The sequence below is a fragment of the Phocoena sinus genome, chromosome X (assembly GCF_008692025.1).
Source record: "Phocoena sinus isolate mPhoSin1 chromosome X, mPhoSin1.pri, whole genome shotgun sequence".
Classification (NCBI taxonomy): Eukaryota; Metazoa; Chordata; class Mammalia; order Artiodactyla; family Phocoenidae; genus Phocoena; species Phocoena sinus.
This window is the reverse complement of record NC_045784.1, coordinates 52,687,846-52,976,203: the sequence shown is the minus strand read 5'-3', so window position 1 is coordinate 52,976,203 and position 288,358 is coordinate 52,687,846. Positions and strand designations below refer to the sequence as shown.

Genomic DNA, 288,358 nt, shown 5'->3' with positions numbered 1-288,358 from the left:
ATGTACATTGATACAGCCACTTATGGAGAACAATATGGAGGTTTCCTAAAAAGCTAAAAAGAGAACTACCATATCACCCAGCAATCCCACTACTGGGCATATGTCCTGAGAAAACCATAATTCAAAATTGTCGTGTAATAAAATGTTCATTAGAGCACTATTTACAATAGCCAGGACATGGAAGCAACCTAAGTGTCCATCAACACATGAATGGATAAAGAAGATGTGGCACATATATACAATGGAATATTACTCAGCCATAAAAGGAAACAAAATTGAGTTATTTGTAGTGAGGTGGATGGACCTAGAGTCTGTCATACAGAGTGAAGTAAGTCAGAAAGAGAAAAACAAATACAGTATGTTAACACATATATATGGAAACTAAAAAAACAAACAAAAAAACTGGTAATGAAAAACCTAGGGGCAAGACGGGAATAATGACACAGAACTACTAGGGAATGGACTTGAGGATATGCAGAGGGGAAAATGTAAGCTGGGACAAAGTGAGACAGTGGCATAGACATATATAGTCTACCAAGCATAAAATAGATAGCTAGTGGGAAGAAGCTGCATAGCACAGGTAGATCAGCTCCGTGCTTTGTGACCACCTAGAGGGGTAGGACAGGGAGAGTGGGAGGGAGGGAGCTGCAAGAGGGGAGAGATATGGGGATATATATATATATATATATATATATATATATATATATATATATATATATATAAAACTGATTCACTTTGTTATAAAGCAGAAACGAACACACCATTGTAAAGCAACTACACTCCAGTAAAGATGTTAAAAAAATTACAAAGAAAGAAAATATATGAAGAGCATCAAGGGAAAGGCAGCAAATAATATACAAGTGTATCCCTATAAGGTTAACAGCTGATCTTTCAGCAGAAACCCTGCAAACCGGAAGGGAGTGGCAGGACGTATTTAAAGTGAAGATGGGGTAAAACCTACAACCAAGATTACTCTACCCAGCAAGGATCTCATTCAGATTTGATGGAGAAATTAAAAACCTTTACAGACCAGCAAAAGCTAAGAGAAGTCAGCACCACCAAACCCATTACAACAAATGGTAATGGAACTTCTGTAGGCAGGAAAGACAAGAGAAGGAAAAGAACTTCAATAACAAACCCAAAGCAATTAGGAAAATGACACTGGGAACATACATATGTATATCTACCTTAAATATTACACATAGACTGTCTTACTGAATACAAAAACAAGATCTATATACATGCTGTCTAAAAGAGACCCACTTCAGACCTAGGAACACGTATGGAGTGAAAGTGAGGGGATGGAAAAAGATATTCCAGGCAAATGGAAATCAAAAGAAAGCTGGAGTAGCAATTCTCATAAAAGACAACAGATTTTAAAATAAAGACTATTACAAGAGACAAAGTAGGACACTACAAAATGATAAAGGGATCAGACCTAGAAGAAGATATAACAATTGTAAAGATGTATGCACCCAACATAGGAGCACCTCAATACATAAGGCAAATGCTAACATCCATAAAAGGAGAAATCAACAGTAATACAATCATAGTAGGGGACTTTAACACCACACTTTCACCAATGGATAGATCATCCAAAATGAAAATTAGTAAGGAAACACAAGCTATAAATGATACATTAAACAAAATGGATTTAATTGATATTTATAGGACATTCCATCCAAAAACAACAGAATACACTTTCGTCTCAAGTGCTCATGGAACATTCTCCAGGATAGATAATATGTTGGGTCACAAATTAAGCCTTGGTTAATTTTGAAAAGTTGAAATTGTATCAAGTATGTTTTCTGACCATGCTATGAGACTAGATTCAACGTCAGGGAAAAAAATGTAAAAAATACAAACACATAGAGTCTAAATAATACACTACTAAATAACCAAGAGATCACTGAAGAAATCAAAGAGGAAATAAAAAAATACCTAGAAACAAATGACAATGGAAACACTACGACCCAAAACCTATGGGATGCAGCATAAGCAGTTCAAAGACAGAAGTTTTTAGCAATAAAATTCTACCTCAAGAAACAAGAAACATCTCAAATAAAGAACCTAATCTTACACCTAAAGCAACAGAGAAAGAAGAAAAAAAGAACACTCAAAGTTAGTGGAAGGAATCATAAAAATCAGATGAGAAATAAATGAAAAAGTAGTGAAAGAAATGATAGCAAAGATCAATAAAACTAAAAAATGGTTCTTTGAGAAGATAAAATTGATATACCATTAGCCAGACTCATCAAGAAAACAGGGGAGAAGTCTCAAAGCAATAGAATTAGAAATGAAAAAGGAGAAGTAAGAACTGAAACTCCAGAAGTACAAAGGATCATGAGAGATTACTACAAGCAATTATACGCCAATAAAATGGACAACCTGGAAGAAACGGACAAATTCTTAGAAAAGCACAACCTTCTGAGACTGAATCAGGAAGAAATAGAAAATATAAACAGACCAATCACAAGCACTGAAATTGAAACTGTGATTAAAAATCTTACAGCAAAAAAAGCCCAGGACCAGATGGCTTCACAGGCGAATTCTGTCAAACATTTAGAAAAGAGATAACACCTATCCTTCTCAAACTCTTCCAAAATATAGCAGATGGAGAACATGCCCAAACTGATTCTAAGAGGCCACCATCACCCTGATACCAAAACCAGACAAAGATGACACAAAGAAAGAAAACTACAGGCCAGTATCACTGATGAACATAGATGCAAAAATCTTCACAAGATACTAGCAAACAGAATCCAACAGCATATTAAAAGGATCATACACCATGATCAAGTGGGGTTTATCCCAGGAATGCAAGAATTCTTCAGTATACACGTTAATCAGTTTGATACACCATATTAACAAATTGAAGGATAAAACCTTATCATCTCAATAGATGCAGAAAAAGCTTTTGACAAAATTCAACACCCATTTATGATAAAAACCCTCCAGAAAGTAAGCATAGAGGGAATTTACTGCAACATAATAAAGGCCATATATGACAGACCCACAGCCAACATCATTCTCAAAGGTGAAAAACTGAAATCATTTCACTATGATCAGGAAAAAACAAGGTTGCCCACTCTCACCAATATTATTCAACACAGTTTTGGAAGTTTTAGCCACAGCAATCAGGGAAGGACAAGAAATAAAAGGAATCCACATTGGAAAAGAAGTAAAACCATCACTCTTTGCAGACGACATGATACTATACATAGAGAATCCTAAAGATGCTACCAGAAAACTATGAGAGCTAATCAGTGACTTTGGTAAAGTAGCAGGATACAAAATAAATACACGCAAATCTCTTGCATTCCCATACACTAATCATGAAAAATCTGAAAGAGAAATTAAGGAAACACTCCCATTTACCATTGCAACAAAACAATAAAATACCTAGTAATAAACCTACCTAAAGAGACCAAAGACCTGTATACAGAAAACCATAGGACACTGATGAAAGAAATTAAAGATGATACAAATAGATTGAGAGATATACTACGTCTTGGACTGGAAGAATCAACATTGTGAAAATGACTATACTACCCAAAGCAATCTTCAGTTTCATTGCAATCCTTATCAACCTAACAATGGCATTTTTCACAGAACTAGAACAAAATATTGCACAATTTGTATGGAAACACAAAAGACCCGAAGAGCTAAAGCAATCTTGAGAAGGAAAAATGGAGCTTGAGTAATCAGGCTCCCTGACCTCAGACTATACTACAAAGCTACAGTAATCAAGACAGTATGGTACTGGCACAAGAACAGAAATATAGATCAATGGAACAGGATAGAAACCCAGAGATAAACCCATGAACATATGGTCTCCTTCTATTTGATAAAGTAGACAAGAATATACAGTGGAGAAAAGGCAGCCTCTTCAATAAGTACTGCTTGGACAATTGGACAGCTACATGTAAAAGAATGAAATTGGAACACTTCCTAACACCATACACAAAAATAAACTCCAAATGTATTAGTGACCTAAATATAAGGTGAGACACTTTAAATCTCTTAGAGGAAAACACAGGCATAACACTCTATGACATAAATCACTGCAATATCCTTTTTGACCCACCTCCTAGAGAAATGGAAATAAAAACAAAAATAAACAAATGGGACCTAATGAAACTTCAGAGCTTTTGCACAGCAAAGGAAACCATAAACAAGACGAAAAGACAACCCTAAGAATGGGAGAAAATATTTGCAAATGGAGCAACTGGCAAAGGATTAATCTCCAAAATTTACAAGCAGCTCATGCAGCTCAATATCAGAAAAAACAAACAACCCAATCCAAAAATGGGCAGAAGACTTAAATAGGGATTTCTCCTAAGAAGATATGCAGATTGCCAACAAATACATGAAAGGATGCTCAACATCACTAATCATTAGAGAAATGCAAATCAAAACTACAATTTGGTGTCAACTCACCCCGATCAGCATGGACATCATCAAAAAATCTAGAATCAATAAGTGCTGGATAGGTTGTGGAGAAAAAGGAATCCTCTTGCACTGTTGGTGGAAATGTAAATTGATAAAGCCACTATGGAGAACCATATGGAGGTTCCTTATAAAAACTACAAATAGAACTACCATATGAGCCAGCCATCCCAGTACTGGGCATATACCCTGAGAAAACCATAATTCAAAGAGTCATGAACCACAATGTTCATTGCAGCTCTATTTACAATAGCCAGGACATGGAAGCAACCTAAGTGTCCATCGACAAGTGAATAGATAACGATGTGGCACATATATACAATGGAATATTACTCAACTATAAAATAAATGAACTTGAGTTATTTGTAGTGAGGTGGATGGACCTAGAGACTGTCATACAGAGTGAAGTAAGTCAGAAAGGGAAAACAAATACTGTATGCTAACATATATACAGAATCTAAAAAAGAAAAATATGGTTCTGAAGAATCTAGGGGCAGGACAGGAATAAAGATGCAGACGTAGAGAATGGACTTGAGGAAACGGGCAGTGGAAAGGGTAAGCTGCGACGAAGTGAGAGAGTGGCATGGACATCTATACACTACCAAATGTAAAATAGATAGCTAGTGGGAAGCAGCTGCATAGCACAGGGAGATCAGCTGGCTGCTTTGTGTCCCCCTAGAGGGTTTGGAATCGGAGGGTTGGAGGGAGACTCAAGAGTGAGGAGATATTAGGATATATGTTTATGGACAGCTGATTCACTTTGTTATAAAGCAGAAAGTAGCACACCATTTTAAAGCAATTATAATCCAGCAAAGATGTTTAAAAAAATTAAAGATAATAACAATTGGTAAAATAAATATTAGCACAACAGGAAAAGAGAGATTTGGTTATAAAACGAAGTTAGCTAATATTTAATAAGCTCATGATTCCCTAAGGTGTGCCAGGCTCTTTATGAAAGTTATTAGATTTAATAAATGTGTTAAAACTAAAACCAAAAACAAACAGAAAATAATGTTAGACAATAATAATTGTAGTGTTACTCCATGCCAGTTGCTATTTTACAAAATTTACGTGAATTAATTTTCACAACAGCCCTTGTGAGTAATTACTGGCATCATCATCACCATCCTTGTGGTATAGGGATGACACTGATGTACAAATTGGTGAAATCATTTGTTCTAGGCCACATAGCTGATAAGTGGCAAATCTGGGATTTGAACCCAGGTAGTTTGTGGAATATATGCTTATAACCACTATACTACATGCCTTTAGAGTCTTTTCAGAATTACATTGGGTAGTATTGTTTTTTGTTTTTTGCAGTACACGGGCCTCTCACTGTGGTGGCCTCTCCCGTTGCAGAGCACAGGCTCCGGACGTGCAGGCTCAGCGGCCATGGCTCATGGATCCAGCTGCTCCACGGCATGTGGGATCTCCCAGGACCAGAGCACGAAGCCGTGTCCCCTGCATCGGCAGGCGGACTCTCAACCACTGCACCACCAGGGAAGCCTGGGTAGTATTGTTTTTTAATGACAGTTAATCCAGCTTGAAAAGCTCTCCCACTTGCCAAGTAGTGATAAATTAAAAAAAAAAAAGCAAAAACATATACACATAAACAAAGCATGATGGCTAAATGAAATGTGTTGAGTCCATAAGAGTCTTTAATCTATGAGCATGCAAAACAAGAGCAAATAAAATCACTGACTCAGTAGAATTGGGCATATATGCCTCAGAGAGCAACAATAGTGATAATAGCTAACACTTATTGAGTTTAATATTTATTGAATTTATTAGATCATTTACTGTGGACCAAGGACTCTTCTAGATAATTTATACATATTAGCTCATTTAATCCTCACAACTACCCTATGAGGTAGATATAATCTTTATCATCCCCATTTTACACATGACATAAATTGAGGCATAAGGAGGTTACATATTATGTCCACGGTTCTAAGGCTAATAAATGGTAGAGCAAGGATTTATAACCCAGGTAGTCTAGCTCCAGAATCCTTTGCACTCATCCCTCATACATTGCTCCCTACATACATTCACTTATATTCTTTTCTGAGGCTAAATCCTGGGTTGTTAAGTATACTAATTAACATTTATTGAGTGCCGACTCTGTGTCAAGCACTGTGACAAGACCAATTACAAACTAATTTATTTAATTTATTTAATCTTCACAATAATCCTGAGAATCTATTTTTTAATCTAATTTTTTAAATCTAATTTAAAAATGGGGACTATTTTTTAATCTCCATTTGACAAAAGGAAACAATTAGAAAGGATTATATGAGTTACTATACAGAAAAAACCCTTAGAATGCTGCCTGGCCCATAAGGAGTGTCAAGAGTAGTGACCCAAAGTCATAAAGCTAGTAAGTACTGGAGTTGGCATTTGAACTCCTGTCTTTCCCCTACCCAAGCCTATCGCAACAATACCTTCTCAATGTGTACACCTTCATAGTCCCTCTAGATCTGCTCGCTGTACTACAACCAGAGTAAATTTTTTGAAATGTAAATCCAAGCAAATTCCTTTAATTGCTCCCCTTTGGTTTTTGGATAAAGCCCCTCTAGGAGGCCCGAGTGGCTACATCTGGGAGGAGGGAAGAGTGGTAGGTGAATGGCTTCTGAGAGGGTGGTAATAACTCCTGTAGGACCTTGGAGGCCATGTTAAGGAGTTTGGATTTTGTTTTGTCAGAAGCCACTGGAAGGGTTTGAGCTGGGCAATGAACCATGATTTAAATGGCTCTCTGGTTTCTAGGAGGAGAATAGTTTCCAGGGCCCATGGGAGCTGGGAGCCCAGTGAGCAGACTGCTGCAATATCCAGGCGGGAGAGAGTGTTGGTTTTGGCCAAGTGGTAAGAGTCTGGATATATTTAGAAGGTAAAACTGACAGGCTTTGCTGACGGACTGGATAGGGGTGTGAGGTAAAGTGAACAAATATCACTGCTAATTTTTTGGCCCCATCAATTAGGTGATTGGTGGCACTGCTGGTCAATGAAATGGGTAAAATGGGGGCAGGGGAAGGGAATCAATGAAAATTGAGAGTTTTTTGCTGGCTATGTTTGAAATGCATATAAAAGAAAGAAGCTGTGGGAATTCAGAACAGGAGAAAAACATTTTCAGATGAGGAGATCAGGGGAGACTTTCTGACAAAGGTGGCATATATGTTATGCTGGGCTTGGAAGAAGAGGTAGGATTGGGTCTATCGAGTTAGTGGAGGGAGAGGCCCTGGGAAGAGGTTAGGGCAGTGTTTCTTAAACTTCAGAATTGTTGCCTTTTACAGTCACAATTTTACTTACTATTTTACCTTAAAGTGACCCATTTTTGAGAAGTTTGATACTAAAAAAAAGAGCTTTATACTGGTGCTTTAAATTGATTTTAGTTATCTGTTCCTAAATACACATTTAAAATAAGCATCTATTAAAGATCTTGTTGGTGTAATAATTACTAGCATTTGTTGAGTACTTACTACATGCTAGAAGCAATTCTAAGTGATGCAAATCAATACTTTTGTTTTGCTCTGACACTAATTGCTTATAAATCCTTTTCTAATTGCTTTATATGTACTAACTCACTTAACACTTGCAACATTTTTATGCTATAAGGGTACTGTCTTCCCTGTTTCACAGATGGGGAAGCCATAGCCCAGAGACGTTAGGAAACTTGCCCAGAGCTACACAAATAATGAATAGCAGAGCTGGGCTTTGAGCTCCAAGTCCATATTCTGAACCACTACCCTATTTGTTCTCACCCTTGGCTAGCTATGAGAATCACATGGGGAGGTATTTTTTCTAAATACATTTAGACCCCACCTGGACCAATTCAATCAGAATCTCTGGAATGGGGCTTCAGCACCATGTCTTTGGAAAGCTCCTGGACAATTCTCATATATAGCCGGGGGTGAGAACATCTGCCCTATGCAATAAGGCCTCCACCATGCAAAATCACCCCTTAACTACAACACTCTGGGAAACATGAACTTAAGGCATTTGAGGCAGAGAAAAGCACTCAGACAAAAGCCTGAGGATGTTCATTAGCAGTTCAAAGAAATGCTTGTGGCCTCCTTTAGATTCACAGAGGTCCAGGAGTTCATGCATCTGGTGGGGAAGCAGCAACTCACACAGTGGGTGTACTTGGTAGAAGGTCACACAGTCCTCCAAGATGAGCTTGGATCACCTGGTTCCCAATTAACATGAATTCTGATCTTTTCACCAAATTTAATTTGCTGGCAGATTATTAACTTTCAGTTGCTGAAGTGCGTTGTGGAATGAGAGGGAGAAGGAAGCTTAGCAACCAATTGCATGGCTTAGCAGCTAATCTCCACACTTTAGTTACAGCAGATGTGGGAGTCTGTCTGCAAAATTGCCACTGCTGGAGCTGGCTAGACAAGTCACACACTACTTACGCAGCAGCTGCCAGTAGCAAATAAGGGGAAAGCACCTTGCCACTAACTCACTGGTCATGTATTTTTCACTCAGTTTCCCAACTGTAAAATAGTGATAGATTGCATGGATCAAATGAAAAATGTCTTTGCTTTTTTAGCAAATAAAAACTTGGATTAAGAGTTATTTAGTTTTGTATTTATCATTTATAGAGCACTTACCATGTGTATTCATTTCCTATTGCTGCTGGACAAATTACCACAAACGATGGCTTAACACAACAAACATTAATTTTCTTAAAAGCTGTGGAAATTATGGTGTCAGTGATACTGTATTCCTTTCTGGAGGATTTAGGGGAGAATACATTTCCTGCTTTTTCCAGCTTCCAGAGACTGCTGGCATTCCTTAGCTCAAGGCTACAGTCCACCTTCAAAGCCAGCAATGGCTGGTCAAGTCTTTTTCACATCACATAACTTTGACACCTGCTCTTGTGCATCCATCTTTCACATTTAAGGATAATCCAGGATAATCTCCCTATTTTAAAGTCACTGATAAGTGTCAACTAAAAAAAAAAAAGCACACAACCTGAAAGTTGTGAGCTTCAGTTTTATCTGGAGACTATAGCACAGGAGACAGCCTTTCAGATAGCTCTGAGGAATGGTTCAGAAGAGGTAAGTGGGGAGATCAGTATCTATGTGATTTTGGTGAAGGGGGTATTTGCAACCAAGCACACAGCTCAGTAGAAGTTTGTTTCTAGTCATAAGATATTAATGATGTTAGTGCTTTTCTAAGTATGGGAAGATGTAAGACTTTGGGATCATTAAATTTTTCTCCTGAAAATATCTAACTATATGAAGGCCTATTCTGCCAGTTTCCCCAGAGCACAGAGTACCTCATTCTGAAATCCACCACTGACTCCTTCAAGGGTGTGTTAAAGGTTAGCAACTTCAGTGGCTAGTGACTTATTTCTTGTAAAACTAGATGGCAAGTGACATATTTTTGTTGTCAGTGCCCCCTCATAGTCATAAATGGTTAGTTTGGGAGGCATGTCATGACCATTTTGTCCTACTGTGCTAGGAATGCTTATTCCTAGATCAGGCCAGGATTTTGTTGACAGGTCACTCAATGTGATAATACTGGACTAGACCGTATTAACAGTAGCCAGAAGTCTCTGCACCACCCTGTCTTAGTAGTCTGTTATGGTCCAGGAAATGATTCCCTCTTGTAGCTTCTTCCATATTTAGAGTTACACTATGACAGTTATTGATCTTATATACAACTATATATTTGGTAAATCATTTCAGGTCATCTAGTTATCATTTTATCAGAGGCTCAGTCACACATTTGGTAATGCAAAAAAGAAGGCATAGTCAGAATACAAGTAATATAGCTAGTTGCATTAGTAAAGTCATAAGTAAGAATTTAAGCCAAGAACTGCCATTACCCATGACCCAGTATATCCCCAGGTCATCTGACTTTGTCTGTTCCATATCAATCCTTATCTTTAAGGGAAATGATATTTTGGCATTGTTCCTAGAGCACCCAGCCAAATTTCATAGTGTTATTAGTCTGATTATCCTTATAATGGTTTAATTGTTCCCATCATAAGGGGGATCCTTAAACTTAAACAATAATAGCCTGGTATTAGCCATATAAATCCACCTCATAACAGAGGGAGGGTATATTCTTTGACAGGAATTTTGCTCATTGCTGTGATTGAGCTTGAGTAACTTTAAAAGAAAATTCATATTTGTCACCGTGGTCAGAGCAAATATGATTGATTGGCCAACTGAGGGAGTCCATTCTAGTAATAACAATTATGGCCCAAATAGAGTGATAACTTATTTCTTCTAGAATAAATTTCCTAAGGGCCATCCAATTATGGCCTTAGAGAAGTCCACTAAGGTAATCCAGAAATACTGGATATAGGTAACTAACCATAAACCCAAGAATTGGTTGATTTAAAATCTCTGCATAAGGAGAGGGGAAAGATAGCGGAAGAGTAAGACACGGAGATCACCTTCCTCCCCACAGATACATCAGAAATATATCTACACGTGGAACAAATCCTACAGAACACCCACTGAATGCTGGCAAGAGACCTCAGACCTCCCAAAAGGCAAGAAACTCCCCACGTATCTGGGTAGGGCAAAAGAAAAAAGAATAAACAAAGACAAAAGAATAGGGATGGGACCTGCTCCAGTGGGAGGGAGCTGTGAAGGAGGAAAGGTTTCCACACACTAGAAGCCCCTTCACGGGCGGAGACTGCAGGTGGCGGAGGGGGGAAGCTTCAGAGCCACGGAGAGCACAGTAACAGGGGTGTGGAGGGCAAAGCAGAGAGATTCCCGCACAGAGGATTGGTGCCGACCGGCCCTCACCAGCCCGAGAGGCTTTTCTGCTCACCCACACGGGTGGGCAGGGCTGGGAGCTCAGGCTCTGGCTTCAGTGGATTAAAGGGAGAGGACTGGTGGCATGAACACAGCCTGAAGGGGTTAGCGCACCACGGCTAGCCAGGAGGGAGTCCGGGGAAAAGTCTGAATCTGCTGAACAGGCAAGAGACTTTTTCTTCCCTCTTCGTTTCTTGGTGTGCGAGGAGAGGGGATTAAGAGCGCTGCTTAAAGGAGCTCCAGAGACGGCCACGAGCCACGGCTAACAGCGCAGACCCCAGAGATGGGCATGAGAAGCTAAGGTTGCTACTGCAGCCACCAAGAAGCCTGTGTGCAAGCACAGGTCACTATCCACACATCCTCTCCCAGAAACCTGTGCAGCCCGCCACTGCCAGGGTCCCGTGATCCAGGGACAACTTCCACGGGAGAATGCACGGCACGCCTCAGGCTGGTGCAATGTCCCGCTGGCCTCTGCCGCTGCAGGCTTGCCCACACTCCATGCCACTCCCTCGCCCTGGCCTGAGTGAGCCAGAGCCGCATAATCAGCTACTTCTTTAACCCCGTCCTGTCTTGGAGGGAACAGACACCAAGAGGCCACCTAAATGCAGAAGCGGGGCCAAATCCAAAGCTGAACCCCGGGAGCTGTGCCAACAAAGAAGAGAAAGGGAAACCTTCTCCCAGCGGCCTCAGGAGCAGCGGATTAAATCTCCACAATTAACTTGATGTACACTGCATCAGTGGAATACCTGAATAGACAACGAATCATCCCAAATTGAGGAGGTGAACTTTGAGAGCAAGATTTACTATGTTTTCCCCTTTTACTCTTTTTGTGAGTGTGTATGTGTATGCTTCTGTGTGAGATTTTGTCTGTATAGCTTTGCTTTCACCATTTGTCCTAGGGTTCTGTCTGTCCGTTTTTTGGGTTTTTTTGCTTACTTTAAAAAAAAATTTTTTTTCTTAATAATTATTTTTTATTTTAATAACTTTATTTTATTTTATCTTATTTTATTTTATCCTCTTTCTTTCTTTATTTCTTTCTACTTTTTCTCCCTTTTATTCTGAGCCATGTGGATGAAAGTCTCTAGGGGCTGCAGCCAGGAGTCAGTGCTGTGCTTCTAAGGTAGGAGAGCCAACTCCAGGACACTGGTCCACAAGAGAACGCCCAGCTCCATGTAATATCAAACGCCAAAAATCTCCCAGAGATCTCCATCTCAACACCAACAACCAGCTTCACTCGACCAGCAAGCTACAGTGCTGGACACCCTATGCCAAACAACTAGCAAGACAGGAACAAAACACCACCCATTAGCAGAGAAGCTGCCTAAAATCATAATAAGGCCACAGACACCCCAAAACACACCACCAGATGTGGACCTGCCCACCAGAAAGAGAAGATCAAGCCTCATCCACCAGAACACAGGCACTAGTCCCCTCCAGCAGGAAACCTACACAACCCACTGACCCAACTTTAGCCACTGGGGACAGACACCAAAAACAACAGGAACTACGAACCTGCAACTTGCAAAAAGGAGAATGCAAACACAGTAAGATAAGCAAAATGAGAAGACAGAAAAATATACAGCAGGTGAAGGAGCAAGATAAAAATCCACAAGACCTAAGGAATGAAGAAGAAATAGGCAGACTACCTGAAAAAGAATTCAGAATAATGATAGTAAAGATGATCGAAAACCCTGGAAATAGAATAGAGTAAATGCAAGAAACATTTAACAAGGACCTAGAAGAACTAAAGAAGAAACAAGCAATGATGAACAACATAATGAATGAAATGAAAAATACTCTAGAAGGAAAAAATAGCAGAATAACTTAGGCAGAAGAACGGATAAGTGACCTGGAATACAAAATAGTGGACATAACTACTGCAGAGCAGAATAAAGAAAAAAGAATTAAAAGAACTGAGGACACTCTCAGAGACTTCGGGGACAACATTAAAAGTACCAATATTCGAATTATATGGGTCCCAGAAAAAGAAGAGAAAAAGAAAGGGACTGAGAAAATATTTGAAGAGATTACAGTTGAAAACTTCCCTAATATGGGAAAGGAAATAGTTAATCAAGTCCAAGAAGCATAGAGAGTCCCATACAGGATAAATCCAAGGAGAAACATGCCAAGATAAATATTATTCAAACTGTCAAAAATTAAATACGAAGACAATATATTAAAAGCAACAAGAGAAAAACAACAAATAACACAAAGGGAATCCCCTTAAGTTTAACAGCTGGTCTTTCAGCAGAAACTTCGCAAGACAGAAGGGAGTGGCATGACATATTTAAAGTGATGAAGAAGAAAAACCTACAACCAAGATTACTCTACCCAGTAAGGTTCTCATTCAGATTTGATGGAAAAATTGAAACCTTTACACAGAAGCAAAAGGTGAGAGAGTTCAGCACCACCAAACCAGCTTTATAACAAATGCCAAAGGAAATTATCTAGGCAACAAACACAAGAGAAGGAAAAGACCTACAATAACAAACCAAAAACGATTAAGAAATTGGGAAAAGGAACATACATATCGATAATTACCTTAACCGTACCTGGATTAAATGCTCCCACCAAAAGACACAGACTGGCTGAGCAGATACAAAAACAAGACCTACATACACACGGCCTAAAAGAAACCAACTTCAGACCTAGGGACACATACAGACTGAAAGTAAAGATATTCCATGCAAATGGAAACCAAAAGAAAGCTGGAGTAGCAATTCTCATATCAGACAAAATAGACTTTAAAATAAAGATTATTAGAAGAGACAAAGAAGGGCACTACATAATGATCAACGGATCGATCCAAGAAGAAGATATAAAAATTGTAAATATTTATGCACCCAACATAGGAGCACCTCAGTACATAAGGCAAACCCTAACAGCCATAAAAGGGGAAACCAACAGTAACACATTATTAGTAGGGGAATTTAACACCCCAGTTTCTCAAAAGGACAGATCATCCAAAATGAAAATAAATTAGGAAACACAAGCTTTAAATGATACTTTAAACAAGATGGACTTAATTGATATTTATAGGACATTCCATCCGAAAACAACAGAATACACATTTTTCTCAATTGTTTACGGAACATTCTCCAGGATAGATCATATCTTGGGTCACAAATCAAGCCTTGGTAAATTTAAGAAAATTGAAATTGTATAAAGTATCTTTTCCAACCACAATGCTATTAGACTAGATATCAATTACAGGAAAAGATCTGTAAAAAATACAAACACATGGAGGCTAAACAATACACTATTTTCTAACAAACTGATCACTGAAGAAATCAAAGAGGAAACCAAAATACCTAGAAACAAATGACAATGAAGACACGATGACCCAAAACCTACGGGATGCAGCAAAAGCAGTTCGAAGAGTGAAGTTTATAGCAATACAATCCTACCTTAAGAAAGAGGAAACATCTCGAATAAACAACCTAAACTTGCACCTAAAGCAATTAGAGAAAGAAGAACAAAAAACCCAAAGTTAGCAGAAGGAAAGAAATCATAAAGATCAGATCAGAAAAAAATGGAAAAGAAATGAAGGAAATGATAGCAAAGATCAATAAAACTAAAAGCTGGTTCTTTGAGAAGATAAATACAATTGATAAACCATTAGCCAGACTCATCAAGAAAAAAAGGAAGAAGACTCAAATCTACAGAATTAGAAAGGAAAAAGTAACAACTGACACTGCAGAAATACAAAAGATCATGAGAGATTACTACAAGCAACTCTATGCCAATAAAATAGACAACCTGGAAGAAATGGACAAATTCTTAGAAATGCACAACCTGCCAAGACTGAGTCAGGAACAAATAGAAAATATGAACAGACCAATCACAAGCACTGAAATTGAAACTGTGATTTAAAAACTTCCAACAAACAAAAGCCCAGGACCAGATGGCTTCACAGGTGAATTTTATCAAACATTTAGAGAACAGCTAACACCTATCCTTCTCAAACTCTTCGAAAAAATAGCAGAGGGAGGAACACTCTCAAACTCCTTCTACGAGTCCACCATCACCCTGATACCAAAACTAGACAAGGATGTCACAAAAAAAGAACTACAGGCCAATATCACTGATGAACATAGATGCAAAAATCCTCAAGAAAATACTAGCAAACAGAATCCAACGGCACATGAAAAGGATCATGCAACATGATCAAGTGGGGTTTATTCCAGGAATGCAAGGATTCTTCAATATACACAAATCAATCAATGTGATACACCATATTAACAAATTGAAGGAGAAAAACCATATGATCATCTCAATAGATGCAGGGAAAGTTTTCGACAGAATTCAACACCCATTTATTATAATAACCCTGCAGAAAGTAGGCATAAAGGGAACTTTCCTCAACATAATAAAGGCCATATATGACATACCCACAGCCAACATCATCCTCAATGGTGATAAACTGAAACCATTTCCACTAAGATCAGGAAGAAGACAAAGTTGCCCACCCTCACCACTCTTATTCAACATAGTTCTGGAAGTTTTACCCATAGCAAGTAGAGAAGAAAAGGAAATAAAAGGAATCCAAATCAGAAAAGAAGAAGTAAAGTTATTACTGTTTGCAGATGACATGATACTATACATAGAAATTCCTAAAGGTGCTACAAGAAAACTACTAGAGCTAATCAATGAATTTGGTAAAGTAGCAGGATACAAAATTAATGCAAAGAAATCACTTGCATTCCTATACACGAATGATGAAAAATTTGAAAGTGAAATAAGTAAAACACTCCCATTTACCATTGCAGCAAAAAGAATAAAATATCTAGGAATAAAGCTACCTAAGGAGGCAAAAGACCTGTATGCAGAAAATTATAAGACACTGATGAAAGAAATTAAAGATGATACAAATAGATGGAGAGATATACCATGTTCCTGGATTGGAAGAATCAACATTGTGAAAATGACTCTACTACCCAAAGCAATCTACAGTTTCAATGCAATCCCTATCAAACTCTCACTGGCATTTTTCACAGAGGTAGAACAAAAAAATTCACAATTTGTATGGAAACACAAAAGACCCCGAATAGCCAAAGCAATGTTGAGAACGAAAAATGGAGCTGGAGGAGTCAGGCTCCCTGACTTCAGACTATACTACAAAGCTACAGTAATCAAGACAGTATGGTAGTGGCACAAAAACAGAACGATAGATCAATGGAACAGGATAGAAAGCCCAGGCACATATGGTCACCTTATCTTTGATAAAGGAGGAAGGAATGTACATTGGAGAAAGGACAGCTTCTTCAATAAGTGGTGCTGGGAAAACTGGACCAGTACATGTAAAAATATGAGATTAGAACACTCCCTAACACCATACACAAAAATAAACTCAAAATGGATTAAAGATCTAAATGTAAGGCCAGAAACTATGAAACTATTAGAGGAAAACCTAGGCAGAGCACTCTATGACATAAATCACAGCAAGATCCTTTTTGACCCACCTCCTAGAGAAATGGAAATAAAAACAAAAATAAACAAATGGGACCTAATGAAATGTACAAACTTTTGCACAGTAAAGGAAACCATAACCAAGACCAAAAGACAACCCTCAGAATGGGAGAAAATATTTGCAAATGAAGCAACTGACAAAGGATTAATATCCAAAATTTACAAGCAGCTCATGCACCTCAATGACAAAAAGAGAAACAACCTAATCCGAAAATGGGCAGATGACTTAAATAGACATTTTTCCAAAGAAGATATACAGATTGCCAAGAAACACATGAAAGAATGCTCAGCATCATTAATCATTAGAGAAATGCAAATCAAAACTCCAATGATATATCATCTCACACTGGTCAGAATGGCCGTCATCAAAATTCTAGATACAATAAATGCTGGAGAGGGTGTGGAGTAAAGGGAACACTCTTGCACTCCTGGTGGGAATGTGAATTGTTACAGCCACTATGGAGAACATTATGGTGGTTGCTTAAAAAACTACAAATAGAACCACCATATGACCCACCAATCCCAGTACTGGGCATATACCCTAAGAAAACCATAATTCAAAAAGAGTCATGTACCAAAATGTTCATTGCAGCTCTAGTTACAATAGCCAGGAGATGGAAGCAACCTATGTGTCCATCATCCGGTGAATGGATAAAGAAGATGTGGCACATATATGCAATGGAATATTACTCAGCCATAAAAAGAAATGAAATGGAGTTATTTGTAGTGAGATGGATGGACCTAGAGTCTGTCATACAGAGTGAAGTAAATCAGAAAGAGAAAGAAATATACCATATGCTAACACATATATATGGAATTTAAGAAAAAAAAGAAAAAATGTCATGAAAAACCTGGGTGTAGGATGGGAATGGAGACTTGGGCCTGCTGGGGAATGGACTTGGGGATATGGGGAGGGGGAGGGCTTAGCTGTGACAGGGCGGGAGGGTGGCATGGACATATATACACTACAAAGCGTGGAATGGATAGCTAGTGGGAAGCAGCTGCATAGCACAGGGAGATCAGCTTGGTGCTTTGTGACTGCCTAGAGGGGTGGGATGGCGGGGTGGGGGGGAGGGAGACGCAAGAGGGTAGAGATATGGGAACATATGTATACGTATAAGTGATTCACTTTGTTGTGAAGCAGAAACTGGCGCACCATTGTAAAGCAATTATACTCCAATAAAGATGTAAAAAAAAAGACTACTTTGTTTGCAAAATATGTCTGGTTTCAATAAACTTGGCCTGATTATTTACATTCATATTGTTGATCATACAATTTTTTTTGTTTGTTTGTTTTAGTGGTATGTGGACCTCTCACTGTTGTGGCCTCTCCCGTTGCAGAGCACAGGCTCTGGACATGCAGGCTCAGCAGCCATGGCTCACGGGCCCAGCTGCTCCATAGCATGTGGTATCTTCCCAGACCGGGGCACGAACTCATGTCCCCTGCATTGGCAGGTGGACTCTCAACCACTGCGCCACCAGGGAGGCCCCATACAAGGTTTTTTAAAATTGGCTTTGCTGGAACTTTTTATAAGCAATCTCAGATTGAATTTTTAGAAGAGTTCTCAAAGCCAGGAAAGACACACCAAGGGCTTGCCATCAGATTCCACATGCAATGTCTATAGATTTGGGTGAATTCCTCTCTTCTTTAGATTCCCCAAATATCTTGAGATTCCTGTACCTGTCAGGATATGGTCTTCTTTATTCACCTGATAAGCCTGCTGGGAACCTAAGAGTTTCCAGTCGCTGGAGGGATCAGGTAGAGACAATAGATAAATGTTTCAATTCTGCTTACAAGTGTATAATTTACAAAATTTCTGTAAGTCATAATTAGCTTGAAGGGAAGTATTTCCTTATATCTGGAAAACATAGATTAAAAACCAGCAGTATTTCTCAATGTTTATAAATGAGATTAGTCTCCAGGGACAATCTTTTTCAGACTTTGGGAACCTTTTTTTTGTGTGATCTTTTTCAGATTTTGTAGTCAATGTTGTACTGACTTGATTAAAATAATTTGGAAGTTGCTTTTTCTATGCTCTGAATCAGTTTAAAGAGCATTATAACTATCTGTTCATTAAGGATTTGGTAGCTTTACTTCTGAAAGTGTCTGGGCTTGATGATTTTGTGGGAAACGGATGGTGATGGGTTTTGAGCACAGCAGTCAGGGCCCTTGGCCATAATATGCTCTTTATTTTTTTTTTTTAAACATCTTTATTGGGGTATAATTGCTTTACAATGGTGTGTTAGTTTCTGCTTTATAACAAAGTGAATCAGCTATACATATACATATGTTCCCATATGTCTTCCCTCTTGCGTCTCCCTCCCTCCCACTCTCCCCATCCCACCCCTCCAGGCTGTCACAAAGCCCAGAGCTAATATCCCTGTGCCTTACGGCTGCTTCCCCCTAGCTATCTACCTTACTACGTTTGTTAGTGTGTATATGTCCATGACTCTCTCTCGCCCCGTCAAAACTCACCCTTCCCCCTCCCCATATCCTCAAGTCCGTTCTCCAGTAGGTCTGCATCTTTATTCCTGTCTTACCCCTAGGTTCTTCATGACATTTTTTCCCCTTAAATTCCATATATATGTGTTAGCATACGGTATTTGTCCTTTTCTTTCTGACTTACTTCACTCTGTATGACAGACTCTAGGTCTATCCATCTCATTACAAATAGTTCAATTTCATTTCTTTTTAAGGCTGAGTAATATTCCATTGTGTATATGTGCCACATCTTCTTTATCCATTCATCCGATGATGGGAGCTTAGGTTGTTTCCATCTCCGGGCTATTGTAAATAGAGCTGCAATGAACATTTTGGTACATGACTCTTTTTGAATTTTGGTTTTCTCAGGGTATATGCCCAGTAGTGGGATTGCTGGGTCATATGGTAATTCTATTTGTAGTTTTTTAAGGAACCTCCATACTGTTCTCCATAGCGGCTGAACCAATTCACATTCCCACCAGCAGTGCAAGAGTGTCCCCTTTTCTCCACACCCTCTCCAGCATTTATTGTTTCTAGATTTTTTGATGATGGCCATTCTGACTGGTGTGAGATGATATCTCATTGTAGTTTTGATTTGCATTTCTCTAATGATTAATGATGTTGAGCATTCTTTCATGTGTTTGTTGGCATTCTGTATATCTTCTTTGGAGAAATGTCTATTTAGGTCTTCTGCCCATTTTGGGATGGGGTTGTTTGTTTTTTTGTTATTGAGCTGCATGAGCTGCTTGTAAATTTTGGAGATTAATCCTTTGTCAGTTGCTTCATTTGCAAATATTTTCTCCCATTCTGAGGGTTGTCTTTTGGTCTTGCTTATGGTTTCCTTTGCTGTGCCATAATATGCTCTTTAGAGTAGGGAACCTGAGAGGCACATATTCATGCGAAACACTGGGGAAGTAAACAATAGAATTTTAAAAGCTTGTTTACTCAAATGGTTAGATTCTTGTTTATTTATACTTATTAATTTCTAGTTTAAATGCAGTGTACTTAGTTGCTTTTCCTACTTTTTGGAATAATTTGAGAGTTTCTTTGTAGTCAAATGTGTGCTTAGTTGTAAATCCTCAGTGGGCACTGGGAAAGAATGAGTATTTTCTGTTTGCAAGTTCAATTGTTTGGTATGTAGATCTATAAATAAACTATATTTTTCCTATTTTCTTATATACTCACTTATATTTTACTTATTTGACCAGGAAGTCAAGAGAAGTCATTAAAGATCTCTAATATATTGTCTCTGTTAGTTTATCCTTGTAATTCTACAACTGTTCAATATATAAGATAAAGTTTCAAAACTAAAAAAACAAAAATAAAAGCCAGCAATATTTCAGACAGAAATGATACCAGTTATGAAGATATTCACCAGTTCACTCAGTGTTGATGTGTTGTTAACAGTTTTATGAAGACATCAGGGTATCCATTAGAATTCTTTAATTTATTTTACATCTTTATTGGAGTTTACTTGCTTTACAATGTTGTGTTAGTTTCTGCTGTATAACAAAGTGAATCAGCTATACGTATACATATATCCCCATATCCCCTCCCCCTTGAGCCTCCCTCCCACCTTCCCTATCCCACCCCTCTGGATGGTCACAAAGCACTGAGCTGATCTCCCTGTGCTATGCGGCTGCTTCCCACTAGCTATCTATTTTACATTTGGTAGTTTATATATATCCATGCTACTCTCTCACTTCGTACCAGCTTCCCCTTTCCCCCAGCCCCATCCTCAAGTCCATTCTCTATGTCTGCATCATTTTATTTTTTTTAGCAAAATTGTATTTTATTGCTATCAGAATGTAAAATACTCACATCTCAGGGCACATTCTACAAATGCTAGATAAAATACTTTACATATTAATGCATTTAATTGATATTTAACACTATAGTTTTTGTTTTCTGATAAAAATCAATCACAGGAGTCTGTGGGTATTAAACTTTGTAAGTCCTTTCATGTACAAATATTATTTTGGCCACATGAAAGATTGATTGATACTTTGGGTAGATCTTGAACTATGGCTACAAAATCATTGATGCTTCCAAGGTTCTGCAATGCTTCCCCAATCTTCTTGTGACGAATATTAATGATAGGATATCTGAAACTTCTTCCTTCACAGAGAATTTAATCTTCCTCACTTGGTTCTCTCTTTTTTTTTAACATCTTTATTGGAATATAATTGCTTTACAATGGTGTGTTAGTTTCTGCTGTATAACAAAGTGAATAAACTATACATATACATATATCCCCTTTTCTCCTCCCTCTTGCATTTCCCTCCCACCCTCCCTATCCCACCCCTCCAGCTGAACACAAAACACCGAGCTGATCTCCCTGTGCCATGCAGCTGCTTCCCACTAGCTACCTATTTTACATATGGTAGTGAATATATATATCCATGCCACTCTTTAACTTCGTCCCAGCTTACACTTCCGCCTCCCTGTGTCCTCAAGTGCATTCTCTACACCTGCATCTTTAGTCCTGTCCTGACCCTAGGTTCTTCAGAAATTTTTTTTTTAGATTCCATATATATGTTACAATACTGCTTCTGTTTTATGTTTTGGTTTTTTGGCCGGGAGACAAGTAGGATCTTATCTCCCCCACCAGGATCAAACCTGCACCCTCTGCATTGGAAGGCAAAGTCTTAACCACTGGACCACCAGGGAAGTCTAGATTCCATATATATGTGCTATCATATGGTATTTGGTTTTCTCTTTCTGACTTACTTCACTCTGTATGATAGACTCTAGGCACATCCACCTCACTACAAATAACTCAGTTTCATATTTTCTTGTGGCTGAGTAATATTCCATTGTATATGTGCCACATCTTCTTTATCCATTCCTCTGTCAATGGACACTTAGGTTACTTCCATGTCCTGGCTATCGTAAATAGTGCTGCAATGAGCATTGTGGTAGATGTCTGTTTTCTCAGGGTATACTCCCAGAAGTTGGGTTGCTGGGTCAGATGGTAGTTCTACTTTTAGATTTTTAAGGAACCTCCATACTGCTCTCCATAGTGGTTGTATCAATTTACATTCCCAGCAACAGTGCAAGAGGGTTCCCTTTTCTCCACACCTCCTCCAGCATTTATGGTTTGTAGATTTTTTGATGATAGACATTCTGACGGGTGTGAGGTAATACCTCACTGTGGTTTTGATTTGCATTTCTCTAATGATTAGTGATGTTGAGCATCCTTTCATGTGTTGTTGGCAATCTGTTTATCTTCTTTGGACAAATGTCTATTTAGGTCTTCTGCCCATTTTTGGATTGGGTTGTTTGGTTTTTTTGATAATGAGTTGCATGTGTTGCTTGTATATTTTGGAGGTTAATCCTTTGTCAGTTGCTTCATTTGCAAATATTTTCTCCCATTCTGAAGGTTGTCATTTTGCCTTGTTTATGCTTTCCTTTGTTGTGTAATAGATTTTAAGTTTCATTAGGACCCATTTGTTTAATTTTGTTTTTATTTCCATTACTCTAAGTGGTAGATCAAAAAGAATCTTGCTGTGATCTATGTTATATGTCTTCCTCTAAGAGCTTTATAGTGTCTGGCCTTACATTTAGGTCTTTAACAATTTTGAGTTTATTTTTGTGTATGGTGTTAGGAAGTGTTTTTTTTTTTTTTTTTGCAGTATGCGGGCCTCTCACTGTTGTGGCCTCTCCTGTTGCAGAGCACAGGCGCTGGATGTGCAGCCTCAGTGGCCATGGCTCACGGGCCCAGCCACTCCGCGGCATGTGGGATCTTCCCAGACCGGGGCACCAACCCGTTTCCCCTGCATCGGCAGGTGGACTCTCAACCACTGCACCACCAAGGAAGCCCAGGAAGTGTTCTAATTTCACTCTTTTACATGTACCTGTCCAGTATTCCCAGCACCACATTTTTTTCATTATTTTATTTTATTTATTTTTGGCTGCATTGGGTCTTCGTTGCTGCCCATGGGCTCTCTCCAGTTGTAGCGAGTTGGGGTTACTCTTCATTGTGGTGCATGACCTTCTCATTGTGGAGGCTTCTCTTGCTGTGGAGCATGGGCTCTAGGTAAGCAGGCTTCAGTAGTTGTGGCTTGTGGGCTCAGTAACTGTAGCTCACGGTCTCTAGATCTCAAGCTCAGTAGTTGTGGCACATGGGCTTTGTTGCTCCACAGCATGTGGGATCCTCCCAGACCAGGGTTCGAATCCATGTCCCCTGAATTGGCAGGCAGATTCTTAACCACTGCACCACCAGGGAAGTCCACAAAACCACTTATTGAAGAGGCTATCTTTTCTCTAATGTATATTCTTGCCTCCTTTGTCAAACATAAGGTGACCATATGTGTGTGGGTTTATCTCTGGGCTTTCTAACCTGTTCCAGTGATCTATATTTCTGTTTTTCTGCCACTACCATACTGTCTTGATTACTGTAGCTTTGTAGTATAGTCTGAAATCAGGGAGCTTGGATCCTCCAGCTCTGTTTTTCTTTCCCAAGATTGCTTTGGCTATTAAGGTCTTTCTGTTTCCATTCAAATTGTAAAAATTTTTATTCTAGTTCTGTGAAAAATGCCCTTGGCAGTTTGATGGGGATTGCAATAAATATGTAGATTGCTTTGGGTAAATAGTCACATTTCACAATATTGATTCTTCCAACCCAAGAACATAGTATATTTCTCTATCTGCTTGTGTCATCTTTGATTTATTTCATCAGTGTCTTATAGTTTTCTGCATACAGGTCTTTTACCTCATTAGGTATGTTTATTCCTAGATATTTTATTCTTTTTGTTGCAATGGTAAATGGGAGTGTTTCCATAATTTCTCTTTCAGATTTTTCATTGTTAGTGTACAGGAAGGCAAGATTTGTGTGCATTAATTTTGTATCCTGCTACTTCACCAAATTCATTGATTAGCCCTAGTAGTTTTCTAGTAGCATGTTTAGGATTCTCTATGTATAGTATCATGTCATCTGCAAACAGTGACAGTTATACTTATTCTATTCTGATCTGGATTCCTTTTATTTCTTTTTCTTCTCTAATGGCTATGGCTAAAACTTACAAAACTACATTGAATAATAGTGGTGAGACTGGGAACCCCATGTTTTGTTCCTGATCTTGGAGGAAATGCTTTCTGTTTTTCACCATTGCAAATGATGTTGGCTGTGGGTTTGTCATATATGGCCTTTATTATGTTGAGGTAGGTTGCCCACGTTCTGGAGAGTTTTATCATAAATAAATGTTAAATTTTGTCAAAAGCTTTTTCTGTCTATTGAGATTATCATATGGTTTTTATCCTTCAATTTGTTAATATGGTGTATAACAGTGATTGATAAGCATATATTGAAAAATCATGAGTTAAATCTGATTGATCATGGTGTCTGATCATTTTAATGTATTGTTGGATTCAGTTTGCTAGTATTTTGTTGAGGATTTTTGCATCTATGTTCATCAGTGATATTGGCCTGTAGTTTTCTTGTGTTGTCACATCTTTGTCTGGTTTTGGTATCAGGGTGATGGTGGCCTTGTAGAATGAGTTTGGGAGTGTTCCTCCCTCTGCTATATTTTGGAAGAGTGTGAGAAGGATAGGTGTTAGCTCGTCTCTAAATGTTTGATAGAATTTGCCCGTGATGCCATCTTGTACTGTGCTTTTTTTGTTGGGAGATCTTTAATCACAGTTTCAATTTCAGTGCTTGTGATTGGTCTGTTTATATTTTCTATTTCTTCCTGGTTCAGCCTCAGAAGGTTGTGCTTTTCTAAGAACTTGTCCATTTCTTCCAGGTTGTCCATTTTATTGGCATATAGTTGCTTGTAGTAATCTCTCATGATGCTTTGTATTTCTGCAGTGTCAGTGGTTACTTCTCCTTTTTCATTTCTAATCCTGTTGATTTGAGTCTTCTCCTTTTTTTTTCTTTTGAGTCTGGATAATGGTTTATCAAGTTTGTTTATCTTGTCAAAGAACCAGCTTTTAGGTTTATTGTTCTTTGCTATTATTTCCTTCATTTTTTCCATTTATTTCTGATCTGATCTTTATGATTTACTACCTTCTGCTAATTTTGTGGGTTTTGTTGTTGTTCTTCTTTCTCTAATTGCTTCGCTTGTAAGGTTAGGTTGTTTGAGATTTTTCTTGTTTAGAGAGGTAGGATTCTATTGCTATAAACTTCCCTCTTAGAACTGCTTTTGCTGCATCCCATAGGTTTTAGGTCGTCATGTTTTCATTGCCATTTATTTCTAGGTACTTTTTGATTTCTGCTTTGACTTCTTCAGTGATCTCTTGGTTATTTAGTAGTGTATTGTTTAGCCTCCATGTGTTTGTATTTTGTCAGTTTTTTTCTTGTAATTGATATCTAGTCTCATAGTGTTGTGGTCAGAAAAGATAGTTGATACGATTTCAAATTTCTTAAATTTACCAAGCCTTGATTTGTGACACAAGGTATGATCTATCCTGGAGAATGTTCCATGAGCACTTGAGAAGAAAGTGTATTCTGTTGGTTTTGGATGGAATATTCTATAAATATCAATTAAGTACATCTGGTCTAATGTGTCATCTAAAGCTTGTGTTTCCTTTTTAATTTTCATTTTGGATGATCTGTCCATTGGTGAAAGTGGGTGGTAAATTCCCCCACTATTATTGTTACTGTTGATTTCCCCTTTTATGGCTGTTAGCATTTGCCTTATGTATTGAGGTGCTCCTATGTTGGTGCATAAATGTTTACAGTTGTTTTATCTACTTCTTGGATTGATCCCTTGATCATTATGTAGTGTCCTTCTTTGTCTATTGTAATAGTCTTTATTTTCAAGTCTCTTTTGTCTTATATGAGTATTGGTACTCCAGCTTTATTTTGGTTTCCATTCGCATGGAATAGCTTTTTCCATCCCATCACTTTCCATCTGTACATTTCCCTATGTCTGCAGTGGGTCTCTTGTAGACAGCATATATGTGGGTCTTGGTTTTGTATCCATTCAGCCAGTCTGTGTCTTTTGGTTGGAGCATTTACTCCATTTACATTTAAGGTTATTATCGATATGTATGTTCCTTTTACCATTTTCTTAATTGTTTTTGGTCTGTTTTTGTAGATCTTTTCCTTCTCTTGTCTTTCCTGCCGAGTTAAGTTCCTTTAGCATTTGTTGTAAAGTTGGTTTGGTTGTACTGAATTCTCTTAACTTTTGTTTATCTGTAAAGTTTTTAATTTCTCCATCAAATCTGAATGAGATTCTTGCTGCGTAATCTTAGTTGTAGGTTTTTCCCTTTCATCACTTTAAATACGTTCTGCCACTCCCTTCTGGCTTGCAAAGTTTCTGCTGAAAGATCAGCTGTTAACCTTATGGGGATTCCTTTGATTATTATTTGTTGGTTTTCCCTGGCTGCTTTTAATATTTTTTTCATTGTATTTAATTTTTGACAGTTTGATTAATATGTGTCTTGGCATGTTTCTCCTTGGATTTATCCTGTATGGGACTCTCTGTACTTCCTAGACTTGGTTGACTATTTCCTTTCCCATATTAGGGAAGTTTTTAACTAGAATCTCTTCAAATATTTTTTCAGTCCCTTTCTTTTTCTCTTCTTTTTCTGGGACCCCTGTAATCCAAATGTTGGTGCATTTAATATTGTCCCAGAAGTCTCTGAGACTGTCCTCAATTCTTTTCATTCTTTTTTCTTTATTCTGCTCTGCATTAGTTATTTCCACTATATTATCTTCTAGGTCACTTAACTGTTCTTCTGCCTCAGTTATTCTGCTATTGATTCCTTCTAGAGAATTTTTAATTTCATTTTCTGTGTTGCTCATCATTGTTTGTTTCCTCTTTAGTTCTTCTAGGTGGTTGTTAAATCTTTCTTTTATTTTCTCCATTCTATTTCCATGATTTTGGATCATCTTTACTATCATTACTCTGAATTCTTTTTAGGTAGACTGCCTGTTTCCTCTTCATTTGTTAGGTCTGGTGGGTTTTTACCTTGCTCCTTCATCTGCTGTGTGTTTCTCTGTCTTCTCATTTTACTTATCTTACTGTGTTTGGGGTCTCCTTTTCGCAGCCTATAGGTTCTTTTTCCCATTGTTTTTGGTGTCTGCCCCCAGTGGTGTTCCGTAGGCTTCCTGGTGGAGGGTACTGGTGCCTGTGTACTGGTGCATGAGTCTGGATCCTGTCTTTCTGTTGTCCATGACCATGTCTGGTGGTGTGTTTTGAGGTGTCTGTGACCTTACTATGATTTAGGCAGCCTCTCCTCTAATGGGTGGGGTTGTTTTACTGTCTTGCTAGTTGTTTGGCATAGGGTGTCCAACACTGTAGCTTGCTGGTCATTGAGTGGAACTGGATCTTAGCTTTGAGATGGAGATCTCTGGGAGAGCTTTCACCATTTGATATTATGTGGATCCAGGAGGTCTCTGATGGATCAATGTCTTGAACGTGGCTCTCTCACCTCAGAGGCACAGACCTGACACCTGCCTGGAGTCAAGACACTTTCAGCCACATGGCTCAGAATAAATGGGAGAAAAGAAAGAATAAAATAAAATAAATTTATTAAAATAAAGAATAAAATATTATTAAAAATAAAAATATTTAAAAGTATTAAAGAAAAGTTGAAAAAAGTGAAAGAAAGAAGAGAGCAACAAAACCAAAAAGGAAATTCACCAATGATAGCAAGCACTACAAACTATACTAAAAAGAAAAGTGAAAAACAAAAAACTAGACAGACACAACCCTAAGAAAAATGATAAAAGCAAAGCTATACAGACAAAGTCACACAAAGAAGCATACACATACACACTCACATAAAGAGAAAAAGGATATATATATATATATATATATATATATGTAAAAAAAGGAAGAGAGCAACAAAATCAATAAGGAAATCTACCAATGATAAGAAACTCTAAATACTAAACTAAGATAAACATAAAGCCAGAAACAAATTAGATACAGAAAGCAAACCCCAAGTCTGTAGTTGCTACCAAAATCCATGGCCTCAATTTTGGGATGATTCATTGTCTATTCAGGTATTCCACAGATGCAGGGTACATCAAGTTGATTGTGGAGATTTAGTCCATTGCTCCTGAGGCTGCTGGGAGAAATTTCCCTTTCTCTTCTCTGTTCTCACAGCTCCTGGGGTTTAGCTTTGGATTTCACCCCACCTCTGTGTGTAGGTCACCTGAGGGCGTTTTTTCTTTGCTCAGACAGGACGGGGTTAAAGTAGCAGCTGATTAGGGGGCTCTGGCTCACTCAGGCCGGGAGGAGGGAGGAGTATATAATGTGGGGCGAGCCTCTGCTGGCAGAGGCTGGCATGATGTTGCAACAGCCTGAGGTGCAACGTGTTTTCTCTGGGGGAAGTTGTCCCTGGATCACGAGACCCTGGCAGTGACAGGCTACACATACTACTGGGAGGGGAGGTGTGTATAGTGACCTGTGTTTGCACACAGGTTTCTTGGTAGCTGCAGCAGTAGCCTCAGCATTTCATGCCCACCTCTGGTTTTCACGCTGATTGCAGCGGCTCACACCCATCTCTGGCACTTGTTTAGGTGGTGTTCTGGATCCCCTTTCTTCGTGCACTCTGAAACAATGGTCTCTTGCCTCTTAGGCAGTTGCAGACTTTTCCCCAAACTCCCTCTTGGCTATCTGTGGCATACTAGCCCCCTTCAGGCTGTGTTCACACAGCCAACCCCAGTCCTCTCCCTGGGATCTGACCTCCAAAGCTGGAGCCTCACCTCCCAGCCCCCACCTGACCCGGTCAGGTGAGCAGACAAGCCTCTCAGGCTGGTGAGTGCTGGTCGACACTGATCCTCTGTGTGGGAATCTCTCTGCTTTGCTTTCTGCACCCCTGTTGTTGCTCTCTCCTTTGTGGCTCTGAAGCTTCCCCCCACCACCCCCCATCTCAGCCAGTGAAGGGGCTTCCTAGTGTGTGGAAACTTTTCCTCCTTCACAGCTCCCTCCCAGAGGTTCAGGTCTCATCCCTATTCTTTTGTCTCTGATGTTTCTTTTTTCTTTTGCCATACCCATACCCAGGTATGTGGGGAGTTTCTTACCTTTACGGAAGTCTGAGGTCTTATGCCAGCATTCAGTATGCATTCTGTAGGAGTTGTTCCACATGTAGATGTATTTCTGATGTATTTGTGGGGAGGAAGGTGGTCTTCACGTCTTACTCCTCTGCCATTTTGAAGGTTTCCCCCTGCCAGTTTTTTAAGGAGCTTTCCTGGAAGCTCGCATCCAAGAGCTTCCACTGTCCTCTTATTTGACAAATCTTAGCAAAAGAAGTTAGACACATTCATACTCAAAAATAAGGGAAAATGGGTTTTTGGTAGGTAACTTGTCTCTATACCACAACTGTTAAGAGTGAAAACCAAGCCTGTTACAGTAGTCCATGCCTCCTCAGCCCATCTTCCTTCTGGGAACCCTGGGAAGGGAGCTTCTATCACTTGTTTGGGAGAATGCAGTGAGGTTTAAGAAGGGAGAAGTAAATCACAGGTGCCTATAGGAGCTTGGTTGATAATCTACATGGCTAACTACTAGAGCTGCTCTGTCCTCTGTATTAAATGTCTCATATAACACACCAAACACACAGGATTGCTGGCCAATCCAACACAGTTCCATGTGCCTGTTGGACCAGAAACTTAATGTCACACTGCCTCTACATAGATCACTCAGGGAGCTGTTAACTGGGGAGCAAACCTTCCCCCTTCCCTAAAAACATGTACCACCATTACATCAGCTTGCCATGGGGCTAGCCTCCTTATTAATCCCTAAAAGAACCCCTCTCAGCAGCACTTGACAAAGTTGACTCTTCTTTTATCATGGAAACTCTGTCTTTCTTGTTTTCCAGGACACCACACTCTTCTGGTTTCACTCCTACCTCACTGACTGCTCCTTCTCAGACTTCACTGCTCTTTACTCCTCATTTTCCCAGGCTCTAAATTTTGGAAGGCTCAGTCCTTGGACCTCTTCTCTTCTTCATTTGTATTCCCTTCTTTGGTGAATTCCTCATCTAGGCTCATGGATTTAAATAACATTTGTACATTAATAACTCCAATTTTATATGTCTATCCTGGCCTCCCTGGACATATCTAACTGCCTATTCAATGTTTCCACTTGGATATCTAATAGGCATTTCAAACTTAATATGTCCCAAATTGATCTCTTGATATAAAACCCCATATCTGCTTCTCTTGTACTTTTCTCCACCACAGTTAATAGGAACTCTCAACTACTTTCTTCTAGATGCTCAGACCAAAATCCTTGATGACTCATTTTCTCTCACATCCCACATCCAATTTGTCAGGAAATCCTGTTAGTTCTACCTTGAAAATTCATGTAGAATCGATTACTTCTCCCTATTTCCCATGTTACCACGCTAGTCTAAACCACCATCGTCTCTCACTATTACTACATTATTCTTCTTACTGTTCTCTCTGTTTCCTCCCTTAACCACCTACAGTCAATTCTCTACACAGCAGCCAGTGTGAGCTTGTTAAAACTTAAGTCAAATCATGTCACATGTCACTCCTCTGCTCAACATTCTTCATTTGTCTCCCATCTCACTTAGAGCAAAAGCCTAATTCTCACAAAAATCTATTAGACCGTACATGATCAGGCCCCCATTACCCCCATGACCTCATTTCCCACCATAGGCTCCCATTGCTTTCTCCACTCCAGTTACACTGCCCTTCCCTCTCCTATTCAGAACCACCAGGCATACTCCAGTCTTAGGCCTTGCTTGACGTTCCTTTCACCTGGAACACTCTGACCTCAGATGTCTGCGTTGCTTTCTCACTCCAATCAGGTCTGGTTCACACGTCTTCTTAGTGAGATTGTCACTGGCTATCCTTTAAAAAGTGCATACTTGCTACTCCCATCCTTCTCTTTGCTTTTTTTCCCCAACAGCAGTTTTAACCATCTGACATACCATAAATTTTATTTATCCTTGTTATCTGTCTCTCCTGCTAGAATATAAATTCCATGAAAGCAAGGATTTTTGACTGCTTCATTGACCAAAATATCCCCAATGCCAGGAACAGGAAGTGCCTAGCACATAGAAGGTACCAAATAAATATTCTTTGAATAAATAAGGGATAAGAATTCCTCTCCCCCACTGCCTCCTTATATTTCTTTCCCTCTCCCCAAGAATATAATCCAGACCTACACATCCTGAGAAGACAAAGCAGCAGACTCACAGAAGAATCACACCCCAAAAGGAGAGAAAGACTGATGGAAAATAAGCAAGTAGTCTTACGCCTACCTGTATTTCATTTGTCTGGCTGCCAAGGTTTCATGAGGCTCTTTCAATGTATGCTCTGGGCTTTGGGGACTAGGATATTTTCATTGCTCCTAACACAACTTTCCCCCCTTCCTAGGCCTCCTTTTCCTCCTGTCCATCCTGGATATTAGACCCCAAACACCTTGTTTTGTGACAGGCTCAGATTCCTCACAGGAGCAAAGTGACAGGCACACCTGGCTATTGGTAGAGACTAAAGTTTGTGTGGGGCTATTCAGTGTACAAGCGTGGGTGTGTATGTGTGTGGGTGTGTGTGTGTATTTCTATGTGTCTGACTACACATAGTCTGCATCATATCTGTCCCCACTATGTATGAGTGTCAGTTCATGTGGTTTACAATAGATCTGTTGAGGTCTTTCACCATCCTTAGAGATCCTTACTACAATCTTTTCAACCCTACCCTCTACTTGCACCCCACAGTTAATCACCATCTTCAGAGCTAACATGTGCCAGGATCTGTGCTAAAGACTTCATGTGTAATCACTAGTTTACTCCTCACAGCTACTTTCTGATATAGGTACTATTAGTATTCTTGTTCTCCAGATGAGGAAACTGAGATCCAAATAGATAAAGTAACTAGCTCAAGTGTGTATCTTGCTTCCAGCCAATGTTGGTTTAGGAAAACATATTTCAAACTGTTCTGACTGGGACCCACATTAAAAATATATATATTCAACATCACAACTAACATACAAAATTGAAACAAACTTTTCATAGAATAATACCCTTATTATTTGCCATGTAGTCTGATTTTTCTCTTCAGTTAAAAAAAAAAGGCTATTTGGGACACTCCTAATTGATTTTATTACCCAAATCATCCACTTTAGTTCATTAAAGCCTTGCAATCTACCCTTTGAAAATCAGTGCTTTAGGGTGGGTGTCCCCTTTCAAGGCTATTTGCATTTCTCAGGGACCTCTAAAATATCTCCAGTTCCAAAGGGGTGTCATTCTAATCATGGAGTGTGAAGAATCAAGAGAAGCATTTGTCAGTGGGATATGGAGACACCCCTAGTATGCCTTAGAGTGCCCAGTGAAAGTTGGACCCCGCATGGGTTCAGAATCTGCCCTTCTCTGAACCCATGCACATTTTTTTATCCCATATCTGAACATCAATTCATTCAGCAAACATTTTCTGAGCCCTCAACACCAAGTGCTCTGCCAGAGGCTGTGGGGAAGCAAACTTATGTGGAGGAGACAAGCTAATAAACATCTAACTACGTAAAACAAGCAGTAGCAAGTGACAGAAAAAGGGTGCCAGTAAAATGTCGTGAGCATGCAGAGAAAGAGAGGTGGATTTCAACTTGGGTTTAAGCTTCACAGAAGAGATGGCTTTTGGACCAGGCCTGGAAAGATGGCTAAGACTTAGACAAGCAGAAGTAGGGGAAAGCTTTCTCAGATGATATACTTTTTCAAAAGTATGTGAGCTGGAAAATGTAGATATGTAGAGAGACTAAAGAGTATTTAGAAGAAGATTTAGGGCCAAGTTATAGAGAATTGTTAATATCTTGCTAAATAGTTTGAACTTCATCTTAAAAATGTTTCATCAGAGGAGGATCAAGTAATGCTTTAGGGTTCTAACTCTGGCAGCAGTGTGAGAATGGTTTGGAGGGCAGCAAAAATGGAGATATGTGGGCACTTAGGCAGCTGATATGATGGTCAGGAGAGAAATAAATGAAGGCCTGACCTGAAGCAGCTGTTATAAGTATGGGAAGTAGGGGATACAGAGGAAGTGCCATAAGGGTAGAGGCAACAGGACTTGGCAACTAATTATAGGTATGTATGTAGAGGTGAGGCCTTCTCTCTTCTTTCCTGATTTGCCCTTCACCCCAGGGCTTCCGCAGAAGCCTGATGAACTCTGTGAATCCATCCGTACCAGAAAGAGGAAGCATGGGTATGGGTGGGTGGCTCCTGCTGGGCAACAGGTGAGGAAAAGAGACAGTTCATCATAGGCAAGCCAGGAGGCCAGGCTGGATGGAGTCACCTCATCGTGTTGCCATAGCATTTCAGAAGATCGTAGAATTTTAGAGCCAGAAAGGGACCTTAGGATCCTGCTGTGAGGATGTCCTGCTGTGAGGAGGAGCCAGATGAGGATGGAGTCTAGCAAGGAAGGAGACTTTAGGAAAAGTTTTAACCTTGATCTTTTAAGCTCACCTCTTTTCCCTTCCTCCTCATTTTCTTTCTCCCCCTCCTCCACCCTCTTCTTCTTCCCCTTTTCTCCTTCCTCCTCATCCACTACTGCTTCCTCCTCTTCCTTCTTTACCCTTCTTGTTCTCCCTCCATCACTTCCTCCTTTTACCTCTCCTCTTCATTCTCTTCCTTTCCTACTTATCCTCTTCATCTTCCTCCTCTTCTTTTTCTCCCCCTACTTCTCCATCCGTTTCTTCTCCCTCTGACCCTCCTCAGCACCTTCACTAACAAAACAAGTTTCCCTTGGAGTTCAGGAGTCAGAACTTGGAACCTGAGAGGTGACTCAAGTCATCCAGGTTGATGAGGGTGGGGGAGCAGGTTCTATTGAAAGAACCTTACCTTCCATTAAACGGACACCTTGCTGGCTTTCTTTGTAATGCTTTTCCTGGTGAAGCACTCCTCTGGCTGGAAGAGTCTCTTCTTGCCCTTTTATCACCCCCGTGGAGAATGGTTTAGCAGGCCTGTTGAAGAGAACGTTTAATAGTTTCCTCAAAGAAGCTCTCAGTGGGAACTGGGGCTGGAGGCCATGGCTCTTGCTTCTTTGCTCTTTCTATTGGTCTCTCACTTCTATAAGTGTGGTCCATGGGCCAGCAGTATCTGTATCACCTAGTAGTCTGTTAGAAATGCAGAACCTCATGTCACACCCCAGATCTAACTGAAACAGAATATTCATTTAGACCATCCATGAATATTAAAATTTGAAAAACACTGCTCTGCATGGACTACATCCCTCCACAGACACAGCCATTCTTACAGCATACCAATATGAATTTGTCTGGAACTATGGAGTGGTAGAGAAGCTAAAGGTCAGAGAGCTCTAGAGGGCAGGCCTCTGAAGGATCCTCTCTACACTCTATAAAAGCGCAGGTCAAAAAGCATTAAGAGACTCTAACAACACTATTTGACAGATGAAAAGACCAAGTGGCTTGCCAGAGGTCACACAGTAACTCAGCACTCATCCGACTCCCAGTCCAGTGCTTTTTTCATCTTGGCTCACTGACTTCTTTGCATGGTTCTCTAACACAGCCTTCCACGGATGGAAGAGTCATTCTACAGCATTTCTGGCAGGTACTCTTCCAGACTCTACTTGTATGCCTTCAATCATTGGAAGTTCATCACTTCATAAGTTTGGACATTACCATGTGAGTTTGGCTTGCTAGAGAATCTTTGAGCAGATACATATTGTTCATGTGCTTTGCAAGGTCCTGAATCCACCCAACTTGTTTAAGAAATACCTCTGTTCAGATGGGGATTAATTCTACTCATCCAATTGTAACTCCTCATGCGGCTATTTCAGTTCCTGCCTTTGTACTAAAATTGAATAGTGGACTGGAAAGAAAATTCCTTAGATAAATAGGAAGTTGTTTGAGGCTGAAAGGCATGGCATGGGAGAAAGAGAAGAGGGAGACAAAGAGGAAAGAGGTGAGTGCTAGGAAAAGGGGATGGCTGAGATGAACTTGAAGTCACTTCATTTATACAAGTTTGAGAGTAAAGAGCTCATGGAGAGCTTAGAGGAGGAGAGTAACTAATGGGTCTTTACCACAGAGGAAGGAACAGGCTTTTCATCTGGCTGGTCCCTGTTATCAAGCTAAAGTGGCCTTGGGGAAAGGCCAAGTACTCTTACATTCCAGGGTGGTGCTTTTGGTAGTAGCTCATTGAACCCTGTCCCTGGGCTCTGCTTCTTGAGACCTGAAGAAAGGCAAGTGTGGCCACTTCCTTCCTGCTCTTCCCTGGGCTGCTTGAAGCTACTTCAAGAGCTTACTTCAAGTGTCTCTGGGATCCACTGGGTCTCTTCTCTGGCTCAGGTCTGCAAGGTCAGGGAGCTGCTTTGGGGAACTTAAGGATGAGGAATTACATTCCTAGGCAAATGACTATCTTATATGATGTTCCCACAGAAGAAATGGGAGTCCACATGTTCAGCAAACCTTCCCCAAATCAGGAATCCGACCTGTTTTCAACATCTCTGACTATTAATTTTGCATCCAAATATAGATGAAGATGTTTCCTATCCTTTTTTAGCAAGGAAAATTACCTCAATGACTCCAACATAGTGACAGGAGTTTGGTCTAGAGTGGTCTTTCCACACTTTAATGTGCATGTGAATCACTAAGAATTTTGTAAAAATGCTGGTGCTAAGTCAGTAGGTCTGAGGTAGACGTGGGATCCTGCATTTCTAATAAGCTCCTAGGTGATGCTGATGCCACTGGTCTGAGGTCCACACTTTGAGTAGTATCAAGGGTATAGACGAGCTTAAAATTTTATCCAGCTGGATTTTTCTTCTCAAAGTCTAGGCCAGATTATATTTAGGTACATACCTATATACACCTTTCCTATTGCACTAACATCTTGCTTTAAATTCTACCCTGTGTTAGCTTATTTGGCATGACATCTATCATGTTTATCATTTCTTCCTCTCCTGGCTTCACAACTCTCAGCTCCTTGGAAGCACAAGCCATCTGCCTCTGCTACTGACTGTCCCTTCCCTTTTACTTTCATCTCTTGATATTCTGGCCCTGCCTGCTTCTCTGACATCATCTCTCACCACTGTCTTATGCTTCACTACATTCTGCCATGCTGACCTTTTTCTGCCCCTCACATATATCAGTCTCATTTCCAATTCTGGGCCTTTGCTTTTGTTGTCCCTTCCTGTTTGGAATGCTCTTCCCCTAGATCTTTGCATGGCTGGTTTCTTCTCATCATTCTGGTGTCAACTCAGATGTCACCTCCTCAGAAAGGCCTTTCTTGGCCACCTAGCTAAAACAGTGTCCTCCTTCCTCAGTTACCTTCTATTATATCACCCTGTTTATTATTTTCATAATAACTATTCAGTACCTAATATTACTTTATTGTTTTGGGGGTTCGATGTCTAAATATCTCCATTATAGTATAAGCTTCTTGAGAATAGAGACCCAGTCTGTGTTGTTAACTGCTGCATCCCCAGTATCTAGAACAGAACTTGCCACATAGTATGTGCTTTAAGCATAATTCTTGGCTGACAGAGTGTCTTTCTGGACATTCCTCCTTACTCATTGAAGACTTTAGCTCCTGAAACATCACTTGTCTTCATCGTTCTCTGGTCTGTCTAACCTCAACATTCCTGTAAATGGCCTATTCAATCCTGGCCTCACTTTCACCCTACCTCAGTCAGAAAACTCCTATGATAACATCCTGCATCTTGTTATAGCAAGTAACTAAATGAATTGCCTCCAGAATCTCAATTTCAGGCATCTCCCCTCTGATCACTGTCCTGTTATTCCAGCTCACTTACTCTGGGGCCTCTACTCCAGCAATTATTCCCCATCATAAAGATCTCCAATTCACTGACCCCACCATCCCATTAAGCTAACCCAATACTCATCATCCCTTCTCATGTCCTCTTTTCCCCTTCTGTCCAGCTTAGATTCCCTGGTCCATTATTGTGACCACTCCTTTGAAAATACTTTCAACGTTATTTCCCATTTCTTTTCCCATTGTGTGTTCCTGGAAAATCTACCCCAGATTTCACCCAACCAGCTATCTTTTCTATACCTGTGCTTGAGCAGCAAAAGAGACTGAGGAAAAGTCCCACAGTTGAGCTGATTGACTTTTCTTTACCACAAGACTCAATTGGGCACTCAACACTTCCAGAAAACACTAATACATATCCCTAATATGTTTGCTTTTTCACTTTCTTGTCTTAGAGAGAGTGGCTTTCAACTTTAGTTGCGTATTAGAATCATCTAGGGATCTTATAAAAATACTGATGCCCAGGATATACCTCATTTCAATTAAGTCATAATCCCTGAAGGTGAGATCTAGATAGCAGTGTTTTTTAAAGCTCCCCTTGTGATTCCAGTGTGTAGCCAATGTTGAGAACCATTGCTCTTAGAGGACTATTTCATAGTTGCTCCTGTCTCCTATAACTTCCAATGATTCCTCCTTCCATAACCCTCTCTCAGCTTCATATCTTCTCTTCATTCACCAAATATACAGGCCCAGCAACACCTGCACCCTCGCCCATTTTCTTTGTCTTCCTTCTTGCTAGAGTACAGGAAGTGGCTCTGTTCCTATCAAGAACAAGTATCATCTCTTATGCTCTGGATCCTTCCCTATCACCTTCTTGAAGACTTTACTCCTGCAAGTAACCCTTCTGCTGCACCTGTGCGTCTCAGACTTTAATGTACACGCAAATCACCTGGGGATCTAATTAAATACAGATTATGATTCAGTAGCTCTGAGATGGGGCCTGAGGTTCTGTGTTTGTAATGTGTCCAGATGATGATAATGCTGTTGGTCTGTGGACCATGTTTCAAGTAGCAAGGTCCTATATTATCAGCCTTTCCTTCTCATTCCCATCATAATATAAGCATGCTCTTAAACTCTTGTTTAAATTGAAAAACAAGAACAACTTCCTTGACTTCATATACCTGTCCAAATGTTACCCTATTTCTTAATCCCTTCAGAGCAAAATTTTTCAAAGAGTTATCTATACTCTTTTCCACTTCTTTACCTTCATTAACTCTTTTTTTCCTTCGTTCACTCCTCAACTCACTCCAGTATGACTTCTGTTACCCTTGTGTTAATGAAACTACTCTTGTCAAGGCCAATGACTGTGATTGTGTTACCAATACAATGGTCATATCTCTATCATCATCCATTCAATTTAGTGTCATTTCTCAAAACTTTTTTCACCTGAATGAGATTTCTTCTGGTTTTCTTTCTACCTTACTGACCACTACTTCTCAGTCTCCATTTTTGACTCCTCCCTCTCTACTCAACTTTAGTCTAATTGTCGGAGAGCCTCAAGACTCCGTCCAGGACACTTTTCTACCTACACTCTCTCTCTAGATAATCTCATCCCATCTACATGAGGATGACTCCAAAATGTATATCTCCTGGCAGATCTTCACTCCTGAGCTCTAAGCTTGTGTATCCACTTGTCTTTCTGACATCTCCTCTAATAATATGACTAAAGTACAGCTCACACTTAACTACATCCAGAATAGAAGTCTTGATTTCCTTCCCTCCTCAAATCTGTGTTTCTTCCAGTCTTCTCACATCAGCAAATGGTACTACCATCTACCCAGTTGTTAAAGCCATAAAACTAGAGTCATCCTTAATTCCTCCTTTCTTTCCCTCACACTCTACATACAACCCATCACCAAGTTCTGTTGTTTCTACCTCTAAAATATATCTCAAATATTTTTACCTCTGTTCATCATCTTCACAGCCTTTCCATCCCAAGTTATATCATTTCTCTTCTGGATGACTACAACAGTTTCAACCTCTTGTCCCTCTTTCAATTTGTTTATCATATAACAATCTGAGTGCTCTTTTACAAATGTAAATCAGACCAACTCAGTCTCCTGCTTAAAACCCCTCGACTCCCTCCACTCTCTCCCTGTTGTTCTCAAAATAAAATACAAACACTCTACTATAATTTTCAAGGCTTTATATGACATGTTTCTACCAAATATATCTCCTATAACTCTTCTACCTTCTCTCTACCATTTCAGCCTCACTGGGCTTCCAATTCCTGGGACACTCTAAGCCTATTCAATCCTTCGGACTTTTGGACTTTCTGTTTTCTGTGCCTGGAATACTTCCCCCCTACCTCTTTACATGGTTGGCTCACTTTAAGCCTATAGGCCTCAACTTAAATGTCATCTTGAAGAGGCCTCTTTATCTAAATTCTCCCTTCCCCCACAGTTACTCTCTATTCTTTCACTTTCTTTCATAGAATTTATCACCATCTGTATTAGCATATTTATTTACCTCATTTACTTGTTTATTGGATAGAAGTGAAGGCATGGATGGTATCTGTCTTGTTCGTTATTATATAATCAGTGCTTAACACACTATGCCTGGCACATAGTACACACACATGTTTATTGAATTTACAAATAAGTAAATAAGAATAGGTAGTGATATATGTACCTAATATCATTTTGTCAAGACAACACAGGTTATAATCTGGGTATTAGCATTAGGCTCTCAATACTAGCATTATAGTAGTTGTACACTTTTAATTTTTATCCTTTTTCACTGCTGCATTCCACTCACTCTCGAGAATCAAAGGTCTGAGCCTCATTCCAGCTTAGCCGCTAAATTACTCTGTGACTTTGGGAATCCCATTTACTCCTGGGGGCTATACGTTATTGTCTGCAAAATGAGAATGTTGGAGGAGATAATCTTGAAGATCTTTGCCAACTTTGATATCCATTGATAAGTGATTGTTTAACACTATTAGGTAAATGACAATTAGTGTATTCATTGAATAATTGGGAAACCTGAGATACAGAGAAGCTGGGCCCTTGCCCCAGGTTACCCAACTGTAGTGAATTCAGTTTTTACTCAACTCTGTCCAAAGCCACAGCCACAGCAGGTGGAGACAAGCTTGGGCTGGTGCCTCTGCCCTCAGAAGCCTGCTTCTGGGCTCCTTGAATCACAATGGACTCAAATAAAGAGAATGTACTAGTCTGGAGACATACCTAAGATTGTCTCTCTCCTCATGCTGCTCATGGCTGAAAAGAGGACAGCATTTGGCACTTGTCCGCTGAGAGCTAATGCCAGGCTAAATACCAGTTAGGCTTCTGAGAGATCACAAGCCTTCAAGGGAGAGGTCTGAGGCACAGAGATTGTGGAAACTCTTTTTCTATATTTCTATTAACCTGTTCTGAATGCTTACTGGTTGCTAGGCCTTGTGCTAAGTGCTTTCCTTCCATAGACAATTTATCAAATCTTCAAAACAGTCTTTTGAAGTAGACAATATTACTACCCCTATTTCACAGATAAGAAAACTATCAGGATGCAGGACATTAAATACCTGCCTGAGTAAGTACCAAAGTCAATAAAATTCAAGCAGTTCTGGCCCCAGATCTCATACTCTTACCTTCTACATTATAACACCTCTAACTGCTCATATGTTTTAGGCAAATAGGTACTCCAGACATAATGGATTCAATAGTGTCTATGCCTATGGGATCAACATCTGTTCTTCTATAAGAGTCTCTAGGCATATACATTAACACTGGAATGTTTGCCCTCAGATCCATTCTCCATTCTTCTCCTGCAAACTGAATTTCTTATGCTCCCTTGTTGTCTCACTTATTTTGTCCAATGGGAGACACCTGTGGGAGATTAGTGGGCAGGAGGAGGGAAGAAGCCAGGGTGTTTCCTTCACCTCCGGCTTCAGAGAGGTATATTCTGGAAGTGGCTATTTCTCCTCAATGACTCTAGCTTCTGTTGGACATTTCCTCCAATCATGGCATCTGCACCATCAGACCACCCACTCCATGCTTTTAGCTTCAATTTAGCACCAGTTTCTGGGTTCTGGCAACATTACCTTTTCCCATAAACCATCTATCTCTAGGAGTTGGTAGCAGTTTTCTGTGGTTGCTAAATGCTGGCTTGCCTCACCATCCCCTATTTGGTTTCTTTGTTTTGGCAGTGTGATATGTTCCCTGTATTAAATGTTCTCTCTTTAAAAGATCTAGAGTGGGGGCTTCCCTGGTGGCGCAGTGGTTGAGAGTCCACCTGCCGATGTAGGGGATGTGGGTTCGTGCCCCGGTCCAGGAGGCCCGCGTCCCAAGGAAAAAAAAAAAAGACCTAGAGTGGCTTCTGTTTTCTTGACTGGATCATGATTGATATAGACAACTTCCATAATCCCAGGGCTTCTCACTATCACATAAATTGGTTTATATGCTTCAGAGCATATGTCACAACCTTTAATTATCCTATTTGTATACTTACTTTTTGTTTATCTCTTTTCCAATTTAAGTACATCTTAAAGTCCGTGAGAAACTTTGTCTTGTATCTTGAGTAGCTATCCCAATGTCTGGCACATAGGAGCTCAATAATATTGTTGAATGAATGTATCTATTAAAAGACAATCCAGGTTTTATTGGATATCACCTATGTGCCAGTCACTGTTGTAGGAGATAGCAAGGTTAGTAATTCATTGCCCCCAGTTTAAAAAAAACAACTTATATTTCCACTTAAGTGACAATAAAAAGAAAAGTATATACATGACCAGTGTGTTAATTTGTCAGGGCTGCCATAACAAAGTACCACAGACTGGGTGGCTTAAACAACATAAATTTATTTTCTCACAACTCTGAAGGCTAGAAAGTTCAAGATCAAGGTGGTCTCTTCCGAGGCCTCTTTCCTTGTCTTTTAAATGGCTGTCTTCTCCTTTGTCTTCATATGGTCTTCCCTCTATACCAACCTGTGTCCAAATTTTCTCTTCATATAAGGACACAAGACATATTGGATTAGAGCCTAACTTAATGACCTTATTTTTACTTAATTACCCCTTTAAAGACCATGTCTCCAAATATAGTCACATTCTGAGGCATTGGGGTTTGGACTTCAACATACAAATTTGGGAGGGGGCACAATTCAGCCTATAACAAGTAAAAGATCATTTTCAGTTGAGAAAGCTAAATGGTGGTGCTACAGAAGTTAGATGAAAGATGATAAAATCAGGTTTTAGAGTATTCCGGGAAAGCTTTCTAGAGGCTGTGTGCTTAGTGCCAGGTCTTAAAGAGATCTTAAAGAGTCATGACAGCTTGAATGGGCTGGTTGGCAGGGGCGGTGCATCCAAGAGGCTCAGTGTGAATGAAGGCCCCAAGGTGAGAAAGTGAGGAGACATTGCAGAATTTCTGATTACTGAACCATCAGACTTGGGAGGAAGTTGAAAGGTCACCCAGGCTAAGCTCCAATTTGATTCAGGAATCCCTTGCCAAAGGACAATTCAGCTTCTGCGTATACCCCTCCCAGGACAGGGTGCTCATTAAGGCAGCTGCTTCAATATTTGGCCAGCTATTTGGCCAAAACAATGGCTTGGATGAAGAGGGGAGAGTTTACTAGGAAGTAGAGGACAATAAGGTGGTGTGTGGGGCCAGTGATGTCTTCATACCATTCACCTTCAGGCACTTCTTTCTGATGTCATATTTTAATTCCTTCTTGCTGTAGCTGCAACCTCTGTTTCTGTAATCCCTTTCTTTCCTGAACTTCCCTGTGGGCCCAGAGCACTGGATTCTTGTCCTGTTTGGTTGTGCTACCATGGGCAAATATTTTTCAATCTCAGGGCTTCAATGTTCATGTCTGTAATAGGGGACTAATTAATTAACACTCCCTGTCATGTCTTCCTCACAAGGTTATTTTAAGACTATATGCAATGATAATGGGTGTGAATGTGACCAACAGCATCAACTCCCAGCAGACGCAAAGAGGCCAGCCTGGGTTGAATTGCCCAGAGTTAGAGGCATCATGACGAGGTGTGTGGTTTCTCCGTTTGCCTGTTTTGCTGATGTTCGTTTGACTTATTCTCAGCAAAATAAGCAAATGGAAAATTCATTCATCAACAAGCTACCTTTTATATTCCTGAGGGTGTGAGGAAGAATCCTGAGGGTGTGTGTGTGTGTGTGTGTGTGTGTGTGTGTGTGTATGAATGATAGCAAAAAGAAACCTGGAAAGCAGCAGAGGGTAAAGTTGAGACTTTACCTTTTTTATGTGACCTTAGATAGGTCTCCTCCATCATTTATTTATTTATTTATCTGTAAGTTGGAGATACTAATGCCTGCCTCCACAAGGTTGTTCTGAGAAGTGAAAGTGATAATGAGGATGAAATCCCCAAGAGAGTAGCACTAGGAGAGAAGACCCCAGGGGACTACGTAGAGGGAGTCCTGGAGGGACGAAAGCGGGAGAGTGCTGGCATAGCTCCACTCGGGCAGGATCTTATTGTTTAAAAGGCTGGCCCAACACCTCTGGCAAGTTTGGAAAGGACTTTTTGCTGACTCGACACAATTGGGGAGCCCCACAATAAAGAGCATCTAACTCCAGCGCAGCCGGAGGCAAGCAGAGGTGGCAGCTGCCTTCTCCTGGGCGGAGGTTATTCACCCACATCCTCTCCGTGCACCCCACCTCCCAGATCTCAAGCCTCAGCAGGGGACAAAGGCAGTCGGTGGGGAGTCCCCCTCCCACGTTTCCCCAGGCCAAGCACCTCGGGAGCTGCGGGGCAGAAAGGCAGAGCCTGCCTGCAGGGATGAAGCAACGTGAATGAAGGCGAGGTCCGCAGCGAAGGGGATTGGGCTGTAGGGCTGTGAAGGAGGCGGGGGGGAGGGGGCGCTGGGGCTTTCACTTGCTCCAGCCTTGCCAGCCCAGCCAGCCCGAGACAACCCGCGCCAGCCACCGGGGCCTTGAAGAAGCCGGACTTCATTAGCACCATGCAGTGGATAAGGGGTGGATCGGGAATGGTGAGTGCACATAACCGCAGCTTCCCCAGCTTGAGCTTCAGTCCCCTAGCCCCACCCCCAGCTCCTTCACCAGCCGCCAGGCAGTGAGCCCCCTAGTCTCTGCCCACCGCCCTCTCCGCTGTCCTTGAGATACCAGCAAGCTTGCTGTGGCCATTTTAGGAGCCCTTGCTTGCCTGCCTGCGAGGAAAACCCCCTCCCTTCTCCGTCCCCGTTCTTACCACCCCCGAGTGTGTGTGTGTGGGGGGGTCACCTGGAAGACCAGAGAGGCAAGGCGGCTGGTAGAGGGGCTCTCTGGGAGCAGTTAGTCTCGCAGGAGGGTGGGGTGATTGGGGGATATGGCACGGGGTTGGGAGGGAGGGGTAGTCACAAAGCCTGGGATTGTGGAGGGGGCAGTATGGGAGAGCTGCGTGTATCCCCTTCCTGGGACGAGCCAGAGAGCCATTCTCAGGGAAGCTGCTTGGGGGAGTCCTGAAGCCCTTCCTTGCCTGGGCTGGGGTCACCCTGTCCACACTTCGGGCTTTGTCAAGGAGAGACAGCTACAGAAACTGCCATCCTGGAAATGGATCTGGGCCCCATTCAGTTAGGAGAGCTCCCCCCGCCCATCCAAGGAGTGTGTGTTTGTGTGTGTGTTTCGTATCATCGTCCAACAGTTCATTGTATGCCATGATGCTCCGTTCTCCACCTGGAGACCTTGGAATGACTTCCTTTGCAGAGAGGAAATGGTGGCTGCATCTTGATGCCTCTCTGACTCAGCCAGGGGTAGCTCAGGTCTGGTCAGGGACTCTGGGGCATGGGAGGCCACAATGCCTTTGTCCTCAGCTGGGAGGCATGGGCAAGAGGGTCTTGGAGGGCAGTTGGGTTGGGTCAGCAGGCACTGATGGCAATGCCAGCCCACACTTCTGAACTGCCACCCATAACTTAGAGCTGAAGGAAAGTAGTCTGAAGCTCTTGGGCAAAAATTGATCTTTAACTCCTTTTTTTGTTCCCATTCTGGAAAGGAGCAGGGAATCTGGTGTGGGCTATGACTGTATTCAGAGGAGCTGTTCTCTTCCCTTCCTCGCAGTTTCCTTAGACCTCTGTTTCAGTGTTTCTTGAAGTCATTTAGTTTGTATTTGCCAGCACTTCAAGAGACTCTTCTCAGATCTCCCTCTTTCCCTGGAGTCCCATAAAGCTATTTCAAATGTTTGTAGAACCAGAAAATCATAGAGCAGGAAAAGACCTTTAAATCCTTGTTGTCCATCCAGGAAAGTTGAGACCCAGAGAGTGGGAGAGACTTGCCCAGGGCCACACAGCTCCATGAAGGCAAAACTGAGTCCAGCAAAGGAGTCTCCTGACTCTCTGTCACTGTCCCTCTCCACTGCTACACAGAATCATCAAATGGTGCTGATAAAGGCAGAAAGGAACAAAGAGTCATGATCTTGGTAAAGGACTTCCTTCATGATGAACTAATGCCATGAATTTTGCCTGAATAACACCCATGACAGTCCTAGTATTTCTAGCAGCAGGGTCTAGGTGAGACCTCCTTCCTCTACTAAATATATTGTAGTATAGGGGTCCAGAGCCACCCATTGACAACAGATTAAGTTAATGGAGAAATCTGAAGTTTTGCCAATTGTGTGTGAGAAAGGAGAGAGTAACAGAAAACTTGTGGAGACTATGTAATTAAAGAGATTGATGGAGAAATCTCATAATATTTTTAGGAGACTGAAGTAGTGAATATTATATGATGAAAGCATTTATTTAACTATTTGCCAGAATTCAAGAGATAGGAGTAGTAAATTCTATTATAGCCTGGAAGGCAGGAAACTTCTAACCTTGGCCCTGATGTTTAACAGGAGTGCTTTTAGCCTCAGTTTTCTCACCTATTAAATGGAGCTATTAATGATTACCAAAATTCCTTCCAGGTCTGAGATTCTCAGTTTCCTAGAAGTAAATGTTGGGTAAATTTTAACTGGTGGTTTGTTAGGAAAAAATAGGAGTATATATTTAGCCACAATTTTATAATATGGCTAGTCAAAAGGTCATTGCTCCTTGTTCTTTCATTTGCAAAGCCCTTGAAATCCAGATTGAGCTCTTCATAACAGTGAGATTTCTTTGTTGAACATTTGACTATTGTAACTGATTGCAAGTGTCACATGTTACACAAAGGTCCTTGAACAGTAAAACATCAGTTGGCATTTCACAGAATAAACTCCATCTCAGTGGACAGTGTTAAAAAATACTGTGAGTTCACTTTTGATGGTAAATTGTTCGGTGTATTTATTCATAGCTTGTGTCTGCAATGGCAGTTTGTGCTGGGTTAGGCAGTATGCCTAGAGTGGAAAGCAAGCTGGTTTCAGAATCACAAGTCTGACATTGAGGGGCCTGGCTTGTATACTTCTCAGCTCTGAAACACTTGACAATTGTCAAACCTCTTCCATTCTCAGTATTCTCACCCATAAAATGGGGACAAGGTAACTTATCTCATAGGATCTATTGAGCTTATTAATTAATTCAACAAAAACCTAGAGTCTACTATGAATTGACACTGATCTAGGTGCTGGGGGCAGCAGTGAACAAAAAGAAATTCTCTGCTCTCATGGATCTTACATTCTGAGGGTCAAGGGAGCTCACTAAACAATTACACAAATGACTACACAATATGTCAGGAGATGCTAAGCTCTAAGAAGAAAAAGAAAAACTGGTAAGAGAATAGAGAGAGATAGGGCTGGGATGATATATTAGATAAATCAATCAGAGCCTCTCTGACTAAGGAACATTTGAGCAGAGATGTGAAGTGAAGGAACAAGGTCTGTGGGGATGTTTAGGTGAGGAGAGTGCTAGCCATAAGAAACAGCAGAGAGAGAGAGCACAGCTCGTTTGTTTAAGAAACACAAGGAGGCCAATGTCCTGGGGACATTTAATCTGAGTGAGATGGGTAGTTTTGAACAGATAGGGAAATAATCTGACTTAAATTTTAAGAGGATAATAGATGGTAGTGGGGCAAAGGAAAGACCTGTGAGGAGGGTCTTAAAATAGTCCAGGCTAGAGCCGATGGTGGCTTGGACCAAGGTGATGATAATCTGTATGAAAGGGCTGTAGTCAGCATTGTAGATGGTCTGTGTCTTTCTCCTTTCTGACCACCCATCCAAATCTTGAATGACTGAGTGTGGAGCTAGAATGAACACGGAGTGGGTGGATGCGTACAAGGGAATTTTGTGTCTATGTCAATGATCCAATGATCTGCTTTGGGCTCCTGGCCTCTAGTGAGGCTAATTGAGGGTTGATTCTGTGTGGATTACCAATGAACCAATCTCTTGCTTTCTGGGATTCTGGAGAATATTAAGTATATTATTAGTACTTTGAAGATATGATACACTTAACATATGTGACATCTGGAATGGCTCATTTTTAATACTCTCTCCTCTATGTGACAAAATTATTTTCAGTAATAATCATGTACTAATCAGTACTAATAATTATTTTATTGATTTGTGTTTTTTAATTTTCAAATAATTAACAATGAAAAAGAAGAATAAACTTCAATTTTAAAGATATTCAAATTCAGTAACGTCTCATATATGATCTAAAATGTGTACTTATTGAACAAAAATACTACACTTTACAGTTCATATTATCTTCTCTGTTTTATATTTTAAGCACAAATAAAAACTCCAATTGGTCACATAGATGACAGAATTGAAATAAATTACATTGTCTCTTTGACTTTACAATTGTGGTGCTATCATTGTTTACTTCAAATCTACTATTTAAATTCTGGAACATATAGTGCCAGAAGGATTTGCAGACATGAAATGCACCCAAAGCTACCTTGAATGGTCTTAAACCTTTCCAAAGTAAAATGAACTGAGGGAACACATGTAAAATCTGTGTGTATGTGGGAAGGTGGCAAATGTATAACTGGAATCAGCTGAATCGACTCTGAATCAACTTCCATGTAGAATACAATATTATTAAAGGATAAGTAATCAAATGTAATAATTTGAAACTTTATGTATTGAATATATTACTAAAACTCAGTAATAACAACAATTGTTTAGAGCTTTGACCAACAAAAGATTTTTTTTCAAGGAGGAGTATTTTGTTACTGGCATTATTTAAAATTGCTGGCGCATAGTGATAATAAAAGTACACTTTGACTTTTAGTCTTAAAAAAATTCTATAGCTAGTACACTATTTCATTGCCTGCACTAAGGGTTTCCTACTCCTATTGCTCCACCCTTGGTATGGCACCGCTTTGGAGAATATGGAATCTTGAACTAATTCCATGCCAAATTTCATGTTACCTATATAAAAGCCACAACATTTGAGTTGGTGGAAATCTCTGCATAAGTAAGATACAATGACAACTGGTAAGTTTAATGGTTGATTTAATTCTGGTATGAATGACAGAAACCTATTCACACTGGCTTAAAACACACAGGTTTTATTCTTTCACATAAAATAAGTCAGAATATAGGCATATCTGAGCCAATATGGTACCTTCAGAAAGTCTTTAGGGACTTCTCTGCTCCACCATCCTTAGCCTTTGGCTTTTATTCTTGAGGTTGCTCCATGATCCAAGATGGGTGTTGAAGCTCCAGAACATTTATTAACATCCACATTCTAGGTAGCATGAAGGGAGGGTAAAAGAGGAGGAAAAGGGCTTAACCCTCCTTTTGAAAGAAGCCTTCCAGGAAGTCCTATTTAATACTTCTCCTTATATCTAATTGGTAGGAACTGAGTCACATGGATGCTCCCAGCTGCAAGGGAAACTTGGAAATGTAGTTATGTAAACTGGCTGGTTATGTGCACAGCTAACAATCAGGGGCAAGGTTTCTGATTCAAAGGAAGAAGGGGCCATTGGAAGACAACCTGCAGTTATTGTTACAGTTAATCCACATGTATGTGTGCCAGTGTAGAAATGCAGAAACTTAGGGCTTGAACTCAGCTTTGGACTATGAGCCACAGCCTGACAGATGTGGCCAATAGTAAAAATACTGTCATCAATCTGGTGAAGTATCAATCAAAACTTGAGGTGCCCTTGTCTTCCTTTACTTCCCCCCAGTGACAGTCTTCTTGTGAGACCAAGTGGATGGTGATATCCTTCACAGAGATGGGGAATGCAAAATGAGGAGGAGCATTTATAGAGGGGAAATGACAAGTATAGTCTGAGCCAAGTTGAGTCTGAGATGTTTGAACAGCTTCAAATGGGAGATATCCAATAGGCCAGTTGGTGATCTACATATTGAGCTCAGAGGAAGATTGGGAGGCACTGGTCACAGTTGAAGTTCTGACTGTAGATGAACCACCAAGTAGTTTAAAATACAGATCAGCCTGGGGAAGTGAGGGGTTTAGATCTGTTAGATCAGAATTTGAGCCTTCTCCTTTTTGTGGTAGTCTCCTACCCTTGAGCAGACCCACTCCACTCTGTTATCTACTTTCTGGAATTTCCATGGCAACAGTATAATTTCAGGCTTTACTTTCTACAGTGCTCATGTTGCTTCTGGGCTGCCTCAGCTTTAATGTTCAAGCTGGATGACGTTGGGTATAATTTAGCCTAACTCCTTAGATCAGGGGTCAGCAAACTATAGCCTGATGGCCAACTCCAGCCCACAAACTAAGAATGGTTTTTACATTTCTAAATAGTTGGGAAAAATTCAAAGAAGGACAATATTTTGTGATACACGTATATGAAATTACATGGAAATTTATATGAAATTCAAGTTTCAGTGTCCATAAATAAAGTTTTATTAGAACACAGCCATACTCATTATGCCTTCATGATACAAAGGCAGATTTGAGTAGTTGTGACAGAGACTATATGACCTGCAAAGGCTAAAATACTTATTATTTAGCCCTTTACACAAAAGGTTTGCAGGTCCCCTGCCTCAGAGCCCTAGGGTTACCATGGCAGTGCCTCAAGGGAGGGGGACAGGGGCAGGCAGAAATTTGGGTCTCCTACTTTTGATTTATCCAGAGCACCTGGGTTTTGGCTTCATATGTTAGGTTGTTGCTTACGACTTTGGAAAAGGGTTTTGCTTTCTCTGTGTTCTCCCTACCTCCCACACAAAATGTTTTAATACCACTCATTTTATAGATTGTGAAAACTGAGTCTCAGATAGGGAGGGTGCTTTACCTAAGACCACAAAGTGAGTATAACTGGGAAAAGAATCCCCATATCCAACTATACTTCAATTAAAAAGAAAAAAGAAAAGAAACACCCAGAATAATTTTTGACCAAATGTATGGGCACCCTGTGGCCCAGTCAAGTTGATACATAAAATTAACCATCACGTAGTCTCACTTATCTTCCCAGTTTGCTGTGAGAATCATATGTGTGAGTGTAGACAGAAAGGGGCTGTGTGAACTTTGTTGTTCTCTACCCATATGGGGAAGAATTATTATTCCTAACAGTACAGAGGGGATATACACTTGGGTGGGTAGAATATGATCTTTTCGACTGCCCTGAATTCAGCCCTCAGAAGATGAGACCCAACTTTACTCTTCTCTGAGTGCCAAGAGATCCAACAGGAATTTCATTCACAAGGAAATATCACTCCCACCCCAGCCCAAGGCTTCCTGAATTCTCTGCTTGAGGAGGGACTGAAAAAGGCCCCCAAACAGCCCCATGACATGATGAGAGGAGCTTCTTCTTAGCCCGTTGTTTTGAGAAGTTTGCTCATTGTGCTGTTTTTGGTGTGGGGGGGCGTTTTATGTGTGTGTGTGTTAGAATATGACTAGTTCTGCAAGTGATTAAACTGTTCAATAATGGAAACCAGGCAGTGGGGGGAAATAAATGCATTCAGCTAGCTCTAAGAAGTCCTATTGCCATGAGGAAACATTTTGTCAAAGGGCCCGTGTGACATACCAGGGTAGTGACATTTAGGCTGAGTCAGCTATGTAGGGGAAAAATCCTAACAAATTTGGATTATAATAAAAAATAAAGGATGAGATAGTGAAGTTCGTGGGGAGTTTGAGAGAGGCAACAGGAATTGCATGTGCAAAGTCCTTGAGGTTGAGATAGTTTGGTATGCTTGAGGGATAGAAAGAAGACCTGTATGGCTGGAGCACAGGCAGAAAAGGAGGCAAGTGGCATGATAGGAAGGCAGAAAGTCAGACAGGGACCAGCCCACACGGGACCTTGTAGGCCCAGGGAGCTTGCAGGCCCAGGGAAGGTGTGTATCAGCTATACTCAAAGACAGTATAGCTCTGTGTTTAATAGCACACTCTCAACCAGACTGCCTAGATTCAAATTCTGACTCTTCCACTTATTAGTTTAGTGACCTTGGACATGTTACCTAACCTTTTTGTACCTCAGTTATGCCCTCTGAAAAATGGGGATAATAATGGTACTATCCATAGTGTTATTGTGAAGACTGATTTATGCTCACAGTGTGTGTGATAGTGCTGGGCACTGACAAGTGCTATTTATTCTAAGTACAATAGGAAGCATTTGTAGCAGTAGAATGGTAGGATCTGCTTTATGATCTGAGAAGTTGACTTTTGCAGGCTATAGAGAATGGATTGAGGAGGATGAAAATGGAGATGGCAAGCCCAGTTGAGATACTGCTGCAGAAATGAAGTCACTGGAGCTGAGGAGAGGAGGGCAGATTGGACAACAATTTTGGAGATAGAATCAATGGAAATTGGTGCTGGATTGAGTGAGAGAGGTATAAAACAGGAAGGAAATATGGAAGATGGCCCCTAGGTTTCTGGCTCTGCCACTGACTAGCTGTGTGATTTGGGGCAAGGGATTTAACCATTCTAAGCTTTAGTTTCCTTATATATTAGTCAAGGTTCTCCAGAGAAACAGTACCAGCAGGATATGTGTGTGTATGTGTGTGTGTGTGTGTGTGTGTGTGTGTGTGTGTACACACACAGTTGACCCTTGAACAACACAGATTTGAAATGTGTGTGTCCACTTATATGTGAATTTTTTTTTCTTCCAAAAATACGGACTGCAGTACTATATGATCCATGGATGTGGAACTGTGGATACAGAGGAGGGCTGTCTGTAAAGTTATAGGTGGATTTTCAATTGTGCTGTTGCTCAGCGCCCTTAACTCCTGCATTGTTCAAGAGTCAACTTTATAAATAAATAAACACACACACACAGAGGGAGACAGGGAGACAGGGAGAGGGAGAGAGATTTATTTTAAATAATTGGTTCACGTGATTGTGGAAGTGCAAATCCCAAATCTGTAAGGTAGGCCAGCAAGCTGGGAAGAGTTGCAGTCTGAGTCCAAAGGCAGTTTGCTGGCAGAATTCCTTCTTGCTAGAGGGAGGTCAGTCTCTGTTTTATTAAAGTCTTCAACTGATTAGAAGAGGCCCACCCACATTGTGAAGTATAATCTGCTTTACCCACAGTCCACTGATTTAAATGTTGATGTCACCCAAAATAATACCTTCACAGAAATATCCAGAATAATGTTGACCCAATATCTGGGCATTGTGGCCCAGACAAATTGACACATACAATTAACTATCACAACTTATCAGTGAAACTGAAATAATAGTAGTACCTGGTCATTGGTACTATTGTAAATATGAAACTAATCTATGTAAAGCACTTGGTACAGTGTATTTCACATAACAAGGATTCAATTAATAATCATCTTTATTATTTTAATACAATAATAATCCCTCACTTTTTTTGGTATTTTGCATTTTCAAAGCACCTTCACATATGTGAATTTATGTGGGCATCACAACACTCTTTATACTTAAACGTTGGGGAAACTAAGACTGGGAGAGATGAAGTATCTTTTCCACACATCTATCTTCAAACAGAGCCAGGATGAGAAATAGATCTGTAATTCTATAGTAGTTCCTTGAGCGTTACTTTCCCCGCTTGCCAGGAGTGGATTTTTGCTTGGTCTCCTTCATTCCAGAGGTAAGGGGTATCAGCAATAAGATCACGAATGCAGTAGGGCTTAAGGATAATAGCTAACATTTACCAAGCCAGCGTTCACCTTGTGCCAAGCACTGCACTGCTCTAAGTTTTTGCATGTGTATCTAGTTTAATCTTCCCAACAATCCTATGAGGTAGGCATGAAACTGCCAGGTAGGTTGTGGAAGAGAGCAGGACCCTCAGGCCACATGCTGAGAACTCAAATGACTTTTGCCCCTTCCTCCCTCACCATTATAAATACCAGAGATTGTGAAAACTCAGGGAAGCCATTTGAGTGTTTGTGAGACAAATGTATTTGGGTGTGTAAAGGTCAATGAAGCCTGGCAGAATGCCTTTTGTGTACATAGCAGGCACTCCTGTGAATATTTGTGGAATGGATGAGTGAACTGATGAAGGAGAAGAACCTCAGACTGCCTGTAGCCAGCCATGCCTGAAGCTGGCCATAGAAAAGGCAGAGGCATTTGCAGTAAATGTTCCTTTTTGCAGAGGTAAGATGTCCCTGAACCAGCCAGGCAGTTAGGTGAAGGGAACAGGCTGAAATGGGAAGCTTCAGAAGTCCTTCCTGGGACAATTGCTTGACTAATCTGGATATCAGGTTACTAATATGCAAAATGGGGCCTTTCTCTCTCTCTCTCTCTCTCTCTCTCTCTCTCCCCCTCTCCCTCTCTTGCTCCCTCCCTCCCTCTCTCGCTCCCTCCCTCCCTTCCTCCCTCTCTCTCTCTCTCCCCCACACACATACACACAGCCACATAGATATTTCCTTCACTTACTTAATAATATTTATTGAGCATCTGCTATGTACCAGGCACTGTCCTAGACACTGAATGGTGAACAAAACGGACAAAAATTCTGTCCTTGTGGAATGGATTTTCTACTAGGGCAGATACATGCTAAGCAAATGATTCCATAAAGCGTATACTATGTTCTAAGTGCTAAGGAGAAAAAATACAGCAGGGAAGAGGGATAAGAAGTATGTGTAGGGGGGGGTTAAAATTTTAGTTTCCTATTTCTAGCTGCACTTCCCTCACAAGGTTGCAATGAGGTTGAAATGTGATAAAAGGCCTATTTAAGAAGTTGTGAAGTTCTATTTAAATGTAAGCTGCAGTTATTCTTGGGGGATAATTTTTCTTGATCCGTATTTGCTGTTCTCTTTTCCATCATCAGTTCAGTAAGAGTTCTGGTCTAGAGGACAAGAAACTCGGGTTATAGTCCTGGCCCTGGCATGACAGTTTATTAAAAATCCCAAATATATAGAACATTAAAGATTCTAAAGTACTTTTCCAAGAACTGTGTTTTCTGGCTTTAAATTATTTGTTCTTTCCATTCTCCCACGAAGTGGTGAGAGCTAAGTCACTTTCCTTCTGAGAAGCAGAGTATTCCCCTTATATAAAGTGGGAACTATTACCCCTCACTCCTTGCCAGCCTTCTGGGGCTGTTGTGAGGTGCAAACCAGATAATATCATAAAATGAGCCTGTAAGCGCCATTTGCTGTGATCTGGAGAATTGGTACTCCTGCTTAAGTGACTTATTTTGTACTTCATAAACTGGTTATATGTATGAAGTGGGGAGAGTGAGCCTTCAGGACTGAGTGCAACTTTCTTTCCTTTCACAGAAGCTGCTAAGGATAGCAGAGGAATCAATGAACCTCAGCACCTCCTAGAAATAAGAACACTTATACAGAAACATTTAGCATCTCATGATGGAGTGGCAACCACTGGTGTGCAGCCCCTTTTCGCCACTCTGCTTTAGAGAAGTGGGAACCAGGACTAATCTTCTGACATTTAATACAGAAGTGACTCATGACCTTTAAAGACCTCCACTTGCTGCTTAGATATGACCTCATTCAGAATGCTGGAGGTGAGGTGGGGAGCATTGAATAAGTAGAATCTTCATTTAGTATGCCCCTCACCTTTTTCTACTATAACAATTCTTCTTTTCTTAACCAAATGTTTTAATCCATAGAGCACTTTCAACTTCATGATTTCATCATCTTTTTGGTAGTCATTATTTGTTTCTTCTATTTATAGATGAGAAAACTGAGGCTCAGAAAATATAGTTTTTGCCTAAAGTTGGGGGCAAAGATAATATTCAAACTCTCGAATAATAGTAATTGTTATCATTTACTGAGCATTACTATGTGCCAGGCATTGTTCTAAGCACTTTACATGTATTCACTCATTAAATCCTCACCAAGAACCATAAGAATCTCCCTGTTTTTCATGTGAGACAACTACAGTACTGAGAGTCTGGGGCTTGCTTAAAGTGAAAGGCAGAATGAGTACCAGGGCATTATACCATTCTCCCCATTTTAAGGATGAGAAAAGTGAGACTAAAAAACATTAAGTAACGTGCTCAAGGTCATACAACCAGCAATTCTTAGAACTAAGGTTGAAACTCAGCAAGCTGACTCTAATCCCTGTGTTCTGAACTCTCAAGCTATACTGCTTCCTTCTAAGTGTAGGGCTCTTTGTAATCGGGTTAATTGAAGCAGAGAGAAAGAGAAAGGGGGAGGGAGCTTATTAAGATCACAAAGCGTATTTAACATTTTTAAAATTTAATTTTTAATGAATAGAACAGTCATATGGTTTAAAAAATCAAACTATTAATATGTATACAATGGATGACCCCTATCCACCCAGGTTCCCCCATTAGAGTTCACCAGAATTTCTTTATGCAGATACAAAAGTATTTTCTTATTTTCTTTCTTTTTCACCCCCAAAATCACACATTTTATATACTATTCAGCATATTTCTTTTTACTTCCTTTATTGAAGTATAATCAACTTACAATATTATGTTAGTTTCAGGTGTACAACATAGTGATCCAATATTCTTATACTTTACAAAGTGATCGCAACAGTAAGTCTAGTTACCATCTGCCACCATACAATTTAATAATGTTACAATATTGACTATATTCACTATGCTGTACATTACATCACCATGACATTTATTTTATAACTGAAAGTTTGTGCCTCTTAATCTCCCTCACCTATTTCACTCATCCCCTCCCCCCTCCCCTCTCCCCCACCCCCGACAATCACCAGTTTTTTTCTCTGTATCTATGAGTCTGTTTCTGTTTTGTTATGTTTGCTCATTCGTTTGTTTTTTAGATTCCACATATAAGTGAAATCATACAGTATTTTTCTTTCTCTGTCTGACTTATTTCACTTAGCATAATACCCTCTAGGTCCATCCATGTTGTCACAAATGGCAAGATTCTATTTTTTCATGGCTGAGTAATATTCCCCATTTTCTTTATCAGTCCATCTATTGATGGACACTTTAGGTTGATTCCATATCTTGGCTCTTCTAAATAATGCTGCAATGAATATAGGGGTGCATATATCTCTTCAAATTAGTGCTTTTTTTTTCTTTGGGTGTATACCCAGAAGTGAAATTGCTGGGCCACGTAGAAGTTCTATTTTTAATTTTTTGAGGAACTTTTTCCTATAGTGGCTTTACCAATTTACATTCCCACCAACAGTGCACAAGGATTCCCTCTTCTCCACATCCTTGCCAACAGTGTCAGTTGTTGTCTTTTTGACTATAGTCATTCTGACAACTGTGAGGTGATATCTCACTGTGGTTTTGATTTGCATTTCCCTGATGATTAGTGATGTTGAGCATCTTTTCATGTATCTGTGAACCATCTGTATGTGTTCTTTGGAAAAATGTCCATTTAGGTCCTCTGCCCATTTTGTTGTTTCTTTTTTTTTTTGATATTGAATGTTGTGAGTACTTTGTATATTTTTATATTAACCCCTTATCAGATATATAATTTACAAATATCTTCTCCCATTCAGTAGGCTGCCTTTTCGTTTTGTTGATAGTTCCTTCACTGCACAAAAGCTTTTCAGTTTCATGTAGCCTCATTTGTTTATTTTTGCATTTGTTTCCCTTGCCTGAGGAGACATCTCCAAGAAAATATAGCTGAGACTGATGCCAAAGAGCATACCACCTATGTTTTCTTCTAAAATTTTTATGGTTTTAGGTCTTACATTCAAGTCTTTAATCCATTTTGAGTTTATTTTGGTATATGGGGTGAGAAAGTAGTCCAGTTTGATTCTTTTACATGTAAATGTCTAGTTTTCCCAGCAACATTTTTGAAGAGGCTGTTGTTTTCCCCATCGTATATTCTTGCTTCCTTTGTTGTAGATGAATTAACTATATAAGCGTCGGCTTATTTCTGGGCTCTCCAACATATTCCATTGATGTATGTGTCTGTTTTTATGCCAGCACCATACTGTTTTGATGACTGTAGCTTTGTAGTATAGTCTTAAGTCAGGGAGTGTGATACCTCCAGCTTTGTTCTTTTTCTCTCAAGGTTGTTTTGGGTGTTTAGAGTCTTTTGTGTTTCCATACAAATTTTAGAATTATTTGTTCTAGTTCTGTGAAAAATGCCATTTTTTTTTTTTTTTTTTTTTTTTTTTTTTTTTTTTGCGGTACACGGGCCTCTCACTGTGGTGGCCTTGCCCGTTGCGGAGCACAGGCTCCAGACGCACAGGCTCAGCGGCTATGGTCACGGACCCAGCCGCTCCACGGCATGTGGGATCTTCCCGGACCGGGGCACGAACCTGTGTTCCCTGCATCGGCAGGCGGACTCTCAACCACTGCACCACCAGGGAAGCCCTAGCCATTGGTATTTTGATAGGGATTGAATTGAATCTGTAGATTGCCTTGGATAATAGTAACAATATTAATTCTGCATATTTCTTTTTTGCACATAATGTATCTTTGAGATATCTCCATATCAGTCCACAGAGAGCTTCAGAAGTCTCATCTTGGCCCTCACAAATCTCTACAAGCCTCTATCCATCTGTGTGTCCTGCACACATCTTTTCTTTACCAATCTTTGGTAGTGTCCAACTCTCTTTACATCTTCACTCAGAGCCTCACTTCTAGACTACCTTGGACTTCTATAGAAAATACAGTTCCTAAGTCAAATCCTTAGACTCCCTCTGACACATAATCTAGCATCTTACAAACTCCCTAATTGAACTAACCCCCTCCTCTCCTACTGCAGTTTCAACTTATTCCTATCATCTACCTACCTACCTACCTACCTACCAATCTACCTGCTTATCTATGTAATGCTTGTCAGGCATCTAATCTGAGCAAAACTCCATGTTTAATTTGATGATGAATGCTTAGTGTCCTTACTGCTCAGCAGTTTTCAGTTTAAATGAAGCCTGTAAATAAATAAACTTGGACATAGGAGTCAGAAGGGTAGCTGGTTGAATGAGTCCTGAGGCCCCAAAATGGAACTGTCCAGGAGATTAGGCTCCAAAACTAAACACTAGTCCTCAGGGAAGCATTCACTGCCCATCCCAACCTTGAATTGATGTATTATTGGGTTTGGCTTTCCCAGAAAGATACTGAGCCTGATATGAAAGCATTGTACTTCCTCTGAAGGGGCTTTTAGACTCGCTGCTCTTTTCCAACCAGTCTTTTCTAACCTGAGTAGAGGCAGGTTGTTTGACCCACTAGTTTGCTTGAAATAGAACTGCAATAAGCACCTTCCCCCCCAAAAAAAAGAGAGAAAGAAATAGGCCTGAAATAGATGCATGCAAAGGAACTGGAGGAAATTGCTGTTCCTGGTTATTTATTCAGAGATGTATTCAGTCTTTGGACACAGGAGGGTGGTATAGGCAATTTTTCTTGAGGGAAGGGCTTCCTTCTTAGTGACGGTCTAGAATGGCTTCTGCCAACAAGGAACAGAAAAACAAAGAGGTCCTGAAATTCTCAGCCTGTAATCTGGAACTTTTAGTCCCTTTTGGAGAAGTTCTGACTAACAAAGGCCCTTGGGGGAGGGGAGGCAGTGCAAAGGTTGGTATTCACAGGCCACAGCAGAGAATAATTCCATGATACATTTCCTCTACGTCCTACATTGTGAATCAGCAGGACTATGCTTTGGTCTTCATTCATTCATTCATTTACCATTTAGTTATTTAATCATTTAAAAAATATTTGTTGAATTCCAAGCACTGTTCTAGGTGCTAGAGATACAGCAATGAACAAAACAGTCTCTACCTTCATGGAGCTTACACTTTATAAAGGGAGAAAATAAACCAATAAACCAATAATTATAAAAAATTTCAGGGCTAGAAAGAAAAGCAGGATAATGGAATAGAGAGTGATGGTGTGGTTCAGTTTTAGAGAGGGTGGTCAGGGATGGATTCCTTTTGAAGAGATGTAATTAGAGCTAAACTTCTAGATAGCTAGGAGAAAAGTCCTCAGGCAGAGTCAAATTCTTAACCCTATGTCTGATTTTCCCCATAAAATGCCACCCCCACAACCACACAGTTATATGCAACTTTATTCTTTAACTTAAGCTAACCACTTATCACCCTTTCCTCAGAGTACCCCACTTGGGACCAACTCCAGGCCTGCCACAACTTTGGCAAGGCTGTTGAAATTTTAAAACAACCAATACTTTATTTTAAGTTACAACTGAAAATAAGTCATAGACTTTTGAGTTTTAAGGAAGTTTAAGGACTTGTTTGAGGTCATACGATTACCAAGAAGCAGAGGCTGGTTTTACATCCAAAAGTTTTAGTTTTTCTTCCACTGCTTATTTCACTTTGCCATGAGCTTCTCAAGGCATTGTGGGGGCACAGCAGCACATGAAAGTATCAGCCATTTTAGGTGAACATGAGTTCACAGGTAGCTCTTCCTAAGGTCCAGTGTTTAGAATAAGGGAGGTGACAGTTTCATCATACTCCCCATTGTCACTCCCACCTGGATATGTGTTCTGAGGGATGTGTGGACAAACTGACAAGCAACCAGCCTGGGGAGGGGACTGTAAACCATGTCATAAGTGGAAGAGCTTAAAGAAATGGTCATGTTTATCTTGAAAAACAAGTGTGTGTGTGTGTGTGTGTGTGTGTGTGTGTGTAAGGTGGGCATTCAGGAGGAATAAGAGTTTGAACCCATGATAGATGTCTTCAAACACTTAAGAAGACTATTGCTTAGAAGGATAGACCTTTTTTGCATTGCCCAGAGGATAGCACTCTAACAAATGGACAGAAACCATAGTATAGTGAATTTTAGCTCAAAATGAATAATGGCTTTGGAAGCTTCAGGATGAGTTCTTTTTTATTACTGAAAATATTCCAGTGGCTGCTGAACAAAACTCATCAGAGAGAGTGGAGAAAAAAAGGTGGGCTTTGGAAATAGATCTCAGTTTAAACCTTGCAATTGCTACATCCTACTTGTATGTCTATGAGAAAATGATGCAAACATTCTTAACCTTAGTTTTCTACTCTTTAAAATAACAATAACAATTACTTCTTTTCGGGCTTCTGGGAAGAATTAAATAAAATGACATGTTGAAAAACCTAGCACCATGCTCGCCCAAAGTAGATGGTTCCACCTCCCCCTCCACTCCCCCTACCCCATCACATATACTGTAGAGAGAATTCCTACAAAGGGAGGTTGGAAGGAAATAACCTTTTTTTTCCCATTTCAAGTATGAAATTCTATGATTTGTTCTATAATCATCAGCAACAACTTTATTCATTATCTGATTGTGCTTAGGATATTTTACTGTATGACATTGAAATTGTGTGTTTGTGACTCTTTTCCCTACTAGACTGTAAGTTTCCTGAGAGGCTCTCTGTACCCCTTAGCTGTCAAAATAACTGCTTATTGAATTTAACTGATTTGGGAGGTGTGGTGATCTCTGTGCTGAATAACTGAACTATCCAAGAGTTCCTGTCCTCAAGGAACTGATTCTCCTAAATAGAGCTGACATTCATGAATGTGCAAGAGCATCTAGTCATATACGTAACCAAGAACATGAACAGACAGGATTCAATATCTTCAGGCTGCCTGTGGCAAATATCAGGGATTATCAGGTGGCTGAGGTGGGAGTTGGATGGCAAATAAGCGAGTAGCAGTAGGGGTCAGGGACAAAATGTGGAGCATTCCTTGGGTGTGCTTCCTGACAGAAGTGGGGCTTAGGGAGCTGTTTGAACCATGCGGGGCAAAGAACAACCAGGTATTGGCTTTTCCCTGAGAGAAGGCAAATATTTAAGACCTAGATATCTTATACCTGGGTGGCAGGCCATTGGGACTCCAGTCAGGACATTGAAACAGTTTATTCCTGTAACCCAGGAGACATCATGTCAGATGCTTTTGGAAGGTGGAACATGTGTCACCTAGTGGCATTTATACAGCATAGTATTGAAAAACATAGGCTTTAGAGCCAGACTGGGTTGGGTTTGCATCTGGGCGCTACCACTGACTAGCCATGTGACCTTGGGCAAGTTATTTAAACACTATGCCTCAGTCCCCTCACCTGTAAAATAAGGAAGATAATAGTATCTTCCTCATAGGGTTGCTGTGAGAATTAAAATAATTAATATATGTAAAGGGCTTAGAACACTGCTCAGAGTAAGCACTCTATAAGTGTTAACTATTATTATTATTATCTAATGAGGGCCCTTTGGATCCTGAGAAATATACTGGATGCTTATAGTAATTTCAATGTGAATTTGGGAACATTTATATTCCAGACTATCTCATGGAGTGATTAGCTCCTCAGCAGTGGCTGTGATAGAAATAGTGATAACATCTGGCTCAAAGAGATGAAAGAACTTTCCACCAACTGAGATTGTCCCAAAGACTAACAGGTTGTCTTAGGAGAGAGGAACCTCACCATTGTTGTGTGTGTTGGACCTAAAACTGGATGAGGATGTTGCAGAAAAGATTGAAGGATGGAATTGGGGTTTTGCTATACCAAGAGATTCTGTGATTCCTTGATACTTAGCAGAAGGGCTGCCTTTGAGGTTGGGGCAGTGCTTTTTTATTTTTTAACTTTTTATTTTATATTGAAGTATAGTTGATTAACAATGTTGTGTTAGTTTCACGTGTACAGCAAAGTGATTCAGTTATACATATACGTGTATCTATTCTTTTTCGGATTATTTTCCCAATTAGGTTATTACAGAATATTGAGCAGAGTTCCCTGTGCTATACGGTAGATCCTTGTTGGTTATCCTTTTTTTTTAGACATCCAGAATAAATTTTAATAAAACTATTAAAGTGACTATTAATGTTATTCCAGTATATGCCAAACTGATCACTAAGATGTTGATAGCTTTTCTACATTAGTTTGCTAAGGCAGCCACAACAAAGTACTACAGACTGGGTGATTAAACAACAGAAATGTATATTCTCACAGTTCTGAGCCTGAGATCAAGGTGTTGGCAGGGTTGGTTTCTTTCGAGGCCTCTCTCCGTGGCTTGCAGATGGCCGCCTTCTTGCTTTGTGTTCATTTGGTCAGCTCTCTGTGGGTACACCTGTTGGTGGGGCAGTGCTTCTTGAAATGTGGGAGCATCATCTAATTTTTTGAAATTGTGAACAGAGTTGAATGGTCACCTTATGCAGAAAGCTAACCGCAAATAGGCTGGGATCAAATGTCATGTTCCAAAGTCTAAAATCTCTCAGAAGTACTTTCGAGATTCAAGAAATAAGAGTTTCGGTTTCTGCTCTGCCAGCAATTAGTTGTGTAATCTTGTGTAGCTTACTTTCATTCTCTGGGCTTCAGTTTCCTAACCTAGAACATGAGGGTTTAGAGTACATTTTCTCTGAGGTCTCATCATGTCTTGCCTTCTGTGGTTGGAAGATATAATTCTCTGAGAAGAAACAAGTGGATGAAGGAGACATTTGTGCATTCAACAGATGTTTATGAAGCACCGGCTATGTGTCAGGCAAAGGACACCAGATTGACAAAGCATTGTATACCATGCTGCAGAATTTCCCTTAAAGGCAGTGGGAAGCCATGGAAGGCCTTTGAGCAGAGGGTTCAGCTGCAGAAATTAAATTGGTCTAGTTTTTTCAGCAGAGTTTTAATATAGAAAGTTGGATGCTTACAAAATTTGTTGAAGGGCTGAAGGGGCAAGGTTTAGACTGGGCCTCCAGGAATGACTCCCAGAACAACACCAGAGGAGCTGTTTTTTCTGCCACGAGCAGGAAGGTGAGGCATCAGGAGTTTTGGGAACACTCCACCTGATTTGAAATCTAGGAATTAGGAATCTGCCACTGCCTTAACTATTTTTTTTTTAACATCTTTATTGGGGTATAATTGCTTTCCAATGGTGTGTTAGTTTCTGCTTTATAACAAAGTGAATCAGTTACACATATACACATGTTCCCATATCTCTTCCCTCTTGCGTCTCCCTCCCTCCCCCCTCCCTATCCCACCCCTCCAGGGGGTCACAAAGCACCGAGCTGATCTCCCTGTGCGATGCGGCTGCTTCCCACTAGCTATCTACCTTACGTTTCGTAGTATATATATGTCCATGCCTCTTTCTCGCTTTGTCACAGCTCACCCTTCCCCCTCCCCATATCCTCAAGTCCATTCTCTAGTAGATCTGTGGCTTTATTCCTATCTTACCCCTAGGTTCTTCATGACATTTTTTCCCCTTAAATTCCATATATATGTGTTAGCATACGGTATTTGTCTTTCTCTTTCTGACTTACTTCACTCTGTATGACAGACTCTAGGTCTATCCACCTCATTACAAATACCTCGATTTCATTTCTTTTTAGGGCTGAGTAATATTCCATCCTATATATGTGCCACATCTTCTTTATCCATTCATCTGAAGATGGGCAGTTAGGTTGTTTCCATCTCTGGGCTGTTGTAAATAGAGCTGCAATGAACATTTTGGTACATGACTCTTTTTGAATTATGGTTTTCTCAGGGTATATGCCCAGTAGTGGGATTGCTGGGTCATATGGTAGTTCTATTTGTAGTTTTTGAAAGAACCTCCATACTGTTCTCCATAGTGGCTGTACCAATTCACATTCCCACCAGCAGTGCAAGAGTGTTCCCTGTTCTCCACACCCTCTCCAGCATTTATTGTTTCTAGATTTTTTGATGATGGCCATTCTGACTGGTGTGAGATGATATCTCATTGTAGTTTTGATTTGCATTTCTCTAATGATTAATGATGTTGAGCATTCTTTCATGTGTTTGTTGGCAGTCTGTATATCTTCTTTGGAGAAATGTCTGTTTAGGTCTTCTGCCCATTTTTTGGATAGGGTTGTTTGGTTTTTTGTTATTGAGCTGCATGAGCTGCTTGTAAATTTTGGAAATTAATCCTTTGTCAGTTGCTTCATTTGCAAATATTTTCTCCCATTCTGAGGGTTGTCTTTTGGTCTTGTTTATGGTTTCCTTTGCTGTGCTGCCTTAACTATTGACTAGAGTAACATTATGCCTTCCAAGTCCTCAGTGGCAAAATAAATAAATAAATAAATAATTTTAAAAGTCTCATTCCCTGCTTGTACAAAGACACAAAGCCAGTGTCCAGATACTGGGATCTATGGAAATGAAGCATGGCTGCAGAAAACCCAAACCCCCACCACTCTACCTGCCATCAGAAACAGCAGAAGTATGGTTTCTGCATTATCACTTTTCTTCCAAATATTGTGCATATGCATATGATTGGCAGAAATAAATAACATCCAGAGCACTGGATGCAAAGGAGTCTGAGAAATGACAGGTTGTTGTTGTTGTTGTAGTTTTTGGTTTTTAGCTTTTCAGCAATATAGGGAGGCAGGCTAGAAGGGGGGTGCATGGATCCACAGCAACCAATATATAGTATCCACCATAGAATTGATAAGAGCAGAACTGCTTTTGAAATAGATAATTTGTTCGGGAGAGTAGGAGGTGAATTGGGGAGAGAGAGCTGCACAAGAGACCACAGTGCTTGCAGCAGGGAGAGTGAGCGAGGATACATTCCTTAAGGAGAAAGAGAATCATCAAGACTTAGAGACTGGTTGGCTAGTAGCAAGGTGAGGGAGAAGCAAGACCTATGAATATCTCCTTGGTTTTAGGCTAGTTCTGTGTGTGACATTCCTAAGGGACAGGGATCTCAGGGGAAGGAGGAAGCTGGCAGGGGTGGGAGAAGATGACTTCACTTTTGGACTTATCAAGTCTGAGATTCTTGTGAGATATTCAGGAGGAGATGTCCAGAAGGCAGCTGGAGATTCATCTCTGGAGTTCAAGAGAGCTACCTAGGAGTTATCAGCAGAGAGTTGTAAGCTCCCTGCAGGCAAGGACTTATATCTGTTTTATTCCCCCACTGGTGTCCTGTAACTTTGTTGAAAGGAGGTATATCAGTGTGTAATGTAGGTGGTAGGTAGTTAAAGCCTTGGGAATGGATAGGTCCATCATTCAGTGCAAGTATGGAATGAGAAGAAAAGGGGGCTGAGATTAGAAGGACCTTGAGAAATCATGCCCTTAATGACTAAATGAAGAACCCAAGCAGGAAGTAAAGACAATATAACCAGACAGGTCATGTGGATGGTGTCCCCAAGGCAAATGGAGCATTTCAGGAAGGAGGAAGGCATCAATGGAGTCAAGAGGGAGAAAATTCAGGGAAGATAAAGATGGAAAATTGGCCATGAGATATAGCAACAAGTTGGTCATTTGTTTATATTCACAAGAAGTTGCAGTTTCTTATGGGATGATGGGAGTGAAAGTCAGGCTGCAGTGGGTTGAAGGGTCAATAGATGGTGATGTGGAGAAAGGCTAAGATTGCACTTTCAAAGGCAAGGAGAAAGATTCCAATTGTTTACATTATGGTACTGTCCTGATCACCAGTATCTGTCTCAACATAATCTAGAAGAGTGGCTTTCAAACTATGTTGACCATTGCCTGCTGTAAGAAATATATTTTACATCACAACCTAGAACATTTATATTTATATGTAAATAAAACAAAAGCTTCAATAAACAGTATTTATTCTAACTATATGGGTATTTCATATAAATGAAATCATATAAAAGCCTTTTGTGTCTAGCTTCTTTCACTTAGCATATTTTTAAAGTTCACCTATGTTTTAGCATATAACAGTACTTCCGGTTTTTTATGGCTGAATAATATTCCATTGTGTGCATATACCATATTTTGTTTATCTATTCACCAGGTGATGGACATTTGAGTTCTTTCTATCTTTTGGCTATTGTGAACAATGCTGTTATTCATGTTCATGTACAAGTTTTTGTGTGGGCATGTTTTCATTTCCCTTAGGTATATACCTAAGGGTAGAATTGTTGGGTCAAATGGTAACTCCATGTTTAAGTTTTTGAGGAACTGCTAGCCAAAGTGGCTGCATCATTTTACATTCCCACAGCAGTGTTATGAAGGTTCCAATTTTTCCACATCCTTCCCAACACTTATTATCTACCTTTTTGATTATAGCCATCCTAGCATGTGTAAAGTGGTGTCCCATTACAAATACGCTATAGTAAATATCCTTCATTTGCATCTCTTGCATTTGATTTGCATTTTCCTGATGACTAATATATTGAGCATCTTTCCATGTGCTTATTGACTGTTTCTTTGGAGAAATGCTATTCAGATCCTTTGCCAATTTTTAAATTGAGTTATTTTTCTTTATATAATTGAGTTGTAAGAGCTCTTTATGTATTCTAGATACAAGCCCCCTTATCAGATATATAATTTGCAAGTATTTTCTTCCATTCTGTGGATTCTCTTTTCATACTCTTGATAGTGTCCTTCAAAGCACAGAAGTTTTTTAATGTTGATCAAGTCCAATTTATCTATTTTTTTTCTTTTGTTGCTTGTGCTTTTCATGGCATATCTAAGAAACCATTACCAAATCCAAGGTCACAGAGATATACCCCATTCTCCCCCTTTTGTTAAACTTAGCCACAATATCATTTACAATTAATAGTGATTCCTTAATATTATCAGGTGGTTCAAATTCCCATTTATCTCATAAATGTCACAAATGTGTGTGTGTATGCACACATACACAAGTTCCACCTGAATCAATCACACTTTTTTTCTCCCTATTTACTTGCTAAAAAAACCTCCTGTAGTTTTTTACGGTCTGTATCCCCGTATTCCAATTTAATATGTTTTTCTGTCTCCTGTGTGGCCTATAAATTGATAGCTGGATCTAGAAGCTTGATCTGATTCAGGATTTTTTGTTGTTTTGGCACAAATCATTCATAGATGATGTGATGAGTCAAAATTTTAAAGTGAACGTTTCTTTAGGTTTTATTCTATCTTGTAAGGCTAGGGGCCATTTTGCTTATGACCTGCATTCACTCAGAATTTCCAGTCACGTAGTTAAAATGGGTGACTGTCCTAGACTCAAAGATTTCTAGAGAATAGAGAGCAATTCTCATTCCTCTTCGAGTCTATAGTATGCTAGAAATTCCAGAAATTAATTTGTTCTATCCCTGGATAATCTAGTTTCTTGCCCCTCTCCACCAATATCTATGTGTTCATGTTTACAGTCCTAGAATGTAAGAGTAAGAAGGGCCCTTAGAGATCTTCTGTATAAGTTAGTCCTGGATTTTTGAGGGCCAAGGAGCCTGCTGTATTTTCTTACTTTTTCTGAGGTGAGGGTTCAGAGGTTTCACTGAATTCTCAGATAGGTCTAAGTCCTCATGTGGCAGAAGGGAGATGGAGGCCCATAGAGGGGAATGGAGTTGCCCAAAAGTCATACAGCAAGCTTGAGGTAGGGCTAGGAGTAAATCTGAAAACTTCCTTTCTCTAGTACAGGGCTTTTCCCCAAGTTTCGGACACCAGGTCACCAACACAGAACAGGGCAGTGATTTCAAGCAGACTGCAAGTTTTGTAGAGGGTTTTCCACTGCAAAGCTGTCTTCTCTTCCTAGTACCCAGTATGTTGGAAGAGTGCAAGCTGTAATAGTGTAAAGAAACCATAAGTAGGAAAGGAAATCTGACCTGCAAGTGCAGAGATATCAGAGAAAAACAAACATAATTGGATTTTGGATAATTTGTTGAGTGTCCTTGTGGTTCTGTACACAGCACTGATTTGCTGAACTTATATAGCTAATTGTGAGTCGCCTATAAATACTTAGACAGTGGCCTAAAGGCATCGTTCCTTCCTCCTTGGCCCAGGCTCCAACGTGGCTGCAAAGGATTCCTTTTTCCCCGTTCCTTTTCCCTCCTCCCCACCCTTTTTCCTTCCTTTCCTCCACCGTTCTCTTTCTTCATCGTCGTATCCCCCTATTTCTTCTTTCTCCTTCCCATTTTTCCTTTTGTTTTCCTCCTGCTTCTCATTGTCTTCTCCTCATTTCCTCCTCCCTCCCTGCCATGCCCTCTCCCCTTTGGCCCCTTATGTCCGATCCCTCCCTCTTTCCCAATCCTTTCCCTCCTCTCTCCCCTCATCTGCATCAACCCATCCACAACATGCTCCCCACCCCCACGCTAGAACGGGCAGTCAGGGCCTCCAGCTGGGCTGGATGAAGCGGGCCTGCTGGGGGAACCGTGGGTTCTCCGATTGGCTGCCGCGGGTAGCACGCCAGCTCAAGTACCTCCCCCCGGCGAGTAAACGCGCCTCTGCGGCACCTGCTATTGGCCGGCGGGCCTGTCAGCAGTCTGGGTTGTGCCTCACGCAGGCGCCGGCAGTCGCTCGGAGAATAAAAACGTAGTCTTCGCATTGGGGGGTGGGGAGAGGAGAGGAAGAGAGCCAGCGAGGCAGGGACCGAAAGAGTGGTTGGCAGCCGGGAGCTCCGCGAGCAGAGAGAGCGTAGGAAAGCGAGCGAATTAGGAGTAGGGGAGACCGAGACTGACCGGTAGCCAGCCAGGCAGGTGGACGGACGCACCCCCGGACAGACAGACTGAGCAGGCGCCGGAGAACCTCGCTCTGGTTCCCCCCGCCTTTCCCTTTGAAAGCCAGGATTTTGCCTTTTCCGTGGCGCCCGAGAGAGAATGCTGGACTCTGCCGACTTCAGCGCAAGCTAAGATTTCTCAGCTAGGGAAGAAGGATCAGCTCAGTTCTGAGAAGGGGGGAAGCAAGCACCCCTGTCCCCATTCCCCCTTCCCCCCCTCCCATATCAAACTCGGGCGCCAAACCCAGCCCTTCCCCAACCACCCGACTTCCTCCTCTCCTTTCTAGCATGGTGGCTGTATGGACAGTCTGACAGAACAGAGACTGACATCTCCCAATCTGCCGGCCCCCCATCTGGAACACTACAGTGTTCTGCATTGCACCATGACCCTGGATGTGCAAACTGTAGTCGTTTTTGCCGTGATTGTAGTCCTCCTGCTTGTAAATGTCATACTCATGTTTTTCCTGGGAACGCGCTGAATGGAGTCCAGCCACCTGAGCTGTTTCGAACTCTCGTTTTGATTTCATCCCGAGAACCTCCAAGAAAAAAAAAAAAAAAAAGAGAGAGAGAGTGAGAGAGACAGAGACAGAGACAGAGACAGAGACAGGGAAAGAGAGGGAGAGAAAGAGCAAGCTTTCTTACTCAGGGGGGAAAGCGTTTTGAGCTTCAACATGGCCTCGCTGTGATATGTATGACGTTGGTATATTATCTCTCCCTAAATCTTTTGTTATGTCTTGTCTTTTAAGTATGCCTGTGAGTGTAGTTGCTTATTGCTTGAGTAAAACTGTTGATAAAGAAATGCTTTCTATTTATGTGTGCATGTGTGTGTGTGCATTCTCCACCTATGTGACGTTCATGAAGCAAGCTCTGTGTCCTTATACAATGGCTTTGCTGATTGTGGTGTCTTGTCAATTCGTTTTCTTTAAAACTACCTTTAAATTCCATCACAGAATTTCAGTCAAAATTTCTCTCTTGCCATCAGAAGCGCATTTGGGTTTGTTTGGGGCAAGGGGGGTTGTGGGAAGAGTATGATGAATTTCTGGCATCTTAGGGAAAACAGTATTGCACTATATGTTTAGAGGGAAAAATTGATGCAAGGAATGAATTTAGGGAGAATGATTCTTCAGTCTCTAATGAGAAGCGAGAATTTGGGAAGTGATGTGGTGGGGTGCGTTGTGCTGGCAGTTGGTGACTGTGTTCTCTGAATCTTAATTTGCTGTACAGGGTTTATAATTTCCAATTTGGAAAGAAGCCACCTTTAAAACATTTTTTAAATCATTAAATGTCAACTTCTTTGGAATCATGGGATGGGGTATAAAAGCGTTCTCTGATCTTTATGAATTAGCAAGAGAAGACATTGACAATAACTGTTTGGTTCTTTTTCCCAAAGATTGTACCTGTGAATTTGAGTTTGGGGATTTTCTCTGTATGTCCTCCAAAAACAACAAAAGCCAGCTCTCTACCTACCTTGGGAATAATGTATTTAGATATGCCTCTTTGGGGTAATCTCATTTGCAAAGATGTTCTTGAACTACATTTTAAATAGAACTTGCTAGTGCTAATGAGAAAGTGGTTTTGTTTGCTTCCTTGTTTGTTCTTTAAAATCAGAAGTCTTTCTAATTAGAAGGTTTCCATGACAAAATGAAAGTATGTATCATGCTAAATTGAGAGTTTTGAGCACCCCCCCGAAAAAAAGTCTGGATGGAATGGGATGAAAGCTCTGGAAAACATGAGCAAGAAGCAGCATTCCAATTTGACACTTATTTGCATGTCTGTATCTGGTGGTAGTGGTGGTGGTTGCTGTTAATATTGCTACTGTTATTATTTGTATACTTCTGTTTCCCCTAAGAAAGCTCTTGGCAAAGCCAGGAAAAAAATTGTCTCTGATGCCAGTGTGCATAATACCCCTCACCCCCCACCCACTGATGTAGGCAGGTCTTCTTCATTCTGTTTCTTACCTGACTTGAAAGAGTGCCAATTATGTCTCATGTAGCAATGAATCAGGGCACATACACATCCACACACATGTTCCCTCTACACCCATGTGGGCGGCTGATCATGAGTGATGTGCAAATCTGCTGGCATTGTGCTCTCAAGTTCCATGTGCTGTTGTTCAGACTCTTTGGAAATGACTTTGAAGGCTGTGAAGGGGGCTCTTGAAATTGTCCTGACCTCAGGACCCAAAGAGTATTGTTTTATGGCTTTAGAAGAGGTTTTGAGCCTCAGGGTGTGCTCTCAATGGTTCTGTGTGGGTGAGCAACTGATTTTTTAATTCAGTTGGTACCATGGTGTAAGCATGATCTGGGAAGTCTGCTGGCATTCACTCTTATTATTTACTCTTTAGTCCCTTTGTGGGAGCCCCTGGGTTGAACTAAGAACTTGATTTTTGCAAAGAGAATCTAGTGAGTCCCTTTCCCCATCCCTCCCTGCATTTGCTCCAACAGTATTGTCTAAAGTAAACTGATATTTTAGCTGGGCACTTTGTTTTGAGACAGTGTTGGAGAGTGAGGAAAGGCTCTAGGATGGGCAGCTGCAGACCTTGGTCCTCTCTGTTCAGTGACTGTTTGACATTGAGCAATTTTTTCCTCCTCAGTAAGTTTGGGATTCCCTATAACACTGGCATTTGGGGATGGTTGGACTATGTTCTTGCCTTCTGTGATTTTGGGTGTCCATAGGCAGTTGAAATCAGAGGCTGGTGAACTGGAAAGACAAGTGAAAGGCAAATGAAATGTTAATTAAGGGGTGGTGGGAGTGGGGAGGGAGGAAATATCTGTTTGCTGATATCTGGAGAAACTTAAGTTTTATCTAAGAGATTTTTTACCTAGTTACGTGGGAAGAAAACTGGACTACAACAATAGAATGCTTTTTGATTTTTTCCCCCAAGGGAGAAAGGGTTCTCCAAGGCTGGTCTTTGAGCCAGGTTTGTGACAAATTATGTGTCATGAAATGCCACAGCCTTCACCTCTGGGTGCCTGACAGACCCTTGGCAGAAAGCCTTTGGGAAGGTATGTGTGTAGGTTGTGTGACAGTATGTACGTGGGTGTGTGTGCACACCCTACTCTGTGTGTGTATGTGGGAGGGGGAGGGGTGCACACTCCTGAATGTGGATGGGGGTTGGTTGTGCTAGGAATGAGGAAAAACAGCAGTTTCACAGTTCTGAAAGGCCTCCTTGTGCTATGGCCTATAAGGATTTGACTGGTGCCAGGATGGATGAGTGTCCCCCATACCAGCTTTCCCCCTGCCACACACAGCTTCAGAGCAAAGGGGTGGCTTGAAAGAGCCCTTTCATCAGTAATTTAGTTTGTGAAATGGGTAAATATTTTTCAAGTTAACTTATTTCTAGGCAAATAAGGGGATGCTGCTAGCCAGATGGCAGGCCACCCTAGAGCAGCTAAAAGGGAGTTTAGGGAGTAGAGAGCAGGGTGACGTTTTACTTGTGTGAATGCTAAAGGTTTGGCATTTCTACTTCAGACTTGTGAGGGTATGCAAAAAGAGAAAAGAGTGGGAGAAAATGAAAAATGCAGCTGAGAGGAGTGGAACACTCTGCATTTTGACTTTTTTTTTTCCTTTCCTGCCTCTTCATCTTCCCCCTTCTAAGACTTTCCTACCTCCCTTGATATAGCCTCCTCTCTCTCCTCGACCATCCCTACTGTAAGTGGGTTAGAAGGAAGAGGGCTTTTCCTCTCTGATGTGACCCCACTATTCCTGACAAAGTTCCTTGTTCCCTTTCCTCCTCTCTGACTCCTTTGTAGAGGATAACTTTTTGCTACCAGCTCAAGAATTTTGGCTCCCAGCTCCCCACTAGGGGATTCAAGAAAATGTCCTCAACCAGTATCCTAGCAACTCCTGCATCACTCAGCTCCTGCTGAGCTCCAGAGCCCACACTTTAAATGTCCAGGCACCAACGCCTCTGGAGCAAGCGGGGAGCTGGCAAGCAGGACTTGAAGAGGTGCTTTTAGGGAGGGGACAAATAGAGGGCAAGATCCTCATTGCCTGCAAAGGCCTAGAAAACATATCCACAGAAGGCCTACAGAACTTAGTCCCATGGCCTACAGAACTTAGTCCCATGGCCTACAGCCATGGGACTGTTTATTGGAAGGCTCCTGGGTTCAAATCCCTCTATAGTCACCGCCTTCTCCTTAAGATTAAATGAGCCATTTCACAGCCTAGCTTTAGTGCAAGGAGGTCTGCAGGACCCGAAAAATATTTTTGTCTAACCATGCCTTTTGGCTGACACAGGGAGACGGTGAAGGGGTAGCGTGGTGGGAACAAACTGAGCAGTGCTTTACCCCCCACTGAGACAGCCTCTATCTGTCAGAACCTGTAACATCTGCCTCTGCACTGTGCCCCAGTTTTGTTTGTGGCTAGAGAACCCTGCCCAGCCCAGCTGCAGTGTGGAATTTGCTTTTTTTTGTTGTTTTATTTTTGTTGTTGTTGTTTCTATGTTGCTGGTCTCTGAATAGTTTCCAGCTGAGATGGCTGGGCAAATTGGAAAGGCCAGTTTGATTATTGGTTTGGTGAACAGGGCTTGGGCCCTGACTCAGATTTTCTCATCCACTTGTATGTTTGTGTGTGTGTGTGTGTGTGTGTGTGTGTGAGAGAGTGTGTGTGTGAGTGTGTGATTAAGTTGCTAGGGACCTGAGGGATCCCAGTGAGCCTTTGGGTGAGGTGCTCTTCTGCCCTATGGTGAGGCCCAGACTGAGAGTGCTTGGCTGTGATCAGAGGAAACACTCTGGCAGTTGCAGGGATGCTGCTAAAGCATGTCCTTCTCTTTGCCTCTGTTTGCCATCTTGGCCTCTGCTCTCCTTGGCCTGTGGAGTACTTGCTCTGGACAGAGACGTGATTGGGAATTGAGCCTGTTCTCCAAAAATAACTGCCTCCTCAGAAGACCTCCCACAGACCATCTGGCTTCAGTCCCAGTGGCTTTGCCCCAAGAAGTGGGATGGAGGTGGGGAATCTTAGACTCTTGAGCTCTTATTTCTAGCTCTGCAACTTGTTTAGGCCAACTGAGTCTCTGGCTTTCCTGGAATCCTTGATCAAAGCTTAGCTCTTCTCATGTCTACCCAGAGTATTTCCTGTCACTAGGTGGGTATTAGATACTCAAGAGTATTTGGTATGGTGCTTTGCCCTGGCACCAAAGTACTGAATGGAAAAACTAGAAGGGGGGAGGGTCTAGTGGAGAGAGAAGACTCAGGAAACAGTCCAGTAATGACAATACTAATAATCCCTTGTCAGTGCATGGGCCTATGGGGTTTACAGAGCAATTCCATATCTTTTCTAATTTTGAGCATCACATCAGCCTTGTGAAGTGGATAGGGATACATGTTATTCCTGGTTTTACAGGTGAGAGAAGTAAAAGAGAGATTGGTGGGATGGGCCAGTGGGTCTGCCTTTCAAATGAAGAGTGGGAGAGAGTCATAGTTGATCGTTCCCAGCTAGTGTGAAGCTGAATGGAGTCAGGTGGAAGGGGAAGAGTGTGAGTCACCCCTGAGGTCATACTAGCTTCCTCAGCTACTTGCTTTCATTTTTAGTGCTTTTTCATACCTTTCATTTATATAGCAATTTTGCACAGAATTCTTTATTCAATAAAATGTTGCCTTTTAATCTTGAAAATACATCAGAGTTCCCTTTAGTCTTATGAAAACTCACTATTTGGGATCTTCAAGGAGAAAGGCAGTGTGAATTGGTGAAGTCTAAAATACAGAATGTTTTGAAGGAACTACAGTTTTCACACAATTGTCCTTCCTTTTAAAGAACTCTAATTTTTCTATATATATACTTTAAATGTGCTGCCCAGAACTGATCATGCTACTCCAGGTGCCACCTGATCAGGATCAAGTACAAAAGGACTTTGATCTGTCTGTGAAATATTTAATATTGCAGTCTTCTACTGGTTCTCAGTCCTCAGTGAACATACAGATCAGCTGGAGAGTTTTTAAGTACCCATGCCAAGTCTCCACTCTGGGAGATTCTGATTTAATTATCACGGGATTGGTCCCAGGCAGCTTTTTTTAAAAAATTATATTTAAGGCTCCCAAGATGATTCAAACATACAGCCAGGGTTAAGAGCCTTTTGGGCTGTAGGCACAAAGCCTTTGCTGTCTAGTCCAGTCCTCTGTGCTGTTGTGAAGTTGGCCTTTTGAACCAAACTTCAGGCTTTTTTGAACCAAACTCATTGAATTTTGTTTGGTTGATCCATTACTCTAGCCCTTTATGGTTTTTTAAAATTTTGCTTCATTGTGCCAAAACTTAGCAGTTCCTTCTAGCATTGCATCAGTTAAGCTTATTTTTTTGGTTGGTCTATTCTAGCTTTTGGCATTTTAAATTTCTTTCCCCTTAATGCCATGAAACAGATTAGCAGTCTCTTCTAGCATTGCATTATTTGAAAACTGAATAAGTATCATCCAAGTTGTTGATTCAAAGAAATGTTTAATATAATAGGGTTAATGCTAGCTCCTCTGGCAACTCATCAGAGCTGCCTCTTGGAGTTGGAGCTGGTTAAGTTTTGTGTATATCTGGTCAGCCAGTGCAGAATCCACTGGGTGCTAACATCATCTATCCTATCAACATGTTCATGAGGATAATGCGGCATGATGGATTTGTTGTATGCTTTGTGGACATCAGGATGTATGCTAGTTTCATAGCGATCATCTACCAAGGCAATGACCCTATCAAAAAAAGGAATATGAGTCACTTGGCATCTTACCCCTGGTAAATCCTGTTGCAGGCTCCAGGGTTCCCTAAGTTTTTTCAGTACCCCCAAACCATATGTTTCCTAATTGAGTCCAGAATTTGCCTGAGGGTCAGTGCCACAACTGTAGGTTTTGTGTACCACTTTCTTTTCCCCTCTTTGGAAAAGCGGGGCATCATAGATTTAGCTTTAAAAGAAAATATTTGGTTATATGTATAGCTGATTCACTTTTTTATAAAGCAGAAACTAACACATCACTGTAAAGCAATTATACTCCAATAAAGATGTTTAAAAAAAAAGAATATATTTAGTTTTCAAACAGTTTAGGAAACTCTTTGTGTGTGTTTCTCTTGGTTGGCTGAATTGTTTCCATTTACACTGTGGTTCTCAGCCTTGGTTGCACATTGGAATCACCTGGGGAGTTAACAAGACTAACAACAATTCCTAAAATCTCTGGGGGAGATCTGATTGAGTTGGTCATGGTGAGGCCCTGGCATCAATATCTTTTTAAAAGCTCCCTGAGGTGACAGGAATGTTCAGCCAAGGATGAGAATGACTGCTATGTTCAAAGGAAATGTCAGCTCAGCCTGAATCTGGCTTATCACACACGTGAATAGGCAGGCTTCACAGATGGTGAGATTTTATTCTAGGATTGTGGGGGCCTTGATGAATTCTAGGGGCTTGTGTCCACCTTAAAAAGGAGGACTCAACCCTAGAGAGTGAGTAGTCTGAGGACCTATTTGGATTTTATATTATCAGCTGTGAGATGGTTTGAACCTTTCAGGAAAATAGTTAGTCCCTATGCATTTTCTATAGTAGTGCAGAAGATTCTGTTCATTTGCTGGGTGACCTTGGTCAAATTACCTCTCCCCTCTGAAATTTGGTTTCCTCATCTGTAAAATGAGGTCAGGTGGATTAGATAGCTTCAAAGATTTCTTCCAGCTTTAATGATCTGTGCTTACTTTGTGATTAATACTAATGATCAAAATGATTAAACAGGGCTTCCCTGGTGGTGCAGTGGTTGAGAGTCCACCTGCCGATGCAGGGGACACAGGTTCGTGCCCCGGTTCAGGAGGATCCCACGTGCCATGGAGTGGCTGGGCCAGTGAGCCATGGCCGCTGGGCCTGCGCGTCCGGAGCCTGTGCTCCGCAACGGGAGAGGCCACAACAGTGAGAGGCCCGCATACAGCGAAAAAAAAAAATGCTTAAGCATATTATTCAAAACCTGTAGGTAATCCAAAGATCCCTTATAGCAGGTTTGGAGTGCACAGGGTGATTTTAGGGGGTAATAGACTTGCCTTCCTAATTATATTTAGCTTAGGTTTCTTCTAGGACAACTGAACTGTAGGTTGTATTCATTGAGCACACACTGATTGCCCACAAGGAAGGGAGCCCTACAGTGAACTGAGTGTCAGGGGGATGCTACTATGGGGTTTAGTATTTGTTGTTAAAGATACATGTTGCATGGATAATTGAGAATTGCCTCTTATAGATAAAATACCAGCCTCATAGTTCTGGGAAAGCCTAGGAGGCAAGGGGCAGGCTGTTTGACACCCCAGAACCCCTTCCTGCAGAATTTTAAGTAGCCATTCATTTAATTAATACTACTACTACTGTTAATAAGAATTTAAATGAATAAAGTTTCCTAGTTATTTCATTGGCTTTTTCTTCAAATCTGGAAGTAGTTGAGGAAGCTGATGCACAGTGAGATTAAGTGACTTACTCAAGGTCACACATTCAGAAAGTGGTAATTCCTGGCCTAGAACCCAGGCCTCTTGACAGCAGATCTTTGCAGTTCTTCCAGTGTAGCCTGCATAGTGGACTCTGTGGTCAGAATATGGTCATGACTCTGAGAATTGAAAAGCCACCACTGACATAGAGCAGAACTCAAGAGGAAACTTTGAAGAAAGAAACAAAGGGACAACCTGGTGGAAAAGGAGACATTAAGGGAGGGATTTGTCTGAGGCCAGTTCTTTCTTGTTCTAATCAGTCTTCTGTGCTAGTTTCAGGCCCCTGACAAGAACTGGGCATTTGGTCTTTGAGCATCAAGGTTGAGAGTTAGTAGTAGTGAAGAGAGGAAATTATGCGTGCATGACAGAGAGACAGCATATGGAAGGCAGTTCTTTAGTAGGAGAAAAAAATGGCCTTGGGCCCCCTAAGAGCAAGCTGTGCCTCTGTACCTACCTTGCTCCCAGAACTTGATCAAAACCCTTCTCCACTAGGCCTCGGTTTCCATGTCACTAAAATGAGGAGTGGATTTAGTAGAAGAATCATGTTCTCAAATGAAATTTGAGCCAGTAGCTTCTCTATAAAACTTGAAAAAGCAGAACTTGTCTGGTTGAAATGGACCTGGGACAGAAGTGGCAGACAGAGTCTAGAGTTCCAGACTTGCAAGTGCAGACCTTATTCATTAGGGTAATTAGAATTAGAAGAGTGAGGAAGGATCTGCCCAGCTCAGCCAGATTACTTGGAAGATAGGACAACCTTGGATGTAAGAGGCGGGTTGGGGGGTTGTCTTTCATTTATGTGGCCAGGACTCACATAGAGAATCACATAGGGGCAGAGATTAGAGTACCTTGGAGATCTGCATGCCTCTCCCCTTCCTGTTTTACAAGTGAGAAAATTAAGGCACTGAGGGGAAAAGGGATTTATCCAAGGTTGCAGTGCTGGGTCTGGGTTCCTGAGTCATCAAATCAGGCCCTTGCCCCCATAACCTGCTACCTCTGCTATAGTGTTCTGGCTCTATGCTCTCTTGGCTGTATCAGAGACCTGAATGCTCTCTCAGGTTCGGTTGGAGAGAGAGAGCTGACAGAGAGGCTGAGAGAACAAGAGTATTATGTAACCTCCTAAAGGGGAACAGGCCTGTCAGAGCCCTTAGGGTGCCAGGCAGTCAGATGGGGTGGCGGGAGCACCGAATCTCCTGCAGACTACATCAGTTCTTCTGAGGCAGGGAGCCCTGGAAGCAGCACAGTGTTGCTCAGCCATCCACCCTCGGGGTCCAGAGGAGGCTAGCACTGTGTGTCCAGTCAGCTCTGGGAATAGTTCTGGCAGCTCTGATCTCTTTGTCTGCCTGCCTTCATTAGAGGAGAGAAAGGATGCACCTCCGTGCCCAGCTGGCTGCAGGAAGGATGTGCTGAGCCCACCCCCACCCCCTCAGAGTGTGGTGCCTAAAGGCAGCATCTACTTTTAGCTGTACCTCCCACAGCCTCTCCTCTGCCCACTCTCTTCCTTCCTCCTCCCTCTGTGAACCATGCTGGTTGGCAGGAGGGCTGGGCAGTGGGTGCTTTGGCACTGGGAAAGAGGCATGGTGGAGCCAGGCATCCCTAGGAGAGGCTTTGATAGAGCTGGCATGGTGGGAAGTCTCAGAACAGGCAAAATGATTAGACTCCTTCGTGTCTAGGGACTAAAGGGAGTGGAGGGATTTATTAATTTCCTTTGGACCTTGCAACCACCTGAGGTGCTTGTCTTGAGAATCCAGATTGAACTGCATAGGAGGGCTCAGGAAGACACTTTCTCTACTTGGATTTAGAGAAAAGCAGCTGGGGCTAGTGGATGCTCGCTTGATTCTTGACTCTCTCCCTCTCCCTCTCCCTCTCCCTCTCCCTCTCCCTCTCCCTCTCCCTCTCCCTCTCCCTCTCCCTCTCCCTCTCCCTCTCCCTCTCCCTCTCCCTCTCCCTCTCCCTCTCCCTCTCCCTCTCCCTCTCCCTCTCCCTCTCCCTCTCCCTCTCCCTCTCCCTCTCCCTCTCCCTCTCCCTCTCCCTCTCCCTCTCCCTCTCCCTCTCCCTCTCCCTCTCCCTCTCCCTCTCCCTCTCCCTCTCCCTCTCCCTCTCCCTCTCCCTCTCCCTCTCCCTCTCCCTCTCCCTCTCCCTCTCCCTCTCCCTCTCCCTCTCCCTCTCCCTCTCCCTCTCCCTCTCCCTCTCCCTCTCCCTCTCCCTCTCCCTCTCCCTCTCCCTCTCCCTCTCCCTCTCCCTCTCCCTCTCCCTCTCCCTCTCCCTCTCCCTCTCCCTCTCCCTCTCCCTCTCCCTCTCCCTCTCCCTCTCCCTCTCCCTCTCCCTCTCCCTCTCCCTCTCCCTCTCCCTCTCCCTCTCCCTCTCCCTCTCCCTCTCCCTCTCCCTCTCCCTCTCCCTCTCCCTCTCCCTCTCCCTCTCCCTCTCCCTCTCCCTCTCCCTCTCCCTCTCCCTCTCCCTCTCCCTCTCCCTCTCCCTCTCCCTCTCCCTCTCCCTCTCCCTCTCCCTCTCCCTCTCCCTCTCCCTCTCCCTCTCCCTCTCCCTCTCCCTCTCCCTCTCCCTCTCCCTCTCCCTCTCCCTCTCCCTCTCCCAACTTAAACTTTTCAGTGGGTTTTTCACATTGTCTCACTTGATCTTCTCTGTGGCCCTGTGAAGTAGGTAAAACTGGGATTACCTGCATTTTACAGATGAGAAAAATGAGGCTCAGGGATGTATCGTCATATATTGCCTGATCTGGGCTCAAGCTCTGGAAGTTACAGTGCCATTTAAAATCATTCCAGACAGCTGTATCTTCTAGAAAAGGGGTGTTACAGCTGTCTTGAGTCCAATTCCCTCATTTTGGAGGCTAGGTAACTAGGCTCAGAATGAGAAAGGGCTCACCCAAGGAAACACAGTATGTTTGAAGCAGTACTGGAGCTAGAGCATTGCCTTGCAAGGATGTGAGTTCCTGGACCCATGAGACTTGCAAGCTGCTCTTGTCTTTCAGGGATGGTAAGGGAAATCTATATGGTGTGATAGAAAGCAAAGGATCACTGAACTAGTTGTCTGTCGTTGTTTATTTAGCTCTGTGACCTTGGGCAAGTCACTTAGCCTCTATGAGTTGGTTTTCTTTTCTGATAATTGAGGCTGATAATCCCTGAGAACTTTCTGAGGCTGAAATCTCTGGGTGACTGCTGTAGTGGAGGGGCCTGACACTTGGTAGGCTCTCTGGAAATGATTTGTTAGTGAAAGGCTTACACATGAATAAAGAGGAGCTGCAAATATGAACTTAGTTGCTGGGTGACCTTGAACAAATCCCATTGTCTTTGTGCCTCATTTCTCTCTGTTACAACTTGGAGGCCTCTTTTACTTTCCTCCCTTGGAAGGATAGAATCCCTACGTCCCAGCCCATGTCTTGGGTCATTGGTGGGAAGCTGGGATTTTTTTTCGTTATAAGAAGCTTTCTTTTATTTACCCCCAGCTCCACCCACCTCGAAACCTGGCCACACATGGTGCTATGAATACCAGGCTAGCTTTCTCTCTCCCTATCTCCTGAAAAGATAAAAGAGGAATGTGGAAGAAAGCCAAAGTTAATTGTGTTTTTATTTAGTGCCTTTTCAAGTCCATCAAGCCAGAATCACCTAGGCACTTGGAAATTAAAAAACAATTCTTTGCTCCCAGGTCCTTAGCTAGAATTTGTGATGAGCATTACTGGATTTCATGATATGATTAAGAGTTATGTTAGAAATTGAAGGCTGTGCACAAATGACCTAATTAGAACAAATCTGCACTTTTCGCCTTTATCTGTATCATTTTGTTTGGGAAATTCTCATTGTCCCGGGGACAGGGCAAGAAGATAAAGACTACTGTTTAGTTTTTTTATTCCTGCCACATTTGTCTTTTCTCACAATTCTATGAGGTGAGCAAGGCCAGGATTCTTCCCATTTTATGGCTAAGTAAATTGAAACTATCAGTGTTTCCTCTTAAAAGCAGTGGTGTACTAGAAAGAGCATAGCATATATAGTTAGCTGTTATCAACCCACCCATACCAAATGGCCTTGGGCAAGGAGTTCATTCTAAAGATGCCTTCTGCACTTTGTTTCTATCTATGTCTTATTATAAAAGTTAATCAAGATAGCAGAGAAAACTAGGCAGATTTCACTATATAACTCTGGCTAGGTTGGCACTGAACCACTAATAGGCAGCTCAGGTACCTCTATTTGACCTATGATAAGTCCACCCACATATCGTCCAGGGATGCATGAGAGGCCTTGCCTAGATCCTGTGGCCCTTTGTGCCCTGTTTGGAGGTTTTCTCTTTGTAGATTTATCTGGTCATGCCTTGAGCCTAAAAGCTGGCTTAGTACCGTCACTAGTTCCCACAGTCATCCCAAAGGATGGGGAAGGAATGCTTTAGGTAAACCCCATCTCATTTTGCCTGAGCTTTAGTGAAGATTGTATGCCTTTAGGACTTTATCCCTTTTACTCCAGGTGGCTCAGGACACTGGAAGAATGAGTGTGGAATGACAAATGTAGGGAGGCAACCAGTAGCTTGTCCAGAGCTAGAGGGGGCCTAGCTAGAACGAGACAGCTGTAGGTGCTAATCCATATGCACATATCTGTGCACTGTCTTTTTGTAGTGGTGGTGGGAGGGACCAATGTTAGTCCATGATGCTTAAACTGAGAAAGTCACTGGATGAGAATGAGGAAGAACCCATAAGCCCACTCCCTTACAGTACTGCTTGGGAACCTGCTGTCTGGGGAGAGTCAAGGACTTGCCCAAAGTCTCATAGTTGGTCCTTGATCCTTGTCTTGTCTCTCTGTTCAACTCTTGGCTGCTAGACCTCATATTTTTGAGGCCTCTTGGATAAATGAAGTGGTGGCTAACCCTCTTGGGGAAAGCACCTATGAACACCATATTCAGAAAGTGACAGATGAAATTCAAACCCATGTCCTCTGACCTGCTTAGGAGCAGATTAATCCAAGTGTCTTAGAGGACACCTGTTAGAAACAAATTGTGCAGGAGGAAAATTAGTTCAGTCTTGCTGTCTATCCATGCCCTCTACCCATACCCACATGTACACACACACACTATAGGTCACATGTGATGCACACACTCAGACATATGTCCAGTATATTTGGGATACACATGGGATACACATGTGGGATATGCTTTCACATCAACACACTTGGAGCACACACATTCAGTTAACCATAAGGCACACTCACTTGCACACACTTGGCACAGGTAGGGTACATATATACAGACATGTGAGGCATGCTTATGCAAATTTGTGTGTGGACACACATGGATACATATAAAACATAACTGTACACTCACACTCACACTGAGATGCATACTCAGATATACTTCTACCCCCAAGCACACACTCCTAACGACTTACATGGACAAACAACTCTCCCACCTTGAGACACATTTGAACACACCTATGGGACACACTCACACGCCCCACACATCCCTATGGGACACTCTCTGATGCAGAACACATTCTAAGGCCAGCTGTCTCAGTCTTCCAAGTGGGCAAAACAGGGCACTGGCTCCATCTGGTGGGCCTCTATCACTTTGCTCTGCACCTTTATCCCTGAAATCAGGCTTCAGAGGGCAGTGAGCTCAGGAATAAAATGGATACTCAAGGTGGCATGTGTTATAGCAGGCTCCACCAGTCAAACAAAACTTAGAACTGAGCCGTGAGATGTTAACCGGCAGATGGAGAAGATAAATTGACACTGGTCAATGCAGAAAGCTTGAGCCTGCTCCTCTATCCCCCAATGTAGTTACAAACCATTAGGGAATGATATGATTGTGAAGTAATATCCTAGAAAACCTAAAGTAACTGAATATTAAAGTTTGTTTTTCTTGGGAATGAAGTAACAACTTGGACCAGAGTAAGTATATCTAAATTGTGGGTGGGAGGGTGTGAGGGGAAGTAGTAGGATGCATAAAGGGGGGCAGAGGCTCAGCCTCTCCTTGGCCAGTGGTGGTAGGAGAGAATAGCCACATGCTTAATGACCACAGCCCTGCCCCTAGGCATACCAGCTTAGGCCATCTGGCCCCACTAATAAGGGCTATTTTTAGAGTTTCTCAAGCTAGAAACCAGGTCGGGGTGTCCTGGGGAGGCCTTTTTGGCCCTTAGTACCAAAGGCTGGAGCTGGAAGAGGGGGCCCTAGATTGTATCTGGGTGAAGGGTGGGAAGCAGTGAGACAGGTGGCTAGAATATGCCAGGTCTGCCCTGGAGCAGCAACCTCAGAGCCCCAGTGGATTACTGTTGACTGTGACAGCCTCATATCTGTTTCTGAACTTTGGACTTGAGATCAAGAAAAACACATTTCAGTTGCTATTCTGCCACTTAGGGTATGTCTCAGTCAGGTTTCCTTCCTCTGTCTGAATCTTATTTGGTCTATGGGTAAAATCGTCAGTATTTGTCTCTCAGACACCGGCAAGGCTCAGAATTGAGAAAATGCTTTGCAGATGTATTTGTTCTTCACCAACAGATCTGTACTTACCCTATCCCTAAGCTGGTCTCGATGCATGCCAGCTACTGAGCCTGACTTACAGAGTAGCAGTAGAAAAAAGGCCAAAAAGGGGGCCAGGGAGAGGCAACCTCATGATGTCAGGTTGGTCAGAGTCATTCTTGGATCACCCTCACTCATACAGATGCTTTTCAGTGCCAGGTCAATCCTTTCCCAGAACACAGGTTTGCAACATTTAGGTGGTCATATAGCTTTGGCTCCTCAGGAACTCTATGTAGGGAAAGTGGGGAGCATCAGAAATGGAGTCTCCTTCCTAAACTAGAAAAGGCAATCTCAGATGGCCTGTACCTGCCACCTGCCAGAGGAAGTAGCCTCGAGTGCCAGTACTGGCTCTGATAAAGTGTCTTATTCTAAGTTCTGTGCCCAGGGCCATTTCACCTGCTTTGTTGAAGGGGATGGGTCGGGAACTAGACTATGTAGCACAAGTTCAGATTTCTCCTCATCCCATAAATTGTGGGCAAATTCCTTCTGAGTCTGTTTTCTGGTCTGTAAAATGGGCTTAACTGTTAAGTTTCAGGATTGTGGGGTGCAAGAATTCATGGTGACAAAGTATGTGAAAAGTGCCTTGTAAAATGTTGAACATGTTTTACTATTATTAAGAGTTCAACCAGGGTGTGATTACAGGTACTTTGGAGGTGATTCTAGGAGCTTATCTTCAGTCTATTTCTCAACTCCTTACCCCTACCCTTTTTAAAGTAGTGTTGTCTCCATTTTACAGATGGGGATACTGAGTCTCAGAGAAGGAGGGACCAGCCTGAAGATACAGGATTAGGTAGTGGTGGATTCAGGTCTAGAAGCCATGCCTTCAGATTATATTCAGTGTTCTTTCTATGGCCCCAAGCTACCACCCAATGAATTCTAGTGCTAAAAGTAAGCTGCTGGTGGCAACTTAACATATGTTAAAAATTTAGCTTTGTCTCTGACACGTAGCAAGGAATGGGGGCTCTCTGAGACCCAGCCTTCCCCAGAAGTGTCCTGCTTACCCACGAGAGGCACACCGACTGACCTGTCATCCCTTCCACAGCAGCTCATGTCCTACTTGTCTTTTGCATATTACAAGCAGTGAAGCGTTGGAGAAGATGCTAAGCTGTTGTGAGAGGGAATTGTGCTGCCCATTTAATTCACTTCAGGAGGATCCCTGAAGGCACTTGATCTACCTTGGCCACCCCCACCTCCTCACAGCTTCCTGGGTACAGAAGTTCTGTGTGACTGACCTGCCTAAGGGGTTGGGCCTAAAGGTATCTGAAGAAATAATGTTTAAGGGCCTTGATCTCTGGAGTATTTTGCCAACTCTTGAGGGATGATAGTGGAAATCCAAAAACCAAAGCTGAGAGGGTCCTTTGAGACCATCTGGGCTGACTCTCACCTGGCCTTGATGTGGACATTTAAACCCAACTAGGCTGACTTTTTCTCCCTTAGTGTGCTCTTCCTTGTACACCACAGACTCACAAGCTAGGCCATATTTCCTAGAGCCTTTCTAGCTTGTTTATTTTTGCTTTCTCAGCCCGGGAGAACGGTGGGTAGGTACAATGAGACACAGTGGTGAGAGGAAGGAGATGGAAGAGTATGTGGAGCTCAGGCCTTGGGGAAGAAGGCCTTTTGTGTCTTTTATCATCTGTCCTGATGCTAATACATTATTTTCCTGTAATTCACAGATTGGCTGTGGGAGCCTAACCCAAACTGTTGCTATTTTTACTTGTGCTGCTAAAATCTGTGTAATGACTACAGTACTGGTCTTTCTGGGGGATTGGACAAGCAATGTCAAGGGTGAGGAAACTGGAAGAAGAAAGGAGAGAGACACCTTCTGTTCTTCAAGTTTGAGAAGCCAGAGAGGTGAATAGGGAACGGTTAGTCGCCAAAGCCCTGCCAAGAAGCAGCCACACAGTTTCTTCAGCTCTCTTGACCCTAGATACCTCATTTAAAAATGACTTTATTTTTGAAAAGGTAATACATTCATATGATTCAAAAGGTACAAGAGGGTACACAGTGAAAAGTCTCACTCTAGCCCTGCCCTCCAGCCACTTGGCTTCTTCTGCAGAGGCCATCAGTGAGTCCTTCCAGAGAAATGTTCTATGGATATATAAACATATATGAATATATTCTTTTTTCTCTTTTTTATGGTAATATACACACTGTTCTATACCTTGCTATACCTTGAAGGTTCTGTGATCCTGTAGGAGCATGAGGATATGCTGTGGAGAACAGAGGTTAAGAGCCCTGGTTCTAGAGCAAAACTACTTGGGTTTTGCTTCTGGCCCTGTATGACCTTCAGCAATCACTTCATCTTTCTGAACTATGGTTTTCTCATTTTTAAAATGGGGATCAAACAAGTTACTATATGTAAAAACTTAGATTTGTCTCTGATACACACACTAAGCACTCAGTAAATTATAGCCATTTTTTATTATTAGAAAAATATTGGACTGTGAGTCAGTAGATTTGGGTTCTCTTCTGGCCTCTGCTCCTGCGTTACCTGAGGGACTTCCTTTGTCCAATCCTGTTTCTTCATCTTTAAAACGAGGTCTCATCCCTACTCTTCTTACTCCCAGAGTTGCTGGGAGGATCTAGTGAGCTTATGAATGTGAATTGAATATGAAAACAACCTAGAACTATAATGTGTTTAGCACATGGTAGGGGTGCTGCTTACTCTTTTCTGGAAGCTGCTTTAGGTGGCTTGAACCCAGTGGCCTGAACTGTGTGGAGAAAGCAGTATTCTTCCTTCTGGCAGTAGAACCCAAAGGCCATTCCTGTACTAGAGTTCTATTCTGGGTAGAGGTAGCCCATGACAAAAATTTGAAATAGTCAAGTTTTGTCTTCTGACCTTTCTTATCCCACCCCCTCCCTCTTCTGCCTTTCTTGTTTCCATGTCTCCTTCAACTCCCTTCTGTCTCTTGACAAAACCTGCTTTTAGAAGCAAGGCAGCAGCATCTGTCAAAGACAACCCCAACTTTCCATTTGAGATAACCTAGTCCAACTAGCTCAGGGAGGAGTTATATCTGCTTAAGTTCAATACTGCAAGTCAGCAATCAAGCCAAGCCTGGAGCCCATTCTTCCCATCCCACTTTTTTCACTAACATTTTCATTTTAGTATAAATTTGAAATTCAGATTCCTTAGCAAAGACATTTGGTGATAAAGGAGATACTAGAAATGTCTCCACCTAGCCTTCATACTGAGGTGTTCTTACCACTTCATTTCCAGGGAGGGTCAGATTTGTTTGGGGCCCTGAGAGGAGGATGAGGCAGGTGCTGGATGTAGTATTCAAGGGGTGACATCTGTAGAGCAGAGGGAGGAAAGAGCACCAGAAAATGTCTAAAACTGATTTCCAAAATGAAGCTCATGGAGAAAATATTAGAAGTTCTTTATATATTAAATAGTTAATCTCATCATTTAATTTCTATTTTTTGTGGAGATTTTTTATAAAACACATACTACTTTAGTAGCACTTAGATACTGGGGTAGGTGTTTATTTTTTTTACAAATTGACAGTTTTTAATCAAAACAATTGACAACTGTCCTTCTAAAAGACTGTAGGCTTATTTTCTAATCTTGGCTCTGCTGCTGACTAACTTGACACATTAGGTAACTTCCTCTTACTAGAGCCTCAGTTTTCTTATCTGTAAAATGTTGGACTGAACTAGGTGTGCTAGCTCTTGGGAGTCTCCAATCCTGGCCTTCTCTGAGTATAATAATCTACTCTTTCAGGCTTTTGAGCCCGAGACAGAGTCAAGAAGAGTTGGTTCAAGCCCTAGCATCTTACTGGATGATTTATCCCTCAGTCAGCTTCCCTGGGTCCCTTCCCTTCTTCACCCCCACCTCCTCCACCTAGCCCAGACAAGCAGAGGATCTCTTATATAAGCCTACCTGACCTACTTGAAGTTCTTTTGTTATAAGCACAATCACTTTTCCTGCAGACACAGACCGGATGCTATCCTTCCTGGGCCCTGAGGGTGGGTCTGATTGTGCTTCTCATGTGTCCTCTTTGGCAGCCTAGGTTTAGATGTTGCATCCCTCTTTCCGTAGTCTTTAAGGACACAGTGTGAAGGGGAGCCAGCTCAGCTAATTTGAGTCCCCTGTGGCCTGATCTAGTGAATGCTCACTGACCACTCCTGCTCATCCACCATTTTTCATGTCTGCTGGGAACCCAGGAATATGCTAGACTTTGTCAGGAGAAACATGACCCAACCTTGAACAGGAAATGCTCCTGATAAGGACCAGAAACACTGCTAAATGCCTTGGCCAATGTCTTTTCTTTTTCAGGGAGCAAAGGAGAAGAGGGAAATCAATAAGCTACTGGAAACTATCTTTCACTTTCTGATGGACTGTTTAAATGCAGATTTCTCTTTTGGGCCATAAGGACTCCCCAGGAGACAATTACATTCTCCTTGGAATGCCTGCCAAGGCTAGAGCCTTTGCAAGCCTGTGTCCTGGGTAGGCATGCTCAGTAGACTTCAAGGTGGTTTAAGTTGATTGAAATATGTTTATTTTTCCTCTCTCTTCTCCATATATAGGAGCATGTCACAGTGCACCTTACTAAATGCTGTTCCTGTTCTCATCACCTTAGACCAGATGGCCACATTTAATACAACATTAGAACTATTAGTTCCAACCTATCTCCTCCACTGCTCCTCCCCCCACCTACAGTCCTCCTTCCCCTACAAGATTTTAACACGACATCTGTCAAATGGATAAAAAATTACTTTCCCTTCTTCTCTCTGCTTTGCCCACCCACCCTCTGGCTGTGGTGTTGATGAGTATAGAACTATACATGTGGGAGGCACGGAGGACAGATTCTTCATGTAGTTCTAACCCCCTCCTCCTACCCTTCTGTAAACCTAGAGGAGCCCCACCCCCACCCCTTGGAGGAACGCCAAGGCTGGCCTTCAAGTCACAGTCCAAAGAAATTTAAGGCTCCCAGGGCTGGTCCCCGTTGAATCACATAAAGAAATTCAAGAACCCAGGTGCAGGGCCCAAGATGGGTCTAGGTCACCTCAGGCATTTGGGGCTTTTTGAGCCCTCTGCCTATCCCCTAGGCTTGCCCTGGCCATCTTTCAAGGTATGAAGGCAACAAGAGACCCAAATGGGTGGCTGGAACTTAGTACCCACAGCAAGTCCAAGAAGGGCATGATGCCCAGAGCAGGAATATTTTGGAGATATGGCCTAATCTGGCTCAAGACAGAGACAGACTGGGGTCAGAGTAACCTCCAGCTTGGGATGAATTGCTTCTGACTCAACTCATGGAGAGTGCATTGCTGAGTCAATTTTTTTGCTAATAATTTGTCTCTTAAAAAATTGGGAGCTGACTTGGGTAGATTGAACACAGCTCTAAGAAATTGTTTCTAGATTGTAGTGTAGAGAGATGCTGCAAGTATTTTCCATTAGGGCCATTGGGGGCCTCAGTGTTGAAGGTCAGGATGGGGGTGGGAGTGGGTGTGCAGGTGCAGATAGTCTCTTGAAGCAGACAGGGAAAATCCTCCTAGACAAACTGTTATAATTCCTTAGCCTGCCTGAAAGCTGACACAAGAAGGAGAAGCCAGGGGACAGAGTTTCAGAGATTCTGGTTTCTTCTGAATGGGCCAGTGCAGTAACAGGAAATTCTTGTACTTCAAACTCTGGCTCTAGAAAGTTTAAAAGACTCTTGGTCTCAGTATGATATATGATTTAGAATCACTTGGGCTGCTTGTTAAAAATGCTGGGATGATTCTGAGCAGAAGGTCTGGGGACCACAAATCAAGAAACTGGTGTAATGAATCAGAGGCACCTGAATAGTGCCAAAATAATCCAAAACAGCTTGACTAACTTTTATTCCCAAGATGCTTTGAAGGTGCAAGCTGATGCTTATCAGGTTGGGAACTATTCTAGTATGGGAGACTTCTCCAGCCAACAGTATCATGGTTGGTGGTCTGGAAACATTTCTTCTCTCTGATCTGTGCAATACTTGGCCCAGTTGACTGCATTTTCTCTAAAGGACTTTTTCCTTCAACAAGACCAAACTCTTAACGTCTTGAACTTTGGGGCAGCAGCTGGGTCTTACTTCAGAAACTCCTGGGCCCATTAGGTTGAGCTAGTGGCTGAAGTTTCATACCAGAAAAGTCCATTGCTAAGGTCTACACCAAACAAGCAACTTCCCTTACCTTCATATGTTTGGTCACCGTTATAGCTGAGATCACTTTGTAACTTTTCTTGGGAGAGGTTTAGAAAGAGGTGTTATCCTTTGTTATTAGTCTGTGATGAATGAGAAAATGTCCTGGATGGCTTCATATCTTAAGATGCTTGCCTGGGTTTCCCAAGCTTTTAGTGGCTGACAGGTGTGAGTTGGCTTGTGACATTGGCGTCTGGATGAGGTGGTCTGTCTTGCTCTTGCTGAGCGGCCTGCATCTATGATCACCTTTCAAATCAAGCCAGCCTATCTGGGGTTCATGTTTCCCAGGTGTGGCTAAAGCCAACCTTCATTTTATTAAAATGAAAAATGGATGGTACAATGAGATATTGAAGAAAGCCAACGCCTAATGACTCACAAATCACATGCCCAAACTAGGAAAAAGATGATCATATCATGAAAAGTGACAGTATTTGCATATTTCCTTTTAGTGCATTTAGAGCCATCATCACTTAAATGCATTAATTATTCTGCTCAGAAATGAAATTATTTAGTTATGGGTGATAGCAATACCCTGATTAAAGCTGAAACTAGCTAAGTGTGAACTATTAAGTCACAGGGGGAAAAAAAAGCAATCCTTATGATTTTTTTTAAAATTCATGTTGTTTTTTCTTACCTGACATCTCTTCTTCTTTCCCTGATGCCCACTGAGCATCTGCAAAGATCTTCAGCAAAAACCAGCCCACCCCAGAAGCCGCCTGGTCATAAATCCTACCGGCAATGGATTGGCCTATAGGCCACCTGGTACATGTTATGCAAACAATTTCTTTGGCCCCATAGAATATTCTGCAACCTGAACAGAAATGCTCACTCTGTTGCTGTGTTCTTCCTCTGAGCTTGCCTGGCTTTAGGGCTCTGGTCATAGAACTTTAGAGGCTAAAAACAATGTTGTTCATTAAAGATTAAGCAGATGTTTTAGATTTACTGTTCACAAGTGTACAGTCTGAAGAATAACACCCTGGTTGATAACTTGAATAACTCCACATTGTCTAATATCTTCTTCTTATCCTAGGTAGAAATTAGTGAAAGAGTCAAGGGAGAGAAAATACAGGCTGGAGTCATCAGAGACAGGATTAAGGAGCAGGTAGGCTAAGATCCTACAGCAGGGAAGAGGCAGCATAGCTCCAGTGTCCCTACACTTAACCATGGCCAAGGGAATGGCTGAATCAGAGGCACAGAGGTAGGAGTTATCTGCCTGCAAGAGACTCAGTTTGACTAGAGTGGAAGGTCCCTGTCAGGTTCAAGACAAGGATTGGATCCATAGATGGGGCTAGATTAAGGAGAATTTTGAGAGATTGACAGTAGAGAGTTCTTGAGGCTTCTTGAGCATGGATAATGGCACCAGCAAAGAAGTTTTGTGAAGTACAATTATTGAGTAGCTTGAGGAGGAAAGAGACCTGTGAGTAGCAGGAAGGCCAGTTGGGAGGCAACTTGAGGTGATAAGGGCCAGACCTAGGATAAGGCATTGAAAAAGAAGATAAAGGGTTATATCTGAGAGAGATACATGTAGAAGAAAGAAACAGCACACCCAGAAAAGTTATCAGAAATGGGAAAAATGAGGAAGGAGGGAAATGAGGCCTTATTATGAGTTTTACATATGTTTTATTGGAGGCAGTAGCAGGCCCCCAGGGAAATGTGGAACAGGTAGTGGGAAATATGGAACTGGAGGTACTAAGAGCCAATGTCATGAGAAAGATGATTTATCTGAGGAGCTACATGGAGAGAACAAAGAGTAAATGTCCCCATTGACTTTTGAATAGGACAGTCAAGGGCCAAAGTGGGAAACCCATTCCTCAGTTTTCCCAGCCAGTCTGACTGGCCTGTGCTTTAATGTGTCACTAACAATGCCTGAGTGAGTTATATTCAAGAAGGGACTAGTCAGTGCCAAGTTCTCATTTTCCTGAGTGGAGAGCAAAGAAAGCATACTGGCAAGCACAAAGATGGGTGAGAAGAAATAAGCTGCAATAATGAAATTCCTGTCCTTGCAAAGCTCAAGTGTTACCCTCAATAGAAAGCCAGGGCTGGAAAGGACTTGAGAAGTCATCTATTTGATTCAAGTCTGTAGCTTGATGGATAAAGAAACTGAGACAGGTAAATGGACCTATCCAAGGCGATTCAATGAGTTACTGGCAGAACTTCCTCCAGTAGCCAGTCTTTTGGTACCTCCCCGCTGTTGTTGGAACAGTCTGCTTTACATCTTTCCAGAAGTGGGTGAGATTGTTGTCCTTGAACATTTTGGGCAAGATAACCAGAGTCTGTTTACAAGGCCATATGAAAAGGACATCTAGTTTATTCAGGAGAGAGAATAAAATCCCAGCCTATTTTAGATGTGCTTAAAGGGAACAAAGGAAGGAATCTTGCTCTTGTCCATGCCTAGCTGTTGAGGGAGGGGACCTTCTGAGAGGATGGGGGCAGGTACCAACTGAGAAAACCTTACAGAAAGGCAAAACTCCTTCATACCCCTCCTTGTCCCCTTGTGAAGCTTCTCAAAATGCAGGCCTGGCTCAGCTACTTTCATGGCAACTGGAACATATGCTATTCTAAACAACACTTTTTTTAACCTTTCCCTCTTCTATTTCTTGCCATTAAAATTCTAGTATTTCTGGCAGCCACCCAGGCTAATTAAACAACTATTTTGGGGGTGGTATTGCTCAGCTAGAGGGCAAGAATATGAAGGGGAAGGCAAGTGGTACAGCTCTGGAAAACTGGTGAGGGCTTTATTTCTGTGTTGGCAAGGCCTGGCATTGGGAATCCTCCTTACATGACCCAAAATACCCATTCTCAGACATACCAACCACTGAGGAATGCCTCCTAGACAGGCAGGGAGCCCGACCTGTGGGGGTGGCATGGGGATCCTTGGAAGAATGAGGCATCAGGAGAGGCACGGCTAAAGCCTAGGCTAGAAAGATTCTCTAGGGCAGTGGTTCACCAAGTGTGATTCCTGAACCAGCATCGTAGGCATCCCCTGGGAACTTGTCTGAAATGCAAGTTCTCAAGCCCCATTTCAGACCTACTGAATAAGAGACTCATGGGGCCTAGCAATCTGTGTTTTAACAAGCTTTCTAGAGGATTGAGAACTACTGCTTTAGGTCATTTACAGAGTGGGCTGGTCTCCCTGGAGAGAGAAACCAGCTGGGAGACCTCTCTCCCTGCTATCTTGGCAGGTAGTGTTGGGGATGGGCAAAAGCAAAGCTATACGATAAGCTCAACTAGAGATTCAAATCTGCTCTACCACCTACTAACTGGGTAACTGTGGGCTACTTGGTAATATCACAGGTTATCTTCAGTAAAAATGGGGATGTTAATGCTTACCTTGGAGAGCCATAGAGACTAAGATCACAAAAGAAAGTCTCTTACCCAATGCCTGGCATATGTTTGCAACAAGTGTAAGTTTCTCTTTCTCCCTCCTTCCCTTTCTTTCTCCCTGTTTTACTTTCTTCCTCCCTTCTTCCTTGCCTTCTTTCCTTCCTCCTGAAAGGGCCCACTGGACACTCCAAGTTAGCTGTAGGCACATTCCTCATTGTTTATCAGAGACCAGCCTAAGAGATCAAACTCCCAATGCCTACAGGGTACAGTGATCATATTTCCAGGTTAAAAGTCAGGGCACATGGGTAGGACAATGGGATAGAATATTTGAAATTAGAATTCCTGGGAAATATAGATAAAAACAAATTGGATATCATTCCTTCTTTTTTTTTTTCGGTACGCAGGCCTCTTAACTGTTGTGGTCTCTCCCGTTGCGGAGCACAGGCTCCGGACGCACAGGCTCAGCGGCCATGGCTCATGGGCCTAGCTGCTCCGCGGCATGTGGGATCTTCCCGGACCGGGGCACGAACCCGTGTCCCCTGCATTGGCAGGCAGACTCTTAACCACTGCACCACCAGGGAAGCCCGATATCATTCCTTCTTTAAGAATTATATCAATATTATGACTCTTCCCCCCTTTATCTTCTTATTCATGTCCAAAAGTGTCTTTGGTTTGGGGATGCAGAACACTGTATGTCCCACTCACTGGTAAGTCTGAGCAAGAACCAACCTATATTTAGTCCTGTACTCGAAATGCCCTGAGGATTGGGAATTATTTTAGAAGTCACATCAGCACTGTCCCAAGGCCAAGAGCTATTTGGGTACCTTGCTGGAGTAACCCAGTACCACCTTCTGGCTTTGTGTTGGGCTTGCAAGATGAAGAAGTTGGGATAGTTGGGAAATTAGGAATTTGGGGGGGCGTGAATAAACCAGTTATAAACAAGAAATAAAGAACTTAAGTCTTGATATAGCCACTCCTACATGGACTTTTCTTGGCTTTCTTCCTCTTATAGGTAGCTCTGTACGATTTGATAATTTGATCAGCTCCTGCTACTCGAAACTCTTGTCCTTGATTTTTATGAGATTGCACCCCTTGGTATCCTAACTATGTTCTGACAGCTCCATTTTGGTTTGTTTCTCTGGCTCCTCTTCTCTTCCTTTCCTCCCATTATTGTTTTCCTACGTTTCTGGCCTTCTTTCTTAGCACTTTCTTCCAGGGCAAACTTCCTTGGTTTCTACAATTTCTTCTGGGCCATTGACTCCCAAACCTGTATAACTATCTCCCCTGATCTCTCTTGAACTTCAAATCTACCTGCATGTCCTGCTGGCCCCCAACATTCAGCATATCAAAGAGAAAACTTGTCATCTCTTCTCCCCTTCCAAAACCAACATTTCCTCATAACTTACCCTCATGCCTTAATGATCACACTTAGGAGTGAACTCCCTCTGCCAAATCAACTTTGGCCTCCTCCTTTTACTCAAAGGAGATCTAAATACCTTCAAACAGGTCTCCAGTCCACCTTTCTAGCTGCGGTTCAATCCCACTCTTCCCAGCCCTTTCCAACTCCACTACATATTTACCATCAAATTTCCCATAGCCTTCACCTTTGACACTTTACTCTGCCTTTCTTGTTCCCTACTCTGTAACAATCCTAACAATCTTTTTTTTTATCATCTTTATTGGGGTATAATTGCTTTATAATGGTATGTTAGTTTCTGCTCTATAACAAAGTGAATCAGTTATACATATACATATGTTCCCATATCTCTTCTTTAAGGCCTATTTCAGTGCCCCATAAAACTGTTTTAGAGTCCAATAGCCACACATGATCCTTCCTCTGAAGTCTTGTACTAGGCCAGAGTATACCAGGCACTGTATGAGGCACTATACATCCAGAACTCAGTTCACCTTCTCTACAATTCTGCCTGTGAGGCAGGTATTAATATCTCCATTTTGCATATGAAGAAACTGAAACCAAGGGTTGTATAGCTTGAAAGTCTCGTCCATGGCTTTTGTGATATTGTACTTCTTACATGCTGACAGTTCCATTTTGGTTTATTTATGTGGCTCCTCTTGTACTCCTCACCTCCCATTGTCACTGTTACTTTCTAAAGTAGCAAAGCCCAGAATGGAAGCTAGGTTGGCTTGCCCTTAACCACCTTTGCATACTGCTTGAAGGGCATTCACTGTTGGTACCCAAAGGGCCTTTGATCTTCAGGTAAGGACTGTGGCTGAATCACAGTAAGCAGATCCCTGCACACAGTGGGAATGCACTCAATGAGTGTTGGGTGGAAAATGGATGAGCAAAGTCATATTTATGAAAAATTGTAGCAAGTTAAAAGTCAATCCTGTATACAAAGGGGAGATTTAAAACCAATTTCCAGCAGCCCAAACTTAAAACATCTCAGAAGATAGGGAAGAACATTCCCTTATTCCTGCTTGCACTTGTGACTAGAGAATACAGGAGCCCTATACAGCTACCAGCCCCTTCTGGATTGCCCTTCTCTCATTATCTGCACACACATCTGTCAACTCTTGGTTCAGTGTCTTACAGCTTGTGAATCAGGTGGGGGTGTAGAATTATTCTCACTTAACAGATTAAGAAAGTGAGACTCAGAGGCAGCATAGTTTATAAGAGCAGAGGCTCTATAAAAGCCAGACTGTGCCTGCATTTGAATTATGACTTAAGTACTTATTGGCTGTTTGAATTTGGGCAAATTATTTAATCTCTCAGAGCTTCAGTTCCCTCGTCTGTAGGATAGGGATAATAATAGTGTTTCCTCAAAGGGTTGCTGTGAGGATTAAATGAGTTGATGTGTGTAAAGTGCTTAGAATAGTGCCTTACATATATTTAGTGCTCTATATTAGCTAATATTATCATCTTTATCATCCCTTCTTTAGCAAGGTCTTAAATCCAAGTGTTCTTTTTCCACCTTCTCTATCTATGGTGTTATGTTGGGGAAAAAATGGTTCACTAGGCTGGCCATCTTGTGACCTTAGGCAAGTCACTCCTGCTATATTATACCTGATCTATAAAATGAGGGATTAAGGGTGATGATCTTTGAAGTGCTGCCTAGTTCTGTCGTTGATTCCAAGTAGGCAGTGACAACAGGCTTGCCAGTTGGTTTGTGGCCACTGGGTCCTATCCAGGGATTGGCCTTGTCCAGGGCATAGCTGGACTTTGTGACCTGAGTGCCCAGGCATGTCAACTGGACTAAATGGGGACAAGAATGAGCCAAGTGCTGCTGGGAGAATCCAAGCATGGAGTCTCTCAAAAGAAGACTGCACTGTAGAAAAAGTACAGGCAGTGGAATCAGCCAGAACTGGGACTAGGGTAATTCAAACAGCATCACAGATAGAGTCCTGAGCAGAGCATTGGTAAGTGATTCCAAGATCACTCTTTGACCCTTGATAAAAAGTCAATGATATATCTTTAGACTATAAGCCCTCATGGTGCTCTGAGTTGGGCCTGTATGTGCTTATCGAGCTCTAGCAGCACCCTGTTGGTACCCATCTTTGGCAGGAGAGGGGAGACTTCTCTGTAAATACTTATTTTATTGAGGTCAGTGACCAGCAATTCTTCTTCTCCACTGAGGCCAGAACAAGAAGATATTGACTTTTAGTGTAATTGGAAGAAAGCAAATTCAACATATAAATAAATCTCCTCTTAGGGGCACCAGTAACTGAAGGTGGCTGTCCAAGTCTCTTTCTTTGGGGTTGAAGAATGTAGCCATCTTGTTTATGATATTATGAATGGAGTTCTGTGAGTTCATTTTAGCTTATTAGTAAACATTGGTAGTATGGCATGATAGGTATTAGTGCATATACAGTCAGAAGACTGAGCTCCATAATTTATTACATGTGTGATTGGCCAAAGGACCAGGTCACCACTCTGAGCCTCAGTTTCCTTATCTTTAAAATATGGGTAATAGATCCAGCTCATTCAGTAAGGATCAAGTGATGCAGTAGATGTGAAAACACTTTGTGAACAGTAAAGCATGAGGTACTTTAAAGGTGTTATTACAAAAGGTCCTATTTGAAATCTCTTTTACATCCAAGCTGAGGAGCTCTCTCTATGCCTTCTATAGAAGGCACAATGGCTAGACCCCTGAGCAATGAAGGATGCCTCATGCAGGAGCTAACCAACAGAATGCCTTAACTAAGTCAAAAGATCAGTGTGTGTTTTTTCTCCTGTGTGTGATGTGTTTTCTCCTGTGTGTGATGTGTTATACATTAATATCATGACCATAGGGTTATTCTCTGGCTGGTATGTTGGAAGGCAGACCTGTGTGAGAGGATGCATGCTCCATATTCTGTCTCTGTTATCTTTAAATTGTTTTGACTTCAGTCTTGTGGAGCCATAATTGCCTTGGGGTCCTTCCTCAAAGTAGGCTGATGGAAAAGATGACTTCTAGAGGACATGTTCAGCAATTCAGTTCTGGGGAGGGAATGTTTGAGTCCTTTGCCTGACAGGACATATGTTCTCTATTCTGGAAATTGTTCCTCCAAATGCCAGAAAGATTGATGACCCATACAGGCTGGAACCAGTTATGGGAAAAAGAATACATAACACAGTGGTCAGGATGGTAGCCAGAGAGAAACTAACTATTCCCCGACACCCATCCTCATCACTGTGCATAGACAAGTGTCATGAACATATGTGTGTGTATGTTTATGTGACAGTGGCATAGATGTCTGCCTGGCGCTATGTGGAGCCAAGTCCTGCTGGCCACAAATTCTAAGGACCAAGGTTAGGCTCTGTGCATAGCCCCTGCCTTGCTGACTGAAACTGAGCTTACCCCTTAACTTGCTTATGGTTCAGTTTTGCCATCTATCAGATGTAGAAGTCAACCTAGATTCCCTGTGTGTCTTACAGGGTGGTTGTTTAAATCACTGAGTGAATCTGTGACAATGTCGAGTTTCTTGGGAGCAAGGCATCACAGAACACCATATTCTTTCATACCTATGAACACATGACCTCTCTGGATAGCATCATGTGTGGGTGAGAACAGGAGGCTGCAGGACTGGGGTCCATTATATGTGAGGAATGCTGTGGTCTGTAACTCCTGAGGGTGGGGTACAGTAGGATTAAATAATGTATCACCAACTCTCAATTGGACAGTTCCAAAGAAGAAGAAGAAAGGGGGAGGAGCACAGAGAATTTATAGCAAATATGCTCGAGCCTCATTTTAGCCATTGGTTTCAGACTCTCTGCCCATTCCAGCTCCAGGGCTGCCTCGAGGTACCAAGGAGAATGGATTGGAGCTTTTTCTTCTCTAGGGAAGGAGATCTTGAGTAGGGATAAAATCATGAGGCCTGTGTAGTCCATATACACATTCTGGGTCATTCTACCCACTGGCTAATGGAGAGTTGATAGTATTATTTGTCTTGTAGTCCAGTGGAACTTGCTCTCCCAATGTCATCTCCATCACCCTACCCTTCATCACTAATATGTGAGTTTTTCCATAAGTAGTAGAGATTTGGGGAGGGGGGCAAGTAAGGTAGCTAGACGTGTGGACTGAACACATTCTTATTTTGTCTCCTAAGCTGATCACTGGAGATTCCATCGTTAGTGCTGAGGCAGTATGGGATCACGTCACCATGGCCAACCGGGAGTTGGCATTTAAGGCTGGCGACGTCATCAAAGTCTTGGATGCTTCCAACAAGGATTGGTGGTGGGGCCAGATCGACGATGAGGAGGGATGGTTTCCTGCCAGCTTTGTGAGGGTGAGTGTCAGCCTTCACTCTCCTCTCCTGTCTCCTTGGCTACTTGCCCCTGGCCTCCCCTTCACCAGCCCTTGGTCTCCTCCTTCCCCTTCTTGTGGCTCCTCACATTTTTCCCCATGTGTTTGGTCACCTACCCAGGGCCTGGGCTTCCTTTAATCTTTGCCCTTCTAGTTTTGAGACTTTTTTATCTTGTTTATTTTAACAATCCCCACCTCCTGCCTCCCACCTTCTACCCACTGTGACTTTGCACAAATCACTTTCCTTTTTGCCTTGATGGTTTTGAAGACGCTTTTAACTCTATATTGCTGTGAAATTTTACCTTTCTTCTCTCTCTTTTCTGCTTTCTTTCTTTTCCTTGCCTCCTCTTATTTTATCCTTTCTTTTTATAGATCTCTTCCCACCCTCTTTCTCCCCTCCCCACTCCTCTCTGCTTCCTTTGCCCCCTTTCTCTCATTTAGGGAAGTGTGAACACCCCTGCGTGTTGTCTTATGATTGTCTACAGCTGTGAATGTAAGCGTCTGGGCTCTCTACCCTCCCAGGGGTTGGAGTTTACTCATTGCAAATCTTACTTTTTGCAAGGTGGCTGGGAACTAAGATGTGTCCAGGGTGGGAAGCAGGCAGCTTGATAGTGCTGGCAAAGCCTTGACCCCTTTGACATTGTACCATGAAAAACCTGGCCATTAAAAGAAGGGGCTCTTGGGAAGGGGCTCCCTAACAGTTTCCACTTCCTCTGGGTCACCCATTAGCAGGATGCTAATGGGGAAAGAACATTGGCCTGGTGTTCCAGCTCTTGGCCATCCTTGGAGGTATGAGCTAGAATCAGCTGTTTGGCAATTGTGAGCTCTGATTTTCCCCGTATGCAAAATGGTGTTGGCAATTCTTTCATGACAGGGGATATCACAGTGAATTAAATAATGTACATTAAAACAGATTTGTGGCAATACAAGTACCAAAGCCACATCAGGATGTCTTATGACCATCCTTACCACAGCCTATCATCTTTTGTTAGTTTCTTTTGTAATATAAGACTGAAGTCCTGACCCCAAACAAAAGATCAGAGCGGCTTGGGCCCTTGGAGAATGAAGGGTCTCAGGATAAGAAGGATAGAAGTGTGACATGAAGGAAGGAGCAGGGCATTTGGAATCAGATAATCTGAGATGCAGATGCAGTTTCAGCTTTACTACCTCCTAGCTCTGTGGCTTTTGGCAAGACTTTTATCTTTCCTGAGCCTTATTTCCTCATCTGAAAAATAGGAATAGGAGACGTTTTATGAGGATTAAATGAGATCACTATGTGAGTAAAGAATCCGACACAGTGCTTGGCACATAGTGGGTACTTAGCAAATGGTAACTTGCTTTATCATTATCATTATCCTCATCATCACCACCACCACCTCCACCTTATTAACTCCAATAAGGTCTATGTATCAAGGCTGTTCATAGTGGTTGAAAGAGGCCTCTTTCCTTGGAGGGCTGCAAATGTAGGAAGCACTGTTATCCAGTTAGAGCAATTTAGGTGAGGGCACTGCTCAGAAGCAAGGAAGTAGACAAAATAGCCTCTCATCCCCTCTATCCTGAGAATTTCTTAATGAAATATCCAGTCCTTTCTCCTCTACCTATATGGAGTCTTCCATCAGAGTTTCCACATGCTGTGTGTCCAAGCTCAGCTTTGTTGGTTGATGAACTGGTCCCAGGGGTAGTTAGAAAGAACACATCAATAACCATGGGCCTTTGGAACTAACAAGAGGCCCCGTACACATACAGCTTGTGTGTCTTAGGCTGACAGCCCCCCCTTTAAAAGAAGGATTAAACTGCACCCAGTGACAAAATCATCCACATCTGCATGTATTTCACCTATAGTGAAATGTCATTTTTATAATAAACTGTAATTCAAGGGGTGGGACAAAATATTGAGCAAGGCAGAATGACCCCAGGAGGTGAATGACAGAATCAAGCTTCAGAATATCAATGAACTGGCATTGATTTTCCTACATCCAAGTCCAGGAGGAGTGTTTTTCCAAGCACACAGCCCCAGCAGCCTGTTGGATGGGCTGAAGCTGACCTTTGAGAAGACCACTGGCTGGGCCAGGCATGCATAGTATAGAGTCTAGCCTAGTGGTTCTCAATCCTGGCTTCACAATGAAATAATTGACTTGGAATCTTAAAAAAAAAAAAACAACAACACTAAAACCCAGGCTCTAGGCTAGTTAAATCAGAGTCTTTGATGTTGAGAACGATTTGGCCTAGGCCAGTATAGTCCAATAGAAATATAATGTGAGGGACTTCCCTGGTGGTCCAGTGGTTAAGACTCTGTGCTACCAATTCAGGGGCCTGGGTTCAATCTCTGGTCATGGAATTAGATCCCACTTGCTGCAGCTAAGAGCCCTCATGCTGCAACTAAAGATCCCACATGCCACAATGAAGATCCTGCATGCCGCAACTAAGATCCACACAGCCAAATTAAATAAATAAATAAATAAATATTTTTAAAAAAAGAAATATAATGTGAGCTACAAATGCAAATCTCAAATATAATTTAAAAATTTCTAGTAGCCACACTAAAAAAGTTAAAAAGATACAGTGAAATTAATTTAATGTATTTTACTTAACCTAATATATCTAAAATATTATGATACAATATAATATCACTATAAATTTTTTAATAATATATTTTACTAAGTCTTTGAAATCTGATGTGTTTCTATACACATCTCAATTCATACTGGTCACATTTCAAGTGTTCATTAGCCACATGTGGCTAGTTGCTCTATCAGATAACACATATCGAGACTGAGGACTGTGACAGTAGACCAGGAGCATTAATGACAGAGCCTAAATCATAAGTTAGAGCTCCAATATTCTATTATACCAGCTCCAATATTCTATTCTATTTTACCAGTGTTTATTCTTTGAGGAACTAAGATAGCATTCCATGTTGCCTCAGATTGTATTCAGAATGAGCATTTGATCATTGCAAACCTTTTTTTTTTTTTTTAATAGTTGAATGGTCTTCAGATCTCTAAAGGAGAGTACCATGCAACCTTAGTGGCCAGCTGTTGTGGTGTCACCAGTAAAAAGAAATGGGGTTAAACTGTTGCATGAATGATGTGAAAATTGACTCCAAGTTAGACCTTACAATTCTCATGAATGAGCATTTATGTGTAGGTTTACATTTCTGGTAAGATTGTGTGTTCCTCAAGGAACTGAATGATGGAAGTTATGTAGGCTCTTTTCTAGTAGATATTTAAAAGTAGAATTGCTATTTCCATTCTTCTACACTGATTTTGGTTGAGGGTAGAATGGTATTGTGCAAGCAGTGCTAGATATATTAGAAAATGAGAGACCTGAGTTCTAATTTGGCTCTCTAAAACATTTGACATATGATAATTTGCTTTTAGTTTCTCCTTCACCTCTGAAGCATTCTCTAGAATCTATTCAAGCTCTGACAATGTCTAGGTAAGACATAGCGATGAGTCACACTGAACTGTTGAATCTTCATTAGTACTGATGTTATTGATAGGTAGATAGGTGGTTTCCTGAGAGGCTGTACCTATATGTTGTATAGTTCCCTTGTTTATCCAGACTCATCCTGAGCTAAGATTCAGTAGCTCCTTGAGAATATCATCCTTAGGTTATTTGGCATATAACATGAAAGTATAATGGCAAAGAAAAGACTTTCCTCCTAACTCTATACCAACCGGACACCTTTGTGGATCACTGGACCAAATTGGTCACTGATATAGTGGAGCATCTCCATTTCCTATCTGGAAGACTCATTGCTGTGTGAACATCCCAGCCCTAGGATGGATAATCCAGGGTACTTAATGCTGTTCTATCCAAGCTAGTCATACCTGTTGTTAATCAGGTTTAAAACCAATGTGAATCTGAGAAACCCAGATTCTTGCCTCAGTCTGCTGAGTATGCAGCTTGAGCAGCTTCCTGTACATCTTTGAAGCCCAGTTTTCCTCCTTGTAAAATGGGGATAATTAAGTCTTTTAAAAATCCTTTGTAACCTGAGGTATGCTGGATACCTGTAAATAGGAAGTGTGATACCACTTTGGTTACTGTACAAGAAATTGCTGGGTTTATGTATCTTCTAGTCAGTCAAATATCTGCCTCTCCTATTGTTCAGAATTTCATTCTGTATGTATATACATGTATGTGTGTGTGTTCTGAAAGTCTCTTTCTTCTGTACTGGGAATATGACTTCACAAGGGCAATACAGGAGTTGATTTACCTTCCCAGCAAATGGTCAGGTTAAGTGAATTACAGCTTGCTGAACATTAGTCCTCACATCTAACTGTTGACATCTTCAGCTGCTTTCCTGGGCCAGTTTCCCCTTTGGGAGCTGAGAGCAGACTGCTGGGATATGATTGTGTCTCTAAGTAGAAAATCCCATCCCTGTGGTGGCCCTCCTTTTGCATGCTGGCCCTAACTCCAAATCATTCAGGTCCATTTCTTTTTTTTTTGGGGTACGCGAGCCTCTCACTGTTGTGGCCTCTCCCGCTGCGGAGCACAGGCTCTGGACGAGCAGGCTCAGCGGCCATGGCTCACAGGCCCAGCTGCTCTGCTGCATGTGGGATATTCCCGGACTGGGGCACGAACCCGTGTCCCCTGCATCGGCAGGCGGACTCTCAACCACTGCACCACCAGGGAAGCCCCAGGTCCATTTCTTTTATCACCATGTAAAAATTGTCCTTTGCTCTGACTTTGGACCATGGCCTGGGGACAGCTTACTACCCACTTGAGGGCAGGCTCTGTACAGAATACATGACAACCTGCTATTGTCAGTGGTAGGTGAGGCCTGAGGGACAAGATATGGGTTTGTTCAGAAAATAAAGAGCCTACTCAGATGCCATCAGAACGTATTGTCCTTGTTTCTTCAAATTCTAGATTTCCCTGGTTTCTGGACTACATGGATGCAGGAGATGAAAGGATGAGCTAATCAGGTCATTACCATCATTCCTTACAGTTGTACAGATTAGATGTAACAGAAATTAAACCTCTACTGTTCATAGAGAAGCCCACTGATCCAGAGTGTTACTTGGCTTTTAATTATATAGTGTCTGTTTTTGTTTGCACTTGGGGAAATTTTTTCACCTGTATGAAACCCTACTCACAATAGATTTACAGCTGGAAAGACCCATCTTGGCCAGGAGTAGCTGACTTAGATGTTTACAGGACCAGGCAGGTAACTTACATGAGTAAAGCAGTCTGGTACCAGGGTTATGTGGGAGTATCCAGCTGGGAAATCTATGCCCTATATAAAGGGAGCAAAAGTGACTTGGATGGTTCTCATTGGTGGAATAGGTTATAGGAAGTAGGGAAGTCCAGTGAACTCAGATCTTCCAGATTTTTCAAGAAAAGCCAGGAATTGGATTTTATTCATATTTTTAAAATGTTGACCAGTAATTCACATTTTTAAAAGAAACACTGTGAAGAATAAACTGAACATATCAGCAGGCTAAATTGTAACCCCAGCTTGTGACCACTGCTCATTCTAATTTCTTCATTTTATAAATCCTGAGGAAACATAGGCTCAGAGAATGCAATTGACTTTCTCACTCATGTAGGGAATTAGTGACAAAGCTAGTACTTGAACCCAGGCCTCCTGAATCTTACTTTAGACAGGTGATTTAAAGTCTTTGTCTAGTAAGTACAATGTCTAGACTTCTTCAGGTATGGTTTCTGTCAGTTTACTGTTTTCCTATGAATGGGCCATAATTTCCTGTTTCTTTGTATGCCTTGTAATTTTGTGTTGAAAACTGGGCATTTTGAATATTATAGTGTGATAACTCTGGAAATAAGATTCTCCTCCTTCCCCAGAGTTTGTTGCTATTGTTTGTTGAGGGATACAGTTGTCCATTTGTTTAGTGACTTTTCCAAATTTTTTTTTTTTTTTTTTGCAAAGACTGCCTTCTTTGTCATGTGTGGTAATGGAAATCTCTATTCCATTATGTCATTGGTCAGCCAGTGACCTGACAGAGATTGCTTTTAGATACTTGGAGCCAAAACAAACAAACTACTATCCTGGTCTTTGCAACTTGGCTCAGAGCTGGGGAGCTCTGAGCTCAGAGCTCAGAGCAACTTGGCTCAGAGCTTCAACACTAATCCAGGCTGCCCACAGCTCTGCCTTAGTCTTCTTCTCCTACTCTCCTGATTTCATGGAACCTTCAGATTCTCCAGAAGTGCAAGCCTACAATCTGCTCAGGCTTTTTCTGAGCATGCATCTGGTCCAGGGCATGTGTGTTGCACTCTGACTTCCTCCGTATGCACAGTGGCCCTCCTAAGTCTTTATTCTCCCAAGAAACTTTTTCCTCAGTCTCTTCCTTCCTGTGGTATTGGATTCATTTGCTGCTTGCCCCTTCTACTATCCCTTGCCCTGGGTGAACATGGGCAGTGTATGTCTTTAAGTCTTTCAACAGAGGCAGTCACAACCTCTAAAGCCAATTTAGCCTTAGGGGGTAGGGGGTACAAGACAAAGGCCAGTCTCTGTGCTTAGCCCTCAAGGACCAAACAGATCAAAACACACAGCCACAACATTTTAAGAACAAGGTCTTTAGTCCCTTGGCATCAGCAACCTGCAGGAGGAATGTGGGCCACCTTTCTCTTAGGGGCTGGGGAATCAGGAATGGTAGACAAATTAGCAAAAATACTTCAAAATTCACTTACCAAATTTTAGCCATCCTTTTCTGCATCAAGAGGGATAAATTGGAAGATTGGGATTGACATATAAACACTGCTATATATAAAATAGATAACTAATAAGGACCTACTATATAGCACAGGGAACTCTACTCAATAATCTGTAATGACCTATATGGGAAAAGAATCTAAAACAAGGTGGATGCATGTATATGTATAACTGATGAACTTTGCTGTACACCTGAAACTAACACGACATTGTAAATCAACTATACTCCAATAAAATATTTTATAAAAGGGTTCCTTGGTTCCTGTAAGTTTCGGATTAGATTCCAGAATTCTGAAAATGTTGGTCTGTCTGTCTTTGCCAGCTAAAGGTTGTTTCAGTAGAGGGCCTGATTCTTTGTGCATCCTAATCTGCCACTTTTAGTGATGTTACCCCCTCTTGAATCTTAATCCTGTGCTTTCTGGGCTACAGAACAGTCAGGAAAAGGTATGCATGGGCTGCTAACAAGACTGTTAACACTTGAGGACCTACCTCCCATTTCAGGCTAATGGAAACTGTGTTTTGATTTCTTGAGTTGAGTTCAGACATGCCAGCCCTTGTTTTATCCATTCAAGCTTCAGGTGGACAAAGACCTCTAGCCTTAACCATCTATGCAGAAAGTCTTATTTGTGATGCTAGAGTTGACTCATTACAGGATCTGTGAATTGAGGATGACATTAGCAGGGAGGACATTTCTCCCTGGATTACAGAAATTTCTCTCCTTCATACTAGAGTTTCAAATGGTATTATTAGCACTCATTTGCATTCACATGATCCATCTTAATGGCTTCTCACTATGTACACACTTTGGATGACATTATCCAGTACATCCTTTGTCTAATTGGTGGGGAATTTTCTTTTTTTTTTTTAATATGGAGTCACCCAGCTCAGAGATAACCTTAAATATGGCTGGTGCCTGACCCAGGTGATTTCCTCCATAGTCAAGTAGGTCACCCTGTAGGTCTCTCTCAGAATCCCCAAATTGAAAACAACCATGAGGGTCATACAGTCTATCCCCCAGCCTCCAGGCAGGATTATAATTAAATTATCCTGGACTTTGGCGAACCTGGCGGGCATCTGTCAGCAAAGCCTAAAGTACTTTCTTGATTAAGGCTGTTAGCCCTTATGTTGTAGTCTAAACCAATTTCTTTAAGCATGTTGCTTTTTGCACTAGGCAGATGATATTTAAGAGCTGGCACCAGTAGAAGTCACTCTGAATTGTTCGCTTCATGATGGAGCTTTCCTTCCAAGGCCTTGCTCTTGATCCATAACATGAATTGGAAATTTGGTTGGCTGCCTGAGTTTAAGACTATGATCTGAGGCCTAGGGTCTGTTTTGCTCTGTGTAGCTAACCCCTAGGTTCATTTAGGGATCAGTTTGGTCCTCCCTGGTACGATGTCTACACTATCTTGGTGATCTTGATGACTTGAGGAGAGAAAGACCATGACTGATTGAGTGCTTGGAGATAAGGTCTGTTTCTGAGGCTCTTTGGGAAGTATGACATTTTGGAAAATCATGATAATTGTGTATATATATATATATTTGTATATGCATATATTTCTTTTTCTGTCATTATAGATGTAATTATGAGTCAGGGTAAACCTCTTATCTTTTTCTTCTTATTATTACTACTGCTGTTACTATCTCCTTACCAGTATTTACTAATCTTTGAACAAAAGTGACTGTCCAGCACTTAGCAAAGCTACAACCTTGAGCCAGGTAGACAAGGGCTGAGGGTGTCTGGCATCTTGAGAGGCCTCCTCCCAGGAACCTTATCCTGCTTATTAGAGAGTCACCATAAAAACCATACTCAGATGCCCATGGGTTTCTTTTTTGGTTTTCAGAAGTGAGTCTTCTCTGAAGAACTTGATTTGGGAATGCCTTAGTGCTGAATGAGAGAATTGACATTTTTTTCTTTAATTCTGTTCCCAGAATGGGTTTGATCCCTTAGATTAACTCAGGGTGGTCATTTCTGGAGGACATGAAGACTGGTTGCCAATCTCTAGGATATGAGCCACAGGGCAAAGGGTCTGAGGGCTCAAGCCTTGTGTGTACCATTCCTGTTAGAGATCCAGCCAGCAATGGAGTCTGATACCTCCTGGCCTAAATACAAATAGGTACCATTGCCTTTCAGAGACATTTTCTCTTCTACAATAGGACAGGGACAAAGCAAAGTAGGCCAGGGCCTTAAGCAAGAAACCAGACTCCCTCACTGAGAATGGTATTCTCTGAGTATGGTGGACTGGACTGATCAGTTGAGCATGTCAGTACTTACGTTAAGGGACCTAAAACTATCCTTCCCTTGCCTTGACTAGGATTAGAACTCAGATTCAGTGAGATCTGAGTTGCAAGGTGACCTTTGTTGAGGCTTTTGCCTTAGAGGAGTGAAAGAGTAGGTGAATGATGCTAAGAGGGCAGGAGAGGCATATGAATAGGGAGCTTTGGCCAGAAATATTTCTAGCCTTTTAAGATTGGGTGGCCCTTCTCTATTGGAAATGTGCTATGTAGGTGTATCAACGATCAGTTTGTGTGTGTTGAACAGGAGGACTTCTCTGTGGAGGAATAGGGAATGATAGGGCTCCTTGGGGATAGAGAGAGGAAACACTTTAGAGATTTCCACACAAGAAGAACACAGTGAAGGTAGCAGGAGCATTGGGCTGGGAAGACAGAGGTCTGAGTTTAAGGGCCAGCTCTGCTGCTTATTCTCTCGGGGATGTCAGGCAGGGACCTTTCTTTTCTGGGCCTCAGTCTCAACTAACAATTCAGAGAATTGGACCAGGTGGTTTCTAAAGGCCCTTTCTGCACCAGTTTGAGCTTCTTCCATGATTCTATAACCAAGATCATCTGTTAAGTGCCTGCATCCAGTTAGAATAGTATATCAAATTGGTTTGATGGACCTTTCCAGTGGAGAAGAAAGGATTTGGCTTTGCACTACAGCTATTGAGTAGAGGGTGGTAACACCCCATCCCCAGGTGGTAAGGCTGTTTCTGTGAGGCACCAGCCAGTGGGTACCACCAGGAAGATGACACAAGGTTGTGTAAAGAAGCAGTTCAGCTCAGAAGCTGTGTCCTCCTGTCCTTTGAGCAGCTACACTCTAAATTAAGAGACAGTTTATTTTTGATCTCTACAGAGCTACCTGTGTCAATTGAGTAGGGAGATTCCTGAGGTGTAAATATCCAGGCCCCAGGCTCATCTCCTTAAATATGTCTCTCCCACTATTTCTCTAAAGCCAGGATGCTCTTTATTAGGAATCAGAGCCTTTCATTTTATTTTAGTTTTTTAAATTTTTAAAATTTTATTGGAGTATAGTTGATTTATGATGTTGTGTTAGTTTCAGGTGTACAGCAAAATGAATCAGTTATACATATATTTACTCTTTTTGTTTAGATTCTTTTCCCATATAGGCCATTACAAAGTATTGAATAGAGTTCCCTGTGCTATACAGCAGGTTCTTCTGTTTTATATATAGTAGTGAGTATATGTCAATCCCAATCGCCCAATTTATCCCTCTCCCCTCATCCCCTGGTAGCCATAAGTTTTCTACATCTATGACTCTACTTCTGTTTTGTAAATAAGTTCATTTGTACCCCTTTTTTTAGATTCTACATATAAGCAATGTCATATATTTGTCTTTTACTGTTTGACTTACTTCACTCAGTATGAGAATCTCTAGGTCATTCCATGTGGCTGCCAATGGCATTATTTTGTTCTTTTTTTATGGCTGAGCAGTATTGCACAGTATATATGTACCACATCTTCTTTATCCATTCGTCTGTTGATGGACATTTAGGATGTTTCCATATCTTGTCTAGTGTAAATAGTGCTGCAATGAACACTGGGGTGCATGAATCTTTTTGAATTATGGTATATGCCCAGGAGTGGGATTTCTGGGTCATATGGTAGTTCTATTTTTAGTTTTTTAAAGAACCTCCATACTGTTCTCCATAGTGGCTGTATTAATTTACATTCCCACCAACAGTGCAAGAAGGTTCCCTTTTCTTCACACCCTCTCCAGCATTTTTTGTTTGTAGATTTTTGGATGATGGCCATTCTTACTGGTGTGAGGTAGTACCCCATTGTAGTTTTGATTTGCATTTCTCTAATAATTAGCGTGAGCATCTTTTCATATGCTTTTTGGCTATCTGTATGTCTTCTTTAGAGAGATGTCTATTTAGATCTTCCACCCATTTTTTTTTTTTTTTGTGGTACACGGGCCTCTCACTGCCGCGGCCTCTCCAGTTGTGGAGCACAGGCTCTGGACGCGCAGGCCCAGCAGCCGTGGCTCATGGGCCCAGCCGCTCCGCGGCACGTGAGATCCTCCCAGACCGGGTCACAAACCCATGTCCCCTGCATCGGCAAGTGGACTCTCAACCACTGCGCCCCCAGGGAAGCCCCCCCCCCCATTTTTTGACTGGGTTATCTGTTTTTTGATATTGAGCTGCATGAGCTGTTTGCATATTTTGGAGATTAATCCAATATCAAAAAACAAATAACCCAATTAATCGCCTTTCATTTTATAATTACAACTTTGCTTTAGGATCCAGACTCCAGAGAAGAGAGGAGAAGCCTTCAGCCTATTCATACTGAAGTGTTAATTATTGATATCAAACTTTTGCCTGAGAATGATTTGGAGGAGAGAAGGGACCATGAAGGAAGCAAGGAAATGAAGTAAGCGAAACCAAAACCCAAAAACAAACAAACAAACAAACAAAAAAACGGTAGATGAGGGAAAAAGGTGGAAAGAAACACTAAATACCATGGAAAGGGAGAGCTGCAAACATATGTACTTAGCACCTCCATTTGCTTGGAGCTAGCTGGTCCTCTACAGTGACTTCATGCCCCTTAGGAACTATTTTGAATTCTGGGGCACTGGCCTGAGAATCAGATAGAACTGACTTCACATCTTATATTCAAGTACTTGTGAGCAGTGTGATCTTTAAAATAATTTCTTCATATCTTCGAACGTTTTATTTTTCTCACCTGTAAAACAGGGCTGTGAGCCCTGATATTCCTTAAATATCGGACCCTGATATTTGAATAGCATGATACAGTTTGATATGGCACAATTTGCCCTCTCTCATATAGAGAATTCTAAGGCTAGTAGAGCAGGGCAGAGAGGTTATAGCTGAAAACCAGAGCAAAGAGAGACTATTTTCTTCAGAGATCCAGGTCATTCAGAGTAGTACCTAAAGCCTAAGCTTCTTGGGGCTCACAATCCAGTGCCTTCTGCATTCCCCATGACCATTGTGGGGCTCAAAAGAGCTAGTTCATGTGAAAGGACTTTAGCAACTCTGAAGTCTATGCCCCCATGAGAGATTAGACTTGCTTTTACCCTGAGGGAAGCTTGAAGATTGGGTTGGCTTTCTTGAAGGGGAGAGACCACAAGTAAGGCAGAGGGTCAGATCAGTGAAGAAGGAAGCTACCAAGCAAAGGAATGTCCCTGGTACTGTCAAGGCCACCTGCTCATGATAGCTTGGCCCTGGCAGTTCTCTTTTGGCTCTTATTTTTCCTCCAGTTCCAGTTCCAAGATGACAGGATTCTTAGATCCTACTTACTGATGGCAAGTTTCCGGACTAGCCTAGGGCCAAAGTACCCCCGGCTAAGAACCAGGTTTGTTGGCAATATTATCTAGGCTGCTAGTCTCCAGACCTCTTTATGACTCTGCAAGGGCCAGCCTTTCCCTTACTTGACCTCCTCAGAGGGATCTGGAAACATCTTAGAGTAGCTGTGAAATCTCCAAGTATACCAAGTTTGGCTTTAGAGTGTACCTGTTTCTCTCTTATCTTCCCTTCTCTTACTTGGTCTTACCAATCTTCAGTTATTGAAACAACTTGTTCTCCAGAGCAGTGCATCTGGTCAGGTGAGCTGCTGTCCCAAGTAAGTACCAAACTCAGGTGCATGCTGGGTTGGGACCACAATATGCCAGGACTAGGATGAGCACTGAATCTCTGCCAGCCTCAGAGAGCTAGAATTCTAACCCCTGGGCAGCACTTACTGGTTCAAGATGGGGCTGCCTCCCTTAGGTTCTTGCAATGACTGACTGAACTCAGAACACTCAATAGTCATGAGATGCCATCCAATGGAGTTATATAACATAGGGACAACTGACCAAACCATTCTCTTCCCTTTGGACTTTATTATTTTTCCAAGAGCTTTACTTCTAGCCTCCATTTCTCTTTCTTGATTGGGGCAGATTGGAGACTATTCCCTGCCTCATTCCCCTACCCCATCCACAAATACAACCCTCCAGCTTTGGAACAGAAACAACTAGAGCTGACAGGCATATTCACTTAGATTAATTTCTGTTTCCTCACATAAGACATTGGACTGACATGGCTGTCTTTGGATGAGGTATTAAGGCATTGAGAGGAAAGCTGAAGGTAGGATTTTTTATATAACAGAACATCTAAAGTGGCACATCTAAGGTGCTTTCCCCTTGATCCTTCTGTAGGGATGGTGCTGGAGAAGGCAAAACCAAAGCCTATCATAATTTCAGGTGACTTCCTTAAAGGTGAAAGGAAGGCCTTTTCTACTTCATAAATGACCAGTTTTCTTGTTTCACTTTGCTTTTTTCCCCTCTTTGCTGGTAGAAGACGCAATTATACAAGGAGAAATCCATTTGAGGTGGTGGGGGCCTGGAGTTCTTTGTTAATAATAGTTGAAGAAGACATTTGGGGTAACTAACTTTCCTACCTCTCCTTTCCTTCCACCATCACCACTTCACAACCACCCATCCCACCACCCACCCACTGCCCCCCGCCCAGCAGCAGAAGACCTAGAAGATGAAATTGCCCCTGAACAGTAAAATACCTTCATCAGCTTTCTTGGCCTTGCTAAATACAAGATAGGAACTGAATCATGACATGGACAGAGGGTGGGGGATGAAGGAGTAGAGTGAGCCCACGGGGGAGGGAAGAGGAGGGAAGGAGAGGGAAGGGATGGAAAGGGAAAGAGGGAAAGAAAGTCTGGAAGTATTTTCATCACTCTCAGCATTACTGCTATTACAACCGAGTGTTTTTTGAGCCCCTCCTTACTACCAGACTCTCCACAGTTCTAGCAAAGCTCAATTAAAAAGAATACTTCCCCAGCCTGGAATCACATCCTCTCATTACTTTTACTAGCTAAACAGATGTCATAATGAAGAAACCTGTTTTTTATGATAATTCCTTTCATTAGTTAAGGACTTTCTTTAAACCTTTATGAAATCACTTGACATATCCTGTCTCACAAAAGCCTCTCATCATTAGCCCTTCTCATCCCCATTGCAGACAGGAGATAAGGGAACTGAGGCTCCAAGATGGGACATGACCTATCTAAGGTTCTGTAGCAAGTTAAAGTTGCAGAGCAGAACCAGATCTGTAAATTAGCCCTTCAGGTTGTTAGCTCAATGTTGTTTCTGTGACACCACATTGCCTACTAGGAGTTTTTGCTCTGTTTGAAGATGCTTGTAAACAGGATTTTCTTTTAAACAGCATAAATATTCTCCCTGAATCTCACTTGTACTAATAATATGTCTTATGAGCCTTTTATTTGCTAACATGGATCATCAATGAAAAGCCTTCAGCATCAGTATGTTATCAGTGTATTGTTCTTATTAAGGCTCTAAGAGTCATTCTCTGTGACCCTTGGTCCATGGGCCCTGGGCCCTGCATAAGGAAGGTCATTCTGGCTTAAGTTTGTGTTTGATTGGACTTTGTTGGATTGGATCCAGCCAAAAGGCCTGGATTTGTTGATTCTTCTTAAAATGGCCTGTGAGCAGTTGTTGTTGACTCACATAGCCAGGAAATTTTAGGTCTTGGGGAGATTTTAAAAGTTATCTAGTTCAGCCTCCTTGCTGATGTTTGAATGCGCCTAAAATATCCCTGCTTCCCAAGTGGTCATTCAGTCTCTGCTTTTATACCTCCACTGTTAGGTGGCTTCCTACATCTTCAGACCACTGGTTGTAGTTCAGGACAGTTCTGAGAGAGTTTGTCCTTAGATTGAACTGAAATCTGTCTTGCTAGAACTCCTACTCATGAGAAGGTATAAGTGGCTAAGAGCACTAGCTCTGCAGATAATCTTTCTGGATTAAAATCATAGCCTTCCCATTTATTAACAATAATGTAGTTATGGGCAAGTCACATGTACTTTCTGTGTTTCAGTGACCTCATCTGTAATTTGATGATATAATAGTACCTACCTCATTAAGTTGTTGTGAGAACTAAACAGAATTATGCAAGAAAAGTACTGATAATAGGTTCTGACACATTAGGAAGTACTCAATAATACTATTCATGATATTAGTAGCAAACTTTCAGAATTAATAGTAGAAGTAGTGGCCTTGTTATACCCCCCCATCCCCTGGGAATACACTGACCCTCTACTCTATCTGCGGCCTTTCAGAGTTCTGAAGCATGAGATGAGGTCTGCTAAGCCTCTATTGTTCTCCAGGCCTCTGGGCTTTTGTCCTGTCCCCTGCATCAGCTTCCTGTTACTTCTAAGTGTATCTAGCTACACAGAGACCATTTGGGCACTCAAGGCTCTGTTCCACCCCATTCAGCCACTTGTGTGAGGACATGGGCTACATGGAAACCTGGACATGCTGATATTGCCAGACTCTCAAAGCTAACTAATGAGCCTTCCAAATATGTAACTATACATTCTTGGCTGCTCTGGCTTCTACCAATAGGCATAATAATGTTACTGGGGCTGTACATCAGCAGTTAGTCCTTATTTATTAGAGAATAAATAGTGGAACACTTTGCTATTCATCTTTTGTACGATATATTACAGAAAAGAACCATAATATTAGACCTGTAAATTCTGCCCATTAGTCCAGCTCTTTAGTTGTTTTGATAAGCTTATTAAGGTAGTGGAGCTTGGGCCTGAGGCCCATGTGTGAAGTAGAATCATGCCCATATTCAGTTACATATTAGGTAAGCATAGCTTACTGTTATGAGCACAGTTAGTAATGGTGTTACATATGAGACAGGACCAGCAGTATCCCTGAAGTTGCAGTACAGTCAGGTAAACTTAAACTGAGGCCAGGTCCTAGAAGTTCACCTTCCCATGTGTGTTGGGATTGGCTGAGGGTGTGAGATGAGTGAGGACCCTTCCAACTGTACACACTGGGGGAAAGTACAGCCCAGTAGGGAGAGTGCAGTGTCAGTAGGCTGCAGACAGAGGGTGGCCTTGTTGCCATGGCAAGTGGTTGGTATTAGTGGGTCCAGCATAGAGTTGTTGGCTGTGCTTCAATAAGGTGACTGGGAATCCAGAGGCAGGCAGTGTGCAATGAACTAATAATGGTTTTCTCATCTGTAGAATGAAGTGCTTAGTTATAAATTAATTCCTCCAACAGATGATCATCAAGTAGGTACTGAGGAGGTACAGAAGTACTTTAGACCTGGAGCCCATCCTACAAGAGTGTGATAGTAGATATGAAAACTTATACAGGAGCAAAATGACTTGCTTAAGTTCTGTGACCTTAGTCAAGTCCTTTCTCTTTCCCAGGTCGCAGTTTTCTCCCTTAGAAGATGGAGAGGTTAGACTAGATAAACTCCAAGAGCCCTTTAATCAATACTCTATATTTCTATATATTGACATAAAATACACATAACCATTTTAAAGTGTACATAAAATACCATTTTAAAGTGTACAGCTCAGTACATTTAGGATGCTGTAAAACCATCACCACTATCTAGTTCCAGAAATTTTTCATCACCCCCAAAAGAAACCCATACCCATTAGCAGTCATTCCCCATTTCTCCCTTGCCACAGCCTCTGGACTCTATAACATTTGTATACAGGTCAGCCGGTAAAAGGCAGAGGATTGTTACGGAAGGGATGTGGTTCAGTAGTTCAGTAGTAGGAAGGAAGAGGCATATGAGTAGCCACAGGAGAATACTTCAGCCTGGATAAGAACTAGAAGAGGTTAGAAATACAAGGCAGATATTGCAGGAGAACCCTAAACAAGGAGCAGGCCAGATTTGGGGCACTGGTACAGTTTTACAGGATCAGATAGTGAGTGAGACCCTACCAGTAGAGTAGCAAGTGGTATAGCCTAGACAACATAACACGTCTGACTCCAAAGCTAGTATTTTGCCAGGTCACCACCCTGAAATAGCTTTTCTGAATGTCTATCAAATATTGTGACCTTTCTGGGAGATGAGTAGATTTCAGAGAAAAGTGAACTTCTAAAGGTTCTGGCAGAGTCAGTTAATATCTATACATCTACACATTACTTGTTGGTTATTCATCTGCCTCCCTCCCCATCCCCAGGGCACAGGGCCCTGCACACAATAGTTTAGAAGTAAATTCTGGGTGGTTTGGTTTAACTGATCCAAGTATTCCTTTTGTGGCTATTTGACTAATACAAACCTAAATTCTATCAAGGTCTAAGCAGGTGATGAGCCCATGAAAATAAACACAAGGAGAAGACTTAGGGGTAGAGTGGAAGTATAGTTGGTGTCAGAGGCATCTAGGTTTTTCTGGTAACAGTTATACTATTAAATACAGATTTGAATATATACATATTGAATATTATACTATTTAAATTATTTAAAACATTTAAGAGTACTTAATTTGACTTGAAAAATTTTAAACATTTTTTTAAAAATTATTTTTGACAAATAAAAAATGTATATATTTAATGTGTACAACATGATGTACTGATATATGTAGACATTGTGAAGTGACTATTACATACAGTGAACTCTTTTTTTCTGGTAAGAACACTTGGGATCTACTCTCAGCAAATCTGTGAGAGTATATATATATCACATTTTCTTTATCCATTCATCTACCGACTGACATTTATATTGTTTCCATATCTTGGTTACTTTGACTAAAGCTGTATTGAACATGGAACTGCAGATTTCTCTTTGAGATAGGGATTTTGTATCCCTTGGAAATATACCCAGAAGTTATATTCTTAGTTTTCTGAGTTACTGTGAATCTGTTTTCCATAATGACTGTGCCAATTTACATTCCCACCAAAAGGGCTCCCTTTTCTCCACATCCTTACCAACACTTGTTATCTTTTGACTTTTTGGTAATAGCTTCCCTAACATGTGTGAGGTGATATCTTGTCGTGGTATTGATTTTCACTTCCCTGACCTGATGATTAGTGATGTTGAGCATCTTTTCTTATACCTGTTGACCATTTGTATGTTTTCTTTGGAAAAATATCTATTCACGTTCTATGCCCACTTTAAAATCAGGCTATTTGTGGTTTTGCCTTTGAGTTGTATTGAGTTACTTATATATGTTGGATATTAACCCATTATGAGATATATTTTCTCCCATTACATAGGTTACCTTTTATTTTATTGATTGTTTCCTTTGTTGTATAGAAAGTTTTTAGTTTGATGTAGTCCCACTTGTTTATTTTTGCTTTTGTTACCTGTGTTTTTAGTGTCAATTCCAAGCTGGGATGAAGTGAGAGAGTGGCATGGACATATATACACTACCAACTGTAAAATAGAGAGCTAGTGGGAAGCAGCCACATAGCACAGGGAGATCAGCTCAAAGCACCTGACACTAAAAACACAGTTGCTTTGTGACCACCTGGAGGGGTGGGATAGGGAGGGTGGGAGGGAGAAGTGAGAGGGAGGAGATATTGGGGATATATGTATATGTATAGCTGATTCACTTTGTTATAAAGCAGAAACTAACACACCATTGTAAAGCAATTATACTCCAATAAAGATGTTTAAAAAATAATAAAATAAAATAATTAGAAAAAATATTCCAAAATATCATTGCCAAGACCAGTGTCAAGGAGATGTTCCCCTATGTTTTCACCTAGGAGTTACATGGTTTAGGTCTTATGTTTAATTCTTTAATCTATTTTGAGATGATTTTTGTATACAATGTTAGATAAGAGTCCAGTTTCTTTCTTTCACATTGCATATTCAGTTTTCCCAGCACCTTTTATTTAAGAGACTATCCTTTCCCTGTTGTATATTCTCGGTACCTTTGTTGAAAATTAGTTGACAATATATGCATGGTTGATCTCTGAACCTTCCTGTTCCATTAATCCATGTGTCTGTTCTTTTTTGCCAACACTATACTGTTTTGATTAATATAGCTTTGTATTATAGTTCAAAGTCAGGGAGTGTGATGCCTCCAGCATATTTTTTCCTACTCAAGATTACTTTAGCTATGTGGGGTCTTTTGTGGTCATATGCAAATTTTAGGATTGTTTTTCTTCTTCTGTAAAAAAACGTCATTAGAATTTTTATAGAAATTTCATTGAATCTGTAGATTGCTTTGGGTAAACTGGACATTTTAACAATATTAATCCCTGTAACCCATGAGGGAGCATGAGGTATCTTACCATTTATTTGTGTCTTCTTTGATTTCTTTCATCCATGTTTTATAGTTTTCAGTGTACAGATCTTTAACTTCAGTTACATTTTTTCCTGAGTATTTTATTCTTACTGATGCTATTGTAAATGGAATTGTTTTCTTAATGTCTTTTTTAGCTAGGTTACTGTTAGTGTATAGAAATACACATAATTTTTGTTTGTTGTTTTGTATCCTCCATCTTTACTGAATTCCTTTATTAGATTTAACAGTATTTTTTTTTTTTTTAATTTATTTATTTATTTTTGGCTGTGTTGGGTCTTCGTTTCTGTGCGAGGGCTTTCTCCAGTTGTGGCAAGTGGGGGCCTCTCTTCATCGCGGTGCGCGGGCCTCTCACTGTCGCGGCCTCTCCCGTTGCGGGGCACAGGCTCCAGACGCGCAGGCTCAGCAGTCGTGGCTCACGGGCCCAGCCGCTCCGCGGCATGTGGGATCCTCCCAGACGAGGGCTCGAACCCGTGTCCCCTGCATTGGCAGGCAGACTCTCAACCACTGCGCCACCAGGGAAGCCCCAACAGTATTTTTGATAGTATCTTTAGGGTTTTCTATATATAAGATCATGTCATCTGCAAACAGACACTGGTTTACTTCTTTTTTTTTAACATTTTTATTAGAGTACAATTGCTTTACACTGGTGTGTCAGTTTCTGCTTTATAACAAAGTGAATCAGTTATACGTATACATATGTCCCCATATCTCTTCCCTCTTGCATTTCCCTCCCTCCCACCCTCCCTATCCCACACCTCTAGGTTTACTTCTTCCTTTCCAATTTGGATGCCTTTAATTTCATTTTCTTGCCTAATTGCCCTGGCTAGAGCTTCCAGTACTATACTGAATAAAAATGGTTAGAGTGGACACCTTTATGTTCTCTCTGATCACAGAATAAAAGCTTTCAGTTTTTCACCACTGAGTATTAGGTTAGCTATGGATTTGCCATGTATAACTTTTTCTTTTTAAACATCTTTATTGGGGTATAATTGCTTTACAATGGTGTGTTAGTTTCTGCTTTATAACAAAGTGAATCAGTTATACATATACATATGTTCCCATATGTCTTCCCTCTTGCGTCTCCCTCCCTCCCACTCTCCCTATCCCACCCCTCCAGGCTGTCACAAAGCACCGAGCTAATATCCCTGTGCCTTGCGGCTGCTTCCCCCTACCTATCTACCTTACTACGTTTGTTAGTGTGTATATGTCCATGACTCTCTCTCACCCTATCAAAGCTCACCCTTCCACCTCCCCATATCCTCAAGTCCGTTCTCCAGTAGGTCTGCGTCTTAATTCCTGTCTTACCCCTAGGTTCTTCATGACATTTTTTTCCCCTGAAATTCCATATATATGTGTTAGCATATGGTATTTGTCTTTTTCTTTCTGACTTACTTCACTCTGTATGACAGACTCTAGGTCTGTCCATCTCACTACAAATAGCTCAATTTCATTTCTTTTTAAGGCTGAGTAATATTCCATTGTATATATGTGCCACATCTTCTTTATGCATTCATCCGATGATGGGCGCTTAGGTTGTTTCCATCTCTGGGCTGTTGTAAATAGAGCCGCAATGAACATTTTGGTACATAAATCTTTTTGAATTTTGGTTTTCTCAGGGTATATGCCCAGTAGTGGGATTGCTGGGTCATATGGTAATTCTATTTGTAGTTTTTTAAGGAACCTCCATACTGTTCTCCATAGTGGCTGAACCAATTCACATTCCCACCAGCAGTGCAAGAGTGTTCCCTGTTCTCCACACCCTCTCCAGCATTTATTCTTTCTAGATTTTTTTGATGATGGCCATTCTGACTGGTGTGAGATGATATCTCGTTGTAGTTTTGATTTGCATTTCTCTAATGATTAATGATGTTGAGCATTCTTTCATGTGTTTGTTGGCATTCTGTATATCTTCTTTGGAGAAATGTCTATTTAGGTCTTCTGCCCATTTTTGGATTGGGTTGTTTGTTTTTTTGTTATTGAGCTGCATGAGCTGCTTGTAAATTTTGGAGACTAATCCTTTGTCAGTTGCTTCATTTGCAAATATTTTCTCCCATTCTGAGGGTTGTCTTTTGGTCTTGATTATGGTTTCCTTTGCTGTGCAAAAGCTTTGAAGTTTCATTAGATCCCATTTGTTTATTTTTGTTTTTCTTTCCATTTCTCTAGGAGGTGGGTCAGAAAGGATCTTGCTGTGATTTATGTCATAGAGTGTTCTGCCTATGTTTTCCTCTAAGAGTTTGATAGTTTCTGTCCTTACATTTAGGTCTTTAATCCATTTTGAGCTTATTTTTGTGTATGGTGTTAGGGAGGGATCTAATCTCATACTTTTACATGTACCTGTCCAGTTTTCCCAGCACCATTTATTGAAGAGGCTGTCCTTCTCCACTGTACATTCCTGCCACCTTTATCAAAGATAAGGTGTCCATATGTGCGTGGGTTTATCTCTGGGCTTTCTGTCCTGTTCCACTGATCTATCTTTCTGTTTTTGTGCCAGTACCATACTGTCTTGATTACTGTAGCTTTGTAGTATAGTCTGAAGTCAGGGAGCCTGATTCCTCCAGCTCCTTTTTTCGTTCTCAAGATTGCTTTGGCTATTCGGGGTCTTTTGTGTTTCCATACAAATTGTGAAATTTTTTGTTCTAGTTCTGTGAAAAATGCAAGTGGTAGTTTGATAGGGATTGCATTGAATCTGTAGATTGCTTTGGATAGTAGAGTCATTTTCACAATGTTGATTCTTCCCATCGAAGAACATGGTATATCTCTCCATCTATTTGTATCATCTTTAATTTCTTTCATCAGTGTCTTATATTTTCTGCATACAGGTCTTTCGTCTCCTTAGGTAGGTTTATTCCTAGATATTTTATTCTTTTTGTTGCAATGGTAAATGGGAGAGTTTTCTTGATTTCACTTTCAGATTTTTCATCATTAGTATATAGGAATGCCAGAGATTTCTGTGCATTCATTTTGTATCCTGCTACTTCATCAAGTTCATTGATTAGCTCTAGTAGTTTTCTGGTAGCATCTTTAGGATTCTCTATGTATAGTATCATGTCATCTGCAAACAGTGACAGCTTTACTTCTTCTTTTCCGATTTGGATTCCTTTTATTTCCTTTTCTTCTCTGATTGCTGTGGCTAAAACTTCCAAAACTATGTTGAATAAGAGTGGTGAGAGTGGGCAACCTTGTCTTGTTCCTGATCTTAGTGGAAATGCTTTCAGTTTTTCACCATTGAGGATGATGTTTGCTGTGGGCTTGTCATATATGGCCTTTATTATGTTGAGGAAAGTTCCCTCTATGCCTACTTTCTGCAGGGTTTTTATCATAAATGGGTGTTGAATTTTGTCGAAAGCTTTCTCTGCATCTATTGAGATGATCATATGGTTTTTCTCCTTCAATTTGTTAATATGGTTTATGACATTGGTAGATTTGCGTATATTGAAGAATCCTTGCATTCCTGGAATAAACCCCACTTGATCATGGTGTATGATCCTTTTAATGTGCTGTTGGATTCTGTTTGCTAGTATTATGTTAGGGATTTTTGCATCTATGTTCATCACTGATATTGGCCGGTAGTTTTCTTTCTTTGTGACATCCTTGTCTGGTTTTGGTATCAAGGTGATGGTGGCCTTGTAGAAGGAATTTGGGAATGTTCCTACCTCTGCTATATTTTGGAAGAGTTCGAGACAGATAGGTGTTAGCTCTTCTCTAAAAGTTTGATAGAATTCACCTGTGAAGCCATCTGGTCCTGGGCTTTTGTTGGTTGGAAGATTTTTAATCACAGTTTCAATTTCAGTGCTTGTGATTGGTCTGTTCATATTTTCTATTTCTTCCTGATTCAGTCTTGGCAGGTTGTGCCTTTCTAAGAATTTGTCCATTTCTTCCAGATTGTCCATTTTATTGGCATAGAGTTGCTTGTAGTAATCTCTCATGAATTTTTTAATTTCTGCAGTGTCGGTTGTTACTTCTCCTTTTTCATTTCTAATTCTATTGATTTGAGTCTTCTCCCTTTTTTTCTTGATGAGTCTGGGTAGTGGTTTATCTATTTTGCTTATCTTCTCAAAGAACCAGCTTTTAGTTTTCTTGATCTTTGCTATCGTTTCCTTCAATTCTTTTTCATTTATTTCTGATCTGATTTTTATGATTTCTTTCCTTCTGCTAGCTTTGGGGTGTTTTTGTTCTTCTTTCTCTAATTGCTTGAGGTGCAAGGTTAGGTTGTTTATTCGAGATGTTTCCTGCTTCTTAAGGTGGGCTTGTATTGCTATAAACTTCCCCCTTAGAACTGCTTTTGCTGCATCCCATAGGTTTTGGGTCGTTGTGTCTCCATTGTCATTTGTTTCTAGGTATTTTTTTATTTCCTCTTTGATTTCTTCAGTGATCACTTCATTATTAAGTAGTGTATTGTTTAGCCTCCATGTGTTTGTATTTTTTACAGATCTTTTCCTGTAATTGATATCTAGTGTCATGGCGTTGTGGTCAGAAAAGATACTTGATACAATTTCAATTTTGTTAAATTTACCAAGGCTTGATTTGTGACCCAAGATATGATCTGTGCTGGATAATGTTCCATGAGCACTTGAGAAAAATGTGTATTCTGTTGTTTTTGGATGGAGTGTCCTATAAATATCATTTAAGCCCATCTTGTTTAATGTATCATTTAAAGCTTGTGTTTCCTTATTTATTTTCATTTTGGATGATCTGTCCTTGGGTGAAAGTGGGGTGTTAAAGTCCCCTACTATGAATGTGTTACTGTCGATCTACCCTTTTATGGCTGTTAGTATTTGCCTTATGTATTGAGGTGCTCCTATGTTGGGTGCATCAATATTTACAATTGTTATATCTTCTTCTTGGATTGATCCCTTGGTCATTATGTAGTGTCCTTCTTTGTCTCTTTTAATAGTCCTTATTTTAAAGTCTATTTTGTCTGATATGAGAATTGCTACTCCAGCTTTCTTTTAGTTTCCATTTGCATGGAATATCTTTTTCCATCACCTTACTTTCAGTCTGTATGTGTCTCTAGTTCTGAAGTGGGTCTCTTGTAGACAGCATATATAAGGGTCTTGTTTTTGTATCCATTCAGCCAATCTGTGTCTTTTGGTGGGAGCATTTAGTCCGTTTGCATTTAAGGTAATTATCGATATGTATGTTCCTATTCCCATTTTCTATATTGTTTTGGGTTCGCTACTATAGGTCTTTTCCTTCTCTTGTGCTTCTTGTCTAGAGAAGTTCCTTTAGCATTTGTTGTAAAGCTGGTTTGGTGGTGCTGAACTCTCTCAGCTTTTGCTTGTCTGTAAAGGTTTTAATTTCTCCATCAAATCTGAATGAGATCCTTGCTGGGTAGAGTAGTCTTGGTTGCAGGCTTTTCTCCTTCATCACTTTCAGTATGTCCTGCCACTCCCTTCTGGCTTGTAGGGTTGCTGCTGAGAGATCAGCTGTTAACCTTATGGGGATTCCCTTGTGTGTTATTTGTTGTTTTTCCCTTGCTGCTTTTAATATGCTTTCTTTCTATTTAATTTTTGACAGTTTGGTTAATATGTGTCTTGGCGTATTTCTCCTTGGATTTGTCCTGTATGGGACTCTCTGTGCTTCCTGGACTTGATTAACTATTTCATTTCCCATATTAGGGAAGTTTTCAACTATAATCTCTTCAAATATTTTCTCAGTCCCTTTCTTTTTCTCTTCTTCTTCTGGAACCCCTATAATTCGAATGTTGGTGCGTTTCATGTTGTCCCAGAGGTCTCTGAGACTGTCCTCAGTTCTTTTCATTCTTTTTTCTTTATTCTGCTCTGCAGTTGTTATTTCCACTATTTTATCTTCCAGGTCACTTATCCGTTTTTCTGCCTCAGTTATTCTGCTATTGATCCCATCTAGAGTAGTTTTAATTTCCTTTATTGCGTTGTTCATCGTTGCTTGTTTCATCTTTATTTCTTCTAGGTCCTTGTTAACTGTTTCTTGCATTTTGTCCATTCTACTTCCAAGATTTCGGATCATCCTTACTATCATTATTCTGAATTCTTTTTCAGGTAGACTGCCTATTTGCTCTTCATTTGTTAGGTCTGGTGGGTTTTTATCTTGCTCCTTCATCTGCTGTGTGTTTTTCTGTCTTCTCATTTTGCTTATCTTACTGTGTTTGGGGTCTCCTTTTTGCAGGCTGCACATTCGTAGTTCCCGTTGTTTTTGATGTCTGTCTCCAGTGCCTAAGGTTGTTTTAGTGGGTTGTGTAGGCTTCCTGGTGGAGGGGACTAGTGCCTGTGTTGTGCTGGATGAGGCTGGATCTTGTCTCTCTAGTGGGCAGGTTCACGTCTGGTGGTGTGTTTTGGGGTGTCTGTGGCCTTATTATGATTTTAGGCATCCTCTCTGCTAATGGGTGGGGTTGTGTTCCTGTTTTGCTAGTTGTTTGGCATAGGTTGTCCAGCACTGTGGCTTGCTGGTCGTTGAGTGAAGCTGGGTGCTGGTGTTAAGATGGAGGTCTCTGGGAGATTTCCACCGTTTAATATTATGTGGAGCTGGGAGGTCTCTTTGTTGACCAGTGTCCTGAAGTTGGCTCTCCTATCTCAGAGGCTGAGCCCTGACTCCTGGGTGGAGCACCAAGAGCCTTTCATCCACACGGCTCAGAATAAAAGGGAGAAAAAGTAGAGAGAATTAATAGAAGTATGAGTAAAGAAAGAAGGAAAGGAGGAAAGGAAGGAAGGAAGAAAGAAGCAAAGAAGGAAAGAAAGGAGGGAGGGAAGGAGGGAGGGAGGAAGGAAGGACGGAAGGAGGGAAAGAAGGAAAAAAGACAGAAAGAAAGAAGATACAGTAAAAATAAAATAAAGTATAATATAGTTATTGAATTAAAACATATTTAGAAAAAAAAAGGGACGGATAGAACCTTAGGACAAATGTTGGAAGCAAAGCTATACAGAGAAAATCTTACACAGAAGCATACACATACACCTTCACAAAAAGAGGTAAAGGGGGAAAAATCATAAATCTTGCTCTCAGAGACCACCTCCTCAATTTGGGGTGATTCATTGTCTAAAGGGGGGAAGGAAGGATGGAAAGAAAGAAAGAACGAAGGTAAAGTATAATAAAGTTATTACAATTATAATTAATCATTAAGAAAAAAAATTAAAAAAAAAAAAACATGGACAGATAGAGCCCTAGGACAAATGGTGGAAGCAAGAGTATACAGACAAGATCTCACACAGAAGCATACACGTACACATTCACAAAAAGAGGAAAAGGGGAAAAAATCATAGATCTCGCTCCTAAATTCCACCTCTTCAATTTGGGATCATTCCTTGTCTATTCAGGTATTCCACAGATGTAGGGTATAACAAGTTGATTGTGGAGCTTTAATCTGCTACTTCTGAGGCTGCTGGGAGAGATTTCCCTTTCTCTTCTTTGTTCTCACAGCTCACAGGAGCTCAGCTTTGGATTTTGCCCTGCCTCTGCATGTAGGTCGCTGGAGGGCGTCTATTTTTTGCTCAGACAAGACAGGGTTAAAGGAGCCGCTGATTCGGGGGCTCTGGCTCACTCAGGCCGGGGGTGGGGGGGGGAAGGAGGGGCACTGCGTGCGGGGTGGGCCTGCGGCATCAGAGGCGGCGTGACGTTGCCGCAGAGGCCGGCGAGACGTTGCTCCAGCCTGAGGCCCACCGTGCGTTCTCCCCGGGGAAGTTGTCCCTGGATCTCGGGAACCTGGCAGTGGAGGGCTGCACAGGCTCCGCGGAAGAGGGGCGCGGAGAGTGACCTATGCTCGCACACAGGCCCCTTGGTGGCGGCAGCAGTAGCCTTAGCGTCTCCCGCCCGTCTCTGGGGTTTGCGCTTTTAGTGGCGGCTCGCGCTCGTCTCTGGGGTTCGCGCTTTTAGCCGCGGCTCGCGCCCATCTCTGGAGTTCCTTTAAGTAGCGCTCTTAAACCCCTCTCCTCGCGCACCAGGAAACAAAGAGGGAAGAAAAAGTCTCTTGCCTCTTCGGCAGGTGCAGGCTTTTCCCCGAACTCCCTCCTGGCTAGTTGTGGTGCACTAACCCCTTCAGGCTATGTTCAAGCCGCCATCCCCAGTCCTCTCCCTGAGCTCTGTCCAAAACCGAAACCCGAGCCGCAGCTTGCAGCCCCGCCTGCCCTGGCGGGCGAGCAGACAAGCCTCTCGGGCTGGTGAGTGCTGGTCGGCACCGATCCTCTGTGCGGGAATCTCCCCGCTTTGACCTCCGCACCCGTCGCTGTGCACCACTCCGCAGTCCCGAAGCTCCCCCCTCCGCCTCCCGCAGTCTCTGCCCACGGAGGGGCTTCCCAGTGTGTGGAAACTTTTCCTCCTTCACAGCTCCCTCCCACTGGTGCAGGTGCCGTCCTTATTCTTTTGTCTCTGTTTTTTCTTTTGCCCTACCCAGGTACGTGGGGAGTTTCTTGCCTTTTGGGAGGTCTGAGGTCTTCTGCCAGCCTTCAGTAGGTGTTCTGTAGAAGTTGTTCCACGTGTAGATGTATTTCTGGTGTATCTGTGGGGAGGAAGGCGATCTCTGCGTCTTTCTTTTCCACCATCTTCAAGGTCCCCCCTGCCATGTATAACTTTTATTTGTCAAATGCTTGTTTCTGCATCTATTGAAATGATTCATTTTTTATCCTTCATTTATGTAGTAAATCACATGTATTGATTTGGGTATATTGAATCACCCCTGCATCTCAGGGGTAAATATGACTTTTTCATGGTGTATAATCCTTTTAATGTACCGTGGAGTTCATTTTTTTTTTTTTTTTTTTAGTATTTTGTTGAGGATTTTTCCATCTGTGTTCATTGTGGATATTGGCCTGTAAGTTTCATTTGTTATAGTGTCCTTGTCTGATTTTGGTAGCAGAGTAATGCTGGCTTTGTAAAATGTGTTTGGAAGTGTTCCCTCTTCTTCAGTTTTTTGGGAAGATTTTCAGAAGTGTTGGTATTTATTCTTTAAATGTTTGGTAGAATTCACCAGAGAAGCTATCTCGTCCTTGAGTTTTCTTTGTTCTTTTCTTTTCTTTGTTCTTTGAGAAATATTCTATTTCTCCATGATTCAGTCTTGGTAGATTTTATGTTTCTAGGAATTTATCCATTTTCTCTAGGTTGTCCAGTTTCTTGTTTTATAATTGTCCACAGTGTATTCAGTGATCCTTTGTGTTTCTGTGGTATCTTTTGTAATGTCCTCTGTTTCATATCTGATTTTATTTATATGAGTTTTCTCTTTTTTTCTTTAGCTAGAGCTAAAGGTTTGTCAATTTTATTTATCTTTTAGGAAACCAATTCTTAGTTTAGTTGATCTTTTCTTTTTTCTTTCTAGTTTCTATTTCACTTATTTCTACTCTGATCTTTGTTATTTTCTTCCTTCTACTAACTTTGGGCTGAGATTGTTCTTCTTTTCCTAGTTCCTTGTGGTGTAAGTAAGATTATTAATTTGAGATCTTTCTTTTTTCTTAATGTAGACATTTATTTCTACAAACTTCTTTCTTGGAACTGCTTTTGCTGCATCCCATATGTTTTAGTGTGTTGTATGCCAATTTTTGTTTGTTTCAAGTTTTTTAAAAATTATTTCTCTTTTGACTTCTTCTTTGCTCCATTGATTATTCAGTAGCATGATGTTCACTCTCCACATACTTGTGAATTTTCCAGGTTTCCCTGCTACTGATTTCTAGTTTCTTACCATTATGGTTGGAAAAGATAGTTTATATGACTTCAGTCTACTTAAATTGGTTAAGACTTCTTTTGTGGCCTAACATATGGTCTATCCTGGAGAATGTTCCATGAGCACTTGAGAAGTATGTGTTTTCTGCTGCTGTTGGATAGAGTGTTCTGTATATGTCTGTTAGATACATTTGGTCCAAAGCGTCATTCAGGTCCAATATTTTCTTATTGGTTTTGTGCCCAGATGATCTATAAATTGTTGAAACTTGGATATTAAAGTCCCTAACTATTATTGTATTGCTATTGCTTCCTTCAGATTTGTTAATGTTTGCTTCATATATTTAGGTGCTCTGATGTGGGTGCATATATATTTACCAGTGTTATTCCTCTTCATGAATTAACCCCTTTATGATTATATGATGACCTTCTTTATCTCTTATTACAGTTTGACTTAATATCAATTTGTTTGATATAGGTATATCTACTCCTTCTCTCTTTGGTTTCCATTTGCATGGAATATCTTTTTCCATATCTTCACTTTTGGCTTTTGTATATCCTTAAAGCTGAAGTGAACCTCTTGTAGGCAGCATACAGTCAGGTATTGTATTGTATTCATGCAGCCACTCTATGCCTTTCAATTTGAGATTTTAGTCCATTTTCATTTAAAGTAGTTATTGATAGTACTTGCTATTGGCAACTTGTTAATTGTTTTCTTCATGTTTTATAGATTTTTTTCCTTTCTTCCTCTCTTGCTCTCTTCCTTAATGATTTGATGATTTTCTATACTGATATGCTTAGATTTCTTCCTCTTTATATTTTGTATATCTACTATAGGTGTTGCTTTGTGTTTATCATAAGACTTAAACAAAACATCTTATTGTTATAACAGTCTATTTTAAGCTGATATCAACTTAAATTTGTCCACATACAATAGCTTAACATATACCTTTTATGTTTTTGATATCATGCTTTACATCTTCTTATACTGTGAATCCATTAACAAAATATTGTAGCTATAGTTACTTATAATTATTTTGTTGTTTAGCCTTTATACTAAAGTTAAATGATTTACACAGCACTGTATTACAATATTTGAATACTTAGTTTAACTATATATTTACCTTTACCTGTGAGTTTTATACTTTCACATGATTTCATGTTACTAGTCAGCATTCTCTCTTTTTGCCTTGAATAACTCCCTTTAGCATTTCTTATAAGACAGGTGTTGTGGTGATGAACTCCTTCCACTTTTGTTTGTCTGGGAATGTCTTTATCTCTCCTTCAAATGTTTTTGATAGCTTTGCCAGGTAAAGCATTCTTGGTTGGCAATATTTTTCTTTCAGTGTTTTGAGAACATCATCTTACTTTCCTCATCTGCAAAGTTTCTGCTGAGAAATCCACTTATCCTTAAACTTATTGTTTTTCACTTTTTTTGTATGTGATGGGCTTCTTTTGCACTTTCAAGATTATTTCTTTGTCTTTGATTTTTGACATTTTTATTATAATGTGTCTCAGTGAAGGCTTCCTTTGGTTCAACCTGTTTGGGGACCTTTGACCTTTCCTGTGCCTGGATGTCCATATCTTTCCCCAGATTTGGAAAGTTTTCAGCTATTTATTTAAATAAGATTTCTGTCAGAGACATCTAGTTTTCTTTTCCTCCCCCACATCTTTCACATTCTTATTGTCAAATTTTTAATGAATGCAAATCTGATGGCTGTAAAATATCATCTCATATCTCATTTTTCCTATTTCTAAACAGATGGAGCATATCTTCATATGTTTGTGAGCCATTCATAATTCCTCATTAGTGACATGTGTGTTAAGATTTTTCTACTTTTTTCTTTTGGGTTGTTGGTCTTTCTTTAATTATTTTTAAAGGCCTTTTTTGCACATTTTGGAGAATAATCATTTGTGTAAACGTCTCCCAGTTTATAGCTTGTCTTTTCACTTTATTTATGATAACCTTTTGGAGAGAAGTTCTTACTAAAAGTGGTCAAATTAATTAATTTCTTTCTTGTTTATGTTTTTTCTTATTTAAGAAATTTTTTCTACTCCAAGTCTATAAAGCCACTCCTCTAAATTGTTTTCTGAAAGTTTTTATAGTTTTGTTTTTAATTATAAATATTTAATCCCTTGGGAATTTATTATATATGGTGTGAAGAAAAGATCTGATTTTATTTTATTCCTTTTGTTGGACATATCTTTATTTTATCAATAATTCAAAAAACCAGATCTTTCATGAGTCATGTTCTCATATATATTTGAGTTTTTGGTACTTTCTAGTTAGCTTATCTATATTACTATAGTTTTATTATATGTTTGTAATTAATCTCACCTTGATTTTTTCAGGTGTGTATTAGCTATTCTTTTTCCTTTATTTATTTATACATTTTATAATGAACTTCTTAGTGTTCCAAAATCCCTATTGAGATTTTTGTATGGATAAATTTAGTCACTAGGTCAAGATAAGGGGAATTGACAGTTTTACAATATTGAGACTATCTAAAAACATGGTTTTACTCTCTATTTCAGCTGTAATATCTTTCAAAAAACCTTAATAGTCTTCATCATAAAGGACCTATGTATATTTTCTTAGATTTACTTTTAGGAATTATATGTTGTTTAAGATTATAAATGATATTTTTGTAAAATCATCTTTTTTTCCTATATGATATTTGCTAATTTACAGAAATGCAGTTAACTTTTATATATTGATTTGGCATCTACCAACTTTGCCAAAGTCATCTGGTTTTCTTGACTGGAAGGGAAACTATGTCATCTATAAAGGGCTTCCCTCCACCCTACCCCACCCCCATTCTGGCTTGAGCTCTCACCTTAGGAAGCAAGGGACATCAACATTTTCAACCCAGATTTAATCTCCCTTTGGTGAGGACTGTTTAGTGTCTGGCTGTCAAGGAACTGGCATTTGGAATGTGAGAGACTTGTGGAATTTATGAGGGCAATTACAAAAGCACCTCTGATATCCCTTTCCTCACTAGAGAGAAAAATTTTTCTCAGATGCCGTGTTGCCTCGTGTTTCTAGGAGAAAATGGTACCAACTTAGAGGATAATAATAATAACATCTAATATTTGACACCTTGCCAGGAGCTGTTCTAAGGGTTTTACATGCATTACCTTATTTAATCTTCACAACAGCCCCCATGAGGTAGATTGATATTATTCTCTGTATTTTATAGATGAGGAAACAGAGAATCAGAGAGATTTAATTAACTTATTCTACAATTACTCATCAAGGCAGTTGTAGAGCCAGAACTTCAACCCAGATTCCCACATCTGTACCCTTCAGTACTGTCATAGATTGTCTCTCCTAACTTTGGCCTAAGAGTCTTGAGACCTTGCTTCAGTCCTGACTGCCACCTGTTCACTGTGAGGCGTCACCTTCTCTGGCCTTGCATTTCTTTTTTTTCCTTTTAATTTTTATTGGAGTATAGTAGATTTACAGTGTTGTATTAGTTTCAGGTGTACACCAAAGTCAAGCATATATATATATATATATATATATATATATATATATATATATATATATGGATATATATATCCATTCCTTTTTCAGAATCTATTCCCATATAGGTTATTACAGAGTACTGAGTAGAGTTCCCTGTGTTATACAGTATGGCCTTGGATTTCTGAAGTACAGTGTGGGAATAATAAAGGCTGCTTTGTCTGCCTTACAGGACTGTTTTGAAGCCTAAATAAGAGAGTTTGTGGGAAGGCACTGTTCTTTCAGGGAAGCCAGGGACAAGAGAGGAATGATAGAAAAGAGTAGGGGAAGGCTTCTTGTACAGATGGTAGAGGGCAGCCATTAGAAGGATACAGAGGTAGAGGTGAGAATAAGTAGGATGTGTTGGAATGACTGGAAAGAGTGGCCTGACTGATATGATAGTTCTGTGTTGGGGAGGAATGGAACTCAGAGGGCCAGGCCCATTCTAACATGCTGATAGTTGGCCTTGAATGCTGATACAGAATATCTACACAGGTCTTGTCTCATATCTTTTCCTTTCCTTTCTCCTTCTCTCCCCCTCCTCCTCCTTCCTTCTTTTTGTCTGATGTGTAGCCAAAATCTTCATTGCTTTGGTTTAAGCTCATTATTGCTCAATGTGTCTATGCTGGAAAAGGAAAACAATGTGTTAGCAGCCTTCTTATAATGATCTTTCATGTAATTAGTGACAGTTATTAAATCTCTTTCCCCTGAGAGGCAAAGGAGTGGTTTCTGTGCTTGACAGTACACGCCATGCTGACTGGCTTTGTGCCAGGTAGGAGTACTAAATGCTTCTTGGCATGCATGTTCAGGAATCTCTAAGCATACTTGATTTTCCTGGAAGCTGGGTCTGAGAATTAAGAACAGAAATGGGAATGTGTGTGCAAAAAGTGGGAGCTGTGCCTGCAGCAAACCAGGTTTCTTTTAGATCTCTACATCCACCTTTGCAACCACACATTGCTATTGCTTAACTATAGTGGTAGAGAAGGACGTTTTGTTATTATAGGAGGACTTTGTTATTGTAGGAGACTTTATTTCCTCCAATCTAATTCCCTTGTCTATGTTTTGCCTTTTTTGCAGTGTTTGCTGGGTTATTTGACTGATGCCTTCATAAAATAGGGGCAGATTAGAGGGTTCTGCTCATGATTAGAGTTATCTGGAAAAGGAAAGGGCTGCCTTGGGAGATAGTGATCTCCTCATCACTGGTTGTGTTTAAGAAGATGGGCTGGGAAATTGCCGGCAGCAGATGTTGTCAAGGGAGTTTATGTATTGATTAGGGGTCAGGTGGTGGTATGGACTGGCCAACCTTCCACTTCCTTTGTAACTCCTCTGATTCAACTGCTCTGAGATTCTATTATTTAATGTGACTGGCAGTAACCCTTCACTTTCTCAGAGGATGGCTCACTTTTCATTCCTCTCTAGCTGGCTAGATTTGGACTTTGGAAATATTGAAATGACAGTTAGACAATATCGCTTACCCATTTTCTTCTCAGAAATATCATACTGCTAGATCCAGGGGTAGGCTGGCTTCCTATGACACTGCTCGAGCCTTTATAGAACTATTCACAGGTGCTAAGACATCATGACAGGAACTGAGAGAAATATGGAATGGATGTGATAGCACTTCTTCTTTAAGAACTTCTAATCAATTTTGAGGGAAGGGCTACTAAAGATGCTGAAGAATGTGTACCAAGGGATGAGTTAACATCAGTTTAACATATGAAACAGTGATGAATCCACTGTAGCAATGTATATATTTATATAAAGGCCTTAAAAAAGATCAGCAAGGATTACACACAAAAACCATAACCATGGTTTCCTCAGGAAAGGTGGAAAATAACTAGGATGGAGAGTAGTCAAAGGGGAAATTTCACCTTATCTAGACTGTCTTAACTTTTTATTTATTTTATAAAGATGTAATGCACATGCAAAAAGTTAGCATTTTAAAGTGTACAATTTAATATATATACACATAAATATGTATATATGTATATATATATATATATATATGTACACCATGTTTTGGTTTATCCATTTATCAGTTAATGAACATTTAGATTGTTTTCACTTTTTGGCTATTATGAATAATGCTATTATGAACATTTGCATATAAGTTTTTGTGTGAACACATGTCTGCAGTTCTCTTGAGTATGTACCTAGAAATAGAATTGCTAGATTATGTGGTAACTATGTGTTTAACTTTTTGAGGAACAGCCAAAATGTTTTCCACGGTGGCTATACCATTTTATATTCCTACCAGCAGTATATGAGGGTTCCAGTTTCTCCACATTCCCATCAATACATATTATTGTCCTTTCTTTTTTATTACAGCCATCCGAGTGGGTGTGAATTGGTATCTCATTGAGATTTTGATTTGTATTTCCCTGATGGCTAATGGTGTTGAGTATCTTTTTATGTGTTTATTGCCATTTATATATCTTCGTTGGAGAAATGTCTATTCAGATGCTTTGCCCATTTTAAGTGGGTTATTTGCCTTTTTATTGTTGAGTTCTAGATATTCTGGATACTAGATCCTTATCAGATATAAGATATGCAAATATTTTCTCCTATTCTGTGGGTTGTTTCACTTTCTCTCTTTTTTAAAAAAAGTATTTTATTTATTTATTTTTGGCTGCATTGGGTCCTCATTGCTGCACACGAGCTTTCTCGAGTTGCAGCGAGTGGGGGCTACTTTTCCTTGTGGTGCTCAGGCTTCTCATTGCAGTGGCTTCTCTTGTTGTGGAGCATGGGCTCTGGGCACACGGGCTTCAGTAGTTGTGGCACATGGGCTCAGTAGTTGTAGCTCACAGGCTCTAGAGTGCAGGCTCAGTAGTTGTGGCACATGGGCTTAGTTGCTCCGCAGCATGTGGGATCGTCCCGGACCAGGGCTCGAACCTGTGTCTGTGTCCCCTGTGTTGACAGGCAGGTTCTTAACCACTGTGCCACCAGGGAAGCACCTGTTTCACTTTCTTGATGTTCTTATTTATAATACAAAAGTTTTTAATTTTGATGAAGCCTAATTTATATTTTTTCCCTTTGGTTACTTGTGCTTTAAGTGTCACGTATAAGAAACTAGTCTAATCCAAGGTCATGAAAATTTGCTTCTGAGTTTCCTTTGAAGTGTTTTATAATTTTACCTCTGATATTTAGTTCTTTGATCCATTTTGCATTAATTTTTATATATAGTGTGAGGTATAAGTACAAATTTATTGTTTTGCATGTAGATATACCATTTTCCCAGCACCATTTGTTGAAAAGATTATACTCTCCCCCTTGAATTGTCTTGACAACTTTGAAAAAATCTTAATTCAGTGTAAATGTATGGTATATTTCTGAACTTTCATCTATTCCATTAATCTTCATGTCTATTCTTGTGACAGTACCACACTCTGGTTATTAAGGGTTTGTGGTAAATTTTGAAACCAGGAAGTATGAGTCTTCCAACTTTGTTCTTCTTTTTCAAAATGTTTTGGTTACTTTGGATCTCCTGAATTTCCATATGAAATTTGGAATCAGCTTGTCAATTTCTGCAAAGAAGCAAGCTGAGACTTTTCATAGGGATTGTATTGAATCTAAATCATTTTGCAGAGTATTACCACCTTAACAATGTGAAATCTCTCAATCCATGAATATAAAGTATCTTTCTTTTTAGTTAGGTCTCCTTTATTTTCTTTCAACAATGTTTTGCAGTTTTCAGTGTACAAGTCCTGCTGTTCTTTTGTTAAATGGATTCCTAAGTATTTTGTTCTTTCTGATGCTACTTAAATGTGATTGTTTTCTTAATTTCATTTTCAGATGGTTTATTACCAGTGTATAGAAATACAATTGACTTTTGTATATTGATCTTGTATCCTGTAACACTGCTGAACTCATTTATTAGTTATAAAAAGGGTTGTTTTGTGTGTGGATTCCTTAAGAAGTTTTATATACCAACATGTCATGTGTGAATACTTTTACTTTTGCTTTCTAATCTGAATGCCTTTTTGTTTCTTTTTTCCCAATTACTCTAGTCAGAATCTTCAGTACAAATGTTACATAGAAGTGATGTTCGTTCTTGATTGTAAGATGAAAGCATTCAGTCTTTCACCATTAAGTATATTAACTATGTTTCTTTATACATTTCCATCATCAGTTTGAGGAAGTTCTTTTCTATTCCTAATTTGTTGAGTGTTTTCTGTGTTTTTTTACCATGAAAGTGTGTTGGATTTTGCCAAATGCTTTTGCTATGTCTATTGAGATGATCATGTGTTTTTCTTTAACATTTATTTCATTAATATGTTATAGTATAGTGATTGATTTTTATGTTGAACCAACCTTGCATTTCTGGGATCAATCCCATCTGGTAAGGTGAAGGATTTTTTCAAGTGCTAATGGATTTGATTTGCAAAGTATTTTCTTGAAAATTTCTACATTTCTATTTTATGGAAGGGCTTGTGAAAGTTTGATGTTAATTCTTCTATAAATGTCTGGTAAAATTCACTAGTGATGCCATCTGGTCCTGAGTTTTTCCCATGTGGGAAGTTTTTGATTACTGATGCAACCTCTTCACTTGTCATAGGTCTATTCAGATTTTCTATTTCTTCTTGAGTCAGTTTCTGTAGATTGTGTCGTTTGTGTCTTTCTAGGAATTTGTCCATTTTATCAGGTTATCTAATTTGTTGGTATGTTCATAGTATTTCCTGGAATATTTTTTATTTCTGCTAGATTGGTATTAATATTTCCTCTTTTATTCCTGATTTTAATAATTGGAGTCTTTGCCCCTTTTTCTATTTTAACTTTTTACAAAACAAATGTATTCCTCTACCAACTGTATAACTTAAAAAAACAGAAAAAATGGAAGATACATAAAAAATAAAAAGACATATAAAAATGGCAATCTAGGTATCTTGCTAACTCCCTGGTAGTCATTTCTTCTCTATGGGCTCCAGTTTCTTTATTAAGAAGTTGAGATGTTGGTCTATAGCTGCTGAAGCAGTTGAAAGCCTCTGGACTATATTATTTCCATGTTCAAGTATGGGATTAAAATCATAGTTGGGAATATTTCTGGACAGAAAGAACAATTTGAGAAGAGCCCAGTATTTCTGAAGGGGCATAGTAGAAGGTAAGGACGGAAATGTAGACTGAAGCCAGATTATTGTAATGTTTGAATTCCAGGGTGAGAGATTTGGACTTGGCAATTGGGAGCTATTGAGAATTTGGGGGTGTGAGAGTAGCCAATCAAAGTGTTGGTCAAGGAATCTGGCCTGATAGTGGTGTGTGGGGAGGGATTAGAGCTAGGTGATCACCCAGGGAAATCACCCAGGGAGTGAGGGCCAAATCAGTGGAAATGGAAAAGGAAGCGATGAGGATCAGAGATCTTTTCTGATTTGGAAAACACTCTCTAGAACTGAGGGAAGAGGTAAGAGTCAGTTATCTTTCTTACCCCATGTCACTCATAGTGGTTAGGCACAGAATAGGTTCAAAATAGATATTTGTTAAATTGAATTACATTCACACAGGCTTGCTTAGAGTTCAATGAAGGCTGAAGGAAACAGGCTTCAAGTACTCTGAAAGGACTTCCAAGAAAGCCTTCCAATTTGCCAGGTTCAGGGCATTGTCTATCTTCTTATTTACTTACTATCCTCTTAGTTGTCACCCAGGAGCCCATGTGTGCTCATTGCAGTGTCGATGAATAGTGTATTGATGTCACACTTGTGAACACCCTGCACAAGTTGTTGAGCAGTGAATTGATATGATACTCTGGGTACTCATCACACCCAGAGAAGATGAGCTCATGGTCTGACCTTCATCAATGGACTTTGATGTGCAAGCAGAAAAGGGCCTTTATCTACACAGAACAGGGATGCTTTCAAGAGCAGAGGACTTAGAGGTTAGACCAGAAAGCCATAGCCTCCCACTCAGGGGATCTTTGATGAGACCCTGGTCCTGGTAGGGGGCACAATAATTGGGTCTTACCAGACACATTTTTCCAGGCTAAGAAACATCTACCCTCGAATGTCAGCTCCATAAAAGGCAGAGATGTTTTTCTGTTGCTGCTGTATCTCCAGTATCTGGTACACAGTAAGCACTTAACAGATTTAATGAATGAATCAATCTGCCAGTTGTCCTTTTAGATTAAGGCAGCAACTTAACCCAAGTAGTGGGCTTCTGGGGTTGTTGCAATATGGTAAATAAAGGTTTTGTCTTCTGAGAAGATTGTTATGAATGATCTAGCCAGAATGGGTTCCTCCACCAAGTTCTGTGTGAGGAATCTGCATCTACTGGGCTGCAGTTGCCTTCCTGCCCTCTCATTGTTATTTGGAGTATGGCTTGAAGCTAAATATGATTTTTATCTTGCCTTGACTTCCCCTCATGCCCTCCCCTGCTAATATCCTCTGCTCCTTCCCACTTGAATTGTTCCAAAGAGTCACTTCATTCAAACCATCCAAAAGCCAACATTTTTATGTGACTTTTCTTAAACTTCTGAGAAGAAAAGAAATGATTCTTATCTCTTAAAGGCCTACCCATGGTGCCCTTTTCATAGAACGACTTAGCTTGCTTTGTGAGAAACTGGGAAAAGCTAATGGATTATTAGAGGATGAGGCTTTTATTGTCATAAGTAGGTAGCATGATGTATATAATGTGTTTGTTTCAATGCCAAAAAAGGATCACTTTTTTTTTTTTAAACATCTTTATTGGGGTATAATTGCTTTCCAATGGTGTGTTAGTTTCTGCTTTACAACAAAGTGAATCAGCTATACATATACATATGTTCCCATATGTCTTCCCTCTTGCGTCTCCCTCCCTCCCACTCTCCCCATCCCACCCTTCCAGGCTGTCACAAAGCACCGAGCTAATATCCCTGTGCCTTGCGGCTGCTTCCCCCCAGCTATCTACCTTACTACGTTTGTTAGTGTGTATATGTCCATGACTGTCTCTCGCCCTGTCAAAACTCACCCTTCGCCCTCCCCATATCCTCAAGTCCATTCTCCAGTAGGTCTGCGTCTTTATTCCTGTCTTACCCCTAGGTTCTTCATGACATTTTTTCCCCTTAAATTCCATATATATGTGTTAGCATACAGTATTTGTCTTTTTCTTTCTGACTTACTTCACTCTGTATGACAGACTCTAGGTCTATCCATCTCATTACAAATAGCTCAATTTCATTTCTTTTTAAGGCTGAGTAATATTCCATTGTGTATATGTTCCACATCTTCTTTATCCATTCATCCAATGATGGGCGCTTAGGTTGTTTCCATCTCCGGGCTATTGTAAATAGAGCTGTAATGAACATTTTGGTACATGACTCTTTTTGAATTTTGGTTTTCTCAGGGTATATGCCCAGTAGTGGGATTGCTGGGTCATATGGTAATTCTATTTGTAGTTTTTTAAGGAACCTCCATACTGTTCTCCATAGCGGCTGAACCAATTCACATTCCCACCAGCAGTGCAAGAGTGTCCCCTTTTCTCCACACCCTCTCCAGCATTTATTGTTTCTAGATTTTTTGATGATGGCCATTCTGACTGGTGTGAGATGATATCTCATTGTAGTTTTGATTTGCATTTCTCTAATGATTAATGATGTTGAGCATTCTTTCATGTGTTTGTTGGCATTCTGTATATCTTCTTTGGAGAAATGTCTATTTAGGTCTTCTGCCCATTTTTGGATGGGGTTGTTTGTTTTTTTGTTATTGAGCTGCATGAGCTGCTTGTAAATTTTGGAGATTAATCCTTTGTCAGTTGCTTCATTTGCAAATGTTTTCTCCCATTCTGAGGGTTGTCTTTTGGTCTTGGTTATGGTTTCCTTTGCTGTGCAAAAGCTTTGAAGTTTCATTAGGTCCCATTTGTTTATTTTTGTTTTTATTTCCATTACTCTAGGAGGTGGGTCAGAAAGGATCTTGCTGTGATTTATGTCATAGAGTGTTCTTCCTATGTTTTCTTCTAAGAGTTTGATAGTTTCTGGCCTTACATTTAGGTCTTTAATCCATTTTGAGCTTATTTTTGTGTATGGTGTTAGGGAGGGATCTAATCTCATACTTTTACATGTACCTGTCCAGTTTTCCCAGCACCATTTATTGAAGAGGCTGTCCTTTCTCCACTGTACATTCCTGCCTCCTTTATCAAAGATAAGGTGTCCATATGTGCGTGGGTTTATCTCTGGGCTTTCTATCCTGTTCCACAGATCTATCTTTCTGTTTTTGTGCCAGTACCATACTGTCTTGATTACTGTTGCTTTGTAATATAGTCTGAAGTCAGGGAGCCTGATTCCTCCAGCTCCTTTTTTCGTTCTCAAGATTGCTTTGGCTATTCGGGGTCTTTTGTGTTTCCATACAAATTGCGAAATTTTTTGTTCTAGTTCTGTGAAAAATGCCAGTGGTAGTTTGATAGGGATTGCATTGAATCTGTAGATTGCTTTGGGTAGTAGAGTCATTTTCACAATGTTGATTCTTCCCATCCAAGAACATGGTATATCTCTCCATCTATTTGTATCATCTTTAATTTCTTTCATCAATGTCTTATAATTTTCTGCATACAGGTCTTTTGTCTCCTTAGGTAGGTTTATTCCTAGATATTTTGTTCTTTTTGTTGCAATGGTAAATGGGAGTGTTTTCTTGATTTCACTTTCAGATTTTTCATCATTAGTATATAGGAATGCCAGAGATTTCTGTGCATTAATTTTGTATCCTGCTACTTTACCAAATTCATTGATTAGCTCTAGTAGTTTTCTGGTAGCATCTTTAGGATTCTCTATGTATAGTATCATGTCATCTGCAAACAGTGACAGCTTTACTTCTTTTCCGAATTGGATTCCTTTATTTCCTTTTCTTCTCTGATTGCTGTGGCTAAAACTTCCAAAACTATGTTGAATAAGACTGGTGAGAGTGGGCAACCTTGTCTTGTTCCTGATCTTAGTGGAAATGCTTTCAGTTTTTCACCATTGAGGATGATGTTTGCTGTGGGCTTGTCATATATGGCCTTTATTATGTTGAGGAAAGTTCCCTCTATGCCTACTTTCTGGAGGGTTTTTATCATAAATAGGTGTTGAATTTTGTCGAAAGCTTTCTCTGCATCTATTGAGATCATCATATGGTTTTTCTCCTTCAATTTGTTAATATGGTTTATCACATTGATAGATTTGCATATATTGAAGAATCCTTGCATTCCTGGAATAAACCCCACTTGATCATGGTGTATGATCCTTTTAATGTGCTGTTGGATTATGTTTGCTAGTATTTTGTTGAGGATTTTTGCATCCATGTTCATCAGTGATATTGGCCTGTAGTTTTCTTTCTTTGTGACATCCTTGTCTGGTTTTGGTATCAAGGTGATGGTGGCCTCGTAGAAGGAATTTGGGAGTGTTCCTCCCTCTGCTATATTTTGGAAGAGTTTGAGACAGATAGGTGTTAGCTCTTCTCTAAACGTTTGATATAATTCACCTGTGAAGCCATCTGGTCCTGGGCTTTTGTTTGTTGGAAGGTTTTTAATCACAGTTAATTTTCAGTGCTTGTGATTGGTCTGTTCATATTTTCTATTTCTTCCTGATTCAGTCTTGGCAGGTTGTGCATTTCTAAGAATTTGTCCATTTCTTCCAGATTGTCCATTTTATTGGCATAGAGTTGCTTGTAGTAATCTCTCATGATTTTTTTTTATTTCTGCAGTGTCAGTTGTTACTTCTCCTTTTTCATTTCTAATTCTATTGATTTGAGTCTTCTCCCTTTTTTTCTTGATGAGTCTGGCTAGTGGTTTATCTATTTAGTTTATCTTCTCAAAGAACCAGCTTTTAGTTTTCTTGATCTTTGCTATCGTTATCTTCATTTCTTTTTCATTTATTTCTGATCTGATTTTTATGATTTCTTTCCTTCTGCTAGCTTTGGGGTGTTTTTGTTCTTCTTTCTCTAATTGCTTGAGGTGCAAGGTTAGGTTGTTTATTCGAGATGTTTCCTGCTTCTTAAGGTGGGCTTGTATTGCTATAAACTTCCCCCTTAGAACTGCTTTTGCTGCATCCCATAGGTTTTGGGTCGTTGTGTCTCCATTGTCATCTGTTTCTAGGTATTTTTTTATTTCCTCTTTGATTTCTTCAGTGATCACTTCATTATTAAGTAGTGTATTGTTTAGCCTCCATGTGTTTGTATTTTTTACAGATCTTTTCCTGTAATTGATATCTAGTCTCATGGCATTGTGGTCAGAAAAGATACTTGATACAATTTCAATTTTGTTAAATTTACCAAGGCTTGATTTGTGACCCAAGATATGATCTGTGCTGGATAATGTTCCATGAGCACTTGAGAAAAATGTGTATTCTGTTGTTTTTGGATGGAGTGTCCTATAAATATCAATTAAGTCCATCTTGTTTAATGTATCATTTAAAGCTTGTGTTTCCTTATTTATGTTCATTTTGGATGATCTGTCCATGGGTGAAAGTGGGGTGTTAAAGTCCCCTACTATGAATGTGTTACTGTTGATCTCCCCTTTTATGGTTGTTAGTATTTGCCTTATGTATTGAGGTGCTCCTATGTTGGGTGCATAAATACTTACAATTGTTATATCTTCTTCTTGGATCGATCCCTTGATCACTATGTAGTGTCCTTCTTTGTCTCTTTTAATAGTCCTTATATTAAAGTCTGTTTTGTCTGATATGAGAATTGCTACTCCAGCTTTCTTTTGGTTTCGATTTGCATCGAATATCTTTTTCCATCCCCTTACTTTCAGTCTGTATGTGTCTCTAGGTCTGAAGTGGGTCTCTTGTAGACAGCATATATAAGGGTCTTGGTTTTGTATCCATTCAGCCAATCTGTGTCTTTTGGTGGGAGCATTTAGTCCATTTACATTTAAGGTAATTATCGATATGTATGTTCCTATTCCCATTTTCTGTATTGTTTTGGGTTCGCTATTATAGGTCGTTTCCTTCTCTTGTGTTTCTTGTCTAGAGAAGTTCCTTTAGCATTTGTTGTAAAGCTGGTTTGGTGGTGCTGAACTCTCTCAGCTTTTGCTTGTCTGTAAAGGTTTTAATTTCTCCATCAAATCTGAATGAGATCCTTGCTGGGTAGAGTAGTCTTGGTTGCAGGCTTTTCTCCTTCATCACTTTCAGTATGTCCTGCCACTCCCTTCTGGCTTGTAGGGTTGCTGCTGAGAGATCAGCTGTTAACCTTATGGGGATTCCCTTGTGTGTTATTTGTTGTTTTTCCCTCTCTGCTTTTAATATTTTTTCTTTGTATTTAATTTTTGATAGTTTGATTAATATGTGTGTTGGCCTGTTTCTCCTTGGGTTTATCCTGTATGGGACTCTTGACACTTCCTGGACTTGATTAACTATTTCCTTTCCCATATTAGGGAAGTTTTCAACTATAATCTCTTCAAATATTTTCTCAGTCCCTTTCTTTTTCTCTTCTTCTTCTGGAAACCCTATAATTCGAATGTTGTTGCATTTAATGTTGTCCCAGAGATCTCTGAGACTGTCCTCAGTTCTTTTCATTCTTCTTTCTTTATTCTGCTCTGCAGTAGTTATTTCCACTACTTTATCTTCCAGGTCACTTATCCGTTCTTCTGCCTCAGTTATTCTGCTATTGATCCCATCTAGAGTGCTTTTAATTTCATTTATTGCATTGTTCATCGTTGCTTGTTTCATCTTTAGTTCTTGTAGGTCCTTGTTAACTGTTTCTTGCATTTTGTCCATTCTACTTCCAAGATTTCGGAGCATCCTTACTATCATTATTCTGAATTCTTTTTCAGGTAGATTGCCTATTTCCTCTTCATTTGTTAGGTCTGGTGGGTTTTTATCTTGCTCCTTCATCTGCTGTGTGTTTTTCTGTCTTCTCATTTTGCTTATCTTACTGTGTTTGGGGTCTCCTTTTTGCAGGCTGCACTTTCGTAGTTCCCCTTGTTTTTGATGTCTGTCTCCAGTGGCTAAGGTTGTTTCAGTGGGTTGTGTAGGCTTCCTGGTGGAGGGGACTAGTGCCTGTGTTGTGCTGGATGAGGCTGGATCTTGTCTCTCTAGTGGGCAGGTTCACGTCTGGTGGTGTGTTTTGAGGTGTCTGTGGCCTTATTATGATTTTAGGCAGCCTCTCTGCTAATGGGTGGGGTTGTGTTCCTGTTTTGCTAGTTGTTTGGCATAGGTTGTCCAGCACTGTGGCTTGCTGGTCGTTGAGTGAAGCTGGGTGCTGGAGTTAAGATGGAGGTCTCTGGGATATTTCCACCGTTTAATATTATGTGGAGCTGGGAGGTCTCTTGTTGACCAGTGTCCTGAAGTTGGCTCTCCTACCTCAGAGGCAGAGCCCTGACTCCTGGCTGGAGCACCAAGAGCCTTTCATCCACACAGCTCAGAATAAAAGGGAGAAAAAGTAGAGAGAATTAGTAGAAGTATGAGTAAAGAAAGAAGGAAAGGAGGAAAGGAAGGAAGGAAGAAAGAAGCAAAGAAGGAAAGAAAGGAGGGAGGGAGGGAGGGAGGAAGGAAGGAAGGAGGGAAAGAAGGAAAAAAGACAGAAAGAAAGAAGATACAGTAAAAATAAAATAAAGTATAATATAGTTTTTGAATTAAAAAATATTTAGAAAAAAAAAAAAAAAGGGACGGATAGAACCTTAGGACAAATGTTGGAAGCAAAGCTATACAGAGAAAATCTTACACAGAAGCATACACATACACCTTCACAAAAAGAGGTAAAGGGGGAAAAATCATAAATCTTGCTCTCAGAGACCACCTCCTCAATTTGGGGTGATTCGTTGTCTAAAGGAGTGAAGGAAGGAAGGAAAGAAAGAAAGAACGAAGGTAAAGTATAATAAAGTTATTACAATTAAACTTAATTATTAAGAAAACGAATTTTTTAAAAAAAAATCATGGACGGATAGAGCCCTAGGACAAATGGTGGAAGCAAGAGTATCCAGACAAGATCTCACACAGAAGCATACACGTACACATTCACAAAAAGAGGAAAAGGGAAAAGAATCATAGATCTCGCTCCTAAATTTCACCTCTTCAATTTGGGATCATTCCTTGTCTATTCAGGTATTCCACAGATGCAGGGTATATCAAGTTGATCATGGAGCTTTAATCTGCTGCTTCTGTGGCTGCTGGGAGAGATTTCCCTTTCTCTTTGTTCTCACAGCTCACAGGAGCTCAGCTTTGGATTTGGCCCTGCCTCTGCGTGTAGGTCGCTGGAGGGCGTCTGTTTTTTCGCTCAGACAGGACGGGGTTAAAGGAGCCGCTGATTCGAGGGCTCCGGCTCACTCAGGCCGGGGGTTGGGGGATGGGGGAAGGAGGGGCACTGCGTGCGGGGCGGACTTGCGGCGGCAGAGGCGGCGTGACGTTGCGGCAGAGGCCGGCGTGACATTGCACCAGCATGAGGCCCACCGTGCGTACTCCCGGGGAAGTTGTCCCTGGATCCCGGGAACCTGGCAGTGGCGGGCTGCACAGGCTCCGCGGAAGAGGGGTGTGGAGAGTGACCTGTGCTCGCACACAGGCCCCTTGGTGGCGGCAGCAGCAGCCTTGGCGTCTCCCGCCCGTCTCTGGGGTCCGCGGTTTTAGCCGCGGCTCGCGCCCGTCTCTGGGGTTTGCACTTTCAGCAGCGGCTCGCGCCCGTCTCTGGGGTTCGCGCTTTTAGCCGCGGCTCGCGCCCATCTCTGGGGTTTGTGCTTTTAGCCGCGGCTCGCGCCTGTCTCTGGAGATCCTTTAAGCAGCGCTCTTAAACCCCTCTCCTCGTGCACCAGGAAACAAAGAGGGAAGAAAAAGTCTCTTGCCTCTTTGGCAGGTGCAGGCTTTTCCCGAACTCCCTCCTGGCTAGTCGTGGTGCACTAACCCCTTCAGGCTATGTTCAAGCCGCCAACCCCAGTCCTCTCCCTGAGCTCCGTCCAAAACCAAAACCCGAGCCTCAGCTCGCAGCCCCGCCCGCCCCGGCGGGTGAGCAGACAAGCCTCTTGGGTTGGTGAGTCCTGGTCGGCACCGATCGTCTGTGCAGGAATCTCCCCGCTTTGCCCTCCACACCCATCGCTGTGCACTACTCCGTGGTCCCGAAACTCCCTCCTCCGCCTCCCGCAGTCTCCGCCCGCAGAGGGGCTTCCTAGTGTGTGGAAACTTTTCCTCCTTCACAGCTCCCTCCCACTGGTGCAGGTGCCGTCCTTATTCTTTCGTCTCTGTTTTTTCTTTTTTTCTTTTGCCCTACCCAGGTACGTGGGGAATTTCTTGCCTTTTGGGAGATCTGAGGTTTTCTGTCAGCCTTCAGTCGGAGTTCTGTAGGAGTTGTTCCACGTGTGGATGTATTTCTGGTGTATCCGTGGGGAGGAAGGCGATCTCCGTGTCTTACTCTTCCGCCATCTTCAAGGTCCCCCCAAGGATCACTTTTGAACAGACCTGTTCCTTAAGTAATCCTCCCACATTACTGACTATTGATTTTATTAAATGGAAGCTATTAGCATCTCAAAGATATAAAGCTGACCTTTGGAAGCTGGAAAGATTTTCAATAGAGCATTTGCAGAAGTTGATAGGTTCCGGGTGTAGATACAGTTTTGAACACTTAGCTGTGTATGCAAAATGTATTTTAAAGTTGAGTGAGCCCTACTTGCTGTGGCCTGTGGAAAATAAGTAGACTATGTGCTAGTGACATCCCTAGGTTACTAGGTGGTAACCATGCTCCCTACTCTGAGGCAGAGGGAGAGGGGAGAATACACAGAGCAGGGAAGTAACTGCTGTCCCTCTAGCTTCATCCAATGCCTCTGTCCCCTAAGACCACCCACCAACAGGCTTTTCTAGTGGCAGAAATAGGGAAGCATCTAAATTGCTTAATCTCAGCTTCTTGAGGCAGGAGTGTGGGAAAAGCTGGGGGTTATGGAGGGGATAGATGGATTGTTGTTTAAGGATACTGACACAACTGACAAGCTCTTTGGCTAATTCCCCTGGCAGATTGTAACCATTCTTCCTAGGGCCCCACCCTTCCTTTTCTCCCTGCATCTGGTTTTCCTCCTTCCTAAGCCTGGGATGAAATGAGCCATCTCCCAGATTTAAGCGAAGTCATCATCCTAAAGCCAGAGAAATCTCAACCACCCTTGCCAAAGATGATTTTTCCTGCGTCCCTTTACCTTCATGATTTGGAATGAATAGTCTCAGTCTCTATCAACTATACCCATTTCTGGTAATTCTAACAATTCTCAGTTCACTTTGGGCCGAATTCTCTCTCCCTTAGAACCAGAAGCACAAAGGCACCAGCACAGTGGTTAAGAACACAGGCTCTGGAGTCAGACTGCCTGGCCCCTATTCCAGGTCCTCTGCTTCCTAGCTGTGTGGCTTGGGACAAATTCTGTCACTTTTCTGAGCCTCAGTCTCCTCTTCTGTGAAATGGTGGTACTAACGTACCTGCCTGCAGGACTAAATCATATAATTCATTGAAAGCTCTTAGCATAGTGACTGATATATAGTAAGTGCTCAGGCAAAAGCTGTTGCAAGGGCTTCCCTGGTGGTGCAGTGGTTGAGAGTCCACCTGCCGATGCAGGGGACACGGGTTTGTGCCCCAGTCCGGGAAGATCCCTCATGCCGTGGAGCGGCTGGGCTCGTGAGCCATGGCCACTGAGCCTGCGCGTCCGGAGCCTGTGCTCCACAACGGGAGAGGCCACAACAGTGATAGGCCCACGTACCACACACACAGAAAAAAGCTGTTGCAATTATGTAGTGTGGGTACATTCTGCCATCTCCACTGCAACTTTCAGGAAGTAAAGATCGTTACATAACCAAGGAGTTTTACGGTCAAAATGTAAAGATTATTTTTACATTTGATGGAAATCTACACTGAAGGCCCTGTATTGAGATGCCCACTCTAGTATCTAACTTTGGTCTCCAAGCATGTAGGTGTGTTTGACAATAATCCAGATGTGGAACCCAAGATGTATAGCTTTTCAAAAATTAAATTATAATTAGTATACATTATTAAGTTTCAGTTGTACAGTATAGTGATTCTATATTTTTATACATTATGAAATGATCCCTGCATTAAGACCAGTTACAGTCCGTCACCATACAAAGTTGTTACATTATTATTGACTATATTGCCTATGTGTACATTATATCCCCATGACTTATTTACTTTATAGTTGGAAGTTTGTACTTCTTAATACTATTTATTAATTTTGTCTGTCCCCCTCACCTATCTCCCCTCTGCCAACCACCAATATGTTCTCTGTATTTATGAGTCAATTTCTGTTTTGTTTTGTCTGTTCATTTGTTTTTTAGATTCCACATATAAGTAAAATCATATAGTATTTGTTTATCTCTGTCTGACTTATTTCACATAGCATAATAACTTCTAGGTTCATCAATGTTGTTGCAAATGGCAAGACTTGAAAAAGTTTTTATTGGGGTGTAATTGATTTACAACATTGTGTTAGTTTCAGGTGTACAGTGAAGTGAATCCGTTATACACATACATATATCCACTCTTTTTCAGCTTCTTTTCCCATATAGGCCATTACAGAGTACTGAGTAGAGTTCCCTGTGCTATACAGTAGGTCTTTATTAGTTATCTATTCTATATATAGTACTGTGTATATGTCAATCCCAATCTTCCAATTTATCCCTCCCCCACTTACCCCCCAGTAACCATAAGTTTACTTTTTACATCAGTAACTCTATTTCTGTTTTGCAGATAACTTCATTTGTACCCCATTTTTATATTCCACATATAAGTGATATCATATGATATTTTTCTTTCTCTGTCTGACTTACTTCACTCAGTATGAGAATCTCTAGGTCCATGCATATGACTACAAATGGCATTATTTTGCTCTCTTTTATGGCTGAGTAATATTCCATTGTATATATGTACAACATCTTCTTTATCCATTCTTCTGTTATTGGACATTTAGGCTGCTTCCATGTCCTGGCTATTGTAAATAGTGCTGCAATGAGCACTGAGGTGCATGTATCTTTTTGAATTATGGTTTCCTTCAGATATATGCCCAGGAGTGGGATTGGTGGATCATATGGTAGCTCTATTTTCAGTTTTTTTTTTTTTTTTTTTTTTTGCGGTACGTAGGCCACTCACTGTTGTGGACTCTCCCATTGTGGAGCACAGGCTCCGGACGTGCAGGCTCAGTGGCCATGGCTTATGGGCCCAGCCGCTCCACGGCATGTGGGATCTTCCCGGACCAGGGCACAAACCCGCGACTCCTGCATCGGCAGGCGGACTCTCAACCAGGGAAGCCCATATTTTCAGTTTTGTATGTGCCACCAGGGAAGCCCATATTTTCAGTTTTTGAAGAAATCTTCATACTGTTCTCCACAGTGGCTGCACCAGTTTGCATTCCCACCAACAGAGTAGGAGGGTTCCCTTTTCTCCCCATCCTCTCCAGCATTTATTGTTTGTAGGTTCTTTGATGATGGCCATTCTGACCAGTGTGAGGTGATACTCATTGTAGTTTTGATTTGCATTTCTCTAATGATTAGTGATGTTGAGCATCCTTTCATGTGTTTGTTGGCAATCTGTATATCTTCTTTGGAGAAATGTTTATTTAGGTCTTCTGCCCATTTTGGGATTGGCTTGTTTGTTTTTTTGATATTGAGCTGCATGAGCTGTTTGTATATTTTGGAGATTAATCCCTTGTCCAGTTGATTCATTTGCAAATATTTTTTACCATTCTGAGAGTTTTTTTTTCATTTTGTTTATGATTTTTTTTTCTGTGAGGAAGGTTTTAAGTTTACTTATGTCCCGTTTGTTTATTTTTGTTTTTATTTTCATTACTGTAGGAGCTGGATCAAAAATGATCTTGCTGTGATTTATGTCAGAGACTGTTCTGCCTAGGCTTTCCTCTAAGAGATTTATGGTTTCCAGTCTTTAATCCATTTTGAGTTTATTTTGTGTATGGTGTTAGACAATGTGCTAATTTCATTCCTTTACAGGGAGCTGTCCAGTTTTCCCATCACCACTTATTGAAGATATTGTCTTTTCTCCATCATATATATTTGTCTCCTTTGTCATAGATAAATTGACCATAGGAGCATGGGTTTGTTTCTATCCTGTTCCATTGATCTATAAGCCTATCTTTGTGCCAGTACCAGACTGTTTTGATGACTGTAGTTTTCTACTATAGTCCAAAGTAAGGAAGCCTCATTACTCCTACTCTGTTCTTCTTTCTCAAAATTGCTTTGGCTATTCGGGGTCTTCTGTGATTCCATACAAATTTTAAAATATTTTGTTCCAGTTCTGTGAAAAATGTCTTTGATAATTTGAGAGGGATGGCATTGAATCTATATATTGCCTTGGGTAGTAAGGTAATTTTGACAATATTGATTCTTCCAATACAAGAACATGGTATATCTTTCCATCTGTTTGTGTTATCTTTGATTTCTTTCACCAGTGTCTTATAGTTTTCAGAGTACAGGTATTTTGCTTTCTTAGGTAAGTTTATTCTGAGGTATATTATTTTTTTTGATAGGATGGTAAATGGGATTGTTTCATTAATTTCTCTTTCTGATCTTTCATTGTTAGTGTAAAGGAATGCAAGAGATTTCTGTGTATTAATTTTGTATACTACAACTTTACTGAATTCATTGATGTGCTCTAGTAGTTTTCTGGTGGCACCTTTAGAATTTTCTCTGAATAGTACCATGTCGTCTGAAAGCAGTGACAGTTTTACTTCTTTTCCAATTTGGATTACTTTTATTTCTTTTCTTCTCTGATTGCCATGGCTAGGACTTCCAAAACTACATTGACTAAAAGTGGTGAGACTAGACATCCTTCTCTTGTTCCTGATCTTAGAAGGAATGGTTTCAGCTTTTCACAGTTGAGTATGATGTTAGCTGTGGTTTTGTCATATATGGCCTTTATTATGTTGAGATATGTTCCCTCCATGCCCACTTTCTGGAGAGATTTTTATTAGAACTGGGTGTTGAACTTTGTCAGAAGCTTTTTCTGCATCTACTGAGATGATCATATGGTTTGAATTTTTCAATTTGATAATGTGGTGTATCACATTGAATGATTTATGAATATTGAAGAATCCTTCTGTCCCTGGGATAAATCCCACTTGATAAGGGTGTATGATCCTTTCAATATGTTGTTCAATTTTGTTTGCTAGTATTTTGTTGAGGATTTTTCCATCTATGTTCATCAGTGATATTGGCCTGTAATTTTGCATTTTTGTAATATCGTTTTCTGGTTTTGGTATCAGGGTGATGGTGGCCTCATAGAATGAGCTTAGGAGTGTTCCTTCCTCTGCAATTTTTGGAAGAGTATCAGAGGGTGGGTGTTAACTCTTCTCTAAAATGTTTGATAGAATTCTCCTGTGAACCCATCTGGTCCTGAGCTTTTGTTTGTTGGGAGTTTTTAAATCACAGGTTCAATTTCAGTACTCATGGTTGGTCTGTTCATATTTTCTATTCCTTCCTAGTTCAGTCTTGGAAGGTTGTACTTTTCTAAGAATTTGTCCATTTCTTCCAGGTTGTCCAATTATTAGCATATAGTTGCTTGTAGTAATCTTTTATGATCCTTTGTATTGCTGTGCTGTCCATTGTAACTTCTACTTTTTCAGTTCTAATTTTATTGATTTGAATCCTCTCCCTTTTTTTCTTGATGACTCTGGCTAAAGTTTTATCAATTTTGTTTATCTTCTCAAAGAATGAGCTTTTAGTTTCATTGATCTTTGCTATTGTTTTCTTCATCTCTATTTCATTTATTTCTGCTCTAATCTTTATGATTTCTTTCCTTCTTCTAACTCTGGGGTTTGCTTGTTCTTCTTTCTCTAATTTCTTTAGGTGTAAGGATAGGTTGTTTATTTGAGATTTTATTTATTTTTATTGGGTTATAGTTGTTTTATAATGTTGTGTTAGTTTCTACTGTACAGCGAAGTGAAATAGAGTTGTCTGTGATATACAGCAGATACTCTTTAGTTATCTATTTTATACGTATTAGTGTATATATGTCAATCCCAATCTCCCAAAACTTCCAGGCCCCCTTTTCCCCCCTTGGCGTCCATACATTTGTTCTCTACATCTGTCTCGCTTTCTGCCTTGCAAACTGGTTCATCTGTACCATTTTTCTAGATTCCACGTATATGCATTAATATACAATATTTGTTTTTCTCTTTCTCTAGGTGTTTTTTTCCTTTTTGATTTCTTCAGTGATCCATTGATTATTTTGTAACATATTGTGCAGCCTCCATGTGTTTGTTACAGTTTTTTTTTCCTATAATTGATTTCTAGTCTCATAGTGTTCTGGTCAGAAAAGATGCTTGATATGATTTTTTTTTCTTTTTATTTCTTTTTTTTTTTTTTTTTTTTTTTTTTTTTGCGGTGTGCGGGCCTCTCACTGTTGTGGAGCACAGGCTCCATACACACAGGCTCAGCAGCCACGGCTCACAGGCCTAGCCGCTCCATGGCATGAGGGATCTTCCCAGACCGGGGCACGAACCCGTGTCCCCTGCTATGGCAGGTGGACTCTCAACCACTATACCACCAGGGAAGCCCTTGATATGATTTTAATTTTCTTAAATTTATCAAGGCTTGATTTGTGACCCAAGATATGAGTTATCCTGGTGAATGTTTTGTGTGCACTTGAGAAGAAAGTGCATTCTGCTGCTTTCGGATGGAATTTCCTATAAATATCAGTTAAGTCTGTGTGGTCTAATGTGTCATTTAAGGCTTGTGTTTCCTTATTAATTTTCTCTCTGGATGATCTATCCATTGATGTAAGTAGGACATTAACGTCCCCCACTATTGTGTTACTGTCAATTTTCCCTTTTATGGCTGTTAGCATTTGCTTTATATATTGAGGTGCACCTATTTTGGGTGAATATATATTTGCAATTGTTATGTCTTCTTCTTGGATTGATCACTTGATCATTATGTAGTGTCCTTCCTTGTCTCTTGTAACAGTCTTTATTTTAAAGTCTATTTTTGTCTGATATTGCTACTCCAGCTTTTTTATTTTTATTTTTTTTTTGCGGTATGCGGGCCTCTCACTGTTGTGGCCTCTCCCATTGCGGAGAACAGGCTCCGGATGCGCAGGCTCAGCAGCCATGGCTCACAGGCCCAGCCACTCCATGGCATGTGGGATCTTCCCGGACCAGGGCACGAATCCATGTCCCCTGCATTGGCAGGTGGACTCTCAACCACTGCGCCACCAGGGAAGCCCTTTCTTTTGATTTCTATTTGCATGGAATAAATTTTTCCGTACCTTCACCTTCAGTCTGTATGTGTCCCCAGGTCTGAAGTGGGTCTTTTGTAGACAGTATATATACAGGTCATGTTTTTGTATCCATTCGGCCAGTCTGTGTCTTTTGGTTGGAGCATTTAATCCATTTTCATTTAAGGTAATTATTGATATATATGTTCCTACTGCCATTTTCTTAATTGTTTTGGGTTTCTTTCTGTAGCTCTTTTTCTTCTCTTGTATTTCCCGCCTAGACAAGTTCCCTTAGCATTTGTTGCAAAGCTGATTTGGTGTTGCTGAATTCTCTTGGCTTTACCTGCCTGTAAAGCTTTTGATTTCTCTATCGAATCTGAATGAGAACCTTGTCGGGGAGAGTATTCTTTGTTGTAGGTTTCTCCCATTCATCGCTTTAAATATTTCATGCCACTCCCTTCTGGTGTGCAGTTTCTGCTGATAAATCAGCTGTTAACTTATGGGGATTCCCTTATATGTTATTTGTTGCTTTTCCCTTTTTGCTTTTAATATTTTTTCTTTGTATGTAATTTTTGGTAGTTTGATTAATATGTATGTTGGTGTGTTTCTCCTTGGGTTTATCCTGTATGGGACTCTGCACTTCCTGGACTTGGGTGACTATTTCCTTTTCTACATTAGGGAAATTTTCAACTGTAATCTCTTCAGATATTTTCTCAGACCCTTTCTCTTTCTCTTCTTCTTTGGGGACCCCTATAATTCGAATGTTGGTGCTTTAATGTCCTAGAAGTCTCTGATACTGTCCTCATTTCTTTTCATTCTTTTTTTCTGTTCTGTAGTAGTGATTTCCACATCACTTATCTGTTCTTCTGCCTCAATTATTCTGCTATTGATTCCTTCTAGTGTGTTTTTCATTTCAGTTATTTTATTATTCATCACTTTGTTTTTTCTTTAGTTCTTCTAGGTCCTTATTAAGCATTTCTTGTATCTTCTTGATCCATGCCTCCATTCTATTTCTAAGATCTTAGATCATCTTTACTATCATTATTCTGAACTCTTTTTCAGGTAGGTTGCCTATATCATTATTTATTTGGTCTTATAGGTTTTTACCTTGCTCCTTCATCTGCAACATATTTATCTGTTGTCTCATTTTGTCCAACTTACTGTTTATGGTCTCCTTTCTGCAGGCTGCATGGTCATAGTTCCTCTTGCTTCTGGTGTCTGTCCCTTGGTGGGTGAGGTTGGTCCAGGGGCTTATGTAGGCTTCCTGGTGGGAGGGATTGGTGCCTGCACTCTGGTGGGTGGAGCTGGGTCTTGTCCCTCCAGCAGTCAAGGCCATGTCACAGGGTGTGTTTTGGGTGTCTGTAAGCTTAGTACAACTTTAGACAGCCTGTCTGCTGATGGGTGGGGTTGTGTTTCTGTCTTGCTTGTTGTTTGGGCCAAGGCATCCAGCACTGGAGCTTGCAGGCTGTGGGTGGAGCCGGTCTTGGTGCCAAGATGGGTACCTCCAGGAGAGCTCATGCAGATTAATATTCCCTGGAGTGGGAATTCTCTGGTGGTCCAGCAGCCTGGACTTGGCACTCCCATGACGGGGACACAGGCTTGACCCCCAGCTGGGGAACCAAGACCCTGCAAGCTGTGTGACATGGGCAATAAAGAAAAGAAAAGAAAACAAAACAAACAAGCCGACAAAAACAAAGACAAATAATAAAAACAAAGACAATCAAAGAAAAAATGAAAACCCAAAATCAAGAAAACAATCAAACAAAAAATCCAAAAATCAAAACAAACAGTAAAAACAAAACTAAAAAAGGCAAAAAATAAAACAAAAACAAAAACAAACTAAAAGAAGCAATGAAAACGGAAAGCAAACACACAAAAATGACACAAAACATAAAAAAGAGAAAAACAAAATAGCAAAAAATTTAAAAAACAACAAAAACAAAAAGAATATAAAATAAAAATTAAAAAATAAAAATTATATTTAAAACTTAAAAAATAAATTAAAAAACAAAACTTCCCTGAGGCCTCCGCTATCAGCATCCTTGCCCATACATTGAGACACAGCCAACCCCAGCCTCCCTAGGAGGCCCTCCAAGACCTCTTGTTAGGTCTCTGGACTCAGTGAGCACTGTGGAGTACCTGAGACTCTGACCTGACCTAACTCCCACATGTCCGTGCCCCCAGAGTCCACAGTTGCTAAAACTAGAGTGGTCTCAGTTGTGGGAACATTAATTGTCCATTCAGATGTTCTGCAGAGGCTGGTTTACCCAGCCACTTAGGTTGCTTCCACATCTTGGCTATTGTAAATAATGCTGCAGTGAACATAGGGATGCCTATATCTTTTTGAACTAGTGTTTTTGTTTTCTTCCAGTAAATACCCAGAAGCACAGTTGCTGAATTGTATGGTAGTTCTAGTTTTAATTGTTTGAGGAAACTTCATGCTGGAAAATTGTCTTCCATTAAAGACTCATATGATTATGTCAGGCCCAACTGGATAATCTTACTTTCTTAGAGCCAACCATGTAATATAACATAACCTAATCATGGTGACAAAATCTGTTCTATTCAGAGTCACAAGGATTATTCAGGGCATGTACACCATGGATGTGGGAAACCTTGAAGGGCAGCCATCTTTGAATTCTGCTTATTTATATGAGTTCTTTTTATATTTTGGAAATTGGCCCTTTATCAGGTGTAGTGTTTGCAGATATCTTCTCCTTTTTCATTTTTTTGGTAGAGTCCTTTGCTGTGAAAAAGCTTTATAGTTTGATGTAGTCTGATTTGTTTATTTTTGGTTTTGTTTCCCTTGCCTGAGGAGACATATCCAAAAACATCTTTCTAAGTCCAATGCAAGGAATGTACTGCCTATTTTCTTCTAGAAGTTTTATGGTTTTAGGTCTAATGTTTAAGGCTTTAATCCATTTTGAGTTTATTTTTGTATATGCTATAAGAAGGTGGTCCAGTTTCATTCTTTTGCATGAAGCCATCCAATTTACCAAACACCATTTTTTGAAAAGATTATCTTTTCCTTATTATATATTCTTGACTTTGTGTCATAGATTAGTGAACCATATGAGCATGGGTTTATTTCTGGACTCTCACTTCTGTTCTATTGATTTTTGTGTCTGTTTTCATGCCTGTATCATAGTGTTTTGTTTACTATAGATTTGTAGTATAGTTTCAAGTCTGGAAGCTTGATACATTGAGTTTGGTTCTTCTTTCTCAAGATTGCTTTGGCTATTTGGGGTCTTTTGTGGTTGCATACAATATTTAGGATTATTTGTTCTAGTTCTGTGAAAAATGTCATTGGTATGTGATAAGGATTGCATTGAATCTGTAGATTGCTTAGGATAGTATGGCATTTTAATGATAATGATTCTTTCAATGCATGAGCATAGTATATCTTTCCAGTTATTTGTGTTGTCTTCAGTTTCCTCAATGGCTTATAGTGTTTAGAGTACAGGCGGTCTTTCATCTCCTTTGATAAATTTATTCCTAGGTATTTTATTCTTTTAGATGGAATTGTTAATGGGATTGTTTCCTTCATTTCACTTTCTAAAAATTTGTTATTAGTTTATAGAAATGCAACAGATTTCTGTGTGTTAATTTTGTATCTTGCAACTTTACTGAATTCATTTATTAATTCTAAGAGATTTTTACTGAAGTCTTTGGGGTTTTCTATATATAGTATCATGTCATCTGCAAATAATGATTTTTTACTTCTTTCTTTCCAGTTTGGATACTTTTCATTTCTTTCTCTTGCTTAACTGCTGTAGCTAGGACTTCCAATACTATGTTGAGTAAAACATCAAGTGTTGCTTTTCTTTGTTGTGTTCCTGATCTTAGAGGGAAAGTTTTCAGCTTTTAACCATTGAATATTATGTGAGCTGTAGGTTTGTCATATATTGCCTTTATTATGTTGAGGTATGTTCCCTCTATACCCACATTGTTGAGAGTTTTTATGTTAAAATGATAATGAATTTTGTCAACATCAAAACCAAATTTTTTTGTCATTTTTGTTTTATGTTGAAGTATAGTGGATTAACAATGTTGTAGTAGTTTCAGGTGTACCCAAAATGATGTTCTGCATCCACTGAAATGATCATATAATTTTTCTTTCTCTTTTTGTTTATATGATGTATCACATTGATTTACAAATTTCAAAACCTTTTTGCATCCCTGGAATGAATTCCACTTAATCATGGTGTATAATCCTTCTAATGTAAAGTTGAATTCATTTTGTAATATTTTGTAGAGGATTTTTACATCTATGTTCACCAGGGATTTGGGCAAGTAATTTGGGTGTGGATGTGGGTGCTCACATGCACACGTGTGTCTGTGTGGTATCTTTGTCTGGTTTTACTATCAGGGTAAAGCTGGCCACATAAAATGAGTTTGGATGTGATCCTTCCTCTTTAATTTTTTGGAATAATTTGAGAAGGATAGTTATTAACTCTTCTTTAAATGTTTGGTAGAAATCACCTGTGCAGCCATCTGGATTTGGAGTTGCTTTTTGGGAGTTTTGAAAATTACTGAATCAATTTTGTTACTAGTAATCAGTCTATTCAGATTCTCTATTTCTTTATGATTCTGTCTTGAAAGGTAGTACGTTTCTAGAAATTTATCCATTTCTTCTAGGTTGTCTAATTTGTTGGTATATAATTGATCATAGTATTCTCATATGATTCTTTGCATTTCTGTGATGTCAGTTGTATTTTCTCTTCTTTTATTTATGATTTTATTTATTTGTGCCTTTTTTTTTTCTTGATCACTCTGGCTAAAGGTTTGTCTATTTTGTTTATTTTTGCAAAAAAACAGCTTTTAGTTCCATTGATGTTTTCTATTTTTAAAATCTCTATTTCATTTATTTCTGCTTGATCTTTATTATTTTCTTCCTTCTGCTGACTTTGGGATTTGTTCTTATTTTTCTAATTCCTTTAGATGGTAGGTTAGGTTGTTATTTGAGAATTTATTGCTTGGATCAGTATGAACTTCACTCTTAGAACTCTTTTTTGCTTCATCCCATACATTTTGTACAGTTGTGTTTCCATTTTTATTTGTTTCAAGGTATTTTTATAATTTTCTTATTGTATTTTTTTTTTGTGGTACGCGGGCCTCTCACTGTTGTGGCCTCTCCTGTTGCAGAGCACAGGCTCCAGACGTGCAGGCTCAGTGGCCATGGCTCACAGGCCTAGCTGCTCTGTGGCATGTGGGATCTTCCCAGACCAGGGCACGAAACCATGTCCCCTGCATCGGCAGGTGGGCTCTCAACCACTGTGCCACCAGGGAAGCCCTCAAGGTATTCTTAAAATTTGATCTTTGATTTTTACATTGACCCATTGGTTCTTTTTTCTTAATTAATTTTTATTGGAGTATGGTTGCTTTAAAATGTTGAGTTAGTTTCTACTGTACAGAAAAATGAATCAGCTATACATATACATATAGCTGCTCTTTTTTGGATTTCCTTTCCATTTATGTCACCACTGTACATAAAATAGAGTTCCCTGTTCCATACAGTATGTTCTCACTAGTTATCAATTATTTTTTTTACAGCTTTATTGGAGTATAATTGCTTTACAATGGTGTGTTAGTTTCTGCTTTATAACAAAGTGAATCAGTTATACATATACATATGTTCCCATATCTCTTCACTCTTCCATCTCCCTTCCCCCCCACCCTCCCTATCCCACCCATCCAGGTGGTCACAAAGCACTGAGCTGATCTCCCTGTGCTATGCGGCTGCTTCCCACTAGCTAACTACCTTATGTTTGGTAGTGTATATATATCCATGCCTCTCTCACTTTGTCACAGCTCACCCTTCCCACTCTGCATATCCTCAAGTCCATTCTCTAGTAGGTCTGTGTCATTATTCCTGTTTTACCCCTAGGTTCTTCATGACATTTTTTTTCTTAAATTCCATGTATATGTGTTAGCATACAGAATTTGTCTTTCTCTTTCTGACTTACTTCACTCTGAATGACAGGCTCTAGGTCTATGCACCTCATTACAAATTGCTCAATTTCATTTCTTTATATGGCTGAGTAATATTCCATTGTATATATGTGCCCCATCTTCTTTATCCATTCATCCAGTGAGGGACACTTAGGTTGTTTCCATCTCCAGGCTATTGTAAATAGAGCTGCAATGAACATTTTGGTACATGACTCTTTTTGAATTATTGTTTTCTCAGAGTATCTGCCCAGTAGTGGGATTGCTGGGTCATATGGTAGTTCTATTTCTAGTTTTTTAAGGAACCTCCATACTGTTCTCCATAGTGGCTGTACCAATTCACCTTCCCACCAGTAGTGCAAGAGTGTTCCCTTTTCTCCACATCCTTTCCAGAATTTGTTGTTTCTAGATATTTTGATGATGGCCATTCTGACTGGTGTGAGATGATATCTCATTGTAGTTTTGATTTGCATTTCTCTAATGATTAATGATGTTGAGCATTCTTCCATGTGTTTGTTGGCAGTCTGTGTATCTTCTTCGGAGAAATGTCTATTTAAGTCTTTTGCCCATTTTTGGATTGGATTGTTTGTTTTTTTGTTATTGAGCTGCATGAGCTGCTTATAAATTTTGGAGGTTAATCCTTTGTCAGTTGCTTCATTTGCAAATATTTTCTCCCATTCTGAGTGTCTTTTGGTCTTCTTTATGGTTTCCTTTGCTGTTCAAAAGCTTTGAAGTTTCATTAGGTCCCATTTGTTTATTTTTGTTTTTATTTCCACTTCTCTAGGAAGTGGGTCAAAAAGGATCTTTCTGTGATTTATGTCATAGAGTGTTCTGCCTATGTTTTCCTCTAAGAGTTTGATAGTTTCTGGCCTTACATTTAGGTCTTTAATACATTTTGAGCTTATTTTTGTGTATGGTGTTATGGAGTGATCTAATCTCATACTTTTACTTGTACCTGTCCAGTTTTCCCAGCACCATTTATTGAAGAGGCTGTCCTTTCTCCACTGTACATTCCTGCTTCCTTTATCAAAGACAAGGTGACCATATGTGCATGGGTTTATCTCTGGGCTTTCTCTCCTGTTCCACTGATCTATCTTTCTGTTTCTGTGCCACTACCATACTGTCTTGATTACTGTAGCTTTGTAGTATAGTCTGAAGTCAGGGCGCCTGATTCCTCCAGCTCTGTTTTTCATTCTCAAGATTGCTTTGGCTATTGGGGGTCTTTTGTGTTTCCATACAAATTGCGAAATTTTTTGTTCTAATTCTGAAAAATGCCAGTGGTAGTTTGATAGGGATTGCATTGAATCTGTAGGCTGCTTTGAGTAGTATAGTCACTTTCACAATGTTGATTCTTCCAATCCAAGAACATGGTATATCTCTCCATCTATTTGTATCATGTTTAATTTCTTTCATCCATGTCTTATAATTTTCTGCATACAGGTCTTTTGTCTCCTTAGGTAGGTTTATTCCTAGATATTTTATTCTTTTCATTGCAATGGTAAATGCGAGTGTTTTCTTGATTTCACTTTCAGATTTTTCATCATTAGTATATAGGAATGCCAGAGATTTCTGTGCATTAATTTTGTATCCTGCTACTTTACCAAATTCATTGATTAGCTGTAGTAGTTTTCTGGTAGCATCTTTAGATTCTCGATGTATAGTATCATGTCATCTGCAAACAGTGACAGCTTTACTTCTTCTTTTCCGATTTTGATTCCTTTTATTTCCTTTTATTATCTGATTGCTGTGGCTGAAACTTCCAAAACTATGTTGAATAAGAGTGGTGAGAGTGGGCAACCTTGTCTTGTTCCTGATCTTAGTTGAAATGCTTTCAGTTTTTCACCATTGAGGACGATATTGGCTGTAATTGTCAATTCTACACATAATATCAATAGTGTATATGTGTCAATCCCAATTTCTCAATTCCTCCCATCCCCCTTTCCACCTTGGTATCCATACATTTGCTCTCTACCTCTGTGTCTCTGTTTCTACTTTGCGAAGAGGGTTATCTATGCCATTTTTTCTAGATTCCACATATATGCATTAATATACAATATTTGTTTTTCTCTTTCTGAATTACTTCACTGTGTATGACCCTCTCTAGGTCCACCCACGTCTCTACAAAGGACAAATTTCGTTCCTTTTTATGGCTGAGTAATATTCCATTGTATAGATGTACCACATCTTCTTTATTGATTCTTCTGTTGATGGACATTTAGGTTGCTTCCATGTCCTGGTTATTGTAAATAGAGTTGTAGTGAACTTTGGCATGCATGTGTCTTTTTGAATTGTGGTTTTCTAAGTGTGTATTCCCAGTAGTGGGATTGCTGGGTCATATGGTAGTTCTATTTTTAGTTTTTTTGGAACCTCCATACTGTTTTCCACTGTGGCTCTCTCAGTCTACATTCCCATCAATAGTGCATGAGCGTTCCCATTTCTCCATACCCTCTCCAACATTTATTGTTTGTAGATTTTTTGATAATGGCTGTTCTGACCAGTGGGCGGTGGCACCTCATTGTAGTTTTGATTTGCATTTCTATAATAATGAGTGATGTTGAGCATATTTTCATGTGTTTTATGGCCATCGGCATGTTGTGTTTTTTTCTTTCTTTCTTTCTTTTTTTTTTTTTTTGCCATACACGGGCATATCACTGTTGTGGCCTCTCCCATTGCAGAGCACAGGCTCTGGACCTGCAGGCTCAGTGGCCATGGCTCACAGGCCCAGCCACTCTACGGCATGTGGTATCTTCCCTGACTGGGGCATGAACCCATGTCCCCTCCATCGGCAGGCAGACTCTCAACCACTGTGCCACCAGGGAAGCCCCTGCCCATTTTTTGATAGGGTTGTATTTGTTTTTTTGATATTGAACTGCATGAGCCACTGGTATATTTTGGAGGTTAATGCTTTGTTAGTTGCTTCATTTGTAACTGTTTTCTCCCATTCTGAGGCTTGTCTTTTCATCTTGTTTATGGTTTTCTTTGCTGTGCAAAAGCTTCTAAGTTGAATTCGGTTGCATTTGTTTATTTATTATTTTTATTTTCATTACTCTAGGAAGTAGGTCAAAAAGATCTTGCTGCAATTTATGTCATAAAGTTTTCTGCCAATGTTTTCCTCTAAGAGTTTAATACTGTCAGGTCTTACATGTAGGTCTTTAACCCATTTTTTTTTTCATTTTTTTGTATCACGTTATGGAGTGTTCTAATTTCATTCTTTTACATGTAACTGTCCAGAGTTCCCAGCACCACTTATTAAAGAGACTGTCTGTTCTCCATTGTATATTCTTGACTCCTTTGTCAAAGATTAGTAGGTGTGTATATTTATCTCGGGGCTTTCTATCCTGATCCATTGATCTATATTTCTGTTTTTGTGCTAGCACCATACTGTCTTGATTACTGTAGCTTTGCAATATAGTCTGAAGGCACATAGCCTGGTTCCTCCAGCTCCATTTTTCTCAAGATTGCTTTGTCTATTCGGGTTGTTTTGTGTTACCATACAAAATGTAATTTTTCTTTGCTCTAGTTCTGTGAAAAATTCCATTGGTAATTTCATAGGGTTTGCATTGAATCTGTAGACTGCTTTGGGTAATATAGTCATTTTCACAGTCTCAATTCTTCCAGTTCAAGAACATGGTATATCTCTCCATCTGTTTGTACTGTCTTTAATTTCTTTCATCAGTATCTTATAGTTTTCTGCATACAGGTCTTTTGCCTCCTTACATCGGTTTATTCCTTGATATTTTATAATTTTTGTTGCAATGGTAAATGGGAGCGTTTTCTTGATTTCACTTTCAGATTTTTCATCATTAGTATATAGGAATGCCAGAGGTTTCTGTGCATTAATTTTGTATCCTGCTACTTTACCAAATTCATTGATTAGCTCTAGTAGTTTTCTGGTGGCATCTTTAGGATTCTCTATGTATAGTATCATGTCATCTGCAAGCAGTGACAGTTTTACTTCGTTTTCTCCGATTTGGATTCCTTTTATTTCTTTTCCTTTTCTGATTGCCATGGATAGAACTTCCAAAACTATGTTGAATAATAGTGGTGAGAATGGACACCCTTGTCTTTTTCCTGATCTTAGAGGAAGTGCTTTCAGTTTTTCACCTATAGGAATGATGTGTCCTCTGGGCTCACTTTCTGGAGAGTTTTTATCATAAATGTGTGTTGAATTTTATCAAAATCTTTCTCTCCATCTATTGAGGTGATCATATGGTTTTTATTTGTCAATTTGTTAATATGGTGTATCACATTGATTGATTTGCATATATTGAAGAATTCTTGCATTCCTGGGATAAATCCCACTTGGTCATGGTGTATGACCCTTATAATATGTTGTTGGATTTGGTTTGGTAGTGTTTTGTTAAGGATTTTTCCGTCTATGTTCATCAGTGATATTGGCCTGTAATTTTCTCTTTTTGTTATATCCTTATCTGGTTTTGGTATCAGGGTGATGGTGGACTCATAGAATGAATTGGGGGTGTTCTGTCCACTGCAGATTTTTGAAATAGTTTGTAAAGTATCTGTGTTAGCTCTTATCTAAATGTTTGATAGAATTCTCCTGTGAAGCCATCTGGTCCTGGACTTTTGTTTGTTTGAAGATTTTTAATCACAGTTTCAATTTCATTATTTGTGATTGGTCTCTTCATATTTTCTATTTCTTCCTGGCTCAGCCTTGGAAGGTTGTACTTTACTAAGACTGTCCATTTCTTCCAGGTTGTCCATTTTACTGCCATATAATTTCTTGTAGTAATCTCTTATGATCCTTTGCATTTCTGTGGTGTCAATTGTAGCTTCTCCTTTTTCATTTCTAATTTTATTGATTTGAGTCCTCTCCATTTTTTTTTTCCTGATGAGTCTGTCTGGCTAAAGGTTTATCAGTTTCATTTATCATCTCAAAAAACCAGCTTTTAGTTTCATTGATCTTTGCTATTGTTTTTTTCATTTCTATTTCATTTGTTTCTGCTCTAATATTAATGATTTCTTTCCTTCTACTAACTTTGGGTTTTGTTTGTTCTTCTTTCTCTCATTGCTTTAGGTGTAAGGTTAGGTTGTTTATTTGAGATTTTTCTTGTTTCTTGAGGTAGGATTGTATTGCTGTAAACTTCCCTATTAGAACTGCTTTTGCTGCATCCTGTACATTTTAGTTCATCATGTATTCATTGTCATTTGTCTCTATGTATGTTTTCATTTCCTCTTTGATTTCATCAGTGATCTCTTGGTTATTTCATAGCATATTGTTTAGCCTCCATATGTTTGTATTTTTAACAGTTCTTTTTTTCCTGTAATTGATTTATAATCTCATAGCATTGTGGTAGGATAAGATGATTTATACAATTTCAAATTTCTTAAATTTACTGAGGCTTGATTTGTGACCCAGGATGTGATCTATCCTGGAGAATGGTCTGTGAGCACTTGAGAATAAAGTGTATTCTGCCACTTTTGGTTTGAATGTCCTATAAATATAAATTACGTCTATTTGGTCTCTTGTGTCATTTAAAGCTTGGGTTTCCTTATTCATTTTCTGTCTTGATGATCTGTCCATCCGTGTAAGTGGGGTGTTAATGCCCCCACTATTATTGTGTTACTGTTGATTTCCCCTTTATAAGTGTTAGCATTTGCTTCATTTATAGAGGTGCTCCTAGTTTGGGTGCATAAATATTTACAATTGTGATATCTTCTTCTTGGCTTGATCCTATGATCATTATGTAGTGTCCTTCCTTGTCTCTTTTAATAGTCTTTATTTTAAAGTCTATCTTGTCTGATATGTGTATTGCTCCTCAAACTTTCTTTTGATTCCCATTTGCATGGAATATCTTTTTCCATCCCCTTACTCTCAGTCTGTATGTGTCCCTAGGTCTGAAGTGGGTTTCTTGTAGACAGCATATATATGGGTCTTGTTTTTGTATCCATTCATCCAGTCTGTATCTTTTGGTTTGAGCATTTAATCCAATTACATTTATGGTACTTATTGATTTGTATGTTCCTATTGTCATTTTCTTAATTGTGGCTTCATTTTTGTAGATCTTTTTATTCTTTTGTGTTTCCCTCCTGGAGAAGTTCCTTTGGCTCTTGGAGAGCTAAAGGAATTTCCTTTAACAGTTGTTGTAAAGCCGGTATGATGGTGCTGAATTCTCTTAGCTTTTGCTTTTCTGTGTATCGTGTGATTTCTCTGTCGAATCTGAATTAAATCCTTGCTGGGTAGATTAATCTTGGTTGTAGGTTTTTCCTTTTCATCAGTTTAAGTATATTATGTAACTTTCTTCTGCCCTACAAAGGTTCTGCTGAAAAATGAGCTGATAACCTTATGGGGATTCCCTTGTATGTATGTCATTTGTTGCTTTTCCCTTGCTGCTTTTTATGTTTTTTCTTTGTATTTAATTTTTTGTTAGTTTGATTAATATGTGTCTTGGTATGTTTCTCCTTAAGTTTATCCTGTATGGGACTCTCTGTTCTTTCTGGACTTGATTATTTCCTTTCCCATGTTAGGGAAGTTTTCGACTATAATCTATTCAAATATTTTCTCAGATCCTGTTTTTCTCTTCTTCTTCTGGGACCCTGATAATTCGAATGTTGGTGCATTTAATGTTGTCCCAGAGGTCTCTGAGACTGTCCCCAATTCTTTTCATTCTTGTTTCTTTGTTCTGTGGGAGTGATTTCCACCATTCTATCTTCCAGCACACTTATCCATTCTTCTACCTCAGTTTTTCTGCTATTGATTCCTTCTATTTTATTTTTCATTTCAGTTATTGTGCTATTCACCACTGATTGTTTGTTCTTTAGTTCTTCTAGGCACTTGTTAAACATTTCTTGTATCTTCTCAATCCGTACCTCCATTCTATTTCTGAGATCTTGGATCATCTTTCCTATCATTACCCTGAATTCTTTTTCAGGTAGATTGCCTGTTTCTTCTTTATTTATTTGGTCTTGTGGGATTTTACCTTGCCCCTTCATTTGCAACATATTTCTCTGTTATCTCATCTTGTCTAAGCTACTGTGTTTATTGTCTCCTTTCATCAGGCTGCAGGGTCATAGCTCTTCTTGCTTCTGGTGTCTGCCCCTTGGTGGGTGAGGTTGGTCCAGGGGCTTGTTTAGGCTTCTTGGTGGGAGGGATTGTTACCTGTGCTCTGGTGGGTGGTGCTGAGTCTTTTCCCTCTGAAGTCCAGGGCCACGTCAGGTGAAGTGTTTTGGGGTGTCTATGAGCTTAATACCACTTCATGCAGCCTGTCTGCTGATGCATGGGTCTGTGTTCCTGTCTTGCTGGTTGTTTGGCATTATGTGTCCAACACTGGAACCTGCAAGCAGCTGTGTGGGGACAGGCCTTGGTGATGATATGGATACCTCTGGGAGCATGCACACTGATTAATATTCTCTGTGCCCATGAATTCTTTGGTGGTCCACTGTCCTGGATTCAGTGCTCCCACCATGGAGGCTCAGGCCTAATCACAGGCTCTACAACCAAGAGCCCATAAGCTGCACAGTGGGTCCAGAGAAAAAAGAAAAAAAAAAAGAAATTTAAAAAAAGTGAAAACAAACAAATGAAGCCCAAGACAAATAGCAAAAACAGAGGAGCTTCAAGATGGTGGAGGGTTAAGACATGGAGATCATCTTCCTCTCCACAAATACATCTACATGTGGAACAACTCCTACAGAACACCTACTGAATGCTGGCAGAAGATCTTAGACTTCCAAAAAGAGGAAAATCCCCACATACCTGGGCAGGGCAAAAGAAAAAAGAATAGGGATGGGACCTGAACATCTGGGAAGGAGCTGTGAAAGAGGAGAAGTTTCCACACACTAGGGAGCCCCTTCAGTGGCAGGGATGAAGAGTGGCCAGGGGGTAAGCTTCGGAGCCATGGAGGAGAGTGCAGCAACAGGGGTGCAGAGGGCAAAGCAGAGAGATTCCCTCACAGAGGATCGGTGCTAACTAGCACTCACAAACCTGAGATGATTATCTGCTGACCAACCATCACAGGTGGAGGCTGGGACCTGAGGTTCAAGTTTTGCAGGTCAAACCCCAGGGAGAGGACTAGGGTTAGCTGCATGAAGATGGCCTGAAGGGGGCTAGTGTGCCATAGCTAGCCAGGAGGGAGTCCAGGAAAAAGTCTGGACCTGCTGGAGGGGCAAGAGGCCATTGTTTAGGGGTGAGCAAGGAGAGAGTATTCCCACTGTGTGCCCACAGAAGGCAGAGTACCACCTAAGCAAGCTCCAGAGATGGGTACAAGATGTGGCTAACATCTCGGACTGCAGAGATGAACATGGACGGCTAACACCACCGCTGCTGCCACCAACAATCCTGTGTGAAAGCACAGGTCACTACCCACACCACCCCGGTAACCTGTGCAGCATGCCACTGCCAGGGTCCTGTGATCCAGGGACAACTTCCCCTTGGAGAACACACTGCGTGCCTCGGGCTGTGACGAAGTTATGTTGGCTTCTCCCACCACAGGTTCTCCCTGCATTCTAATTATAACTACTGTACCCCTCCCTCAATACAGCCTGAGTGAGCAATAGAGCCCTAATCAGCTGCTGCTTTAATCCCTCCAGTCTGTGAGGGGAATAGATGCCTGAGGGCAGCCTAAATGCAGAGGCAGGGCCAAAAGGAAAGCTGAAACCCAGGAGCTGTGCAAAGAAAAGAAAGGGGAATTACTTCCTGCAGCCTGAGGACAAGCAGATTAAATGCCCACAATCAACTTGAAAAACGCTGCATTTGAACAATACCTGAATAGACAAAGAATGTTCCCAAAATTGAGGCGGTTGACTTTGGGAGCAACTTTATCCTTTGGGTTTGCTTTCTGCGTCTGATTGGTTTATGGTTTTACATTTATCACAGTTTAGATTTTAGTGCTTGTTATAATTTGTGGATTTATTTATTGGTTTGGTTGCTCTCTTCCTTTTTTTAAATTTAATTTTACTTTTTAAATTTATTATCTTTTAAATTTATTTTTTACCTTTATTCTCTTTTTGTGAGTGTGTATGTGTATGTCTCTTTGTGTGATCTTCTCTGTTTAGGTTTGCTTGTACCATTTATCCTAGGGTTCTGTCTGTTAGTTATTTTTTAATTTTTAGTTGTTTGGTTTTTTTAGCTTTATGAGTGTGTGTATATTTCTTTTTTTAAATCTTTATTGGAGTATAATTGCTTAACAGTGGTGTGTTAGTTTCTTCTTTATAACAAAGTGAATCAGCTATACATAAACATATATCCCCATATTTCCTCCCTCTTTCATCTCCAACCCACCCTCCCTATCCCATCCCTCTAGGGGGTCACAAAGCACTGAGCTGATCTCCCTGTGCTATGCAGCTGCTTCCCACTAGCTATCTATTTTACATTTGGTAGTATATATAAGTCCATGCCACTCTCTCACTTCGTCCATCTTATACTTCCCCCCCCCCGATGTAATCAAGTTCATTCTCTATGTCTGCATCTTTATTCCTGTCCTGCCCCTAGGTTCTTCAAAACCACTTTTTTGTTGTTTTTTAGACTCCATATATATGTGTTAGCATACGGTATTTGTCTTTCTGTTTCTGACTTACTTCACTCTGTATGACAGACTCTAGGTCCATACACCTCACTGCAAATAACTCAATTTCATTTCTTTTTATGGCTGAGAAATATTCCATTGTATATATGTGCCACATCTTGTTTTTCCATTCATCTGTCAATGGCCACATAGGTTGCTTCCATATCCTGGTTATTGTAAATAGAGCTGCAATGAACATTGTGGTACATGACTCTTTTGAATTATGATTTTCTCGGTGTATATGCTCAGTAGTTGAATTGCTGGGTCGTATGGTAGTTCTATTTTTAGTTTTTTAAGGAACCTCCCTACTGTTCTCCATAGTGACTGTATCAATTTACATTCCCACCAACAGTGCAAGAGGGTTCCCTTTTCTCCACACCCTCTCCAACATTTATTGTTTGTAGATTTATTGATGATGGCCATTCTGACTAGTGTGAGGTGATAGCTCATTATAATTTTGATCTGCATTTCTCTAATGATTAGTGATGTTGAGCATCCTTTCATGTGTTTGTTGGCAATCTGTATGTCTTCTTTGGATAAATGTCTATTTGGGTCTTCTGCCCATTTTTGGATTGGGTTGTTTGTTTTTTTCATATTGAGCTGCTTGTAAAATTTGGAGATTAATCCTTTGTCAGTTGCTTCATTTGCAAATATTTTCTCCCATTCAGAGGGCTGTCTTTCATGTTCTTTATGGTTTCCTTTGCTGTGCAGAAGCTTTTAAGTTTCATTAGGTCCAATTTGTTTATTTTTGTTTTTATTTCCACTTCTCTAGGAGGTGGATCAAAAAGGATCTTGCTGTGATTTGTGTCATAGAGTGTCCTGCCTATGTTTTCCTCTAAAATTTTTATAGTTTCTCACCTTACATTTATGTCTTTAATGCACCTTGACTTTATTTTTCTGTATGGTGTTAGGGAGTGTACTATTTTCATTCTTTTACTTGTAGCTATCCAGTAGTCCAAGCACAACTTATTGAAGAGGCTGTATTTTCTCTGTTGTATATTCTTCCCTCTTTTATCAAAGATAAGTGACCGTATGTACATGGGTATATCTCTGGGATTTCTATTCTGTTCCATTGCTCTATATATCTGCTTTTGTGTCAGAACCATACTGTATTGATTACTGTAGATTCGTAGTATAGTCCGAAGTCAGGGAGCCTGATTCTTTCAGCTCCATATTTCTTTCGCAAGATTGCTTCAGCTATTCTGTGTCTTCGGTGTTTCCATAGAAATTGTGAAAATTTTTGTTCTAGTTCTGTAAAAAGTGCCATTGGTAATTTGATATGGATTGCATTGAATCTGTAGAGTGTTTTGGGTAGTATGGTCATTTTCACAATGTTGATTTTTCCAATGCAAGTACATGGTATATCTCTCCATCTGTTTGTATCATATTTAATTTCATTCATCAGTGTCTTATAGTTTTCTGTATAAAGATCTGTTGTATTCATAGGTAGGTTTATTCCTAGGTATTTTATTCTTTTTGTTAAGATGGTAAATGGGAGTGTTTTCTTAATTTGACATTCAGATTTTTCATCATTAGTGCCTAAGAATGCCAGAGATTCCTCTGTATTAATTTTGTATCCTGATACTTTACCAAAATCATTGAGTAGCTCTACTGGTTTTCTGGTAGCATCTTTAGGACTCTATTTATAATATCATGTCATCTGCAAACAGTGATAGCTTTACTTCTTCTTTTGCAATTTGGATTCTTTTATTTCTTTTTCTTCTCTGATGGCTGTGGCTAAAACTTCCCAAACTATGCTGAATAATAGTAGTAAGAATAGGCAACCTTGTCTTATTCCTGATCTTAGTGGAAATGGTTTCACTTTTTCACCATTGAGAATGATGCTGGCTGTGGGTTTGGCATACATGGTCTTTATTATGTTGAGGTAAGTTCCCACTATGCCTACTTTATGAAGGATTTTTATCATAAATGGGTGTTGAATTTTGTCGAAAGCTTTTTCTGTATCTATTGGGATGATCATATGGTTTTTGTCCTTCAATTTGTTTAAAGTGCCTTATAACATTGATTGAGTTGTGTATACTGAAGACTCCTTTTATTCCTGGGATAAACCCCACTTGATCATGGTGTATGATACTTTTAATGTGCTGTTGGATGCTGTTTGCTATGGTTTTGTTGATAGTTTTTGCATCTATGTTCCTCAGTGGTACTGGCCTGTAGTTTTCTTTCTTTGTGACATATTTGTCTGGTTTTGGCATCAGGGTGATTGTAGCCTCGTAGAATGTGTTTGGGAGTGTTCCTCCCTCTGCTATATTTTGGAAGAGTTTGAGAAGTATAGGTGTTAGCTCTTCTCTAAATGTTTGATAGAATTCGCCTGTGAAGCCGTCTGGTCATGGGCTTTTGTTTGCTGCAAGATTTTTAATCAAAATCTCAATTGCAGTGCTGTGATTGGTCTGTTTATATTTTCTATTTCTTCCTGATTCAGTCTCAGAAGTTTGTGCTTTTCTAAGAAATTGTCCATTTCTTCCAGCTTTTCCATTTTATTGGCATATAGTTGCTTGTTGTAAACTCTCATGATCCTTTGTATTTCTGCAGTGTTCGTTGTTACTTCTCCTTTTTCATTTGTAAATCTGTTGATTTCAGTCTTCTACCTTTTTTCTTGATGAGTCTGGGTAATATTTTATTAATTTTGTTTACCTTCTCAAAGAACAAGCTTTTTGTTTTATTGATCTTAGCTATTGTTTCCTTCATTTCTTTCTCATTTATTTCTCATCTGATCTTTATGATTTCTTTCCTTCTGCTAACTTTGGTTTTTTCTTGTTCTACTTTCTCTAATTGCGTGAGGTGAAGGTTAGGTTGTTCATTTGAGATGTTTCTTGTTTCCTGAGGTAGGATTGTATTTCTATAAACATTCTTCTTAGAACTTCTTTTGCTTCATCCCATCAGTTTTGGGTCATTGTGTTTTCATTGTCATTTGTTTCTAGGTATTTTTTGATTTCCTCTTTGATTTCTTCAGTGATCTCTTGTGTATTAAGTAGTGTATTGTTTAGCCTCCACGTATTTGTATTTTTTACAATTTTTTTCCTGCAATTGATATCGAGTCTCATAGCGCTGTGGTCAGAAAAGATACAGAGTAAGATTTCAGTATTTTTAAAATTTACCTAGGCTTGTGTTGTGACCCAAGATATGATCTATCCTGCAGAATGTTCCATGAGCACTTGAGGAGAAAGTGTATTCTGTTGTTTTTGGATGGAATGTCCTATAAATATCACTTAATATCAGCATGTTTAATGTAACATTTAAAGCTTGTATTTCCTTATTTATTTTCATTATGGATGATCTGTTCATTGGTGAAAGTGGGGTGTTAAAGTCCCCTACAATTATTGTGTTACTGTTCATTTCTCCCTTTTGGTTGTTAGTATTTGCCTTATGTATTCAGGTGCTCCTATATTGGGTGCATGTGTATTTACAATTGGTGTATCTTCTTCTTGGATTGATCCCTTGATCATTATGCGCTGTCCTTCTTTGTCTCTTGAAGTAGACTTTATTTTAAAGTCTATTTTGTCTGATATGAGAGTTGCTACACCTGCTTTCTTTTGATTTCCCTTTCTATGGAATATCTTTTTCCATCCCCTCAATTTCAGTATGTATGTGTCCCTAGGTCGGAAGTGTGTCTCTTATAGACAATATATATACAGGTGTTGTTCTTGTATCCATTCAGCCAGTCTGTGTCTTTTTGTTGGAGCATCTCATCTATTTACATTTAAGGTAGTTATCAATATGAATGTTCCTATTACCATTTTCTTAATTGTCTTGGGTTTGTTATTGTAGGTCTTTTCCTTTTCTTGCATTTCCTGCCTACAGAAGTTCCTTTAGTATTTGTTGTAAAGCTGGTTTGGTGGTGCTGAATTCTCTTAGCTTTTGCTTCTTTGTAAGTATTTTAATTTCTCCATTGAATCTGAATGAGATCCTTGGTGGGCAGAGTAATCTTGGTTGTAGGTTTTTCCGTTTCATCACTTTAAATATGTCCTGCCACTCCCTTCTGGCTTGCAGAGCTTTTGCTGAAAGATCAGCTGTTAACCTTATGGGGATTCCGTTGTATGTTATTTATTGTTTTTCCCTTGCTGCTTTTCATATTTTTTCTTTGTATTTAATTTTTGATACTTTGATTATTATGTGTCTTGGCGTGTTTCTTCTTGAATTTATCCTGTATGGGACTCTTTGTGCTTCCTGGACATGATTAATTATTTCCTTCCCATATTAGGGAAGTTTTCAACTATAATCTCTTCCAATATTTTCTCAGTCCCTTTCTTTTCCTCTTCTTCCTCTGGCACCCCTATAATTCTCTAGTTGGTGCATTTCATGTTGTCCCAGGGGTCACTGAGACTGTCCTCAATTCTTTTTTCTTTATTCTGTTATGCAGTATATATTTCTACTATTTTATCTTCAATGTCACTTATCCATTCTTCTGCCACAGTTATTCTGCTATTGATTCTTTCTAGTGGATTTTTAATTTCTTTTATTGTGTTGTTCATCCTTGTTTGTTTGGTCTTTATTTCTTCTAGGTTCTCGTTAAACATTTCTTATATTTTCACCATTCTATTTCCAAGATTTTGAACCATTTTTACTATGATTACCATGACTTCTTTTTCAGGTAGACTGACTACTTTCCCTTCATTTGTTTGGTCTGGTGGGATTTTACCTTGGTTCTTCATCTGCTGTGTGTTCCTCTGGCTTCTCATTTTCCTTAACTTACTGTGTTTGTGGTCTCCTTTTTTCAGGCTGCAGGTTCATAATCATTGTTGTTTTTGGTGTCTGTCCCCAGTGGCTAATGTTGCTTCAGTGTGTTATGTAGGCTTCCTGTTGGAGGGGCCTGGTGCCTGTGTTCTGGTGGATGAGGCTGGATCTTGTCTTTCTCGTGGGTAGGACCACATCTGGTTTTGTGTGTTGGTGTCTCTGATCTTATTATGATTTTAGGTAGCTTCTCTGCTAATGGGTGGGGTTGTGTTCCTGCTTCCTAGTTGTTTGGCATAGGGTGTCCAACCCTGTAGCTTGCTGGTTATTGAGTGGAGTGGAGTCTTAGCGTTGAGATGGATATCTCTGGGAGAGCTTTCGCTGTTTGATATTATGTGGTGATAGGAGGTCTCTGGTGGACCAGTGTCCTGAACTCGGCTGTCCCACCTCAGAGGCACAGGCCTGATACCCGGCCAGACCACCGATACCCTGTCAGCCACATGGCTCAGAAGTAAAGTGAGATAAAAAGAAAGAAAGAAAAGGAAAGAAAGAAAGAAAGGAGTAAAATAAAATTATTAAAATAAAAAGTATTTTAAAAAGAAAGAAGAAAACAACCAAACGATAAAACAAATCCACCAATGATAACAAGTGCTAAAATATTTTTTTTTAAAAAAGAAAGAAAAAACACTTCAGACAGAAACTAGGACAAATTGTAAAAGCAAAGCTATACAGACAAAATCACATGAAGAAGCATGCACCTACACACTCCCAAAAATAGAAAAAAGAAAAAAAATATATATATATATTAAAAAAAAGGAAGAGAGCAACCAAATCAATAAACCAGTCTATCAATGATAATAAAATCTAAATACTAAACTAAAATAAACATAAAGCCAGAAACAAATTAGATGGAGAAAGCAAACTCCAGGTCTACAGTTGCTTCCAATGCCCACCGCCTCAGTTTTGGGATGATTCATCATCTGTTCAGTTATTTCACAGATGCAGGGTATATCAAGGTGATTGTGGAGTTTTAATCCACTGCTCCAAAGGCTACTGGGGTAGGTTTCCCTTTTTCTTCTTCGTTAGCACAGCTCCTGGGGTTCAGCTTTGGATTTGGTCCTGCCTCTGCATGCAGGTCGCCTGAGGCATCTGTTCCCCACACAGATAGGACGGGGTTAAAATAGTAGCTGATTAGGGGTTCTGGCTCACTCAGGCCATGGGAGGGAGGGGTACGAAATTGGGTGTAAGTCTGTGGCATCAGAGGCTAGCATGACAATTCACACTCTGTGCTTTTCTGGGGAAATCATCCCTGGATCACGGGACTCTGGCAGTGGTGGGCTGCACAGGCTCCTGGAAGGGGAACTGTGGATAGTGACCAGTGCTTGCACACAGGCTTCTTGGTGGCTGCAGCAGCAGCCTTATCGTTTCATGCCCATCTCTGGTGTCCACACTGATAGCCATGGCACGTGCCTGACTCTGTAGCTGGTTTAGGTGGTGCTCTGAATCCTCTCTCCTCACGCCCTGCAAAACAATGATCCCTTGCCTCTTTGGCAGTTCCATACTTTTCCCTGGACTCCCTTCTGGCCTACTGTGGAGCACCAGCCCCCTTCAGGCTGTATTCATGCAGCCAACCCCAGTCCTCTCCCTGGGATCCTACCTCCAAAGCCTGAGCCTCAGCTCCCAGCTCCCACCTACCCTGGCGGGTGAGCAGAAAAGCCTCTTAGGCTTGTGAGTGCAGGTCACCCGGGATTTGTGCAGGAATCTCTCCAATTTGCCCTCTTCACCCCTGTTGCTGAGCTCTCCTCCCTGGCTGCAAAGTTCCCCTCCCCCTGCCCAGCCCCATTCTCAGCCAGTGAAGGAGCTTTCTAGTGTGTGGAAACTTTTCCTCCTTCAACCTCCTTCCCAGAGGTGCTGGTCCTGTCTGTATTATTTTGTCTCTGTTTTTTTCATTTTTCTTTTCCCCTACCCAGGTATGTGAGGAGTTTCTTGCATTTTGAAAAGTCTGAGGACTTCTGCCAGTGTTCAGTAGGTGTTCTGTAGGAGTTTTTCCACATGGAGATTTATTTCTGATGTATTTGTGGGGAGGAAGGTGATTTCCACGTCTTACTCTTCCACCATCTTGAAGCTATTCCATGTGTGTATGTTTCTTTGTGTGATTTTGTCTGTTTAGGATTGCTATTACTATGTAGTTTGGGGTTATATCTGTTTGTTTGTTTGTTTTTCTTCCTTTTCTTCTGAGCCATGTGGCTGGCAGGGTCTTGGTGCTCCAGCTGGGTGTCGGGCCTGAACCTGTGAGGTGGGGAGCCGAGTACAGGTCATTGGACCACCACTAACCTCCTGGCCCCATGAAATACCACTCGGTGAGGGGACAGAAAAAGATATTCCATGCAAATGAAAATCAAAAGAAAGCTGGAGTAGCAATTCTCATATCAGACAAAATAGACTTTAAAATAAAGACTATTAAATAGACAAAAAAGAACATTACATAATGATCAAGGGATCGATCCAAGAAGAAGATATAACCATTGTAAATATTTATGCACTCAACGTAGGAGTACTTCAATACATAGGCAAATGCTAACAGTCAAAAAGGGGAAATCAACAGTAACACAAAAATAGTGGGGTACTTTAACCCCACTTTCAACAATGGACAGATCATCCAAAATGAAAATAAATAAGGAAACACAAGCTTTAAATGACACATTAGACCAGATGGACTTAATTGATATTTATAAGACATTCCATACAAAAATTACAGAATACACTTTCTTGTCAAGTGGTCATGGAATATTCTCCAGAATAGATATATCTTGGATCACAAATCAAGTCTTGGTTAATTTAAGAACATTTGAATTTGTATCAAGTAGGCTTACAGCCCACGACACTATGAGACTAGATATTAACTGCAGGAAAAAAACTGTAAAAATTACAAACACATGGAGGCTAAAAATACACTACTAAATAACCAAGAGATCACTGAAGAAATCAAAGAGGAAATCAACAAATACCCAGAAACAAATGACAATGAAGCACGATGACCCAAAACCTGCGGGATGTAGCAAAAGAGTTCTATAGGGAAGTTTATAGCAATAAAATCTCAGCTCAAGAAACAAGAAAAATCTCAAATAAACAGCCTAACCTTACACCTAAAGCAATTAGAGAAAGAAGAACAAAAATTAAAAAAAAACAAAGTGTGCAGAAGGAAAGAAATCATAAAGATCAGATCAGAAATGAAAAGAAATGAAGGGAAAAATAGCAAAAATCAGTAAACGTAAAGCTGATTCTTTGGGAAAAAAAGAATTCATAAACCTATAGCCAGACACATCACACACAAAAAAGAAGACTCAAATCAACAGAATTAGAAATGAAAATGAAGGAACAACTGACACTGCAGAAATATAAAGGATCATGAGATTACTACAAGCAACTATATGCCAATAAAATGAAAAACCTGGAAGAAATGGAAAAATTCTTAGAAAAGTAATACCTTCCGAGACTGAACCAGGAAAAATAGAAAATATGAACACACCAATCACAAGTGCTGAAATCGAAACTGTGAGTAAAAATCTTCCAACAAACAAAAGCCCAAGGTCAGATGGCTTCACAGGTGAATTCTATCGAATATTTAGAGAAGAGCTAACATGTATCCTTCTCAAACTCTTGTAAAATATAGCAGAGGGAGGAACCCTCCCAAATTCATTCTATGAGGCCACCATCACCCTGATACCAAAACCAGACAAAGATGTCACAAAAAAAGAAAACTATAGGACAATATCACTGATGAATATAGATTCAGAAATCCTCAACACAATACTAGCAAACAGAATCCAACAGCACATTAGAAGGATCACACAGCAGGATCAAGTGACATTTATACCAGGAATGCAAGGATTCTTCAATATAAGCAAATCAATCATTGTGATTCAGCATATTAACACATTGAAAGATAAATCCATGTGATGATCTCAATAAATGTAGAAATAGCTTTCGACAATATTCAACACCCACTTATGATAAAAACTCTCCAGAATGTGGGCATAGAGGGAACCTCCTCAACATAATAAAGGCTATATATGACAAACACACAGCAAACAGCTTTCTCAATGGTGAAAAACTGAAGCCGTTTCCCCTGAGATCAGGAACAAGACAAGGTTGCCACTCTCACCACTATTATTCACCATAGTTTATGAAGTTTTAGGCACTGCCATCAGAGAAGAAAAAGGAATAAAAGGAATCCAAATCGTAAAAGAAGTAAAACCGTCACTGTTTGCAGATGACATGATACTATACCTAGAGAATATTAAGGATGCTACCAGAAAACTACTAGAACTAATCAATGAATTTGGTATAGTAGCAGAATATGAAATTAATGCACAGAAGTCTCTTGCATTCCTATACAGTAATGACAAAAAATCTGAAAGAGAAATTAAGAAAACACTCCAATTTACCACTGCAACAAAAAGAATAAAATACCTAGGAATAAACCTACCTAAGGAGACAAATGACCTATACAAAGAAACTGTAAGAAACTGATGAAAGAAATTAAATATAATACAAACAGATGGAGAGATATACCATATTCTTGCACTGGAAGAATCAACATTGTGAAAATGACTGTACTACCTAAGGCAATCTACAGATTCAATGCAATCCCTATCAAACTATGAATAACATTTTTCACAGAACTAGGACAGAAAATTTTACAATTTGTATGGAAACAAAAAGACCCTGAATAGCCAAAGCAATCTTGAGAAAGAAAAATGGAGCTGGCGGAATCAGGCTCCCTGACTTCAGACTATCCTACAAAGCTATGGTAATCAAGACAGTATGGTACTGGCACAAAAAATAGAAATATAGTTAAATGGAACAGTATAGAAAGCCCAGAGATAAACCCACACACATATGGTCACCTTATCTTTGATAAAGGAGGCAAGAATATACAATGTAAAAAAGACAGCCTCTTCCTTAAGTGGCCCTGGGAAAACTCGAGAACTACATGTAAAAGAATGAAATTAGAACACTTCCTAACACCATACACAAAAATAAACTCAAAATGGATTAAAGACCCAAATGTAATGCCAGACACTCTCAAACTCTTAGAGGAAAACATAGGCAGAACACTCTATGACATAAATCACAGCAAGAGACTCTTTGACCCACCCCACCTCCTAGAGAAATGGAAATTGAAACAAAAATAAACAAATTGCACCTAATGAAACTTAAAAGTTTTGCACAGCAGAGGAAACCATGAACAAGACAAAAAGACAACCCTTAGAATGGGAGAAAGTAGTTGCAAACCAAACAACTGACAAAGGGTTAATCTCTGAAATATACAAGCAGCTCATCCCACTCAATATCAATAAAACAACCCCATCCAAAAATGGGCAGAAGACCTTAATAGACATTTCTCCAAAGAAAATATACAGATTACCAACAAACATATGAAAGAATGCTCAGCATCACTAATCATTAGAGAAATACAAATAAAAACTACAATGAGGTATCACCTCACACCAATCAGAATGGCCATCATCAAAAAATCCACAAACAATAAATGCTGGAGAGGGCGTGGAGAAAAGAGAAGCCTCTTGCACTGTTGGTGGGAATGTAAATTGATACAGTGACTATGGAGAACAGTATGGAGGGTCCTTAAAAAACTAAAAATAGAACTACCATATGACCCAGCAATCCCACTACTGGGCATACACTCTGAGAATACCATACTTCAAAAAGAGTCATGTACCACAATGTTCATTGCAGTTCTATTTACAATAGCCAGGACATGGAAGCAACCTAAATGTCCATCAACAGATGAATGGATAAAGAAGATGTGGCACATATATACAATAGAATATTACTCAGCCATAAAAGGAAATGAAATTGAGTTATTTGCAGTGAGGTGGGTGGACCTAGAGTCTGTCATACAGAGTGAAGTAAGTCAGAAAGGGAAAAACAAGTACCATATGCTAACATATATATATGGATTTAAAAAAAATGATTCTGATGAACCTAGGGACAGGACAGGAATAAAGACGCAGATACAGGACTTGAGGAAACAGGGAGTGGAGAAGGTAAGCTGGGACGAAGTGAGAGGGTAGCACTGAGATATATATGCTATCAAATGTAAAATTGATAGTTATTGGGAAGCCACCACATAGCACAGGGAGATCTGCTCTGTGATTTGTGACCACCTACAGTGGTGGGATAGGGAGTGACAGAGGGAGACGCAAGAGGGAGAGGATATGGGGATATATGTATGCATATAGCTGATTCCCTTTGTTATACAGTAGAAACTAATACAACATTGTAAGGCAATTATACTCCAATAAAGATGTTAAAAAAAATAGCAAAAACTACCTCGAACCTACAGCAGAGCAACAACAATACAACACACACACACAAATAAAGAAAAAAATAAATAAAAATACCAATAGAACAAAGAAACAAAAGAATTTAAAAATGAGAACAGTTAGGACTAGACTAACATAAACAAAAAATTTAAAATATAGAGCAAACAAATAATGCAAAAAAACATAAAATATACACGTAAAACAATCAAAAACATAAAAATAAATAAAAAACAAAGAACACAAGAAAAAAACTCTAACACAACAAAAAAGTAAATTAAAAATAGAAAAATGAATATATATCTTTAAAACTTTTTAATTAAAAATAAAAGAAAAAATAATAAATGCAACACCACCAACAACTGAATAAAATGAAACAAACAAAAATGAATAATAGTAATAATCATATTTTCCTGGGGCCTCCTCTGTCAGTGTCCTTGCTCCCACAGTGAGCCAGAGCCAATCTCCACCTCCTCTGGAGGCCCTCCAATACCTATAGGTGGGTCTCTGGACTTGCTGTGGGCACTGTGGGGCCAGCTCACATTCTGACCTGGCCCGACTCCCACGTTTACTTACCCCCCATAGTCCACTCCTAGGAAGCCCAGACCAGTCTCTGTTGTGGGACCACTCATCCATTCAGGTATTCCACAGACACAGGATTTACCAAGCTGATCTCGGGGATTTAATCTGCGGCTTGTGCAGCTGCACAGAAAGATTTCTGTTTGTGTTCCTTAGTTGCACTGCCCCTGGGGGTTCCAGCAGTTATTTGCCCATTTGGCAGAAGTTCTAGTGTTAGTAAATGAATTTTCATTACTCTACAGTCTAGGTGCTCTTTATTTTATTTTTATTTTTTTAAATTTTTTATTTTATGTTGGAGTATATTTGATTAACAGTGTTGCATTAGTTTCAGGTATATAGCAAAGTGATTGAGTTATACATAAACATGTATCTATTCTTTTTCAAATTCTTTTCCCATTTACGTTATTACAGAATATTGAGCAGAGTTTCCTGTGCTATACAGTAGGTCCTTGTTGGTTATCTATTTTAAATATAGCATTGTGTACATGTCAATCCCAAACTCCCAATCTATCCCTCTCCCCAACGCTTCCCCCCGGTAACCATAAGTTTGTTTTCTAAGTCTGTGAGTCTGCTCTTTAACCTGCTGGGTTTTATGTTTTTCCTGTTTCCCAAGGTAGGTGAGTCTGTGCCTATGCCCCTCAGCAATACCTATCCCTACTGCAAATTTCTACTACAGAGGTGTGGTTCCCACATATACCATGTCTCCACCTTTACCTCTCATTTCTATCTGGTCATTTTATGTGCAATGGCTGTTCAATCAGCCCTTAAGAATTGCTCTCTATATAGGTGTAGATTTGGTGTGTCTATGGTAGGAGGTGAGCTAAGGGTCTTCCTATGTCACTATCTTGGACGCGTCTCCTCCCAAGATGTATAATTTAATACATATTTTTTGACACAGCTGTGTTGCCTAGATATGCTCCAGCATGAATGAGTTCTGCTTGCCATAACTCTTTTCTCCTCTGAAACCTTCCTAGCCAGGAAGACACTTATAGATGGTTTAGTCCTACTCTTCTCCACCCTCCATTTTATGGATAGGTCACCATAGGCCTAGAGAGGAATAGACTCATGCCTAGGACCAGCAAGTCACCCTAGAGCCAGGCCAGGCATTCAGTTTAATAGGGCTCTGATTGAAGGTTTTCTGAATACCTGAATAATTTAGTTTGTCCTTTTTCTTCTTGGCTGAAAACTTCTCAAAGAAGGAAGCTGACCTGTTATTCTTCTGCCTGCCTCTACAGCTCTGGGTGAACCAGGAGGATGGGGTGGAGGAAGGGCCCAGTGACGTTCAGAATGGGCACCTGGACCCCAACTCAGACTGCCTTTGTCTGGGCCGGCCACTCCAAAACCGGGACCAGATGCGAGCCAACGTAATCAATGAGATCATGAGCACCGAGCGTCACTACATCAAGCACCTAAAGGACATTTGTGAGGTAGGCCCAGCTATGATGGTGCATGTGAGGGCACTCAGGGTGGGGTAGAGGGCACTTGCATGAAGAAATGACAACCTTCCTGGGCCGTACCTGTGAAAATCCCAAGATATTAGGAAACACAGCTTGACTAACCTCGTAGATTCTGTTCTGTGAGTGAGACTCCTCCCTTGGGGTTTCTCAGTCTCTCTGTTTACTTCTCTCCTTTTTGCTATCTACCTGTCTGTCTAACTTTCATATTCATATTCCCTCTCCCCACCCTCTCTCTCTGCCTCCCTCTGTCCCCTCTGCCGGAAACTCTATCCCTATCCTCTTGTTTTCTGATCCAGTTGTTGCCACCCCATGTAAGGGCCTGACTTCATTACAGCAAAACACATTTCCTGCCAAGCCAGTGGTTTACAAACTTGAGTGTGCACCAAAGTCCCTGGGCTAGCTTGTTAAACATGCAGATTCCAGCCCTCTTTGACCCCACCCCCCACGCAAAGTTGTGAATTCTCAGCCTGGGATAAAACACGGAAATCTCTATGTTTTGCAAGTATCCCTGGTAATACTTGTCTTCCACTATGCTACTCTGCCCTCTAGGGACTGTGGCTCCACATTGTCTAACTCCATCCCTTCCATCTTTCTGACCTGAGTGAGGATGAGAACCTTTTTTTCTCACACTGCCTTGAGTCCAGCAGAGACAAGTTGGCATTTTCAAAGGACCTTTTACTAAACAGTATGAGAAAACCAATGAGAGATAGAGAAAATAATGTTTTTAGAAGGATTTCTCTCCCCCCCCACACACACTATAGCGTTATGCTTGACCCAGTGAAAAACTCTACCTTGAATATTTTCATCCCCTTTATTCCAGATAAGAGATCAGGTCCTACTTTCTGTCCTCCAGCCCTATTGATTAGGTTCAGGACCACTCTGTAATCAATGGTATAGCTCTGACATTTTTCAAAGTTCTTGTTTCTTTAGAGCAGTGCTGCCTAATAGGAAGCAGTGCTTCCTGCAGTGATGAAAATGTTCTGTATCTGCAGTCTCCATTACAGTAGCCACTGATCAGATATCTGTGGCTGTTGAGCACTTGAGATGTGGCTAGTATGACTGAGAAATGGAATTTTAAATTTTATTTCATTTTAATTTAAATAGCCACACGTGACTAACAGCAACCACATCGGAGAGTGCAGCTCTGAAAAGATCAAGACCATGGACTTTGGGCCTTAACTTTCTTCACCTAAATTCATTTTTCACCCCTTCCAGGCAGGTTAAAGATTATCTCCTCCCCCTTCCCCAAGGCAGTAAGGTAGGGTAGAAAGAACAAGGGCTCTGTGGACATGGAGTGCTGGCTTTCACATCTTAACTTAGTCACTAATTAACCCTGTGGCCTTGAAGGTGCCTCTTAACTCCTCTAACCTTTGATTTTATGACTTGTCCAGTAGGCTTCATTTTACCAACCTCTTAACTTTATTGAGGAAATGAAGTAAATCTAATATTGTAAGTATTTGGGAAAAGGTAGTTTTCCTTTTCTTCCTTCCCTTTTCATCTATTCACCTATCCATCATTGTCTCTCTTTTATCTTTTTCTCTTCCTCCTACCTCCATACAAATGGTTGATATATATTTTTAATTACCCTCTCGAATATGTTACGTGGCATTGGGCATCAAACCACTGATATGTCATTCATTCCACAAGCATTTAGTGGAGTTCTGCTCCATGCTAGGCCTTGGACATAGCTCCTACACTCAAACTGTTCTGCCTTAGAGGAATAGCATCTGAATCACCTGGGAGCTGGTTAGAAATGCAGAATCTTTAATTCCACTCCAGACGTGAATTCAAATCTACATTTTAACAAGGTTCACATTTGACTTACAATACATATTAAAGTTTGAGGAGCACTGCTGTAAAATGATAGCTATCTTACACTATTTATAATAGCAGGACATGGAAGCAACCTAAATGTCCATCAACAGAGGAATGGATAAAGAAGATGTGGTACATATATAAATGGAATATTACTCAGCCATAGAAAAGAAATAATGCCATTCACAGCAACATGGATGGACCTAGAGATTGTCATACTGAGTGAAGTAAGTCAGACAGAGAAAGACAAACATCATATGATATCACTTGTATGTAGAATCTTAAAAAAGGCTACAAATGAACTTATCTACAAAACAGAAATAGAGTTACAGGTGTACAAAATACATTTATGGTTACTGCAGGGTAAGGCAGGGGATGGATAAATTGGAAGATTGGGATTGACACATACACACTACTAATAGAATAGATAACTAATAAGGACCTACTGTATAGCACAGGGAACTCTACTCAATATTCTGTAATGGCCTATATGGGAAAAGAAGCTGAAAAAGAGTGGATATATGTATATGTATAACAGATTCACTTTGCTGTACACCTGAAACTAACACAACATTGTAAATCAACTATACCCCAATAAAAACCTTTTTTAAATGATAGCTATCTTATAATGTCATAAGGTCTATAATACAAGTTAGTACAGTCTGGTCTTTACCCAGCAGCCAAGGGATGATATCAATACCTAAGTCATTCATATCACTCCTCTGCTTAAAACTTTCCAATGGCTCACCTTTCCTTCTTGAGTAAAAGCCAAAGTTCCCATTATTACTTACAAAGCCCTGTGTGATCAACCCTTCCTTACCTCTGTGACTTCATCTCTTGCTCTTTTCCCACATGCTCTCACTACTTTAGCCACATGGCCTAATTGCTGTTCCTTAAAAAGGCCTGACACACTCCCCCTTCATAGCCTTTCCACTGGCTTTCCCTTCTATCTAAATCACTATTCCCTCAAATGTCTATGTGGATCCATTTCTCACCTCCTTCAAGGCTTCACTCAAATATCATCTCCTTGAGACCTTCCCTGACTATTCTATCTAAAATTGTAACCATGTACTATCTTGTTTTATTTTTCTCCATCGCACTTACTGCTTTCTGACTTATTATATATTTTGCTTTTGTGTTTTGTTTATTGCCTTTCTCCCCTACTAGAAAGTAAATTCCATGAGGGAAAGGTTTTTTTTTTTTATTGATTTACTGATACATCCTCAACATCTAGCATAGTGCTTGGCAGATGGTAGATGCTCAATAAATACTTTTGGAAGTTGGAATTAAATATAAGTGCTCACGTGCATGTACTATTTTGGCAAAGTACATTCACATCTTATGTCATTTGATTTTCAGACAGGAAATAGGTTGTTATTGTTATTCCTATTTTCTAGATCAACAGTCTGAGTCTCTAATAGGCAAAATTACTTTCCCAGAGTTCTCAGGCACTGGCCCAGTGGGAGTCTTAGTCTTAAAAGGATTTCGTTCCCAACTCCCAAACATCTTGGCCTCTTCCTACAGGGCATGGGCTCAGAACAGCAATGCAAGTATTTATCCTTCCAAAAGAGAGAGTGCTATGACCCTGTTTTGAGGAATTGCCTAATCCAGCCAACCTAAGCAAAGCTTTTGTTAGTGTTCTGCAAGTTCCCTATCTCTTTATTATTCTTGATTCTGAAGCTAAGGGTTTAAATGGGAATGGGAAGTATCTCTTTGTCCCATCCTTCAACCACAGATGTCAAAGGAACGTTTAGCTAGAGCAAAAGAAGGGTAGAGAAAGCTGTGTCTTGATGGGCCAGAAGGCAGTATTTTAGCTCAGGGGTGTGTTACCTAAACCAAAAGCTATGAGGAACAATATGATTTATAAGAAGAATATCAAAACCAGAATTGGGAGTCCCAGGTTCAGGTCCCACCTTAGTCACAAACTGACTGAGGAACGTCGGGTGAATCTTTTCCATCCTGGACCTTGTTCCCCAACTCTAAAATTAGCAGGTTGGTAGAGTTGCTCTTTAAGTGTTGTCTGACTCTTACTTTCTCTGATTCTGTGAGATCTAGGTATGCTGTCACTAAAGAACGCTGTGGTAGTGATCCGTGATTCTGCATGTTTTGCCATTTCCTCCTTGTTACCCATGGAGGCATGTCTTACTCAGGCATGAATGTGTTAACAAGGCATAATCTACTCTTTCTGTAGGTTAAGGGATATCACTTAATACTGCATTTAGTATAGGAAAAAGTCACTATCTATTAGAAAATATTTATTTATTTATTTATTCATTCATTTATTAATTACTCCTGGGAACAGAAAATGCCTCACAAACATTTAAGTTATAATACCTTCATTTTATAAATGAGGAAGTAGGAAATAGAGTTATTTTTATCAAAGTTATTCAGTGAAGCCAGTAAAAGAAAATATATTTTTTAATGAGTTCTCTGAAAAGATGACATTCTTCTTTCTAAATCCAGACAGTGGGATAAAAGAGTACTGGCTTAGTTCTAGGTCACCTTGACCAATGATTGGTGATATTACCTCTTGTAATCTTAGAAATCATATTATGATCAGGGAGACTGAGACACAGGGCAAGCAAAGCTAAATATGCCTTATAAAGTTGCCTCATCTGCCTCTCTGAGGAAGATCATCTCAGTCATCTGATATCTATGAAATAAATTCTGTCCTCAAATGCGTCCAGAAAAGCTGGAACTAGCTTTCCTCAGTCATTCGTATTACTGTCTTATACCCTTCACCATCAAGAAATTCTTCCTAGGTCTAATAGAGTTTATCATGCTATAGCTTCAAGACATTTGCATTTGATATGTTTAAGCCTGGAGTTTTCAAACTTACTGTTTTTATTTTCTTTCTGTTAATTGCCTATCCTGATGATTTCCAATGGTCTTTATATCTTGGTGTATACATCGAAAATAATACATGTATAAAACATTAATATTTGTATAGCATACTAAAGTAAAAGGATAAGGCAGCTCATTGGCCTGAAGTGACCAGCCCAGGGATTTCTGGCTGCTCTAGGCCCTACCTATCTATACCACCTGGACATTCAAGGCCCTGTTCCCATCCTTTGCCCATTTTCCCATTGTTTCTCATATTTTTCTTGCTGATTTATAGGAGTTCCTTGTATATTCCAGATATTAATCCCTTGTCCGTTTTCCAAGTTGCAAATAGTCTTCTTCCTGTCATCCTCTTATTTTTTTTTTTATTTTTTATTTTATTTTATTTTTTTTTTAAACATCTTTATTGGGGTATAATTGCTTTACAATGGTGTGTTAGTTTCTGCTTTATAACAAAGTGAATCAGCTATACATATACATATGTTCCCATATGTCTTCCCTCTTGCGTCTCCCTCCCGCCCACTCTCCCCATCCCACCCTTCCAGGCTGTCACAAAGCACCGAGCTAATATCCCTGTGCCTTGCGGCTGCTCCCCCCCCAGCTATCTACCTTACTACGTTTGTTAGTGTGTATATGTCCAAGACTCTCTCTTGCACTGTCAAAACTCACCCTTCCCCCTCCCCATATCCTCGAGTCCGTTCTCCAGTAGGTCTGCGTCTTTATTCCTACCTTACCCCTAGGTTCTTCATGACATTTTTTTCCCTTAAATTCCATATATATGTGTTAGCATACGGTATTTGTCTTTTTCTTTCTGACTTACTTCACTCTGTATGACAGACTCTAGGTCTATCCATCTCATTACAAATAGCTCAATTTCATTTCTTTTTAAGGCTGAGTAATATTCCATTGTGTATATGTGCCACATCTTCTTTATCCATTCATGCGATGATGGGCGCTTAGGTTGTTTCCATGTCCTGGCTATTGTAAATAGAGCTATTTGTAGTTTTTTAAGGAACCTCCATACTGTTCTGCACAGTGGCTGAACCAATTCACATTCCCACCAGCAGTGCAAGAGTGTCCCCTTTTCTTCACACCCTCTCCAGCATTTATTGTTTCTAGATTTTTTGATGATGGCCATTCTGACTGGTGTGAGATGATATCTCATTGTAGTTTTGATTTGCATTTCTCTAATGATTAATGATGTTGAGCATTCTTTCATGTGTTTGTTGGCATTCTGTATATCTTCTTTGGAGAAATGTCTATTTAGGTCTTCTGCCCATTTTTGGATGGGGTTGTTTGTTTTTTTGTTATTGAGCTGCATGAGCTGCTTGTAAATTTTGGAGATTAATCCTTTGTCAGTTGCTTCATTTGCAAATGTTTTCTCCCATTCTGAGGGTTGTCTTTTGGTCTTGGTTATGGTTTCCTTTGCTGTGCAAAAGCTTTGAAGTTTCATTAGGTCCCATTTGTTTATTTTTGTTTTTATTTCCATTACTCTAGGAGGTGGGTCAGAAAGGATCTTGCTGTGATTTATGTCATAGAGTGTTCTTCCTATGTTTTCTTCTAAGAGTTTGATAGTTTCTGGCCTTACATTTAGGTCTTTAATCCATTTTGAGCTTATTTTTGTGTATGGTGTTAGGGAGGGATCTAATCTCATACTTTTACATGTACCTGTCCAGTTTTCCCAGCACCATTTATTGAAGAGGCTGTCCTTTCTCCACTGTACATTCCTGCCTCCTTTATCAAAGATAAGGTGTCCGTATGTGCGTGGGTTTATCTCTGGGCTTTCTATCCTGTTCCACTGATCTATCTTTCTGTTTTTGTGCCAGTACCATACTGTCTTGATTACTGTTGCTTTGTAATATAGTCTGAAGTCAGGGAGCCTTATTCCTCCAGCTCCTTTTTTCGTTCTCAAGATTGCTTTGGCTATTCGGGGTCTTTTGTGTTTCCATACAAATTGCGAAATTTTTTGTTCTAGTTCTGTGAAAAATGCCAGTGGTAGTTTGATAGGGATTGCATTGAATCTGTAGATTGCTTTGGGTAGTAGAGTCATTTTCACAATGTTGATTCTTCCCATCCAAGAACATGGTATATCTCTCCATCTATTTGTATCATCTTTAATTTCTTTCATCAGTGTCTTATAATTTTCTGCATACAGGTCTTTCGTATCCTTAGGTAGGTTTATTCCTAGATATTTTATTCTTTTTGTTGCAATGGTAAATGGGAGTGTTTTCTTGATTTCACTTTCAGATTTTTCATCATTAGTATATAGGAATGCCAGAGATTTCTGTGCATTAATTTTGTATCCTGCTACTTTACCAAATTCATTGATTAGCTCTAGTAGTTTTCTGGTAGCATCTTTAGGATACTCTATGTATAGTATCATGTCATCTGCAAACAGTGACAGCTTTACTTCTTCTTTTCCGATTTGGATTCCTTTTATTTCCTTTTCTTCTCTGATTGCTGTGGCTAAAACTTCCAATACTATGTTGAATAAGAGTGGTGAGAGTGGGCAACCTTGTCTTGTTCCTGATCTTAGTGGAAATGCTTTCAGTTTTTCACCATTGAGGATGATGTTTGCTGTGGGCTTGTCATATATGGCCTTTATTATGTTTAGGAAAGTTCCCTCTATGCCTATTTTCTGGAGGGTTTTTATCATAAATGGGTGTTGAATTTTGTCGAAAGCTTTCTCTGTATCTATTGAGATGATCATATGGTTTTTCTCCTTCAATTTGTTAATATGGTTTATCACATTGATAGATTTGCGTATATTGAAGAATCCTTGCATTCCTGGAATAAACCCCACTTGATCATGGTGTATGATCCTTTTAATGTGCTGTTGGATTCTGTTTGCTAGTATTTTGTTGAGGATTTTTGCATCTATGTTCATCAGTGATATTGGCCTGTAGTTTTCTTTCTTTGTGACATCCTTTTCTGGTTTTGGTATCAAGGTGATGGTGGCTTCGTAGAAGGAATTTGGGAGTGTTCCTCCCTCTGCTATATTTTGAAAGAGTTTGAGAAGGATAGGTGTTAGCTCTTCTCTAAACGTTTGATAGAATTCACCTGTGAAGCCATCTGGTCCTGGGCTTTTGTTTGTTGGAAGGTTTTTAATCACAGTTTCAATTTCAGTGCTTGTAATTGGTCTGTTCATATTTTCTATTTCTTCCTGATTCAGTCTTGGCAGGTTGTGCATTTCTAAGAATTTGTCCATTTCTTCTAGATTGTCCATTATATTGGCATAGAGTTGCTTGTAGTAATCTCTCATGAATTTTTTAATTTCTGCAGTGTCAGTTGTTACTTCTCCTTTTTCATTTCTAATTCTATTGATTTGAGTCTTCTCCCTTTTTTTCTTGATGAGTCTGGCTAGTGGTTTATCTATTTTGTTTATCTTCTCAAAGAACCAGCTTTTAGTTTTATTGATCTTTGCTATTGTTTCCTTCATTTCTTTTTCATTTATTTCTGATCTGATTTTTATGATTTCTTTCCTTCTGCTAGCTTTGGGGTTTTTTTGTTCTTCTTTCTCTAATTGCTTGAGGTGCAAGGTTAGGTTGTTTATATGAGATGTTTCCTGCTTCTTAAGGTGGGCTTGTATTGCTATAAACTTCCCCCTTAGAACTGCTTTTGCTGCATCCCATAGGTTTTGGGTCGTTGTGTCTCTATTGTCATTTGTTTCTAGGTATTTTTTTATTTCCTCTTTGATTTCTTCAGTGATCACTTCATTATTAAGTAGTGTATTGTTTAGCCTCCACGTGTTTGTATTTTTTGCAGATCTTTTCCTGTAATTGATATCTAGTCTCATGGCGTTGTGGTCGGAAAAGATACTTGATACAATTTCAGTTTTCTTAAATTTACCAAGGCTTGATTTGTGACCCAAGATATGATCTTTCCTGGAGAATGTTCCATGAGCACTTGAGAAAAATGTGTATTCTGTTGTTTTTGGATGGAGTGTCCTATAAATATCAATTAAGGCCATCTTGTTTAATGTATCATTTAAAGCTTTTGTTTCCTTATTTATTTTCACTTTGGATGATCTGTCCATGGGTGAAAGTGGGGTGTTAAAGTCCCCTACTATGAATGTGTTACTGTTGATCTCCCCTTTTATGGTTGTTAGTATTTGCCTTATGTATTGAGGTGCTCCTATGTTGGGTGCATAAATATTTACAATTGTTATATCTTCTTCTTGGATCGATCCCTTGATCATTATGTAGTGTCCTTCTTTGTCCCTTTTAATAGTCCTTATTTTAAAGTCTATTTTGTCTGATATGAGAATTGCTACTCCAGCTTTCTTTTGGTTTCCATTTGCATGGAATATCTTTTTCCATCCCCTTACTTTCAGTCTGTATGTGTCTCTAGTTCTGAAGTGGGTCTCTTGTAGACAGCATATATAAGGGTCTTGTTTTTGTATCCATTCAGCCAATCTGTGTCTTTTGGTGGGAGCATTTAGTCCATTTACATTTAAGGTAATTATCGATATGTATGTTCCTATTTCCATTTTCTATATTGTTTTGGGTTCGCTACTATAGGTCTTTTCCTTCTCTTGTGTTTTGTGTCTAGAGAAGTTCCTTTAGCATTTGTTGTAAAGCTGGTTTGGTGGTGCTGAACTCTCTCAGCTTTTGCCTGTCTGTAAAGGTTTTAATTTCTCCATCAAATGTGAATGAGATCCTTGCTGGGTAGAGTAGTCTTGGTTGCAGGCTTTTCTCCTTCATCACTTTCAGTATGTCCTGCCACTCCCTTCTGGCTTGTAGGGTTTCTGCTGAGAGATCAGCTGTTAACCTTATGGGGATTCCCTTGTGTGTTATTTGTTGTTTTTCCCTTGCTGCTTTTAATATGCTTTCTTTGTATTTAATTTTTGACAGTTTGATTAATATGTGTCTTGGCGTGTTTCTCCTTGTATTTATCCTGTATGGGACTCTCTGTGCTTCCTGGACTTGATTAACTATTTCCTTTCCCATATTAGGGAAGTTTTCGACTATAATCTCTTCAAATATTTTCTCAGTCCCTTTCTTTCTTTCTTCTTCTTCTGGAACCCCTATAATTCGAATGTTGGTGCGTTTCATGTTGTCCCAGAGGTCTCTGAGACTGTCCTCAGTTCTTTTCATTCTTTTTTCTTTATTCTGCTCTGCAGTAGTTATTTCCACTACTTTATCTTCCAGGTCACTTATCCGTTCTTCTGCCTCAGTTATTCTGCTATTGATCCTATCTAGAGTGGTTTTAATTTCATTTATTGCATTGTTCATCGTTGCTTGTTTCATCTTTAGTTCTTGTAGGTCCTTGTTAACTGTTTCTTGCATTTTGTCCATTCTACTTCCAAGATTTCGGATCATCCTTACTATCATTATTCTGAATTCTTTTTCAGGTAGATTGCCTATTTCCTCTTCATTTGTTAGGTCTGGTGGGTTTTTATCTTGCTCCTTCATCTGCTGTGTGTTTTTCTGTCTTCTCATTTTGCTTATCTTACTGTGTTTGGAGTCTCCTTTTTGCAGGCTGCACTTTCGTAGTTCCCGTTGTTTTTGATGTCTGTCTCCAGTGGCTAAGGTTGTTTTAGTGGGTTGTGTAGGCTTGCTGGTGGAGGGGACTAGTGCCTGTGTTGTGCTGGATGAGGCTGGATCTTGTCTCTCTAGTGAGCAGGTTCATGTCTGGTGGTGTGTTTTGGGGTGTCTGTGGCCTTATTATGATTTTAGGCAGCCTCTCTGCTAATGGGTGGGGTTGTGTTCCTGTTTTGCTAGTGGTTTGGCATAGGTTGTCCAGCACTGTGGCTTGCTGGTCGTTGAGTGAAGCTGGGTGCTGGTGTTAAGATGGAGGTCTCTGGGAGATTTCCACCGTTTAATATTATGTGGAGCTGGGAGGTCTCTTGTTGACCAGTGTCCTGAAGTTGGCTCTCCTACCTCAGAGGCAGAGCCCTGACTCCTGGGCTGGAGCACCAAGAGCCTTTCATCCACACAGCTCAGAATAAAAGGGAGAAAAAGTAGAGAGAATTAGTAGAAGTATGAGTAAAGAAAGAAGGAAAGGAGGAAAGGAAGGAAGGAAGAAAGAAGCAGAGAAGGAAAGAAAGGAGGGAGGGAGGGAGGGAGTTAGGAAGGAAGGAAGGAGGGAAAGAAGGAAAAAAGACAGAAAGAAAGATGATGCAGTAAAAATAAAATAAAGTATAATATAGTTATTGAATTAAAAAATATTTAGAAAAAAATAAAAAAGGGACGGATAGAACCTTAGGACAAATGTTGGAAGCAAAGCTATACAGAGAAAATCTTACACAGAAGCATACACATACGCCTTCACAAAAAGAGGTAAAGGGGGAAAAATCATAAATCCTGCTCCCTGAGACCACCTCCTCAATTTGGGGTGATTCATTGTCTAAAGGAGGGAAGGAAGGAAGGAAAGAAAGGAAGAACGAAGGTAAAGTATAATAAAGTTATTACAATTAAACTTAATTATTAAGAAAAAGAATTTAAAAAAAAATCATGGACGGATAGAGCCCTAGGACAAATGGTGGAAGCAAGAGTATACAGACAAGATCTCACACAGAAGCATACACGTACACATTCACAAAAAGAGGAAAAGGGAAAAAAATCATAGATCTCGCTCCTAAAGTCCACCTCTTCAATTTGGGATCATTCCTTGTCTATTCAGGTATTCCACAGATGCAGGGTATATCAAGTTGATTGTGGAGCTTTAATCCGCTGCTTCTCTGCCTGCTGGGAGAGATTTCCCTTTCTCTTCTTTGTTCTCACAGCTCACAGGAGCTCAGCTTTGGATTTGGCCCTGCCTCTGCATGTAGGTCGCTGGAGGGCGTCTGTTTTTTCGCTCAGACAGGACGGGGTTAAAGGAGCCGCTGATTCGGGGCCTCCGGCTCACTCAGGCCGGGGGTTGGGGGATGGGGGAAGGAGGGGCACTGCGTGCGGGGCGGGCCTGCGGCGGCAGAGGCAGTGTGACGTTGCGGCAGAGGCCGGCGTGACGTTGCACCAGCCTGAGGCCTGCCGTGCGTTGTCCCGGGGAAGTTGTCCCTGACTCCCGGGAACCTGGTAGTGGCGGGCTGCACAGGCTCCGCGGAAGAGGGGTGTGGAGAGTGACCTGTGCTCGCACACAGGCCCCTTGGTGGCGGCAGCAGCAGCCTTAGCGTCTCCCGCCCGTCTCTGAGGTCCGCGGTTTTAGCCGCGGCTCGCGCCCGTCTCTGGGGTTTGCGCTTTCAGCCGCGGCTCGCGCCCGTCTCTGGGGTTCGCGCTTTTAGCCACGACTCGTGCCCGTCTCTGGGGTTCGTGCTTTTAGCCGCGGCTCGCGCCCTTCTCTGGAGATCCTTTAAGCAGCGCTCTTAAACCCCTCTCCTCGTGCACCAGGAAACAAAGAGGGAAGAAAAAGTCTCTTGCCTCTTCGGCAGGTGCAGGCTTTTCCCCGAACTCCCTCCCGGCTAGTCGTGGTGCACTAACCCCTTCAGGCTATGTTCAAGCCGCCAACCCCAGTCCTCTCCCTGAGCTCCGTCCAAAACCAAAACCCGAGCCTCAGCTCGCAGCCCCGCCCGCCCCGGCGGGTGAGCAGACAAGCCTCTCGGGTTGGTGAGTGCTGGTCGGCACCGATCGTCTGTGCAGGAATCTCCACGCTTTGCCCTCCGCACCCGTCGCTGTGCACTTCTCCGAGGTCCCAAAACTCCCCCCTCCGCCTCCCGCAGTCTCCGCCCGCGGAGGGGCTTCCTAGTGTGTGGAAACTTTTCCTCCTTCACAGCTCCCTCCCACTGGTGCAGCTGCCGTCCTTATTCTTTTGTCTCTGTTTTTTCTTTTTTTCTTTTGCCCTACCCAGGTACGTGGGGAGTTTCTTGCCTTTTGGGAGGTCTGAGGTCTTCTGCCAGCCTTCAGTAGGAGTTCTGTAGGAGTTGTTCCACGTGTGGATGTATTTCTGGTGTATCCGTGGGGAGGAAGGCGATCTCCGTGTCTTACTCTTCCGCCATCTTCAAGGTCCCCCCCATCCTCTTATTTTTTAATGGTTTTGTTTAATTTGAAAAAAAGACATCCTGAACAAGAGAAGAAAAGAAAACTAACAATTTAAGAATTCTGCTGCTAACTTACCTTTTGTCATCATTAGCATGAGAAGAGCTAGTCATTTTGCAGTTATTCAACATATATCTATTGAGCAGCAACTATATGCCAGGTACTGTATTAAACTCTAGAGATACAGCTGTGAACAGGACAACCATGGTCATCATTCCCTAGTTTTATTAAAATTATTTTCAAGATGTTTATCAGGTCTCCTGTCAGGTCTTAGACTTCCAGGCAAAACAGTACATGATATCTCTAGAGAGTCAAGAGCTCAATGGGGCCCTGGAAATCTTTTCTGATATATGCATTTTAGAGATGGAGACACTGAAGTCCAGACTTGCAAGAGCCTTTCCCTAAAGGGTTTTTCAAACCCCAGGTGATCCAGAGGTTCTTTGATCCACATTATTTCCCTGCAATCTTTGGAATCTTCCCTGGAGGTCATGGGGTCAATTTGTATCCCATATCAAGGCACTAATTCTATTGGTTTGGGCAAAAGGTTCATTCGTTTTATCCATAAGATGGCTCTAGTAGCACTTAGTTGTCTTTAACATAATTTGAAACAATTTTGTTAGAATGTATGTGACAGCTGTCACATCAGTGTACATTTTAAAAAGGACATCAAAATTGGTGAATTTTTGTGTGGCCATTTTAATATTGAAGATGGAAGAAAAAAAGCAACATTTTTGGCATATTATGCTTTATTATTCCAAGAAAGGTAAAAACGCAACTGAAACACACAAAGATTTTTGCAGTGTATGGAAAAGTTGCTGTGACTGATTGAACGTGTCAAAAATGGTTTGTGAAATTTTGTGCTGGTGATTTCTTGCTGGATGAAGCTCCATGGTCAGGTGGACCAGTTGAAGTTAATAGCGATCAAATCCAGACATTAATTGAGAATAATCAACATTATACCACGTGGGAGATAGCCGACATACTCAAAATATACAAATCAAGCATTGAAAATCATTTGCACCAGCTTGGTTATGTTATAATCGCTTTGATGTTTGGGTTCCACATAAGTTACGTGAAAAAAACCTTCTTGACCATATTTCTGCTTGTGATTCTCTACGCAAACATAATGAAAACGTTCCATTTTTAAAACAAATTGTGACAGGCAATGAAAAGTGGATACTGTACAATAATGTGGAATGGAAGAGATCGTGGGGCAAGTGAAATGAAACACCACCAACCACACCAAAGGCTGGTCTTCATCCAAAGAAGGTGATGTTGTGTATATGGTGGGATTAAAAGGGAGTCCTCTATTATGAGCTCCTTCCAGAAAGCCAAACGATTAATTCCAAGTACTGCTCCTAGTTAGACCAACTGAAAGCAGCACTCAACAAAAAACGTCCAGAATTAGTCAACAGAAAATGCATAATCATCTATCAGGGTAATGCAAGACCTCTTGTTTCTTTGATGACCAGGCAAAACCTGTTACAGCTTGGCTGGGAAGTTCTGATTCATCTGCCAAATTCACCAGACATTACACCTTTGGATTTGCATTTGTTTTTGTCTTTACAAAATTCTCTTAATGGATAAAATTTCAATTCCCTGGAAGACTGTAAGAGGCACCTGGAACAGTTCTTTGCTCAAAAAGATAAAAAGATTTGGGAAGATAGAATTACGAAGTTGTCTGAAAAATGGCAGGTGGTAGTGAAACAAAAGGGTGAATACATTGTTCAATAAAGTTCTTGGGGAAAATGAAAAATGTGTCTTTTATTTTTACTTAAAAACTGAAGGCACATTTTGGCCAATCCAATAGCTCAATGCATTAGATCTAGACTTAAATCAACCCTCGTGGGTTTTGAAACAGAGTGAAATAAATAGTCCACCTTCCTTGCCTATTACCATGGCAGTCCCAGGGCTAATTCATGCCTTTTGTGATTGATTTGATAACGCCCACTGTAATGCCTTCATACTCATGCCCACTTTACTCCTAGGAGAGGTGAGGCTCTCAAAAACTACCTCTGTTCAATCAGTTCACACCCACTGCCATATCACCCTATTCTCTTTTACCATGCAGATGGAGTTAGAGGGCGTTTGAAGCATGCTTAACAGTAATATCTATAGACCCCTTCTGCTCCCTCTGCCCTGTAATAGGCCTTCAGAGGTCTTCTGAGTCTTCTCTTCTCCAGGACAAACAGCCCTGGTTCCTTCTACCATTCTTCATGGTTTTGCTTTTCAGGGATCTCTCTACCCTGCTGACTTCCCACTGTCTCTGTATCCTTTACTCCATGTTCCTCTGAAAACAGGGCTCAGAATTGAATGCTGCTCGCCTGCAGGGGCGTGATTACCTTCCTATGACTTCTCATTCCACCCTCTCAATCTGTTTCTTCATCCCTAACTGAAAATGACATTAGTTTTTTTTTTTTTTTTTTTTTTTTGGCAGTCATATTCCACTGCCAACTCATCTTAACTTATATGCCCTTGGGGGGAGACCTTCAGATGGTGGAGGAGTAACACATGGAGATCACCTTCCTCCCCACAAATACATCAAAAATACATCTACATGTGGAACAACTCCTACAGAACACCTACTGAACGCTGGCAGAAGACATCAGACTTCCCAAAAGGCAAGAAACTCCCCACGTACCTGGGTAGGGCAAAAGAAAAAACAGAGACAAAAGAATAGGGACAGGACCTGCACCTGTTGGAGGGAGCTGTGAAGGAGGAACAGTTTCCACACACTAGGAAGCCCCTTCACTGGTGGGGACAGGGCGTGCCCGGGGGTAAGTTTTGGAGCCACAGAAGAGAGCGCAGCAACAGGGGTGCAGAGGGCCAAGTGGAGAGATTCCAGAAAAGAGGATGGGTGCTGACCAGCACTCACCAGCCCAAGAGGCTTGTCTGCTCACCCGCTGGAGCTGGTGGGGGCTGGGAGCTGAGGCTCGGGCTTCGGAGGTCAGAAACCAGGGAGAAGACTGGGGTTGGCTGCATGAACACAGCCTGAAGGGGGCTAGTGCACCACAGCTAGACTGATTGGAGTACAGGAAAAAGTCTGGAGCTGCCTAAGAGGCAAGAGAACATTGTTTCGGGGAGCACGAGGAGAGGGGATTCAGAGCACCGCCTAAATGAGTTCCAGAGATGGGCGCAAGCCACGGCTATCAGCACAGACACCAGAGATGGGCATGAAATTCTAAGGCTGCTGCTGCAGCCACCAAGAAGCCTGTGTGCAAGCAAAGGTCACTATCCACAACTCCCCTCCCAGGAACCTTTGCAGCCCACTGCTGCCAGGGTCCCATGATCCAGGGACGACTTCCCACGGAGAACACCCCGCACACCTCAGGCTGGTGCAACGTCACACAGGCCTCTGCTGCTGCAGGCTAGCCCCGCATTACATACCCCTCCCTCCCCCAGCTTGAGTGAGCCAGAGCCCCCTAATAAGCTACTACTTTAACCCCGTCCAGTCTGAGCAAAGAACAGATATCCTCAGGCGACCTACATGCAGAGGTGGGGCCAAATCCAAAGCTGCACCCCAGGAGCTGTGTGAACAAAGAAGAGAAAGGGTTATTTCTCCCAGCAGCCTCAGGACCAGTGGTTTAAATCTCCACAATCAACTTGATGTACCCTGCATCTCTGGAATACCTGAATAGACAATGAATAATCCCAAAATTGAGGCGGTGGACTTCGGGAGCGACTGTAGACTTGGGGTTTGCTTTCTGCATCTAATTTGTTCCTGACTTTAGGTTTATCTTAGTTTAGTATTTAGAGTTTATTATCATTGATAGATTTCTTTATTGATTTGGTTGTTCTCTTCCACTTTTTTAAAATATATATATATATATATATATATATATATACACATATATAATTTGTTCCTTTTTCACTTTTTGTGAGTGTGTATGTATATGCTTCTTTATGTGACTTTTTCTGTATAGCTTTGCTTTTAACCTTTGTCCTAGGGTTCTGCCTGTCTGCTTTTTTTTTTTTTTAGTATAGTTTTTAGCACTTGTTATCATTGGTGGATGTGATTTTTGGTTTGGTTGCTCTCTTCCTTCTTTTTTTAAATTACTTTTTATTTTTATTGTGATAACTTTGTTTCATTTTCTTTTCTTTTTTTCTTTCTTTCTCTTTTCTCTCTTTTCTTCTGAGCTGTGTGGTTGACAGGGTCTTAGTGCTCCGGCTGGGTGTCAGGCCTGTACCTCTGAGGTGGGAGAGCTGAGCTCAGGACATTGGTCCACCAGAGACCTCCCAGCTCCATGTAATATCAAATGGCGAAAGTTCTCCCAGAGATATCCATCTCAATGCTAAGACACAGCTCCACGAAATGACCAGCAAGCTACATTGCTGGGCACCCTATACCACACAACTAGCAAGACAGGAACACAACCCCACCCACTAGCAGAGAGGCTGCCTAAAATCATAAAAGGTGACAGATACCCCAAAACACACCACCAGAAGTGGATCTGCCCACCAGAAAGACAAGATCCAGCCTCATCCACCACAACACAGGCACTAGGCCCCTCCACCAGTAAGCCTACACTACCCACTGAACCAACCATAGCCACTGGGGGCAGACACCAAAAACAACAGGAACTACAAACCTGCAGCCTGTGAAAAGGAGACACCAAACACAGTAAGATAAGCAAAGTGAGAAGACAGAGAAACACACAGCAGATGAAAGAGCAAGGTAAAAACACATCAGACCAAACAATGAAGAGGAAATAGACAGTATGCCTGAAAAAGAACTCAGGATAATGACAGTAAAGATATCCAAAATCTTGGAAATAGAATAGAAAAAATACAAGAAATGTTTAACAAGGACCTAGAAGAACTAAACAGCAAACAAACAATGATGAACAACACAATAAATGAAATTAAAAATTCTCTAGAAGGAAGCAATAGCAGAATAACTGAGGCAGAAGAACGGATAAGTGACTTGGAAGATAAAATAGTGGAAATAACTACTGCAGAGCAGAATAAAGAAAAAAGAATGAAATGAATTGAAGACAGTCACAGAGACCTCCAGGACAACTTTAAATGCAACAACATTCAAATTACAAGGGTCACAGAAGAAGAGAAAAAGAAAGGGACTGAGAAAATATATGAAAAGATTATAGTTGAAAACTTCCCTAATATGGGAAAGGAAATAGTCAGTCAAGTTCAGGAAGCACAGAGAGTCCCATACAGGATAAATCCAAGGAGCAACATGCCAAAAAACATATTAGTCAAACTGTCAAAAACTAAATACAAAGAAAAAACATTAAAAGGGAGAAACAGCAAATAACATACAAGGGAATCCCCATAAGGTTAACAGCTGACCTTTCAGCAGAAACTCTGTAAGCCAGAAGGGAGTGGCAGAACACATTTAAAATGTTGAAATGGAAAGACCTACAACCAAGATTACTCTACCCACCAAGGATCTCATTCAGATTCGACAAAAAAATTAAAACCTTTAAAGACAAGCAAAAGCTAAGAGAATTCAACACCACCAAACCAGTTTACAACAAATGCTAAAGGAACTTCTCTAGGCAGGAAACACAAGAGAAAGAAAAGGCCTACAATAACAAACCCAAAGCAATTAAGAAAATGGTAATAGGAACATACATACCAACAGCTACCTTAAATGTAAATGGATTAAATTATCCAACCAAAAGGCATAGACTGGCTGAATGGATACAAAAACAAGAGCCATATATATACTGTCTACAAGAGAGCCACTTCAGACCTAGGGACACACACACACTGAAAGTGAGGGGATGGAAAAAGTTATTCCATGCAAATGGAAGTCAAAAGAAAGCTGGTATAGCAATTCTCATGTCAGACAAAATAGGCTTTAAAATAAATACTATTACAAGATACTAAGAAGAACACTACATAATTATCAAGGGATCAATCCAAGAGGAAGATATAGCAACTGTAAATATTGATGAACCCAACATAGGAGCACATCAATACGTAAGGCAAATGCTAACAGCCGTAAAAGGGGAAATCAACAGTAATGCAATCATAGTAGGGGACTGTAACACCACACTTACACCAATGGACAGATCATCCAAAATGAAAACAAATAAGGAAACACAAACTTTAAATGATACATTAAACAAGATGGGCTTAATTGATACTTATAGGACATTCCATCCAACAACAACAGAATAAACTTTCTTCTCATGTGCTCATGGAACATTCTGCAGGATAGAGCATATCTTGGGTCACAAATCAAGCATTGGTACATTTACAAAAATTGAAATTGTATCAAGTATCTTTTCTGACCACAATGCTATGAGACTAGATATCAATTACACGAAAAAAGTTTGTTGATACATGGAGGCTAAACAATACACTACTAAATAACCAAGAGATCAGTGAAGAAATCAAAGAGGAAATCAAAAAATGCCTAGAAACAAATGACAATGAAAACATGACAACCCAAAACCTATGGGATGCAGCAAAAGAAGTTCTAAGAGGGGAGTTTATAGCCATACAATCCTACCTCAAGAAACAAGAAACATCTCAAATAAACAAGCTACCCTTATAGCTAAAGCAATCAGAGAAAGAAGAACAAACCCCCCCCCAAAGTTAGCAGAAGGAAAGAAATCATAAAGATCAGATCAGAAATAAATGAAAAAGAAATGAAGGAAACAGTAGCAAAGATCAATAAAACCCAAAGCTGGTTCTTTGAGAAGATAAGCAAAATTGATAAACCATTAGCCAGACTCATCAAGGAAAAAAGGGAAAAGATGCAAAGCAATAGAATTAGAAATGAAAACGGAGAAGTAACAACTGACACTGTGGAAATACAAAGGATCATGAGAGACTACTACAAGCAACTATATGCCAATAAAATGGACAACCTGGAAGAAATGGACAATTTCTTAGAAAAGCACAACCTTCTAAGACTGAACCTGGAAGAAATAGAAAATATAAACACATATCACAAGCACTGAAATGGAGACTGTGATTTAAAATCTTCTGAAAAACAAAAGCCCAGGACCAGATGGCTTCACAGGCAGAATCTATTCAAACTTTTAGAGAAGAGCTAATACGTATCCTTCTCAAACTCTTCCAAAGTATAACAGAGAGAGGAACACTCCCAAGCTATGAGGCCAGCATCACCCTGATACTGAAACCAGAGAAAGATGTCACAAGGAAAGAAAACTACAGGCCAATATCACTGATGAACATAGATGCAAAAATCCACAACAAAATACTAGCAAACAGAATCTAACAGCATATTAAAAGGATCATACACCATAATCAAGTGGGGTTTATCCCAGGCATGGAAGGATTCTTCAATATATGCAAATCAATCAGTGTGACAAACCATATTAAAAAACTGAAGGAGAAAGACCATGTGGTCATCTTAATAGATGCAGGAAACGATTTCAACAAAATTCATCACCCATTTATGATAAAAATTCTCCAGAAAGTAGGCATAGAGGTAACTTATCTCAACCTAATAAAGGCTGTATATGACAAACCCACAGCCAACTTCATTCTCAATGGTGAAAACTGAAACCATTTCCACTAAGATGAGGAAGAACACAAGGTTTTCCACTCTCACCACTATTATTCAACATAGTTTTGGAAGTCTTACCCACAGCAGTTAGAGAAGAAAAAGAAATAAAAGGAATCCAAATCGGAAAAGAAGTAAAGCTGTCACTCTTTGCAGATGACATGATACTATATATAGAGAATCCTAAAGATGCTACCAGAAAACTACTAGAGTTAATCAACGAATTTGGTAATGTAGCAGGATGCAAAATTAATGCACAGAAATCTCTTGCATTCCTTTACACTAATGATGAAAAATCTGAAAGAGAAGTTAAGGAAACAATCCCATATATCATTGCAATGAAAATTTAAAATAGCTAGGAATGAACCTACCTAAGGAGACAAAAGACCTGTATGCAGAAAAATATAAGACACTGATGAAAGAAATTAAAGGTGATACCAACAGATGGAGAGATATACCATGTTCTTGGATTGGAAGAATCAACATTGTGAAAATGACTATACTACCCAAAGCAATCTACAGATTCAGTGCAATCTCTATCAAAGTACCAATGGCATTTTTCATAGAACTAGAACAAAAAATTTCACAATTTATGTGGAAACACAAAAACCCCACATAGCCAAAGCAATCTTGAGAACGAAAAACGTACCTGGAGGAATCAGGCTCCCTGACTTCAGACAATACTACAAAGCTACAGTAAACAAGGCAGTATGGTGCTGGCAGTAAAACAGCTATATAGATCAGTGGAACAGGATAGAAAGCCCAGAGATTAACCCACGCACCTATGGTCACCTTATTTTTGATAAAGGATTCAAGAATATACAGTGGAGAAAAGACAGCCTCTTCAGTAATTGGTGCTTAGAAAACTGGACAGCTACATGTAACAGAATGAAATTAGAACACTCCCTAACACCATACAGAAAAATAAACTCAAAGTGGATTAAAGACCTAAATGTAAGGCCAGACAGTATAAAACTCTTAGAGCAAAACATAGGCAGAACACTTTATGACATAAATCACAGAAAGAACCTTTTTGACCCACCTGCTAGAGAAATGGAAATAAAAACAAAAATAAACAAATGGGACCTAATGAAACTTAAAAGATTTGCACAACAAAAGAAACCAGAAACAAGATGAAAAGACAACCCTCAGAATGGGAGAAGATATTTGCAAATGAAGCAACTGACAATGGATTAACCTCCAAAATTTATAGGCAGCTCATGCAACTCCACATCAAAAAAAAAAAAAAAAATCCAAAAATAGGCAGAAGTCCTAAATAGACATTTCTCCAAAGAAGATGTACAGATTGCCAACAAACCCATGTACGAATGCTCAACATCACTAATCATTAGAGAAATGCGAATCAAAACAACAATAAATAGTAGTATAAATAAATGTCAACACATTATTGGCACAAATTATTAATTTGCAAACTGTTTTAAAGACACTCATTAATGGCTGAATTGGAGGGTAAGAAGAGCTAAGGTAAGTGAGATTTTGGTAGGGGTTGGTAAAGGACATTGAAGCCAGGGATGAGGATCTTCCTGGAGTGTGCCTAAATGACTTCATTGCAAGCTGTGTTAGAGGAGACAAAATGGAGTTAGGACCAGAAGTGATAAGTCATTCACCATAAATGCTCCTCATTAGGGGCCTAACAAGTGTTATAATAATCACATTTAGCTTTTGGATGAAAGTAATTGACCATAATTCATTCTCACCAGAACATTTTCACATGCTAATGATTTCTAATGAGGACAGTGGCCATTAGTTAAAAATCTACACCAGTAGTTTTAGAACGGAACACTGTGTTTGGTTTCTTTTGCCCTGACTTACAATGTGTCCTGAGTCTGATTGTGTTATCTCAGTGCTCTCTTATCAGACCAAGAATCTCTTTCATTGATTCTTCCTTCATCAGTGGCTAGCTGTATTAATTCATCCATTTATTCACAAATGTGTCCTAAATACTTACCCTGTTAAAAACACCATGCCTGGCCACTTGTGAGCTTGCTGGCTAAGGTCATCCAAACTATCTCTCCTAGCCAGCTACCTTAGATGGCTAAGACACCCACTTTAAAGAATGGTTTGGTTTTGTCAATTCCTGTTCCCTTTTGAGAAGTTTTCCTACCTGACCTTTTGGATTGGTCCTATAAGAAATAGAACATTAGAGTTGAGAATCAATCCAGCTAAACCAGTAACTCACTACTAAAGCAAGTGAAAATGTTTGTGCTTAACCAGATTCTGATAAAGGGTCCTATGACTTTTGGGGGTCCTTGTCATAAAAGGCTCTATGCTCTGGAGTCTGCAGTCTGAAGACCTTTGCTTGAGATCCATCTTTCCTAATTATTCACTGGTGGAGTGACTTCCTTCTTTAAACCCCAATTTTCTTGTATGAAAAGTGTAAGTGGTTATTCCCTGTCTACTTCATGATACTGAAATAAGGCTCCCAAATGCTCAGGAAGTGGTAAAGCCCCCAGGGAGTGAAGGGCATCCTCAACCTGGGCTTTTGCTTTGTCTGCAGGGCTACCTGAAGCAATGCCGGAAGAGGAGGGACATGTTCAGTGATGAGCAACTGAAGGTGATCTTTGGGAACATTGAAGACATCTACAGGTTTCAGATGGGCTTCGTAAGAGACCTGGAGAAACAGTACAACAATGATGACCCCCACCTCAGCGAGATAGGACCCTGCTTCCTGGAGCACGTAAGCATCTTCCCCTTTGGGGAGGGTTTTGAGAGATGTTTGGAAGCCATGGAAGGAGTCTCTGAGCTATTTGGTTCTGCTCAGTTGCTTTGCCCCATGGTAGGGGATGGATTCCTCTCTGACCCTGATGTTCATCCCCTTGCTAGAGTATGAGGACTTAGGAAGGTAATGTGATTTGTCCAAGGACTCTTCTTCTTTACTGTTCTCTATGCCTTTTTTCTCTCCTTCCAGATAATTATCAGTAGGATCTTTCTTCAACTTCTCTTCTCTGCTCCTATGGGGCTCAGTTTCCATGGGACCCAGTGCTTTGGGAGGGACTCTGAACATATTCATATATTCCAGGAATCTGAGAAAGGAGAAACTATGGCCAGCATGAAACTGGACCCCTGCAAGGCATTTAAGGGAGAACACTAGGGTAGGGGAAATGACAAGTGCAGGAAAAGGGGCTACATGATTTAGAGGAAGGAATACTAGGAAACAGAGAAGTGAGGATGTGAGTCCTGTCTATAATGATTGTCTGGGTAAGTTCCTTACCGTCTTTGGGCTTCCTCACATGGATTTAAGAAGGTTTCACTTTATACCTCTGTGGTTCTCTAATATCTTTTGTGTCTTATTCACAGGTGACCTAGTTGTTTTGACAACTCTTCTCCCCCGTTTTATAAAGTATTTATTTTTAAAGAGATAATACATGCACATGGTATAAAATTCAAATGACACATGAAAGTGTGCAACTAAGAGTAAATTTTCTTGCAAATTCTCCTGCTTTTACTATGGGAATGTGTAGTGGGGGGATAACCCTGAGGCCACCCATATGTTCAGTGATTTGCTACAAGTCCCGGGACCCAGCATATAGTCATACTCATGGTTGTGATTTAATACAACTAAAGGATACAAAGCAAAATCAGCAAAAGGAAAAGGCACATGGGGCAAAGTGTGAAGGAAACCAAGTGTAAGTTTCCAAGAGTCCTCTCCGAGTAGAGTCATACAGGATGCACTTAATTCCCCTTGCAATGAGTTGTGATAACACTTTTGAAATGTTGTCCACCAGGGAAAATTATTAGGGACTCAGTGCCCAAGATTTCTAAGGGTGGCTGGTCATGTAGGCACCCTCTGCCTAGCACGTACCAAAATTCCAGACTCCCAGAAGGAAAGCAAGTATTCTGCATAAACCACATTGTTTATACAAATAGTTTAGGCACAGTGAGCCACTCTTGTCAGGGAATGGTAAAAAATCTCTTGAGATCCAAGTTCCAAGATGCCAGCCAAGGGCCAACCTTTCAAGCAGGCCTTTTTAGGAATAGCAGTCTCAGGCCTGATATGTTAACTCTTTTTTGCACAGTATTAAACTGGTTCAGCCATTCCAGAAAGCACCTGGGTAGTATTTATCAAAGTTAAGCATGTGTATGATCTTGGGTTCCATTCATGAATGTACATCCCAGAGAAATTCTCATAGAGGTCCACGAGGGAACATTTACAAGGCTGTTGATTGCATGGCAGTGTTGTGTGTGGTGGAGTGCAGTTAGAAACAACTTAGGTATTTATCACCAGGGTATGGATGAGAAACATAATGGGGGATGCTTACTGTAAGGTATTATATAGCAAGGAACAAGAGACTAGTTGTATGTACCCAATAGCAATGTGTGTAAATATAAATATAGTCTTGAGCTGGGAAAGTAGAATATGGAATAGTGATTCTCAATTGGAGTCTACCCTGTGCATTGTAGGGTGCTTAACAGCATTCCTGGTCTCTATCTACTGGAGGCCAGTAGCAACCTCCTAGTTGTGACAACCCAAAATGTCTCCAGACATTGTCAACTTTACCGAGGGACAAAAAAGAACCACTAATCTATTAAAATTATCATATACTTTTACACTGTAATCTGTTAATGTGCTGAATTTGGTTTGAATAATTTTCGTATGTTAAATGAACATTGTATTGCTGGGATAAACCCCACCTAATCATGGTGTATTATCCTTCTTTATGTATTAGTTTGCTTTTTAAAAAATATTAGATTGTTTACCCTCTTTTAATTCAGTTCTAGGATTTATTTTTTTTTTAGGATTTCATTCTTTATCATCTTGGTTTAGGTATAATTTACAAACAATAAAATTCACCAAATGTCTACTTCGATGGGTTTTAACAGGTGCATATAGTTGTGTAACTACCACCGTAATCAAGATATGGAACATCTCTATCACTTCATCAAGTTCTAATGTTTTCCCCTTGTTGTCAGTCTTTGCTCTCACCCTCGCCCTTGGCAAACACTGATCTGCATTCTGTCACCATAATTTTGCTTTTTTAGAATGTCATATAAATGGAATAATGCAATAGTGATATTTTATTTAGCTTCTTTCACTTAATTTCTTTGATATCCATCCATATTTTTGCATGTATTAGTAGTTGGTTATTTTTCTTTTTATTGCTTAGCGATAATTCCATTGTGTGGATATACCACTCATTCACCAGTTCATTCCAGGACATCTGGGTTGTTTACTAGGTTGTTTCCATCTGTGGGAATACTGGGTTGCATTGTAGGTATTTGTTTAATTTTATAAGATACTGCCAAACTGTTTTCCAAAGTTACTGTATCATTTTGCATTCTCACTTCTAATATATAAGGGTTGCAGTTGTTCCACATGGTTGTCAGCACTTGGTATTATCAGTATTTTTAATTTTAGGCATTCTAATAGGTGCATAGTGGCATTTCATTGTGGGTTTAGTTTGCATTTCCCTAATGGCTAATGGTATTGAGCATTTTTTTCATGTGCTTATTTGCCATCTGTATAAAACCTTTGGTGAAGTGTCCTTGTCTTTTGCCCATGTGGGTTGTCTGTTTTCTTACTATTTAGTTCCAAGCGTTATTTCTGTATTCTGTTTGCAAGTCCTTGGTCATATATATGATTTTCAAAGGTTTTCTCAGTCATGGCTTAGTCTTTCATTTTTTCTTAACATTGTCTTTGAAAAGCATAAACTTAATTTTGTTGAAATTCAATTTATTACTTTTTCATGATTCATGTTTTTTTGTTTCTTATTTAAGAAATCTTTGCCTAACCCAAAGTCACAAAGCTTTTCTACTGTTTTCTTATAGAAATTATGTAGTTTTATTTCTTATATTTAGGCTATGATCATTTTTGAGGTACTTTTTATATATGGTGCAAAATAAGGTTCAAGGTTAATTTGCTTCCATATGGATATTCAGTCGTTCCAGCACATTTGTTGAAAAAACTATTAATTTCTCCATTGAATTACCTGGGCATCTTTGTCAAAAATCAATTGATCATATATGTGTAGTTCTATTCTTAGGATCACTATTCTGTTCCAGTGATCTATGTGACTATTTATATAGTAATACCACACTGTGTTTTCTTCTTGTTTTAATTGAGATATAATTGTCATATATATCAGTTTCAGGTGTACAACATAATAATTTAATATTTATATATATTGTGAAATGATCACCCAGTAAGTCTAGTTAACATCTATTACCATACATAGTTACAATTTTTTTGTCTCACTGTCTTGAATAATGTAGCTTCATAGCATGTCTTGAAAGCAGGTAAAGTCCTTCAAATTCATACCTTTTTGAAACAATTTTGGCTATTTTAGGTGATTTCTATTAGGTGGTCTCTATCTTATTTTTTAAAATTGATTTCTAAGTAATTAATTTTTGCTGCTTTATAAATTATATTTTTATTTCAATTTCCTATAGTTTGTTGCTATGGTATAGAAATGCAACTCATTTTTTTTTTTACAGCTGTCCCTCAGTATCTGCAGGAGATGTTTCCAGGACACCCTGCAGATACCAAAATCCACAGATGCTCAAGACCCTTATATTAAATGGTATAATATTTGCATATAACCTATGCACATACTCCCATATACTTTAAATCATCTCTAGATTACTTATTATACTTAATACAATGTAAATACTATGTAAATGCTATATAAATTTTTACTGGCATGCAAAACAAAGTTTTGCTTTTTGGAACTTTCTAGATTTTTTTTCTGAATATTTTCCATCTGCAGTGGTTGAATCCACAGATGCAGAACCTGCCAATATGGAGGGCCAACTGTATTGACTTTGAATCCTGGCACATTATTGATTCAATAATTGGGTCTAGTTTTTTTTTTTTAGATTCCTTAGGATTGTATACATATACAATCACATCATTTCTAAATAAAGGCAGTTTTATTTCTTCTTTTTCAATCTGCATGACTCCTATTTCCTTTGCTTCTCTTATTGGACTAGCCAAGACCTTCACTACAGTGTTAACTAGAAGTGGTAAGAGCAGGCATCTTTTGTTTTGTACCTGAGTTTTAGGGACAAAAATTCAGCATTTACTATTAAGAATGATATTAACTTTAAGTTTTTCACGATCACCCTTTATCACACTGGGGAAGTTTCTTTCTAATCCTGGTTTGCTGATGGCTTTTATCATAAATGTATTTTATCAAATGCTTATTGAAATTATTGAAATAATCATATGGTTTTTCTCCTTTAATCTGTTAACATGGTGAATTGGATAGGGATAAGTCCCTCCTAGTCATGGCGTATCATCCTTTTACTGTACTATTTTGCCTGATTTTTAAAATTAGGTTACTTGTCTTTTTATTATTAAGTTCTAGTATTTTTTTATACATTGATGCAAGTTCTTTATTAGGTATGTGTTTTTCTGATTTCTTTTGATATGTATGGCTTGCCTATTTAGTTTTCTTTAATAATAGTTTTTTTAAGTCCATGTGTAATAATTCCATCTTGATATTTTTGGTCTACCAATTTCTATTTTCTATTATTTCTCTTAGGTTTTGCTCATGTCTTATATTCTCATGCACCAGGTTATTTTTTTTTTTTTTTTTTTTTTTTTTTTTGCGGTACGCGGGCCTCTCCTGTTGTGGAGCACAGGCTCCAGACACGCAGGCTCAGCAGCCATGGCTCATGGGCCCAGCCGCTCCACGGCACGCGGGATCTTCCCAGACCAGTGCACATACCTGTGTCCCCTGCATCGGCAGGCGGACTCTCAACAGCTGCGCCACCAGGGAAGCCCACACCAGGTTATTTTTGAATGAGTACTGAACAATGTATATAAAAAATTGTAGAGATTTTTGTAAAACTTGGAAATAATTTCAAACTTACAGAAAAGCTAAAAAAATAAGAACAGTATAAAGGGTACCCATACAGGCATACCTCCGAGATGTAGGTTTGGTTCCAGACCACCACAATAAAGTGAACCACACAAATCTTTTGGTTTCCCAGTGCATATAAAAGTTATGTTTACATTATGCTGTTGTCTATTAAGTGTGCAAGGCATTATGTCTCAAAAACAATATATATGCCTTACTTAAAAATACTTTGTTGCTGAAAAATGCTAACCACCATCTGAGCCTTCAGCAAGTCATAATCTTTTTGCTGGTGGAGGGTCTTGCCTCGACATTGATAGCTGCTGATCAGGGTGTTAGTTGCTGAAGGTTGGGGTAACTGTGGCAATTTCTTAAAATAAAACAATGAAGTTTGCTGTCAATTGATTTTTCCTTTCATGAATGATTTCTCTGTAGCATGCACCGCTGTTTGACAGTACTTTACCCACAGCAGAATTTCTTTCAAAATGGAAATTCTCTCAAACTCTGCCACTGTTTTAGAAACTGAGTTTATTTAATATTCTAAACATTTTGTTGTCATTTCAACTATCTTCACAGCATCTTCACCAGAAGTTGATTCCATCTTCAGAAACCTCTTTCTTTGCTCATCTGTAATAAGCAACTTCTCATCCATTAAAGTTTTATCATGAGATTACAGCAATTCAGTTACATCTTCAGCCTCCACCCCTAATTCTACTTCTCTTGCTATTTCCACTACATCTGCAATTACTTCCTCCACTGAAATCTTGAACTTTTCAAAGTCATCCATGAGGGTTGGAATCAACTTCTTCTGAACTCCTGTTAACGTTGGTATTTTGACCTCTTCCCATGAATCATGAATGTTCTTAATGGCACCTAGAATGGTGAATCCTTCCCAGAAGGTTTTCAATTTGCTTTGTCTAGATCCATCAGAGGAATCACTGTCTATGGGAGCTATAGCCTTAAAAATGTATTTCTTAATCATAAGACTTAAAAGTCAAAATTACTCTTTGATCCATGGGCTGTGTTAGCAGGCATGAAAACAACATTAATCTCATTGTACATCTCCATCAGATCTCTTGGGTGACCAGGTGAATTGTCAATGAGCAGTAATATTTTGCAAAGAATTTTTTTCTGAGCAGTAAGTCTCAACAGGGGACCTAAAATTTTCAGTAAATCATGGTGTTGTAAACAGATTTGCTGTCATCCAGGCTTTGTTGTTCCATCTATAGAGCACAGGCAGAGTAGATTTAACATAATTCTTAAAGGCCTCAGGATTTTCGGAATGGTAAATGAGCACTAGCTTCAACTTAAAATCAACCAGCTGCATTAGCTCCTAACAAAATAGTCAGCCTGCCTTTTTTTTTTTTTTTTTTTTTTTTTTTTTTGTGTTACGCGGGCCTCTCACTGCTGTTGCCTCTCCCGTTGTGGAGCACAGGCTCCGGATGCACAGGCTCAGCAGCCACGGCTCACGGGTCCAGCCGCCCCGTGGCATGTGGGATCTTCCTGGACTGGGGCACAAACCCATGTCCCCTGCATCAGCAGGCGGACTCTTAACCACTGCGCCACCAGAGAAGCCCCAGCCTGCCCTTTTAAGCTTTGAAGCCAGTCACTGACTTCCTCTCTAGCTGTGAACATCCTAGAGGGCATCTTCTTTTTATGGAAGGCTGTTTTGCCTACACTGAAAATCTGTTGTTTAGTGTAGCCACCTTCCTTTATTATCTTAGCTAGATCTTCTAGATAACTTGCTGCAGCTTCTACATTAAGCACTTGCTGCTTCACCTTGCACTTTTATGTTATGGAGATGGCTTCTTTCCTTAGACCTCATGAACCAACCTCTGCTAGCTTCACTCTTTTCTCTGCAGCTTCCTCACCTCTTTCAGCCTTTGTAGAATTGAAGAGAGTTAGATTCTTGTTCTGGATTAGGCTTTGGCTTAGGGGAATATTGTGGCTGGTTTGATCTTCTATCCAGACAACTAAAACTTTCTCCATATCAACAATAAGGCTGTTTCAATTTCTTATCATTTGTGTGTTCACTGGAGTAGCACTTTTAATTTCCTTCAAGAACTTTTCCCTTGCCTTCACAGCTTGGCTGTTTGGCACAAGGGGCCTAACTTTCAGCCTATCTCAGCTTTTATCATACCTTCCTCACTAAGTTTAATTATTCTAGCTTTTGATTTAAAGTGTGAGACATGTGTCGCTTCCTCTCACTTGAACACTAGAGGCCATTGTAATGTTATTAATTGGCTTAACTTCAATATTGTGTCTCAAGTAATAGTGAGCCCCAAGGAGTGGGAGAGAGATGGAGGAACAGTGGAGCAGTCAGAATACACAACATTTATACACTGAATTCACCTTCTTACCTGGGTGAGGTTTGTATCACCCTCAAGAAATTACAACATTAACATCAAAGATCACTGATCACAGATTACCATAACAAATATAGTAATAGTGAAAAAGCTTGAAACATTCCAAGAATTACCAAAATGTGGCATAGAGACATGACGTGAGCAAATGCTGTTGGAAGAATGGCGCCAATAGACTTGCTCAACCAGGATTGTCCCAAACTTCAACTTGTAAAAAACACAGTGTGAAGTGCAGTAAAGTGAAGTGCAATGAATATACCATTTACCCAGATTCACCTAATATTAACATTCTATTTTTCAGTTTTCTAAAGAACCTCCATACTGTTCTCCATAGTGGCTGTATCAATTTACATTCCCACCAACAGTGCAAGAGGGTTCCCTTTTCCCCATACACTCTCCAGCATTTATTGTAGATTTTCTGATGATGCCCATTCTAAACGGTGTGAGGTGATACCTCATTGTAGTTTTGATTTGCATTTCTCTAATAATTAGTGATGTTGAGCATCTTTTCATGTGCCTCTTGGCCATCTGTGTGTCTTCTTTGGAGTAATATCTACTTAGGTCTTCTGCCCATCTTTTGATTGGGTTGTTTGTTTTTTTGATACCATATGACCCAGCAATCCCACAACTGGGCATATACCCTGAGAAAATAACTCAAAAAGACACATGCACCCCAATGTTCCTTGCAGCACTATTTACAATAGCCAGGTCATGGAAGCAACATAAATGCCCATCAACAGACGAATGGATAAAGAAGATATGGTACATATATACAACGGAATATTACTCATGATAAAAAGGAAGGAAATTGGGTCATTTGTAGAGACGTGGATGGACCTAGAGACTGTCATACAGAGTGAAGTTAGTCAGAAACGGAAAAACAAATACTGTATATTAACACATATATGTGGAATCTAGAAAAATGGTACAGATGAACCGGTTTGCAAGGCAGAAATAGAGACACAGATGTAGAGAACAAACATATGGACACCAAGGGGAGAAAGCAGGGGGAAGGTGGTGGTGGGATGAATTGGGAAATTGGGATTGACATATATACACTAATATGTATAAAGTAGATAACTAATGAGAACTTGCTGTATATCACAGGAAACTCCACTTCACTGTGCAGTAGAAACTAACAGAACATTGTGAAACAACTATATCCCAATTAAAAAAAAAGCATTCTACTGATTTTGATGAATCACTTGAATGTGCTCACCCTCTCCTAACCCCTCCTCCCCTCTCTCTACATGTACACACATACACACACACACACACAAACACACGTATATATATGTACACGTATATGTTTTTTCCTCAGTCATTTGTGTTTAACTTGCATACATCAGTAATCTTTACCCCTGAATAGTCCAAAGTATATTTCCTAAGGAACATTCTATGGAGAAAATTTGAGGCTCTGGATGATGTGATTCTTTCAAACAGAAATTTATTATATTTTTCAATCTTTTCTAACTATTCTCAGTGGTAAGATTTTCTAAAACTATTTAGTCTGCCGCTACCAGAAATAGAACCTCTGACTATCACTTTTTATGATCCAGTGCCATAATTTTTTGCAACTTGTGTTTTACTATTTTCAGGGCCAGTCATCTCTCATTACCCTTCCTTTAGAGAATTTACCAGCTTTTCCTACTTATATATTTATTTTTTTAAACATCTTTATTGGAGTATAATTGCTTTACAATGGTGTGTTAGTTTCTGCTGTATAACAAAGTGAATCAGCTACATGTATACATATATCACCATATCACCTCCTTCTTGAGCCTCCCTCCCACCCTCCCTATCCCACCCCTCTATGTGGTCACAAAGCACGGAGCTGATCTCCCTGTGCTATGCAGCTGCTTCCCACTAGCTACCTATTTTGCTTTTGGTAGTGTATATATGTCAATGCTACACTCTCACTTCGTCCCAGCTGAACCTTCCCCACCACGTGTCATCAAGTCCATTCTCTATGTCTGCATCTTTATTCCTGTTCTGCCCCTAGGTTCATTAGAACCATTTTTTTCTTTAGATTCCATATATATGTGTTAGAATACAGTATGTTTTTCACTTTCTGACATACTTCACTCTGTATGACAGACCATAGGTCCATCTACCTCACTACAAATAATTCAATTTTGTTTCTTCTTATGGCTGATTAATATTCCATTGTATATATGTGCCTCATCTTCTTTATCCATTCATCTGTTGATGGACACTTAGGTTGCATTCATGTCCTGGCTGTTGTAAATAATGCTGCAATGAACATTGTGGTACATGTCTCTTTTTGAATTATGGTTTCCTCAGGGTATATGCCCAGTAGTAGGATTGCTGGGTCATATGGTAGTTCTATTTTAAGTTTCTTAAGGAACCTCCTTACTGTTTTCCATAGTAGCTGTATAAATTTACATTCCCACCAATAGTTCAAGAGGGTTTCCTTTTCTCCACACCCTCTCCAGCATTTATGGTTTATATAATTTTTAAAAAAACATCTTTATTGGAGTATAATTGCTTTACAATGGTGTGTTAGTTTCTGCTATATAACAAAGTGAATCAGCTATACAAATACATATAACCCCATATCTCTTCCCTCTTGTGTCTCCCTCCCTCCCACCCTCCCTATCCCACCCCTCTAGGTGATCACAAAGCACCGAGCTGATCTCCCTGTGCTATGTGGCTGCGTCCCACTACCTATCGGTTTTACATTTGGTAGTGTATGTATGTCCATGCCACTCTCTCACTTTGTCCCAGCTTACCCGTCCCCTACCTGTATCCTCTAGTCCATTCTCTAGTAGGTCTGCATCTTTATTCCCGTTCTGCCCCTATGTTCTTCATGACCCTTTTCTTTTTAGATTCCAAATATATGTGTTAGCATATGGTATTTGTTTTTCTCTTTCGGACTTACTTCACTCTGTATGACAGACTCTCGGTCCATCCACCTCCCTACAAATAACTCAATTTCGCTTCTTTTTATGGCTGAGTAATGTTCCATTGTATATTTGTGCCACATCTTTATCCATCCATCTGTTGATGGACATTTAGGTTGCTTCCATGTCCAGGCTATTGTAAATAGAGCTGCAATGAACATTGTGCCGCATGACTCTTTTTGAATTATGGGTTTCTCAGGGTATATGCCCAGTAGTGGGATTGCTGGGTCATATGGTAGTTCTCTTTTTAGTTTCTTAAGGAACCCCCATACTGTTCTCCATACTGGCTGTATCAATTCACACTCCCACCAACAGTGCAAGAGGATTCTCTTTTCTCCACACCCTCTCTAGCATTTATTGTTTGTAGATTTTTTGATAATGGCCATTCTGACTGGTGTGAGGTGATACCTCATTGTAGTTTTGATTTGCATTTCTGTGATGATTAGTGATGTTGAGCATTCTTTCATGTGTTTGTTAGCAATCTGTATATCTTCTTTGGAGAAATGTCTATTTAGCTCGTCTGCCCATTTTGGGATTGGGTTTTTTGTTTCTTTGATATTGAGCTGCATGAGCTGCTTGTAAATTTTGGAGATTAATCCTTTGTCAGTTGCTTCATTTGCAAATATTTTCTCCCATTCTGAGGGATGTCTTTTCGTCTTGTTTATGTTTTCCTTTGCTGTGCAAAAGCTTCTATATTTCATTAGGCCCCATTTCTTTATTTTTGTTGTTATTTACATTTCTCTAGGAGATGGGTCAAAAAGGATCTTGCTGTGATTTGTGTCATAGAGTGTTCTGCCTATGTTTTCCTCTAAGAGTTTGATAGTGTCTGGCCTTACATATAGGTCTTTAATACATTTTGAGTTTATTGTTGTGTCTGGTGTTGGGGAGTGCTCTAATTTCATTCTTTTACATGTAGCTGTCCAATTTTCCCAGCAACACTTACTGAAGGGGCTATCTTTTCTGCACTGTATATTCTTGCCTTCTTTATCAAAAATAAGGTGACCATAGTTGCATGGGTTTATCTCTGGCTTTCTATCCTGTTCTATTGATCTATATTTCTGTTTTTGTGCCAGTACTATACTGTCTTGATTACTATAGCTTTGTAGTATAGTCTGAAGTAGGAGAGCCTGATTCCTCCAGCTCCATTTTTCTTTCTCAAGATTCCTTTGTCTATTCAGGGTCTTTTGTGTTTCCATTCAAATTGAGAATTGTTTTTGTTCTACTTCTGTGAAAAATGCCATTGGTAGTTTAAGGATTGCATTGAATCTGTAGATTGCTTTGGGTTGTACAGTCATTTTCATAATGTGGATTCTTCCAATCTAAGAACATGGTATATCTCTCCATCTGTTTGTATCATCTTTAATTTCTTTTATCAGTGTCTTATAGTTTTCTGCATACAGGTATTTTGTCTCCTTAGGTAGGTTTATTCCTAGGTGTTTTATTCTTTTTGTTGCAATGGAAAATGGGAGTGTTTCCTCAATTTCTCTTTCAATTTTTTCATCATAGTGTATAGGAATGCAAGAGACTTCTGGGCATTAATTTTGTATCATGCCACTTTACCAAATTCATTGATTAGCTCTAGTAGTTTTCTAGTAGCATCTTTAGGATGCTCTATGTATAGTATCATGGTATCTGCAAACAGTGACTTGTCTTCTTTTCCATTTTGGATTCCTTTTATTTCTTTCTCTTCTCTGATTGCCATGCGTAAAACTTCCAAACCTATGTTGAATAGTGGTGAGAGTGGGCAACCTTGTCTTCTTCCAGATCTTAGAAGAAATGGTTTCAGTTTTTCACCATTGAGAACGATGTTGGCTGTGGGTTTGTCATATATAGCTTTATTATGTTGAGGTATGTTCCCTCTATGCTTACTTTCTGGAGAACTTTTATCATAAATTGGTGTTGATATTTGTCAAAAGCCTTTTCTACATCTACTGAAATTATCACATGGTTTTTATTCTTCAATTTGTTAATATGGTGTATAACATTGTTTCATTTGCATATATTGAAGAATCCATGCAATCCAGGGTTAAACCCTACTTGATCATGGTGTATGATCCTTTCAATGTGCTGTTGGATTCTGTTTGCTAGTATTTTATGGTCGATTTTTGCATCTATGTTGATCAGTGATATTGGCCTGTAGTTTTCTTTTTTTGTGACATCTTTGTCTGTTTTTGGTGTCAGAGTGATGGTGCCCTATTGAATGAGTGTGGGAGTGTTCCTCCCTCTGCTATATTTTGGGAGAGTTTGAGAAGAATATGTGTTAACTCTTCTCTAAGCATTTGATAGAATTCACCTGTGAAGCCTTTTGGCCCTATGCTTTTGTTTGTTGGAAGATTTTTAATCACAATTTCAATTATAGTGCTTGTGATTTGTCTCTTCATGTTTTTTTTATTTCTTCCTAGTTCAGTCTTGGAAGCTTGTACTTTTCTAAGAATTTTACCATTTCTTCCTGGCTGTGTATTTTATTTGCATATAGTTGCTTGTAGTAGTATCTCATGATCCCTTTTATTTCCACAGTGTCAGTTGTTACTTCTTTTTCGTTTCTAATTTGGTTGCTTTGAGTCTTGTCCTTTCTTTTTTTCTTGATGAGTCTGGCTACTGGTATGTCAATTTTACCTTCTCAAAGAATCAGCTTTTAGTTTTATTGATATTTGATTTTTATCCTTTAACTTGTTAATATGGTGTATCACATTGATTGACTTGCATATATTGAAACAGTAGTTTCCTTCATTTCCTTTTCATTTATTTCTCATGTGATCTATATTATTTCTTTCCTTCTGCTAATGTTTTTTTTGTTGTTCTCCTTTCTCTCATTGCTTTAGGTGTAAAGTTAGGTTGTTTATTTGAGATTTTCTTTTTTCTTGAGTTAAGATTGTATTGCTGTAAACTTCCCTCTTTAAAACTGCTTTTGTGGCATCCCATCGGTTTTGGGTCAATGTGTTTTCATTGTCATTTGTTTCTAGGTATTTTTTGATTTCCTCTTTGATTTCTTCTGTGATCTCTTGATTATTTAGTGGTGTATTGTTTAGCCTTCCTGTGTTTGTATTTTTTACAGTGTTTTCACTGTAATTGATATCTAGTCTCATAGCACTGTGGTTGGAAAAGATACTTGATACGATTTCAATTTTCTGAAATTTACCAAGGCTTGATTTGTGTCCCAAGATATGATCTATCCTGGAGAATGTTCCATGAGCACTTGAAAAGAAAGTGTATTCTGTTGTTTTGGGGTGGAATGTTCTATAAATATCAATTAATTCCATCTTGTTAAGTGTATCATTTAAAGCTTGTGTTTCCTTATTTATTTTCAGTTTGGATTATCTGTCCATTTGTGAAAGTGGGGTGTTAAAGTCCCCAGTATGATTGTTACTTTCAGTTTCCCCTTTTATGGCTGTTAGCATTTGCCTTATTTATTGAGGTGCTCCTATGTTGGGTGCATAAATATTTACACTTGTTATATCTTCTCTTGGATTGATCCCTTGATCAGTATGTAGTGTCCTTTTTGTCTCTTGTAATAGTCTTTATTTTAAAGTCTATTTTGTCTGTTATGAGTATTGGTATGCCAGATTTCCTTTGATTTCTATTTGCATAGAATATCTTTTTCCATCCCATCACTTTCAGTCTGTATGTGTCCCTAGGTCTGAAGTGGGTTGCTTGTAGACAGCATTTACACACGTCTTGTTCTTGTATCCATTCAGCCATTCTGTGTCCTTTGGTTGGAGAATTTAATCCACTTACATTTAAGGTAATTATTGATATATATGTTCCTATTACCACTTTCTTAATTATTTTTTGTAAGTCTTTTCCTTCTCTTGTGTTTCCTGCCTAGAGAAGTTGCTTTAGCATTTTTTGTAAAGCTGGTTTGATTGTGCTGAATTCTCTTAAGTTTTGCTAGTCTGTAAAAGTTTTAATTTTGCCGTCAAATCTGAATGAGATCCTTGCTGGGTAGAATAATCTTGGTTGTAGGTTTTTCCCTTTCATCACTTTTAATATGTCCTGCCACTCCCTTCTGGCTTGCAGAATTTCTGCTGAAAGATCAGCTGTTAAGCTTATGGGGATTCCCTTGTATGTTATTTTTTGCTTATCCCTTGCTGCTTTTAATATTTTTGGTTTGTATTTAATTTTTGATTGTTTCCGTAATATGTGTCTTGCCATGTTTCTTGGATTTATCCTGTATGGGACTCTCTGCTCTTCCAGGACTTGATTGACTATTTCCTTTCCCATGTTAGGGAAGTTTTCGACTATAGTCTCTTCAGATATTTTCTCAGACACTTTCCTTTTGTGTTCTTCTTCTGGGACCCCTATAATTTGAATTTTGTTGCATTTAGTGTTGCCCCAGAAGTGTCTATTCATTCTTTTTTCTTTATTCTGCTCTGCCACAGGTATTTGCAGTATTCTATCTTCCAGCTCACTTATGCATTCTTCTGCCTCAGTTATTCTGCTATTGATTCCTTCTAGAGTATTTTTCCTTTCTTTTTTTTGTGTTCTTCACCACTGTTTGTTTGCTCTTGAGTTCTTCTAGGTCCTTGTTAAACACTTCTTGTATTTTCTCTATTCTATTTCTGAGATTTTGGATCATCTTTACTATCATTACTCTTAACTGTTTTTCAGGTAGACTGCCTATTTCCTCTTCATTTGTTTGTTCTGCTGGGTTTTTGCCTTGCTCCTTCATCTGCTTCATATTTCTCTGTCTTCTCATTTTGTTTAACTTAGTGTGTTTTGGCTCTCCTTTTCCTCAGCTTTGTAGTTCCCATTATTTTTCTTTTGCCCCCAGTGGGTGAGATTGGTTTATTTGCTTATGTAGGCTTCCTGGTGGATGGGACTGGTGCATTTGTTCTGGTTGGTGGAGATGGATCTTGTTTCTCTGGTGTGCAGGGCCACATCTGGTGTGGTGTTTTGTGGTGTCTGTCAACTTAGCATGACTTTAGGCAGCCTCTCTGCTAATTGGTGGGTTTTTGTTCCTGTCTTGCAAGTTGTTTGCTGTGGGGCATCCAGCACCAGAGCTTGCTGGCCATTGGGTGGAATGGGTCTTAGTGTTGATGAAGTCTCTGGGAGAGCTCTTGCTTATTGATATTACATGGGGCTGGGAGGTCTCTGGTGGTCCAATATCCTGGACTTGGCTCTCCCACCTCAGAGGCTCATGCCCGTCATCCGGCTGGAGCACCAAAATCGTGCCAGCCACAAAGCTTGGAAGTAAAGGAAGGAAAAAAAAAGAACGAACAGATAGAACCCCAAACCAAATGGTAAAAACAAAACTAAACAGACAAAATCAGACAAAGAAACGTACCCATGTGTGCACGCACACACACACACACATAAAAAACAGACAAAAAACAAAAAAACAACAAGAGCAGAAAAAGAAAACAAAACAAAACTACCAGACAGAACCCTAGGACAAATGATATCAAACCTAAAGAGACCAAATCATACAAATATGCATACACACATGCATTCACAAAAAGAGAAAAAGGGGGAAAAATTAAAAATAAAAATATTTTAAAAATTTAAAATAAAGGAAGGTAACAACCAAACCAATAAACAAATCCACCAGTGATAACAAGCACTTAAAACTAAGCTAAGAGAAACATAAAACCAAAAACAAATCAGACTTAGAAAGCAAACCCCAAGTCTACAGTTTCTCCCAAAGTCTACCACCTCAATTTTGGGAACATTTGTTGTCTATTCAGCTACTCCATAGATGCAGGGTTTTATCAAGTTGATTGTGGGGATATAATCCACTGCTCCTGAGGATGCATGGAGAAATTTCCCTTTCTATTCTTTGTTCACACAGCTCCTGGGATTCAGCTTTGGTTTTGGCCCTGCCTCTGCATGTAGGCCACCCTCAGGTGTCCGTTCCCCACCCAGACAGGAGTGGGTTCAAGCAGCAGCTGATTAGGGCTCTGTTGCTCACTCCAGCCAGGGAGAGGGAAAAGTATGGTAGTCAGAATTAGAATGTGGGGTGAGCCTGCAGCACCAGAGGCTGACATGACATTGCAACAGCCTGTGGTGCACCATGTGTTCTACCAGGGAAGTTGTCCCTGGATCATGGGACCCTGGCCATGGTTTGCTGCACAGGTTTCCACGGAAGTGTGGGTAGTGACCTGCACTTACACGAAGGATTCTTGGTGGCAGTGGCGGCAATGTTAACGGTCTATGCCCGTCTCTGTGGTCCAGTCTGATAGCTGCAGCTCACTCCTGTCTCTGGAACTCATTTAGGTGGTGCTCTGCCCTCTGTGAGCACAAGGAGCAGGAATCCCCTCTCCTCGCACACCCCAAAACAGTGGTCTCTTGCCTCTCCATCTGATCCAGACATTTCCCCAGACTTCCTCCTGGCTAGCTGTGGTACACTAGTCCACTTCAGGCTGTCTTCACACAGCCAACCCCAGTCCTTTCCCTGAGGTCTGACCTCCGAAGCCTGAACCTCAGCTCTCAGCTCCCACCCCCCACGATGAGTGAGCAGACAAGCATCTTCGGCTGGTGAGCGCTGGTTGGCACTGATCCTCTGTGCGGGAATCTCTCCACTTTCCCTTCTGCACCCCTGTTTCTGCACTCTCCTCCATGGCTCTGAAGCTTTTCCCCCACCTGTTCCCACCAGTGAAGGGGCTTCCTAGTATGTGCAAACTTTTCCTCATTCACAGCTCCCTCCCAGTGATGGAGGTCCCATCCCTATTCTTTTGTCTCTGTTTTTTCTTTTTTCTTTTGCCCTGCCCAAGAACATGGGGAATTTTTTGCATTTTGGGAAGTCTGAGCTCTTCTGCCAGCATTCAGTAGGTGTTCTGTAGGAGTTGTTTCACATGTAGATGTATTTTTGATGTATTTGTGTGGAGGAAGGTGATCTCCATGTCTCACTCCTCCACCATCTTGAAGGTCTCTTTTATTTATTTTTATATATGAATTTTTACAGGTTGTCTAATTCCCAAATAATTTCTTTATTATTAAATTATGAATCAATGTAGGAAAGATTGACATTATCATTTTTATATTTCTACATAAGTAGAGGGTCTGTTTTCCCATTTCTCCAGAACTTCTTTTGGAGTTCTCAGTAGCCTTTCCCTTTCTCTCTATCTTTCCTCTGCTCACAGCAAGATGGATTCTGGATATACTCTGAGTACTGTAACAACCACCTGGACGCCTGTATGGAGCTCTCCAAACTGATGAAGGACAGCCGCTACCAGCACTTTTTTGAGGCCTGTCGCCTCTTGCAGCAGATGATTGACATTGCTATTGATGGTTTCCTTTTGACGCCAGTGCAGAAGATCTGCAAGTATCCCTTACAGTTGGCTGAGCTCCTCAAGTATACCGCCCAGGACCATAGGTAAGGGATTGAGGGAGGCAGGAGTGAAGGAGAGAGCCTCCTCTACATGTTAATCCTTATTGAGAATGTATGTCCTCTTGTCTTTTCTGAATTTCTGTTAGCTTACATACACAATGGGATAATGACATATTCTTGCTTACCTCTGAAGACTGTTGTGTATATAAAGTGAGACAATGCTTATCAGTTGCTTATAAACTTATAAATCAATATACACACAAAATCAGTGTTCATCGTTATTGTACCACTTAGACACTACCTTCAGGGAGCTTATAGCCTGGTCCTTAGTCCTGAGTTCAGCCAAGTGAATCAACTGTTTATTCTACTCTGCTCAATAGAGTCAAATATCCTGGTAACAGACTGCCCTACTTGTACTGACCTGACCTTAGATTTCTTCTGAAAGGCTACACCCCTGGTCTTCTTTAGTCTTTTACACCCTCCTCTGCCTCATCCCAACTGTACCTTCCCCTTAGACACACAGCATGACTGGGGGAAAATAGACTTGAGACTTCCCCTGAAGTTTTCTCAAAGTTTTTCAGTATTTTCAAGAAAACCAACCCAAAAAGGACGAAGGAGCTTATCTTTCTCTGAATGGAAATGACACTCCTAACCCTCTATTAGTAAGGTATATGCTGGGAGTCATCTCCAACAATGGGAATGGTCTACAGTGAACCATCCCCTATTTTTTCACGTGCTTTGCTTCATGACCTAGAGCCCCCAGCCTATTTATAGCCTGCTTTTAATTGGTATTAAATCCGTGACCTTAGGTTTATTGCCCCACCTCTCAGCTCTCTTCCTGATTGATCACTATAAGAATAAAGAAGGCCTTTGCCCAATTTCCCTTAGTTTCTGCTTGCTTCTCATCAGGCCTGCTTCATACTTTCATTTGGCTCCACTGCCTGGTTTCCTTGGATCTGACTTCCAGACCTAGTTGCATAAGGCCATCGGTATGCGTCAGTTTTTTTTTTTTTTTTTATGTCAAGCTTCTAGGCCAATCCCTAGGTTCATTTTTAAGTTGATGTTGTTCTTTAGCATATCATGGGTTATGTGCTTCAGTGGTCTGAAGCCCTGGACAGATTTCAGATTTGAAACCAAATGTAGTAGCAGTGGACTCTCCCTTTGTATGAGTAACATCACCAGTGGTAACTCTGCCTTCCTTGCTCTGTTGGCTGTGAGCGAGGCAGGTATAGAAGGACCTTGCAAAGGAGGACTCTGTTCCCTTCTCCCTGAGTCTGTTTACTAGCTGGGGAATAGTGGGAGTACTAATTAGACATGAAATTTGGAGGTGACTAAATCTCACTTAAAAGATTTAATACAGCCCATTGCCAAAACTGAGTCCCAAGTTTTCTAAGGAGAAAACTTGTGAGAGCTAATAGGATATTAAAGAACCCCAATTAAAATACCTTAATATTTTAAAAATAAAAATGGAAAACATCTATGGCACCTAAAATGGAAAGGGCCTTAGAGGAAGGTCTTCTAGTCAGACTTATTCATTCTATGGCTAGACAGACTGAGTCCCAGAAAGGGAAAATGACAAAGAGTAAGTCTGTGGCAAAGCAGGGACACAAAGTATGGACAGTGGTCTGGGAACCTAACTTTTTAAAGAACGCTCCAGGTGATTTTCATGCCAAGGAAGATTTGTGAGCCATTGTACTAGCCAGTCTGGAAGGCCTTTTCTAGTTCTGCCATCCCATGTTGTAATGAATCTAAATGACCTCCACAGGAATACTTCAAGGTGCTAAGTGACCAGAAGCAGCCACTATTGCACCTAAATCTCAGTGGAACTGCTTCCAGACCAGTGGTTTTAAAACCAGTATATTTAAAGAGTGATTCTCAAATGTTTTTATATCACAGCTCATCTCCCACCTACTCCTGAGTGTCTGCTCTAAAAATTATACTTGTGGACTGATGATATTAACTAGGTAAATTATGTATTTACATAAATGTTTTTAAGAGCCCCCCAAGGACCAATTTTAAAGCACAGCCAAAAATTATGTTTGTCTTTTAGACCAAAGCAACATCAGGGCCTTTTGGGTTTAGTGGGAGCCAACAAGATAGCATATCTCCCTGGGATTTCCCATTCCTGTGCACCTTCACCTTGTGAGTGGAACCCCTGCATCAAGGCCTTCTTACCCTCTGGGTCTCTGGTTCCCTCTCCTTCCACTCCTAGGCTCAGGGGTGCTGAGAGAATGGCTCAGGTAGTCGCGGGCTACATCAATCCCTGTCCTCATTTGGGGTGACACATTGGGCCTAGCACTATCCCCAGGCCATGGGCCACTCCTTCTTACAGGCCTTAGAAAGCTATATCAAGGTGATAGCTCCTGTGATGCATGCCAAAGTAGCTTGGGTTTGAAGGCAATTAGAGGCTACTGCCAGGTTGAAGACTTAGGTCGATAGGTGTTCAGATAGGTAGGTCTGAAATGCAAGCAGGCAGAGTAGTCCCTGAGGGAGAAGATTAGGTGGATAGAGAGTGGTAAATGGAGAATAATACTACCATTGTTTACAGAAGGGTGACATGTCCCCAGCCCCCGACCCAACCTTGCTTAAGCTGCTAAGAAGAAAGACTACGAGAAGGGGGTTAGCTGACCTGCCTGGAACAAGACAATCTTGGTTCAGTCAGTCTCCTCACTAGGGTGCTGGGCTCAGACCTCATCTGGAAGCCTGAGGGCTCTGAGCAGGGTTCAGGCTAGACCACAGCTATTTACTTTTTTCTCTCACCCACTCCTAAAGCTAGTGGGGAAGGTTAGAGATGGTGACATACCCCCCTCTAACCATCGTGAGAAAGGCAGCCAGCTAAAAATGGCAAAGGTTGACTGACAGTATGGCACAGTGGCAGTGATAAATTCATGGCTAAGTAGTACAAGGGGTCAGGCAGAGGTAATAAGCATTCTCATGCCAGCACTGTCCAATAGGACTTTGTACAGTGATGTAAATGTTCCATATCTCTGTGGTTTAATATAGTAGACACTGGCCACATATGGCTATTGAGTACTGAGAAATGTAGCTGATGCAACTAAAGAACTAAATTTTAAAATTTTATTTAATTCTAATTAAATGTGGCTAGTGGCTACCATATTTGACAGTGTAACTCTATGCTTTACCTCCTAGAAAGTGGCTTAAGGCATTTTCCTGATGCTCTCAAATCAGGGAGGAATAGCATGGGAGACAGAAAAAGGACCTAAAGAACAGGGGTGCTTATTTACGTCAGCAACTTCTGCACTGCAACCACCCCTTCTGTCATTACCCTACCTTGCTTCTAAATGGCAAGCTCAGATAGTCTTGCCAGGGAAAAACTTTGACAGTTTTACAGAGCACAATAACTCCCCCACAGGTTGGAGCAAGTAACTGTAAAAGAATGAAATGTAACAGAAACAAATGTAATATTCTGTAGTTTGGTCTAAGAAATCAACAATTCAAGGACAGACTGAGAGACATACAGCTTCTAGACAGCATATTTTAAAGAAATTTAAGAAGTACTGGTTGATCATAAGTTCAGTATGAGTCAGAAGTGAGATCCACAAGAAAAACTGGTAACAGCTAACATTCATTAAGGCTCAGGATAAAGAGGTTTTGGTGTGTGTGTGTGTGTGTGTGTGTGTGTGTGTGTGTGTGTGTGTGTGTGTTAACAGAGTTGTCTTGAGACAGAATAGACTGGTTAGGATTTGTAGTGAGTATCCTGTCACTGTAGGTGATAAAATGTAGTAACGTTTGAAGACTATGGTCTGGCAGGTGTGCAGAGAACAGACTGGAGCCAGGGAGGCCAGCTAAGAGGAGGTGCTGTGTCTCATCTGCCCTAGCAGTTAGAACTCCCTTTCTTCTGTTCCTATGACTGGTCCACCACCCCACACCTCAATGTATTAGGGAAGAAAAAGACAGTTGCCCTGCTCTTCTTTTTCTCTTCTCTTCTTTCAAATTGGTGCAGGGACAGTGAGCAGGTTAGTGACCACAAAGCATGTTCAGCTTCTCTAAGGAAAAGTTTGTTAAGACTGAACTGTAACTCATCCTCCTGCCTTCCCAACTTATTATTCCACCAAATGTCTGGGATCTAACTTTCAATCTTCTTTTCACAGGAGCCATTTGACTGGAAATTAGATCAGACAAACAGAGAAAACTGGGCAGGATGGTATAACCTTCAACAAGTGGGCCATCCAAAGTCCCAGGAAAATGGGGCCTAGGATTGTACTTCTGGAGTTAGAGGTTTTGAGAGACAACCCATATAATGTCTATACTAGAGAAATGTTTGTTTTGTATTAATAATACTGCAGACATTTGCTGTGAGCCAAGAGTAAAACAGTTTTCATGGATTATTAAAACTTCAGCAAATTCTACTGTAATTCTCCCCATTTTACAGATGAGGAAACTGAGTCACTGAGAGGGAGAATGAGATTGTCAAAGGCCACACCACTAGTCAGTGACTAAACTAGGGTTTGTGTTCAAGGAGTCTGGCTCCAGTCTCTGTTCTTAACCACAATGCTACATCCAATCTCTATATTGTATAGGAGGAAAGGTTTGGATGTTATTTTACAGTGACTTTGGGCAGAGTTCCCTAGAAATAGGTGCTAGAACAGATGGTAAAGTTCTCTGGACCATGCCATGTGTGAGGCTCCCTTCCTCATCCTTGGCTGGTTGTATCAGATAGGTACAAAAATAATGGCATAGCAAAGATGAGTCTGTTTCTCTTTCATAGAGAAAACGCCTGCAGGTAGGCAGTTTATGGCTGCCTTGCTGTCTCCATGATTATCAGAGACTCCTTCCAGTTTTCTCTTATCCTATCCTTAGGAGTATGGGCCTTGTCCTTATGGTCTAAGATGGTTGCTAGAACTTCAGCCATCACATCTAAATATTCTTAAGCGTCAGGTTTAAGTAAGGACCAAAGAAGGGCATGCTATTTTCCTTAAAGGTAGTTTTTCAAAAGTTCTACCCAACATTTCTATTTACATATCACTGGACAGAACTTGATCATATAAGTCACCTCTTACTGTAAAGAAGGATAGAAAATGTAGTCTTTTGTACCATGTGGCATGAATTCTATCTAAAATCAGGGCTCTCTTGCTAAGTAGGAAGAGGAGAATGGATGTTAGTGTTGGCACCCAGCACATTGGTTCAATGGCACATTGACTCATCCAACTTGTAATTTTGTGTCTTCACAGTGACTACAGGTATGTGGCAGCTGCTCTGGCTGTCATGAGAAATGTGACTCAGCAGATCAATGAACGCAAGCGGCGCTTGGAGAATATTGACAAGATTGCCCAGTGGCAGGCCTCTGTCCTAGACTGGGAGGTAGGACGCTTACTAACAGGGACATTGGAGAGTCTGAATACCTTAGCCAGAACCTCACATCTTAGCCAAAGATGAGCAAACAGTAATTATATTTGAAGAGCATCAGAAAGGATTTAGATTAGAGCCAAGGCAAAACTTCCTGCTAATAAAAGGTGTTATGTACTTGAATAGCTTTCTAAGAATGTTGGAGAAATCTCGGTTGCAATATTTCATTAGGAAAGGAAAGATTCATCTATTTGGGTATTGCTAAGAAATAATTGGGTTAACTCAGTAGCCTTTCAAAACTCTTTCAAGTCCTGGAATTTTATCACCACCAGATGAACACTTGGATAAGGAGTAATAGGTAATAATTCACTCCCAGGCACAGAGTGCAAGGTTGGTTCTCTGATGCAGGCCAGCCAACATACTTCTTCTTTTCCTCTTCGTGAGATCACCTCACCCTGACATATCTACTAGTTCTATCCAAGCCTGCACACTTCAGGCCACAACCATCATCCCTGCCCAACTGACAGGCCAAATTCTGTTTTTTAATTATCTGCTTATAAAAATAATCCCTGAGCCTTCCATTCTATTGGAATTGGCCACGACTTCTCTGAACTCAGAAAGCCTTCACTAAAGCATTGTCTTCTGAGATGCTAACTTTCAGAGGATATACACAGCCTAACAAATAAATGGAGCTTTTGCCTCTTATGCCACTGCTCTGTTGAAGTTCCTGAGGTGTCTGTTAAACAGAAAAAAGAGCTGTGAACTTTAAGGTCTCACAGGTACCTGTGTGTTAAGTACACTATTTATTGTTTCTCTCTTGTGCCCATCAAGAGAACCAGGAGTAATGACATTTCACATTTATCTCTCAGACCCAAGTTATGAAATCTGACAGTCCACAGCTAATATAACCAAGACAGTAGAGGCAGGACATGCTACCAGGGAGGAGGTGGCAATCTTAAGCTTCATGATCATAGTGTAGAAGTTGAGTCAGCTCCCCATTCCTCTGGCCTCCACACAGGTATAATTTCTTGTAATTTGAGAGCTAGTAGCTCTCTAACTTCTCATATAGTTTAGCACATTCCAAGGGAATGAAACAGCCTTACAGTTACTTAACCAATGTCCAGAAAAAGTCATCTTTCCTTTTTTCTGCTACTTCTGTTCCTCTTTAATGTACATGGCTGAAAATGTCCACAGTTCTGAGCAGCTGGCATATTTTTGAGTCTTATTTGAAGGATAATGTCCCCATACAGAGTAGAAAACAGCAGTGATTCTTTGAGATGCAAGGAGAGGAAGGAATCTATATAAAGAGATCTTCTTGCTCATAAGAAGAAAACAGCACTGGCGCAGACTTATTAGGAAATCATGGATTCTCCTTCCCCTGTGTCTGGTTTGCTTTGGATAGTTTCCTGATCAGAGGGCTGGATCAAATGACCTCTAGAAAGATCGCTAATTCTCAGGCACTCTGAAACTGTGGCTGATTAGCAGGCCTCTTTTTCTCTACCCCTGTGGGGATTCTCTGTAATAGGATGTTCCCAGCAGCAGTTGTCTTTCTATTCCCTGAAACATTTTTCCCCTTCCCAATACCTGGAAGACCTTCTAATTCCTCCATGGGCTCTTGGCCTCCAGTCCCTGCAGCTGGGGCCATGGGAGACCAAGAATAGCTTAAAATTCTTTGGCCTGTTCAGGGAGCTTCACTAACACCTAACATGAAAGCACTGAAATATGATTTAAAGACTCAGCATCTCAGAAGGAATTTTATTTGTTTTTGTCTATAGTTGGGGGTTGGGAAACAAAGGAAAGTCTTTCGAATAGGAGGCAGTTACTTTCTGCCTCCTTTGTTAGCATGATTGACTGGTCCTCTAATCTCATCCAAGCCCACACAACCCTGCTTGACAAAGTGCTTCTTTATTTAAGTTAGTAAGAAGAAAAAATCCTTGTGGTTAACTTTTCAGACTCTGAGGTCACTGTGCAACTGACCAGCTTCAGAAGGTTTGCCCTCTATGAAGCATTTTCTTTAGCAAGGCCTGATGGGTACATTTCAGAGGCCAGGACCAAAGTTTCGATCAAGTGTGCCATATCTAGTCTTAAATATTTCTAAAATGTCAGAGTCAGTAGGTCTCTTAGGGAACTCCCCAAAGAACATCTCTGGCCATGCTTATGCACATGTGTACGCACACACACACATGCACATATGCAAACCTTGTAATGATGGTGGAAGTCTGAGAAGCCTATTTCTGACTGAGGCCAAACAGCAAGTCAATGACAAAACTAAAACTTGAATCTAGTCTCCAGATTCCCTGGGGGGTGTTCTTTATACTGTTGCACCACATACTCTTCCAGCCTTCTGCTTCCTACAGCCCAGTTGCTTCCCTTTATGATATTGCAGGGACTTGTTTCTGCAGTAAAGTGTCCATATCTAAGCAAGAGAGTAAGACTGCCTTGGGGGGAAGTCCAACTCCTGGTAAGGCTAAAGGTAGATGAGTGCTGGGGAACCTCCCACAGAAAGCAATAGGATATGTCCATCCCATGGCTGGTTGGCTACTGGCTTGGGTGGCTCAACCTCACTGATTCCCTGGTATAGGTTTTTTCTATGTTCCACCTACCCGAGCAGTTGGACATTCAGAAAGAAGTCCTGCCAGCTTGGTGGGTGCAGCTGTGGACAAGCCTTGCAAATCAAGAAAATGAAGCAGTGCTTTGCTCTCTCTGCCACTCACTTGCCTCCTCCACATATTTGAATAAACAGGGTGGGTATCAAAAGCATCTACATAATAATTTCAGTTTGATTTGTCAAATGAAAAAGAAGAGTCAGGAGACCTTCAAGATGGCGGAGGAGTAAGACATGGAGATCACCTTCCTCCCCACAAATACATCTGAAATACATCTACATGTGAAACAACTCCTACTGAATGTTAGCAGAAGACCTCAGACTTCCCAAAAGTAAAGAAATTCCCCATGTACCTGGGTAGGGCAGAAGAAAACAGAAAAAAACAGAGACAAAAGAATAGGGATGGGACCGACACCTCTGGGAGGGAGGAGTGAAGGAGGAAAAGTTTTCACACACTAGGAAACCCCTTCACTGGTGGAGACGGGGTGTGGCGGGGGAAGCTTTGGAGCCATGGAGGAGAGCACAGCAGCAAGGGTGCAGAGAGCAAAGTGGAGAGATTCCCACACAGAGGATCAGTGCCAACCAGCACGCACCAGCCTGAGAGGCTTGTCTGCTCACCAGCCAGGGCGGGTGGGGGCTGGGAGCTGAGGCTATGGATTCGGAGGTCGGATCCCAGGGAGAGGACTGGGGTTGGCTGCATGAACACAGCCTGAAGGGGGTTAGTGCGGCACAGCTAGCCAGGAGGGAGTCCAGGAAAATGTCTGGAACTGCCTAAGAGGATAGAGACCACTGTTTCAGGGTGCACGAGGAGAGAGGGTTCAGAGCACTGCCTAAACCAACTCCAGAGCTGGGTGCGAGCCACGCCTATCAGCATGGACACCAGAGATGGGCATGAAATGCTAAGGCTGCTGATGCAGCCACCAAGAAGCCTGTGTGCAAGCACCAGTCACTATCCACACAATCCCTCCCAGGAGACTGTGCAGCCCACCACTGCTAGGGTCCCGTGATCCAGGGACAACATCCACGGGAGAAAACATGGCGTTCTTCAGGCTGTTGCAATGTCACACCAGCCTCTGCCGCTGCAGACTCGCCCTGCATTTCATACCCCTCCCTACCCGCCTGAGCTGAGTGAGCCAGAGCCCTCTAATCAACTGCTACTTTAGCCCCTTCCTGTCTGAGTGAAGAACAGATGCCCTCAGATGACATACACGCAGAGGCAGGGCCAAATCCATAGCTGAACCCCAGGAGCTGTGCAAACAAAGAAGAGAAAGGGAAATTTCTCCCAGCGGCCTCAGGAGCAGTGGATTAAATCTCGACAATCATCTTAATGTACCCTGAATACATGGAATACCTGAATAGACAACGAATCAGCCCGAAATTGAAGTGCCGGACTTTGGGAGCAACTGCAAACTTGGGGTTCACTTTCTACATCTAATTTGTGTCTGGTTTTACGTTTATCTTAGTTTAGTATTAAAAGTTTATTATCAGTGGTAGATTCATTTATTGATTTGGTTTCTCTCTTCTTTTTTTATATATATATCTATATTTTTTTCTTTTTCTCCTTTTGTGAGTGTGTATGTGTATGCTTCTTTGTGTGATTTTGTGTGTATAGCTTTGCTTTTACCATTTTCCCCAGGGTTTGGTCTCTCCATTTTTTAAATAATTTTTATATTATTTTAATTTTAATAATTGTTATAATTTTTAAATTTTTATAATTTTTAAATTTTTTATTTTAGTAACTTTATTTTATTTTTCCCTTTCTTTCTTTTTTATTTCCTTCTTCTTTCTTTCTTCCTTCCTTCCTTCCTTCCTTTCTTTCTTTCTTTCTTTCTTTCTTTCTTTCTTTCTACCTTTTCTTCTAGCTGTGTGGCTGAAAGAGTCTAGGTACTCCAGCCACATGTCAGTCCTGTACCTCTGAGTAGAGAGAGCTGAGTTTAGGACATTGGTCCACCAGAGACCTCCTAGCACCACATAATATCAAACAGCAAAAGCTCTCCCATAGATCTCCATCTCAATGCTAAGACCCAGCTCCACTCAATGACCAGCAAGCTACAGTGCTGGACAACCTATGCCAAAAAACTAGCAAGACAGGAACACAACTCCACCCAATAGCAAAGAGGCTGCCTAATATCATGCAAATGTCAAAACACCGCAAAACCCACCACTGGACATGGTCTCACCCACCAAAAGACAAGATCCAGTCTCATCCACCAGAACACAGGCACCAGACCCTTACAAGGAAGCCGAAACAACCCACTGAACCAACCTTAACCACTGGGCACAGACAACAAAAACAGTGGGAACTACGAACCTCCAGCCTGTGAAAAGGAGACCCCAAACACAGTAAGTTAAGCATAATGAAAACACAGGGAAAAACACAGCAGACAAAGGAGCAAGGTAAAAACCCACCACACCAAACAAATGAAGAGGAAATAGGCAACCTACCTGAAAAAGAATTCATCATAATGATAGTAAAGATGATCCAAAATCTTGGAAAAGGAATGAAGAAAATACAAGAAACGTTTAACAAGAACCTAGAAGAACTGAAGAGCAAACAATGATGAGAAACACAATAAACGAAATAAAAAAATTCTCTAGAAGGAATCAGTAGCAGAATAACTGAGGCAGAAGAATGGATAAATGACGTGGAAGGTGAAAGAGTGGAAATAACTACTGCAGAGCAGAATAAAGAAAAAAGAATGAAAAGAACTGAGGACAGTCTCAGAGACCTCTGGGACAACATTACCGCACCAACATTCGAATTATAGGGGTCACAGAAGAAGAAGAGAAAAAGAACAGGACTAAGAAAAATTTTGAAGAGATTATAATTGAAAACTTCCCTAATATTGGAAAGGAAATAGTCAATCAAGTCCAGGAAGCACATAGAGTCCAATACAGGATAAATTCAAGGAAAAACATGCCAACACACATATTAATCAAACTATCAAAAATTAAATACAGGGAAAAATATTAAAAGCAGCAAGGCAAAAGCAACAAATAACATACAAGGGAATCCCATAAAGTTAACAGCTGATCTTTCAGCAGAAACTCTGCAAGCCAGCAGGGAGTGGCAGGACATATTTAAAGTGATGAAAGGGAAAAACCTACAACCAAGATTACACAGCAAGGATATCACTCAGATTTGAAGGAGAAATTTAAAACTTTACAGACAAGCAAAACTTAAGAGAATTCAGAACCAGCAAACCGGATTTACAACAAATGCTGAAGGAAATTCTCTATGCAGGAAACACAGGAGAAGGGAAAAATATACAATAACGAACCCCAAACAATTAGGAAAATGTTATTAGGAACATACATATCGATAACTACCTTAAATGTAAATGCATTAAATGTTCCAAACACAAGACATAGACTGGCTGAATGGATACAAAAATAAGACCCGTATATACGCTGTCTACAAGAGACCCACATCAGACCTAGGGACTCATACAGACAATAAGTGAGGGGATGGAAAAAAATATTCCATGTAAATGGAAATCAAAAGAAAGCTGGAGTGGTAATTCTCATATCAGACAAAATAGACTTTAAAATAAAGACTATTACAAGAGACAAAGAAGGACACTACATAATGATCAATGGATCATTCCAAAAAGAAGGTATAACAACTGTAAATATTGATGCACCCAACATAGGAGCACCTCAATACATAAGGCAAATGCTAACAGCCATAAAACCGGAAATGGACATTAACACAATCATAGTAGGGGGCTTTAACACCCCACTTTCACCAACGGACATATCATCCAAAATGAAAATTAATAGGGAAACACAAACTTTAAATGATATTCTAAACAAGACGGACGTAACTGATATTTATAGGACATTCCAATGGAAAACAACAGAATACAGTTTCTTATCAAGAGCTCATGGAACATTCTCCAGGATAGATCATATCTTGGGTCACAAATCAACCCACGATAAGTTAAGAAAATTGAAATTGCATCAAGTATCTTTTCCAACCACAATGCTATGAGATTAGATATCAATTACAGGGAAAAAAACCTATAAAAACTACAAACACATGGAGGCTAAACAATACACTACTAAATAACCAAGAGATCACTGAAGAAATCAAAGACAGTATCAAAAAATACCTAGAAACAGATGACAATGAAAACACAATGATCCAAAACTCTTGGGATGCAGCAAAAGCAGTTCTAAGAGGGAAGTTTATAGCAATACAATCCTGCCTCAAGAAACAAGAAACATCTCAAATAAACAACCTAACCTTACACATAAAGCAATTAGAGAAAGAAAAACAAAAAAATAACCCAAAGATAGCAGAAGTAAAGAAATCATAAAGATTAGGTCAGAAATAAATGAAGAAGAAATGAAGGAAATGATAGCAAATATCAGTAAAACTAAAAGCTGGTTCTTTCAGAAGATAAACAAAATTGATAATCAATTAGCCAGACTCATCAAGAAGAAAAGGTAGAAGACTCAAATCAACAGAATTACAAATGAAAAAGGAGAAGTAACAGCTGGCATTGCAGAAATGCAAAGGATCATGAGAGATTACTGCAGGCCACTAAATGCCAATAAAATGGACAACCAGGAAGATATGGAAAATTCCTTAGACAAGTGCAACCTTCTCAGGCTGAACCAGGAAGAAATTGAAAATATAAGCAGACCAATCACGAGCACTAAAATTGAGATGGTGAATAAAAATCTTCCAACAAACAAAAGCCCAGGAACAGATGGCTTCACAGGCAAATTCGATCAAACATTTAGAGAACAGCTAAAACCTATCCTTGTCAAATTCTTCCAAAGTATAGAAGATGGAGGAACACTCCCAAAGTCACCCTGATACCAAAACCAGACAAAGATGTCACAAAGAATAAAAATTCAGGCCAATATCACTGATGAATATATATGCAAAAATTCTCAACAAAATACTAGCAAGCAGAATCCAACAGCACATTAAAAAGTTCATACACCATGATCAAGCATTATCCCAGGAATACAAGGATTCTTCAATATATACAAATCAATCAATGTGATAAACTGTATTAACAATTTGAAGGAGAAAAACCATATGATCATCTCAATAGATGCAGAAAAAGCTTTTCACAAAATTCAACACCCATTTATGATAAAAACCTTCCAGAAAGTAGGCATATAGGGAAGTTACCTCAACATAATAAAGGCCATATATGACAAACCCACAGCCAACATAGTTCTCAATGGTGAAACACTGAAACCATTTCCTGTAAGATCAGGAACAAGACAAAGTTTTCCACTCTCACCACTGTTATTCAACATAGTTTTGGAAGTTTTAGCCGCAGCAATCAGAAGAAAAACAAATAAAAGGAATTCAAATCGGAAAAGAAGTAAAAATGTCACTGTTTGCAGATGACATGATACTATACATAGAGCATACTAAACATGCTACCAGAAAACTACTAGAGCTAATCAATGAACTTGGTAAAGTAGCAGGATACAAAATTAATGCACAGAAATCTCTTGCATTCCTATACACTATGATGAAAAATCTGAAAGATAAATTGAGGAAACACTCCCACTTACCATAGTACCAAAAATAATAAATACCTGGGAATAAACCTACCTAAGGAGACAGAAGACATGTATGCAGAAAACTATAAGACACTGATGAAAGAAATTAAAGATGATACAAACAGTTGGAGAGATATACAATGTTCTTGGATTGGAAGAATCAATATTGTGAAAATGACTACTACCCAAAGCAATCTACAGATTCAATGCAATCCCTATGAAACTACCAGTGGCACTTTTCACAGAAGTAGGACAAAAAAGTCCTCAGTTTGTATGGAAACACAAAAGACCCTGAATAGCCAAAGCAATCTTGAGAAAGAAAAACGAAGCTGGAGGAATCAGGCTCCCTGACTTCAGACAATACTACAAAGGTACACTAATCAAGACAGCACAGTACTGGCACAGAAACAGAAATATAGATCAATAGAACAGGATAGAAAGCCAGAGGTAAACCCATGCACCTATGGTCACCTTATTTTTGATAAAGGAGGCAGGAATATACAGTGGAGAAAAGACAGCCTCTTCAGTAGTGGTGCTGGGAAAACTGGACAGCTACATGTAAAAGAATGAAATTACAGCACTCCCTAACACCATACACAAAAATAAACTCAAAATGGATTAAAGGCCTAAATATAAGAGCAGACACTATAAAACTCTTAGAGGAAAACATAGGCAGAACACTCTATGACATAAATCACAGCAAGATCTGTTTTGAGCCACCTCCTACAGAAATGGAAATAAAAAAATAAATAAACAAATGGGACCTAGTGAAACTTAAAAGCTTTTGCACATCAAAGGATACCATAAACAAGAGGAAAAGACAACCCTCAGAATGGGAGAAAATATTTGCAAATGAAGCAACTGACAAAGAATTAACCTCCAAAATTTACAAGCAGCACATGCAGCTCAACATCAAAAAGACAAACAACCCTATCCAAGAATAGGCAGAAGACCTAAATAGACATTTCTGCAAAGAAGATATACAGATTGCCAACAAACCTATGAAAGAATGCTCAACATCACTAATCATTACAGAAATGCAAATCAAAACTACAATGAGGTATCACGTCACACCAGTCAGAATGGCCATCATCAAAAAATCTATAAACAATAAATGCTGGAGAGGGTGTGGAGAAAAGGGAACCCTCTTGCACTGTTTGTGGGAATGTAAATTGATACAGCCACTATGGATAACAGTATGGAAGTTCCTTAAAAAACTAAGAAGAGAACTGCCTTATGACACTGCAATCCCACAACTGGGCATGTACCCTAAGAAAACCATAATTCCAAAAGAGTCATGTACCACAATGTTCATTGCAGCTCTATTTACAATAGCCAGGACATGGAAGCAACCTAAGTGTCCATCAACAGATGAATGGATAAAGAAGATGTGGTACATATATACAATGGAATATTACTCAGCCATAAAAAGAAATGAAATTGAGTTATTTGTAGTGAGGTGGATGGACCTAGAGTCTGTCATACAGAGTGAAGTAACTCAGAAAGAGAAAAACAAATACCGTATGCTAGCACATATGTATGGAAACCAAACATAAGAAGAAAAGTTGTTCTGCCGAACCTAGGGACAGGTCAGGAATAAAGACGCAGATGTAGAAAACGGACTGAGGACACGGGGAGGGGGACAGGTAAGCTGGGACGAAGTGAAAGAGTGGCATTTACATACATACACTACCAAATATGAAGTAGATTGCTAGTGGGAAGCGGCCACATAGCACAGGGAGATCAGCTCGGTGCTTTGTGACCACCTAGAGGGGTTGGATAGGGAGAGTGGGAGCCAGACGCAAGAGGGAGGAGATATGGGGATATATATATATATATATATATATATATATATTGCTAATTCACTTTGTTATACAGCAGAAACTAACACACCATTGTAAAGGAATTATACTCCAATAAAGATGTTTAAAAACATAAATTAATTTTAAAAAAAACAAGAATCATAGAAGAAACCTTCACAACTTACTCTCCCTTGAAAAGGAATTAAGAAAGAGGGTGGAGAGTTAGTACCACACCGGAAATTGGTGCCTGCTCAGTAAATCAGAGCATTTTGCTAGAGAGCAGGAGACCTTGTACTGTATCCGCAACGTGACCGGCCCTCAGCTTATTCAATGAACATTTTGGATTTATTTGCCCACCTCCACTTTCCATCCTTGCTCCCTGCCAGCCTATGTGTACTAGAGTTCATGGAGTCCCCCATGCTCTGCCCTACCCCCTAGGGCTTCTAAAAAATCAGTGGATGAGTAAAAGTATTGCCTATACCTCTAAATAATAATAAGTACCTTCAATCAGCTTAGGGGAGCATCAGGAAGAAGAACATGTTCTCGCGAATTGCAGTTTCTAGGAAATTTCTAATTTCTCTGATGCTGATGTTTGGTTATGCTCTCACATTGCTACCCTTCACATGCATTAGATCCACTTGAAGGTAAGGGGAAGGAACATATCCCTGACAGCTTATTTTGTTTTTTTCCATTCTTTAATTGTTCTTTATTTTTGCAAGATTTTTTTAAACAAATTTATTGGAGTATAATTGCTTTACAATGGTGTGTTAGTTTCTGTGTATAACAAAGTGAATCAGCTGTATGAATACGTATATCCACATATCCCCACCCTCTTTTGCCTCCCCACCGCCCTTTCTATCCCTCCCTTCAAGGAGGTCACAAAGCACCGAGCTGATCTCCCTGTGCGATGCAGCTGCTTTCCACTAGCTATTTTACGTTTGGTAGTGTATATATGTTAGTGCTACTGTCTCACTTTGTCCCAGCTTACTCTTCCCCCTCCCTATGTCCTCAAGTCCATTCTCTACATCTGCTTCTGTATTCCTGTCCTGCCCGTAGGTTCATCAGAACCATTTTGGGTTTTTTTTAGATTCCGTATATATGTGTTAGCATATGGAATTTATTTTTCTCTTTCTGACTTACTTCACTCTGTATGACAGACTCTAGGTCCATCCACCTCACTACAAATAATTCAATTTCATTTCTTCTTATAGGTGAATAATATTGCATTGTATATATGTGCCACATCTTCATCCATTCTTCATCTGTCGATGGACACTTAGGTTGCTTCCATGTCTTGGCTATTGTAAATATTGCTGCAATGAACATTGTGGTACATGACTCTTTTGGAATTATGGTTTTCTCAGGGTATATGCCCAGTAGTGGGATTGCTGTGTCATATGGTAGTTCTATTTTTAGTTTTATAAGGAACCTGCATACTGTTCTCCATAGTGACTTATATCAATTTACATTCCCACCAACAGTGCAAGAGGGTTCCCTTTTCTCCACACCCTTTCCAGCATTTATTGTTTGTAGATATTTTGATGATGGCCATTCTGACTGGTGTGAGGTGATATCTTATTGTAGTTTTGATTTGCATTTCTGTAATGATTAGTGATGTTGAGTATTCTTTCATGTTTTTGTTGGCAATCTGTATATCTTCTTTGGAGAAATGTCTATTTAGGTCTTCTGCCCATTTTTTGGATTGGGTTGTTTGTTTTTCTGATATTGAGCTGCATGAGCTGTTTGTAAATTTTTGAGATTAATCATTTGTCAGTTGCTTCTTTTGCAAATATTTTCTTCCATTCTGAGGGTTGTCTTTTTGTCTTGTTTATGGTATCCTTTGATGTGCAAAAGCTTTTAAGTTTCATTAGGTCCCATTTGTTTATTTTTGTTTTTATTTCCATTTCTGTAGGAGGTGGTTCAAAAAGGATCCTGCTGTGATTTATGTCATAGAGTGTTCTGCCTGTTTTCCTCTAAGAGTTTGATAGTGTCTGGCCTTACATTTAGGTCTTTAATCCATTTTGAGTTTATTTTTGTGTATGGTGTTAAGAAGTGTTCTAATTTCATTCTTTTACATGTAGCTGTAACCCTGACAGCTTCTTTTATATTTTTTTTTCTTTCTGGAGATTTTTACCAGGATCCCAAGTTTGCAGCTCATATTTGAGAACTTGATTGTGTGTTGTTGTGATTTCCTCCTCATAGCACCCTTCCCCCATAGCCTGGTTGTATAATACTCAATAGCATGTTCCAGTTTACCATTGGACGTTTGAATCCAAAGAAGTTGGAGGAAACACAAAAGCCCAACGTGATGGCAGCAGCAAAAACATCTTTTTAAAGCTAAATGGCTTGATGAGGCACACTCTTTGGACCAGGAGATCAAATGTGGAGGGATAGATTTGTTATTTCCCTGCTTTCCTCCTAGCAGGCAGAATTGAATATAAACTCTGAGAAGGGTAGCATTTCCTTTGTCCTCTCCCTTGATGTGCTCAGGGCACAACCCCACATCAGATAATCAGCCTATAATTAGAATGAGGTGCTGGGCATTGGGATATTGAAATGAATGAGATGTAGCCTTGACTATCCAGTGAGGACAAGTATGTTCCAGGCAGAGAAAACAGTGTGAGCAAAATTCTGGAAGAATGGAAGAGAACAGAAGGCATGTGGAGGAGTGTGAGGTGGGAAGAGATTGCACTTGAGGGGTCAAGGCAAAGAACTGTGTAGTGCAGTGGGGCAGAGAGGGCAAAGTCTGATTGCTCTAAACTCTGAGAGGTCCCTCTACCTTACATGAGCTTATTTCGTGTTCTCAAGCAGCCATGTGATTTGAGCCAAACAGGAACCTTTGAATTAGCCCCATTGTCTAATGAGGAGACAGATTGTGATTAAGCTACTTCTGAAGGAAGTGAGTTGACGGCAGCACTGGGCCCAGAACTGAAGTCTTTGAGGTTCTTACCTTAGAAATTTCCAAGGCAGCTGCTTGTTCCATTAAGGAATCATTATTTTGCTGTGGTTTGATGGTGTAGAGCATGGACTTTTGAGCGACTCTCTCCTGGATTCTGCCACTTTCGGCATATTACTTCCAATTTATCTGACACTGGTTTGGGGACAAATAACACTACATCCCTTATTGGGTTGTGAGTATTAATAGGAATATGTGACACAGGATTTAGGGTACACAGTAATAATCAAGGTAATAACTATCATTATATGGAGCTTACAGTGTGATGTGTACTTTTGTAAACATTTTATATATGTTAACTTATATAATCCTTACCACAGCCAAATGAGGTTGGTAATGTTATTATCATCATTTTAAAGATGAGGAAACTGAGGAACAGAGAAGATGAGTTAACTTACAACAATCACCTTGGTGAGCATAGAGGTGTATTTTTTCAAGTTTTTTTTTTTTTTTTTCTTGGTAGAGTGGCACCAAGTGGCATTTTATGGCAAGTACTTAAAACAGAATTGATAGAATTGGGTTGCTCCTAGCTGGTGCAGTGTGTAGACCAGATGCCACTGAGTAGTCCTCCTGGTCTGATCATTCTCAGCTTAGCAAGTTGTGCCTTTAAAAGTCATCCTGGCCATCTTTGTATAGCATTGGCCCCTTTTATAGCGTTCTTTCACTTCATACATATTCAAAATGGACTATAGTACATCTTCCTGGCCTGCCTCAAGGTGGGGCATGGCCGACTGGTACCATGTTCAGCTTCCCATCCCTCCAACAGGAAAACCTTGCATGACCCCCACACTCTGAGGGATTCTTCTCCTAGCACTGGGCCTCCAGAAGTTCTGTGCTAGTATGTGGGCCCCTCAAGGAGGAGTGTTTACCAAAGTTCCAGGGAACCCCTGAGGTATAGTCTGGAGTCACACTAGTATCTCTGAGCTTTCTTTTTTTTTTTTAACATCTTTATTGAAGTATAATTGCTTTACAGTGGTGTGTTAGTTTCTGCTTTATAACAAAGTGAATCAGCTACACATATACATATGTCCCCATATCTCCTCCCTCTTGCATCTCCCTCCCACCCTCCCTATCCCACCCCTCTAGGTGGTCACAAAGCACCAAGCTGATCTCCCTGTGCTATGTGACTGCTTCCCACTAGCTATTTTACATTTGGTAGAGTATATATGTCCATGCCACTCTCTCACTTCATCCCAGCTTACCCTTCCCCCTCCCTGTGTCCTTTTTTAGGTTGTATTATTAGAAAATATTTCCATTGAGCCCCCCTTTTTCTTTCCATCCCTTAGACTGAAAAAAAAGTGATATGCTCAAGAATACAATTTCCTGCTACCCTTCTCTTTGGGCCACTGCCCTGCCTAGACTGTTTACCTCTGATTGTTTCTGGGGAGATGTGGGAACCCCCATCTCTAAAGTTGACTTGAAGCTTTTCAATACAAGGCTGAGACCTTAGCATTAGAGTATCAGGGCTAAGACCTTAGAGATCATCCTCACATACCTCATTTAACAGCTGGAAAACTGAGACCCAGAGAGAGGAAGGGACTGACTCTCCAGTGACGTTTTGGCCTAGAGACAGTATAACATAGTGGCAAAAGTGAGCACACTCTCTGGAGCTGCAGACTTGTGGTTGGATTGTGGATCTTTGGCTAACTAGCTGGGTGACTGTGGCTGATCACTTGACTTCTTTGTACTTCAGACTATAAAGATGACAGCAAGACTATCTACCTCCCAGGGCTACTGTGATGCTCAGAAGAGACAGAGTGAAAGTATGTAGCACAATGTCTGATCCCTGTAGGTGCTCAATAAGTATTAATTCTCCTGAGTCAGGGGACCACTTCTTTTTGTCCCCATGGTTTGCCTTGCATTCCATGAGTTCTGAGCATACCTATATTAGACTCCTTTGCTGACATGTAAGCTCCTCGATAACAGGGCCAAGTCTGGCTTGGCATCTGACATAGACCCCCACATATCAGAGTTCCCATAAATAAGAGGCCCTTGGAAACTCTGTAGAATAGAATTAGCTAGGTGTTAGGTGTTTTTGGTGTGTGTGTCTGATTCTACATAGCAAGAAATATAAGCAAGTTATTCAGGCTTTCTGGATAACAGACCAAGGTGATGAAATTTCCTGTTTAATCAGTAGATTTTAATGAACTGAGAAAGGAAGGAAAAACAATTTTAAGAGGGTGAATGGATTCTCTTTCTCTCCTTCAAACATAATCTCCTTCCTGTCCTTCCCTGTCTTGTTTTACTTGTCTGGGAAACAGAGAGACTTCTAGCACCTGCTCAGGCTTTACTCTTCAGGTACAGGAAAGAGACTAAAAGTCTAGAACTAGGATGAAAGATTGGGGCAGAAAGAGAGATTTAGAGAAAAAGAGAGAGGGAGAATAAGAGAGAGAGACAGATAGACAGACACCTCATGGTAGCTGGTGCCTCTAGGGCCAGAGAGCAACTGGCAAAGAAGGACTATAGCAGTCCTGGGTAGTGGGACTCATTTGGCCTCAGGGTAAACAAGAGTATGGGTCTTTATAGCTCATGGAGCCTTTCAGGGATTCCCAGAGGTCCCTCCCTCCATCCTTTCTTCCTCACCAGGCCCTTTCTGTCCTCCTCCTGTCCCAGCCTATGCCGAGCTCTAGGTGCCTCCAGGCAAGTGAAGGGGCCATCCCTCCTGCCTGGCTGCCTCTCACTATCACATGTCCTTCCCAGGGCGAGGACATCCTAGACAGGAGCTCGGAGCTGATCTACACTGGGGAGATGGCGTGGATCTACCAGCCCTATGGCCGCAACCAGCAACGGGTCTTCTTCCTGTTTGACCACCAGATGGTCCTTTGCAAGAAGGTAACCCCATCCCTTTCTTCCCTGAGGGATATGGGCACCCCAGGGGGCACCACACCCTTCCTCTCCATCATCCCCAGTTCCCAACAAAGTGGGCTAACCCTGCTGGGCAAAAACAAGACAAGATATTGGCAGCAATTCCATATCAGGATCACTGGTATGGCATGAATATCACAAGCAGGGCTGGCTTATGGGCAGTGAAATTCTGAAATTGGTAAAGTTTGTGTTGGTATCTTTTATACACTTTTCCCTCCTGCCCTTCATGGCGATCTTTCTCACTCTTTTCGACCCAGAGCTGATAGCCTGCTGATTTGCACCAGTTGTGAAAAATATTGAAATATTTCTATCCCAGTTGGTGAATAAGTGGCTTCCCTGAGCACCTCCCCTCATTTCTACTCTAATGGCTTTGACCATCTGGCCCCTTACTGCCCTAGGAACCAACAAGGGACCTCCTACTTTACTCTTACAGGTAAGGTGCCTTACGTTTGTGATACAGGAATTTTCCCTGTTCCCCTACCCATTTCCTATACAAGTTGTGTCACATCCTTATAACTCTCAGCTGTGCTCTTCTTTACCCTCCCTTCTCTGTAATCCATTTGAGAAAAGGTCTTGCTCTTGTGATTAACTCAGCATGAGTGTTTGTTTCTTGGTATCTTCTCCTTGGCAGGCAGGAGGATGGCATATGTTCTCAGCCTGATTCCTCCTGATGGGATACTGTTTCCTCCACCTCCTCCCTTAGGATAGGGAGTTCAGATCACTTTTAGTTCCAGGGACTGGCTGGGAAGAATTTGGGACCAGGGAAAGTAAAAGAGGAAGGCAAAACCAAAGAATGCTTAAAGTGACTTTTTATTTATTTATTTATTTTGCGGTATGCGGGCCTCTCACTGTCATGGCCTCTCCTGTTGCGGAGCACAGGCTCTGGACGCGCAGGCTCAGCGGCCATGGATCACAGGCCCAGCCGCTCCACAGCATGTGGGATCTTCCCGGACCAGGGCACGAATGCGTGTCCCCGCATCTGCAGGCGGACTAGCAACCACTGCGCCACCAGGGAAGCCCTAAAGTGACTTTTTAAATTCACCATCCTACCCTTGGCTCTTTCTCCATAATCCATTCTCTTTGTTCTCTTCCTCACCAAGTAGCAAATACCTCTGAAAGGGAATACTAAATCATGAAGCACCAGGTTAAACACTGTCATCTTTTCCAGCGTGGAACAGGAACCACACATTTGTTTTTAAGCCCCCTGTTCTCTGTGTATACCACATCCTGCATTAAATCTCTGGCTATTTGCCTTTGACAGTGGATTGAGGGAACAAATTGAGTTTCAAGTCAAACTGCCTCAATATTTGAGAATAAGCTTTAAGTGCCAGCTCTAGAACTGATAGCTCACTAGTTAATGGAGAAAATTACTGCCTTGGTCTGGACCTGGCCCTGGAAGAGAGAACTTTTATGAATCTGGAAATTGGCCAAACACCCAGCCCTCTTATTATCTACCCCCAACTGTTCCTTAGACGTCCATCAAATCAGGAGGCAGGATTTTTGAGGGTTAACTTATGTAGCCAAGGAAATTCTCAGCATATCAGTCATGTCACCAATAGGCATGTGTTCATTCTTCCCACTGAGCCATGCTTACACTCAGAACAACCAGTTGTAGAGAGACACAGAAAAGAGATTAGGAAGCTGGTTTATTTTAGCGTTGTCCACCACTCAACACCCTGTTAATTTAAGCATCTGTCAGCCAAGGCTGAGATTACTTTAAGGAAAATGTGAAACTCAGCTCTGCAAAGTAGTAGCTATAGGAGACACGGCCAGGAGCCAGAACACAAAATAGTGAGGCAAAGGCTAGAAATAAAGGGAAGAAACAACATGGACAGTGAGCTAAGTTTAGGAGCCAGGGGACAGCAGAAAACTAAAATGGAATGAGAATCAGCTCCAGGCCAGCTAGTAGAAGCCAGTGATTAAGGAGAAACCAGAAGCCAAGCCAGCCAAGCGGTCAGGATGGGTGTAGCAGGCAAAAAGGATGACAAAAACAAGAGAAACCTTGAAGCTAGCATAGCTTTCTTCCAATGGGAGCCTTCTTGTTCTAGCAAGAACCATGGCCTCCCCTTCCAGAAAAAAGCTATCCACATACCTGGGCCTTCTTGACTCTGGTTTCTCAGAGCATGAGAAGCTACAGTTTGATTTTTCAAAGCCTATTAAAACTATATCTGATGTTTGTGTTGAGGCTATGGTTGAGGATTTCTATTTGGTACCTGCAATAGGCCTTTCTATTCAGCAATAGGGAGTAAACTTTTTTTTTTTTCGGTACGCGGGCCTCTCACTGTTGTGACCTCTCCCGTTGCGGAGCACAGGCTCTGGACGCGCAGGCTCAGCGGCCATTGCTCACTGTCCTAGCCGCTCCACGGCATGTGGGATTTTCCCGGACTGGGGCACGAACCCGTGTCCCCTGCATCGACAGGTGGACTCTCAACCACCAGGGAAGCCCTGGGAGTAAACGTTTGAGAAATGACCATGGCACCAAAATAAGGTATAGAAAGAGACAAGGTCTTTGGTCTGCTGGATGGTTGAGGGACCTCTTGCCATTTCTATAAAAGCCTTTCCTCTTGAGGTAGAGCTGGAAATGGATAAATCTTCCTGGATATGAAGAACCCTTTGGCAAAGGAAATCTACAGAGGAAAAGGGCCAGGACTAGAGCGGGGCGAGTAAGACACTCACTTCAGGCACAGAGTTAAAAAGGAGGCCCCAAAGCACAGTAATCCTTTATACAGGGAAGAAAGGGGACAAGAAAGCTACGTAATCAAATGTGGCTGCATAAAGCTTTCTGATGAGTTCATGTATAAAAAGGAGGATGAAACATGGGCCTGTAGCAAGTGGATAGATATTCATATGTAATATTTTATATGTATAGGATATTTAATAGGAGTGACAAAGATTAGTTTCATGAATCTTACAATGAGTCAAAGTTAGTTTTTAAAGATTCTAAGACAATATCAATGATTTAGAAAGATCTTTTCAAAAAAAAGAAGAAAAAAGAAGTGATAGTCTGTAGTCTGGCAACTCTCTTCAAGGGAGAAATAATTTACTATTAACACAGGAACTTAAAACCTCTCTGTCAAGGGAAAAAGAGACTGTAGTCTGGCAACTCCCTTCTAGGGACAAATAATTTTCTATTAACACAGGAACTTAAAACCTCTCTGTCAAGGGAAAAAGAGCATAAACCTGTTGAGGGGGAATTTAAACCTAAGGTATCTGAGGTTGTAAGAAAGCACTTCAGTGCTCTGAATTCATTCTTTCATGCTATAATTAGTGAACCCCTGCTCTGTGCCAGTCAGCTCTGCCTTCTTAGAGCTTGTAGACTAATGGAATTTAAGTGTAATGTAATTTAAAAATATATACATCACTGTGCAATGAAATAATACTCAGATGTCCCCAGCAGAATTGCTGTAGGTAAACTCAACGGAGTAGTGAGTTACAGGAGATCTATGACAACACTATAGATGGGAAAATGTACCAGTTTTCAAAATATAAAAGATTCTAGGAAATACAGATTGACAATAAAATAATAATGAATCAACATTTACTGTGCACCTCTATGATTCTGTTCTAAGGCCTTTACATTCATTAACTCAATTTAATCCTCACAACAAACCCATGACGTAGGTACTATTATTTTTCCCATTTTAAATATATGTAAAGTGAGGTACAGAGAAGTTATATAATTTGCCCAAGGTGATATTATATCTAGTGAGTGATGGAGCCAGGAATTGCATCCAGGCAAGCTGACTCCAAATTCTTCATTAGTAACCTCTATGTCATTATTGCCATTGAGCTTGTCAGAATTCTATAATAGATACTTTTTAACATCTTTATTGGAGTATAAATGCTTTACAATGGTGTGTTAGTTTCTGCTGTATAACAAAGTGAATCAGCTATATGTATACATATATCCCCATATGCCCTCCCTCTTGTGTCTGCCTCCCACCCTCCCTATCCCACCCTTATAGGGGGACACAAAACACCAAGCTGATCTCCCTGTGCAATGCAGCTGCTTCCCACTAGCTATCTATTTCACATTTGGTAATGTATATATGTCAATGCTACTCCCTCACTTCGTCCCAACTTACCTTTCCCACTCCTCGTGTCCTTAATTCCATTCTCTATGTCTGCGTCTTTATTCCTGTCCTGCCCCTAGGTTCTTCAGAACCGAATTTTTTTTTTATTCAACATATATGTGTTAACCTATGGTACTTGTTTGCCTCTTTCTGACTTACTTCATTCTGTATGACAGTCTCTAAGTCCATCCACCTCACCGCAAATAACTCAGTTTTGTTTCTTTCTATTGCTGAGTAATATGCCATTGTATATATGTGCCACATCTTCTTTATCCATTCATCTGTCGATGGACACTTACGTTGCTTCCATGTCCGGGCTATTGTAAATAGTGCGACAATGAGAATTGTACTACATGACCCTTTTTGAATTATAGTTTTCTCAGGGTATATGCCCAGTAGTGGGATAGCTGGGTCATATGGTAGTAATATTTTCAGTTTTTTAAGGAACCTCCATACTGTTCTCCATAGTGCTTGTATCAATTTACATTGCCACAAACAGTGCAAGAGGGTTGCCTTTTCTCCACACCCTCTCTAGGATTTATTGTTTGTAGATTCTTTTATGATGGCCATTCTGATGGGTGTGAGGTGATATCTCACTGTACTTTTGATTTGCATTTCTCTAATGATTAGTGATGTTGAGCATCCTTTCATATGTTTGTTGGCAATCTGTATATCTTCTTTGCAGAAATGTCTAGTTAGGTCTTCTGCCCATTTTTGGATTGGGTTGTTTTTTGATATTGAGATGCATGAGTAGCTTGTATATTTTGGAGGTTAATCCTTTGTCAGTTGCTTCATTTGCAAATATTTTCTCCCATTATGAGGGTTGTCTTTTCATGTTGTTTATGGTTTCCTTTGCTGTGCAAAGCTTTTAAGATTCATTAGGTCCCATTTGTTTATTTTTATTTTTATTTCTATTTCTCAAGGAGGTGGGTCAAAAAGGATGTTGCTGTGATTTATGTCATAGAGTATTCTGCCTATGTTTTCCTCTAAGTGTTTTATAGTGTCTGCTCTTACATTTAGGTCTTTAATCCATTTAGTGTTTATTTTTGTGCATGGTGTTAGGGAGTGTTCGAATTTCATTATTTTATATGTAGCTGTCCAGTTTTCCCAGAACGACTTATTGAAGAGGCTATCTTTACTCCATTGCATATTCTTGCCTCCTTTATCAAAGGTGAGGTGACCATATGTGCATGGGTTTATCTCTGGGATTTCTATCCTGTTTCATTGATCTATATTTCTGTTTTTGTGCCAGTACCTACTGTCTTGATTACTGTAGCTTTGTAGTATAGTCTGAAGCCAGGGAGCCTGATTCTTCCAGCACTGTTTTTCTTTCTCAAGATTGCTTTGTCTATTCGGGGTCTTTTGTGTTTCCATACAAATTGAGAAATTTTTTGTTCCGGTCTGTGAAAAATGCCATAGGTCGTTTGATAGGGATTGCATTGAATCTGTAGATTGCTTTGGGTAGTATAGTCATTTTCACAATTTTGATTCTTCCAATCCAAGGACACGGTATATCTTTCCATCTGTTTGTATCATCTTTAATTTCTTTCATCAGTGTCTTATAGTTTTCTTCATACATGTCTTTTGTCTCCTTAGGTAGGCTTATTCCTAGGTATTTTATTCGTTTTGTTGCAGTGGGAAATGAGAGTGTTTCCTTATTTTCCCTTTCAGATTTTTCATCATTAGTGTCTAGGAATGCAAGTGATTACTGTGCATATATATTGTATCCTGCTACTTTACCAAATTCATTGACTAGCTCTAGTAGTTTTCTGGTAGCATCTTTAGGATTCTCTATGTATAGTATCATGTCATGTGCAAACAGTGACAGTTTTAGTTCTTCTTTTCTGATTTGGATTCCTTTTATTTCTTTTTTTTCACTGATTGCTGTGGCTAAAACTTCCAATACTATGTTGCATAATAGTGGTGAGAGTGGGCAACCTTGTCTTGTTCCTGATCTTAGTGGAAATGGTTTCAGTTTTTTACCATTGAGAACGATGCTGGCTGTGGGTTTTTCATATATGGCCTTTATATGTTGAGGTAAGTTCCCTTTATGCCTACTTTCTGGAATATTTTTATCATAAATGGGTGTTGAAATTTCTGAAAAGCTTTTTCTGCATGTATTGAGATGATCATACGGTTTTTATCCTTCAGTTCTTTAATATTGTGTATCACATTGATTGATCTGCATATATTGAAGAATCCTTGCATTCCTGAGATGAACCCCATTGATCATGGTGTATGGTCCCTTTAATGTGATGTTGGATTCTGTTTGCTGGTGTTTTGTTGAGGATCTTTTCTTGTTTCTTGGGGTAGGATTATATTGCTATAAACTTCCCTCTTCAAACTGCTTTTGCTGCATCCCAAAGGTTTTGGGTCATCGTGTTTTCACTGTCATTTTTTTCTAAGTATTTTTTGATTTCCTCTTTGATTTCTTCAGTGATCTCTTGGTTATTTAGTAGTGTATTGTTTAGCCTCCATGTGTTTATATTTTTTACAAATTTTTTCCTGTAATTAATATCTAGTCTCATAGCATTGTGGTTGGAAAAGATACTTGATACGGTTTCAATATTCTGAAATTTATCAAGGCTTGATTTGTGACCCACGATATGATGTATCCTGGAGAATATTCCACGAGCACTTGAGAAGAAAGTGTGTTTTGTTGTTTTTGGATGGAATGTCCTATAAATATCATTTAAGTCCATCTTGTTTAATGTATCATTTAAAGCTGTGTTTCCTTATTTATTTTCATTTTGCATGATCTGACCATTGGTGAAAGTGGGGTGTTAAAGTCCCCCACTATAACTGTGTTACTGTCGGTTTCCATTTTTAAGGCTGTTAGCATTTGCCTTATGTATTGAGGTGCTCCTATATTTGCTGCATATGTATTTACAATTGTTATATCTTCCTCTTGGATTAATCCCTTGATCATTATGTAGTGTCCTTGTTTCTTGTAATAGTCTTTATTTTAAAGTCTATTTTGTCTTATATGAGAATTGCTACTTCAGCTTTGTTTTGATTTGCATTTGCATGGAATATCTTTTTCCATTCCCTCACTTTCAGTGTGTATGTGTCCCTAGGTCTGAAGTGGGTGTCTTGTAGACAGCATATATACGGGTCTTGTTTTTGTATCCATTCATCCACTCTATGTCTTTTCCTTGGATCATTTAATCCTTTTACATTTAAGGTAGTTATCTATATGTATCCTCCTATTACCATTTTCTTAATTGTTTTGGCTTTGTTATTGTAGGTGTTTTCCTTCTTTTGTGTTTCCTGCCTAGAGAAGTTCCTTTAGCATTTTTGTAAATCTGGTTTAGTGAAGAATTCTCTTCACTTTTGCCTCTCTGTAAAGTTTTTAATTTCTCCATTGAATCTGAATGAGATCCTTGGTGGGTAGAGTAATCTTGATTGTAGGTTTTTCTCTTTCATCAATTTATTAAATATGTCCTGCCACTCCCTTCTGGCTTGCAGAGTTTCTGCTGAACGATCAGCTGTTAACGTTATGGGGGTTTCCTTGTATGTTATTTGTTGTTTTTCCCTTGCTGATCTTAATATATTTTCTTTGTATTTAATTTTCGTTAGTTTGATTAATATGTGTCTTGCTGTGTTTCTTCTTGAATTTATCCTGTATGGGACTCTATGCGCTTCCTGGACTTGACTGACTATTTCCTTTTCCATATTAAGGAAGTTTTCAACTATAATCTCTTCACATATTTTCTCAGTCCCGTTCTTTTTCTCTTCTTCTGAGACCCCTGTAATACAAAAGTTGGTGTGATAATGTTGTCTCAGAGGTCTCTGAGGCTGTCCTCAATTCTTTTTTTTTTTTTTTTACATCTTTATTGGAGTATATTTGCTTTACAGTGGTGTGTTAGTTTCTGCTTTATAACAAAGTAAATCAGCTATACATATGTTCCTTGTCCTCAATTCTTTTCATTCTTTTTTCTTTATTCTGCTCTGCAGTAGTTATTTCCACTCTTTTATCTTCCAGATCACTTATCCGTTTTTCTACCTCAATTATTCTGCTATTCATTCCTTCTAGAGGATTTTTAATTTCATTTATTGTGTTGTTCATCATTGTTTGTTAGCTCTTTAGTTCTTCTAGGTCTTTGGTAAATGTTTCTTGTATTTTCTCCATTTTATTTTCAAGCTTTTGGATCATCTTTACTATCATTACTCTGAATTCTTTTTCAGGTAGACTGCCTATTTCCTCTTCATTTTTTGGTCTGGTGAGGTTTTACTTTGCTCCTTCATCTGCTGTGTATTTCTCTGTCTTCTCATTTTGCTTAACTTAGTGTGTTTGGGGTCTCTTTTTTGCATGCTGCAGTTTCATAGTTCCTGTTGTTTTTGGTGTCTGCCCTCAGTGAGTAAGTTTGCTTGAGTGGGTTGTGTAGGATTCCTGGTGTAGGGGACTGGTGCCTGTCTTGTGGTGGGTGAGACTGTATCTTGTCTTTCTGGTAGGCAAGACCACGTCCGATGGTGTGATTTTTGATGTCTGTGACCTTACTGTGATTTTAGGCAGCCTCTCTTCTAGTGAGTGGGGTTGTGTTCCTGTCTTAAAAGTTGTTTGGCATAGAGTGTCCAGCACTGTAACTTGCTGGTTGTTGAGTGGATCTGGGTCTTAGTGTTAAGATGGAGATCTCTGTGAAAACTTTCGCTTTTTTATATTACATGGGGCTGGAAGTTCTCTGGTGGACCAGTGTGCTGAACTCAGCTCTCCCACCTCAGAGGCTCAGGCCTTACACCCAGCCCGAACACTAAGACCCTGTCAGCCACTTGGCTCAGAAGGAAAGGGAGAAAAAGGAAGAAAGAAAAAAAAAATATTGTTATTAAAATAAAAAAATATTATTTTAAAGAAGTAATATAAAAGAAGAAAGAAAGAACAAGCAAACCAAAAAACAAATCCATCAATGATAACAAGTGCTAAAATTTATGCAAAAAAAGAAAATATCCCAACAGACAGAACCCTAGGACAAATGGTAAAAGCAAATCTATACAGACAAAATCACGCAATGAAGCATGCACATACACAGTCACAAAAAGAGAAAAAGGAAAAAATATATATGCAAAAAAAACGAAGAGAACAACCAAATCAATAAACAAATCTACCAATGATAATTAGCTCTAAATACTAACCTAAAATAAAGATAAAGCCAGAAACAAATTAGATGCAGAAAGCAAACCCCAAGTCTACAGTTGCTCCCAAAGTCCACCACCTCAATTTTTGGATGATTTGTTGTCTATTCAGGTATTCCACAGATGCAGCGTACATGAAGGTGATTGTGGAGATTTAATCTGCTGCTCAAGAGGCTGCTGGGGTAGATTTCCCTTTCTCTTCTTTGTTTGCACAGCTCCTGTGGTTCAGCTTTGTATTTGGCCCCGCCTCTGCACATAGGTTACCTGAGGGCGTCTGTTCCCCACCCAGCCTGGACGGGGTTAAAGTAGCAGCTTATTAGGGAGCTCTGGCTTACTCAGGCCAGGGGAGGGAGGGGTACGGAATGCAGCACAAGCCTGTGGCATCAGAGGCTTGTGGGACATGGCAACAGCCTGATGCACGCTGTGTGTTCCCCCGGGGAAGTTTTCTCTGGATCCCGGAACCCTGGCAGTGGCAGGCTGCCCAGGTTCCCTGGAGGGGAAGTGTGGATAGTGACCTGTGCTTGCACACAGATTTCTTGGTGGCTACAGCAGCAGCCTTAGCATTTCATGCCCATCTCTGGTGTCCGAGCTGATAGCCGTGGCTTGTGCCAATCTCTGGATCTGGTTTAGATGGTGCTCTGAATCCCCTCTCCTTGCTCACCCTGAAACAATGTTCCCTTGCATCTTAGGCAGTTCCAGACTTTTTCCCAGACTCCCTCCTGGCTAGTTGTGGAGCACGAGCCCCCTTCACGCTGTGTTCACATAGCCAACCCCAGTTCTCTCTCTGGGTTCTGACCTCCAAAGCCCAAGCCTCAGCTCCCAGCCCCACCCACCCTGGCCAGTGAGCAGACAAGCCTCTTAGGCTGGTGAGTGCTGATCGGCACCGATCCTCTGTGTGGGAATCTCTCTGCTTTGCCCTCTGCACCCCTATTGCTGTGTTCTCCTCCATGGCTCTGAAGCTTCCCCCCCACCCACCTCCCATCTCAGCTAGTGAAGGGACTTCCTAGTGTGTGGAAACTTTTCCTCCTTCAAGCTCCTTCCCAGAGGTGCAGGTCCCATCCCTATTCTTTTGTATCTGCTTTTTCTTTTTTCTTTTGCCCTACCCAGGTACCTTGGGAGTTCCTTGCCTTTTGGGAAGTCTGAGATCTTTTGCCAGCATTCAGTTGGTGTTCTGAATTCAGGAGTTGTTCCACATGTAGATGTATTTTTGATGTATTTGTGGGAAGGAAGGTGATCTCCACATCTTACTCCTCTGCCATCTTTACAGTCCCTCCTATAATAGATTATTAAAGAGTTGTGAACATTTAAAAGGAGGTACAGTGACAGGGAGTCTCCATTGGTTTCCTAAGAGCAGGTCATGTCACGTAAAATCCAGCTTCTATCTTGCCAGTAACTAGACTAGTTGATGAGAGGGTTGCACTAGACAGAAGATATCAGGATTTTACCCTGGCACTTCAGATTTTCTTCAGTTTCCTTGCAGATAGAAGCAATGTGGAGTGGTAGAAAAGCATAAAATTTATGTTCAGACAATTTTGGGCTCATTAGTTCCAGTGCTCACTAACTACATGACTTCAAGCAAATGACTTCACTTTCTCCACCTTCACTTTATCATCTGTAAAATGAAGATAATAACTACTCTACAGGATTGTTGTGAAGATTAAATGAAGTCAATGCATGTAAAGTGCCTGATAGAGGGCCTGACACCTAGTGGGTACTTGTTAATCTTAGTCTTCTCCCACCCCAATAAAGAACTAAGCAGCCTTGTAAGATAGTGAGGTCTCTGTCACTAGATGTACCCCCAAATGTGCTAGATGATTTCCTGCCAGAAATAGTATAAGAGAGATTGATAGACCCATCTGATCCCTGAGATCATTTGGCCCAGTTACTAAATTCTCATCCAGTCTTAAGATTCTCTTAATTCCCAATAAGTTAAGCCAAAACTTCCCCATTTTGCACATTGGAAGTTGTGATTGCATGCACCACTTAGAACAGCTTGAAGAAATTGTAGCTTGTTTCAGAGTGTGCATGTATGTGTGTGAATATATATATGAAGATACTTTTTAAGTGACCATTATAGTAGGTGTGAAATGACACCATTGGCTTCTAATTATGTGATCTTTAATTTTTGCCGCTTCCCTCTTTGTTTGTCACTTTTCTTTTGAAAAACCTGATAAGACTCTTTTTTCTCTTTCTTCTTGTCCTTTATGGTGTCCTTAATGTCTCTGCTCCCCTGAATCTTATTGTCCTGCTATTTTGGTTAATAATGTATTTTGTTATTTTCCTCCTGAGATGATTATATTGAACATTACTTTGTTGCTTTGGGGAATTTATCTCTTTTTTCATTTCTTCCCTTTCACTTTTTACTGGGGAAGAGAGGAGAGCCCCTTTTACCTCTCTTCAATCAATCATCCGCCAATATTCCTACAACACTGCAGTTGCCCCTAACAGCCTTTTCCCCATTTATCATCAATTGTGCCAGTCTGAACATGCTCTGTTGTCCCCTGTGTCATAACTGCTCAGTATTTATGTCACTTTCACCATATACTGGGAGAATCAGAACTAAACAGAGTATAAAGATGCTGGAGAGAGGATTTCTTCTATTCATGGAACTTTCTGCATTTGGACCATTTCTTTGTGCACTAAAGGGCCAGACTTGGAGAATGAGCCATTCAGGACAACTCAGGAATGCAACAGTAGCATCAGTGATGGAATAGAGCAGAAAGAAGATTTCTGCTTTAAAACCAGGGGTTGTAAAACCAGGACACCTGAGTCCTAGACTTTGTCTCTTACTAGTTTATCTAACTTTGGGCCAGTTCTTTAACTCCTTAATTTTATCAGTGTCAAATCAGGCTGATGACAGAATTCATCTCAGGAGGCTTTGAGGAGAATCACCTGAAGTATTGGGAAGTAGTAAAGTATAATGTCAAGAGCATGGGTTCTAGGGCCAGACAAGAGGCCACCAATTTCCTTTTTCCCATCAGTTGTGTGACCTTGGACAAATTCTCTGTGCCTTTTATTATCCCCTCATTTGCAAAATGGGAACCATAATAGTATCTACATGGAAGGGAGGTTGTGAGGGGTAAATGAGACAGTACAGTTGCAGTGCCTGGCACACAGTAAACTTAATAAATATTAGCCATTGATTACTGTATATGCAGTGTTACTAATCATTCATTCAGCACATTTTTATTGGGAGGCAGTATACACAGTGGTTAAAACAAGCACAGATTTTTAGAGCCAGATAGCCTAGTCTCAAAGCCCAGCAGTGCCATAAATGGTAGCTTTTATTCCTCGGCAGGTTTCTTAACTGCTCTATGTCCACAGTTCCTCATAAAATCGGGTTATACCAGAACCTAACTTGTAGGATTGTTGTGAGAATGATTTAAGTTAATAAATGCAAAGTGTAGCTGCCAATGGATGAACACATAAAGAAAACGTCATACACACACACACACACACACACACACACACACACACAATGTAATATTATTCAGCATTAAAAACTAAGGAAAGCCTGCCATATCCAACAACATGGATGAACCTGGAGGACACTATGCTAAGTAAAATAAGACAGAAAGACAAATACCGTATTATCTCACTTATATATGGAATGTGAAACAGGCCAACTCATAAAGGTAGAGAGTAGAATGGTGGTTGCCGTGGACTCATGGGGGTGGCAGAAATGGGGATATGTTGGTCAAAGGGTAAAAACTTTCAGTTACGTAGGACAAATAACTTCTGGAGAGCTAATGTACAAATGGTGACTATAGTTAGCAACACTGTATTGTATAATTGAAATTTGCTAAGAAAATAGATCTGAAGTGTTCTCATCACACAAAAAAAGGTAACTATGTGAGATGATGGGTATGTTAATTAGCTTGATTGTGGTGATCATTTCATAATGCATACATATATCAAAGCATCACATATTACTCCTTAAATATATACAATTTTGTCAATTATACCTCAGTAAAGCTGGGGGGAAATGCAAAGCATTTAGAATAATGTCTGGCGCATAATGTATGTTGGTTAAGTGTTCACTGTTGCCATTGTTGTTGTTATTATTTTGTTATTATTAAGTATGTACTGTAGATGCTGGCATACAATAATGATAAAGACAAATCCAGTCCCAGCACCATGTGCCTTCCCTAGTATCTGAGATAAAACCAGGTTGTCAGGCTAGGGGTGAGTAGCCAGGGCCCCCTCCAAAGAACTAGGGAGAACCTTACTGACAAGCAAGTGAGGCAGGCTGCAATCCTGAAGAGTTGCATTCTCCAGATTGTAGCATCTGTCATTTGTATAAAATGTCCTGCAGTGTTTTATTAAACCCCATGACTACCCAGTGAGGCCAAATTCAAACAGCTCCCAGCTGTTTCAGTCATGTAACGTGAGGGACGGGTGTGGGCTCCTTGCTGGGCCTATGGCTAGGGCCAGGGCCAGGGCCAGAGTGCTTGGCTGCAGACTGCCAGGGCCCTACTAGAGAAGCACTAGCTGCCTTAATCTCCTCCAACTTGGATGAGTGGAAAGGAAATGGAGGAAGGCTGCCATTCTATTAGAAACAATCCCATTTAGGCAGATAACTTGTGATGACCTAAATAGCATCTGTGGTGAGCACCTATTCACTATGTCCCTTTGAAAGCACTCAGGCCACCATTAACAATTGGCATGTGGGCATTCTGGTCTCAGTAGTACCACAGGTAACTAAGGCTCAGGAGGGCTTTGCCCCCTTGTTATGTGTAGAAGCTGAGCAGAAAAACCTCTGAAGCTTTATCAGCTGTCCTTCCCTGGATAACTCCTAAGTGAGGAAAGACCAAGGAAGGCTCAGTGCTGGGCACAACCTGAATGGACAGACAAAATTAAAAGCTGTAAAACAGAACTAATGCAAATTCACTAGTGTGGTAACTGAGTGCCAATGGTATAAGGGTCTTCATAGTCAGTGCTAGCATTCAAAAAAGGAAAACCATAGTAACTTGAGCTGGATGGTGCAATCAGGGAAGGCTGCTTTGAGGAGGAAGAATGTATGACTTTGATCTTGAAGGCTGGAAGGATTGAAATAGGAGGCTTCTTTGGGGGCAGGGAGGGGACGTTAGTGTGAACCTAAGTATAGATCTGTGATTTTGGTGAGTGAGTGGCAAACAGTATTTGCCACCCACCACTACCACCACCCCTACACTGAAAGGGTATATGGAATTTCCAGAGACAGTGGGGTAGCTATGTAAATTTTAAAATATTCAGAATTACTTTTGCTTTGTTTTTTTTCAGTCACAATATTTAACTTATTTTGAAAGTTTAAATGAATTAAAGGAGGCAGTGGGATTTTTAGATTTATCAAAAGGAGTTTTAAAGAGCTATGAAACACTGATCTAGAAGAAAGAAAGCTCAGCACCATGTTTATCAGACAAGGCTGGCCTCATGACCTGGAAACTGCATGTTTAGATTTGAGCTTTACAATTTTACAAGGTGAGAATGACTCTCTTAGTTTTATAGTTGAGGAAATCGAGGCTCAGTGAGGTTAATTCATTTGCCCAGTACAACACAGCTAGTAGGTTAAGCAGCTAGGATTCAAACTCAGAACTTCAGGCTCTAACTCATGTTATTTCCACCATTCCATGCTACTTGGTGGCCTTAGCTACCCTTTCTGGTTGGATTTTCTGAACAGTGGATCGTTCTTAATCATTCCTATCACATTTCTACACTTGGCTTTATGACTAATCTGATGCCTGAAAACTCACATTCAACGCTCTGGGGAGCCAGAAAGAGCAGGCAAAGGGAGAATTTTAATGACACATCCTTCTAGCCCTGCTCCCATGCCACAAACATTGAATTCTTTCTCTTTCCTTATTATCGATAAATACCTAAAGAAACAATAGGAGGTTCAGTTGATGCTTTAAATTTAGCTCCGAGATTGTATACATTCTTTCCATTTTTGGAAACTAGTAAGGATTTTGAAGGCTAACAATGATTATGACGTTCCAACTCAGAGGGAAAGGAAGCTGCAGGCTGAAGTTAGGAATAGAGGGAGGTTGAGCCTGCCCATGTTCTAGCCAGGTGGACACCCACCTATTAGCTGTGTGGTCCAGGTCTGTGTGTATTTGTATTATGTATTGTAAGGCAGGTTTCAAGACTTTACAAGATCAAAGTAGTTTACATTGATCCATTCTCCTCAGCTTGTTCTGCTTTTGTAGTTATATTAGCCTGACAGGGCCTACTTTTTATGCATATGTTTCACAAAGTGTTCCTGGGGATTATGGAAGTCAGTGCATGGGCGCCACCACATCCTTTTGGCAGGACTGAGCTTGTCCACTTTGAGCATGGTGAAAGGAATCCAGGCTCTGAAACAAGCTTGGAGCTACATTGTCCCACTCCATACAGCAGAACTCTCTCTCCTATAAACTTGATGCCAAGGTTACCCAACAGATCAGAACCCATCTGTACTCGAAAGCCTATTTATATACATAATCACTATGAAAGGAAGAAGAACACCATGATTGTTATTTTTTGCAAAGCAATTTATCAGCACCTGTATTTCCCAGCCTGGGGCTTTGAGATTGATAGAGCTATGCTGGGAATCCTTAAAGACAGCCTTCCCCAGCCCTACAGAAAAGTGGAGTTTACCATGCAGTGTGAAGAGTTAGGACTGGGAATGTGAGTGGCCAAAGGCAAATTCTTTGCAGGTAGCCTGCAGCTGCGAACTGTGAGGCACGTCAGACAATTCAGTAAAATGGGAATAGTTTAACCAGACCATGTAATGGTACTAAAATTAATGAACATTTCTGACTCTATCAGATAGTCTAGAAGGCCAAATATAAGTAGAGAGGAGGGAGAGTTGGCCAGAAAGGGCCCCTGCTACTAGTAGAAGACATCTGTCAGAGCAGGGCTCACTGGGGCCCTCCTTGGACAGACTCAGCCACATCACATGCAGCAGTAGGTGTGTTTTCAAGGGAAGCTGAGGGCAGTGCTGAGAGGAGATGGGGCTGAAAGACCATTGTGAGACAGTTACTTATCAGACCTTACATTCCACAGACCCACAGTTCATTTCATCCACCCCTCTGTTTTTCTTTTTTTAACTTATGAAATTCTTGATATTCAAAAAGATATAAAAACAATATAATGAACACTTACTATCCAACTTAAGAAATAAATCATTACAAATACAGTCTTTATCCTCTCCCTCTTTTTTTCCATTCCTTTTCCTTCTTTCTCACTTGTCCCCATTCTCCTCTCTGTACTCTCTTGAATTTGGCATGTATCATTGTTGTATATTTTTACATAATTATTGTACATATGTATGTATGCCTAAACATTAGATGGCATTGTTTTGTATGTTTTTAAACCTTATATAAATGGAATAGATATAGATGAGATAAAGCTATATAGAAAAGAAACCAGGGGAATGATGAGCATGTGATTCAATATGGAGGTTGCCTTGGCGTCGTAGCTTTTGGAATGAGCAGTGGGTTCACCGAAAGTTAATACATCATTAAAAGTAAGTAAGTAAATAAATAGAGAAATCAGAGCACTATGCATTGAGTAATGATGAGTGTCTCATGGACTGAGAATTGGGATTCAATTCTGTGTACCCAAGAACAAAACAAAAATCATAACAGATAGGAAATATACTATTTGTATCCAACTACAACTTTTATTTTTCTCACAGAATAAGATTTGTGAGATTCATTCATGCCAATAGATGAAGCTTTATATTCACTTTCCCCCCATTTCTCCTGCTAGACTAGGCCTTCTCCAAAACTCCCCAGAGTGCTAAATGTTCAACCTTCCCTAAGTAATCTTTCCTGGCCAGCAGCCTGTGGCCACCTAGCTACTATTATCACTCATCTCCCCTCTGATATGTAAGTCTCATTGGCTTGCTTGGATTCCTGAGTATACTGCACGCAACCAACCAATTCATTTCATACTTCTGGAAGGCTTGCAAATATTGTGAAAGAGGAAAAGCCCTTGCTAACTGTGCTTGTGTGACTTACTGCTTCCTACTTCCCATCAGCAGTCTTGCAAACACATACATGGATTTAGGCTGAGGTCTGAGACAAACTCTATGGATGTAGGCCAGAGGCTTTCTCTAAGAGCATCTAGTTAACCAACTATTAGTGTCATACACTAAGCTAACCTGCCCAAATTTAGACCAAACCACCCCTCATTGATACTCCAGAACGATGGCAACGTTAGCATCCTGCTACGCCCATGTGCCGAGTCTCCTGGTACCCACTCTCCACATACCTTCAACAAAAAGCCTTCTCTTTCTTCCTACCTAGGACCTGATCCGGAGAGACATCCTGTACTACAAAGGCCGCATTGATATGGATAAATATGAGGTAGTTGACATTGAAGATGGCAGAGATGATGACTTCAATGTCAGCATGAAAAATGCCTTCAAGCTTCATAACAAGGAAACTGAGGAGATTCACCTATTCTTTGCCAAGAAGTTGGAGGAGAAGATACGCTGGCTCAGGGCTTTCAGAGAAGAGAGGAAAATGGTGCAGGAAGATGAAAAAATCGGTAAGTGACCTGAGAGGAGAAAGAATATGGCTATGAAGAATATAGTGAGTTAAATTAGTTTTCATTTTTTCAGAGGCAGAGAAGATTTTTGTTGCAGACTAACCTAATCCACTTTGGTGGTCCCCTATTATTAGGTTATTTTTGGTAGATACCAATAGTTTCTATTAGTCAAGGTTAAGTGATAGAGGTTGGTCTCCCCTACATTCTCATTACTAGATAAGATTATTACACTGAAATAAAACCTCAGGCTCGATTCTCCCAAACATACAAAAATTTATTAGCAAACAAACACAAAAGCAGTCATAGAGCCTGTTCTGTATTTTCAGTGAAGTCCCAACTCCTTAGATACATAACAAACAGCATCTTCTGTAAAAAGGTTAGGTTAGTCGAGGCAGATTTGGTAACATATAGGATTCAGCTAAGTTCCTAGTCAGAGTCTAGTGACAAAATCCTCTGACAAGGGCCAAAATATAGTACCCATTTTCAATCTTAAACTTCAGGCTTCCTTCTGACGTGTATGTATAGGTTGTAGGGTTCACTGAATTCTTATACTTAGTTCTTGTGAGGGCTAAAGTGTCTGTAAGACTTTTGTGGCCAGGGCACATCTTGCACAGCATTCTTTTTTTATCAGTGAAAATTCATTTTTAACATGTATTAGGCTAATTAGGCCTCCTGCATTAAGGTGACTGAACTGCTCCTCTTGAGTGTATATTCCAGATTAGGGCATTTTAGATGTTAACTAAATGTCCCTAGAATATAGATTAAAATTAATGTGCATGTATATATCATGCACTCTTTATGAAAGTCTTTTAAAGTAAATTATAGAAAATATAACAGGGTCTAAAACCATGACCACTTGCACGATTTAGCATCATACTAAACTATACTCTTTGGCTTGAAATAAGTTGTTTTCCTTTCCAAAGGGAATATAGCTGGTAGAGATACTTTTTATGCTGCTTTCCAACTGTGGGATTTAGGCTTTAGCTTTGTGGTTTACAAAGTACTATCTGGTCTCTTACTCATCGTCCTGCCTTTCTGGCATAAAAATACCAAACAGCCAGGCATTGAAATTTCATGAGAAGACACAAGAATTTCTGGTTTTGACTCACTTATAAGGGAGGAGAATTATACCTTAAAACACCTGTATGTTCAAGTTGGTAGAAACTGCCTCTAGAAAAATGGGCCTACCATTTGAGTCCTGGTGCAAATGTATTCTCCTATCTGAAGTGTTAACGATTGAAATGGTCCAGAGGCAAGGAAGGATAATCAGAAAGACACTGCTTAGTCTTATCCTAGTCTTCTCAGGTTTAGGGTAGAGTGCATATTGATAATTCACTTTAAGTCCCATTGGAGTCAATTTGCTTTCAGTCTATGGGCACTGCTTTGGGACATAATGTGGAATCATTACAGAAATGCTACTGGCTGCTTCTCCCAATGGCAGGAGCCAGCAACTTCTGACCCTGTCTAGGTTGTTAGTGCTATTAGAGGAATTGCCTTAGTGTGCTTTTGGCAAACCCTAGATCAGTTTGAAGATTCATACCATTCCCTCTGGTTCCCACACAATATAAAATCTTCCAGAAATTACTTCCTGACAGCTTATGTTCATCTTTTTAAAAATATTAAGGTTTTTGGTCTGATTATAACAGTAAATCATTTTCATTGTAAGCAATTTTGGGGAAAGAAACACAAAAAATACAAGAAAAAAACTAAAAATCACACATGAACATACTACCCAGAGATAACTTTTGTAAACATTTTGATATATTTCCTTCCCATCTTTTTTTTTCTATGTGTCTAAAAACAACAACAAAAAAAAACTAGGGTGGCTGAATCTTTATATCTGTCTCCTTCAACTTCTGCCACTTCTTGATGGATAGATATAATTTTATGTCCTTATTTTTCACTAAAAATTATATCATTATCATTTCTCTAAATCATTTACTATTTTAATTATTATGTTTTATGGTTGTCATATGGATTTACCATAATTTTTGTTTTTTATTTTTTAATTATAAAATAAATACATGGTCATAATAAATGTTTAAACACATATGGAAATGTAATAAAGTTTAGCACTCTTTTTCCTTCTCTGTTGCTCCTAAGCTGTGTGAGATAATCAGTATTAATTAGGTGTGCCTCTTTCTGTACTAATCTTAAGCTCATATAAACATATATACACATAAGACTTTATTTTTTTTAGAAAAATTATATTATACTATACATTATATTATACATATTACTCTGTAACTTGCTTTTTCTTTAACTTGCTTTTTCAACTTGCTTTTTTTTTATACATATTACTCTGTAACTTGCTTTTTCAAACATAATTTATCATAAGTAACTCTCCAGTTGAAGAATACAGAATCTAATATAACTCATTGTATCAGTCAGGGTTCAACAAGAGAAGCATAACCAATAGGAGATGCATTATTATTAAGAGATTTATTATAAGGAATTGCCTTATGTGATTGTGAAGCCTGGCTAAGCAACTCCAAGGCAGTCAGGAATCAAAGATCATGGGCAGGCTTGAACTCATGGGGATAGGCCAAAGCTGTCATCTATAGGGCTTGTAAGTCTGAAGCTGTGAGACAAAATTTCTTCTCTTGGGGGAGACCTCAGCCTTTCTTGTTTTTTTTTTTTTAAGTGGCAAAAACACTTACCATGAGCTCTATACTTTTCACAAATTTTTAAGGGCACAATATAGTAATGTTAGCCATAGGCTCATTGTTGTACAACAAGTCTCTAGGACTTATTCATATCTTGTGTAAATGGAACTTTATAGCTATAGAAAAGTAGCTTCCCATTTTTCCCTCCTTCCAGCCTCTAGAATCACCATTCTGCTCTCTGTATCTATGAGTTTGACTAGTTTAGATACTTCATATTCATACAAATACAGGATTTGTCCTTCTGTGACGGCATTATTTTAATTAGCAAATGTCCTCCAGATTCGTCCATGTTGTCACATATGGCAGAATTCCCTTCCTTTTTAGGGCTGAATAATATTCCTCTGTGTGTGTGTGTGTGTGTGTGTGTGTGTGTGTGTGTGTGTATACAAAAATACATACCACATTTTCTTTATCCCTTTATCCATCCTCAGACATTTAGATTGTTTCCATATCATGGCAATTGGGAATAATGCTGCAATGAAGCTAAGAGTACTGATATCTCTTCAAGATCCTGATTTCAGTTATTTTGGATATATACCAAGAAGTGGGTTACTGGATCATATGTTAGTTCTATTTTTAATTTTATGAGGAACCTCCATAATGTTTTCCATAATGACTAAATCATTTTAATTCCCAACAGTTTACTGTGGTTCCAGTTTCTCCACATTCCTGCCAATACTTATTATCTTTTGTTTCTTTGATAATAGCTCTCTAAACAGGAGTGAGGTGATATTTTATTATGGTTTAGATTTGCATTTCCCTGATGATTAGTGATGTCCTTTTTTATATACCTGTTGGCCATTTATATGACTTATTTGAGTACATGTCTATGCAAGTCCTTTGCCCATTATTTTTAATCAAGTTATTTGTTTTTTTGCTATTGAGTATAGAAGTTTCTTATATATTTTGGAAATTAACCCCTTATCAGATATATGGTTTGCAAATATTTTCTCCCATTGCATAGATTGCATTTTTAATCTGTTGTTTCTTTCCTTTGCTGTGCTGAAACATTTTAGTTTGATGTAGTCCTATTTTTCTACTTTTGCTTTGTTGCCTATGCTTTTGGTATCATATCCAAGACATCATTGTCAAGAAGATTTTTCCCTCTTTTCTTCTAGGAGTTTTACAGTTTCAAGTCATACATTTAAGTCTTCAGTGCACTTTGCATTGATATTCATGTATGGTGTAAGGTAGAAGTTCAATTTCGTTCCTTTTCATGTGGATATCCAGTTTTCACACAACCATTTGTTAAGTAAACTATATTTTCCCCATTGTGTACTCTTGGCAGCCTTGTCAAAGATATGTTGACTGTATATGTGTGGGTTTCTTCTGGGCTCTCCCTCATGTTCAATTGGTCTATATGTCTGTCTTTATGCCAGCACCATACTGTTTTAATTACTGTAGCTTCATAGTATATTTTGAAACAGGAATTGTGATGCCTCCAGCTTTGTTCTTCTCCCTCAAGATTGCTTTAGCTATTATGGGTCTTTTGTGTTTCCACATGAATTCTAGGATTGATTTTTCTGTTTCTTTAAAAAAATGCCATTGGGGTTTTGATTGGATTGCATTGAATCTGTAGATGACTTTGGATGTGAATGGGCATTTAACAACATTAAGACTTCCACTAAAAGAAAAGTAAACTGCAGGCCAATATCCCTAACAAAATACATGGGAAAATCCTCAATAAAACACTAGTAAACAAAATTCAACAGTACAATAAAAGGATCATACACCATGACCAAGTGGGATTTATCCCTGGGATACAAGGATTGTTCAATATATGTAAATCAATTAATGTGATACACCACACTAACAAAATGAAGGAAAAAAATCACACGATCATCTCTATAGAGGCAGAAAAATCATTTGACACAATTCAACACCCTTTTATGATAAAAACTATCAAGGTATGGAAGGAATTTACCTCAACATAATAAAGGCCATGTATGGAAGGCTCACAGCTAACATCATAGTTAATGGGGAGAAGCTGAAAGCTTTTTCTCTAAGATCAGGTACAAGAAGGATGCCCAGTTTCAACACTTCCAGCCAAAATAGTAGTGGAAGTCCTAGCTAGAGCAATTAGGCTTAATTAATTAATTAATGCCTCCAAATCAGGAAGGAAGAAGTAAAATTATTCCTGTTTCCAGATGACATCATCTCATGTATAGAAAACCCTAAAGACTCCACCAAAAGCTCTTACATCTGATAAATGAATTCAGTAAATTAGTAGGATACAAAGTCAACACAAAAAAGAAGTTGTGTTTCTATACACTAACAACAACCTCTCTGAAAAAGAAATTAAGCAAACAATCCCATTTACAGTTGCATCAGAAAGAATATAATACTTAGGAATAAACTTAACCAAGGAGGTAAAAGACTGGTACATGGAAAACTACAGAATATTGCTGAAAGAAATTAAAGAAGACACAAATAAATAGACATTCTGTGTTCATGGAACAGAAGACAATGTTGATAAAATATCCATTTTACTGAAAGCCATCTGTAGACTCAATATGATCCTATTAAAACTCCAATGACAGTTTTTACAGAAACTGAAAAAAAGGACAATCCTAAAATTCACAGGGATCCACAATACACCCATGAGAGAGAAGAACAAAGCTGGAGGCATCACAATTCCTGATTCTAAATATATTACAAAGCTACAGTAATTAAAACAGTATGGTGCTGGCATAAAGACAGACATATAGACCAATGGAATAGGATAGGGAGCTCAGAAATAAACCTACATGTATATATTCAACATATCTTCAACAAGGGTCCCAAGAATACACAATTGGGAAAGGATAGTTTTTCAATGAATGGTGTGAAAACTGGATATCCACATGCAAAAGAATGAAATTGAACTCCTACCTTATACCATACATGAAAATCAGTTCAAAGTGAACTGAAGGCTTAAACATATGATTGGAAACTGTAAAAATACTAGAAGAAAACATTGGAGAAATACTTCTTGACATTGTTCTTTGGCAATGATTTCTTGGATATGACACCAAAAACATGGACAGCAAAGCAAAAATAGACAAGTGGGACTACCTACAACGAAAAAGCTTATGCACAGCAAAGGAAAGAAACAACAGAACAAAAGACAACCTATTAAATGGGAGAAAATATTTGCAAACCATATATCTGATAATTTCCAAAATATATAAGGATCTCCTACAACTCAATTAGCCAAAAACCAAGTAACTCAATTAAAAAATTCACAAAGAACTTGCACAGACATCTTGGTTATTTCATTAATTACTTACTTTGTGCCATTCAAATTTTTTTTTCTCCTGAAAGTTTCATTAAGTCTCTATACATTTTCTGTTGTAATCACTTATCTTTGACTCATTTTTTTTCCTTTTCTTTGTGTTTTTGCTTTTGGTTGTGAAATATTTTTCCACTTTATACTATATTTTATTCAACCATTCTCCATTTAACAGCCTCTTAACTCATGATCTCACTTTTTTGCCCTTCTATACATTGAAATGCATTGTTGTAAGTCTTTGTCCAAGATTCTGACCACTTTCCTTTTTCTGCTTTTCAAAACTTCTGATATATCTTGGCAAAATTACTCTTCCAGAAAAGTTGTACTAATTTATACATTTAAGAAAGGTCTATGTTTCTCCTAACAAAGTCATGTATTTTTTATGTTATAGGCTTTGAAATTTCTGAAAATCAGAAGAGGCAGGCTGCAATGACTGTGAGAAAAGTCCCGAAACAAAAAGGTAAAACTGCCTTTAACTACAAACTCCCTGACCTCACCCACTCTCGTTGTGAGACTGAGAAGCCATAGGCTATGTGCTTGCATATTCCTAGGCTTGTTTCCATGCTAAAGTTCACTTGGGGTAGTGGGAAATGAACAGATACCCAGGTGTCCCTGATGACAGTTGGCAAATGGTCTTAAAAGACTTAAGGTTTAGGAGTGAATAATTTAAGGCAGTCATGTCCAAAGATAGCGCATTGGGTACAGGTAAAAATAGAACCTCTGTTTCCTTTATTTTCACTTAAATAAAAGAGAGAAACTAAACTTTACTAACAATTTAGACACAGTTGGACAATAGTAAATTTGTAGAATTTATTAATATGTCTAAATATATTAGGGTTATGTGCATAACAATTCTTTCATTGGTTTGGGAGCATTTGTGAAATCAGGAACCCCAAATCAGAATGGACAACTTCAAACTGAACCTAGACAGAAGATTCAGATAGTTATTCTCTTTTTGGACCATAAAGTATTTAAAAAAGAAAAATACCTTGGGGATCAATCTGAATATGAAATGAAGCTTTATTTTCTCATTTTCCTGAACTAGAAAAAATTAAAATGCTTAATTAAACAAAAGCTAGGAACTATCCCTTCTTTTTTTCGAGAACTTATTCAGTACCAGTCATTCTATATAAGTTCCTTCATTTCATTTTTATGGTACCCCTGAAAAAGTAGGCATTATTAGCCCCGTTTTCCAGATGAAGAAACTGAGGATCTTTGGGATAAAGTGACTCTGAACTTAAGTCAGCTTGACTCCAAGTCCTCTGATCTCTCCTCTCCGTCTCAGGGTTCTGATGATCCTCCATGATGGGAAAGCACAGCTCACTTTTTTGTCTTGCCTCAATTACTGACAGCTCTTTCTATTACTGACAGCCACTATCATTGTCCCGAGGGTAGGCAATTTTTTTTTTAACATCTTTATTGGGGTATAATTGCTTTACAATGGTGTGTTAGTTTCTGCTTTATAACAAAGTGAATCAGTTATACATATACATATGTTCCCATATCTCTTCCCTCTTGCATCTCCCTCCATCCCACCCTCCCTATCCCTCCAGGCAGTCACAAAGCACTGAGCTGATCTCCCTGTGCTATGTGGCTGCTTCCCACTAGCTATCTACCTTACGTTTGGTAGTGTATATATGTCCATGCCTCTTTCTTGCTTTGTCACAACTCACCCTTCCCCGCCCCCATATCCTCAAGTCTGTTCTCCAGTAGGTCTGTGTCTTTAATTCCTGTCTTACCCCTAGGGTCTTCATGACATTTTTTTTCTTAAATTCCATATATATGTGTTAGCATACGGTATTTGTCTTTCTCTTTCTGACTTACTTCACTCTGTATGACAGACTCTAGGTCTATCCACCTCATTACAAATAGCTCAATTTCATTTATTTTTATGGCTGAGTAATATTCCATTGTATATATGTGCCATATCTTCTTTATCCATTCATCTGATGATGGGCACTTAGGTTGTTTCCATCTCTGGGCTATTGTAAATAGAGCTGCAATGAACATTTTGGTACATAACTCTTAATGAGACTTCACTTTCCCTAGGTCCTCCCTTGTGCTCTTTTAAAGGGCTGTTTGGTTCAGAATGAGTCACCATATAAAATGATCAGATTCAAGTTGCCTGAAATTCTAGCAGCCACATAAAGCACCCTTAATTATTCCTAATGAGGTTCCTTTTCATTGAGGAGGCTGAGTGCCTGTGAAGATCTGATTTCCAATTGAGGAGTGCACCTGGCTTGGGCCTCTGGCTAGACATTGGCCTTCCTTCTAACTGTTTGTTGCTTCTTACTCTTGGAAGGCCCTCACTGGCACTTTCCCTCATCATGGAAATATGATTCACTTTAGATAGGGAATTAAAGGCAACCACTTCTAACTTCTTAGGCATGAAAACATGACAGTTTAGAAAGTAATCTGGAGTTATAACAGTAAGTCTATGATCTGTATGAATAGTAGAATCCTTTGAGAGAATGTGCTTCTTCCTTAGAGATATGAGCCCCAGCCACCTGGACAGTCCTCAGGTTACAAAGTGGTTACTGTCCTACTGGCCCACCTCTGTCTCCTGGAGGCTCTCACCTTCTGAGCTTCTCTCACTCTGAATTCCTCCACTGTCCCTACCACACTAACCTTCATGATGGGATGGTGTTCCTTTACTTCAGCCCAAGTTCCCTCAAGTCTATCTGAGACTGGCTTATCTTTTCACTGAGAAACCATAAAGCAGAGGAACATGCACAAAGCAACGAACTAGAAAAGAGTCCTACTCGCTCATACCAAACCTTTGTGTCAGGTTCCTTCTCTGCCTTGTCTCAAGGCTATCCCTTGCATGTCCTCTCTTGTCTCCCAATATTTAAACAATGGTTCACCTAAACAGCTTTCCATGTTTAATAGCAATCCTGAAGTCTTCAAAGAAACTTATCTAGTCTCAAACTTCACAGAATTTCTAAAAATTGATTCCTTTATTTCTATTTCGAGTTTTCAAGGCTCTCCTAGTCCAGGGCTGTGGTAACTGATATATTTTGAGACTCAAGGGCACTACATATGTAGAAGTGATTGTACAGCTTAGTAGTTCAATAGTTTTATCATATACATAGGAAGAGCAAGAAGGGAGTTCTCTCAGACACCTGAGAAAGCCAGCTTTCTTAATCCTTCCAATAACCCCTTCCTGGAAGTGATGGGGAGCATTGTTGTTAGGATTTCTCTAGTTCAGATGTAATACAGATTCCAACACAATCTGTAATGCCATGGGACCTTATTAACTCAGTCTACTCTTCTGGAGAAGGGGAAGCCTGGCTGGAAGAAAAGCAGAGAGGACAGAGCCTAGCTCCAAGGGAGGCCTTTTCACTTTACATTTACCTTTTTACACTGCATTGTTTTTAAGAATTGATATATAACTTCTTGGGAGTTGGTTGCTAATTCCTGGTTCATCAACCCATTTCAGTTTGTCATCATGGAGCTCCCTAGGGCCATGAGTACAGTCCCAATCTCCAGAGGCTTTAGGGCCAGCTCAAAATCAAATGAGTACCCCAGAATAACTAAAATAAACTTGAAATAGAATAAAGTTTGAATAATAATTCTACCCTGATTTGAAAACTAATTATATAGCTACAATAACCAAGACAGTTTGGTGTTCATAGAGGGATAGACATGTTAGATCAATGGAACAGAATAGAGAAACCAAAAACAGACCTACACAAATATGCCCAACTGATTTTTCACAAAGGTACAAAAGCAACTCAGTGGAGGAAGGATGCCTTTTAAACAAATGGCACTGAAGCAATTGGGCTTCCACAGGCCAAAAGTAAAAATAATCTCAACCTAATTTCACAACCTATAAAAATTAACTCAAAATAGATAATGAACTGAAATTTAAAGCTGCAAAACTTTTAGAAAACAGTAGGAGAAGATCATCAGGATTTAGGTCTAGGCAAAGAAGTTCTTAGAACTGACACCAAAAGCTTGAACTATAACATAAAAAATTGACCTCATCAAAATAGAAAATTTTGCCCCATGAAAGACCATGTAAAGAGGATGAAAAAACAAGCTACAGGCTAGGGAATATATTAGCGAACCACGTATCTGACAAAACATTGGTATCTAGAATATATAAAGAACTCTCAAACCTCAATAGTAAGGGCTTCCCTGGTGGCACAGTCGTTGATAATCTGCATGCCAATGCAAGGGACACGAGTTTGAGCCCTGGTCTGGGAAGATCCCACATGTCGCGGAGCAGCTAGGCCCATGAGCCACAACTACTGATCCTGTGTATCTGGAGCTTGTGCTCCACAACAAGAGAGGCCACGACAGTGAGAGGCCCATGCACTGTGATGAAGAGTGGCCCCCACTCGCCGCAACTATAGAAAGCCCTTGCACAGAAACTAAGACCCAACACAGCCATAAATAAATAAATAAAATTTTAAAAACTCAATAGTAAAAACAAACAAACAAAACTACACACTTCAATTAGAAAATGGGCAAGACAGATAATTTACTGAAGAGGATATATGGATATCAGTTACACACATGAAAAAATGTTCAACATTATTAATCATTGGAAATATGTAAATTAAAACCACAATGAGATGTCATTACATATCTATTACAAAGGCTAAAATAGAAAAAAAATTGTGAAAACACCAAATGTTGACAAGGTTGCATGGAAACAGAATCATTCATACCTTGCTTGTGAGAATGTAAAACAGTACAGCCACTATTCTATGTAATAGTTTGGTAGTTTCTTAAGACATAAAACATACAACTACCAAATGACCCAGCAATGACACATCTGGGCATTTATCCCAGAGAAACAAAAACTTATTGTCACTTAAAAACTTCTAAACAAATACCCATAGCAGCTTTTTCATAATAGCCCAAACTAGAAACAATGTAGATGTCTTTCAATGGGTGTAATTAAGCAGATTCTGGTACATCTATACCATGGAATATAACACATCAATAAAAAGGAGCCAACTATTGGTACATAAACCAACTTGGGAGAATTTCTAAGGATTCATGCTGATTGAGAAAAGCCAACATCCAAAGGTTACATATGGTATAACTCCATTTATATAACATTCTTCAGATGATATAATTTGGAAATAGGGAACATATTAGTGCTTGCCAGGGGTTAAGGAGGAAGTAGGGAAAGGAAAGAAGTGAGTGTGGTTATAAAAGAATAACACGAGTAATCCTTATGATGCTAGAAATGTTATGACTCTTGACTGTATCCTGTAACAATGTTAATATCCTAGCTGTAATATTGTAATATAGTTTTGCAAAATGCTATCATTGGAGAAATTGAGTAAGGGGTGCAAGGTATATCTCTATATTTTCTCTTACAACTGCAGTGAATCTACAATGATCTCAAAATAAAAAGCTTAATTTAAAAAATAAAATGAGCACTCCCCAAATTCCCTCCCTAATATCTACATATAATTGTTTGGCCTCTGGAACACTTGTATTTTTGACACTTACCACCTTTGAAAACTGACAACATCCTCAAAATGACAAAATAGTTTTCTACTGTCATCTCCCTAAAGAACACAGATTTTCACCAACAGATGAGAGTTTTTTTGTAAAAGTCTGGGAGTCCAGTGGAGAAGTTCCAGACCAAATAATCTATGATTGGATGTATAGATGAGGCCAGTCAATAAAAACTGGAGGAGGTGACAGCAACAGAAGACTAGAAGGAATATGAAAAATCAAGGAAACAAGACATCATAAATGGAATGCAATAATTTCCAGAAGCTGACACACAAAGACCAGGAGATCTGTGATTTGCATGATAAACAATTCAAAATAGTTGTTTTAAGGAAGCTCAATGAGCTACAATAGAAACAATTCAACAAAATCAGGAAAACATCATGAACAAAATAAGAAATTTAACAGAGTAGAAATCATAAAAAGAACCAAACAAGTTATAGAGCTGAAGAATACAATGTATGAAATGAAAAATACAGTAGACAGCATCAATAGCAGACCTGATGAGCCAGCAGAAAGGATCTGTGAAGTCAAAGAAAGATCATTTGAATTTGACTAGTCAGAGTAGGAAAAAAAAAAAAAAGAATCTAAAAGAGTGAAGTATGCGTGTGTGACTTATAGGATAAAATTAAGATTAACAATCTACAAAATATTGGAGTTCCAGAAGAAGAGAGGGAGAAAGGGGAAGAAAGGGCATTTAAATAAATAATGACTAGAACTTCCCAATTCTGGGTAGATATTTGGATATCTAAGTTCATGTGGCTCACTGGTCTCCAAACAATTCAACCCAAAATGATCTTCTCTAAGATACATTATAATAAAGCTGTCTAAAATCAAAGACAAAAAGAGAAGGTTAAGAGCAAGAGAAAAAAACGATTCTCATATGCATGAGAACCTGCATAAGGCTATCAGCAGATTTCTCAACAGAAACCTAGCAGGCAAGGAGAGAGTGGAATGATATATTCAAAGTACTGAAAGAAAATAACATCCAACCAAGAATGCTGTACCCAGAAAAGTTGTCTTCAGAAATAAAGGAGAGAAAAAGAATTTTCCAGACCAAAAAAAAAAAAAAAAAAAAAAAAAGCTGAAAGAGTTAATCACCACTAGATTTGTCTTACAATAAATGCTGAAGGTTCTTCAAGCTGAAATGAAAGTATGCTAATTAGTAACACGAAAACGTGAAGAAGAAAATATGACAGGGGCAGGAGACAAGATGGCAGAGTAGGACTTGAGCTTATCTCCTCTCACAAAAACAACAAAATCAAAACTAACTGCTGAATAACCATCGACAAAAAAGACCCCAACCTACCAAAATATGCACTCTACACCCAAAGACAAAGAGGAAGCCACAATGAGATGGTAGGAGGGGTGCTTCTGCAATATAATCAAATCCTATACCCACCAACTGGGCAAACCACAAACTGGAAAATTAATATATCACAGAGGTTCTCCTACAGAAGTGAGAGTTCTGAGCCCCACATCAGTATCCCCAGCCTGGGGGTCTGGCAATGGGAAGAGGAGTGCACAAAACATTTGGCTTTGAAGGCCAGTGGGCTTGAGTCTAGGAGTTCCACAGGACTGGTGGAAACAGACTACACCCTTGGAGGGAGCACACAAGGTTTCACATGCACTGGTACCCAGGGCAAAGCAGTGACTCCATAGGATCCTGGGCCAGACCTACCTGCAGGCCTTGGAGAGTATCCTAGGGAGGCAGGGGTCAGCTGTGGGTAACTGTGGGTCACTGTGGGGACAAGGACACTGGTGGTGGGGTCTCCAAGGAATATTGATCATCAAGAGCTCTCCCAGAGGTCATCATATTGACACCAAGACCTGGACAACAGCCTGTAGGATCCAGCACTTGAATGCCTCAGACCAAACAATGAACATGGTGGGAATACAGCCCCACCCATCAGCAGACAGGCTGCCTAAAGTCGTCCTGAGCCAACAACCACCTATAAACACACCACTTGCCATGGCCTTATCCCCAGAGGGACAAGATCTAGCTCCACCCACCAGTGGGCAGACACCAGTCTCTCCCACCAGGAAGCCTGTATAAGCCACTGGTCCCACCTCACCCAGCAAGGTGCAGACACCAGAAGCAAGAAAAGCTACAATCCTGCAGTGTGAGGAACAGAGACCACAAAGACAGAAATCTAAACAAAATGAGATGGCAGAGAAATATGTTCCAGAGGAAAGAACAAGATAAAACCCCAGAAGATCAGCTAAGTGAAGTGGAGATAGGCAACCTATCTGGAAAAGAATCCAGAGTAATGAGAGTAAAGATGATTCAAGATGTCAGAAAAAAAAAAATGGAGCACAGACCAATAGGATACAAGAAATGTTTAATAAAGTGCTAGAAGCTTAAAAGAACAAAGATTAAACAATACAATAACTGCAATGAAAAATGCACTAGAAGGAATCAATAGAAAAAGTGAGGCAGAAGAACAAATAAGTGAGCTGGAAGACAGATTGGGGGAAATTGCTGCTGCAAAACAGAATAAAGAAAAAAAGAATGAAAAGAAATGAGGACAGTCTCAGAGACATCTGGGACAATATTAAATGCAAAAACATTTGCATTATAGGGGTCCCAGAAGGAGAAGAGAGAGAGAAAGGTCCTGAGAAAATATTTAAAGAGATAATAGCCAAAAACTTCCCTTACATGGGAAAGGAAACACCCACTCAAGACCAGGAAGTGCAGAGAGTCCCATACAGGATAAACCCAAGGAGGGACATACTGAGGCACATATTAATAAAATTGACAAAAAAGGCAGAGAAAATATTAAAAGCAACAAAGGAAAAGCAACAAATAACACACAAGGGAATTTCCATAAAGTTATCAGCTGATTGTTCAGCAGTAGCTCTGCAGCCCCAAAGGGAGGGGCACGATATATCTAAAGCCATGAAAGGGAAAAAACACAACCAAGAATACTCTACCAAGCAAAGCTCTCATACAGATTCCATGGAAAAACAAATGCTTTACAAACAAAAGCTAAGAAAATTCACCACCACCAAACCAGCTGTACAACAAATGCTAAGGGGAATTCTCTACATGGAAAAGAAAAGACCACAACTAGAAACAAGAAAATTATGAATGGGAAAGTGCAACAGTAAAGGCAAACATACAGTAAAGGTAGGCAAACATACACACAAAATATGATAACAAAAACAGCAATAGTGAGAAGAGGAGCATACAAATGCAGGATATTGGAAATCCATTTAAAATTAAGAGACCAGCAACTTTAAAAAACCTTGTATATATGTAGTCTGCTATATCAAAACCTCATGGTAAGCGGAAAGCAAAAATCTAGAACAGATACAAACACACAAAAAAAGAAAAAGCAATCCAAACACAACACTAAACATAGTCATCAAATCACAAGAGAAGAGAACAAAAAGGGAAGGGAAGAAAAAAGGACTACAGAAACTAATCCAAAACAATTAACAAAATAGCAATAAGAACATACAGATCAGTAATTATCTTAAATGTAAATGGATTAAATCCTCAAACAAAAAGCCATAGACTGGCGTAATTGATTTAAAAAAGAAAAAGAAGATGTGGTATATATATGCAATGGAATATTACTCAGCCGTAAAAAGGAACAAAATTGGGTCATTTGTAGAGACATGGATGGACCTAGAGACTGTCATACAGAGTGAAGTATGTCAGAAAGAGAAAAACAAATATCATGTATTAACACATATATGTGGAATCTAGAAAAATAGTACAGACGAACCAGTTTGCAAGGCAGAAATAGAGACATAGGTGTAGAGAACAAATGTATGGACACCAAGGGGGGATGGGGGTTGCATGAATTGGGAGAATGGGATTGACATATATACACTAATATATATAAAATAGAAAACTATCAAGAACATGCTGTATAGCAAAGGGAACTCCACTTCGCTGTGCAGTAGAAACTAACATGACATTGTAAAACAACTATATCCAAATTAAAAAAAAAACACATATATGCTGTCTACAAGAGACCCACATGAAATCTAGAGACACATACAGACTGAAAATGAGGGGATGGAAAAAGGTATTCCATGCAAATGGAAATCAAAAGAAAGCTGGAGTAGTGATACTCATATCAGACAAAATAGACTTTGAAATAAAGACTGTTAAAAGAGACAAAAAGGATACCACTTAATGAGCAAAGCATCAATCCAAGAAGAAGATATAACAATTGTAAATATTTATGCACCCAACATAGGAGCACCTCAATATAGAAGGCAAATTCTTACAGCCATAAAATGAGAAATTGACAGTAACACAATAATATCGGGGCACTTTAACGCCCCGCATACTGAAAAAAAAAAAAAAAAACTTCACACAAAAGTCCAACATCAGATGGCTTCACAGGCAAATTCTGTCAAACATTTAGAGAAGAGTTAACACCTATCCTTCTCAAACTCTTCCAAAATATAGCAAGGGGGGACACTCCCTAACTCATTCTACGAGGCCACCATCACCCTAATACCAAAACCAGATGCAGATACCACAAAAAAATAAAATTACAGGCCAATATCACTGAAGAACATAGATGGAAAAATCCTCAACAAAATACTAGCAAACCAAATCCAACAATATATTAAAAGGATCAAACACTACAATCAAGTGGGATTTATCCCAGGGATACAAGGATTTTTCGTTATCCCCAAATTAGTCACTGTGATATACCACATGAACAAATTTAAAAGTATAAAAAAAATATGATTATCTCAATAGATGCAGAAAAGGCTTTTCACAATTCCAACACCCATTTATGATAAAAGCTGTCCAGAAAGTGGTCATAAATGGAACCTACCTCAACATAATAAAGACCATATACAACAAACCCACAGCTAACATCACACTCAATGGTAAAAGCTGAAAGCATTTCCTCTAAGATCAGGAACAAGAAAAGGATGTCCACTCTTACCACTTTTATTCAAGTTCTGGGAGTCCTAGCCACAGCAACCAGAGAAGAAAAAGAAATGAGTGGGATCCAAACTGGAAAAGAAGTAAAACTGTCACTATTTTCAGATGACATGGTACTATACATTGATGATTCTGAAGACGTTACCAGAAAACTACTAGAGCATATCAATGAATTTGATAAAGTTGCAGGGTACAAAATTAACACTCAGAAATCACTTGTATTTGTGTACGCTAACAGCAAAACTCAGAAAGAAAATAAGGAAACAATCCCATTTACCATCTCATCAAAAAGAATAAAATACCTAGGAATAAACCTACCTAACGAGGCAAAAGACCTGTACTCTGAAAACTATAAGACTCTGATGAAATAAATTGAAGGTGACACAGATGGAAAGATATACCATGTTCTTGGTTTGGAAGAATCAATATTGTCAAAATGACTATACTCCCTAAGGCAATCTACAGATTCAATGCAATCCCTATTAATTTACCAATAACATTTTTCACAGAACTAGAACAATTTTTTAAAATTTATATGGAAACAAAAGGCTCTGTATAGCCATAGTAATCCTGAGAAAGAAAAATGGAGCTGGAGGTATCAGGCTCCCTGACTTCAGACTATACTACAAAGCTAAAGTTATCAAAAAAACCTACTGTATAACTTAGGGAAATCTGATCAATACTCTGTAATAATCTAAATGGGAAATGAATCTGCAAAAGAGTAGATACATCTGTGTGTATAACTGAATTACTCTGCTGTACACTGGAAACTAACACAAAATTGTTAATCAACTCCAATATAAAACAAAACTTTAAAAAATCATTTCCAAAAATGTATGGTAGTGGCACAAAAACAGAAATATAGATCAGTGGAACAGAATAGAAAGCCCAGAAATAAACCCATGCACCTATGGTCAATTAATCTATGACAAAGGAGGCAAGGAAATACAGTGGACAAAAGACAGTCTCTTCAATGAATGGTGCTGGGGAAACTGGACAGCTACATGTACAAGAATAAAACTAGAACATTATCTAACACCACACACAAAAATAAACTCAAAGTGGATTAATGACCTAAATGTAAGACCAGATACTATAAAACTCTTTGAGGAAGACATAGGCACAACATTCTTTGACATAAGTTTCAGCAATATCTTTTTGGATCCACCTCCTAGAGTACTGAAAATAAAAACAAAAATAAACAAATGGGACCTAATTAAACTTACAAGCTTTTGCACAGCAAGGAAAACCATAGAAAAACAAGACAACCCACAGAATGGGAGAAAATATTTGCAAACGAAGCAACTGACAAGGGATTAAACTCCAAATATACAAACAGCTCATGCAGTTCACTATCAAAAAAAGTAAACAACCCAATCAAAAAGTGGGCAGAAGATCTAATAGACATTCCTCCAAAGAAGACATATAGATGGCCAAAATCACATGAAAAGATGCTCAACATTGCAAATTATTAGAGAAATGCGAATCAAAGCTACAATGAGGTATCACTACAGACCGGTCAGAATGGCCATCATCATAAAGTCTGCAAACAAATGCTGGAGAGGGTGTGGAGTAAAGGGAACCCTCCAACACTGTTGGTGGGAATGTAAATTGGTACAGCCACTATGGAGAACAGTATGGAAGTTCTTTAAAAAACTAAAAATAGAGCTACCATATGATCCAGCAATCCTTCTCCTAGGCATATATCCAGAGAAAACCATAAATCAAAAAAATACATGAAGCACCGAGCTGATCGCCCTGTGCTATTCGGCTGCTTCCCACTAGCTATCTATTTTACATTTGTTAGTAGAGAGGTGGGGGGGAGATGCAAGAGGGAGGAGATATGGGGATATATGTTTACGTATAGCTGATTCACTTTGTTATAAAGCTGAAATTAACACACCATTGTAAAGCAATTATACTACAATAAATATGTTAAAAAAAAAAAGAAACATTCACCCCAATGTTCATAGCAGTGCTATTTACAATAGCCAGGACATGGAAGGAACCTAAATGTTCATCAATGGATGAATGGATAAAGAAGATGTGGTACATATATACAATGGGATATTACTCAGCCATAAAAAAGAACAAAATAATGCTATTTGCAGCTACATGGATGGACCTAGTGATTGTCATACTGAGTGAAGTAAGTCAGACAGAGTAAGTCATATATCATATGGTATTGATTATATGTGTAATCTAAAAAATGGTACAAATGAACTTATTTACAAAACAAAAATAGAGTCACAGATATAGAAAACAAACTTACGGTCACCAAAGTGGAAAGGGAGAGAGGGATAAATTGGGAGATTGGGACTGACATATACACACTACTATATATAAAATAAATAAATAAGAAGAACCTACTGTATAGTACAGGGAACTCTGCTCAATACTCTGTAATGACCTTTATGGGAAAAGAATCTAAAAAAGAGCAGATATATGTATATGTTTAACTGATTCACTTTGCTATACAACAGAAACTAACACAATATTGTAAATCAACTATATTCCAATAAAAGTGAAGTAAGTCAGAAAGAGAAAGACAAATACTGTATGCTAACACATATATATGGAATTTAAGAAAAAAAATATCGTGAAGAACCTAGGGGTAAGACAGGAATAAAGACACAGACCTACTAGAGAATGGACTTGAGGATATGGGGAGGGGGAAGGGTAAGCTGTGACAAAGTGAGAGAGTGGCATGGACATATATACACTACCAAATGTAAAATAGCTAGTGGGAAGCAGCCGCATAGCACAGGGAGATCAGCTTGGTGCTTTGTGACCACCTAGAGGGGTGGGATAGGGAGGGTGGGAGGGAGGGAGACACAAGAGGGAAGAGATATGGGAACATATGTATATGTATAACTGATTCACTTTGTTATTAAAGCAGAAACTAACACACCATTGTAAAGCAATTATACTCCAATAAAGATGTAAAAAAAAAATAAGCCGAAGACCTAAGTAGACATTTTTCAAAGAAAATATTCCAACAGCCAACAGGTACACGAAAAGTACCTCAGCATCATTCATCATCAGGAAATGCAAATCAAAACCACTATGAGATATTACCTCACACCTTTCAGAAAGGCTGTTATCAAAAGACAAGTGCTGGGAAGGATGTAGAGAAAGGAAAAAGGTATTCCATGCATTCCATACTGTTGGTGGGAATGTAAGTTGGTACAGCTGCTATGGAAAACAGTATGGAGGCTCGTAAAAAAGTTAAAAATAGAGCTACCGTATAATTCAATTCCAGTTCTGGGTATATATCTAAAGAAAAGAAATAACTATCTTGAAGAGATATCTGTACCCCATATTTGTTACTGCATTATTCATAATAGCCAAGACATAGAAATAACCTAAGTGTCCTTTGACAGATAAATAGGTAAAATAAATATATACAAACACACACAATGGAATATTATTCATCTGTAGAAAGAGGGAAATCTTGTCTTTTCCACATCGTGGACTAACCTGGAAGGTGTTATGTTAAATGAAATAATTCAGACAAAGAAAGACAAATACTGTATGATATCACTTATATGGGGAATCTAATAAAACTGAATTTGTAGAAACAGAGAAGAGATTGATGTTTACCACATGCAAGGGGTGTTGGGTTGGGGAAATAGGTGAATGTGGTCAAAAGGTAGAGTTTCAGTTATAAAATAAATGAGGTTGAGGAAGTAACATACGGCATGAAGACTAAAGTTAGCAAACCTGTATTGTATATTTGAAAGTTGCTAAGAGAGTAGATTGTAAAAGTTCTCATCAAAAGAAAAAACGTGTAACTATGTGAAGTGATGGATGTTAAGTGACCTTAATGTGCTTATCTTTTTGCAGTATATACATATATCAAATCATTATGTTGTACACCTTAATCTTATACAATGTACTATGTCTATTATTGTCTCAAATTAGGGAAAAATACAAAATCTGAGCAGACAAATAACAAGTGAGGTTGAATCAGTAGTCAAACCTCCCAACAAAGAAAAGCCCAGGAACAGATAGATGGTTTCACTGGTGAATTCCATGAAACATTTTAAAAAGAATTAACAACAGTCCTTCTCAAACTAGTCAAAAACCTAAAAGGAACACTCTCAAACTCACTTTATGAAGCTAGCATTACCCCGATACCAAAGCTGGATAAAGATATTACTAGATATCCTTGATGAATATAGATGTAAAAATTCTCAACAAAATACTAGCAAACCAAATTCAACAGCACATAAAAGGATCATGCATCATCATCAAGTAGGATTCATCTCTAGGATGCAAGCATGGTCTACATATGCAAATCAATAAATGTGACACACCACATTTATAGAATGAAAGATAAAAATCACATGATCACCTCAATAGATGCAGAAAAAGCATTTTACAAAATTCAACATCTTTCGTGATAAAAATTCTCAATAAATTGAGTATACAAAGAACATATCTCAATATAATCAATGCCTTTTATGACAAGCTCACCACTAATAACAATACTCAGAGGTGAAAGTTTGAAAGCTTTTCCTCTAAGTTCAGGAATAAGACAAGGATTCCAAACCTCACCACTCCTATTCAGCATAGCTCTTGAAGTCCTAGCCAGAGCAGTCAGGCAATAAAAAGCAATTAAAGTCAGAAAGTGAGAAGTCAAATTGTCTCTGTTTACAGATGATATGATTTCATACATAGAAAACTCTAAAGACTATCCCAAGAAATAATAATATCAGAATAATAAAGGAATTCAGTAATGTTTCAGGATACAAAATCAGTGTACAGAAATCAGTTGTGTTTCACTAACAACAAACATCCAAAGGAGAAATTAAGGACATGATCCCCTTTGCAATAGCACAAAATAGTAAAGTACTTAGGAATAGGTTTAACCAAGAAGGTTAAAGATCTGCACATTGAAATCTATTAGACATTTATGAAAGAAATTGAAGAAGACACAAATAAATTGAAAGATATTCCATATTCATGGATGATAAGAATTAATATTGTGAAAATGTCCTTACTATATAAAGCCATCTGTATACTTGCTGTAATCCTTATCTCAAATTCCATGGCATTTTTCATAGAAGGAGAGAAAACACTCCTAAAATTCATATGGAACCACAAAAGACCCCAATTTACCAAAGCAGTTCTGTTAAAGAAGAACAAAGCTGGGTCAATCATGCATCCCAATTTCAAACTATATTACAAAGCTATAATAATCAAAAAAGTATGGTACTAGCATAAAAAACAGCATATAGATCAATGGAACAGAATCAAGAGCCCAATTATAAACCCACACTTATGGTCAACTAATATTTGTCAGGAGGCCAAGAATATTTAGTGGGGGAAATATAGTCTCTTTTATTAATGGTATTGGGAAAATTGAATGTTTACATGCAAAGGACTGTATTGGACTCCTATATAACACCACTCACAAAAATTAACTCAAAACTGATTAAAGACTTAAGTGTAAGACCCACATCTATAAAATTCCTAGACGAAAACAGAGTATTCCCTGTTTTCCCTGTACTCCTCAACATTGATCTTGGCAATGAGTTTTTGAATATGACACCTAAATCAAAGCCAGAGAAACAAAAGTGAGCAAGTGGGACTACATCAAACTAGAAAGCTTCTGCATAGCAAAAGACAATCAACAAAATGAAAAGGCTACCTATGCAATGGGAGAACATTTTTTATAAACCATACACCCCAAAAAGACACACACACACGCACACACACACACACACATACACACTGTGGAATGCTATTCAACCATAAAAAGAAGGAAATCCTGCCATTTATGGAAATATGGATGGTCTTTAGGGAGTTATGCTGTGTGAAATGTCAGACAGAAAAATACAAATACAATATGTCTTTTATATAAGCAATCTGAAAAAGGCAAAATTATAGAAACAGAAAGTAGGTTGCCAGGGGTTGGGGTTGGGGAAAGTGGGGTGATGTTGGTCAAAGGGCACAAGCTTCTAGTTATATGATGAAATAGTTTTGGAGATATAATGTACAGTATGGTTAATGTAGTTAACAATACGTTATTGTATACTTAAGGTAATTGTGTGAGGTGATGGATGTGCTAACTAACCTTATTGTGGTAATTATTTCACAATATATATGTATAATGAATTATCACATTGCATACCTTAAACTTACACAACATTGTATGTCAGTTACATCTCAATAAAGCTGGAAAACAATAACAAGAACAAAAACAAAACAACAAAATACTGGCTTTTAGAAAAGAAGTGGTTCCTTCCCACTGAAGTGTGAATGTCTTAATATGTTATATGATGGCTTAATATGATACTACTTCCAGGGTAATGGGATCAAATCATCAAACAAAGGCAAACAGAGAAACTATAATGTTGAAATTTCAGACACTGACCAGCAGATGAGAAAGGTATTTGGGAGCAGCAGAGAGATCATCCTTGCATTCTGAATCATATACTGTGTTCCTCAGCCTATTCTGTTCTGAATAGAGATAAGGATTAAAAGTGGGCACTAGGTGCTTTGAGAAGCCCCTTACTACTTAATTTATACCATTTCCCTTTGATCTCCCATCTACTCTAGGTGTCACCTCTGCTCGCTCAGTTCCTCCTTCCTACCCACCACCGCAGGACCCGTTAAACCAGGGCCAGTACCTGGTCCCTGATGGCATCGCTCAGTCGCAGGTCTTTGAGTTCACCGAACCCAAGCGCAGCCAGTCACCATTCTGGCAAAACTTCAGCAGGTTAACCCCCTTCAAAAAATAATACCAACAGGGAGACAGATAATTTTAAAATAAAGTAAATAAAATTATATTTATAGATGGACCTTTTTTCGGAGAAGCACTGTTGAAATTTATATATATATATATATATATATATATATATATATACACACACACACACACGCATACACACACACACACACACGCACACAGGACCTTGAGTGTACACACACACACACACACACACATACACACACACACACACACACACAGAAGGACCAAAAATGTTTTCTGTTGTTTTGGGGAAGTAAAATCTGTAGTTGGTAGGAAGAAGTACCAATGAATTCCAAACACATGATCCCTTCTTAAAATGTTTTCCATTCTTACCCTGTCCCCCTCCTCTTTACTTTCAGAAAATGACATTTCTATTTGTTCCTTTTCTTGTTGAGATAATCTTTTTGCTCTCCTGTGAGTGATTCATTGACTTGTCATTATTAACATAGATGTGTTTGTATTGTTTTTTAGTTACCTGATGATACTGATGCTGATGACTTTTGAATTTAATTTGATGTGGTGGAGTTTGGGAGTTTTGAATTTCTTTTTTTCCTTTTCCTTTTCACTGGGTAAAGGGAGGATCCCCTTCCTCCACTCCCTCAACTGATCATCTGCGAATATTTCTGCAGCCCTGCAGTTGCCCCAAATAGCCTTTTCCCTGCATCTTCTGTCCTCAGTCATGCCAGTCTGGACATGCTCTGTTGTGCCCTGTGACATAAGTGCTCAATATTTCTATTGCTTTCACTGTGTTTTAGGTGTTGTAGAGGGATCGAAACTAAACAGAAGCAAGGGAATGTCAGAGTAATGATGCTGGAGAGGACTTCTGTTCAGGGAGCATTCTGCATTTGGGCTATTTCTTCTGCTAGCACTGGGGATTCCCATGTTGCAGCACTGCTGGGTCATGCCAGTTTTGTATCTGGGGTTTTTGGGTCAGTTTTTCTCTTCTTCATGCCACTTTGGTTATGGTGTTTCTTCTAGGCTTGTCCCTCCCCTAAACTAAAAAATCTGAACTAGAAATAAAGAGGCTGAGACTCTGCCTCCTGGAGGAGGGATTCAACTGCCTCCAGTACCAAGCAGGTTTAGAGTAGAACTCCCCACTGCAATCGGGGACCTGGTTGTACCTGCTCCCTATTGGCAGATTGTTTAGGCAGCATTGCTGGAATTTCTGAGAGGTCAAGACAGAGCCCACCTGACCAAGATCATCAACTGTATTCAAATTATTGACCTGGACAGAATCAAAGGCTGATAGTAACCTCTTATAGGAAAGAACAAAGATGGGCATGAAAGAGACAACCTCAGCCCAAGATATGTACTTACAGTTCCTAACTTATGTGAAACTTCCCCCATTGTTAGCCGATTGCATGGATAATCTTCCATGGCTCCTTCCTTCCCTTCTTCCTGTCTTCCTTCTTTCTCCTGCTCTCCCCTGCACAGGAGGGTTGCTGGTATGGGCATAGTTAAAGCACTTCTGGCACTCAAAGACTGCCCTGTTTCCAACATTCTCCCATCCCACAACATTTGAAGTAAGCAAGCGAGGAGCCTAGGGGACTTTTCCCTGTGGAGAAAGGATCTGAGGCAGAGTTGCTACCCTCAGGCTCATTTTTGGTAGGCTTTACACTGAGGAAAAACTAACTTTCCACAAAAAGAGACAGACTCCCTATGAGTACTCCCTATTCCTCCTCTCCACATAGCCCCTCAGATAGATAGACCTTGAACAGCAAGGAGAATGGAGTACAAAGGAGTAAGGATGGGCCCTACTATGGAGAGCCATTCTAGTGAGGAATCTGGAGATTTTGAGTCTATCCTGGACCCTGTGGGAGAAGACTTAATCATGAAAGGACTCATGGCTGCATGGGACACAGCATAGCTGGTTTGATTGCTGCTCTTACGCCTCCTGACCCAGACCAGGCCCTGCCCAGCCTGGGAATTTTTCTTCTATGGGAATCAAATTACAAGCTGTTTAAGCTCCCATTCCACCACACCCAAATGAGACTTGAGGAGTTAGCTAAGGATAAGTGTGAGCTGGGCAGAGGGCCAGGGCTCGGGACTGGCCACAACTGCTCAGCACCTGACCCAGCTACTTAAGCCCACTTGACAAGGAACCTGGTACCCAGTGCCTAAGCTAAAATGGCTTCCCTGGCAAGCAGAATGTCTGGCTGTGTAGGCCTCCCTTGAGTGTACATTATTTTCCTACTTTCAATTCCTTCTCACTAGGCTTGGCCTTGACTTGTTTCTCCAGGGCCTGGGGGCACACCAAGAGGGGATGCATGGACAGGTCCCTGGACCTACAACTTCTCTTGGCCAAGCTCACTCACACTCCCACTTCCTGCTCCCCTGGGGCTGTGCCCAGAGCTCCAGGATCAGGGATTATCACCTCTTTCCACCCACCTCTCATCCACCCAACCCACTGACCTCATCAGATGCCAATAATTTATGAAAACAACAAGAAATCTGTTCACCATTGCTTGGAATATTCCCCCAGTCTATGGCAGAAAAGCAGACCGGTGGCCAACAGCCCCAAGGGGAACCCCATTACCTGGGCTCAGGATCCAAGCCTATTCTGTGTTCCCACAGCGATGCTATCCACAAGAACTCTATAAATCTCTGTTTCTGCATGGCCCAGAGATCCCCTTTCCTCAACTCAATGAGGCCTGGATTTGCTCAAAAAGGCTTTGCTAATATATTCTATGGGCCCTCTTGTGGGATGGTCCTAACCCAGAAATCCACCTCCTCTTTCTCTCTCTCCCTCTTGTCCCTTCTATATGTATATCTCTAAAGGATTTATAAGGACAGCAACAAGAGAGTTCTAACAATTCTAGTGTGAAGCCAAATAGTGATTTTTAGTGTTTTGGGGATGGGGTGGGCTGGGGTGGATGGATGGGCAACAGTGATTTTGATTACCCCTGCTGCTCTGCACTTGCCAGTTTATTATTTCATTTCTTCTATCTGACTGTTTGACCCTGTCAAACAAGTGTCAAAGTTGTGTGTTTAAAAAAAATGTTTAACAAAAATATGATGTTGTAATGACACAAAGCCTTATGAAAATATTTATGGAGTTCAATAAAAGAAGTAAAAAGACACCTCCAGGCATAGCTCTCATGCCATTTTGTGTGTGTGTTTGTGTGTGTGTTTTACCAATTGTGAAATAAAGGGAATTTGCCTGGCAGGGACAGCTTACACCAGCCTAGTCTTGGCCTGCCAGCCCTGCTGTTCTATTGCCAGGCTTTCCATGGTCTGTCTGTGGCCTTCCATGTCTTTTCTGGAAGAGTGGGCCACAAGAATCAAGTTTGATCCTGTAACCAGGGGTGCTTCAAATGTCTTCATGGGTGGGACTGTCCTTCATGTCACTTGGCTCTTTCACAAGACTTGAAGGCCCATTCCTGACCTTGCTCCTTTTCCTTGCAGCTGTAAGTCCAGTACCTGCCCTGTGTACTCTCACATGAGCTTAAAAGCTGCTTTGGGGACCTAACCAGAATCCATATCACTTAGGAATCCCCCACCTCCAGTTCTTTCCTAATGCTTCCAGTCCTGTCTCCTCAGAGGTAGACATATTCTTTATCCATCCCCCAAAGTGGATGGAGTGACCTTACTGTTTCTTTCATCATGGTGTCTCCTGCACATACATGCTCCTTGCTGTCCACAAGGCTCCCACGTGGTATCTTATGCTGCCCATTAGAGGCACAATAGTTTGTATGTTCTGATACTACTTAACCTGCCTTTCTCCAGAAGAAATAAACACTGACCTTAATAAAATACTTATTCTTCACCCATCTCCCAAACCCCTTCTAATTGATCTCAGAGTTGCCTACTATCAGAGAGTTCCTGGGTGCAGCATGGGTTGAGGGGGGTTGGAAGCAAGAATATGGAATAGGTTGATACTAGCACATGAATGTGTCACTCCCTATAATCTCCTTGAGAGCCCTGTATCTTAATTTTTCTAACCTAGGCTTCCAACAGGTGACTATAGCCATAGGTCCTTTTGTCTCTAGTACCAAGAGCAAGGGGGAGGAGGCCTAAGGTCTCTGCTGTGGGCTTTGGCTTACTTCAATGTTTCAGTCAGAGACCACCACTCTGCTGCTTGACCCACTTAACTTTTAGACCCTTTGGGATTTCCTTATTTATGATGACCTTCTTACCCCTGGCTCCCAGAGACTTCTGTCCTGAATAGGATACGGGACTGGTGAGGTAGATCTTGCTTGCCCGGGCCTTTACCTACCGAGCCCAAGATAACAAAATGAGACCTCAGCATTCCACCAAGTCCAACCACCTGCAGGGTAACAGTTCAGCCTGACCATAGGTAGATTAGACCATCTGGGTTTGCAACACAGTTAGAGGGGGTGTTGGGAGGTAAAATTCATGTTCCCTGGAAGCACTCTATCCTGATTCCATCTCTCCCATTTCTCTCTTGAACTGTGACTTCCTTCTCCAGTAGGCCATGAGTGTCACATGGACACTGTTTTCTCATATAGTTGGGGAAGAGGAAGAAAGGAATGGTACATGGCCATAGAGCGTCCCTGTGTTCTTCAGAAGCCTCTATTACTTCTGTTTAGCTCACCAGTACATCATTTAAGGCAGATTGTTTAGGCAGGTTTATGTCCATCTCCACAAGAGCCATGCTGCCAACCAGCTGAATTAGATTCAACTTGCATATCCTGAATATGTAATCTGGGCCAGGTACACAAGAAATACCAAGATGACTAAAATAAAATATCTACAGTCACTCAGAATTTAGTGAGAACACATAAGCATGGACCATAACAAGGATGGATGTGGGCCTGGAAGCACTCAAAAACTGGAGTGGTTAATTGTGATTGAGGAAGATCTTTGCAATCAGGATAAGTTTAGTTGTGCTGCAGTAACAGATTTTTCCCAAAATCTTAATGGCTTTAACATACAAGAATTTATTTCTTGCTCATACAAATCCTGCTGTGAGTCCAGGTGACTCTCTGGGGCAGCTATCACCTATGTGATAGTACACAATCTGGGCTGCTTCTGCCTTACTACACCTCCATCTCAAGACATATTTCCATAATCATCACAGCTGGAAAGAGAGCCCTAGATTGTTTCTCACTTACAGGTAAATTCTCTAGCCAGAACTGATCACATGGCTTCATCCGACTTCAAGGGAACAGAAAACTAAAAGTCCTATGAACTCAGAAGGGCAGGAGAACTAGATATGGATGAACATTAGAAATCTCTACCAAAGAAGGAAATGTTTGAACTGTCTCAGAAGACAGGGAAATTTCTACCATGTTAACGTTTGAGCAACTGTGAAGTTAAGGGAAACAGTTCACACAAGACAACCCTCCCTTCTGGCACCAACTGAAAGTCCAGGAATCCCAAATAACACCCTTAGCTTCGATAATCCACCAGAAAGGCTCACAGAGCAGAGTATAAGAAAGTACCAAACAGGGAGCTTCAGTTTTCCTATCCCTGTGGAGTCAGGACAATGTTACTTTTCAGCATAAATATGTGACAATATTCATGGAGTATTGCCAACCAGGAAAGCACACCCAAGCTTCTAAAGATTTTGTTGGGGCTCCATCACTGCCCCTCTGGCTAATCCCCATCTCCAGTCTTCTCAGAAGATGAGCTGATACCAGGTAACTCAGAGCCCCCACCCTAAATCACGTTGTTGATGTGGCCCAAAACCCCATCCTAAATAACATTGTTAGACTATCAGTTGACCCAAGGCCCCCAGGCAAACAAAAATACTCCTATCAGACACGACATTTCA

The 288,358-nt window shown here is 40.1% G+C and overlaps 1 protein-coding gene across 1 annotated transcript; it reads left to right on the top strand.

The window, feature by feature from the left end:
• Window positions 1-68,679: 68,679 nt before the first annotated feature.
• ARHGEF9 (Cdc42 guanine nucleotide exchange factor 9) lies at window positions 68,680-282,670 on the top strand. Its single transcript, XM_032620875.1, has 10 exons — window positions 68,680-69,028; window positions 98,299-98,478; window positions 180,016-180,207; window positions 202,886-203,065; window positions 220,551-220,783; window positions 225,931-226,060; window positions 241,644-241,775; window positions 259,282-259,525; window positions 265,854-265,922; window positions 282,429-282,670. The coding sequence occupies exons 2-10, from the start codon at window positions 98,353-98,355 to the stop codon at window positions 282,608-282,610; spliced, it is 1,488 nt and encodes a 495-aa protein (XP_032476766.1). The 5' UTR covers window positions 68,680-69,028; window positions 98,299-98,352; the 3' UTR covers window positions 282,611-282,670.
• Window positions 282,671-288,358: the final 5,688 nt, after the last annotated feature.

Excerpts from the sequence above, each read along its gene's own strand:
- ARHGEF9 (XM_032620875.1), top strand. The coding sequence starts at position 98,353 with ATGGCCAACCGGGAGTTGGCATTTAAGGCTGGCGACGTCATCAAAGTC. Across the intron at positions 180,208-202,885 it reads ACCTAAAGGACATTTGTGAG|GGCTACCTGAAGCAATGCCG; the intron begins GTAGGCCCAGCT and ends CTTTGTCTGCAG. Across the intron at positions 220,784-225,930 it reads TATACCGCCCAGGACCATAG|TGACTACAGGTATGTGGCAG; the intron begins GTAAGGGATTGA and ends GTGTCTTCACAG.